This window comes from Pelodiscus sinensis, chromosome 4 (genome assembly GCF_052426305.1).
Source record: "Pelodiscus sinensis isolate ZL-2025 chromosome 4, ASM5242630v1, whole genome shotgun sequence".
In the NCBI taxonomy this organism is placed as follows: domain Eukaryota; kingdom Metazoa; phylum Chordata; order Testudines; family Trionychidae; genus Pelodiscus; species Pelodiscus sinensis.
This window is the reverse complement of record NC_143055.1, coordinates 77,629,281-77,917,638: the sequence shown is the minus strand read 5'-3', so window position 1 is coordinate 77,917,638 and position 288,358 is coordinate 77,629,281. Positions and strand designations below refer to the sequence as shown.

General features: G+C 40.8%; 1 protein-coding gene across 4 annotated transcripts; it reads right to left on the bottom strand.

Annotated features, from left to right (window-relative positions):
* Positions 1-64,187: 64,187 nt before the first annotated feature.
* On the bottom strand, positions 64,188-263,251 carry PDGFC (platelet derived growth factor C). 4 transcript variants are annotated; one of them, XM_075930117.2, is made up of 8 exons: positions 263,128-263,251; positions 261,922-262,136; positions 188,646-188,726; positions 143,780-143,975; positions 125,610-125,790; positions 79,076-79,283; positions 67,248-67,465; positions 64,188-65,829 (listed from the first exon to the last, which is right to left on the bottom strand). In XM_075930117.2, the coding sequence occupies exons 2-8, from the start codon at positions 262,037-262,039 to the stop codon at positions 65,713-65,715; spliced, it is 1,119 nt and encodes a 372-aa protein (XP_075786232.1). In that variant the 5' UTR covers positions 262,040-262,136; positions 263,128-263,251; the 3' UTR covers positions 64,188-65,712. The 4 variants fall into 4 exon arrangements, with proteins under 4 accessions (XP_075786232.1, XP_075786233.1, XP_075786234.1 ...); XM_075930118.2 differs by having other exon boundaries at positions 263,032-263,140; XM_075930119.2 differs by lacking the exon at positions 263,128-263,251 and adding an exon at positions 262,748-262,976.
* Positions 263,252-288,358: the final 25,107 nt, after the last annotated feature.

Genomic DNA, 288,358 nt, shown 5'->3' with positions numbered 1-288,358 from the left:
TTAAAGAGAAGCTAGATAATTTAATGGAGGTTAGGTCCATAAAAGGCTATTAGCCAGGGGATAAAATGGTGTCCTTGGCCTCTGTTTGTCAGAGGCTGGAGAGGGATGGCAGGAGACAAATCGCTTGATCATTGTCTTCGGTCCACCCTCTCTGGGGCACCTGGTGCTGGCCACTGTCGGTAGACAGGATACTGGGCTAGATGGACCTTTGATCTGACCCAGTATGGCGGTTCTTATGTTCTTATTATATAGTTAAAACAAGTATGTATTTCTCTTTAAAGAGCAAGTTTTATTTATTTTTTTAAACGTTCATAGCTGAATGGTAATACTGCAATCCTAATGTCTGACTTGCACACCTTGCTAAGTCCTCTTTCCCACATGCAGCTATTTTTCCAATCTTTCCCTTATTATTATCATTATTTCATCTGCAAGTAAAAAAAAAGACATTCAAAGTTAAAGCTGCTATTCACACCCAAGAATATGAAGCATCAACCTGAATGGCGCTGCACTAATGAACACCAGCAGGGAATTTGTTGTCATTCTTCTAATCCAACCCTATTATAACCAGTGATATTGCAGAGAAACTCAGAGCAGTGCAAACCAGTGTATAAGCATATCTTCAGTAATACTTGATTTGGACTGCAGTTTTGGACACCACATTCTTGCTGTATTGCCAACTACAGGCATTCAAAAATCATAAGTCAGGCCTGCAAAATCATGAGACTAGCCTAAAAATTATGAGTTTTTTTAAAAACTGGCCTTTTAATTTTCATTATTTTTGAATGTGAGTCCACATTTTCCAGCATTTTCTTTGTGATCTTAAGGACCAGAAACTTGCCTTTCCCCCTCTATTGTTTACACACACACACAGAGAGATCAAGTAATCACCTTACTAAAGAAGACTGGGCTTTAAGAAAAATACCAAACATTGTGAGAGTTGGCACCACCATCCCAGCAAATGCCGGTTTTTGTTGTTGTTGTTGTTGTTTTTAAAGCAAACCCACCTCCTTCTAGTTTGCATTTGCTAGAAATCCAAAAAGTGTTCCAAGATTAGTAGTCTTGCAACATTTGCATCTGCTGTAGTTCTATTAATTCTATTTGTTTAATGGGAAAGAGGGTTTTAATGTAAAAAAATCTGCGTAAAATCTGCTTTCTGCCAGAAGTTTTTACTTTTCACTTATTTGATAGGTTGTGATGAAAAAAATTGAAATTTTTCATAAAAAATCAATTAAAAAATTGTATCTTTACAACTAAATTATGCATGAGAACCAAAGTGTCTGGCTTGTTCTACATTCTTCTTGATTGCATTGCTTCTGCAGGCATTATACTTTTAGGGTGTGTTTACAGTCAAAGGTGCGATTACACCTCTAGTTACTCACACTAGCTTTAATCTGGATACATTATTTGCATTGCTAGAGGGCATGTGCAATCCACATTGAAGCCCACATCACTGTGCCTCCACTATTATTGTTACCCATGCTATCTAGATTAAAGCAGGGTATGCACTCTGCAGTCAACATGCAATAATGCAACAGTTTTCAGAGTCAGCCCTGGGAACCCTAATCATAGACAAGGGACTAGTGGTGGGAAACTCCATGAACTATGAGAACAATGAACTATGGCCAATGGCAGCTGTGGGGGTTGTGCCAGTGAATGATAAATACAAACAAAGTCTGCTAGCAGATTAGCCTGATGGGATGTGAGAAGAAGGTTGCTGATCCCTGTGCAAGAAGAAAGAGAAAGCTCCTGCCCCAAACAGGTTACAAGCTATATGGGAGACAAAAGACAGATGGCTCCAGGGGTAAGGGTCTACCCTAAGCTAGCTTCAACATGTGCATATACAAATGTTCATCTTTTAGTTAGCCAGCTTCTGTTGCCTTCTGCAGCCCAGTTCTTGAGCCAGCAATCACTGGTAAGAATGGATCTGGTCCATCTCTAAATAAATCATCCTAGATTTATTACCAGGATATTTTTCTGTAAAAAGAATTCCTGAAGGGAAAGCAAACCCATAGAAAAGTGTGTGGTGATTCAATACAGGTAAGATGTGAAATTATTATTTTAAGCTTTGCTTCCATGCAGCTTACTGAAAATAAAGCCCATCTGTCTTCCTGCTCAGAAGCTGACTCAGTCACTGTGATGGTGTTTGATAAAAATTCAGCATCTCTGCAGCCATATTTTTCTCTCATATGGTATCTAGGTTGCTAGGATGAGCTGAGTATAATGAGGATTCCTCACATGCAGATGTATTGCAGATATACACAATGTCAACAGAATTTACTGAGCCTGTCAAGGACTCCTTTGTTACAGTTTTTGTTTTAAAGCCAGTACAGTGTCAGCCTGCAGGGCTGAAAGTTAGTCTTTTTAAAAAGAGGTCCAGATTTATTCTCCCTGCTTTGAATAAGAATGTGTTTTGTGGAAACCTCCGGAGAAGTAAATGGATTTATTATAGAATCACCTATGGTTATGGCTTTGATGAAAGCATTTGACATTTAATGATTCCCAGACTAATCTGAGGTTTTTTAAAAAAAAAAGAAAGTGAAGAAATTTAATATGCTGAGTGTTAAAATGTTTTCCACAAACCTTACAGCAAATTTAATACAAAGACTTACTTCAGGTGTCAGAGATTGTTATTATGGCATGATGCTTACTGACCTATTTCTAAAGCATACAGACAGTGTAAAACTATATTCGGTTAAAAAACATCTACAAAATAAAGTATGGAAAATAGTTAGCCCATCCAGGTGGCCTCCTGACACCCAAGCCTTTTCCCTTCTGCTCCGGTTTAATTATCTACCACTCCTCTCATATTCGATTTTCCCACAAAATTTAGTATTTGCCCCTCAATCATTTTTGCAATCTACTAGCTATCCTTTTAATAACCATAAATAGATTTATTTCAGCCTGCAATAAATTAAGCACACTACAAGAGTATTTACAACTGCAAAACTAGATTGTTGGACTAACTTGTTATCAAATACTATGGAATAACACAACTTTAGTGGGAGTCTTCCTGAGCAATTATTTAAATTTAGTTCTGCAGACAAGAGGGTCTCATTGAGCAAGACCTCTAATAAAAAGACACTGGTACCAAAAATGCACAAAGAAGGTCACAATAAAATTAATCTATTTGAAACATTCATATGGGACAACGGTAGATGCAGCAGCAGTATTGGATTGAGGGGAGTGAATAAATACTATTTATACAACAATAGGGAAAAACTACTAAACAAGCATACAGATTTTAAAATCAACACACAGCTTGGATTAAATGAGGGAGTTGTTAATTTCTCATCTATACACCTTCAGGATCTATTCACTATCTGTCATGCTTTGCAAAACGTGTTTATACTCCATTCCTTTTGGTGAAAATGCTTTTGGGAATTGGTGCTGGAGTGTTTGTAGAGTTCAATAGCAATCAAGAGGTTAATTCCAAATAAATCAAAACTGGAAGTCAGTTTCAGTACCATGGTTGAGGTTAAGATTAGGCCAAAGAAGTGGTCATTATAAAATAGGATAAGAGGGTGTTTTGGAACCCCCTGCTCTAACATGTTCTGTAGATCCTCTGGTGCAAATGTAGGGGGAGGGAAAAAATATGGTGTCTGGCTACTCAGAGCCCCATGCTCCTCCAAAGCCATCCACAGGGCAGAGCAGTGGAGAGCAGGAGGGAGGAAACACCTGCCAAATTAAGATGAATGAGTTTGACCACCTGTACTCATCAGAACCTGTCTCTCCTCTGCAGACTTTGCCTCATTTAAGGCTTGATCAATCTCCAGATGACCTCATTAGAGCATTGTTGGCCTCACACTCCATCACACTTCCCACCCTAATGGCGGGGGAGGGCAGTCTGTTTGATCTGAGGGCAACATCTGAATATGGTAATTTAATGGCAGGTCATGAATACAAGCCCTTCAACCTGCTCTCTGGCTGGAGCACTGGGTGGGCAAAAAGCCCCCAACTCCATTCCTCAGCTGGAGCACTGGGTTGAGGCAATGGAACTCAAGGCCCAGATTATAAGCACTGACAGGCTGGAGAAAGTCTGCAGGCCATAATTTGCCCATCTCCGCTAATGGTCTTTGTGTTAGTCCTAGCATCAGACTCTATAATTCTAGTCACTCCCAGCACTTCCTCCCCCCTGAGGTCTCTCCTTACAGCATGGCTATGTATAGACTGTCATGATTTTCCAGAAATGCTTTTAACGGAAAAGTTTTCCGTTAAAAGCATTTTCGGAAAAGCACGTCTAGATTGGCAGGACGCTTTTCTGCAAAAGCACTTTTTGCAGAAATGCGTCCGTGGCCAATCTAGACGCACTTTTCCGCAAAAAAACCCCAATCTCCATTTTCGCGATCGGGGCTTTTTTGCAGAAAACAAATCTATGCTGTCTACACTGGCCCTTTTGCGCAAAAGTTTTTCGGAAAAAAACTTTTGCCCGAACGGGAGCAGCATAGTATTTCCGCAAAAACACTGACAATCTTACATGAGATCGTCAGTGCTTTTGCGGAAATTCAAGCGGCCAGTGTAGACAGCTGGCAAGTTTTTCCAGAAAAGCAACTGCTTTTTCGGAAAAAGTGGCCAGTCTAGACACAGCCCATGGGTGTGTCTAGACTACATGCCTCCTTCGACGGAGGCATGTAGATTAGCCAGATCGGAAGAGGGAAATGAAGCCGCGATTAAAATAATCGCAGCTTCATTTAAATTTAAATGGCTGCCCCGATCTGCCGATCAGCTGTTTGTCGGCAGATCGGGGCAGTCTGGACGCGATGCGCCGACAAAGAAGCCTTTCTTCATCGGCACAGGTAAACCTGGTTTCACGAGGCTTACCTGTGCCGATGAAGAAAGGCTTCTTTGTCGGCGCGTCGCGTCCAGACTGCCCCGATCTGCCGACAAACAGCTGATCGGCAGATCGGGGCAGCCATTTAAATTTAAATGAAGCCGCGATTATTTTAATCGCGGCTTCATTTCCCTCTTCCGATCTGGCTAATCTACATGCCTCCGTCGAAGGAGGCATGTAGTCTAGACACACCCCATGTGTCCAGCACTTCTCTGCTCCCTTCTCCCATAATGTCTTCTCATTCAAAGTGCTTCCAATTGCAAAATGAATCTGAGTTCCCTCTTCTTTCTCCCTCCATACGGCCACTGTTGAATATCCTCTGACTCTACATAATCTTCCCCTCTCAAAATTCATTATTTGTCGTGTAACACCAGAAATAATGTTATATACTTTACAAACCAATAAGAAACTAAGGTTTTTACCCAAGAGGGGGAAGTCTTTCTTGACAAATAAAGTAGCATTTGGCTGTTCCTCTTGCTTTCATCCCTCTCTGCTCTCTATGCTGATGATCTACCTGACTCTAGTGTCTCAACATTTCCATATGTGCTGGAACTAGGTAGTGTGTAGTGCTAGGCGTAGTACCACACTCTCTGGCTTGAAGTGGTTTCCATCATATACAGAGTTTATAGTCTGGTTAATGGCTCTCAACCCCCTCTACTATACAAATTTTTCCAGCCTCCTGCTCATGTCTGATTCCTAACTTCCTCATGTGATCTGAAATTCTGAGAAATTTCATGGATTTAGTGCTTCAGTCACCCTATTGACTGTTTTCACAAAAGAGAAACTTCAGGCTTTCCAGTCACCATCTTATTGTCTGTAATACAAGTGCCTCCTTCTGCATTCTCTGACTTTACTAATGATTTTCCCACGACCAGCATCCCTGACTTTTTCACAGAATCATAGGAAAGCAGGACTGGAAGAGACCTCGACAGGTAATCTAGTCCAGTCCTGCGCACTGAGGCAAAGCTAAGTATTGTCTAGACCTTCCCTGATATCTGTCACTTGAGATTTTTTAAAAACAAATTAGACAGCCTCCCTAAGTAATTTGTTCTACTGCTTAACTATCCTTACAGTTAGGACATTTTTCTTAATGTTTAATCAAAAGCTCCTTTTCTGAAATTTAAACCCACTATTTCTTGTCCTGTGATTAAGCAAAACAATTTATCATCCTCCTCTTTATAACAACCTTTTGCATACTTGAAACCAGTTATTATATCTTCTCTCTGTCTTCTCCAGACTAAACAAGCCCATTTTTAAAATCTTTCTTTGTAGGTCATGTTTTCTAGACTTTTAAATCAATTTGGTTGCTCTCCTCTGTACCTTCTCCAGTTTGCCCACATCTTTCCCAATGAATCGGACACTCCAGCTGAGGCCTTATCAGTGCTGAGTAGTGTGGAAGAATTACTTTTCACGTCTTGATTACACCACTCCTGCTAATTCATCCCAGAATAGTGTCTGCATTTCTGGCAATAATACTACAATATTGACTCATATTAAGTCTGTGATCCACTATGACCCGCTTTCTCTGCAAAACTCCTTTGGCAGTAATTTCTCATTTTGTATTTGTGCAATTGGTTATTCCTTCCTAAGTGCAGTATTTTGCATTTCCCTTATAAAATTCCATCTTATTTCAGAACATCTTCAGTTTTCCAAAATCATTCTGAATTCAAACCTTATCCTCTAGATTTGTTAGATGTCAGTGCCCTTCCTTCCCTTATTATTTTAACTGATACCAAAAGCTCCAATTTCATCTTCCCTTTCAACATCCTTCTTCCTTTGTTTACACCCCTCACTTTATACAACCAATCCCAAGCAATTTTCTCTCCTCTTATTTCCATGCATTCCTTTCATCTTGCATTTTATGAACATCCAACAACCCCATGGACTTCCTCTACTAAAAAGTTCATCTGTCTTTTTTCTATCCTTGCTATAAATCCACAATACGTGTAGCCTTACTCTGCCTTCTAAGTTGCCCTGAACCAGGGGTGGGTAGTGGTGGCGGGCTGGCCCCAGAAGGGGTAGGTCCTTAGGTGGAAAGGGTGGTTCCCTGTAGGCATCGTGTGTGTGGGGAGGAGACTTTGCACACTCCCCCATGGGGCAGGAGAGCATGGGAGGTGCCTCCCACCCCCTTCCATCCCTCCTGGGGTGCATGGCGCCCAGAGGGAAGCATCAGCCATTCTGTATAACTGGCAGTTCCCTCTGGCACCATACACCCCTGGCGGGAGAAGACGGGGGGCCGGGGAGACTTTGCACACTCCCCATTGGCCTGGGGGCAGGGGCGCAGCAGGACATGCCATGGGCTGGATCAAATGGCTTGGCCGTATCTTGTCCATCTCTGCCCTAAAACCTTTCTCCTCCCCCTCTTCTGCCAGGGTTTCCTTATTTCTCTAAGGAGAAGATAGTTCTAGCTTGACTTTCTCATCCAGTCCCTCTCCCCTGTGTCCCTTTCCCTAGCCAGAACCTTTTCTTCCCTTCAGCATTTCTTCAAACTATTTATCTTCCTCCCTCTATTGCTTTCCCTAGGGCTCTGTCCTTAATGTCAATCTGTCTGTTGTATATGCTCATTGAGTTCACATGATGCAAGTACTTCTGAAGTTTTCGTTAAAAGAATGTCTTTAGTTACAGAAATCAGTTCTTATGTAGCAAATAAATCCAGAAAACAATGTAAGAAATGCCAGTTACTAACCAGGCCAATCCTCATGAGACCTATTGATTAAAATTTAAAATATTACCTGTTGAAAAGCATACTTATTAATATTCATGCACCTGAAAATATATATATCCTCTGGCCTTTTTCACACATGATTGAAAATGTCTGTGTATATGTTTCCTAAACAGTCAAGTGACATTATATTGTACGTTTAAAAAAGTGACAGTACTCAAGTAAAGTTTCAGTGTTATATTTGTATGTCTCACAATTTTGGATGAAATCCGTAACAAGACAAAATCAGAAGCTCTTTGTAACTTGACTGAGCATGCAAATCTTTCTTGCAAGATAAGGTTATGCCACTTCCAAGAATATGAATTCTGTACAATTAGGATAATCACCATCTGTTGATACTTCTTCTCTCCTGGGGAGCTTGATTGCGGTTCTCAATAATGAAACACTGACAACAGATTGCTCAAAAAATCCCTGAACCAACTTGTAAATCAAATATGAGTCTTTCAAAGACTCTCTCTTATTTCATCATAGCTTATCACTCTTACTTTGCACATCTAAAATCCAAATGTTATTATGACATGATGCTTTGAATTATCTTCCTGGCAAGTAAATCCCTCGTGTTTTTTTAAAAAAACTCCTTGAGTTCCTTACCTCTAAAGGAGGAAAACTAGATCTATTGAACTCCAGAAACAGTCAGCTCCAACATGCAGAATATTAGTAGCCTTAGCCTGTGAAAAATGTTAAAGCCTTTTTCCTTTTTTTCCCTCCTCCCATGAAAATTATCTCAGGACATCACCATTCACTAGCCATAAAAAAAGTGTGTCATCGAAATAGCCTAGCTGTTGCAAATAACTTAAGAAAAACCAATTATTACACTTGTGAATACAAAGAGCAGCTCATCTTTTTCTTTGCTCCAGTTACTATTATTCCTAACTCTTTTCTGACTAAATAAAAATCCAAACAGAACTAAAGAACAATCATGTGGGGCATCCACCTGAGACTATCTAAATCTATTCAGACCAACCACCTGGTCAAAAACCCCATAGCACAGAATCATGTAGGGAATTGCCAAGGCAGCAAAAGATTGTTCTTTTCTGCTTAATTTGTGTAATTACAATGATGGTTCAAAGGTTAAATACTCATTTATTTACCCCCACAACTTTTCTCCAAATAATACCTTATAACCAAAGCTCCCCTTGAAAAATGGTCACTTTGTTGGCTGGATATAGCATTTGTTTACTAATAAACTTCATTGAGTAGTTTCCCCAGATAATTTTGCTTACCATTTGTGCTGCTTGACAACAAATATCAAAAAGGACATTGTATTAATCAAAATCTGGAGAATTACCTTTTTTTAAATTCTATCAATAGAGTAAACTAGCTGGAGTTACCCGGCGTTGCTTGGGAAAACGGAGGAACAAAATGTAGAAAAGTAGTAGTCTATTATCTTTTTTTGAATGGTAGAAAAGTTTCATTGATTTCTATAGGGATTAAAATATAGGTCCGCATCATCCCCGGGGGGAGGGGGGAGGTTACACGTGGGAGGAGCGCCCCAGCTCGTGTCCGGGGCTGCAGGTGCTGCAGGGAGCAGGGTGTGTGCCCAAGCCATTGTGCACATGGGGGTCACGGCACTACATGCCAGCATGGGGGTGGAAGGAAGAGATTCGCTTATGTAACCTCGTGGGTGGGAGGGGGCGAGTCCTGGACAGCGCTGGGGGCCACAGGTGGTGGGCACAGGACCTAGGATAAGTGGGGCGGCCCCTGCAGCGCAGCACGGCAGGTTACTTTTTTATTTTTACAGCTTGAGTTCGGGCCCAATCAGGTCCAAAAGTACCTTAGAGCCTTCTCCTGAATGAAAGGTTACCCCATGCAAAGTTTGGTGGCAGTAGCTTTTATTGTGTCCAAGTTATTAGCGCACAAACTTACAAACATTCTCCTTTATATATTAGATTATATTTTATGCTTCCATAAATGAGCTAAACAGCACTCCAGGAAAAGGTCCACTAATCCCAGCAGCAAAGAATAATTTGCCTATGCCTTTCTTGCCATCTGCTTATGTGACTGTGCTAAATGCTGTACTGCTCCAATTACTTAGCAATAACAACATGTAGGATAAGGTGTGTAACCCTTTGGAGATGGGGCTCATGAAATATCATCACACTGACCCTCCAGGGGATATGCCCCAGACTTTAGTAGCAATGTGTTTTTTGTTTGTTTTTCACTTTTAGCTAAGTTTGGACTTTAGAGTGGAACCAAGACACAATAGGGAAGCCCTTTCTATCCTCCACATTCCTACTCAGATGAAGATCTTTGGGGATTCCTGAGACACTGAATAGTGTCAGTGTAATCTCAGCACCTTAAAGAAACCCGGAAAGCGAGAAAAGCTACCAAAAGACATTATTACTGCATATTCGATTCCAGACCAAATAGCCACAGATATGATCTTAACATGCTTGGTGCAGATACTTTTGTAAGAACATCTGTTTCTTTATATTAATATTAAGATGATCCCCAATTTCACAGCTGTACCACACATCAAACTGAGCCCAAACTATTTGCCTAAGAAAGCTCTGGAGTATAGCATGGGGTAGTATGAGAGGGGTAGATATTGTTATCTATTATAATTATCCCATTGTCAACTTAATAAAGCCCCAGTAAATATTTTATTATTTTGGGAATTGTGAAAAATATTGTGTGTGAGATCCCTATATAAGATTGTGTGGAATATTTTTCTGGAAGGGTAAGACTTCTGTATTCTCTTCACTTGCTACAGCTACACTGCCATTTTTGCAGAAGAGGATATACAAATCACGCTCTCATTTACATACCTTCTTGCAATTCTTTTTGCGGAAGAGGTTTTGCCACTACAAAGCCCCATGTAGATGGGGCCATTTGTCGGAAAAAACCAAACCTTTTTTTGCAAGATCCCTTATTCCTCAAAAATCGAGGTAAACATGCAAATTTAGAATGGTCAATGGAACTTTAAGCAAGGAGTAGGGGACGAGAATTCACACTACTAAGAAGCCAATTGATGCCACTGTAATTTTTTCTTCTGTGCAGTTAATCAAAGTGTGTGGTGTTTCTACTGTGGTGCGAAGTCACTGAAGTCCATGACCAAAGTGCATTAGTTAAAAGTAGAATATATAAATGCATTATTTTTCCCTTAGCAAGAAACAAGCATAGTTGCTTTGTAGAATCACTGAAGCAAAACGTTAAATATAATAATTAAAATCTTCCTAACCAGTGTAAAAAGCAAGTACTACTGTGTAGTGAAGCAGTGCTGTTTGTGCCCTTTTTAGTTAATGAGCATGTTGCCTTTGGCTTCTGTGAGAAAAGGAGCAGACCTATAATTTCTGTTCCCAAACATGCTGTTAACATAGGAACATAGGAATGGCAGAAAGAGGTAAGATCCGTTATCCTTTTAGTCCAAAACTTTTGTTCACCGTGATCCAGATTCCATGTCAAGTGAAAAGGGCTCCCACTGATTTCAGATGTACGTTAGACAGAATCCCAGATGTTTCAGAACAAAGGCGAGACACTTCATAATAGATAATTATAGAACAATGTGCTCATAGAGAATGTTATTGATTATTCTGATGCTTCTATTATTTCTTAATACAGTATATTCAAATTACCTGTATAATAACTACACTGTGAAATGAGATAGTAGATACAAGTGTATATTCTGCAGTATAAAAATCAAAAAACATTTCTGCCAAAAAATAGGAAAATATGGTAACAATGTTGTGATGTCCCCCCCGATGCCTACACTTATGAGAATTAGCTTGTGACTATGAATAAGCGTAAATCAAAGATGCTTTAGACAAAATAACTCATGTAACCTATCAATTTTAATGCTACAATATGTTGGATTTGTATATCCTATTTTTGAGCATGTATCATTCTTGTATGTGAAGTTAGAAATATGAAATGTGGGTCTGTTTATAGTATTAAATGTGTTAATAGGGTCATTACCAGTGCCCCAGAAACCTAATGTCTTGGTTATGAACTAAATGACCTGTAAATAGCCTTGTTTGTCCTTGTTTTTAAAAGACATGTGACCTACCACCTAGTACTGGAATCCATTTTGAACCTGGTATTTCCATAGGAGTGTGACATGCAAAACAAAGGATTCCCTCTCTGGGGGAAAGTCTAGTTAAGCAATTACCCTTTATCTTCAGCTGGCTTTTGTAACTGCCTGGCACATCCTAAGAGGATACAAAGGAATTTGAAGAAGGCTGCAGTTCCAAGTCAGAGTAAAAGATCTGCTGTTTTTAAGTTTTTACCTGAAATAAGAACAGCTGTTTAGAATAAGAATTTGCACTAAGTTTCTTAGTGGATTAAAATCAGCTATGCGTTTTCTATTCATTTTAATTTAGTAACTTCCTTTGATCTGACTGTTTTCATTTGCAACCACTTAAATCCTACTTTCTATATTTAATAAATACACTTTTGTTTATTAACAGGCAGGGTGTAAATAAACTGTTACCTGGAAGGAAGCAACCACTGTGCAACTCTCCCTTTCACTGATAAAGAGAGCTGACCTTATGAGCTTTCCCTGTATAAAACATTTCTCTGAGTAAAACATCTGTGAAAAAGATGTTGGATTTATGTGGGGTTTAGTCCCCTTTTGGGATGGAGGGGATGGCTTCCTGGGTGCTGAACCCTCAGAACTGAGCAGTCCCAGAGTTGAAGTGTTTCAGTGTTTGTTGTGCTCTGCAGGGAACTTTGTGATTTGTGTGGGGGAGACCAAAAGATCTGGTCTAGAAGGACAGGGTAGTGGGGAGCCTCAGCCGGAAGACTCGTGTAGTGGCATGACCAGAACACCAGAGGGATAAACCAGGGTGACGTCTGTGATCACACCCCATCACTTTAGTCCCGCTTGTATTTTGTTGGGGCAGTAGATAAGACAAAAAGCACTGCTTTGTAAGTAACCAGTAAACATTCTCATTTTAACGACTTCAACTGGGACATCATAACTGTATTGGCATTGTCATCAAGAATGTATCATATTACCATCACAGGTAAAGAGACAAAATTGATTTGGGAAGTTAAATTTTCTTTGCAGCATGAGTTAAAGTAGGTTATATATTGTGTTTGGTTATTGAGAAGTTGAGACCACTGAAAATAACCTTAAAACATGTGCTAGCCATGTTGAACAAAGCAAATTCAAAATAATCCTATAACCACACCAAGCACTAGTATACAGATGTACTATAATCTACAACATAAAGGCTTCTCTGTCTTGCTTGATTAATAGAGACTTTAAAATACACACAAATCGTTGTAGTCCCAAAGCATGTGTCATTACTTGTAAACTTGTAAGCGCCTTGCTGTTCGGGGATCTAATACTTCTTTCCAGGCATTTCAACATATTCATAGTTTTAACCATTATCTTGGGCCCACTACATCTATAACCCAGATAGAATGTACACTGGGAGAAGACTGCTCCTATAAAATCATCCCAGAGTCCTTAAAGTTTATGGATTCTCTATTTCACTCCTCTTGCCAGCAAATGCTGACATTGCTTGTCCTTTTACAAGCATATTCTCTTTAATAGTTCATTGCCATTTGAGAGGATTTCTTGACTATTTCTGGGCCACTGACATATGCTATCACCTTGCACAGTGCTGCACCATGGCACATCAATACAGTCAAGAGACAGTGCTCAGATTGTTCTTAGCATGGAGGTAAAAAGTTCAAGAGGAGAGAGCAGCATCCATAAGAAATGAGTTATGAGAAGGGTTTAAAAAGCAAAATATAGTAAATTATAGATTATCCATTAAAGGAGCTGGTACTATATGGTAAAATTACCAGCTAGAAGCTGGATGCTGACTTTTGGATTAAATTAGGAGGGCTAAAGCAATAATTCTTATGTCTGTAATTTCCCCATGCAATACATCTTATGCCTGAAAAGAAGCAGTTCCTTCTTCCAGTATTTTGTAACAATTGCAGGATTAGGCAGATACAGCGTTGTTATGTTGCACATAATGGTCACTCAGAACTTTATGGCAGCAGCAAGGATAATGAATTCAGATCCTTCCACTCCATAATCAGTAACTTATTCAACATTTCTTGCCCAAGAATCAACCTTAGCAGGAAGAAGAAAGGATCTATGTCACACAATGAATAGCTCTGATTGCATTAATTAGAAGGCAGCAGCATATATACCAGCCTCTTTTTTTACATTTCAGAACAGGGTTATGAATAATAAGCCTATTCTCCTCCCCCAATGAATAAGAAGGAATAATTCAAAAATCAAGCAATTTATGGTCTTTTGGCTTGTGCCTGCCACTTCAGGAGCAAGAGCCGACCCACTGTGAGCTGGCTTTAACTTTGTGTGGTTTGGTCATAAGGAATGGTGGGCTTGTCTATATGGAGAGTTGATGTGTGATGAGCTAGGGTGTAAATCTGCCATACACAAAGTCATCATGTTGGCCTTACCACCACATACTCAAAGTTCTGTAGTGCGCTGTGACCAACTGCTGCTTCATTTACCTATTTTTTCTTGTGCTCAAATGTAGATCACATAGTTCAGCCAAGAGAACTGTGCTGAGTAGGGGTAGGGAGGGAGAAACCTTCCCCCAAGCTATAGAGTAGCTTCACTAGCTGCCATGGGCCTTAGTATGGCCTCCAGCAAGAAGGAGAGGAGGGCTCTGTGCTGTGGTAAATCTTCAAGTTATATCCCTTCCCCACACCAGTCCCCAGTTTCTCCTGCACATAGTAACATAGGAAGTTGCAGAAAGATGGCCTCCATGGAAGCCATGACATCTAGCTCAGCAAAACTGAATTAGTTCTGCTGTCTGTCTAAGGGCATTCCACATGACTGTACATCCAGCAAATGGGATGGATTTACTCTATTAAAACCTAACCCAGCTTTAGAGCCTAGCTGTCTAACATGAAAGTGATATAGCTAGTTAAAAATTCCTATTCAGAAGTTTAAACATGCAGACTTTTGAAGGGAACCTCAAAACTGCATTTTGAGACTTCACTTTTCCAATAACCTTGCAAGCATGTTCTAGACTATGGAGCATTTTAAAGACTATGGAGTGCCATTGGGCCAAAGCATGTGCACCCAGCACAGTAACTATTCATTTGCTTCTAGTCACTGTAAAAGATCAGTGCTTTTGATCAGTCAGCAGTGTTCAACATTCATTCAAGAGAATGCTTGAAATGTATCTTCATTTTTATTATCTCAACTAGGTCCATACTGTAAATGCTAGAGCCAAAAGCTGTGTTGCTTTATGCAGAACTTTAATTGATTAACAGATTCCAAAGCAGCTAAACCTGTGATAATGTACCACATCAGAGAGTTAAACTGTTTTTTTTTTTTTGGAATGCACTTTCTTGTTTTTGAAACCTAGCATAGAACCTACAATTTAGCATAGTTTTGTCTGCATCATAGAAATGTCTGCTACAGTTTATGTCACCAACATTTATACCCCATTGAGAATCTTTTGTAGAGAGCATTTTGCATTGATATTTGCAAAATGAAAACTAGATAAGTAAAAAAGGCAAGAAAAAACTTCAAGATGCCATGAGAATAAATGTAAAAAAATAGTATTGGTTAAGAGCAATTTACTCATGCTAGAAGTAGCAAGTGCAATATACACCTATCCCAAGACATTTTGTTTTGTTCAAAATCAATGACTGACAAAGACATTGGAGATATAATAGGTAAATCAATTGATCTTTTTTCAGAGCACAGCACTTTTTGCAAACTGAAGCAATTTTATACACATAACATCTGTAACTTTTTAAAAATTATAAATGCTTTAGGATTGGGAGCTCCAGCTGGTGTTGGACTGAAGAAATCCTCATGACATCAGCAGGCAGGAATTGTATTTCATTCACCCTTTTCACCATGGTAAAGAAGTCAACATGATCCAGATGGTTGGTCTGGGTGTTTAAGAGCGTCTGCTTTGTAATTGTTATCTGAGACACAAGCCTTTCTTTATTGTGCTGAAATAATTGATTTCATCCAGCACTGAAGAACTCAAAATGCAGCAGTCTTCTTCCACTATTCTTTAGGGTGAGGAACCTTCTAAATGGCTTTGGTGGTGTTTAATATTTTGGTGGTTACCATGAAATTATAGTTAACCAATAGACAAAACAAGTCAGGAGAAAATTATAATCAAAGGGACTGATTTCATGAAGTAATCACATATTAAGAATGTAAATCTGTAGTGCTAGCAAAGTACTAAATGTTCCTATTTGTAATTTTTTGGAAAGTGTCATTTGTAATTGCAAATACATAACACTGAAGGGGAAATTCTTTGAATTCCCACAGATTTATTTTTCAATTGCGTATTAAGGTGCGGGATTGTTGTTTCTTTTAGAAAGAAGTCAAAGGAATTTGGACTTCACTATATATTATTGCTTCATATAAAAGCATGCATTGTTCCTGGGATGCGAAGCATTCAGATATATTCAATAGATTCTTCTGTGAAAATATATTGTTGTTTACATGGATACTTTTTTTCCTCTTACAAATCCAGAAGACTTTCTGGAAAGAAGCAGTCCATCTTTGCTGTGATATAATTTCTGACAGCGTTTATTTAACATTCAGGTTTATCAGGAGAGAAGAGATAATGTCCTCTTACTAGCCTAATCTAACTCCATCACAGTCTAACTGCAGAAGCATCCAGTTCCTTCTGATCCTGGCCAAGCTTTTGAAGACAGTGGCCATTCTGAGAGGCTTAATTTAGTCATCAGCATAGATATGCTCAGACTAACTTTAGGCTAGTCACTCCCATGACAGAAGAAAAATTGTACCTAGTATTTCATAAGGGAAAGAGGCCCACATCTTTGTTCCAGTTCAAATCGTATACTGAAAAATTACCAACATGAAACTCTATGAGGTCGAGGATTTATAGTCTCACACTACTTCTCCTTAATTATACTATTTGTATCTCTTTCCATCATCTCCATAGCAACAAGATATTATGTGATTTTCTTTAGTTGATCACTAGATGTTTTTCCCATTTCAAAATAGACAGGAGTCAAAAATTACTCTTCTCAGGGGAGACTCAAAGCATTATATTATGCTATTATAACAGCAACACAACCAAGAATGTTGCTATATTGTACTGTCAGGAAATATTTGATGAGGGAATAATGCTGGAGTTTTGCCGTGTTCTGACTTGTTCACGTTGTGCTTACATGTGCATGTGCCAGCATCACAACAGATACGCAGTAACAGACTTTCAGATACCACAGTGATGCATCAATATCTAGACAGACTAGAGAACACATACATGAAAAAAGCAAGTGCCCATCATTACACACGAAACAGATTTGCGTATCTGGAAAAAATAGATTACTAGATCCTTATAAATTAAATATTACGTAACAGGTGTATACCCACTGGTTATAAACTCCACCTCTTCTTCATCTCCCCCCTACAGTAATAGCCAAGAAACACTCTAATTACCATGTAGACATATGCAACCAACTAACGCTGGCCTGTATCAGCTGACTCAGGCTTGTGGGGCTTAATTTGAGGGCTATGAAATTGTGGTGCAGGTGTTTGAACTTGGTCTGGAGACTGAGCTTTGAGACCTTGTGAGAGGGGGAGGTCTCAGAGCCCAGTCTCCATCCTGATCTGGAACATCCAGCCCAGCCTGAGTCTCATAAGCCCAAGTCATCTGACCTAAGCCAGCCATGTGTCTTTTAACTGCAGTGTAGACATAGCCTCGGAGGCCTCTGAAGATACAATATAGGAACACAAAGTTTGGACAAAAGATCAAAAGCCAGATGCTGGGATACAGCTAACTTGCACAGAGAGCAGGTAAGGAATGTGTGAAGGCCAAAGTTGCTTATGTTATTGTTCCACTCACCAGGACTCGTAGGTACAGTTACAGCAGCTTCTCCAGATGCAAATACCTCAAGGGGATGTAAGCACAGGAGAATATTAGCATGGCACAGGGCATCACAACCTCCTCTTTTTGTGCAACCATGCCCCCTCTTGCCTGTTGTGCTGGTAATGGCAGTATGTGTGATTTTAATAGTCCTTGCATCAGCTCTGTGCCATTTACGAATCACCCTTGCACTGGGGTTTTCCACCAAGCTAATTAAAATGTTTTCTAGGCCAAATTATACCTACAGTGTAGGTCTGAGAGGGTCTGACCTCACATTAGCATTAAAGGACCAACAACATGTGTTCATAAGTTTCCCCGTGATGTATTCAAAACAGAGTTTGCGAGAGTTGTAGAGACAGATAATGCAAAGCTCATCTACACTGATTATTCACAATGTACCTGTATTGTATAATGATGGCATCAAGGGAAGAGTAATCAGATGTTGATAACTTCTGCATAGAACATGTTTGTAATAAGCATTTATTTTATACAGTATGTAATGAGTGCCTAAGGCAACAAGCTGTGAAAATATCCACCCGCATCAGATAGGAGGCATTTGCATTAAGCAGATGTAGCTGCAGAACCCAAATTCTGGGCAAGAGGAGAAAAAATATCTTAACATGGGAATCCAGATATGTGTTGCCAAATGCATAAGCAGCCTCTGGAGCAGCTCCTATTGAAACTTCCCCCAGATTATCAGGAAGCTATAAAACCACATGACTGATGAGAATGTATTCCCTGTCCCCAACTAAGCTACCAAATCAACTAAGAGAAGCAACTTTTCCAAGTGGGCATATATATGAATCCCGTCATGGGGCTGAATGGTTGTGATGACATGTAGTTGCTTAACTGAAAAAAATATATAGGGAAAAGCCAGAGGTTGGCACCAGCTTTAAGAGTAGACTAAGGAAACTGGAAAGCAGACTGTAAATGCAGGCCTTAGTAAGATTTTCTGTATCCAGGAAAGTAAGCTAAATATGGATGAAGATGCAGACAAAAATGTTAAAGTGATCCATGCCTCCCAACAAACACAAATATTAACAAACAATCCATGCTTAATCAGAGAATGCTTAAATAGGATTTATTTGACTTCGGTAGCATTTAAGATCATGGTGAAGCATCACTGCAAATCACATCACAAGGTACAATTTCCATTTCTGTAGACATACTCTAGCTAGCATTAATCTAGATAGCTGATACAAAAGCAGTCAGGCTGAAGCATGGACTTCATATGCTTGCTCAGAAACCTGGGTAATTACCCATGAAACTAGCTAATCCTGAAGCTCACATTGCCATGGTTTTATTGAGCTAGTTAGATTAAAGCTTGCTTGACTATATCTATGGGTGTGTCTAGACTACGGGGATTTTTTTTTAAAAGTAGCCTTTTTTCGAAAAATCTTTACCTGCGTCTAGACTGCTGCCAGTAAATTGACAGAACATGGCGATTTTGCGATGGTGGTAAACCTCGTTTTACGAAGAATAATGTTATTTTCGACAGATCTGCTCAAAGAAGGGAAGTGTGGACGCGGGGAAGATTTTTTGTCAAAGAAGCCCTGGTGGATACTCCTGCCAGACCTTTAATCTCTATTGTTCCTGCCTGTAGCCATCTTTTAAAGCCACAAGCATCCAGGAGTAGCATTGTGGCAGCAAGCCAGCTCCAAACAAGACCCTGACTGTTCAGCTCTTCCTAGTAGGGCCACTCAGAGCCATGTCCCAGGGAAAAGCCCCCTGAAACTCCCCTGGCCCTTCCAGGGACCCATCCTCACAAGAAACCAGGGGCACCAAATGCTGGGCACCCTCCTGGTCTGGCCCCAAGATCAAAGCCCTCTTGGGGCTCTGGTCTGAGGAATCGTCTCTTCAGGCACTGCAGTCCAGGAGGAGGGATGCAGACATTTATGTCAGAATGGCTGATGGCCTTGCCAAAAAAGGTCACCACCCCGCACCCTGGAGCAGGTCAGGGCAAAGGTCAAGGAGCTGCAGCAGGGGGGTATGTTAGAGCCCGTGACTGCAACTCCCACTCTGGGGAAGCACCACACTTATGAGGACCTGGACCGGATCCTGGGGGCAGGGGAACCCCTGCCTCCCGTGAGGGGTGTGGAGTCTGGGGTGGAGACCCCTGTGCAGCAGCGGCCGCAGCTCCAGGGTAAGACCCAGAGGACCAGCAGCTCCCAGAGGAGGAGGAGGACACCAGCAGGAGCACAGTGACTTGACCCTGTAGCCAGACACCCAGATGCAGGAGGCCTCCCAGACAACTTCTGACACTGGGGAGGGAACATCAGTTGAGTGCTGTGAGAGTCCAACACACACAGGGCAGGAGAGGCGGGAGCAAAGTGGATGGTGCACTACTGTGACATGTGCTGATCAACACACATGGCTGACCTCACGAAGGACCATCCTACCCCTGCACCCACATGGCTGCGAGGCACCACCTGCTCCTGCAGACACTGATGCCAGGTGAAGGCATGGGTTGGGGACCCTGGGATTGCCACACAGCTTCAGGCCTCTCGGCAAACCGTGGGAACTCCAACTGTGGCCTGACACTTGTCCGTGCTGCTTGGCCATGGGGTGTGTGGGGGGGCGGTGGCAGGATGGTGTCCTGCACACCTTCTGGGCTCCAGTAAGGCCGTGGCTGCTAGCCAGGCCACACCATGCCTTACTGAGACCACATCAGCATTCCCCGACCCTAAAGGACAGGCACTGGCTGCTGAGAAGGAGGGCATGCCCTCTCGGGGGAAGTGTGAGCATGCATAACTGACAACTTTTTCCGCTTGTCCTCCACAGCCGAACCCAGGGCCAGACAGAGGCATGGGTGAGCCGGGCAGCTTCCCAGGGCGTCAACCGATGGAGGACGCGTGATGGCAGCTGTAACGGGCACGCGGCATGCCTTACAGCTGCCATCAGGCACCGTGCGCCCGGCTCCTGTGGCACCAGCCAACAATGCCCTTCCCTCCACGGCCATGGGGCCCTACACGGCCTGACACGTGCACCAGCAGCGATGGCCAGGCTGAATGGGCCGTGCTTGCACCGTGCACCCTAGGAGCAGGCCCTGGGCTGTGTGCTAGCGGCCTAGTCGGGCCGCGCATGCACCGTGTGCCCCGGGGGTGGGTCTGCGCAACCTAGGGGGGTGGACCCGCAGATGCGCCATGCGTCTGGGTGGCGCCGCGTGCCCATGCCCGGTGCACCAGAATGCTTCAGGCCAACCCTGGCCGGACCATCTGTCCAGGAGGGGAGCACCACACCTGTCCCACCACCCAGACAGCTGCAGGGAACCCTTCGGCACTGCCACGCATACTCAGATCTGGTGTGCCAGCACATCTCAGTCCTGCAAGGGATGCAGGAGACATTTAATGAGAGGATGCAGGGAGAGGCACAGTCGCTTGCTGGACAAGTTTGTCCAGCAGTGCACTGCTATTTGCACTGCTATCCAGGAGGCCATGGCCTTCCGAAGTCCTGTGCCTGGTCCTGCTCCTCCTGCTCAGCCTGCCTCCCGCTCACTCCCTGCCTCCCTCTGCCCCCTGACCTCTCTCTCCTCACCCTCTGCCATCCCAGACCCAGGTACACCCCCACCTCCTGCCCAGCCCCCTACTGTCCCAGCCCACACCCGCACACTGTTGGCTCATGTCTAGCTTTTCGTCCACTGTAATCCCCAGGTCCTTTTCTACAGAAGTGCTACTTAGCCAATTGGTCCCCAGCCTGTAACAATGCTTGGGATTCTTCGGTCCCAAGTGCAGGGCTCTACACTTGTCCTTGTTGAAACTCATCAGATTTCTTGTGGCCCAATTCTCCAATTTGTGTAAGTCACTCTGGCCTCTATCCCTGCCCTCTATCCAGCATGTCTATCTCTCCCCCTAGCTTAGTGTCATCTGCAAACTTACTGAGGGTGAAATCCATCCCCTCATCCAGATCATTAATAAAGATGTTGAACAAAATAAGTCCCAGAACCGAACCTTGGGGCATCGAGCCATTGATCACTACCCACTGGGCCCGACGTTCCAGCCAGTTTTCTATGCATTTTACCGTCCATTTATCCAATTCACATTCCCTTAACTTGCTGGCGTAAGTTCCCCAAGGATTTCCCTGGTAAGCTAATCTGGTCTCCTACCATATTTGCTTCTCTTGCTATGCATTGGAATGGTTTCTTTCTGTGCCTTCAATAAGCCTTCTTTAAAATACGGCCAGCTCTCCTGGGCTCCTTTCCCCTTCATGTTAGCATCCCAGTGGATTCTGCCCATCCAGCCTCTGAGGGAATCAAAATCTGCTTTTCTGACGTACAAGGTATGTATTTTACTACTCTGTTTTCTTCCTTTGGTCAGGATCCTGAAATCTACCATCTCATGATCACTGCTTCCCAGGTTGTCACCCACTTCTATTTCCCTATTAGTTCCTCCCTATTTGTGAGCAGCAGGTCAAGCTGCGCACAGCCCCTAATTGGATCCTACAGCACTTGTACCAAGAAGTTATCCCTAACATACGCCAAAAACTTCCTGGATTGTCTGTGTACTGCCGTATTGGTCTCTCAACAGATGTCAGGGTGATTAAAGTCCCCCATGAAAACCAGGGCCTGTGATCTGGAAACTTCTCTCAGTTGTCTGAAGAAAGCCTTGTCTACCTCATCCACCTGATTCGGCGGCCTGTAGCAGACACCAACCACAACATCACTGCTGTTGCTTACACCTCTAAATTTAACCCATAGTCTCTCAACAGGCTTTTCTCCCTCTATATACTGGAGTTCTAAGCAATCATAGTGCTTTCTTACATATAGTGCAACTCCTCCTCCTTTTCTCCCCTGCCTGTACTTCCTGAACAGTTTATACCCTTCCATGACAGCACTCCAGTCATGTGAGTCATCCCACTAAGTCTCCGTTATTCCAATCAAATCATAGTCCTTGGACTGGGCCAAGGCCTCCAATTATTCCTGTTTGTTACCCAGGCTTCTCGCATTGATGTACAAACACCTTAGATAACCAGTTGATCGCCCTACCCTCTGCATTTGAATCAGGGGTCTACCTTTGTTGCTCGTTCCTCTTTGCATTTCTTCCCGGTATCCGACTTCCCCACTCCACTCAGGGTTTTGGTCATCATCCCCCAATGAACCTAGTTTAAAGCCCTCCTCGCTAGGTTTGCAAGCACACAGCAAGACAGCCCCAGACAAACACACACTACAGACAGTCACTTCCCTCAAGAGTCCAGTAGTCACTTCTTCCTTACCTGGAGAACTCCCAAGCTAAACTCCCTGTTTGCAATCACCTGTTCTCAAGCTTTCTGGTCACTGACTCACTCCTTTATAAAGCTCTGGATGGCCTCATAGTCCCTCCCCCTACCAAGGCTCAGCCAATCAGCAGAGGCTTCTAGATTTCAAACTTTAATTAGAAGCCGACAGTTACCAGCTGCCAGTCACAGCACACACTCCATGTGGAGGGAGGGGAAGGGAAAGAAAAAAAAAAACCCACATCATATTCACAAACACAACCTCAGCACACAGAAAGACAGCCCCAAACCAACACAACACACACTACAGACAGCACTTCCCTCAAGAGTCCAGTAGTCACTTTTCCCTTACCTGGAGAACTCCCACATAGGAGATGTTGTGTTCCCCCATGTCCAGCCGAGTGAGCAGGCATCTAAACCTGCCCTTCAGATGGCCAAAGGTGCACTTACTTGGAAGCGAGCCCAATTCAGGTGGGAGTTAAAGAGTTCCCTGCTCGCATCCAGGTGTTCAGTGAATGGCTTCATGAGCCAGGGCATAAGGGGGTACACCGCATCGGCCACGATGCACGTAGGCATCTCCCTGACTGCATAGTTTAGCTCTAGAAAGAATGTCCCAGCCTGTGGTACAGGTACGAGTTCTGGAAGATGCGGGCGTCGTGTGCCCAGCCTGAACACCTGGCATAAATGTCTATGAATTGTCCCCAGTGGTCGGCCAGAGCCTGCCGCACCATAGAAAAGTAGTCCTTTCTGTTAATATACTGGGCTGCTCGATGGGGTGGTGGGCGAATCGGGATGAGCATCCCGTTGAGTGCTCCACTGCAGTTTTGAAATCCTAGTCCTGCAAATCCGGCCATGATGGTATCCAGGTCTCAGAGGCAAACAGTCCTGTGAAGCAGCTCTGAATTGATGGCCGTCACCACCCGCAAAAAGGGACAAATAGAAACCACATAACAGAACATTAGAGGAGTTGCGTGAGCTGATGGGAGGTGCTTCCCCACCCCTCCCCTCCCAGACCCCAAGACTCCCCTCCCCCAGACAACCCCCCCATTCCACCTTGCCCCATAGCAGGGTGAGGCCAGGAGGACTTCTACCACTACCACCCCCATCCCCTCAGCCCAGTCCTGACTTCCCTCCTTATCTGCCCCCTCCCATGGACTATCCCCAGAGAGTGACTTACCTCCATCAATATGGCCTCAACAGTAGACCTCCCCCACACTAAACTGGTGTCCCATGGAACAGTAGCTGTCAGGGGTGGCCAGTTTCCAGAGGGCAATAGCAACCCGCTTCTCCAGGAGGATGGTGGGCCACAAGTGGATGTCCTGGCATTGTAGGGAAGGGGAAAGTCAGGCACACAGCTCCCAGAAGGTGGATTTCTGCATATGGCAGTTTCGGAGCCAAACCTCACCATCCCACTGTTCCCTAACAAGCTGGTCCCACCAGTCTGAACTGGTGTCCAGCCTCCAAACTCGCCTCCACAGGAATAAGTTCGGTAGCAAAGGCGATGGGACTGCAGCCCGAGTGAGGGGCTCAAAGCTGGGGTCTGAATCCAGCTCTGCACAAACATCATGATAGTTTCATGAAGAAACAGCAGAACTTCCAACATCACAGTGTGGGACCATTGCCTGCCCAGGGGCAGCTCAGGCTCCATGGCCAAAAACACAGTGAAAAGCAGAAAAAAAACCTGAGCAGGCACTGCAGCAGCTTTGCTTTCCCCCCAGGAGGTAGGCAAGCCAGAAGCAGGAGCAGAGCAATGGCTGTCCAGGAGGATCCCTTTAAGCACGTGTCTCTGCAAAGGGCGTGTAGCAGCACCTGGAAATAAAGGCTGCCCCCATGCCCTGCCAGAAGCACTTCCAGGTGCCTTTTTTTTTTTCTGAAAGAGCATCCAGCAGTCTGGACACTCTTTTTTGAAAAAGTGGATCAATTTTTCTATCAGTGTCATGCAATCTAGATGCTCTTTTTTGACAGAGGCTTTTTTGAAAGATACTTTTGAAAAAGCCTCAGTCAAAAAAGGCATGTAGTCTAGACATACCCTAAATGAGCTCCAGATATGCCCCATGATGGCAGTGTACACATTACTCTAAATCATATACCTAAAAGATTTTCTGTCTCAGATATTTATAAAACCACAGGATGAGTTAAAATTCCCATTCTTGTTAAGATTTGACTAAAAGAAAAATTAGAGAGCCATAAAAAGAATAGTTTGAAACCAAAGAGAACAAAAAGAAGAAAGCCATACACAATACATCACATTCCTTTTTCCATTTTAATGACAAATATTCGTAGGGATGCCAAATCTGTCGGTCTGGACACCATTGCTGTAATGGCGTCTGGTCCATGCACTCTGAGTTGGCAAGCCAAAACATACTGCTAAAGAATGATCCCTCTGTTTGGTCAGAAAGTGATTGGTGACCAACTAGTATATATAATTATTCTTGTAAGTACCTCAGTTCTCTAGGCAACTGGTTAAATTTCAGGCATTAGTCAAGTATTCTGATCATCTTCTCCTGAAGCATGTATGATGATCTAAAATTTCAAAGGAAAGCCACAGGAAAGGTGGAGTTCCCTGCCAATGTTTATCCAATTACCGTACTATATCAACATGATCTGAAAAAAAGGAATTTACTGAAAAATCCCATGAACAGGTGATAAAAAGGTCTGAAGAGCTCAAATCCCATTTGTTTCAGAAGTACTGCACATCTACAACCCCATTTGGATTGAAGGGAATTGCAGGTGTTCAGTATCTCTGGAAAAAAATCAATCAGAAATTGGTACATCTAAACCAGCTTTCAAAAATCTGGCCTTAATCTTTCTGTGCCTATGTTCTCCATAAGTAACAGGGAGATAATAATATTTTATCATCTCACAGGAGTATTGTAAAGATGATTTTATTAATGTAACTCATTTTTATTAATAGTTTTTTCCCCTTTACATATTTTTTTTCCTAAAATAATTTAGATATAGAAGTATATGAACTACAGATTTTTCATTTACTTAAAATTCCAAGCAAGTATAAATTTTTAAAAATTGTTTGGGATCACCCATTTTATTTTAACAAAAATCAAACATACTTTATTTTGATTTGGTCATTTTTTAAAAAGTTTGATTTTTACAAAATAAAAACAAAAGGAATTTTGAAAAAAGTTATTTTAAACTAAATATTCCAAACATTTGTGATATTAATTTTTTTTTAAATCGGGTGACAGTGAAAATGGGTTGACTAAAATAACTGGTGAAACTGACATGATTTTGCAAAATGTTCCAGTGATGTCAAATCCGTTTGGGTTTTATTAGTTTGTTTGTTTTTGGTTTTTTTGGTGGAAGAAAGTTTCCTCTAAAAAATGTTGCCCAGCTCTTCTTAGGAACACAATCCCATTATAATCATATCAGGAATTTTTAATATGCATACAGTACACTTTGGTGCAATCCAACTAATTAAGGTTGGTCAGTCAACCATAGGGCCCTCATGCAAAAGATTAATTATAAAAAGAATGCTAGATCCAATCTCTGATTTCTCACCCCCCAAAAAACCTATGATTGTTTTAAACTATTTCCAATTAATTCCTTTGAAGTCAGTTACTCTGTAATCTGAACAACCTTTCCCCCATAATCTGCCTGTCAAGTTACCATCTTCCTGCCCCTTCTCCCTACTATACCCACAAACAGATTATTACAATAACCTGTTACATTTGACCAGGATATGGACAGAAGTGACCTCCCTGTCATGGAGGTGAACAAGAAGGTATCCAGCAATAGAGTACCCTCCAAAATTGACTTCTAAAAGTAGTACACTCTATTGAACCAAAATGTGTCTGGGATAGCAAAAAGATTTAGCTAAACCATTTTTCATATAAGTGAGAGAGACTCTGAAACACACATAGGAGCTGTAACAGCATTATGGTGAATTTAACTTGGATATACTGTATTAGAGGTGCTTTAGTTTTGTGCACGTTGTATTGCACAATTTATAATGGGATAATTTGTCTAAGTGATGAACAAAAATCACTAAAGTTACTACAAAATAAAAACTTAATCAGTTACTCATTTTTACTCTGGCCCAAACCAAAACAACAGTTCTTATAGTCCCATCTTTTGTAACATACACAAGTGCTGCAACCTACCTTGATCGGTTTTAAAGAATTAAGAGACAGAGCTATCATTTGACACCCTATTTGAAAAAATCTGAAAAGGGAATTGAAATCTTAAACTATTAAATTCCTGAAAATGTGTAAGTGTGTTTAAACAAAGACTACCTGAGATGCTGCATACAAAGAAATAGTTGTGTGAAAGGTGTTTATTCTGCAAAAGCCAATTACTCAAAAAACAAAACAAAAAATAGTCACAATTATCCTCCATTAAAATAAATCAAAAGTGTTTTCTGCCTTAAGACTGCCTTATTTTGTATTAATCATTCTGATTTGAAGTCAGCACTATATTTAGATCATTAAGATTGTTTTTAAAAAAAAGGCTTTTCTAGCTTCTGATATGCTGCCAAAAACTTTCTGCCTTCAAATATGTAACCATTTTGCCCATGTATTTCATTTTGTTTATAAATAGCTATTAAAACAATTTTCAAAATAACTTTCCTGGCTTGTAATATTTAATATTACTGGGCTGTTACAACTTTTAACAAGCTAGTAATATTACTAATTACAGCTAATCAGCACACATGGAATCTGTAGAAAATTCTGAAGGTTGAAGTTGTAAAGGCTTAAGCTGCAGAACACTTTCATTTTGCTTGGGCTATTTTAATTGGACAATGCTGTTTTCCTTCTAGGTATTTTCAAATACTTCTTTTTCAGTGGTTTTAAGGCTAATGAAAAAGTGCTGAGAAGAAATGGAAGCAAAAGCCCTTTTGCCATAGAATAGGTGCAGTTTGGGAGAACCCTATAAGCTAAGCCCCACATGCTGAATACTTAATCAGCTGTTTAACTAATTCCTACCATGAGTCTCACCGATTTCAACAGGATGTCCCATAGTAGTAAAGTCAATTACATGTGCAAATTTGTATTATAACAGGGCCTTATTCACACATCCTCACCATTATGCCTTATCTCTGCCCTAGAGAAACCATATGTAAGGTCACTACCGTAGTTTCCATTCCCATTCGGTCCTTCAGCTTTACTGAGACAATTATCAATATCAGTTATTAAGATATTTTTGTATTGTTGGCACATGTCTAGTGGGAACCACACTGTGATCACAAAGGGTGAAATCCACACATAGTACTTACACATTTTAGTCCCATTTTTAAGAATCACTGTGAGGTACAACACAGCTCAGCTGCCATTTACTCAGGTAGGCACCAAAACTTCCTCAGTGCCTAAGTGCCTGCCTGGGGGCATGCATGCTCTTGCCTCACTCTAATGCCTAGACACTTATCACTTCCCAGAGCATACATGCTACTTGCCTCGTACTAGGCATCTGGGGAACTTTCACCCCACCTAAGCATGGTTTACAAACCAGAAAAAGAATAGTTTAGTTGGGCCTTAAAGACTAACAAAACATGTAGATAGTATCATGAGTTTTTGTGAGTACAGCCCACTTCTTTAGATGACAACCCACTTCTTCAGATGACTGGAATATTTAAAAGTCCAGATCCAAGAATAAATAAGGGAAGGGGGTGGGGAAAAGGAGGGTAAAAAGGGGAGGGGGGGAGAGAGAGAGAGAGAGAGAGAGAGACAGTGAGTAGATGGTTCAGATAGTTATAAGAGGCTGATAAGAACAATTAGCAGCTCCATTGTTTGGTTGGTTGGTTAAGTCATTGGGATGTGGAAGGTAGTGTGCCAGCCAGCCAATGTCCCTGTTCATTCCATTTGCATAAGAATTAAACTTGTAAATGAAGTTAAAAAATGACCAATATACATGGCAGTGGGGCATTGCTGACAGAGATCCAATTAGTGGATGTGCATTTAAATGAGCCTCTGATTTGGTGGCTGATGCGGTTGGATCCAGTGATGAAATTGCAAGTGTAGATGTGTGGGCAGAGCTGGCACCAGGGCTGATTGCAGGGGTGGTTTCCTGGATGATTATGGTGGAGGTGTGTTGCGTGGTTACTGGAAAGAATTTGTTTGAGGTTAGGGGGTTGTCTGAGGTGAGGGTGAGGATTGGCCTTTCCCCCAAGGCCTCTGAGAGCGAGGGGTGATTTTCCAGTATAGGTCCAACCAGGTAATGCGTTGGAGGGGTTGAAGTTGTGGGCAGTAGGTGATGACAAGTAGAAATCTGTTGTTTTCTCAGTTGGGCCTGTCTTGAAGTAGTTCAAGTCTGGGTACTCTTTTGGCTCCGTCAATCTGAAGAAGTGGACTGTGTTTTGTTAGTCTTTAAAGTGCTACCAGACTATTTGTTGTTTTTGTAAGGAGAGAATGAGAGAGCCTCACCAGAATATCCCATTGCCCAGGAATTGGAGCATGCTCCTGTGAGGTGGGAAAGAGGCTGTTTAATCATTCCTCCTCACAAAGAGGGGGGAATTTGACCTGGGTCTTTTACATCCTAGGAAGCTCTCCAGACTCTGGCATAAAAGCAGGCACTAATACTGGACAGATTCTGAATGGGACTACTCCAGTAGGCATGCTCAGAAACCACCTACTTCATTGAGCCTCACAAGCGATATAAGGGAGCTGAATACATACATGACCAGAGCGTGTTATACCCTGAATACGCCACAGAATAGGTGTCCGGACATGTAGAGTGGAGCAGTAGAGTCCATGTCCAAAGTGTAAAATTTAGGTGCCTAGGAAGCTTTGAAAGATAGGAGCCAATTGAGTTTTGACACCTACAAATTAGGCAGCAGCCAGAGGGAGCTTAATGGGTGACACACATGGGAATTCAAGTGCTTAATTCTGGACTCTTTCTGCCTAAATTGCTTTGTGGATTACACTCTTAGTCACTTTCACTTTGGACTGGTTTAGAATGAGTGACACAAGAGGAACAGTTCTGTATTCCATTACCAATTCATGCATTTCTGCAGCCTATCACATTCCCGGATGCATGTTTCATAAACTCAGGAAACTAAGGGAGGACAAAAAATACACTAGCGTTCTATGCCTTTGGCATATTATTTCTCTGCTGGCAGCTGAACATGCCTTCAATACCATTCCAGAACTCAGCCCTGCAATAGTCTTCTTAAACTTCATACCAGACATTTTCTGCTAGAGACTAGATCAAACCAAAATCCTGACTATAAACATCTGCTGAACTCTGATCGAAAGCTGAACTTTGATGTTCATTAGTCCATGTAAAGGGAATACTTGTGATGTTCTAGTGTCAGACATACATACTGCTAGAATGTGAAGTAAAGCCAAACTTTCCTTTCAGAGAATATATAACTCCTTAATTTTCATTTCTATGCTTTTCTATCCATTTAAAATCAAGTGAATAATTCTTACTTTTCTTTGTGTTTTTGGAGAATGTGGATCAGCTGCTTGTCTTTGTGGTGGATAAAAACATGCCATTTCCTCCAAAAAAAAGGAAAGAAAGGAGTTACTCACCTGTGCAGTAACATCTGTTCTTCAAGATGTGAGTCCCCATGGGTGCTCCACTAAAGGTGACGGGCTCGTCCCAGCATCGCAGCTCGGAGAGTTTTCTCTAGCAGTAGCCCCTGCTGGACTGTGCACGCGCAGATGCCACCTTATGCTGTTAGCGTCATTTCTGTGGCACATGGTCCAGCCTGCCAGTTCCTCCTAGTCGGAATCATCTGAAAAACACAAAAACAGTAGTTCTAAAGCAGGGAGGAGGGCGGGTCATGGAGCACCCACGGGGACACACATCTTGAAAAACAGATGTTACTACACAGGTGAGTAACTCTTTCTTCTTTGTCGAGTAGTGTCCCCATTGGTGCTCCACTAAAGGTGAATATGAAGCAGTGGTTCAATGTTAAAGCTGTGCTTCGGAATCAAGGTCTCTGCACCATGGACAGGACCACCTGTGACACAGTAGCATCGGTCGATAGCATGCTTCTGAGGGCATAATGCTTGGCAAAAGTCAAAGTAGAGGTCTAAGTAGCAGCACGGTATATGTCCTGCAATGGTACACCCTTGAGGAAGGCTGTGGAAGTTGCAACACCTCTAGCGGAATGTGCTTTCGGCCTGCAAGGTAACAATTTATTACGTAAGGAGTAGCAGTGAGTGATGCAAGATATGATGAGGGTAGAAATACATTGTGAGGAAAGTTGCTGGCCCCATAGAATGGTCCACCACAGATAATAAGAGATGCTGCGATTTTCAAAAGGGGCGCGTGCTTTCCAAATAAAAGGCAAGAACTCTCCTGACGTCCAGCATATGTAAGCACATCTCTTCCGCGGTGGAATGCGGTTTTGTGTAAAAGGTAGGTAAACTTATAGGTTCGTTTATATGGAAAGGTGAATTAACCTTTGGCAGAAAGGGTGGGTGACTGTGAAGTGTTACTCCCAGCTCGGTAAATAATGTATATGGGGGATCAGTGGAGAGTGCAGCAAACTCACTCATGCACTGCACGGAGGTAATAACAAGCAGGAATGTCCTTTTCATAGTGAGCATGTGAAGGTCGCATGTCGCCTACAGTTCGAAGGGGGGACAAGACAGCCTGTCCGGGACTAGGCCTAGGTCCCATGGCTCCGGAGGTGGTTTGTGAGGAGGATACCCTTTAAAAATCTTTTGGTCAGTGGGTGAGAGAAGACTGAACAGCCATCAATGAGTAGACGAAAGGCAGAAATTGCTGCCAAATGGACCTTAATTGAGGGCATCACTAAGTCTCCTGACTTCAGGTGTAGAATATAATCAAGAATTTGTTGGACAGGTATAGATAGAGGGTCAATACCTCTTGCGTCACACCATGACTAAAATCGACGCCATTTGTGAAGGTAGGTCTTTTGGGTGGTCTGGCGTCTACTGTGAATAAGGATATCTTTCACTGCCTGAGAACAAGTCATTTCTGGGCCCTGGAGTCAGCTAGGAGCCATGCTGTAAGGTGCAAACAGTCGATGTGAGGGTGAAGGAGTGACCCGTGACACTGCAACAGTAAGTTGTGTAACTACAGAAGTCGTCATGATTGTGATACAGACATCCGCATTAACTGGGTCAGCCATGTCTGTTGGGGCCCAAGATGGTGCTATCATTATCGCTGTCACCTCATCTGTAGCTATTTTCTCCAGCACTCATTGAGTGAGTGGGATGGGGGGGGGGGGGAAGCGTACAGTAAGCAGTGTGTTCCCTAATCGATCAGGAAGGCATCTCCCAGGAAAGATATGCCGATGCTTGCTCTTGAGCAATAGACGCGGAACTTTCTGTTGTCCCAAGTGGCAAAAAGGTCCATGGTGGGATATCCCCAGTGCTCAAAGAGGTTGCGGGCTACTTTGTCGAGCAATTCCTATGCATGTCGTAGAGGAAAGGTCCTGCTTAGATCATTGGCAATAGTATTGTTCTTGCTGGGGAGGTACACGGCCATGAGTGTGATTCCATGCCAAATAGCCCAATTCCATAAGCAGAGGGACTCGGCACCCCCTGCTGCTTGATGTAGTAGACAGTGCAAATGTTGTCAGTGAAGATCTCTACTGTGATACCTCGTATTATGTGCAGGAAATGTTTTCAGGCATTGAACACCACCTGCAACTCTAAAAAGTTTATGTGCATCAGGGACTCGATGCGTCCATAGTCCCTGAGTCTGGAGGTGGTGCATATGGGCTCCCCAACTGATTAAGGATGCATCTGTGGTGATTTGTGCAGCTGGTTTCTGACCATGAAAGGGAACGCCTTCTAGGATATTATTCAGATTGAGCCACTACAGTAATGAGTCTCTCACGTGCTTGGGGACAAAAACAGACATGTATGTACTCTGGGTGCCCAGTGTATATATCGTGAGTACCCAATGTTGAAGGCACCTCAAGTGGAGTTTTGCATGGGGAACCACGTAAGTGGTGGGCAGCATGTACCCCAGCAGTTTCAGGCAGGCGAGTATGGGAGTTTTGGGTGCAGCCAGTAAAGTGTTCCCCAGGTCTTGGATGGTATGAAACCTGTCCAGGGGTAGTTACGCAGCAGCAATTATGGAATCCAGTCTCACCCCAATGAACTCGAGAGACTGGGAAGGAGTCAGGGAAGACTCCGGGAGGTTGATAATGAGCCTTAGGGCTTCGAATGTTACCCTGGTTGTCTTAACCGCTGCCATAGCTTTGTCTGCGGTAGGCGGCTTCAGCAGGCCGTCATCCAAATAGGGAAAGATAGTGATGCCGAGAAGTTGGAGGTAGGTGACTATGGCTGCTTGAGTTTTGGAGAATACTCTCGGTGCTGCCGAGAGGCTGAACGGTAACACTCTGTACTGATAATGTTCTTTGCCCAGTGCGAAACAGAGGAATCTCCTATGAGCCGGGTGTACTGTTAAGTGGAAATACACATCCTAGAGATAGAGGGACGTGAACCAATCCTCTTTGTTTAAAGCTGGAATGATAGAGGCTAACATGACCATTATTAATTTTTGTTTTTGAAGGTGGCGGTTGAGTCTGCGGAGGTCCAGGATAGATTTCCATCCTCCAGACTTCTTTTATATGAGGAAATACTGGGAATAGAAGCCTTTCCCTCTTAAATGATTCAGTACCCTTTCCACTGCCCCGATGGCAAGTAGGTGTGAGATCACTTGGTGCAGAAGAGGTTTGTGAGAGGGGTCCCCGAAGAGGGATGGGGAAGGAGGGGTGGGAGGGGGGTGGGTAGAAAATGGGATGGTAAGGCTGGATGTGACGATCGCCATGACCCAACGGTCTATGGTTACAGCAAACCAGTGGAGGTGGTACGGTCTCAACCGATGATGGAATAATTTGGTCGTGTTGTGTGGAGCCTCTGTAACGGGAATAGCATGCAGACCCTCAATTGGCACGTCAAACCTGCTGCCTTGTGTGTTGTTGGTTGGACGTTTTGCTGGACTGTTGGCGGCGGCGCTGAGGTCGTTGCCTCTGCCTCGGCTGATCATATGGCCTGAAGCAGGGTGCAGCACAGGAGAATGGTCTCTGTTTATTGTGGAGACAAATTTCTTGCACCTGTATGGTGGAGTATACATTCCGAGCATCCTCAGAGTGGTGCAAGAGTCTTTGCCGGAATGAAAGACCTGATAGGTATTCTGAGCGAACAGCAGCGGATGATCAAAGGGTAAGTTCTCTACTTTTGGTTGGCAGTCTTTTGGTACAGATGCCAGGTGAAGCCAGGAAGCATGCCTCATGACCACCGATGTCGCTGTGGCAATATCGAAGGCAATTTGCAGTGCTGTATGGGCTACTGTGTAACCCTCCTATACTATGGCCTTCAAAACTTGCCTTTTAGCCTCAGGTAAGTATTCTATGAGAGCGACAAGTTTGGAATAATTGTCGAAATCATGATTGGCGAGAAGAGCCACGTAATTAGCCATCCTGAAGGTTGCCATCTTTGATCTTTGTTGGGCAGCATCCATAATGATGGAATTGAGCTGGGGATGCGTGAATAAGAATTCCATGTCCTTAGAGGCCAGAAAATATTTCTTATCCGCCCACTTGTTCATCAGTGGCACGGAAGCTGGAGTGTGCCATATATCATTGGCAATTTCCAGGATGGCCTCGTCAAAGGGGAGTGCCAACTTAGATTTCTGTGACGGCTGTAAATTTTTCAGCAGACAGCATTGATTCTGCAGCATGTCTGTGGTATGTAGTTCCTGAGACTACTCTTTTGAACAGCTCCTGGAATTGTTTATAATCATCTGTGGGGGAAGAGTCACCCTGAAATACCGCATCGTCTGGTGAGGAGGATGACTGATCAGTTGGGGAGACCATGTGGTGTTGCTCGTGGCTGGGGGGTAGATTATCATCCCTCTCTTGCTGGCTAGAAGTAGAGGGTGCATCACCTGTGGGTGTCAGAGGAGCTTGCCTGGGAGGAGGGATGTCCTGGGTTGTGTCCGAGGTGGCATTAGCGATGCCGGTGTTGATGATGCCAGTGCCGGCAAAATCGCCGGAGTTGTGTATCTAGCTGACAAAACTGAATAATTATATACATTAAACTCTCTCTTTTTTTTTTTAATGGAATGAAATGAACTAGAACTAAAACTATTGGGAAAGAGCTAAACTGGGACAAAAACCAAACTTTCTACTTCCCAAATTTGTTCTCCTATTTCTCCTCAGAACGGAGGAGGAGGTCGTCCGATCTCCGTCTGTGGCCGTGGATGGTTAGGAGGAACTGGCGGGCCAGACTGTGCGCCAAAGAAAGGGCGCAAACAGTACGAGGCAGCATCTGCACATGCGCGGTCTGTTAGGGGCTACTGCTAGAGAAAACTCTCTGAGCTGCAGCACCTGGATGAGCCCGACACCTACTCGACAAAGAATCAAAGACCCCAACCAATTTTGCAACTATATCTGTTTAAGTAGAGCTTGTAATTTCATAGAGTTCCAGTGAAGTTTACCCACATGATTCAGATTGTATGATTGGATCAGAGCTTAAGGGAAAACCTATCAGTTGTTAAAACTGTTCATCAGTTGGTTAAGAGAGAGATGTAATAAAAGTATCTAATTGCAAAATAGCCACTTTAGGATTACAGCTGCCCATGTCTACCCAATTTAGAGGGACAGTCCTCAGAAAAGAATACAAGGAAAAACTTCCTATAAATGGGCAACCACATAATAGAGATAGAAATAACAGTCACAAAGGCTTCTTCCATGTATCACCACAATACTCACATGAGCTCTTCTCTGATTTTCTTAAGCAAAATTATTTGAAGGTGCATTAATGCAATCAGTCAAAAGGAATTAGAGCTTGTTGCAAAAATTGTTTTTCCATTTTGACAATTTATTTCAAAAAATAAATAATAAAATGTCTCCCTTTCCCACAGAACATAGTACCTGATTCTGATCATGCTTACAAAGGTGTAAATCAAGAGTAATTTTACTAAGGGCCCATGGTATCATGTCATGTGGAAATTAATTATCTCATCACTCCAGCAGTGATTTAAAGGGCCTGGCACTCCAGGGGCCACCACTGCCACAGTAGCAGCAGCAAGCCCTGGGACCTTTTAATTCACCCTCCCCTCATCCTCGCCCCTGGCAGTTGGCCTGATTGTTGCAGCTTTCTTTATTTTTATAAATTTCAGTTTCCCAATTGGAAGCTACTGTAGGTACTAGATAGTTAAAGGCTTGTTTTAAACTTCAAACCTGTATTATTCAGATTTTTTTCCCCTCTGGAGGCTCTAAACTTATACCATTTAACAGTGAGCCATACTGTCAGTTTTATCTGCTACATTTCTGATCCATCAGGATGAAGAAAGAAACAAAACATTTGGGCAGAACTTCAGAAAAAATCCTTAAAAGAGAGATTTGTTAGAAGCATCTCTACAAGAAAGTGGTGAAGCCCCATTACTAGAAATCATTGAAAAATAGGATTGACCACAAAAACCCTGGAAAATATACATTTTGCAATGATTGTAAATGCTTATTTTAAGTGCTACGATTTTAGAAATATGGAACTATTTGCATCTGTCTTCTACTTTTTCAATATCTTTTAACCTTTCTTTACTCTAGAAATGCATTTCCGTGCTCAACTCTAATAATCTTGGTAGAAGGTTTTTTTGATTGTGGGAATCTTTAGCTTTTCTGTAGTGATACGATAACCTTTAATCTGAATATGCATGAAACATGACTAAAGGATCAAGTTCTCTCATCAGTGTTCTGATTTCCAGAAATAAGGTGCAACATTGGTTCAGTGAAATCGATGGGAGCTTTGACTTTAAGTTCAGTGGAGCAAAGACTTTACCCATGTCCTCTGCTTTTTGCACTTCCCCCATCCTTTGACTGTGTGTCAGGCAAATTCACAAGCTTTAGAGCAATCTGCAGTCCTTTAATTTAGGACTTATCTATGCTGTGGATTACTCCCAGTTACAATCACTGGTCAAAAGCGTAGTCACTCGGATGCATCCCTCAATCCTCCTGACACACGCCTTAGTATCAGACAGGAAAAAAGTTCCAACTAGAATCTGAGGCCAGTACTGGCCCAATAAACCAAATGTAGTGATGTTTGATACAGTGTTTGTCAAGTGGAAAAAATCCTTTCTTTTGTTAGGAGAATTTGTTCAGTTTTCCTTCTTATCTCTTATTCCCTGTTTCTTTGCTTATCCTCATTAATGCTGAATAGTCAGTGAAGAAAATATGTGGCTGGATTAGGAAAATTAAACTTCATGCTTCAGAATGTAAAGTAGTCAATGGGGATAACAAAGAATTCTCCTCATACCCCCTGTAGCATATTATACAAATGGCTACGTGAATTCCTGAGTATAGGATGGGAGATGCAAAGGTGAAAATGAGCTTTCCTACCTTTGCTGCATCACTTACTGATTACAACTTGGAGCAGGATTAGACCAGTGATCTAAGATATTCACTATTCCTGGACTGTTGTGGCAATTAACATCTTTGATTCTTCAGGCTGCATCTGTCTTGTTGCTTAAAATGAACAAACAACCATGCTATTTGTACACTTGGAATTTATTGCTCTGTAGAACTTTTTCTGTCTTTGGCAGCCAGAAGAAATGCATTGGCTTTTGGTATTTAAACAAATGTCATTCTCTAGGGTCATATTTCTTCTTTGGAATATTAAACTGAGTGAATGGTGTGTACCTAGCCCATGCAGGCCTACTGCTGTACCCTGTGGTCCTACTACACCCTGCCCCAGGAAGGAGCAGTGGAGGTGGGTCTTCCAGGTCTGCCTAGTGAGGTGTTGTGTAAGCAGCCAATCAGAGCGAAGCAGACTCAGATGCAGGGACTAAGTAGAGTAGTCTCTTGCTGGCTAAATGTGGTTTATTGGCTGCATTTACTAGATTGGGGAGGGAAGAAGGGGACCCGAGAACAGTAATCCCAAGGGCTACGTCTAGACTGGCATGATTTTCTGCAAATGCTTTTAATGGAAACTTGCCAGTCTAGACGCAGCCAAGGTGTAATGGGAGAAGATAAAGAGTCCAAGTGGGAAAGCAGCAGCAACTACTGCAACTACAGGCAAGAAAAACCTGCAGCAGCAAAGAAAAAGAAAGCAGCAGCAACTACAGGCAAGAAAAACCTTTTAAGAATTAGCAAGGTGTATGGGTCTCAAAATACTGAATGGTCATTGCTTGCATCTTAATCACATTTCTCTGAAGCAGCAAGGTTCATTTGTGTAATGTCCACCTAAACTATGCCTACACTATGACTAGGGGTGTAATGTTCCTATTTGTGCACATATATAGGACTACTCTCTCTGAGTTACAATGTGTAGAAATAGTGTAGTAACAGCAGAATTGAGCTGGAATGCTAAGAGTTAGTGCAAGTCTACGTATGCAAGGGAAATTGCACTTCCAGCTCATAGCACTGACCTAGTCGGAATGTCAAATGTATGGCTTGTGTTTTTTGACTCAAGGTTTTTTCTCTTCGCTTTCAGAAATGCCACATCTAATTAAGCCACATTGTCCTGTGAAATCTGCACTGATTGCGTGAGTGAAGAATCACTGTTAGAAAAATGACTACTCCACACATAGTTTTGTAAGAGGTGGGTCATTGCAATTTGCCTTAAGCAACTTTTCCCTAGGAATCCCAAAATTGGGTATGCTTTATTTGTTCCCCGTTTCCCCTCTACCATGTCTTATGTTCTTTTTCTGGTTGTGAGAGATTTAGTGTCATATCAGTTAATGTGAACTGGCATTTCTCCACTGTTCTGGCCTTTAGTACATGTAATATGAAAAAGAATAAAATAGGCTTTAGTCTGGCGATTAACACTGCAAACTGAAAACTGGCTTAACTTGGAGTCATCTAAATATACTGTTGCAACTGAGCAGTTAAGAGTTCAAGAAACCCTCTTTAGTAATAAGGAACATGATTCTCCTTCTCCTGACAGCAGGCCAGCTGACAGCGGGGGGCAAAGGTTGCTATTGCCCAAAGGCCTGGGCAATTTAAGAGTATTCTGCTGCCCCAGACATTGCTCCAGTAGTTCTGCCTGTTCTAAGGAAAGCATTTCTTGAGTAAACGATGTTTTTAGCAGTGTTGTCTTCAAGTCATCATTGTCGAGTCCAAGTCAAGTCTCAAGTCACTACAGTTCAACTCTCAAGTCGAGTCTCGAGTCCCTAAAGTCACTTTCGAGTCAAGTCCCAAGTCGAGACTCAAGTCTTAATTTAAAAATGTCAAGTCACTTTTGTACAAGCCATCAATATTGGCATTTTCGGACAATTTTTTCACCAAGTCTATTTAACAAAATTAGCAAGTCTCAAGTCACAAACAATGAACCTGAGTCGAGTCCCAAGTCGAGTCACCTAGGCAACTTAAGTCGGACTCAAGTTCAAGTTGTGGGACTCGAGTCAACAACTCTGGCTTTTAGTATGTCCCATGCAGGTTCTAGGGTTGGGGTATTGGGCCCGTAAACCTGCACTGAGTATGTCAAAAACATTTTTTAATCAAGAGATCCCTGCTGGCTGTGACTAGACTGCATCCCTTTCCGTAAAAGGGATGCAAATTAGACACATCGCAATTGCAAATGAAGCAGGGATTTAAATCCCCCCTGCTTCATTTGCATAAAAATGGCTGCCTCTTTTTTCCATCTCGGAGCTTTGCCGGAAAAAAGTGCCAGTCTAGACACGGATCTTTCGGAAAATAAAGCCTTTTCCAAAAGATCCCTTATTCCTTATTTTAAGAGGAATAAGGGATCTTTCGGAAAAGGCTTTATTTTCCGATAGATCCGCGTCTAGACTGGCACTTTTTTCCGGCAAAGCTCCGAGCCGGAAAAAAGAGGCAGCCATTTTTATGCAAATGAAGCAGGGGGGGTTTAAATCCCCGCTTCATTTGCAATTGCGATGCGTCTAATTTGCATCCCTTTTACGGAAAAGGGATGCAGTCTAGACACAGCTGCTGTGTTTTTTTCTCAGAGCAGACAAGTTGGGTCTGGGGCAAGGGAGGCATGGTGTGATGTGGCTACCCTAGGGCTTATTTGAGCATGTGGGGGAGTGGGGTGGGTTGACCCAGGGTTCCTCTGGCAAGCGGGGTGCTTGGGGCTTCTCTGGGAAAGGAGGACCTTGTAGACCTGTTCAAGGGAAGACGGGAGCAGGGTGCCCATTGATTTCTGCCCTGGGGTCCAGAATTGCTATTTGTGGGTCTGACTGGCAGTAGTTTTATATCAGGGTAACTCCATTGACTCAACATACGGTACATACAATCAGATCTGGAAGACTTGTCTTTTCAATTGTCTTGAATCTTTTACAGTCCCAACTACACAATGTGGTTATAAATGGACATTTTTTTAAACTTTGCACGGCTGTAAATTCCTACATAAAGTAGAAGGCAATGGAGAATTAGAACCCAGGGTCTCTGTGCCTACTCAGCAAAGCTGAGCTAGGGCTGGGAGGCGAGGGAGAAAAAGTGTCTTCAAACTATGTCTCCCTGTCCAGTTCTGAGGCCATCTGGAAACCAGTTTGGCACTGGGATTTCTCTAATTGGTCTAGTTGCAACTGCTTCCAGAGTTGGGGAAGGGGGGATGTGAGGGCGGGGCGGGGGGAGAGAAGGGTTGGGGACGGGAAGAGGGGGCAGGTTCTGTCAGCTGAAAATTACTTAAATGAAACAGGACTCCAAGCAGGTTCTTGGCCTATTCCCTAAGTCATGGACCAAGAGGGATCTTTGTTGGGCCAGGACGGTAGTACCTAAGTAGTCCAGGAAGATTTCAGTAGTGTATGGGGAAAAGAAAGAAACTGGCTTTAGAGGCACTCCACACCACTAGTTCAGAATAAAAAAGCTGCACTAGAGCTAAGCATCAGGTCTGCTCAGATGCCTAACTTATCTACCTTTTAACAGAGTGCCCATAATATTTAGACATGCCTGGAGCAGCATTCCAGATGCATCTAAGACAATTAATCAGATCTTTAAAAAACTGGACTCCCCTTTTATGCTGCTAATGCTTTACCTGATGCCACTTTGATGATAGTACATGCCACAACCTGAGGCTTACCTTTAGTCAAATATAGACTCTGCATGTAATTCTATGAATATTAGGCTGTTTTCATTAGAAATCTGACACGAAAAAAGCAGTGATCCCAAAAGCTGTTACATGGACTTCTTGGAGGCTGTTTGTCAGATTTCAGTGGATATGTTTGGAGCATGGGGTATACAGATTCAGCTGTCTGACTCCCATTAACATTAAGGAGTCATGTGTGCACCATTCAAACAATGTACCTACAAAGGTCTGGCCAAGACTCTGCAAAGCAAAACAGTAGCTTTTTGTTTTAAAACTTACAGGAGAATGAATGGTCACATCCATAACAGACTTACATAAAAAGTAACAAAAAAAGACATGGCAAATAACTTTGAGCTAAATTTTTAAAGCATCTGAGAACACTGCCAGCAAAATCTAAAAAAACATGTTGGTTTAATATGAAAGCCATGTTGGCAGTTATATAACTGAAGTGTTACTACCCAAAAAATTAAGATGGGTTATAAATGTCAGTTTATTGATTGTTTCCAAGAAAGTGCTTTTTGGAGACTCACAATTAAGGTACTGGATATCAGAAGGGGCCAACTTAAAATGTAGCCCAGAATTTCAAAATCTTTTGATCCTACAATCTGTTTATGAACACCTGCAGTTATATCACATACACTTTCATTGGAAACAATCTGCTAACACTGTAAAATTGTTATAGTATAGTCCCCTACTATGGCAGTGCCTTTGATCTGAGCCCCTGGGAAACATTTTTTTCATGTGGGCAGCAGCAGCTGTAAATACATTGTTAATAGTATTGGGGTATCAAATCTCCCTTTTATTTTGCTGGCTGAAGTCAGAAGGTTTATGCAGTTCTACATTTCCCATATAACCTGCTTTCAAGTTTCTGAAGTTTCAAGATAGTCCATTTATTAGGTTATCTAAGATACTTTTACAATGGTATTACATGAGAGGAAAAGAGACCTTTCTGTGTTCTCTTTAAATCTGGAAAAACATAATCTGGTGATAAAGATGTGACTATTATGATTTACGTTTTGATCCTTGGCTCAACTGACTCTCAGTCAAGCTTTTGCACTACAGCTTAACTGGCAACAACCCTCTTTGGCTAAATCTTCAGCTATAGTAATTTGAGGATGAATCTTGAGTAATGAGATTTGATTTCCATACCTTGTGATATTACTGAAGAAAAAAATGTGTTTTTCATTAAACTTTAGAATCATCCTGGTCAGTGCTTCTGTTTGTCTTCTAGTGGCACTGAAAACCTAGGTAACATTTACATTAGCACATACAAATTAGTATAAAACTCTGCCAACATTCCTGGATCACTGCCTGCATCTGTACTGGGTACATCCTTCACAAACAAGTAGAATATAGATTAGATAATATTTTCAGAGAAACATTATAAAGGATAACCTGCAGTAGGTACCATGCCTGATAGAGCTCTAGGTAATGCTATGCTAATTCCTACTAGTCTACTGTAAGGGATTTTTTTGTAATAGTTTCTTGGCTATTCAACATATAAATTTTATGCAAACTAATTTCTAAAGATTAGGACTTTCTTTTATCTTCTCTGTACTGGATATGCCTGGTTAGTACACACATTAAAAATGCTAAATTAAAATTATCGGCACAAGTCAGTGATGTCATCTTAACTATAATCCGATTTTCTCCTTTTTGCATGCAGTACATGAAAAGTGTGCACCCAAGAACCCGGGTTTCATTATTTGTTTTATCCATGCTGATCTCAAGTGACTCTTTCTCCTGTATTTTTACATTTTGTATGTGAGTGCCATAATAGCAAGCTATGGTGTGACTGAACAAGGTCCCACCTCCATCTACACAAACTAATCAGACCTTCAGATGTTAATCACTATGTATCTTTGTTACCTTGCTCTCCCTCCTGTAGTAGTCCATACACCATATCACTTACAGCATCAATTCTCTTTGATCCTCTACAAAACAGAGAAAGACATGATCTCTCCACTCAGAGATGTTCTTGGGTCTGGATTTTAGCCTGCCTTTCTTCCCTGGCACTTATTTTCAGGGCTGTTTTCTACTCTCTGTTAATGGGCTAATTAGTGGTTTAGCATTTCCCAACTCATTCTAATTGCCACTAATTAGGCAGTCAGGTGTATTAGGGAAATTGGTGTTTTAAGAGATCAGACTGCTGCCTCAGCTGATGGTTCCTGGTACTATGTTATACAGGGCCAGATAAGATTAATATAAGCACTGGGGGGAGGAGGAGAGTGAATAAGCTACATCCAGTTTTTTGTAACCAACATGTGAGAGTGGAGGAACTCAAATGGAAGAGGCAGACAGTTTGGAGTTTTGGAGCTGAGGAGGGATTCTAAACCAAACTGTAAAACTGATTAAAAGCTTCATAAGAACAAGAATTTCACAATTACATTCCAAAATCAAAAATATGCAAACAGGAAAGAAAGGAGAACGAAAGACAGACCTGTGCCTAAGATACAGAATCAAAATGAGAGAGAGCCTGATTTTGATCAATGGGAATTTTGCTGTTGACTTAAGTGGGAAAAGGATCAATCTGGGCATTTGGAAAACTCTTAACAGTAAAAATGTTTTTTGGGAGTGGTGTATAATAATATTGAAGTGACTCTTTATGAAATAACTCAGAGCCTGTAAACTGAAAGGATGTCTTTGTGATTTTTAGTCCTTATACATGCCAGTATGTGATTTAGTGTTGGGTTAAAAGTTCTTGTATGTAAATAGTCAAAATTGGCGATTAGGCAGTTTCTGTATCTATGTAAAAGTCGTGTACCTCCAAGCACCTGGTTTTGAAATTGTTACAGTAATAGAATCAGTAACCTACATAGGGTAATAGAAAGTGAACATAAAAAAACTGAAGTTACTTAATACTGTGAAAGGAAAGAAACAACATTGCACATTCCCCAGCTGTGCACCTGCTTAAGCAGTTGGAGGCAGTGCATATGCAATGGTGTGCTCCATGCCCTGTGGGTGGAATTCTCAAATTGTGTGCAGATGGAGATGGCCTGTTGTGTGTGATCCGAGCCTCAGATCACATATTGGGTACTAGTAATATTGGAATAGCTCATAAGCTCCAAGTCTCCCATGTTCTCAGGTTGTGTCTGCAACAGCATGTACCCTCTGGGGTTTTCAAAAGCCTTTAAAAGTTCCATTGTGCTCCTCATTTGTTGACAGGGACTCTGCAGAACATATACGCCCAGATTAAGCCAAGCAGATTACAGGTACCAGACCTATTCAGTTGCTGTGCACATAGCACATCTAGTAACATTTAACATGCACATGAACTGCACATAAGTGTCATTGTAGATGCCGTAGAGCAGGGGTAAGGTACCTTTTTTGCATTGGGGGCTGCTAACCCACAGAATGAGAAGTCCTGTGGCACCTTATAGACTAACAGATTTATTGGAGCATAAGTTTTCGTGGGCAAAGACCCACTTCGTCAGATGCATCTGATGAAATGGATCTTTGCCCACAAAAGCTTATGCTCCAATAAATCTGTTAGCCTATAAGGTGCCACAGGACTTCTCGCTGTTCTTGCAGATTCAGACTACGGGTATGTCTACACTACCACCCTAGTTCGAACTAGAGTGGTAATGTAGGCAACCGGAGTTGCAAATGAAGCCCCGGATTTGAATTTCCCAGGCTTCATTTGCATCTTGCCGGGCGCCGCCATTTTTAAATGTCCGCTAGTGCGGACTCCGTGCCACGCGGCTACATGCGGCATGGACTAGGTAGTTCGGACTAGGCTTCCTACTCTGAACTACCGTTATTCCTCGTGAATCCCGGGCTTCATTTGCAACTCCAGTTACCTACATTACCACCCTAGTTCGAACTAGGGTGGTAGTGTAGACATACCCTACTACGGCTACCCCTCTGATACTTGACCCACAGAAAAATCAGTCAGGGGTTGCACACAAGTGAGAAACCCCACCCCTCTCCACTGTGGGCTCCCCAGGAGATGGATCTAGGAAAGCTGGGGGCTGCATCCAGTCCCCCAAGCCTTAGGTTCCTCACCCCTGTATAGAAACATGTTGGTATCTAAGGGTACATCTAGACTACATGGCTCCATCGACGGAGCCATGTATATTAGTGTACTTGAAAATGGAAAATGAAGTGGCGATTTAAATAATCGCTGATTCATTTACATAAAAATGGCTGCTGTGCTGTGCCGATCAGCTGTTTGGCGGCACAGCATGGCAGTCTGGACGCTCTGCAGTCGACAAGGGAAACCCTTGTTGACCGCCCCGCTAAATCTCATTCCACGAGGTATAATGGGGCAGTTGACAAAGGCTTCCCTTGTCGGCCACAGACCGTCCAGACTACCGTGCTATGCCGCCAAACAGCTGATCGGCACAGCACAGCAGCCATTTTTATGTAAATGAAATGGCGATTATTTAAATTGCCACTTCATGTCCCTAGGTCTACAAACCTAATCTATATGGCTTTATCGACATGTACTCTAGACATACCCTAACAGTGTAATAGCTGATCTTCTGACTGACCCTCCTTGCTGGGTTGCTTGTTCCTTCTCCTCTTCTTCTTTCCCGCTGATCAGTGAGCAGAGCTTATGGTGTGTGTGTGTGTGTGTGTAGGGGGGAACTTTGCACAATTCCCTTCCATAGGCAAAAGGGGCAGGGAGTCATTAAAGCTTCTGGTTACAGCTGCTGAGTATGTGATGTGTGAATACAGATAGTAGTGCTTCAGTGTGCTTTTGAATCAGGCCCAGACTGAGGAGAGATTTCTCTCAGCTGTGTCAGTTCTGCTTGACTTACAGAAGAACTGATAGTTCAAACAAAAATGTCTTGCAACTAAAAGGTCCACTTCAGGTCCAAATTTCCTGAAGAACAGAGTCAAGTCCCAAAATCTCCGTTGTCTTAAATTCAGAACAATGTTTAGCTGATTATCCTCTATGACCACCATTTTTAAAGAGTTTTTGCAGTTTAGCATCCCCCACCTTTTATGTATGTCCTACATTCAGCCATATTAACAGTTTGCTTCTATTGAGTTTAAAAGTGGTCAAGATCTCATTCAGTGAAATTATTTACCACTTCCCCAATCTGTGTGTTATCTGCAAATTGTGTTAGTGATTTTTTTATTCCTCTAGCTCACTGATATCCTTTCCATTATAAATGGCAATGTTAAATCCTTTTACACTTAAACCCACACTGCTTTCCCCACAACAATCTACTCCAACCAGACTTCCGACTCCCCAAAAGAAGTAGTGGAAGAGATCTGGAAATCTTCTAGAGATTTTGCAATTGCTAGTAATCTTAGATGAGCGGTGCTCAGATACTATATATTGATTGTGGTAGGACATATCATCAAAGCTAAGCTTTGTTTCATTTGCTTAGGGGGCCAGGAAAGGAAAAATGAAATACCACCACACACTGAATTGCAATAAAACTGTCCTATAGAAAACTAATGGCAAAGTAAATGAAAGGAAAAATGCGTGTTAAGGAAATAGTTATAAATCATATCCTCACCTATTGTGGCTTAATAGTGTGGGTGATTGTGATATATTTCAGCAATTTAAAACACAGACTTGTATGCGGGTGCTATTGTGGAGCATGAATTGGCACACTGGTAAAAAACATTTACTCAGGGCACTTGCGACTCCCATCACACATATGCTAAAGGACTAAATTCATAGATTATTCTGTAGAAGAAAAATCAGTAGTGATAGAATAGATACTGAAGTTTCCAGCCAGTTTTTTTTCAAACCCACAGATATCTGAAAATAGAACTGTGTGGGAGGCATTTACTTCTACTACCTGCTGTTCATCATTATGAATGAGTCAGATTTTCTATTAAATCTTGCTATATTCGAGCTGTTACCTCTGTGCAGCAGACAGAAGGAATGCATACTGTACTGTATAATTGCTGAGGTATGGAAATGGCTCTGGCCTCACACTGTTTTGTGTTGAGAAGGTAGAATCCAAACATAATTCATAACATTTTAAACTTGAAAATTTCTGAAGTTAGAAGCTTCAACAATGGTATGAGATATAAGATTACAGAGAGAAGAAAGACAAAAAGAGAGTGATGAGAGCAAGGAGGAGAAGATGCATGCATGCAGTTCAAAGAATTCAGATCAAAGTCTGTCTGTCACTATAGCTCTGGCTTTTTCACAGAGTATCTGGAATGTTTTGAAAAAATTGAGGAGCCCCTAAGACTTCTCTCTACTCTATTTTTTACTTGCAGGGAGGGAACCTATTTCTTCAAAAGTTATAAGGCTTGAAAACAAACATCGTTACATAGGTTCTGTAATCTGTGTTTTAGCCTGGTGTGTCCCATTGACAGCACTGATAACTCTGGGTGGGATTTTCAACCTTGACCTAAATCTGCTTCCATTGAAGTCGGAGAGATTTCCTGACTTTAATGCAAGCAAAGCTAGGCCAGTGCTGAGTTGTGTTAAAAGTCCATTCTTCATGCCAAAACCCAAATTATTTTGTTTATTCTATGCATTTATCTTTCTCTCACCTACATATTTCAGCATACACAAGTATAGGATCACATCAGTTGCTGAATGACATGTTCCTTAACAGCTGCTAGTTCCCCGTCCCCACCCACACTTTCTACAGTGAATTTTCTTCTTGCATATTTCAAATGGTTAAGCTTGACTTGGTTATTTTTGTTTGTTTTGTTTTGTTTTTTGCATATTCAGTCTAATTGAAGCCCTGAAATGCAACCTGTACTGGACAGGTAGTAATTATTAAAACTACTTCTGGACTATAAAAATCTATATAATACCGAGTTTGAGGTGTTCTATGAAAAAAATACAGACTCATTCCCCAGTTGGGATCACCTAATTATACTGAATTATATAGAAAGGCACTGTTACAATATAAGCTGATCTATTTAAGAAAAGTATAACACAGATTCTAAGTACTTTATGAGGGTCCTAAGCGTTGGGCTTTAGGCTATCTCTATACATGTCCAAATGCTTAACCCTGTTATTTTGGAAATACAGTAGTAACTGTAAAATGAAAAGGGACACAAAATATTAACAGAAATATCACAAGTTATATTAGCACTGAAACGCTTACCTGGCATTGCTCGGGTCCTGCAGCACAGGGTTAGGGTTAGGTCCTGCAGGACAGGGGGCTGGTGGTGAGGGAGATGCAGAAATAAAGGAAGGGGATTAAGGTGTGGGAGTCGGGGGGTGAAGAGGGGCTTAAGGCAGACGGTGGGAACACAGGAGTCAGGGCGGGGGGTTTGTAGGTGAGGTCACAGGGGAACAGGAGGAGCTGGCTGCTAGCTTCATACCGGGGCCAGTCTGAGCATATGGGGCCATGCACCCCACTCTCCAGCTCTCCCTGGGCTGGCCCAGAGTGGGGGAAGCACACGCTGCCCACCGGCTTCTCTCTGGGGTTGGCCTAGGGCCAGTTGAGGGCACAGAGACTGCCCACCAATTTCTCTTCAGGGACAGTTTAAAGGGGTGGGGGTTGTGTACCCCATGCACTGGCTTCTCCCTGGAGCAGGCTCAGGGCCAGCGGGATCCAGTTCCGGTTGATGCTTCCTGGTGCAAGCCTGGGGGTGTGGAGACTATGCAGACTGACACTGGTGCTCCCCAGGGCGGGAATGGGGGCCATGCAACCCACCCACTGATGCTCCCTGGGACTAGCCCAGAGTGGCGAGGCCTACGCAGTGGCCAGCAGTTGCTCCCCAATGACCCTCCTGTGGTCATTCATGAGTATAACTGTCCCTGCTATCACACCCCTCCCTATCATTTGATAGGAAACAATCACATTCTGCTCACTTTCCATTATGTTGACTCAACCAAACTCTGACCTTGCTTTAAGTTATGATAAGAGGAAGTTGCTTAACAAGTGTGGTGGTCCTAGCTTTTACTGTTTAGCAGGAATTCTTGAACAAACAGACTCACAGATGTAGGGACGGTTCTCACTGCCTGCCACAGGAGAAATGTTGAATAGTTAGTTGATCATCAGCCTGGATATCTAGCCTCCGGCTTTCTACAATTTAGACCTAAGAGAAACCTCTTCCAAAGGTCTGGTGCATCGTGGGACACTTATCCATTCCAGTAACAAAGGGTAGTAACGAGGAGGAGCATTTTCTAGTCCCGCTGCATTTTCAAAATGGGTGGAATGGGCAAACCATCTGTCTCCCTATTACTATACTTCCAGGTCCCTACTAAACTACATAAGATGAAATCCTGGCACTGACAGATTTTTTGCTATTGACTTCAGTGGAGTCAAAATGCCATTCAGTCCTCCACTACCGATCTGCCTGCTAGTACTGTCACTCTGTGTTTGGATTATTGTGAGACTTGGTTAGGGAAACCCTTCTCATACACCCAAGCACAACATCCTGGAGAGTCTAAGCATTGGATCCTGCAGGCTTGTAAGCCCACTGGGTCTGAGCTGCATCTAGACACCATTTGTCTTTGGTTTCTCAGGCTTACTCTTCATGTACAGACCTCCTGCCTGGTACCCCTTCTCAGAAGTAAAAACCATGATCCGAGTCCCTTTACACACCCTCAGCTGGTGCTAAACCTTAAATCTCCCCAATAGGTCACCTTTTCCAGTGCTCCACACTTGTGAGTACTCCAGTTCATAGTTTAACAGGACACATGACTAGAGTAAGGAACTCGGAGTCTTTGCAGAGAAACTTCTTAAACACACACTTTCTTGTAGAGAAGTCAGAGATATTTTTTCATGAATCTATAAGCAACACAACCTCCTCACACCATCTCTCATTACAGTGCCCTCCTCACCCCAAGACCTTCTTAAGTTTTTGGTCAGTCCTCTCAGGGTCCCAAGAACCTCCTTTCAAGATTTCCGGTTAAGCCCTGCAACAAGATCTCTAGATTGTTTAGATGAATTCATCAAAGGAACCTTCAGAAAGCACTTCTCTTCATTCTTTGAATGTCCCAGATTTTGGGGGGTTTGAAAGTCAGTTTTTACATCTTGTTTTGCTGGAGACAACCTGGAAGAACCAGCTTCCTTTAACTTGGCCAATATCTCTATTATCTACCATGTTGCCAAGGTAGAGATGTAATGACTTCTTTAATTTCTTTCAGTGTGGCTGTGTCTAGACTGCATCCCTTTTCCGTAAAAGGGATGCAAATTAGACATATCGCAATTGCAAATGAAGCAAGGATTTAAATCCCCCCCTGCTTCATTAGCATAAAAATGGCTGCCACTTTTTTCCGGCTTGGAGCTTTTCCTGGAAAAAAGCGCCAGTCTAGACGTGGATCTTTCAGAAAATAAAGCCTTTTCCGAAAGATCCCTTATCCCTCATTTTAAGATTTGCATCACTTTTACGGAAAAGGGATGCAGTCTAGACACAGCCTGTGTGTATGTGTGTGTGAGAGAGAGAGAGAGAGAGAGTGAGCATGTGACATGTTCTCTGTCAGCAAATGCATTACATAAAATGCATGGAGTTCATAAAAATCAAGAATTTTAAGTCATACATAGACAGAGCTGCAAACCATCCTATCTATGCATTAAGCCAAATTCTTTGCAGGGTGTTCCTGTATACAAGTTCATTAACTTCAGAGGAATTATGCCCAGTAATACCAGTGGAGAACGGACCCATTAATTTTCTCAAGCTGAATCGGATAATAAATACTAGAAGCAGGGCTCAAATCTTGTGTTGCAAAAGGTGAAAAGATATTACTCGCAAGTCAGAAAGACATGATTTGTCCTGTACTGAAACCATGACAATGTGAAACAAAAAATGTGCTATTTTTTAAAATATTCTGCTAATCTGGCATTGCTCAGAGATCCCATACCCATCTCCAAAGTGCTTGCTGCCTCATAGGACTTGTCTGCCCTGAGATAAGTGCCCAGGCTCCCCAGACAATATATGGGCAAAAATAGGTGCCTATGAACAACAATCTGAGCTGTCAATCTGAGCCTAAGCTAGTATTCAATGACATACGGAGGAAATGGGTGGAGCTAAGGATCCAGATTTTCTAAGGGGACACCTAACTTTGTTTAACCACTGGACGGTCTGGTATGGGTGTCTCTCTCCTGTTGAAGTGTTTTACTCTCTAGAAATTAAATATTCCTTGGGCTACACCAAATAAGATGACATACTATAGCCTGGTGGTTAGGGCACTAAACTGGGATGTCGGAAACACAGTCAAATCCCTGCTCTAATAAATATTTAATTACTTATACAAAGTGGAACAGTTTCAGGAGAGGGAACAATCCACCCACCACCCTAGAATATCCAACAGTCTGATGAGATGTGGGAGAATCAATTAAAATCTGTGTTCCAAATCAAGCAGGTAGATACAGGTTTATATGACCATTCTATTGCTTTGGTGAGCTATTGGGACACTGGTCCAAACCCTGACAGTATTTTTATGCAAGGCCTGATCCTGTTAGTATGTTTTGAATAAAACTATAGGATCAGGATCTGCTTGGGAAAATACCTAATTTGAGAAGCTTCCAGAGCTGAGACAGACATAGGAAGAGACATCAAGATGTCATCAAGTTCTGTCCTCTGCACTCGTGGTAGGACCAAGAACTGTCTAGATCATCCCTGACATATGTTTATCCAACCTGTTCTTAAATATCTCCAATGATGGAGATCCCACAACCTTGATGTATTCCAATGTTTAACCACCCTGACGGTTAGGAAGTTTTTCTTAACATCCAACCTAAACCTCACTTGCTTCAATTTAACTCCTTGATTCTTGTCCTATGCTCAGCTGTTAAGGAAAATAATTTAACTTCTTCCTCCTTGTAACAACTTTTTAGGTATTTAAAAGCTGTTATGTCTCAGTATTCTCTTTTCCAAAATAAACAAAATCCAATTCTTTCAGTCTCCCTTCATAGGCCATGTTTTCTAGACCTTTGATCATTTTGTTCTTCTTCTCTGGATCTTTTCCAGTTTTTTCCTGAAATGTGGTGCCCAGAACTTGCACAATACCCTAGTTGAGGCCTAATCAGTATAGACATTATCAAGGGCTCAAAGGAGATCATAACACTGCCCTATAACTAGTGCTTAGGTAGCTTTGTGCATGCCAACTGGTAGAAAATTGGGTGTCCACAGGGTTAGGTTGCACTTAAGCAGTGTCTTTTGAATGTCAGAGCCCAAATGTTGGATTTATGTGCCTGAATACATTTATGAATCTAGCTCCTAGGTGTCTTGGAAAATCTTATCCTTCACCAGCCTCTCAGGATTTTTCCTTGGTTGATTTTTAATTTTTTTTCCATCTGTAGCATATTGTCGACTTTCCAAAGAAATAAAAGATTCAATTTCTAAAATTTGCTTTAGTAGCCTTCCCAAAATTTGTCATTTCTGATGTAAAGTATTAAAAGAATTGGGAAACTTTCTCTATATTAAAAAAGAGAGGGACAAGACAACATCTCATACACAAGGGGAAAAGGAATGAATTAATGTTCCTGGAAAAGAAACAATCACTTGCTATGTACAGAGCAGAAAGTTTTTATGAAGTAATTAGTGAGGAAAGGCTTTTGTAATTCCATACTACATGTGGTTTCCAGGGACTTCATGGCTTATACAAGGATTGAAAATTTATAAGGAATAATATGAATAACATACGCCAGTAGAATTGTAACCACTTCTATGATAAAATCTTACAAGTTTATAACTTGCTTCTATAAAGACTTCAGTGTCCTAATATCTTTCTGACATTCCCCAAATATCATTTGTCTTTCTAGCATATGTTATTGTGATGTTATTAAATTACTGAAATTAAATGATTAGAGCTTTGTTTTAGGAAGATCAAAGAGGGGAAAAACTTTCAACAGTAAAGTGTGAATTTAAAACATCTATTTTTTGCTTTTCCTTTAAATCACAATTGTTCCGGTTTATATGGGGGTGGGAGGTGGGCGCAACTAGATTCCTTTTTCAAAACAGTTTCCTGTTACAATTGGATTTTCAAGTTTGATTGGAAATGCAGTCTTTTAAAATGGGGGGGAAGATGCAGAAAAATCCAGTGTTATCCCACATACATCAGATTACATGAGATGGCTACACACCCTCACATATTTTATTCTAGACTAGTCTCTCTCTCGCTATTCAGTCTGAGAACAGCAAACCTGATGTCACACAGGAACAAAACGCTGTCCAAAGCTTTCAACTGGTTGGATTTATTCAGAAATCTTGATTCTCAAAGCAGAGAAGAAACCAGATGTTGTAGGAACTCCAAAGGTCATTAGCAATTAGATTGAGGAGAGGCTTTATTTCTGTTTTTCCTTGTAACAACTGCAAAATAGACAATATTGAAAGACTAGTGCGGAGCGGGGGAGAGTACTTTCCATGAAAAACGGTGTTAATTACATTTGAATCGTGGCTGTCATGACAATTGCCAGTATAAAGGATAACTATGATCTTTAGATCTGACATATTATTCAGTGTATTTATACAAACATTGTTCTAATGTGTATTATCCATTACATTCAATGGAGTATTAAAAGTGTGGATTTGTGAGAACAGATTTAGGCTCTGATTTGGCAACTGTGTAAATATGAGCACAAGACTCTAGCTTCTTTTGTTTGAATGACAGCAACTTAAGGGTTTGCTGTACTTTCAGATGGAGGTCTACATTCCAGCTCAAGAAGACAAGACCAGCCGGTCCAGCTCTGATCAAGCTAGTGTGATAAAAATAGTGTAACTACAGCTGCATGAGGGGCTAGCCCTTGGAGTACTTGAATAGTGCTTTGGAGAGCTATTTATGTGGTCTGGCTAGCCCCCACACCCATCATGGCTAAACTCTATATTAGACATCCCATTGCATCAGAGCAAGCATAGGTATGTCTCTGTAAACTGGAACTTAGGCTCCAGCTTCAAGAGGAGACAGACCCAGAGACTCAGTTAATTTTCCTAAGCTTCATGTCCACTCACTGATCTGTAGCTAAGCTTTGCATTTGGGATTACTTGCATGATGTAGAGAAAGGATTTTTTGGAAATAAAACAACTACGAGAGGTTTAACTTAAAATGAGGGGTATTTCACCTATGAAAAGTGAAAATTAAAAAAAAACAAACTGTCTCTCTACAGTATCCTGGGACAGTTAAACTATGCTGTGTAACGAACCAGCGGTCTTAATTGCACAAAACCCCCACAAGGCAAAGCAATCTGATGTCAAAATGTCTCCATGTTCTAGCAGACCACAGTGATGTCAGTTCAGCTGAAAGTGAAGAAGAGATCACAATAAGGGGGACGAATGAAGAAAATGAACAGAAGTGAAATGGTAGCTCTTCATGAGACTAAAGCTACTGAGGGGCATGTTGGCCGTTGGTTGACAGGTGAAGCATTGGGGAAAGCGACTGAGGGCAAAACTCTTTAAATCCACAGTCATCTCTTAATCTAAGAATCCTAGCACTGCCAATACTAGAGTATAATGGAAAAGTTCTATGAGTGTGGAGTGTGCTACTAGAGCTCTGCTAGGATACATCTGAACTGTGCCTGGATTTACCTTCTGCTACATAGTACAGGCTGCAGCAGTTTGAATGTCATGCATGTCAGGAAAATGCCATCCACCTGCATTAATGAGTGGGGAAACTTGAGGGGACAGGCCCAGCAGCAAGGGAGGGAATACTGGCTGAAGGAGCAAAGCCTCTGAGGATGCCGGCAGCGGGACCGTGGTGCGTCTCGGTCCGCCACCCGCGTCTCCCTGGTCTGCTGGGGGGGGGGGTACTAGCTGCGCCCCCCCCCCCCCCAGCAGATCAGGGAGATGCGGGCGACGGGGATCAAAGACCAGGGAGACGGGGAGCAAAGCCGCGGAGCACGTCGGCAGCGGACAGCCCAGCCGCGCGGCAGCTGTCCCGCTGTCGGCGTCCTCAGAGGCTTTGCTCCGCATCTCCCTGGTCTGCTGGTCTCCAGCAGACCAGGGAGACGCGGAGCAAAGCCGTGGAAGACCCGGGCGGCGGGACCGCGGTGCATCTCAGTACGCCACCCGCGTCTCCCTGGTCTGCTGGGGGGGGGACGCAGCTAATACGCCCCTCCCCCAGAAGACCAGGCTTTTCTCCGGACGCCTGTGGTAGAGCAGCTGGGGCGCTGCCGGTTGGTCCCGCAGCGCTGCTCTGGGTGCTACTGGACCAACCCGGAAGCACCCCAGCTGCTCTGTCCCAGGCGTCCTGATTCAGCTGCTGCTGGTCAGTTTCAGCAGCGGCTGAATCAGGACGCCTGGAGCAGAGCAGCTGGGGTGCTGCTTGGTTGGTCCAGTAGCGTCGAGGAGCGGCGCTACTGGAGCAACCCAGCAGCAACCCAGCTGCTCTGCCCCAGGCGTCCCCAAGTCAGCCACTGCTGAAACTGACCAGCGCTGACTACAGGAAGCCCGAGGCAGAGTTGCTCTGCCCCGGGCTTCCTGGAATCAGCCGCTGATCAGTTTCAGCAGCAGCTGACTTGGGGACGCCTGGGGTTCTTAAGTTGAATCTGTATGTAAGTCGGAACTGGCGTCCAGATTCAGCCTGTTGAAACTGATCAGAGGCTGATTCCAGGAAGCCCGGGGCAGAGCAACTCTGCCTCGGGCTTCCTGTAGTCAGCCGCTGGTCAGTTTCAGCAGTGGCTGAATCTGGACGCCAGTTCTGAGTTACATACAGTTTCAACTTAAGAACAAACCTACAGTCCCTATCTTGTACGTAACCCAGGGACTGGCTGTTTTTGGGTAAATCCATTGCTCACTTACATACCAGGTAGGCAGGCTCCAAGATGGAATGAGTATCAGCAATAAAGTTGTTATGTTACCCCACTAGCCTCTGTCACATTTTCTACCTTCTGGAGCACAGTAGCATAGCTTCAGGCGTGCAGGCAACTCAAGGATAATAAACAGATTCCAGAGGCACTGGTGATAGTGCAGGCAAGCGCAGAATAGCAAATTAAATATGGCTAAACACTAGGGAAAACATACTTATGTTTGATCTGGTAGGAATGGGAGGTTGGGGTGAAGTGGAGGGCAAATTTAAATGTTTAAAGGACAAAATAATTCAAGGCTAGGAGTGAGATTGCCTTTCCTTCCCAACAGTATATCACCATCTTTCTGAAACCTAAGAATAAATGTGTGCCTGGTCTTTTCACTAACATTCAGATAACATGGTTTTCATCACCTCAATTCTTAATACTTTTTCTCTCACAGGTCACAATGATAAAGATTTTCTTTAAGGCAGTGCCCTCTAGGCAACCTATAAAGGCAGTCAAAAATCCTCCAACTCTTAAAAGACTGTTTAAGAGTTTGAAACTGAGCACCCGTATTTAGGACAATAACATTACTCCCAACACATAACTGACTTGAAAGCAATTGTTGGTACAGTTATTCTATAGAGGAAAACATTAATGAACGAGACCCTCCATGTAACTTTCATGCTGGAAATACTACTGCTCCTATTGACTTAACCGTCATCCTAAAACACTGGTAAGAGGGAATGCAGTGCAGCTTAAATACTGTATTTGCTGCTTCCCATTCCCATGGGTGGAAGAGAAATTCAAAAGAATTTGTGTCATGATAGCGTGGTGGGCTCTTAGTTCCCCCACACCCCCGAATAGAGTTACAGATCATGTCATTTGCCTTTACCAAACTCTCCAAATGGACTAGTATGGCTAAATTATACTCAGCCTCCACGTGGGTACTTTTAACCACAGAGTCACATCAGTAGTGGTCACCCCAACTGGACAATTGAGTATTTCACATACTGAACTGATGATTATCGTCCTGTATGATACTATTTCTGAGCACTACTACCTATGTAATTGACATGTTAGCCAGCCACAAGATCTAACTGGAAGATTTTACAATGATTCCATTTTCTGATAGCAATTCTCCTTCTCTTTGCTATATAGTCTGTTTTAAAGAAGATCTCAAAATAAAATGCATATGAATAACCATTTTCTTTTGATTCCCCTTATGTTCTTATGTGACATGCAAAACAAACCAGTCTTGTGGGACAGACTAGCAAGTTAATTATTTGGTAACAGTTCAAAGGCTATTGTTTATACTAGAAACTTGATCTCACTTGGAAAAATAAAAGTGTGATTTCACACAGGATATTGTTCAAGATATAGACCTTTCTCTGTCACATAACATGAGATAATTTCTCATTCTTATCTTTACTTTTTTAATGCTAAAGTAATGATTAACAAAGCAGATAGGAACTGTTTCAAAAATCCAGGGTAGATGAAACTGAACAGTTTGTCAATTAACAGACCACAAACATTACAAAGCAATTTAACCAGCACAATTTTCATGACAGAGGGAAATATTTCTATTTTATGTGTATTAATTCATAAATTGTACAATTTAGTCTTTTTCTTGGGCTGGATTGGTCTGTCTGGTTCTGCTCCACAAACTGAATAAGGATAAATCAACAAGGCCATGATACAGTACATCTATTATTCCTTATTTTTACTAGTAGTAAAAGAACTAGATTACCTTGGCATTAACATGACATGTTGCTGAATTACTGGAAATGTAAAATTGCCAAGGTTTCTGAAAGGAATTCTTCACAGCCAAGGCTTGTTTTCCATTGTGCTTTGAATCATTTTGTCTCATTTTCTTTGAGGTTTTTACAGCTCATCTGTTTAGATACACCGCTTGTGATTTGTATTGCAGCGCTTTAATATTTCTAGCTAGATTATAGTGGTCATTGGTAATAAAGCAGCTTTAAAAACAAAATGTTTAAGGTTCTCTTGTCTCAACTACTGAATACATTAGAAACAGGAAGAGTAGTATCACACACATGAAAAATACACTCATCAACAGCGATATATTTTAATGGAGACACATATGTCTGCTACTGTGGATTTTGTATAAAACTTCCACAAAGTATAGCTTTGAATGCAGGTTAAGAATCACTTATGTTTATAATAATTGAACACCAGTCAATGAAGCAGCTTTATCACTTTTACTGAACTGCTTATGCTATATATTAATGTTCCAGTCATTCTGTTAAAGGTATTTATTTGATCTTCAGTAAATTTCTCTTGCCTTGCTCTTTGGGTAAAATAGTAAACCTGGTTAGGCGTAGATGTCTGCTTAAGTATATTAGAGGAAATGTAACTTACAGACATAAGCTTAATCAAAATCATCAATTTATCAAACATGGCCAACATTCAAATCATATTGTATCTCTAATCACTTGTACAGTTGGTCCTGTATCTCCTTAAACTTTCTGGGGTTGGTCTAAGTCTTATATTATAACTGATGAGTCCAGAGAGAGAAAAGGTAAATGAATGGAAGGGACAAATTTTGAGCTTCAAATAATTCTTCCTTGGGTCGAAATGGATTTCCTCCTTATGGGCCATTCACACTTGTGGTCACTGCACTCCCAGTGATTTGGAGAGCATAGAGTCTTCTCCCTGCTGCTTTCTGCCAAGGAAGCCAGATGCTGTAAAAGGAGCCGAGGGAAACGCTGTCTGCTCTAACCCATGGGTGAGACCAGATATGGGGGAAGAAGACCATGGAGAGACTGTGCCTTCCTGAGGTTATCACCGCATTGCTCTTCCTTGTTGGATATGGCTCCATTCTCTCCCCTCCACAGTCATGTCTATAACTAACTCTATAATTTTACCACACAACACAGAGCAGAGGTTCCATTACAGTCAGCATTGTGTACTGTACGAATCTTGGGATGAATTCAGTGCTCAGTTTAAACAACAGGAATGAGAGTCTGAGAAAAGGAGCTGGCTGAGATACATACTCCACAAGTAGACAACATCTGGAGTTTATGCTCTGTTATTATTCAGTTAGCTGTATTGTGAACACAAAGTTTGAAATATTTTCTTTTCTTCTCCTTCTCCTTCTACAAAGTCACTACAAGTTTTGCTACTTACCTCCCAAACACTACAGCATTTCAAAGCCATGTGTGTGGTTCAGTCACTTGCATGTTTGTCTTTTTGCATTGCCCTGATGCCGATTATAATTATTGTGAGTGTGCTTGTATCTTAAGAGCTCCTTATCCCCCCTGGCTTCAACAGCACACTAGTCATATAATTTGTTCCTCACAGGAGTAAAGGCTGTGAGATTGTTCATAATATTTTCTGTGAATCCAAGATGTGAATGTCTCCTCTACAGTTATATTGTAGCTGTGTTTATCCTTAGGATATCAGAGAATCAAAGTGGGTGAGCTAATATTTTTAGACCAACTCGTTGGTGGGCAATACAAGCTCTCAAACTTGCAGAGCTCTGTTTCGGATATGGGAAAAGTTCTCAGTGTCACAGCTAAACGCATGATGGAACAGTTTACCTTCCATAGTATCTAATTATATGTTAAGTGGCCAGTTAACCCTTCTGCAGTCAAAGGACAAAATGAAACGTGATAAACCATACATCCAATGTCAAGCCCATGACTTCTAATGTCTAGGACTTTGTCTACTGTAGCGGGTTCACTCACTTTCTGCACGGCTGACTCACTTTTTCTTCTTTTCGCCCGGCTCTTCCCTCCAGGGTGGCTGTTTGGGGCAAGTAGCTCCGACGCACCCCCTTTGGGTGTGGTGGTATTTTTCAGGTCACTGCCCTTTGGCAGTGAGCACTCCTCGGTTGCTCCGCACCCCCCTTCTGTGGGACACTTCTCCTCCAGGGTCCTCCCGACGCTCAGGGACCCCCAGTTCTTCTCCTTGGAGACTCCTAACTCCCCTCGCGCTGTCCTGGCCTCAGGCCCCTTGCCAGCTCCTTAACAGCCCCTCTGGGCAGGCTGCAGGATGTCTAGGCCCCTACTCCCTGGCCACAGGCTCCCTTCTGCCTGCCCAGTTGCCTCCCGGACTTATGGCCTAGGGCTTCCCTGGCTCAGCCTCTCCTGGCCTACTGCAGCTGCCTCCTATGCAGCCCAGCCCTTTAGGGCTGCCTCCTATGCAGCCCTGGGCCTCAGGCCGTGTAGCCTGGGTTCCTCCTGCCTAAGCCTCCCCCGTCCTGCCCTCCTCCAAGGAGCCTCCTTCTTCCCTGGCTGTCAGGTCTTAACTGCTCTCTCCTCAAGAGCAGCAGTCAGGTCACTCTCTCTCCTCCCAGGAGCTGTTATTATATACCTCAGCTGGGCCCTCCTAATTGCCCACAGCTGGGGTCTCCTCCCACCAGCTCCCTGGCCCCTCAAAGGGCCAGGGCAGGGCAATACACTGTCACACTACATTTAGAAGTTTAAAGCACAGCCCCAGCGGCAGTGCCGCAGCAGCACTTTAAACTGATGGCTCTTGAATGGTGTGTAGATATTGCTCTGTGGTGGAAATCTATGAGGGAGTTTAGGTCATCTCTCTAGGACATGAAAATATCAGTGATGTTGATCATTGGATTTTGTGGTGCTTTTGTACAGAAAGTCTTCCTCAAAGTCACCCATGAAGAAGTTGGCCTGTTTGGGGATATATCCTAGTGATCATGGTTTGGACATGTTTGAATGTAAAATTGTTTTTATAGGTGAGAATGAAATTGATGAAATCAGCCATGTGTTTAGGGATGCCCTGTTTTTTAGACATTTGAGACAGATGACAATACTATTGTCATGATGGATATCTATGTTACAGGGGCGTAATGATGGCAAGGATCGTGTTCTGAGGGAGGTAGCTAATGTGGCTGAGTTTCTAGAGAGAAATCATTAGTGACTCAAAGAAAACAAGCCCTTCATATGATGAGTAGTTTGAGGATGGTTTCTGAGAGTACTGATGTTCTTTCTGTAGGAGTATCATAAGCAAGTATGATGGGTCTGCCCGGGTTCTCTTTTTGGTGTATCACAGGAAGCAAAAGGTTCCTGGGATGGGTTTGTGTGTGGATGGAGCTAGTTGGAGAATGATTTGATATCTCTAAATTCTTGGATGGATTGTGATATGGTGTTTTTGAGTTATTTATAGTAGGCATTTTTGAGGAATTGTGGGTCGGCCTTATTAACAGTCATCTTTGCTGAGGACTACAGAGATACCCCCTCCCTTTTCTGCTGATTTTAGTTGCAACTTTGTTGCAAGTTTGAAGACATCATTGAAAGTAACATTTTACATAAAAAAGCTAGAGTTAAATTACTTTTTAATAACTAAGGTTATTTAAAGGGAAAGTAAGACTATAATAAACAAATGAGTAAATGCAGGAATGTGTGCGTAAATTAAAGGGACATATTTACATTCAAATGTGTAATGCACATCTATTATAGCCTGTGACAAAAATAATTTTCTGTACCCATAAATGCAGAACACATGCAGACAACATAACTTTCTATGTGCATTTTGGAAAAATTGAGCTGCCAATCTATAAAACTTCTCTTTGATATGGTCCCTTTCACCATTCAGAGTCCACCAGGTACCCAAAGCAAAGACGCGGTACAAGTTAGATAAAGTGATTCTGCGTGATAAATACTTCTTGCCGATCTTCCTTGGTTATAAACCATGAATCTTCTCTTTTTAGCTGTAGAAGAGAGTGATAATCTTCTTAGACTGAGGGCTCTTTGGGGCAAAAACCTCTTAATAGGTAATTGCAGTGCAATTAGAACCTGATTATAATACATTGATACCCAGGGATCCAAACAGTAAATGAATGCCTATATTTACTAGTATAAAAGCAACACAGCAAAGCAAGAAAGAGAGCAGTTGGGACTGAGTAGGACCCAAAGGTAGCACTTTTGTGCTACCTATCACTCGTGCACAGAAGAGTTCCAGAAAGGTAAATGCTCATAGTATCCATAAAACAATTCACAGCAAGGCTCACTGACCCCACATTTTTCTCATGGGGTTGGCATACTTTAATTGTAAGGCTATGGATGTGATTCATGGCAGAACCTTCCCTGTACTGCCTGCCTATGGTGTTTTACAGTAGGCTGCTTTATTCCAGCTGTTTCAATATAGTTAGGCCCATTAGACACATACTTATATTGTCACCTTTTCCTACTTCACACTCATGCAAATGCCCAAGCTATTGTAATTCAGCAGCTCTCAGCTTGACAAACCCTGTAACAAAGCCTAGCAGTGCCATTTCAATGAACATAGGCTTTTTTACCCAGTTTGCCAGTTTTAAACCTCCACCCATGCAACATATTGTGACATACTGATTCAGCTTCACTGGAGCCCTGCAAAAATAGAAGTTAAAACACTGTCTATATTATCACCGATTCAAAATGAATAGCTAGATTACACTATGACAAAACTTAACTTTTCAGATAAGGCACAAGCAATAATATTTTCATGAAAATCATAGGACTACTGCTTGAATGTCCGATGTGGATTTAAGATATGCATACGATTTTCGGTCTGCTTTGTGGCACTAACAAATTACATGTTTTTAATGTGATCTCACTGTCATGTAATTTTACATGACAATCTTCAAAAATAAACAAACTACTCCATGGTTTAAAGGATTACACGGCTGATATTTATATTAAGTAAAACAATAGCAGTACGTTTGATTGTCAAAGTATAGTAGGCTTTTTTGTTTAAAGACAACTACATAATCGACTACACTAAATATCTTTAGAAACAATTCAATTACAATATTTAAAGACCAAATGTTAGTGAACAGAAATGCATCCAAACAAAAATTAGTAAAAGCTTCCATTCTCCCCCCCCCCCCCCCCCGAGTGATTCCTACCATTCCCTGTGTTCATCTTTTCCTGTTGTATACATAGAGCACTGCGGGGACCTAAACAATGACTAAGCACTGTACACATGTCTTCTATTTCTTGTAAATGGTACATAATCTGGAATAGGGAAATTGTTGAAACGTAGCCCCTAAAACCATTGCTGTGAGAATTGTACCCAAGTATAGGAATTAGAGCAGAGAGTGGAAATGACAAGATGTCCCAGCATTTAAATCCAAGATAACACTCATAATTTTGACAAAGCCAACAGGAACATCAAGATGTGTCCTTAGAAACCTAACTATATATCATTTCACCAGTGTCTAAATATCGTAAAGTGTAGTGTAGACAGCAGCATGTCCACTAATAGATGGTGCTATATTTTTATCTTGGTGTTAAATTGTCTTGTCTGCTGTTAATCTGACTTGGCAGACTCTCCAGTCTTATCTCTGTGGGCAGGAGTTGGTACTTGGAGTGTCCCGATAAATCAGCAATGCTATACATACTACAAATGTTGTATTTGTGTCTATACATTCATTTTACTCATATCCCTCCTGCTGTGATGGATGTTTACAACTTGCAAATTTGTAATGACACTGAAAAATCCTCACAATATTCTTTCCTGAAACTTTCCAAAAACAGCCTGTCTTCTTTGAGTTTATATAATTGTCCAGCATAGGATATACAAGTGCCCATCAGCACAATGTGGATGCAAAATATTGCCTTTCACAGTTACTTATACTAAATCAGGTAGATGGGAAATTTTGAAAACATGCATAATGCAAAAATTCACTAGTGTTTACCCTGCATGCAATATAGTATGACTACAACAAGCTTTCGAGCCTGAAAATCCTGTTTGTGCTGGTAGCCTTTACTCAAAATAAGATACACCAATAGTCCTGGGAGGAGCCCCTCCCATCCAAAACCCAGACCTGGATGGACCATCACCTATCTGAATGAATCCTGTTCAAGCATCTCTCCGCCCCTTACTTCAAAAAGTTGCAGGATTTAGCCCACTACAACTATTTAATACAAGAAGATTTTCCCAACTTTAGTGGCCAGGGCTCTTACCATTTAGGAGGAGTTCTTGAACAAAAAGACAGATAGACAGACAGACTCACTCACTTACAAACGCTCTCAAATATATAGTAGGTTATGCTTAATACCTAATTATTTATTTATATTTTTCTGTTTTTCAACTAAGTGTCTTATTCATATTACAAATAAAGCTCATGTTTCCCTGAATCACTTGTAAATGAAGACTAATGATTATGTCTAGACTGGGTTTTCAGTTAGGCCAACAGATAATCTAAGCTATTCTTCAAAACTACCACCTAAACCAAACATCTTTCTTCAGTGATCATATTTCTGAATGCAAGTATATTAAAAATGTGTGTAAACAATACAATTAACAGGGTATAAGCTATCAGCACATTAATGTACAGAATCCTATGCCCTCATTACATAGAGATTGAGATCTAAGCTAGAAGAAACTGACACTTCATCCTTAATACTTCCAGTAGTATGTTTTCCTAACTCGGCCTAGGTATAAGCCTTTGAAAAATGTGAGGTCATACATGTTCAGTAAAGACTGGAGTATGGCAGCTACATTTTCTGAAGATTCAGTTTGCGCTGAGCATGCGCTATCCTGATTGCCAACATCCTGATTGCCAACTAGATAATAGTACATACACAACCCCCTCAGAAAGAACTAGCATGCACCATTCCTGGATGCAGAGATGGAGCAGGATTTTCCTGTTTTTGGTCCTCCTGGCTGTTGAGGCCTGGCAGAGTGAAATCAGATATGGGTGTGAGTGATGAAAATAGACTGGTTAGGCAAGGAGACAGACTAAATGAGCTGCAGATAAGGTGGTGGAAAAGGCCCAGGTGAAGCAGACTTGAACTAGAAGCCAAGGTGGGAAAGAATGGGATGAGATGGTCAGGAGGGGAGCAGACTTTTCCTGGAAGGGCGATAGAAGAGACTGTGATAGTAAGACAGGAAGATGATTGCAGGTAGAGACAAAACTGGAGTAGGGTCAGGCTCCAGGGGACAGGGACAGATCAGGTCAGGGTTAAAAGAGTTTGTGACTAGAACTTGAACTTGCTGCTATTCAGAATAGAACCTAAGAATATACCTCTTACAGTATAGAAGACTTTAATTTTTCTAGTTGATTTTCATCCTGGCAAATATATTTCAGGTTTGTTTTTCTTTAATATGGACCAGTCAGCCAATGCAGTACATAACTACACAGACATTTTTTCTCCCAAGTTAGCATTATGACTTTATTTTGTGATTTATTACAAGCTGTATATCCAATAGTCAAAGTATAAACTAAGTATAATGTTAAAGCTTTTTAAAACCAAAATACTTTACTCTTTTCTTTCCAATTTGCATAGGATGGGATAAGTGTGCTGGTTAAAGGATATACCATACATAAACAAAACTGTAATTCATAAGACTGTACTTACAGAGTTAATATCTTGGGAGTCAACTGCTTTTAAATGGACATAACCATAAATGAAAAACCATACACCTGGAGCAATAAATATGGCTGCCTGTCTATGAACACACTGCCTCATGAAGACAACAAGCCACTGAACTTCTCATTACGATGTAGACTTTTCTACTTCAAAGAAATTAAACAATAAAACAAGCCAGAACTGGTCTCACTAAAACTGATTAATTTTTTCTATTTGACAAAAGGCCAGAATATAGAGGGATTTTGATAGCTATTTTTGAAATCGTTAATAGCAACATCTGTTTTTCATATTGTCAGTATCATGGAACTTGCAAGCATAAAGCTTCATCCATACTGAAAATCTTTTCATTTGTCATTTCTATATTTAAATGCATACACCAAGATCTGTCCTCCTTTCTAGGGCCAGAAAATTCAGAAATAGATGCTTTGCCACAGTAAGCACATCTCTGTTACTTAAACTGTATACCTCTGGCTTGAAAGTCTTACAAAACTAAAATATAGTAGATCTAGGCTGTAATAAAAAAGAATCTTAAATACCTTTGGTAAAAATAGATATATTTAACAAGATTAGAAAAAGCAAATAGTTATATGTCAAAAGGAGAGTATAAAAATGTACACGATAAAAAATACAAACAAAAAGTTGTGGGCATAGTAATTAAAGTAAAACCACTGTTCTTCTCACTACTTGCCTCCTTAATTCACGCATATGGTTCAGTCCATTTTTTCTAAAAGGCAGGAACTTTCATAGCGTGTGTGGAAACATCCAGTCTTTCCTAATTAAGTTTAATTCAGAATAAGACAGTTTGTTTTTAACCAAGTTTGTAAGACCTAGAACACTCGGATTTAGAGCATGTAGGAGTGGTTGAGTACAGTAAGAGAGATTCCAAATGTTGTCAATCAAAGGGCAGATGCATTGGAGATGTAGAAGTAAGGCAGCAAGCAGAGTCAAGTCTTCATGGTGGGAGCACTCTAATGTGTTATACTAAACTTTTAAATCCGTGTAATGTCAAGCCAACTGCAAAAGACAATATACACCTTTAAAAATCCCTCACCGGTGCCTTTCTCCCATCCTTTGACTGGGCCTCCAAGCAACAGTGCCTTTACACAACATATAATCTCATCTTGGTTTCTTCTCTCTTTAGAGCTCACTGTAAATCCTGAAGATGGAAGATCCCCAAAGCAAACAACTGAGATTACGAAAGGAGATAATGCACAAGCCCCATAACAGAACCAGCCATTGATTGAATGTACTTTGAAAGAAAGAAGCACGGTTAGCCACATTTATCCTTCAGTATTCCCTTTGCACACACAGTCACACTCCTCATGGTGTTCCAGGGGTACATCTGTCAATGATTTATGCAATCCCTTTACTCCGCTTCTGGGCTTCAGCTGAAGAACCTGAAAGAGGACAATTGGGAGCCAGGCTTTTAAGTAAATCATTAAATATCTTGCTCATGATCTACAAAATGCTGGTAGCAGTAAACTGGAAGACAGAGAAACCACAAAAGGAAACACAGTCAACTCCACAACTGAGTTTCTTCATTTATTCCGCTCATTAATATACATTACTTTTTTTTTGGCTTTACTTCAAGCTTTCCACAAACTTGATTAAGACATTAAGATATGCTAGACGGACATTTACTTTGGTCAAAGCAAACTTTACTGCAGTTAGTTTTGGGCAGGGTATTTTTTTCTTTTTTGTTTGAAGGATTACACATATATTTGCCTTAATAATTAAATATTATCAGATGGTTCTGGACAAAATAATGTTGACTTTAGCTATAGATATTCAGTGATGTGTAGTTTAAAAAAAGGGTTTTCCACTCACAGCTGTGGAAGGTATTTTAATTTCATATACAAATTTAATAGCTTTTTAAAATGATAATTTTATAAGCCTTATACAATATAGTTTAAAAGGTATACTGTTGCATATTTATCTAATAAATTAGTTGATCTGCTCTTAGATAGTTCAGTGATGTTCACGAACTTGCTCAAAAGTGCTCACAGAAGCTGTTTTTTCTATTGAAAGCTATAATTTCTGTGATAACATGAAAACAGATGTTGTAAATTGTTATAAACTGTAAATTAACTCATGTCACTATGTTGCATAAGCCACTTCCTTTCTCTTTAGAAAATTACCACTAGTCAAATCTATTTCTTTACAAATGGATTATAGCATGGTAAAAAAAATATATATAAATAATGAGTCATTGAATCCATACACCTACAGGTTCAAGAAATAAGTAGAGAAACTAAATGGATATATTTAGGTCTTCAATTAATGTCAGAAACAGGAAACATTTTACATGACCTACTGTTGTTTAACCCTTTATATTTCTTCAGCTTTGGCATATTATCAAGTGTAAAATGATAACTTTCAAAATGGGCCAGCTGTTTTAAAGTGTTTTTCAATTCACTTTTTTTTTTTAAATAGAGCCTCTCTTATTTAGCCCATCATAGATAGATTATTCAAATATAGACCTCCTCAGTCTACAGTATCTCCCCCGGGGAAAATCCTTTTTGTCCACAAAAATAACCTCTATTAAAAAAAATAACATTTGGAATGTTTTACAACAAAAATAGAAAAGTTATATTTTCCACTGACGTTCCCAGAAGAATGGAGTAAGAGAGCAGAGGTTCTGATTTTTTTAAACTCTTAGTAAATGAGAAAGCTTCTTCCAAATGTGTGTCTGTACAGTGACATTATCCTTATCCTATGAACTGTGTTTGGTCAGCCTTCACATTCACAATAAAGATTATTTTGTGAATGGATTTTCTCTGGCCTCAAATACAGAAACACATAATGTGGTACATACCTCATGGTATTTTTTGGTAACTTTGGTTGGGATGCATTGGCACTCACTGCAAGCATGGTGACAGCAGGCACAGTTTCCACTGCAACGTTTAACCAATAGACAGAGTGGCCAGAAGATGGTGTCAGTTCGCTTCAGTTCCTCCCTCAGCGACACAGAGAAATTGCGAGGTGTACAGCTGTAGAGGCGTACCTCCTCCTTTAGAAGGTTCAGATCCACCACTAAAGAGCAAATATATCTTTCAGTGACTTATCAAATGCCATCAATAAACCAAAACACTCAAAGGAGTACAAATCCAAGGTCTGCAGTGTCTCTGCAGACCAGATCCCCAATTGACTTGGATGGGGAGTTCATTTCAATGGGAGTAAGATGCTAAAATACTTCTAGAGATCTGGCTCTGAGAGTTTCACCATTGGGGAACTTGTGTGAAGTGTGCTTTAGCTCTTAGGCTGCAAATAATGGCTTTAGTGTGGCCACATACAATATTCTTCCTCTCCTCAAACCCGAAGGTAATTCACCCTGTCAAAAAGCTATACTGAGACAGGATTTAGGCTGTAAATTAAACTGCAGTATTTTGAAGCAGTCTCTGGATTTTTATTCTATTTCATTATTCATTAAGGATTGGTAAATCCACTACAATTAAAAATCCTGCAAACATTTTTGACATTTTAAAACTTGTTCAAAGTGTACAAATGTTTTCTTCACTATATTTTCAATGCATGCTTTTAATCAAGGAGAGTCAATAGAAAGGAAAAACAGAATATCTTTTTCTTAGCTAAAGGAAGTCTGAATTATGGCCTATTCATGGAACTTCTAGAAAACAATGCTTATATCAATGAATATCCTATATACAGCGTATGCATATAAATATATTTACTATACAGAGAGAGAGCAGGAGACGCAAGTTCAAAAGTTGGTAAAACAAGTTAATCCATCTCCATCATACATGGAACTTCACTACATCAGTGTCCTTATAAACAGGTTCTACTGTAGCATATGAAAGTTTTAGCATGTTGAGGGCTGAACAACTAATGGTAAAAAACAAAAATAGGGCAGTATACTTCTCCTAATTCCATGAACAAGAATTAATGAGCCTTGAAAGGGGAAAATGCCATTCTTGAAAAAAACTACAGTTGGATTTGTGGAACACTAAACATATTTTCTTAGCGTAGGTTTTGATGAAAAGCGCTGTAATTTGGCTTTGGGTAGAAAAAAAGGTTACAATGACCTGTGATATTTGGAATGATTCCACCTCCCCAAGGAATACATGCAGGCTGTGTCTACACTGGCACCCTTTTCCATAAAAGAGATGCTAATGAGACACTTCGGAATTGCAAATTCCGCAGGGGATTTAAATATCCCCCGCAGCATTTGAATGAACATGGCTGCCGCTTTTTTCCGGCTCGGGGTTTTGCCGGAGAAAAGCGCCAGTCTAGATGGGATCTTGCGGAAAATAAGCCCTTTCAAGTAGGAATAAGGGATCTTACGGAAAAGGGCTTATTTTCCGCAAGATCCCGTCTAGACTGGCGCTTTTCTCCGGCAAAACCCCGAGCCAGAAAAAAGCGGCAGCCATGTTCATGCAAATGCCGCGGGGGATATTTAAATCCCCCGCGGAATTTGCAATTCCGAAGTGTCTCATTAGCATCCCATTAGACACAGCCACAGTGTCTAATGGTATCTCCTATTTTTTTCACTGGTGAGTCAGTAGCATTACATTTTCCTCTTTCTAAACACCTATGTCAGCGTAGCTTTTGGAAATGCTGAAATAAAAATCTCTGACAAACTAGTACTATGCTTAACAGTAACCATTTTCTAGAAGACTAATGACAGAAAACCGGGATGGGGAACAACCTCACATCATCCCATTTATATTACAAATACATTCATATAAACGTAGTAAAAAAAAACCAAAGAAATACTTTGCGTAAATTTCTAGTGGTTGAGAGAGAGAGAAAATCATGGAACAGATTACTTCCAAATAAAAGTGTAACACTTGAAAATAAACAAAACAGAAGAAAAATGTGTGTATTAATCAGTGGTTACCTGCTGGTTTGTTAAACACTGATCTGCATGTATTCTTAGTGGAACATGGTCTCTGGTTTCAAATTAACAAAATATAATTACCCTACTAGTTCCCTCATGGCCATATGACACAGTTAGCTATTTCACTTTATGCCAAGATGAGCTGGTTTAACACTTTCTTTTTCCTTTTAACTTATGTAAAGAATATGTACTATAGTGCAACTGTAAACTAGCTGTGCCAACTGATGGATAAGCTGGTTATTAAACTAACTGATAACAGAAATAAGAGCACAGTGGGAACTGTTTGCCTTACTGTTTCAGTCAAATTTGGTTTCTCCCTGTGTATGAGGAAGTAACTCTTTGTACACTTTTAAAGAATCATTTGAATTTTCAGATGTCCTATGAGGAACTGTCTATATTCAAAACCACCATGTTAAAACTTAAATAAAGCTGCTACAATAGTGTCTACAATGGGCTAGCTACTACCCACATGAAAAAAAAGATACAGTTCCTGTTGTAACAAGCCTGCAATATAAAGGTTAAAATACAGTAATGGGGTTTTGTACTCATTGTGGCTAAGATGAGAAGGCAAACAAATTATATTTGTACTAGTTACAAATACAGGGGTGGGCAAAAGGACCTCCATGGGCCAGATCTGGCCTGCCAAGCTGCTTCATCCAGCTTGCAGAAGTCCTGCCGCTCCCCTGCCCCACGGTGAATCAGGGCCTAGGGATAGGGGAGTGTATGGTGGTGAGAGTCAACCCTGGTGGCTGATTAAGTGCTGCGCACCACAGGCAGGGACGAGACTTCTCATTGCTCAGCTGGTGGGTGACTAAGTACAATGCTCCCTTGCAGGGCAAGTGCAGACTTCACATGTTCCCTCGCCTGCAGGCCCTGATTGACCTGAGGGGGGGAGAGTGCCTGAAGTCTTCTCCCACTGCCAGAGGCACAGACATCTAGAGGGAAATGCCAGCTGTTCAGAACCCCACCCACACACCAATCAGAGGCAGGGAAGCATGGAAATGTCCTGGCCCCGCTCCTTCCACGGCAGCCTGGGGCCACTTAAACTTTCAAGTGGCCCCAATCAAAAAGTGTTGCCGACCCCAATAAAGTGTAATATTAATTATCTACCATGGTTTGACAATATTGATGCAGACAAAGCATACTTGTCTCTTTTGGTCATCAGCCTGTATGTGCTAAACAGAATGAATTGATTATTTTTAACCTTGCTGCAGGTAGGTGTCTTCCTCTGAAAACAAAACAAACAAACAAACAAACAAACGAGGAGTCCTGTGGCATGTTAGAGATTAACACATTTATTTGGGATTCAGCTTTCATGGTTAAGAATCACTTTGTCTGATGCATTGGAATAGAAATTACAGAGGCAAAGAACAGAGTTACTTATCCACTGTAGGATCAGTGTTATCGAGGCAAATTCACTCCAGGTGGATGTGACACACTTCTCCTTCAGCTGTGGGGAGTGAGAGTACCAAACTGCTTTTGTAGTGAGATAACCACTCTAAATCCTTATTTAGTCCTAATTTGATTGTGTTAAATTTGAAAATGAATTATACCTCTAATTTCAATTTATCATCTGATTTTGAAGTTTGTTTTTTGCAAAAAGTGTGGTTATTTTTAAATTCATTACTGATGTTCAGGGAGGTTAAAGTGTTCTCCTACATGTTTCTGTATGTTACTTTTCTTGATGTCTGATTTGTGTCCATTTACCCTTTGGTGCAGGGATGGTCCTTTGCCCACATATCTGTGCAAGTGACACCATCACAAGACCTAACCACATAAGCTACAATCAGGGGCCCATCAACCTGTACATCTACTAATGTGATGTGCCAGCAATGCCCCCTTGCCATGTATATTGGCCAAACCGGACAAGGGTCAGTGTGCTTGGTGAAGATGTATGTAGTGTATTTTGTGACAACTAAGCATAGTTTGTCCAAGGAAATACCCCTTCCCCCTCCCCGGAAATTGTTACTGCTCTGGAGAAATGGTCTGAAGTTCAGGAGAATATAGGTAGTGGTAAGGAAATGCCTAAATGAATACTGTATTTTGGATCTCAATATCTGTCACAGAACTTGGGTATCTGATGGCTAATGCTGGAGGCTAACGGATCATGGATGAAATTTGTATGTTGCTAGCAATCCATGAAAATTCCACTTTGAAGAGGGACCTCAAAGTTGTTCCTATGAATAATGGACAGATATGGATTATGCTGAGAGTAGCCAGAATGGATGATCAGACCTTAGAGGCTCAGGCCTTAGAGGTTTTTCAGAAACCCAAGAGTTTTTCAGCAGGGATTGCCTCTTGGTTCCTATATTTGGTGGTTCAAATAATCTTTGAAAGTGGTGATGTGAGACCTGATAAGGATGAGTTGCACGCTGTTGCCTTCCCAGTGAAAGGGAGACTAGTCAGATCTCCCATAAGTACAAGATATAGTTGTGACCAAGTAGCCTCACTTAACCATATCAAAGCAGGATTCCAATGTCCTCTGCATCCGACACTATCTGGAGACAACCTCCTCAAGGTTTTGAATTATGTTGGAAAGACTGCTGCAGATTGAATCATATCAGGACATCTCATAGGAGATGTGGGCAATCCTCTTTAAATGGAAAATAAGTCAAACACCTATATGTGTCTGTGGTCAACAGGCACAAATAATGGAGCACATCATATCTGAGTGTCCCCTTTGTTTTTTGCCAGGGGCCCAAAGGACATTCATTTGTTCCCTGCAGTGGCAATGTGTTATCAAACTCTCCACAACAAAAGTGAGAAAGAGAATTTTATAAAACATGAAAGGAAAGTGAGGGTGGCATTGTTCATGTTAGAAATAACTAAGTATAAAATTCCAAAGGAATCCTTGCCATCAACCCTAGTATTGAACAACTATGGGGATTTGTTGGCTTCTTTCAATATGAAGACAATCCAATGGCTCGGTTGCATGGGAACCCTGACAATTTGTAAGATTAATGTCTGGCCCCTTGCATGCCCCACACAAAACCCTTCTATTCAAACTGGCACCTGTGTCACAGAACAAAGATCATGATAGTCATCACTTTCAGAAATGAGGTCTCTGTGTGTGAATGCATGAAATGGCCAACTGGGTTAATCAGATAAAGTGGTTACTGGAAATATCCAGAGCAGTCACCTAACCTCTATAGATATTTCTGACTTTCATCCTGATTATAAACAAATCAAATGTCCTCTGATCCTTTGAAGAATCTGAGTCACTTGAGGTCTAATATGAGCACTGCAGATCAGAGAAGCCTTTCTTTTTCTTAAAAGAATCTCAAGATGTGAAACTCCTGTCCAGTTCTCTGACAGTTACATCTCTCCAATGCACTTATGTGAATATAGGTGTAATGTGAGACCTAATTATGTGGGTGCAATTCCATGTTAGAGTTTGTGAAAAGTTTCTCCTGTCCACACACTGTCATCCAAATAGATGTGGTAAATTGTTTTGTGAAATATTCTTAAATCCTGCCTTTTCTTCTATGAATTGGACTGGCCATTTAGGCTCCTAAATGAACAACCAGACACATCACATGCTTTCCTCAGTAAGGCCAGAAGTAAGGGTAGGAATAAATGGTAAGTTTTCCAAATGGAGAGAAGTAACTAGTGGGGTCCCCCAAGGGTCTGTCCTGGGACAAATTCTACTCAACTTATTTATAAATGATCTAGAGAAAGGGGTGAACAGCGAAGTGGCAAAATTTGCAGATGATACCAAACTGCTCAAAATAGTTAAGACTAAAGCAGACTGTGAAGAGCTTCAAAAAGATCTCACCAAACTAAGTGATTGGGCAACAAAATGGCAAATGAAATTAAATGTTGATAAATGTAAAGTAATGAACATTGGAAAAAATAATCCCAACTATACATACAATATAATGGGGACTAATTTAGCTACAACTACTCACGAGAGAGATCTTGGGGTCATTGTGGATAGTTCTCTGAAAACAACCACTCAGTGTGAAGCAGCAGTCAAAAAAGCAAATAGAATGTTAGGAATCATTAAAAAAGGGATAGAGAATAAGACTAAAACTATTTTAATGCCTCTATATAAAACCATGGTATGCCCACATCTTGATTACTGCATACAGATGTGATTGCCTCATCTCAAAAAAGATATATTGGCATTGGAAAAGGTTCAGAAAAGGGCAACAAAAATTATTAGGGGTTTGGAATGGGTCCCACATTAAAAAAGATTAAAAGGACTTGGACTTTTCAGCTTAGAAAAGAAGAGACTAAAGGGGGATATGATAGAGGTCTATAAATTCATGACCGGTATAGAAAAAATGAATAAGGAAACGTTATTTACATATTCCCACAACATAAGAAGTAGGGGCCACCAAATGAAATTAATAGGCAGTAGGTTTACAACAAACAGAATGAAGTTTTTTTCACTCAGCGCACAATCTGTGGAACTCCTTGCCAGAGGATGTGGTAAAAGCTAGGACTTGAACAGGGTTCAAAAAAGAGCTAGATAGATTCATGGAGGTTAGGTCCATTAATGGCTGTTATCCAGGATGGGCAAAAAATGGTGTCCCTAGCTTCTGTTTCTCTGGAGGTGGGTGACAGGGGAGGGAGCGTGTGAGGATTACCTTACCTGTTGTGTCCCCTCACTCTGGGGCATCTGGTTTTGGCCACTGTTGGCAGACAGGATACTGGGCTGGATGACAGGATATTGGCCTGACCCAGTATGGCTGTTCTTATGTTCTTAAGTGGGAGGATGGAGAAGGGGAGGGGGGTAAGAGAAGGGAGGTGAACTCCTGCAGGGAGTTAAAAAAGGGTAGAGCTTGGCACACAAAATCTCTCCTGACTGACATCTGCTGCCTGAGCAAAAGCAGAGGTATATGCCTATTTGCCAGTGCCTGTTATTGGCATATCATAGGGCACAGGTTGGAGGAAGGTGGAGTGGGGCTTGTTCGAAATGAAAATTAAATGAATAATCATTTTAGAAACAAATTGGAGACAGGTTTGAACAAAATCCTAGATTCAAACACCCCAATTCTGGACAGGTTCTGAATGTGAACCCAGTCCCAACATTTTCAATTCAGTATAGTTTAGTGTGCTTTATTGTAACAACAGAACTTCTCTAGAAAAACTTCAGGTTCAGCTTTACGTCTAACAAAGCACCCAATATGTATAGCTACTATTTCACAGCATGTATCCTTGCCCTATCTTATTTCTTACATAATGTACTTGCATTAAAGGGTCTGTGGCAAATTTGTCCAGTGCTTATGTGATAATTTCTTTGAACTGTGTGAATGAAGCTCTTATTTTTTCAGAGTATCTGTCTGTCCAAAAACATATTTTAACATACTGTCACCACAAAACTAGATGACAGAATGTATATACTCCCTTAAAATGTTTACTTGACCATAATAAAAGGTTTTATGAATTTCCCAAGTGAACTAAGTTTCGATACCTATTATAATGTGAAAATTTAAACACACTTTCAACTTGGCTTTCACTCATTTATCATGGTTGACACAACAGTCAAAAGTTCCTTTTTTAATCACTAAAGCTGAAAAAATGCAATTTTTTTCTTTGCAGAAGCAGAAAGAAAGAAAGATTCAAAATAAAGTATCTACATTAGTTTATATAACTTATATATACTAACTTCACATCCATCTGAAATTAATTGCTTTTTATAATTGAGAGTATAACTTTCTAACAAATCTCCAGAGATTTGTACTAAAAAAGGAATCCCTTTTTCCCAAAGCATTTTACCAGCTAGACCGTAGTCTAAATAAAGTGACGGAGGCAGACTTTCTCTTACAAAAGAGGGTTGGTATGTGTGTGTATGTACATCAGGGAATTGGTCATGGCTTTCAGGCTCCACATTACTTAGAGATGTTCCCAGTGGCATAGGGCACTTAATGGCCCCTACAACAGTAAAGATGTGGCATAGCAGTAACACAGCTCCCCCATGGCTCTTCTTGTCCTTTACCAGAAGTGCAAGTAGGAGACACATATGGTCTAGCAGCAGTGCAGATATCTGAACAGGAGTTTCCTGCATACCAGAAGAGTTATCTGATTCTTGTTCCATAAAAGAGATGTATTTATGGTACAGATTTGGCCCAATGATTACTCATTGACTTTAGTGGGAATAAGACTGGACCACTTTTTTTTCTTTGCAATGCACTTTTAACTTTTTATTACGTGTACTATTCAAAATGAACTTAGTTTTGAAAATAGTTTTGAATACAGAACCAAATTTTGTGTTTATCTACATGGAATAATGCCTTTGACTTAACACAGGTGTGCCAGAGTTACATGGATATTATTGAGATCACAGTTAGGTCCTAAATTCCGGACATAAATATGGCCTTTAATTAAAATTAATAAAACAAAAAGAAAATGGGCATAATTATAGAATTTGAAGGGTACTAAATAGTTTAAATTAACACAGCGGTGAGGAACCTCAGGCTTGGTGGTTGTGGCTTGCCTGGTTCCGGCCTCTGAGGCTCAGGGCCCCTCCTGCACTGGGGAGCCTGTGTGGGTGCTCCAGACTTCTGTTGCTCCACCATGGGGCTGGAGTACACAAAATCTACTTGACTGGTGCCCCTAGGCTCTGGTGTGTGAGGGGAACATGGAGAGTGTCTTTCTCCCTCTCAGTCAGGCACCATGTCAGTGAGGGGTTTTTGTGTGCTGCACCTGACTGATTTTTCCGTGGGTCCATGGCCCCCAACCCAAAAAAGGTACCCTAGCCCTGAATTAAACAGATGAATATCTTTAGTCTGAAAATTTTCTATAATTCTTAAAATATATTTGCAATGCAGTAGAGCATATTATTAAAAATAACAACAAAAATAAAAACAAGCAAAAAGTTCACATTCTCTAACTATTGAAAGCATCTAACAGTTAATACTGTGTCATCTTAATGGGACACATTTTCTTCCCCAGGCTATAACATTACACGCTCAGTAATGCAGTCTGAGGGTGGTCCTTTTAAGATGAATGTGGCAACACTCTGATATATTTATTCAAAGGAAAATCTATTTCATTGCCTAATTAGATGTCTTTAAAAGATTTAGTCTGATAGTTTCTTGGGAAGCTCACTGTCTCGTAGGGAACTGATTTTGTCTACACAGATGTTATCCAACACCTGCATTTTTGTTTATGTAAGCTTCCACAAATATACACAGCTTTTCTCTCATTTATGATATGCTTAAAATTATAATGCAGTGACAAATGATGAAACTCTTTAATTAGGAAAGTTCTAAATGAATATTTGAAAGGTACGTTTCATAGCTGAAAGTTTTTAAAGACAAATTGCCTCCTGGCCAATCTTGATTTTCCTATACATAGCTATAGCAATAAAAGCTAGGCTAGAAGGGTAGATTCTTAGGCTCTGATCCAGGAATCAGCTGTCAAAAAACCTAAATCTGAGTTATGAAAAGGATTCACCTTCTCTTTCTTGCTGAATGAATGATAATCTACTTTACCCTTGCCAACACAGGCACTAGTTACTGATATTTCATTTAGACTTGAATATCTCCATTTTCATTCTATGTGACAGGGAGGGAAGAAAGTGTTCTCTGTATGCTATTCATCAACATGGAATCCATAAATATGAAATAGTGGCAGTATCTGCAGGAGAATTGGCTGAAAATTCATAAATTCCAATGTAAGTGGTAGGGAAATGTCACTTCCTTGATTTACTCTATGAAGATAAAATCCTTAACACAGGGTGTATACTTTACACCTTCAATTAAGCAGTTGGGTACTTCACCAAGTAGTGAACAAGGACACCACTGTTTGATGTCATAGTGTGGAAGACAGCATTGACACAAATTGCTCTGGGGCCATAAACATTGCTACATTCACATTCTGAGATAATCCACCTTACAGTCACCTGAAAGGAAGGACAAGGAAGGGCTGCACATTGGGATTAACAATTCCTTCCTGAATTCCACAATGCTAAACTTGTAAGCACCACATCATACTGTAGGTGGTAAAGAATATGAGCCAATTTGTGTGCTGGATGATGAAAGGTATCCCTCTTTTTGCACACAATGGATAATCAGACTCCTTGCATTCTGAGGCAATGAGAAGTCATGAAGTCATGTGCCCACAGCACCAGCCAATAGAACATGCCAGGTGTAATTTTTCACTTCACTTTGATCTCTCTTCTATGTATACATTCTATTGCCTCTTATAGTTAAGACTGACGGGTGACATCAATAGATAAGAGAGATGGCCATCTGAAAATATAGTATATGCTATAGTTACAATGTCACAGACCTAAACATAGTCTGGACATTAGTGTTATACAAGTGAGGCCAGCTTTTAACATCTGAATAGACTTCCTCCAGGCTTGACATACCCGGTTCAGGAAACACAATTCCAGGACCTTTATTTGTTAGCCAAAAGAGGAAAGCGCTACTTCATGGACTGAACAACTGTCTACTGAGTTCATCTTTACAACAAACATATATTATTGTTACTGAAAGGCTACTGGGGAGTCTTTACATCAGCCCACATCATCGGTTTCTTGAGAGTGAATTCCCTAAGGTGCCATACTCATGTTGGTCTAATGAGAACATACTTATCTCCACTTGGAACTCCTTTCCCCTGACTGACCTATTTCTCTTCTCAGCCCAACAGCTTAACTATATATTGAAAAACTACATTTTGGCGTTTTGAGCCTTTTTGTTCCCAGCTGCTATAATCTTCTTTTGGGTGAGAAAGAAAAAAAAAAGATGTCATAATGTAAAAGAGATAATGGCTGATCCAACAGGGATAGGGGAGACACTCTGCAACCATGGTCAAACTCACCAGCCCACAATCTGGTTGGAGTGCAGGATCAAGGGCTATATTAGAGAAGAAGCTCTATCAAAGGATCTCTCGCTCCAAAGAAGGGGGATTTCATCCAGGGCAGAGCACGAAGCAAATGTCCCCCAAATTCCCTGTGTTACGGATAGGAACCTACCAAAGTCAGACCATTTTGATCATTTTTGTGGTCATAGGATTTTAAAAGTAATAAATGCGTGATATCAGATATTTAAATCTGAAATGTCACAGTATTGTAATGGTAGAGGTCCTGACCCAAAAAGAAATGGGGGGGGGGGGAGTGTCACAAGATTATTGTAAGAGTTGTGATACTGCCACCCTCACTTCTGAGCTGCTGCTGGTGCTGCCTTTAGAGCTGGGCAGCTGGAGACTGGTGGCTGTTGGCCCAGTTCTGATGGCAGCATCTTGCTGGCAGCAGCACAGAAGTAAGGAAGGCATGGTATGGTACTGTATTGCCACTTTACTTCTGCACTGCTGCCTTTAGTGCTGGGCACCTGGCCAACAGCCACCATTCTCCAGCTGCCCAGCTCTGAAGGCAGCACCGAAGGGTGACAACTCCACGATTCCCCTAAAATAGTTTTGTAATCCTCCCTGCAACTCCCTTTTTGGGTCAGGGCTCCAGTGTGAGGGACACTGGTCTTCCCCCATTAAATCTGTATAGTACAGGGTAAAAGCACTCCAAACACTAGATTTCGTTGAGAGGCAGACCAGATTTCAATGTCCATGATGCATTTTTCACCATCCTGAATATGGAAGGATCCAGCTATGAGACTTGGATAGGTGTTCTGAGATTGGCTGATTCAAAGCCTCTCTCATTATTTATTTTGCTAAATTCCTCCATATTTGTGTGGAGACATTTTTAGTTATTGCCCTTTGTCCAAATTTTTAAAAATAGTGTATTTATATTCTACAAAGAAGATAGAAAGTTAAGAGATACAAGACAGCTCAAAACCATTCAGCAGAATTGTATGACCATACATTGCAGAATTGGGGGTTACCTCTGGATTTTCTTCCATGAATATATGTCTTTCCACGGACTTGCCATGTTGGTCTGTACAGGTCTTCCAAGTCCAGTTGCCACCTATCTGGTTCTAGATACCGGATAAGTTCTTCTACAGTACTAAATCCAGCAACAGCATTGTTTAGTAAATCTAATGGTAAAGCTGATGGGGGTAATGTAGATGGGCTGGCAGCTTCTGTATGGTGCTGCAATAAAAACAGAGAACAGTATCAGTAAAATATATAATATAATTGCTTAAATCCAACCATGCACTTTACGAGGCTGGATGAACTTGGCAGTGGAGATTATAAAAGTAACTAACTGTTTAACCAATTTACTGAATAAGATGAATGATAATCCAAGGAGAACCTAAACATTACTCCCATTTGAAATGCTCATTTAATTAGACTTTTTTTCTTCTTATTTTCTTAGCTTTTAGGATGACATACTACTATACCTCTTTTCTGGAGAAGTTCATTAAATGATGGATGATATGTCAGAAATAAATAGAGCAAATGGAGCACTAAACCTTTGATGGAAAAATATAGATGCATTACACACAATTACTCCCTCCTGAAATCTTAGGAAACTCACATTTCTCATGCTGCCTGTAGCATGAGGATTAACTGGCCTTTTGTGGAGTTTGTTGTTGTAGAGTCAAATATGAAACTATTCTATTGTAACAAGAGTAGAAAATCCAGCTCTCCCTATCAATGAAAAAGGGACAGTATATTCAGTGAAGTGCCAAACATAGTGTTGCTTCTAACCACATAATTCAGAAGGGTAATAGCAGCACAGTAGACTATCTTCACAGATTAACAGTGCTATATAACAGCGAGGTATTATTTAATCGGAAATGCCCTCTTGACATTGCACACTAAACAAAACTTCTTTAAAATGTTGAAAATTACTCCAAAAATTTGCTGCTATTGTAGCAGTGTTTCATTCACTAAGTGAACTAACATGTGAACACTCTCCAGGAGAACGGGCACTAAATTAACTGAGGGGGAAAGGCAATGAGTGGAAGTAGTCGTCATGCCTTCCATAATGTTTGATTCAATTACATTTTTTCCATACATTTTTCAAGATATACCACAAGAATGGCTGTCCTTACTTTATCTGTACCTTTTTCTGACAAACTTTTTCTGACAATATTTTAACAGCATACTCTCATTTGTGATGCATATACAAGGCCTGATTCACCAGTGTGTTACGCTAGTTTTATACTCGCGTAACCCCAATGAAATCATACAATTTTTTCAGTGTAAAACTGGAGTAAGAAACTGGTGAATTCAATCCATATTGCTTCATTGCAAAATGGATCAAGTACTTTAAACACAAAAGTTGGCATCACTTTTCACTAGTCTCACTTTAGCAAAACAAAATAAACATTGTTAAAATATAGCAAAATTGACAACTGATGATTTACATGTCGATGAGCATCAGTTACAATTTTAACATCATTTGTTGAAAACAATTAAGTTTAATAAAATTGCATAAATTATTGTAAAACATTTGAGTACCTATTCCATAATTAGGGAGGTACGTGACTAATCAACTATCCGATATGCATAAGCTTATCAGATAGTCAAGTAATGACTTGTCTAGTTGTTTCCCCCCCCTTGCTGCCTCTGATAGAAGGAAGAGGAGCAGGAGCTGGTGCTGGGAGAAGCCAGTTTAAAAGCCAGTACCCCCCAGCACCATCTCCATAGCACCATCTCCACAGGGGAAATGACGTGAACAGGGATTGAAGCACTCCCCACTTGCACTTCCTCAAGGGGCTCTTGCTACATTTCAAAGGCTGAAGCACCACAGTGGGAATACTGGGCAAGTAGAACTGCTTGAGTCCTCACTTGCCCCTTGCTGCCTCTATGAGAGTCAGCAAATGGGGTGGGGTGGGAACACAAGCCTGTGCTAGGGGGAACCAGCTTAAACGACAGTTCTCCCTAGCACCAGCTCCAGGGTGCAGCCTGCCCCCACCCCTGCTGCCTCTAACAACGGCCGCAGGAGGAGATAGGGAAAGCTGCTGCCAAGCAGCCCCTAAACCCAGGGGTATCAGCGGGTAGTTGGCCCAAACCCCACCCCTCCACGGATAGGGGCTACTGCTGTCTCTACGCCCGCTGCAGCTGCCTCTATGCTGGCTGCAGCTCTGCAAAGTAGTCATACTAATCGTATACGACTTTGCAAATTAAAGTCCCTATTGCAGAACTGCAATTGTCTTTAAAGATGTGAATACTGTAATTGATATTTACCATATAACTTCCCACTAAGTCTCAATTACATGAATAGTTAAATAATTTATGATAATTAGAACGTCACTCTATATTAAAACATCTAATACTTGTTTATTTTTCATTTAAGCACTATGGGCAGAACCTCAAGAGTAGCAATAAATAGAAATCTTTGCTTTGGCTACTCCTCTCATAGTAACATGTTAGAAATGGCTCCTTTAACTTGTTAATGACAAGAATTCACTACTATTTCAAAGCTTTTATTAGAATTATATCAGGAGAAGTGTCATGAATTCTGAATACAGAAGAGGTTACTCTCCTTTTTATGAGAGAAATGAACTGGAAAAAGATATTGTATCCTAACTTATTTACAAGTACAGGCAGTCCCCGGGTTACGCACAAGATAGGGACTGTAGGTTTGTTCTTAAGTTGAATTTGTATGTAAGTCGGAACTGGCGTCCAGATTCAGCCGCTGTTGAAACTGACCAGCAGCGGCTGAATCGGACACGCCTGGGGCAGAGCAGCTGGGGTGCTGCTGGGTTGGTCCCACAGCGCCGCTCCTCGGCGCTACTGGACCAACCTGGCAGCACCCCAGCTGCTCTGCCCCAGGTGTTCCCAAGTCAGCCGCTGCTGAAACTGACCAGCGGCTGACTACAGGAAGCCTGAGGCAGACCAGCTGCGTCCTCCTCCCCCCCTCCCCCAGCAGACCAGGGAGACGTGGAGCGGCTTTTCTCGCCGTGGAGGATGCGGGTGACCCTCCCGCCCCCAGCAGACCAGGGAGACGCAGAGCGGCTTTTCTCGACGTGGAGGATGCAGGTGGTGGGACTGCCACGGCGCATCTTGGCGGTCTGCTGGGGGCGAGGAGGGGGGCGCTCAGCTAGTTCAGGGTTCCCTCACCCCATTTGTAAGTAGGGATCCGACATAAGTCGGATCCACGTAACCCGGGGACTGCCTGTATGCACATTCTTACAGGGATGTCAGTGGCAAAAAGGAAAGTAGATCAGTAGTTTCCAAGAGTCTGTAGACCATATCTAAAATTTCCAAAAGGATCTTCACCTTCATTCAAAATTTTTAGGGGTCTACAAATGCATAACAGTTTGAAAAATGCTGTACATGATAATTCTCAGAGTTAGCATGCTAATTCTATCCTCAAGCAAACAACTCTATATTTAAGTTTTCAACTAGTCTGTTTCTCTTTCTGCTATAGCCTTCGGACTACAGTGTAAAGCAGGGCTAGTCAACATATGGCCCTTTTGTTTGCGGCCCGCAGTGCCATTTGGGTTTACACGGGGCTCAAACCACGGCCTTTGTTTGGGATCCTTTGAACATGACCTCCACTGGGAATACACTCCACAATAGTGAGTCAATATAATGGTCTTCTGTTGATACGCATTTTAGTAGTTAAATTCCTGGACTGTCATTGCTCATTAAATGTGATGTCATATGGGTGGAAATCAGGTAAATATTGCATTTTAATATTAGCAGAACTGACTTATATGGGGCCTGTGTGTTGTGTAGTCTTGCCTTAATCTTTGTATTCATACCTGTCAGTGTGAAAGAAGTTATTTGCACACATATTTGCAACCACCCTTAAGTTGCTCCCCTTGGCATGTGCTGCGAATATCATTGTAGCCCCCTGGGCTTTCAAAGTTGAGTAGCCCTGGTGTCAAGGTATGAAAACCTGTCCATTTGGAATATGCTTGGTTGTCACTCAAATTCAAAGCACAATTAGCTGAGGGTATGTCTACACTAGCCCCCTAGATAGATCTAGGGAGGCTAATGAGGGCGACCGGAATTGCAAATCAAGCCCAGGATTGAAATATCCTGCACTTGATTTGCATGTTCCTGGCCAGTCACCATTTTTAGAAATTGACTAGCCCGAAGTAACTGTCCGCTTCTACACATGGCAGTGAAACGGTCTTCCGATTTAAAGCCCTAAATCGAATTAGGTGGTATTCCTCCTGCAATGAAGTGTACCACCTAATTCAAATTAGGGGCTTTAAAATTGGGAGCCCGTTTCACTGCTGCATGTAGATGTGGGCAGTTACTTCGGGCTAGTCAATTTCTAAAATGGCGGCCAGCTGGGAACATGCAAATCAAGTGCAGGATATTTAAATCCCGGGCTTGATTTGCAATTCCGGTTGCCCTCATTAGCCTCCCTAGATCCATCTAGGGGGCTAGTGTAGACATACCCTGAGATATAAGCTGGCTATTAGGAAGTTTAGACTCGAAATTAGGTGAAGGTTTCTAACCATCCAAGGAGTGAAGTTCTGGAACAGCCATCCAAAGGAAGTAGTGGGGGCAAAAGACCTATCTGGCTTCAAGATTAAACTAGATGGGTTTATGAAGGGGATGGTTTGATGAGGTAACATGATCTTGGCAATTAATTCACCTTTCACTATTGGTAAAATAGGCCAATGATGGGAAGAGATAGGAGTTACTATAGAGAACTTTTTTCTGGGTGTCTGGTTGGTGAGTCTTTCCCACATGCTCAGGGTTCAGCTGATCGCCATATTTCGGGTTGGGAAGGAATTTTCCTCCAGGGTAGATTGGCAGAGGCCCTAGAGGTTTTTTGCCTTCCTCTGTAATATGGGGCATGGGTCACTTGCGGGAGGATTCTCAGCATCTTGGGGTGTTTGAACCATCATTTCAAAGACTTCAATATCTGAGATACAGGTGAGAGGATTATTCTAGCAGTGGGTGGGTGAGATTCTGTGGCCTGCATTGTGCAGGGGGTCAGACTAGATGATCATAATGGTCCCTTTTGACCTTAAAGTCTATGAGTCTATGTATATAAAATTATTTATGGGTGTTGCATGCTACAATATACCAAAAAAAAATTTGAAAACTATCTGAATTCAGCACTGTCCCTCAAACACAAGAGCTCAATCTCTATCATTAACAGACTCTCCACTCTGAGAGCACTTATTGCTCTGACATGTGATTGTTGCACAATTAGTTTAAAAACATAGTGAAATTCCATATTTGTGTTTTACTTATAACTGACCATCTAGTGACTCCTCCAAAAAACTGGCTCATCTCTATGATGTTATAAGTCGTAAGGGTTAAGCCCATCAGTGCCATTACAAGTTCTTACGGAAAATAAAATAAATTAATCCATGTTGAAAATCCATGGGGCTAGACTCGCACCTACACTGAGCAAATCCTGGTGTGTTCTGGCTCCTTGATCCTTGGGTCTTGCTGCAGCCCTGTCACAATGTAAAGATGCTGTGAGGCAGCTTCAAGTTACACCATTGGTTTAACATCCTCAACAGATGGCCATGTGCAAAAAGGTGGTCTTTTATACTGGGATAACTAATGGACAATAGTTTTCTCTTTCTGAATCCTAGTGAATAAAAGGCACTCTAGTTTTAACCATAAGGTAGCAAGGTCAGCACTGTATCCTCTGGCCTTGTTTACCTCAGAGGGATAAACCCTGTATCTCACCTCCACTAAAGTCTTACACCAAGATACCTAACATGCATTAGTTATCTATCTATCTATCTATCTTTATTGTTAAAAAAAAAGACATAGCTTAGCAGAGAAAGATTCCAACACACCTCTTCCCCACTCACTTCTTTGAGGAGAGGGTAAAAGCATAGGCACAGACTGCAACAAAACCAGCTCCCCTCCATCAGGGGAATTCTCTGGTGGGTATTTGCTGTTTGGATACCAGCAAAGGGGCCATAACACAGCTTAAGAATGCAGCCCACTATATCCAGTGGACTTTCACCAGGGAGAAATATGGCCCATTATTTCTAGTGACGATCAGGCACTTCAGAATATGGACTAAACCCTACATTTTTCTTTCATAGTACTACATATTTGATTAACAGGAATGTTTGGGGATTCCCTTCCCCAAGGATGAGTAATTCACCTCAAAACAACAAAATAAGACTTTGAAAAATATCTTGACAAATTATGCATTTTCATGTGTCCCTCCTCAATTTTCATTTTTATAGCCAGGGAGCCATTTTCATTTATTTTAATATGAAGAAACATTTTTAAATACCAGATGGAGACAAACAATTTTGTCTTTACTGTGCTATTAAATATGAATCAGGGTGAAAACCAAAAACCATAGTAAAATACACTAGAACAGCAGCTGCCCTGTAGAAAAAGCCAAGAATGACAATTAGTGTTGGATCAAACAGAATTTCCAGTTAGGCTATTTATACTTCATTTGCCTGCGGATATTTGAACCCATTGAAATGAATATCTTACAGATGTGCCCGAAGGAACTCTCAGTCATTAAAAGTGGAGGATGGGCTTGGGCAAAAGACAAGAGTGAGGTTGGGAGGAAGTTATGCAATTGAAACCAAAGGATTAGATTGTAATTTTACAATCAGCCTACAGTAAGGGATGACTTATAGCTGCACTGTTTCAGGAAGAGCTCAGAGAATCAACTTTGACTTAGAAAATTAGAATTACTTCCCTGCTGCCTCTTTGCTCAGGACCTGGAAGTTATTTCACTACTTCAAGCAGCAGCTTTCTCCCTTCCATACTCCCCTCCCCAATTCTTCCCATATTCTTGAGTAGCTCTGGCTGGAAAGAGGACAAGGGTATAGCTAGCCATGCTTCCTCTCACCTTCTACCCACTCACTTGATGGGGTGAATGTCAGTCAAGTGCTCTTTGGTGCCCCCAATGCCAGAGTCTCAATCTAAGCAAAGCTGACAGGAGAGCAAAGGAGGCCTTATTCCTCTATGGGGCTGAGAAGTAGCTGTAATAATACAGCCCAAAGTGAACATCCTGATATTAGGACAGGAAAGACAGTAGACTCAGATATAAGAGTTTTGTGAACATTGCGCTGTTTTGTCACGGACTTCCTAAATAGCACATTGTAATCGGGATGTGAAGAATCTCAATATACTAAGGATGGAGAGGAACTTAGATGCTACAATAAAGGGGACAACAGAAGTACCTTAGAGAGACAGGTGCACAGTTGACGCAGGTTATTTTTTTAAACCCTTCTCCATCAGCCAGCCCCGTACTCCTGCCACTTTTCACACAGCTACAGTAAATGGGATAAGAGAAAAAAACCAAACACATAATCACGTGATATCAGTCAGCTGGCACTAAAATCCAGAATGGCCCAGAAATTAAGGAAATTCTCGTATCAAAAATATAACACTGGAATTATCTCAGTTATTGTGTGAAGATGAATCATAAGACACACATGGATCCATTTCTTCTTTTTTGTCTCAGAAGATGTGTGGTAGCTTGATGGTTTGAAGGTCTGCAGCATAGTCCAATATCTAATTTGTTTAGCTGTCCAATTGAGGAAGTTCCTCCCAACTTACAGTATCAGATTTTTTAGAATAAAATTAAGACATCAAAGAAGTTCTACAAAGCGGTTTAGCTTGCCCCTGGGCGTTGAAGCCTACCATCTGTGTAATGTCTAGTATCCCTTTAAGTAATCTGGGAGCTTTCTAGTAGTGCTTATTGTGTTCTGTGTTTTAGAAGCTGCCTGAAAAGCAGTCATAGCAACAGAGTCACTGTGAGTGCTCATGTCTGTACCTAGACTTTGCATGATGTGAGTATGTAGCTAGAGAGATCACCACAATATTGCTGGAGGAAGGAGAAGCTGAAGAGGGAGTGATAGCAGCTGCTGATCTCTAACCACTCAGCTCTGAAGGCAGTGTTATGCCAGCAGTAGCAGAGAAGCAAGGATGATATGGAATTGCCATCCTTAGTTCTTTGCTGCTGCCTTCACAGCTGGACCCTCAGTCAGCAGCCACCACACTCCTGCCATCCAATTCTGAAGGCAGTCGCATATGCATAAGATTGCAATAGTATGGTCCTGCTCCCCTTATTTCTGTGCTGCTGTTGGTGGGGTGCTACCCACAGCCCTGCAGATGTAAGGGTGGCAATATCATGAGTATGCATCTATCAGCACATACAGTAATTTGCTATCACTTTTCTTGGGGCGAAGGGAGAGAAGGGTCATCACAGCCTGAAATATTTTCAAATGGGGAGAGGAGTAAAAAAAAGTTTGAGGACTCCTAAGCTACACCTGGCATGTTGTGTATATTTAGTAAACACCATTATCTGGGCAGCAAGTATACCTGTGTGATTATCGAATACCGTATTTGCTGTGTAACTAACAAAAGGCACAACAGAACCTGGAATGATAAGATAGCAACAAATATTTGTGGATATGGAAGAGTCCTGGGTGCCCATCTCTGATTGGGCATGGGAGCTGGATGTTAATGCTTTTAATCAGTTTTGTGGATGATGTCAGTATAGGCATCTCCAAGAGGCAGCATTTATAATGGTTCCCCTAACCTCCCTATGTATAGTTTTTAAAAAGACTGTCAAACAGAATCTTAGTTGACTGTGCCCTAGTCCTAGGCAGAAAAGACACTGAATATTGTCATATGTTATTGATGCGGGATTTCATATATTATGAAGAGGGGCTATATATTGCCTAAATTGATAGATGCCATTGCTTGAATGGGCAGGGTTTGAAGTCGGAAGATTTGGCCTCAGCTACGATCAGCATAGTGAGCCTTCAATCCTGTCAGGATACTTTTAGAGGTACCTAATGCACATTATGCAACAACTACATCAGGAGCTATTTAGTGTCATGACTGATTTCCTGATCTTTGCCTACAAAGGAGATAATTACTTAAGTAGCAATTTGGGCTGTGCTCCCTTATATATATATTTAGATACACGACACAAAGACACAAGAATCAAGCATGCTCACCCCCAGGGACACTGCTGTCTGAAGTAATCCTAGCTTATGTGCTGACAGCATGTATATCATCTACAATGGGGATCCCTCCAGGCAATTTTAAATTAACAAATATTTAATTTTGCTTTCTCTAAGACCACAAACATCAGAAATATGCAACATACTCTAAATGAAACAAAAACAAAACTCATGTCCATGCTATGGCGTGTGGAAGATGCTGAAATCAATGGCCTGCCATGGCATATGTGCCTGATCTGTAGTAGTTGTAATGTTTCCACACTTACAAAAGAGAATAGAGAACAATAAATGTTTAGGAACCTATATCTATGGTTCATTTGTGTGACCACATTGGAATTATAGAATTTTTAATAGCTAGGAAGTCCAGTTAATTGTAAGATAAGTGTCACCACATATTCAGTACATGTTTTTTATTCTACAAAATACAGCATCAAGAACTCTTGTGGCATCTTCCTATTAACACATGAGTGAAGTAGTAAACAACGGTGTTAAGCAGCCATGGTCAAGAAAGAGCCTGGTGACTGCTGTGACCTGGGAGCAGGTGGTTTATCTCCTTTGGCTTCCCTGATAGCCTTTGAACAAAGGTTTTTTTACTGTGGATAGGGCCACATGTGATTGTATAGGTTGGACCTTCGCGGTCTGGCATCCTCAGGACCTGACCCATCCCAAATGAGGGAATTTGCTGGATCGCGGAGGTCCCTAGCAGCTGCAGCCTGGCTTCTGGTGGGGACAGGGCTCCATGGCTGCTCGCGTGGCATTGGGACTCTGTGGCTGCCCTGCTGTGCTGTGTCCAGCTGGAGCTCCCCAGGACTGGGCTAGCCAGTCCCAAGGGAGGGGTTCCCCGTCACTAGATTCACTACCAGCTCACACTCCCAGGTGCCAGGGCTCTCTGGTTTAACAACATCCGTGATCCTGCCAGACCACAGATGTTGCCGGAACAGGGATCCTGGATTTAGGAGGTTCAACCTGTATTCATATCAGCCCACGGTGAAGAATGAAGACTAAGGACTTAACCAAACAAAAAGTTGCTAAGAGCAAATGAGATCCCTAGTAACCAAAGGCCCAATTCAGCAAAACACACGAGCATGTGGCTAATTTAAAAGCATATGCTTAAGTGCTTTGCCGAACTGGGATGGATTTAAGCATGTCCCTCTGTGCTTTGCTGAACCAGAACTAAAACTGTGCAAGTTATTGCTATAAATCTATTTTGCCTTATGAAAGTAAACAAAGCTGGCTTCAAAAGGAAGCCTTTTAGCTTATTTCTTTCTCAGCTTTCAATCAGTGTTTTGGGGTTTGTTCTATTTGAATTACTATAACTACACTGAATGACTTGCTAATTTAATATCTATCCTTCACTTCCAATGAAATAGAATTTCTTTTGGGAACATTAATATCTGAATTATGTTGTTTTCACAAATGATGTAGTTATCTTTCAGCAAGCATAATCTCATTGTTTACAAGTCTTTTCCTTGTTAATGTAACTTCAAAAATATTTCTTTTACAATGAGCCTCTCTCACCCCACGCATGCATACGCTCTCCAAGAGAAAGAAAGTTTACCTTTCAAGTCCTAGCAACAGCTGCAAAATATTTTGGTCTCTGAACTTCAAAAAGATTTATGCCTCAGCTTTCTTAAGACAAACTCATATGGTACATTTAAAACTGATAAGATGCCTTTTCACCTTGTGCATATCCAACAGAAGAGTGAGGAATGAAGATTAGGTTTTATTGTTGAACATTAAGGAAAAAAGTTAATCTAGTGGAAAACAAACTTTTTAGTACTGTAGCTACATCTTAATGCAGAGGTGTAGCAAATCTCATTCAGGCCACATCAAACTTTTATCTGCACTTTAAAGAGCTTAGGAAGAACATGAGGCATGCAGACAAAAATGCCTGACAGGAACAACTGAGAGTAGGTTATGCAAAGGCATAAATATGCCCTGGAACAATTTATTGAAATGCTGTTTCTCTCACCCTACCAAAACTTTTTCAGAAAGAACTGCCAAAAATGTATTTTGTTCAGGTTACTGGAAATGATGTTAAAAAAAAAAACCTAGGGAGAAAAAGAAAAATTCTGATAAAATTAAGAATAAATTGTATTTATTCAGATAAATAAAATTCCACTTAAGGAAAATACAAATTACTAACAGCAAGTAAGAAATCATTTTGATGTTTGGGAGCATACTAATGAAATAAATCTTGAATGTAAGTCACAATGGTATACATTTTTTCCAAAAGGTCTAACAAACAAAAACACAGGTTTTTATTCTTACTGTTGTTTGTCCTCACGAGAGACTGTGTGGGTACATTTTTGCATTTATTCCTTAGAAACACATTGTAGTTTAGTACATTAACATAGTGGGGAATCAGAAACTCATAGGATTAATTCTGGTTTCACCATGGACTCACTGGGCCAACTTGAGTTCTGGCATAAACAGGTGCAAATCAAATCCCCTATGAGCTAGTTAAGGTAACATTATCCCCATTGTCTATATGTTGTATATAGGTGAACAAATTGACACAGACAAATTAAGTGTATTGCCTCAATCCACATCCACAATCTATTTGATTACCTAGGCCTCAGTTTAACCCACTATGTGGCAGCAGGCAAGAGTGTGGCTTTGTTATCTTACTACATTAAGGCTAACTCTACACTGCAGAGTTTTTGCACAAAAAAGTCCGTTTTTGTGCAAAAACTCGTGGAGCGTCCACACTACAAGCACATTTTTGCCCAAGAAAAAGTACAGTAGATTGTCAGAAGACAAGGCTTTTTGCGCAAGAGTTATTCCTTTTTCTATGAGGAATAAGCCTTTTTGCACAAGAGCTCTCGCACAAAAAGGTGTGTGTGTACGGACAACGGGGATTTCTTGCGCAAAAAGCTCCCATTGGAAAAAGCACAGGAGCTCTAATGGTCATTCACATGGCAGTGTGGACGTGCTCTTGCACAAGAACTTTTTGCCGAAGATCTCTTCCACAAAAAGTTCTTGCACAAGAAGCCTGCAGTGTAGACGTAGCCTTAAAGTACACAGCCGCAGCGGGATTAGCTCCTGGGGTGGTGTGATCCAGAACTGGATTTCGTTGGGCTTGCGCAGCCCCTGGGACCTTGCCACTCTGCCTCCCTACCCACCCTGCACCACAGAGACAGTGGTGGGGGCAGCTGGCTTTTAAGTTTTAGTCATTTTAGTGAAGTGGTATCATTTCTTCTGCTTGAATGGATAACTAATTTTTTTAGAACGGAATACCAAATAATGTTTGTTTTCTTAGATCTATGAAGTTCCTTGATTGCACTAAAAAAACAGAGTACAAATAGGAACAATTATTTCTTAAACATGAGAATGAAGAGATTGAAAGGGAATAAGCATATAATTGAAGAAATTGGGGGGGGGTTGCAGTATTTATCCAGCTTTATTGGCTGGGTCCCCCCCCACTTTCTTTATATAGTATATTAGCATAGTTGTATAATGTTTTGTCTATGAAATGCTATTTTTTAAATGCCATATTTTAATAGATATTCAATGATACTTTTGTAATTCCTTTCTATAACAAAACTCTTAGTAAGAATATTTTAAATTTTTGCCATAATAAAAGAGAGAGTTTGAAAAAGTTTCTTTGCTCTTCTGCTCATAAACGTATACCAATGGATAGTTTTCATTGTTCAGCTCAAAATTAAGTTTAAAAGTTTCCTGGCTCCAAAGCTTTTTCGAAAGTGTGAACATACTATGTAACATTATGTGAATCCAAACAATGTCAAAATAGCCAAGCTTCTTTTCTTAAATCTTTGGTCTAAAAAACAAAGCACTCTGGATGTGAATTGTATCAGATAGTTTAAGCAAAGCTTCTTGTTCAGTACACTGAGAAACAAAATCATCACCATGCCTAACTGAATTTCACCCAGCTAAAAAGAAAGGCTTTGCAACACCACAAACTGATACAGAAATTTTAAACTGATATCATCTACACAGAAAGTATTGGAGCCGGTGATAAGAAATAATGTAGATCACAATCCTGAAACTGGATACATGCCAGGGAACATGTGTGCTCACGAGGGGCCCAAATGAATTGTGTTGCTGCACACAGGTGCAAAGATGCACTTGCACTGATTCAGTCTCAAGACTAGAAGCCATGATTTCTAACTGCTTCATTTATATTTTAAAATTTGCACCAGGATAGGCTTCCAGCCATTTACATTTTCTTATGACCTATAGTAGAAAACTATCTTTTCTGCTTTATTTGCTGAGCACTAGCACATACCTGAGTTAGTGAGGGATAAGCAGACCAACATACTTATTTGTTTTCATAAAATGAATTTAACTCCTCCCAACAACGGAAACATGGTGTACTACTCTATGTCAGGCTATGTGGTCAGCCATAATTAAAGGATGTGTTCTTAGCAGTATATTTTTAAATTACTCATTTAAGTCAAAATATGTGAACAACTATACATGCTAAAATAAATGCAGCATCTGTAAGTGTTTGGAATTTCTTTGGGAGATTATTTTTTTTCCCTCAGTTTTTGCCCAGTAGCCTGTTTATGATTGGGATATTTTGCAATGCAAAGAAAGGATCATGAGTGTGTGATGTCAGACAGGAAGGATATGGTACGTCACCACAAATGGACTAGAAAGCTATTTGTCACAACATTCCAGAAGTCACTAACGCCCAGATCCTCCAAGGTATTTAGGCACCTACCTCTTACTGATTTCCATGGGAGTTAGTCTCCTAAAAACATCTGATGATGTGGACCTGAATATTCAATAGAATTTTGTGGATAATTTCTTCATGAGATTAGTTCTGCTCATTTAGAAGTCCAACAGATTAATTTTCAGATCTGTGTAAAGTTCTGCCCCCACCCTCCCACCACACACACACACACACACACACAGAATTTCAAGTGAAAATGTTTATCATTTCCTTTATATTGCAAATTTTGGAAGGCCTGAAGTTTTGCAGTTTAACTCTAACCCCTCATTCAAAAATAAACATAACTTCTCTAAAAATCATGAATTGTCTTTTAAACTATGTGCATTTTAGTGAAATTTATACAAATGTGTGCCCATTTTCTTGTTTTCAGTTAAAATAAAAATGTTACCAATAGTCTTGTCTTTTTATCCAAGGCTTTTGTACACTAGTAATTTCCCATTACTCATTTCTATATACCACTACATGACAGCTTTTAGCTTTTGCTGGCACTCTCAATTATCCTTACGAATCCTCTGTGAATTAGAAAATAATGACTGCTATTAAAAGTCTTGTTTTTCCTGGTAAAAACAGATGAGATTCATTAAACTATAAGTGTTTGGGCTACTGTGTATTGTCAGATGTACTTGATGATCTTAACATCGAACAATTCTTCTGCAATGTAAGCAATTTTAATTTGATTTACATTTGTTAAACTGTACATCTCAAAAAACAAAGAGCAGTTCTGTGGCACCTTAGGGTAATGAACACATCAGGGCTAAAGTTGAATTAAGCTAGGTCAATTACATAGTTTAAGTCAAAATAGCTTAACTACTTTTGGCGCTGTCTAAATAGCAGGAAGTCAAAGTCTTCCTTCAACTTCCCTTATTCCTCGTGAAATGAGGGTTACCACGAGGAGTTTTTATATTTGCATTTGTTAAACTATATTTTATTCCTGGTTTGTGTGGAGATAGTGTGTGTTCATATCACAGAAAAGTGCACATCTAACATTCCTTATACAACACACACTGAAATCAGAGTTTCTCCTATCTTCAGGTAAAAAGTTCTAAAAGAAAAGTTTAGTACAGAAGCTACATAGTAATCATGTACCATCTCCATTTGCTATGTTTCTTTGGTGTCACCAAAATGTGTGTTAAAATATATTAACATTAACAAAACAAAACAGTTTGAATTGTACATATGACATATTTAGATGTACTGATATCCTCTCTCACAACTTCTTTATTTTGCTGTCATTTTTACCTATCATATGCCCTTCCTTGTACATCACAATTGTTTTTATTCTGCAGCCCTGTAACAATAGCATACATAATATAACTATTATATAATTCAGTATTCATAATTCTGCAAAACATAGATTGTTGTATAAAATATGTTATATGAACTTAAGCTAGCGATTCAGAATTTTGAAAGTATCATTTGGAAATTAATTAATTCTGAGCACCAAAACTATTTCAAACAATCTTATTTCTTGACTAAGGCTGAAAATGTTGTGTGTGCCTCAAGCCACTAGTGGAATCAGAACTAAAAACAATCTTTTTCAGAGACTATGTATAAATTCATAGTGCTATCATAAACATGTTTACACTTCAAATATATTACTATATAATATCAATAAAAACATTGGCTGTGGGTTATTATACTTTTAGGTGATAGCAAAACAGATTTAAAAAATATCTTTATCTTTTTCTATTTTTGTAGATCTTGCGCAAGTCTTTATATTGATGTCAGTGGGTGTGATGGGGCAGCTGCCCTTCACTGGCAAAGGGTTAATAGCAGTCCTTGGAGTGGCTATGTGGTACCCAGTCAATAAAAGGAAGGCTTAGAAGCCGCCAATGAGGGCCAATCTGGGCTCTATAGAACGGGATGCACGACAGAGAGGGGCTCGGTCTCTCCTTGGAGCTTGAGGGAAAAGAACTGGCTGCCTAGTAGTAGCCAGGAAAGAGCAGTGCTGGGCAGGGTCAGAGGAGCAAGTGGAACTCCAGCATGAATGGCTCCTAGATAAGCGGCCTTCAAACAGGATTTCAGTAGGTGCTGGGGCTACGGGAAAGTGGCCCATGGAAAGAAGGTAGTGCCAAAAAAGGAGAGGCAGTGAGTGGCTGCTAGCTATAAGGTCCCAAGGTTGTGATGCAGAGTTGCGGGTGACCTTGGACCTCCTCCTCTTTGCCCCACTGGCCTCCAGAGGAAGTGGTCTGCTAAAGAACTAGAGTTTGTCCCTGGATTAGGGGCAGCAATTCACCACTGTGGTGAGAGGCTGGAGGAAGGATTGCTGATTCACCTGGAAGGGGGTGGAGACACTGGAATTGGAGAACAGCCAGAGGGCCATGCTCTGAAGAGGACATTGAGATCTGGAGCAACATGGGTCCCCAGAAATAGCAAAGATTGTGGAGTAGCAGTAACAAAAAGTAAGACAAAAGAAGAGGATGTCCTGCTGCTGAACAGAGCTAATTCCCAGAGTAACCAGCAGAAAGCACCATGGTGGTGAGCACCACCCATTACTATCTTGACAAATAAATAACTATGCCTTTAATTTTGCTACTTTTTCCTGGAGCAATGGCAAAAGAGATTGTATTTTGGAAAGATATGCTTTCAGTGGTGGCAGGATTTTCTGGAAGCTGATACAGCTCCTCTGAAGGTCTCACTGGTACCTACTGAGAGTGATTCTTGAAGAAGCTGACCCATGCCCTTTAGAGGATGGCTCTAGCATGCTGAACAGCCAAAAACATGTTTACACTTGTGCAAGCACTTGAAATAAAACCCCTAAACACTTGGGTTCAAAGCTGGTTTGGACGCAGTCAAATCAATTTGCCATTTTATTCCAACTGGGCAGGCCTGAGATTTTGAATCATTTGTGATGTGTTAAGCATAAACAGGTTAATTAAATAAATCAACAGAATGTATGAATTTACATTTTAATACATCACTTACTTTTAAGTGTCTGTCCCTAGTTCTTGGTGTTTTTACACATTTAAACAAGACAAAAAAGTAAAGACTTATAGCATATATCAATTATGAAGTCATACATGTTTTAAACTCTTCAGAGGAGCCACTGTCCATTCAATTTCACATAACATTTTAAAAAATTTCACATGACTACCCTATGCTATGACTGAAATATACTCTCTGCTTTTATTTATGTCAGAAATTATTTACACTAAAAATATTTTCTCTCAACTTATTGTTCTGTTTTCTGGCTGGATATTTTCTGATCATTTCATGCAGAATATATGGAAATAATCAGAGAAAAGAGTAATCAAAATTGTGTTTTTTCAAGCTTTGACTAATTGTAGTTTCATAGGCTTCTGATCTCAACAATCTAGGAAGTGGTTAGCAGTGAGGGGTTTCTGTGTTTTGTTCATTCAGACATAGAATTGTATTATTCATAACACTGATTTCACCTGAATTCTCCAGTGCGTTAGTAAATCTCTGAACTTTAGACATTATTTATGTTTTACTGAATCCAGCACTGCTGCCTATATAATTTATTGCATTTGCTTACCAGAGTGGGAAATACTTGATAACTGCTAGCTCTGTCCTTTGATCAAAAAGGATCTCAGGGACATATACTCTTATGATACTAAATGACACCAAATCCTTCTCAAGGAAATCTTTCATTGAAGGGTGGCAAAATGTTACCCAAATACATATATATGTGATGGTTGTCCTTAAAGTCCTCATTTGCCAAAATTTGCCACTGAGATATCATATCCTAGAAGATTTACACGGCGTTGCTCAAGTCCTTAACTCAGATAAGTTTTTATTTTCTTCATTTAAATCTGCTCTGGGGTGGGACTAGGGATGAGGATTTCACTATGCCGGCTGCCCCGGGGATAGAAAACATTATCAATGCTCTTCTGCCACAGCAGGTTGGGGCCAGGTAAAGCAGTGCCTCTCCCCAGCTGCTGCAATGAGCACAGATCGGGGAGGGATACATGTCCCCCAACTGGGGGACAGACACACACAGGAGACACAGTCATACAAAATCTCTCAAATATATAGTAGGTTGCCGTCCCATTCTCTACCCCTACCCTTTGTTGCCTCAGTGGGATTACAACTGTTCCAGTCCCTATCTCTGGCACCTTGCTATCTCCTTGTGGTCATTCTACAGTATAATTCCTTCATACCAGACCTCTCCCTTTCCATTTTATCAGAAACAATCGAATTCCAGGCACATATCAGTGTCTTGGAACAACCAAACCCTGACCTTGCTTCAAGTTACGATAAGAAGTGGCATACTAAATTTGGTGGTCCTAGCTCTTATCATTTAGGAGTTCTTGAACAAACAGACTCACAGAAGGATGGACCAACACATATTTCTAAAATGTTTAGTAAGATAACACACCTCAGTCCCTCCATTTGCTAACTGTAATTCTTGCATCACCCTGCTGAGGAAACAAATATCTGAATCAAACTTGGTAGCTAGGTACAATTAGAAATACCACAGGAAAAGATCCAAACACAGATCAGGGGTTGTGTCTAGACTGCATCCCTTAAAATAAAGGGAATTCCCTTAAAATAAAGGGGATTTAAAATAAGAGGAAGAAGGGATCTTTCGGAAAAGGCTTTATTTTCCGAAAGAACCGCGTCTAGACTGGCGCTTTTTTCCGGCAAAGCTCCGAGCTGGAAAAAAGCGGCAACCATGTTTATGCAAATGAAGTGGGGGGGGGATTTAAATCCCCACTTCATTTGCAATTGCCATGTGTTTAATTTGCATCCCTTTTACGGAAAAGGGATGCAGTCTAGACACAGCCATTGTGATCATGCAGCTATCTGTGGGGATACTGCCTACATTAGCAATGTGGAATGAGGCCCCACAAGATGATTGTTTAAACCAGGACAAAACAGTTTTCAACTGCTCACTACTAAAGTAAAATGTAATTGAACTAGTGTAGATGAATAATACAAATGTTAACATTAAGGGTACGTCTAGACTACATGGCTCCGTAGACGAAGCCATGTAAAATAGTTTACTCAGCATAGTCAATGAAGTGGGGATTTTAATAATTCCCGCTTCATTAAAATAAAAATGGCTGCCACTCTGTGCCAAAAATCAGCTGATCCAGCACAGCGCGGCAGTCTAGACGTGTTGCCGCATCTTGACTGCCGCGCTGTGCTGGATCAGCTGATCGGTGGCACAGTGCAGTGGCCATTTTTATTTTAAAGAAGCGGGGATTATTTAAATCAACAGAGCCATATAGTCTGGATATCCCCTAAATGAAATAGTGTAAAGAGGCCAACCAAACTGCCTACAATATCATACGTGCTCTAACTTTTAAAAGAGCTGTTCAAAATAGGAAAGAATGCAAACTGATATCTGGAAAATAACCAAAGAGTTAGGGCTCATCTATATATGAAAGTTAAAATATGGAATAAGCTTGTGTGTGAATTTAAAAGAAGATATATAGTTAAGCAAGATTAAGCTATTTAGTATTCTTATTGATTAAGCCTATTTTGAATAAGGAAATCTTATTCCAGAATGAGAGCATGCATACAGAGCTCATCATGGACAACTCCCCATTTAACCAAGTCCTAAAATTTATCTTCCACTCCATTTTCATAAAGAATCATAGAATAATATCACTGAAAGGAACCTCGAGAGATCGTTAAGTCCTGTCCCCTGCACTCAGGAGCAAACACAATCTAGACCGTCCCTGACAGGTGTTTGTCTAACCTCCTCTTAAAAATCTCATATGTTGGAGACTAAACAGCCTCCCCAGGCAATTTATTTCACTGTTTAAACTGTCATGGCAGGAAGCTTTTCCTAACATCCAACCTAAACATCCCATGCTGCAATTTAAGCCCATAGTTTCTTGACACATCATCAGAGGTTAAGGAGAATAATTTTTCTCCCTCTTCCTTGTAACAACCTTTTGGACACTTGAAAGCTATTATCATGACCTCTCTGTCTTCTTTCCCAGACTAAACAAACCCAATTCTTTTAATCTTCCCTCACAAGTCATGTTTTTCTAGACCTGTAATCATTTTTGTTGCTCTTCTCTGAACCCTCTCCAATTTATCCATATTTTTCTTCAAATATGTTGCCCAGAACTGGACTGGATACAATACTCCTGTTGAGGCCTAATTAGTGCAGAGTGGAATGGAAGAATTATTTCTCGTATATTACGTACAACATTCCTATTAATAAATCCCAGAATGTTTGCTTTTTTTCCCCACAAGTGTCAAATCATTGTCTCATATTTAGCTTGTGGTGCACTTGGACCTCAATGTCCTTTTCCCCTGTATTCCTTCCCTGGTTAGTCATTTATCATTTTGTATGTGTGCAACTTGTTTCTTCCTAAATGGAGTACTTTGCTTTTGTCCTTATCAAATTTCATCCAATTTACCTCATGCCATTTCTCCAGCTTGTCCAGATCATTTTGAATTTTCATCTTATCCTCTAAATCACTTGCAACCTCTCCTAGCTTGGTATCACCCACAAACTAGATAAGTGTACTTTCTATGTCATTATCTAAATCATTAGTGAAAATATTGCACAGAACCAGTCCCCAAACTCATCCCTGTGGAACCCCATTCGTTATGACCTTGCAACATGACTGTGAGCCATTGATAACTTCTCTGTGGGAATGGTTATCCAACCAGTTAGGCACCCACCTAAAAGTAGCTTCACCTAGCTTGTATTTCCCTAGTTTGTTAATGGAAAGGTCATGAGAGACTGTATCAAATGCCTTACTAAAGTCTAGGTGTCCCATCTCAACCGCTTTCCCCTTATCTACAAGGCTTGTTATCCTGTCAAAGGAAGGTTGGTTTGATAGTATTTGTTCTATACAAATCCATGCTATTACTTATCACCTTTTTATCTTCTAGATGTTTGCAAATGGATCCCTTAATTATTTGCTCCATTTCCATTTGCTCTTTCCTGGTACCGAAGTTAAGCTGATTGGTCTGTAATTCCCTGGGTTGTTCTTATTTCCCTTTTTATAAATGAGCTCTATATTTGTCTTTTTCCAGTCTTCTGGAATCTCTCCCATCTTCCATGATTTCCAAAGATAATAATTAATGGCTCAGATACCTCCTCAGTCAGCTCTTTGAGTATTCTACGGTGCCTTTTCATCAGGCCCTGGTAATTTGAACACCTGGTAATTTGTCTAAGTAATTTTTAACTTGCTCTTTTACTATTTTAGCTTCTGAACCCACCCCATTTTCACTGGCATTCATTATGTTAGTACAATCTCCAATCTTCTTGGTGAAAACTAAACAAAGAAGTTGTTAAGCACTTCTGCCTTACTTTTACCGTTTCTTTGGTAATTGAATATAATCAATTATAGAAGAAATAATATTCTTTACCCACTTTTCAATTAAGAGACATACAGACTATTAAAACATTTATGCAGTCTTGCAGGGTAAATGTGCAATACAAGGATTTAAATTATTTAGGAGGCATGTGTGAAGCAAATTCTGCTCTTATTTACACTAGCGCAAGCATGGTGTAAATCCACTGTATGGAGTTACCCTAGATTGATTTAAGGATACCAGAGATTAACATTAGTAGCATTACACCTGAGTTCATATCCACAGAGAATAACAGTTATAATATAGTACAATTTAACTGCCCATAATTTGGAATCTAAAAATTCCAACTACAATATAAAACAAGTGGGTACAAGTTCTGAGATCAGCACACAGATACTACTGTGATGAGAGCAACATACAAATCTATTCAAGCATCTGTGGAAGTGAGCTGTGTCTCACAAAAGCTTATGGCCTAATAAATGTCTTAGTCTTTAAAGTGCCACCATGTTCCTTTTTTTCGCTGAAACAGACTAACATGGCTACCTCTATGAAAAACAGAATGGATCAGTCTCCAAGAACAAATTTGAATCAGGACCCGCTTACTTAATTTTGGAATACTTTATGTCCACACACAGCCACTTCACCACTAAACCCAAATGTCCATTGTTACTCATGCCACTGTCTACTTATCCTCCCTGCTTAAATAATCTGTGTCTTTGTACCCTCCCTTGGGTTGCAAGTCTCTAACTTTCTCCTTGTCTACTATGCCTTGCCTGGCCCCTGCCTTACTTTTGATGTCTTGGAAGTAACAGCACTGTGGCAAGCAGCTATGTGCTGCTCTTCTGGGCGGAATTTACTAATTTCCATTATTATGTGCACCCTCTAGCCCAAACCCAACATAACCATCATGTCTCAGTGGGCCCAACCAGATATCTTGACTGGGCCCAACCAGATAATCTAGGAAGGAGGCAAATGTTTGACTCTAGGATCAAAAATGTGAATGGACCAAATGGTGGAAAACGATCACTGTGATCAGCTACACTTATCCATACTAGAAAACATTTTATGCTTCCTCTTTTGTTATTTAACAAAAGTTACAGGCTTTACTCCACTCTGGTGCTTTTTTCTCTAGATTGCCAAAAGGCAACTGTAATGTGCTGAGGGAGCTGGCGGAGGCTGGGAATAGCACCTCTCTCTCACAGACATATTTACATATGTTATGCCTACACTATCCAAACACCCTTATAGAATATTAAACCAGTGTAAAGTACATGCTTTCAGGATACTGAATGCCAACTTTGTGAAAGATTCAGTAATTTACTATCTGGAGCTACTGCCACTATTTTTAAAACACAATTTCTACCAGTATATAATGTACACAACCATCAATTTCACTGTCAAATTTGGCCCAGAGTCAATTACATTCTGATTACACATTGAATCAGAAAATAAGAGCACAACCGAATAAAACATACACATACATATACTGAAAGCTGATGTACAATAAGGAGATAGATTTTTAGAAGTGCTCAGCGTCTATTTTAATAGAAACCAAATGTACATGCCCAGATTTCCAAGAGAGCTTAGGACCCAAACAGCTCCCACTCAGAACAATGGGAATGGCTTGCTTTTTGAAAATCTGGACCTTAATTTTCAGAATGTCTAGACCACAAGGCTACTAGTGTAGAATGAAAATAATTGTTTTTTATTTCCATTGTGTGTGCATCAATGTGTCTTGGGGTATAGTCATATACCTAGGCTTTAGTAAGGCATTTGATATGGTCTCGCATGATATTCTTATTGATAAACTAGGCAAATATAACTTAGATAGGGCCACAATAAGGTGGGTGCATAATTGGCTGGATAACCGTAGTCAGAGAGTTGTTGTTAACGGTGCTAAATCCTGCTGGAAAGGGATAACAAGTGGAGTTCTGCAAGGGTCTGTTTTGGGACCCGTACTGTTCAATATCTTCATCAATGATGTAGATATTGGGATAGAGAATACGCTTATTAAGTTTGCAGATGATACCAAACTGGGTGGGGTTGCAACCTCTTTGGAGGATAGGGACATAATTCAAAATGACCTTAGCAAGTTAGAGAAATGGTCTGAGGTAAACAGGATGAGGTTTAATAAAGAGAAATGCAAAGTGCTCCATTTAGGAAGGAACAATCAGTTCCATACATACAAGATGGGAAGCGACGGTCTAGGAAGGAGCATGGCGGAAAGGGATCTAGGGGTCATAGTGGACCACAAGTTGAATATGAGTCAACAGTGTGATGCTGTTGCAAAAAAAGCAAATATGATTCTAGGTTGTATCAACAGGTGTGTTGTAAGCAAAACTCGTGAAGTCATTCTGCCGCTCTACTCTGCACTAGTTAGGCCTCAGCTGAAGTACTGTGTCCAGTTCTGGGCGCCACATTTCAAGAAAGATGTGGAGAAATTAGAAAGGGTACAGAGAAGAGCGACAAGAATGATTAAAGGTTTAGAGAACATGACCTATGAAGCCAGGCTTCATGAACTGGGCTTGTTTAGTTTGGAAAAAAGAAGATTAAGGGGGGACATGATAGCGGTTTTCAAATATCTAGAAGGGTGTCACAAGTAGGAAGGAGAAAACTTGTTCCTCTTGGTTACTGAGGACAGGACAAGGAGTAATGGGCTTAAAGTGCAGCAGGAGAGGTTTAGATTGGACATTAGGAAAAAATTCCTAACTGTCAGGGTGGTCAAATATTGGAATAAATTGCCAAGGGAGGTGGTGGAATCTCCCTCTCTGGAGATATTTAAGAACAGGTTAGATAGACATCTGTCAGGGATGGTGTAGACGGAGGTTGGTCCTGCCTTGAGGGCGGGGGGGCTGGACTCGATGACCTCTCGAGGTCCCTTCCAGTCCTATTATTCTATGATTCTATGATTACTAACATCTTAAATAAATCCAAATTGTTATAATGCTAACAGTAACCCTAAACTACCTGCCTCTACATAACATTAAAGCTTCCCCTCAATGTATCTCTCTCAGGAAAAGCATCAATAAATAGATAGGTCTTGAAATGGCGTTTTGTCCTTTTGACTTTTTTCGGCACAAACACTCCTATAATTTAAACAGTTATTTTTCCCCTTTCCCTTTGAAACCTCACAGTATACTACAGCTAGTGTAAAACAGCTACTATGTGTCAACATATATTCAATAGGAATATAAAACCTGCCACATTGTAAGAAACCAATGATTCATTTAACCTCTAATTCTATGTCCAGTAATGATCAGTATCAGATACTTGGAAAGACATAAAATGTCTATTATGTATAAGTAGCCAATAACATGCTGTAGTAAGATGTTTCTGCTGAAGGACTCCTTGGACAAGTTAGAATACATGATAAACTTAAAAAACAACAAATAGTCTAGTAGCACTTTATAGATTAACAAAACATGTGGATGGTATCATGGGCTTTTGTGGGCACAGCCCACTTCTTCAGATGACTGGAGTTTTGAGTTTAGGATGTCCAGGCCCAAATAAATAAGGGGGGAAGGAAGAAGGGGGGAAGAAAAAAATGGAAGGGGGTAAGAAACAAGAAGCAGAGGGTATGTAAATATCAAAGGAAAAACCAAATAGGCAAAACTGGTCATCTATAAGCACCTAAAAATTGGATCGTTAAAAGAAGCAGATAAGGATCATAGGATAGCAATTAGAGAGGAAGAGTACTAACACAAGAAGCTACACAGACAAAGAGCTGTTGGCACCTTAATTGTTTGGTTGGTTGATAATGTCCCAGCCATCCATTGTAATTCCAACCCTTTTCTGTATATTTGGCTTGTAGAATTGGTCTGTAACAAGACAGCCACTTGGAGGTCTTTTAAAGTGTGACCAAGTAGATTAAAGTATTCCCCAACAGGTTTCTGTATGCTCCTTTACAGCGATCTGATTTGTATCCATTGATTCTTTCCCATAGGGACTGTCCAGTTTGTCCAATATATATATCATTAGAGCATTGCTAGCGTTTGATGGCATAGACCAAATTACTGGATGTGCAAATAATGAGCCTCTGATTTGGTAGCTTATGTTGCTGGCTCCAGTGCTTCCTCTTCCATGCACTGCAGAGGACAAGGCATGGACTCCTTCAAAGAAAGTTCTTTTGTTTTGCTTGGGGATTTGAGGTAAAAAACCAAAACAGTGTTTTTAAATAATTACTAGGGCTGTCAAGCGATTAAAAATTCTAATCGCGATTAATCGCATGCAACTCCCCTTCGAAACTTCGTGGTGGTGTTTCAATGGGGCAGCGCTGTATGAAGCCCGGAATCAACTGGAGTTCCCAGCTGACCCTGAGCTCTATGCAGCACTGCCCTTTTAAGGTGCCGCAGCAACATTTCAAAGGGGCAGTATAAGCGGAGCCCCTTAAAAGTGCTGCTCCAGCACTTCAAAGGGGCGCTGTAACAGTGGAGCCAGGGATCAGCTGGGTCTCTAGCTGATCTCCGGCTCCGCTTGAGCTGCCCCTTTGAAGTGCCACAGCAGCAGATCCAAGAGGCAGCGCAGCATTAATGCCTGCGATTAACGCGTTAATCCTGTCCTGCTTTAATGGCAGGCATTAATGTGGGTCAACTGACAGCCCTTTTGAAGTTTTCCCTCTCCTTTCATATTGATATAATAATCCTACTGTTTTGCTTGTCTTCCAATGAATTATTTTTAGATGTAGGCAATTCCACACTCATGAACTTCAGCAAATTTTGTGTACTAAGATATTGCACATTTCAGGAATATAAGCTTTGCATCTCTCATTTAATGATGTGTTGGGAACCTCCACAATTCTTTTTAAAATGTATGAACTTTGTTTTATCTTTTTCAGAGCAAAAGGTGTTTCTGTTCACATTAAAGCTGCTATTACATTTTTAGGTTTCTGCTGTAATCTCTGAGAGCTTCACATAATGAAATATTTCCATGCCATAGGAATTTTATTTTTTTCAACTGCACAGCAATTCTGTTTTTAAACTTAAAAGAACAGCTTTCCAGTGAAAGCTGTGGAAAGTTACTCTTATGATAGAAGGATTTTTTCAGGCCTCTAACTAAATGAGAGAGATACTGGGGTGCCTCTCCAAATTAATAGTTAGGTTGCTTTGTTCATCTTTCATCATGGGATCAGCCCAAACATGTTCTCAGTGTTTAAATTTGGACATACTGTTGTTGCTCCATAGCACATAGCTACAGCAATGTGGTTTACCACAGCAGAACAGAAAGCTGCTGTGCGGTTGGCAATCTTCCACTAGGCTGCACTTGTGTTCTTGAATAGTGCTGCTTTACAAATGGTGATTTTTCTCCACACAGCAATCAGGCTAGATTAGTTCAACAGTGAATCACAACAAAATGTACGCTTCTGCCCTCTTATTTTTTACTTAAAAATTTACCCCTAGGACCAAGTGGCTTGACACAGATGAACATTTTTCCCTGATCTTGAACAAACTGAACTTTTCTCAGCTAGAACAGTAATTAAAAGAACCCTCAAGTAGTAGCTCGAGAAAGAATTTATCAACTTTTCAAGCTGGGAGAGCTGAGTTTGTAGTTCTAGTTAGCCCTGTCTCTAAACTTTTCATATTGTCAAGCATTTTAACTAAGTACTCGCTGAATAGTAAATATATCCACAGCTCACTTCTCTGAAGTTCTAGTATTTTTAGACTTGCTCTGTTAGTCAAGTGGTAAATGACTTTGAAATCTACATATTTTCCCATTCCCATAAATATTTAGCTCTAAAAGTAATTCTTCAATTAGTCTTTCTTAATGACCTTTCGGTATGAACCATGGGGAAAAAAAACTTTTGGCAATTTTTGCTTTGTTTCTTTTTTACTGTTCGTTCAGCCATCTTTGGGTTTCAGTGAAAGGCTGAGCTATGTGTTGAAACTTTTCATACCACTGAAGGATTTGAAAATGCACACATGAAGTTTATGTCTATATTTATTTTTCATGTAAACTGTATGCCTATTTTAACTCTTTAATTAGCCTTTTCCATATGATAGAAGCCTATCTGTTGCTTAGGATGCAAGATGGTTAAAAAATTAAATAAGTAATATTTATCGACTGTTGTGCAAGTAATGCAAATGAGAACAGAGATAGGACTTGATTATACAGCCCCACGTTAATGTAATCCAGTTTGAAAAGAACTACACTAGGAGCTGTTTAGTCCACCTCTCCAATGTCCAGGGGAATTACAGTACAAAACTTTGGTGTGCACTGCTATTCATACCCTCAGAATCTAAATGACAGACCAAGGCATAGCCTAAGGTCCAAAATCTATTTGAAGCAAACACGGATGTGAATTCCACATCCAAGTGGTCATCACACAAAAAAATTCAAGAACTGAAAGTAATATCTATGATTTACCATAGCACCTGTATTTTTAGGACTTGGCACATGGGTACACAGAGGGAGAGAAAAGTTTCAGAGAGTACATCAGATCAGACTGATGATGAATTTTAAAAGATTAACAAAAACAACTTTATCAGCCATATTCTATTTAATAGGGGAGGAGTATAAAAAGAAAACTGCTGAAGAAATACACTGGAAATGATGGTAGTGTGGGAGAACTAGAGTTTCACTTTCACTCTCCTTGTAAATGATAAGACTCCATTTACTAAAATCTTTCCCTAAATCAATCTGTATCAGAAGTCTAAAAGCTTTACCTTAAAAACAGAGAAAACGGTAGCAAAAGACATCTCCAGTAAGAAACTCTATCTATATGAACTCAGTTGTACTTTTTATGCACTAAAAATACCAGAGTGATAAAACTGAATAAAGAAGCACCTACAAATCCATAAGTATAAATAGCAACAGCACTCCTGGGAGTTTCTCCATATTGCCCCAGGAAGGAGTTCAGTTCTGAGCTGGAGGAATGCAGCACTACACAATTGGGTGACATTATTATGGAATTCCCCAAATAAATCTTTTGGCAGCCCCATCCTTTTGGACAATAGGAGCAAGCTAGTTTGGAATGTCTGAAGTTACATATTCACAATCTTTTCCAAAAGCTGTGCCCTTTACTGTTGTACCTCCAGCTTTCAAGGGTCTTTAAGCCAAGTCTTTGGCACACTAACTGGCTTCCTTTGATTTTCCTCAACTATTTAAAGCCTGGCACATACTGTTCTTTCTCATAAAAGATTATTAATATTTTTTCTTTCCCCAGTGAATGCTTTTATTAGTTAGCTCATAAGAAGTATGAAATCTACACTCAAATTGCATGGGAATTCTATCTCTAGAAATGTCTTTGCCAGCTTAAAATTCCCTCACGGCTCTCACACAACATTTTTTAATGTTCTTGAGCAGTGTGTACCAGCCATCAACAGGGGGCTTGTTAGTGACCTCACAGAATACTTTCCCTTCTTTCCAAGAACTGGATATGTATTCAGAGATGAATGAAAACGTAAGTGCAGAAGCTTTGTCATTACCTAGATTTTCTCCAGAAAAAACAGTGCAGCAAAACTCTTGGATTGTTCAACCAGATCATTCCTTTAATCATAATAATTTCTGCAATCTTGATTGTTCATGGAAGAGAAGCAAATGACAGCTTATAATCCCTTTCTGTATCGTCACACGCCAGTCATTGTAGACAGGACAGGTGCAAATCTCAGCATTTCCCGCATGAATATTATCCAGACCCTCTTAGAAACAAAAGTGATTCTAACAGAATCTATGCATTAACCTTCCAATGACCAGACACTCACCCTGGAGCTACTGCACAATGTTATTATTCTGTCAAGAACTTCTCCCCTCTGTTCCAAAGGTGCTTTGAGTGGCCTACAGCACTCAACTGTGTGGCCTGTCCTCTACAAAAACAGCTGCATGGTTTGATCTTGCACACTTAGAATGGTATCAGTTATTCCATCTCCTTCACCAGTCTGCTTTTCTAACAGTCCCTTTCATACCTAGAGTATCCATCAGGATAAGTAGGCTATACTAAGGTATTCTTTTGTCTGTCTTGTCTCAAATTCTCTTCATTCCTATTTTCATATTATCTTACTTGCATGTTCAAAAAGAAAACTCATACCCCTTAATTATTCACTCACGCCCTGTTTTGTTAAAAAGAGGTTGTGGGTGGTGTTCTGGCATGACTAAGTCTCTAAGAGATGGATATTAACTTGACATGAAAGCAGTGAGAATGGATTAGCTCTTATAAAAATCACACTGCTAAATAAAAACTGATGTCAAATGTATGTTTGTCTTCACTTTTCATCACTGAGCAGGTCAGAAACATGACATCTTCATTTCTGAAGTATAAAGAGACTGAGGGTCAGATTGGAAAGGAAGGTAACAAAACTCCTTGTGTGCATGCGCAAAGGTCAGTGATAAGATAGCCTCTAGTAAGAAACTGCAGGAGTAAACAACAGAATCTGACAAGCTGGATATTCTAAAATATATGGAGTATAAGCTATAAAACAATATAAAAACCCGACAATATTGGAAAGAGGGTTAGCAACTAGACAAGCACTTTCCATAATACTTAGAGCATTAAGGGAAAAGATAAATGCAACACCACAAGGCAAATCATGGTAATGGAGAGAGAGGAATAAGACTGGCTTTACAAATACATTAAGGGGAAATGTACTACATAAAGAAAGCAGGTCTAAAAAATGAAGAGACAGATGAAATTAAAGATGATATAAAAATAGAGAAACAGTACTCTTAAAAATCTGTTATCTATCAATAGTAAAAAATAGGAATTACGTTTCAAAAAAGTAAAAGGAGGATTTTACTATTGGAAAGATCAGATAAAGAAACATTTGGAAAATTGTCATATTGCTGTAGATCCTAAAGACCCCAATTAGAAGTCTTGACATATCATGATAAGAGTCACACAAACACATATGAAGAAAATTCCTCCCCTAAAGAGCTTACAATCCAAGAAGTCAAGTGACCTACACTTTATTCTTTTTAATATAGTTTGTACCCGTGTGTGTCTGTCTGCATGGAAGGTTGCCTTAAATTTGCTATTTCCTAATCTTGCTTATACAACCTTAATACAAGTGAAAATGTAATTAAAATTGTATCAGCTTGCATAAACACTTGGTTGGTGGATTATAGTTGCACTGGTGACTAATTCTGGCATTTCCAAACTTATGAAAGTTTGATTTTGGAAACTTAAAAATGTACTTTTAATATATTTTTTCTATGAAATTTCTTAATATTTAAAAAAGAAAAAAATCTAATTCCATAAGGTAGCATCATATTGACCTGGGTCACCAAGAGGGTTGGGAATTTTAGATCCAGACCTCAGTCACATGAACAAATAGCATGACGAATAGCAGCAATACATTGCCATCCTTTTACATGGAGCAGCATTAGAGGGGGATGGAAAAGACTCTCACAGAGATTGCACAGAAATGTTTTGCCAGTTGAGGTATAATGTGACTTCAGATTCTTGGGTTCCCATTCCAGGCTCTGAGGGGAGCAATCTAGGGGCCACAGACTTGTCTGCCCATTCTTCCCATATTTACTAATTTATATCCCATTCCCCTCCAACCCGCCCCTGACCCAGTCCTGTCTGGTGCAACCTGAACTGTGGAATAGATGTGCTTTCTGTCCCACCAACCTGGGGTACCCTATTCACACTGTGAAGCTGAGACAAGCTACAAATCTCTGACAGGTACTGCCCTTACACAGACATCCACAGGCAGGGACACACCCAATTGAGTTACACGAATGCTTTTCCAGTCACTCATGAACCAACAATACAAAGGCTCTGACTATTTCATCCCAGAACTTTGACCATCTTGCTCTGTTCACCTTTCCCTCATTGTGGAAAGGACACATATTAGAGTGGGAAATCTCAGCTCTGCTTATAAAGGCATATGAACCAAAACACTCTGTTTTAGATAAAGTATAGATTTTAAGTGATTATAAGTAGTAAGTGTAGGGGTTTAAGTTGGTTACCTCAGAAATAAAATAAATAAAATAAATTCATAGTCTAAGTTCTATAAACTAAATAGGATTTGAATCAAGCAGTGTCTCATGCTGGCAGATGGTATAGCCCCTCAACACACAGGCTGGGACTGTCCTCCAACCCACGACCACCCTCTTCAGATAAAAGTTTTTATCTTCCAGATGTGTTTTCAAGCCTTGGGAGTTGTGGGAAGAGTGAAGCCAAGTCATAATGTCACTTCCTCTTTTTATAAGATCTTTCCAGCAGGCAGGAAGAAACATGCTTGTAACGTGAAGGTCCACTCCTATTGGTCAAACAGGTCTCCATTATCTACGTGTGCTCTCTCAGCAATTTTCTGAGATGATTATTGGGAGCATGGATTCCCTTTAATGGGTTATCAGCAAATATCATATCTGGCTAATCCATTATTGTACATGAAGGGCTGGTTGTGGTGTTCATAACCTCAGAACATATTTCAGTCTCACACACCACAAAATTTCATAATTTCATACATAACAACACATACAAGACAACAGGATATTAATATTCAAGAGAGCAAGACTTTGAAAATGATGCCTCTCAATGTATTCTTTGTGCAAAACATATCAATCATATCACCATGGTAAACCTGGGGGTGCTAGGGTGCTGCTCCAGGATACACAATGTTACATATACTCCCATCCCCTTCAAAGCCATCCCAATCCCATCTTTTTCACATTCATGGCTCATTGTTTCAGTTCTATTCTCCTCGCATAGCTAGTCCCAGCCTCCACACTCCCAAACTTCTAATCAAAATCCTACTCTGCTTGCCCAGTCATTTCTACTCTCCCACTTCTGACATCCCGGTCCCAGTTTCCCTCCCACTTCCAGTTCCATTCTCTGTCTAGCCAGATCCAATTTTCCCCTCCTTAATTCCTTCTCACCCCAATCGCAGTCTCTTTCCTTAACCACTCAATCTCCTCTTGTTCCCAATCCCAGTTTTCCCTACTATCGCCTCTGAACCTCCATTCCAAGTTTTCACCTCAAGGTTTGATTTTCCAAAATCTATGCCCAGTTGTTTGGCTCTAAGCCTTCTGCTTTCAGTTCAGGCACCTTCCTCTAAGGGATGTGAAAGGTTAACCAGTAAGCATCAACCTTAACGGCTGATGCTTACTAATTCCAGTTAACTGGGGAGGGGGGGGGGGGGAGGGCTGAAGCACCGCTCACCCCACCTATTCCCATTTTAATCAGTTAACTGGTTAAAATGCTACATTTAACAGGTTAACCAATTAAATGGGATTTTACAACCCCATTTCCTTCTCCATGTTGCTTGGGCCCAGTAGGAGGACAGGCTACAGGAGACTAGGGATGCTAAATTGTGGATAATCATCTAATCGAGTAATCAATGGAATTTCCATCAGGCTCTACAGTTTAAATGTAGTAGGAGTCACCCAGCAGCCTGGCTCCTACTATATTTAAACTGGAGAGCTGCAGTGGGGTTAGCTCCCAGGGGGCAGCACAACCCCCCTACCCTTGCTGCTTTTTATACAGAAGCAACGTGGGGGAGGGGGAGAAGGGGGAAGAGAGGGGAGAGGAATGCAAGTAGTTGACTCAACTACCCTAGGTTTATCAGGTAGTCAACTACTCTTTTACATCCCTATAGGAGACACACACTAACTGCTCTTCTTACCAATACTTAGATCAGAGGAGGGCAAACTGTGGCCCGTGGGTCATATCTGGACTATTCGACCCTTCAGTCTGTTCCTCGAGTCCCACTGGGGAGCGGAGTTGGGACAATTCTGCTGGGTGGAGCCAGCAGAACTGATGGGCAGCATGGCGATCAGGGGTATTAGCCCATGGTACATCTCTTTTTGCATGCCCCCTCCACGGTAGTCTCAGCTCCTTCAATGCCTGGGCAGCATGGTTGCACTCCACAACCATGGAAATCACTGGAAATCAGGGAGATCAAAGAGAGCTAAAACACCTTAAAAAATGCATCACCAAACAACCATACAGATATGATAGCAGAATAAACAGTCTAGGTCCAGAAGTAGAAGATTAATATTTCGGCTAAGTCATTATATTATAGATGGTATAGCCTCATGGTTGTATTGTTAAAGGGTTATAATGAAATGAAAATGGGATTGTATTTTGTCCAAGATATTTGACTCTATGTGGACACAGTATTCCTAAACCATATAACATAGTTGACCTATTTTATAATATAAACAACATTAAATTAATAACAAAATAGCAAGAGATCAGGATATCCCCTACTGAAGTACATTTGATATAGAATTATTACAAACATTCTAAAATTTATATTAATTTAAGGGTAATACATGGTGGGATATTTTAAGAATAAGTAAATTCAAAGACAGTATAATAATATAACAATATTCAATATTATAAATGTGTTTGACATGATTAAATAAGGCTTGGCTCTTACAAATACATGTTAAAGGAAAAAGAAAAGAAAAAATATATGTTTCGTTGAGCAGAGAACTAACAAGCCCATTGTTAGAGGGGACCAGGTGACAATGGGGGAATGCCCAGAGAGGAAGAGAGAAGGAAACAGGGAATAAGGGAACACATGTAAAATACTGTTCTATTACATTAATAAAAACGCTAAGTTCCAGAATTTAAAAGTTTATTGTAAATCAAACTCAGGATCATGGTACGAAAAAATAGGCTTTTCAAAAGGAAAATTGACACATGTGATTGCAGGGTGTTTGATGGGTACACTATTAGAGAATCTTATTTACAGAAGAATCACAATATATTGGAACCCTGGCATCTGTCTGCAAGTAAGTTTATTAATGTCATGATTGTTAACATGAAGAGGATGAGACATCCAACAAAAAGGAAAAGAGTATTCTGTTCACGGAAAAGATTTTACAAGTGCAACCTATTTACAAGAAACACACTTGAAGAAAAATGATGATAAATACCTGAACCCTTCTCGGACACATATACCATGTAGCTCTCCAGGACAATCTTAACAGAGGAGGGGTTGCAACACTCTTTACTAAACACTTTCCTTTTGTTGTTTTAGAGCCCACTGTAGATATGGAGGGCAGATGCATTTTTATTAAAGGGTCCTGGATAGATGAAATTATTCACTTTATTCAAAATATAACCTCTCACTTAGAAGCAAACTTCTCTTTATAATCAGGTTTTTTATGGATTTAAGAAGTTTTAGTGAAGATATTATTCAATAGAAATTTAATGAGATATTAATCCCTCTTTGTATCACTTGAGTATTCAAAGAAAAAAGTTCAAATGTGTTGCATCTCTTAAAAATAATCTGATACATGCCTAATGGGAGCTGAAGCTGGATGCTAGGGACTGTATATATTATTTTGTTCCTGATGAATCTATTGCAGGACTGATATGATTTTTTTGTTTTTATGACCCTCACTACTTTGTTAAAAAAAATTTATCTGGCGGATATAACTTGATTTGTTTATACTCCTGCATTTATCAGGTTAAAAGATTGGGGGGACAGTAAAAATATAAAGGTCCTGGCAGTTAACAGAGCTTTTATGTACAACTTTCTTAGAATTCAAGAGCTGGAAGAAAATGTTCAGCAATATATAGATGAAAATGAAAAGGCTAAAATCAGTAAGTTTTCTCTGGGATGCTAGAAAGGCAGTTATGAGGGGGATCTTTATAAATAAAGCATCCTACCTCAAAAAGATGAGAGGTCTTGAAGATTTTAGTTCAAGAACTTTCTGTTTTGGAAGGTAGACATAAATCTACAGGATCTAAAATAGCATAAGAAAATAAATTAGAAGAGGGAAGATTAACCTGTTACAAACAGGTAATGTTGAGTAAACACTTTGATATAGTAAACAAAATATATTATGAAAAAGGCAATAAAGTTGATAGGCATTTTGCCAGAAAATTAAAAAAATAATCCGTTAAGTCAACCATCCCTTTGATTAAAAACAAAAAGGGAGATTTATTAATTGGCATCAAACAACTCTCTTAAACATTTGCTAACTTTTTCCATACTTTGTATGGTTCAAAAAAATCCAAAGCCTGAACAGCTTGCAGAAGATGATGTGGTAGCTCTTAAAAGGAAAATTGCTCTGGAGGAAATGAAAGTTATTAATAAGTCCAGTAAGGATCAAGGTGCTGATGGATTTTCTGCAGAATATTATAGCGCTCTAAAGCAAGTATTGGCCCCTTTTTTTTAACTGAATTGTTTCATGGTATATCACAAGGGAACAAGATCTCAGGTTCATGGGAAGATGTAAAAACTGTGGTCATTCCTAAAGACAGAAAATATTTTATCAATTGTGCACTGTAAAACCTGCATTGGTGCTGGAACTAGGGGGATAGTGGGTACTGCACCCCCTGACTTGAAGTGGTTTCCATTATACACAGTTTGGTTCAATGGCTCTTAACACCCTCACTATGAAAATTGTTCCAGGACCTCAGCAGACCTATTTCTTTCATTAATTTGGCTTCTAAAATTAATGCCAATGTGATAGCAGACTGAGTTTCACCTTGTCCAAAAACATTTACACTCTTTAAGCTGTTATCAGAAAAACTCTGAATTTAATTTACAATAATTGTTGCATGCTTCTTTAGATGATGAGTCAGTATGGTAAGGTTAGGCTTAAAAATCAGTTTTATATGGGCATTTTGGCCCATGCATACTCATCTTCAAGGGGCTGCTTTGGTTAATGACCATCAAGTGTTTTCTTTTAATTCAGGCTAGGGGTACAAAGTAGGGTTATCCCCGCAATTTGTTCTGACAATGGAACCATTTCCAGCAAATCCCGACTAGCTTTCAGAAGATGATGTGGTAGCTCTTAACAGGTACATTACAGCTGAGGAAATCAGAGACATCTCTTTGGAAAGGGGACCAAATCACCTTCCAGATCAGAACACACAATAGCTCTGTATAATCATGTTGTCTTGTTAGATATTATAGAATAATTTATATTGGAATTTGGGCATGAAATTTTAGGAATTTGTATCCCTATGAGGGTCAAAAGGGTCAGCTATGTACATTAAATGGGTAAAAAGAAAACCTTTGAAATATTTAGGAATAAATATGGTGGAAAAAATAAAAGGCAGATTAGCCTCCAACATGGGAAAAATAATTAGAGACTTGTAGGAATAGCACAAATATGAAATTTGTTGGCTAGGCAGGGTAGCCTCAGTACAGATTAATATCCTCTCAGTTATTTATGTTTGACTGCATTTCTGTTGATGCCCCTGACATGACATTAAAAACATCACATAGTGTGGTATTAAAATCTTATATGGAAACAAAGGACAAAGGGTGAGTTCTAAAATTCTGTCTAACCCTACAAAGTGTGGTAGACTAACTTTCCTTAATAGGGCTCATTATTACTATGCACCACAATTAAAACAAGTGATCAACTGTGTTAACAACAGATTACTCATGCAGGACTGGAGCCCAAATACAGTTATTTCATAGTAAAAGTTAGGTAACAAAGAATTTAAGTCAGTCAACAAACAAACAAGCAAGCAAATAAAAATAAACAATTCATGCAGAAAAAATAAGCAGTTTTTGGAAAAATTATATTTTAATTCCTATTGTTGGGGCCCTCTCCCTTAAATGCTTGCATTAATCCCTAGGAAATCTCAAAGTTGCTATTTATTGCAGGTAACAGCTGAGATTACTCAATTTGGACAGCTGTCCTGGATCCTGATTTTAAATCATACCAAGCAGCATAGCATGTTCCACCAGTTCCATATTTTTAATATTTAGAAAAACATTTTTATTGTGAAATTTAGATACAAGGTACCTCTTATAAAGGGAGATTTTCTATTCATATTTCAGGATAATCCAGGAGCAAGATGGAACAAAAACTTCCACTTGTATATTGTATCTAACTTTAATTGACACACCCATTTTGGAAAAAAAAAACAATCCAGATTTAAAAAACTGCAGGGTGATTTGGACAAAAAAGTTAATCTGAATGAGTGGATTTCTAGATGGAGAAGGGGACATACATCTTCAATTTTTATAGCTCAGAAATATTTTATTAATAAATTACTGTTTGATGGCATTTGACTCTAGTTAATATCCATTGTAAGGGGAGAGGTTTGTTAGTAGGAAAGCACTTTGTTGAGTCTGTGAAGAAAGAGGTCTGTGAAGAAAGGGGAACATGTTTGCACATGTGATGCTCATACCCAGAAACTAGATGACATTTTTTGGAAGTTATTCTCATTATTTTTCTAAGGAGGCAGGGTTAAACAGCCCTGGGACTCTCTTCCAGTTTATGAATTATTTCCTAAAACTTATACTTCAGGGTTCAGCAAGCCCCTGCCAGGTGTCAGGAAGAGATCCTTACTCTCCTTGCAAGTTTTTTTGGAGGGTTTAATTTTGTTTTTATCTTTTTCCATTCAACTATTAGGGGTGGCTACATGGAATATAGTATGCAAAAATTAAATGTTTCATAATTTTTAAAAATCTATTGTTTTTCACCAAAACTCCTATCTTGTTACACTGAAATAAATAATGAGATAAACAGGATAACAGAAGGTCTTAAGATGGTCTCAAATCCTTGTGTCATGATTATGATGAACTGATAAGTCTAAGAAGAAAATCACCTTTGTCTGTCTTGTCCTTGTCCATCTCTCCACAAACACAAGTCAATGCTGAACAATTCCATTTTGTTGCGGGCATATTCTTTCCATTTCTGGCCAAAAAGTTTTATCAAGGGATCATCCTAGCATGTTTTCGGTCTGCCCAGCAGTCATTTGTGGTCTCTGGGTGTCCAGTCACTAATGTGGGTTTCTCACCTATTGTCTTGCCTGAGGATAACATGACCAATCTATCTCACTTTGCTTTCTACATTACCTGCACTACAGTCAACTCTGCACGCATATTGAACTTTCATTCTGCATGTGATCACAAGTAATATCTTGCAAATTCACTTTTCCATTGCTCTCCAGGTGACAGTAATTTTTTCTTCTGCTGCTTTTATCACTGATCAGCTTTACATTCTGTGTAACACTGCTAGCAGAGCTATAGGAGTTAAACAGTTCATTCCTTTTCTTCATGGGCAGTTCAGTACTCGTTAGAGATGTCTATTTTCTTGAAACCTGCCCAATGCACTTTTCTCCTCTTCCGGTTTTCCCCTTCAAATGAGTTGTATGTGTACAGCTGCTGACCCAGGTAAATACATTTGCTGACCTCCTCATTTTTTTTTTCCGTTTACAATAATAGTTTCACTGCTCAATATTCATTCTGCATTCACTTGGTCTTCGACATGTACACTTCCAATCCAATATCTGGTGAAAGTGTTTGCAATTGATGCAATTTGTTTTCCAGTTCTGCTGTGTTTTTTGCCAGCATTACACAGTTAACAGTGAAAAGACGATTGTTAACTGTTTATCAATTCTACCTCCTCCTCAGTTCAACTTCTTAAACACCCGCTCTAGCACTGCCACAAACAGCTTCAGTAAAATTGTGTCACCTTTTCTGACTCCTCTACATATAATAAAAGTGCTCAGGACATTTAATAATGTTATTTCTATTTAACAACTATAGTTAATTTCTTCCAGCGTGTCAATGTATCTGAGATCAAATCCAATTTCATTGAGCGTATTGAGTACAGAATTAATCTCCACTGAGTCAAACACTTTTTTTGTACTCAATAAATGGAAGACACAGTGGTACTTTGTATTCCTTGCATTTCTCTCTGGGCTGCTATACAGAGTGGATGTGATCAACTGTGAAATACCCTGAGCAAAAACCAGCTTTTCTACTTTCATGCATTTTAACGTGCTCCTTAATCAAACTGATATGAAGCAGATGAAGACCTTATACACTTAGAGGAGGGCTGATAGTTGCTCATGTCTTCTGGATAACCTTTCTGGATAACCCTTCTTTATCAATAGTATAGTTTTACATTTCTTCTATGCCTCTGGAACATGCTTGATGCTGATGTAGATGATGAACTATTGCACCAACACTTGGAAGAGAATATCTTCCCCTGCTCTGAGATATTCTGGCCAAATATCATTTGCTTCTGGGCTCTTCCCTCTCTCTGTTATAAACAACATATTTTATTTCTTCTCACATAGTGTTGGAAACATCTTCTATGTAGCCTGCTGCCATGACGTTGTATGCTGGACACAGAGATGCGAGGAGTAGAGATCACTATAGAATTTTGTACACATTTCATTCATCTTTCTCCTTTTTGATATCCTTTAATCATTTTCATCTTTCAGGATTTCCAGGTTAACCTGTTTCAGCCTAACATCTCTTTCTACCTTCTTCACACTCATTATTTTTATCACCTCTCTCAATTTTTTTCCTTTCTTTAAACTTTTTTGATCTTCACTCACATTTCTTTGCATAGTGTTCAGTATTCTTCGCCCATTTTCCCTTCTAATTTCATGAACACTCTCCTTGTCATCAGGTTCAGCCTCCTCACTGAATCAGTAAGATTCAGTAAGACTCCATCCTGGCTTTACCATATCCCCTTCTGATGTGGATCTTTTTGAAATATGTCATTTTGTGGAGATGGTTTGCTTCTACAAATGCAATCAATACTTTGCCAAAAAAAGAAAAATCCCCAACTATATTTACAGACAGATATAAAAGGAGAGAGAGACTCTCCAGTGCTGAATAAACTAACTATTCAAAATTTAGAGTGAGGGTAAGGATCCTGGTAAATTTGGCAGATAAGCTAAAAAAGTTTATTTAGTGGAGCAGTGATTAAGAAAGGAATATTCATCCTTTTTCTTCTGAGAATGCAGGGAAATAAGATTTGACTTTATAGTTATCTTTTCCAACAGAGTTTATGAGAATTAATATCCCCAAACAACTAAGATGAGATCCTGGACCTATCAAAATCCAGGGCAAAACCCTCACTGACTTCAGTGGAGACAGGAGTTCATACCACAATAGTCTCTGACTTGAAGCAAAGGATTGCTCATCAGATTTCCTTTGCAAGATCAGTGTCTTTTGGTTGCTGCAGTGTTTCCAACCCCCTAATCCAGTTTTCAGGTTTTATTTTTCTTTCTGTCTAATTGCAAGGAGGGAATAGGCAGACAAAAATGTTCTTTCATAATGACACACACATTATGTCACTCAGCCACTCAGCAAACCAAACACACACACAGTTAATATACATTAAATTACGTGAAACAAGTTTTGATATTCCACAACTTGGCTAAACTGGAGGGAAGAGTGTAAATAGTGATTACGTTGTTCTAAAGAGAAGATCTCTAAAAATTTCTACTCAAGTGGCCTCTCAAAGACTTTCCTCTTATATTAATAGTATAAATATTGCACCCAATGCTCAAGCATCTAAAAAAATTACCTTTAAAACCAGGGTGATCTTTCTGAAGTTTCTTCGATTTCCATTTGTATCTCAACTTGTATACAAGAGGGTTAAAGTATATTTCTTGCAAAGAAACTTTGGCATGATCTTCAATGACAAATGACATTCTACCGTGTGCCAAGAAAGATGGGGAATATAGTCACCCCCTAACTTCAACTTCAACTGCAGCAGCTTTGTTCTCAATCCCCTGAATAATTAATAACAACTCTGGCAATCAGTCATGCATTCTTTAATGGCACCTCAGGCATCAAATGTCTCATTCACTTGCTCCCCCAAGTAACAATAGATTTTATTACATCAAACTCTCTATGCCAAACTTACAACGGACATAACTGAAACTAAACAAGTCACCAGAAAGTTACTCAGGCATGTAGTGTAATAGTTCATAAAGTTTGTTTCAGTCATATATGGTTACTATGTAAATAACTGATGAGAAGGAGACCTGAGGTATGGTTTCATAACATACATGGAGATTACTGGAAATCATTTCTTCAGCAATCTTTTACACACCAAAAAAGCTGAATTGCAAAGCCATCTTTAGTAATCCTTAGTGCATAATGTGTCTCTCCACAAAGCAAAGTCTTAAAAAACAAACAAACCACCAAACAAAAACCCCCAACCGGATGAACATGGAAAAATGACTCAAAATGACAGACTTTTTTAAGTGTTGGGCATTTACAATTATACAGTTTAAATTCTATAGTACAATTTCAAAATAACTCTATTTCAGAACATTCCAAAACAAATAATTTACAATTATAAGTTGTTAATACAACTGTATGTAGTTTTTGAAGAACAAGTGTAAAATTAGGTCTAAAATAAGGGATGTCAGCTGGTAAGTACTGAAAAAGTGAAGAGCTTCACGTGTCTGAGTTTGGTACTATGTATACATGTATTTGAAGAAAATTCATTAGATATGGTCAGGGAATCTTTGGCATCGACACTGGGTAGGGTCTGTATATAGTAAAACTAGGGTAAAAGCTTTCCATAAAATGATGTTGCAACTCATGACACAACTGCTGGAATTCCTTTTGTCAAATTAAATCTGAGTCATAAAGTCATCAGACTTACCACCATTCATCAGACACTAAATCATCATGTAAAATGCTGGTTTGCAATGTAGTATACAAAAGTTTTTTAAAAAATCTATTATAAATTACAGCAGAATTAAACAAAGTCATTCCCTCCTCCTTCAGAGACCTGAAATGAGTCCTGTGCCCCTCACTGTGTGTGGCCTCCAATAACAGAAACAAGCTTGCACTGTTTTATTTCAGTTTTGCTTCATTTCTTCTCAAACAATCTCTCATTGCTAATCTACCAGGCCTACCCTGTCCCCTAGCAGAATGGGGGGAGGAGGGAGAGATGTTAACTGTTTAGGACCAAGTCATAAAAGTAGACCGGTTATTTTCAACGTCCATTTGATTACTTTATACTTTGCATTCATTTAGACTTTTTATTTCTGCACATATAGGACCATCTTTCATTTGTGGACATATGGATTTCTCGATCTCTTGAAATATAGTGTGATATAGGACTACACTTATGTACCTGGGAATTGGGAAGAGGCAGAAGAATAGGAGGTGGATTGAGGGGGGCTCCAGGCTGGGAAGGAGGATCTCAGGGTTCCTACCTACATGTTCCAGATATTCTGGGTTCTGCTCCCTGATTCCAGATTCCATGGGAGCTACTCCAGCCCCTGGGGGTCCTATTCTCATGACGTTTCCCCTTTCCCTTTGGGGCATGCAAATGTTTATATGCAGGTAGAGCCTCCACAATATTTCCATTGTAGGAATGCTAACTTCCAGCCCCCTAAAAATTACAGTTAATAGCAATATTAGTGTCAGTAAGCTTTGTGCAACAGTTTTGAATATCTAGATCTTAGATTAAATAGGTTCAGTTCTGAAGCTCATCACTTTATAGCTTGTTACACAATAAAATTTGGGGTGAAAGAGCATTTCCTATTCCAAAAGGAGAAATGGATACTTTGCTACACAAGTACATTTGACATTGAAAAATGACGATGTGTTATATTTAGGGCTTCTGTTGTAAGGGGTATATTAACTCAGTTGCAGAGGAGGGGATTTTTAGCTATTTTTGATTTGTACGTACGTGTCCAAAATCTTGAGACTTATATCCTTGTACCTGCTGTAATGAGGAATGTAGTATATACTGTAGTATATATAGTAATCTCTGTAATGTTCCCTAGTGCACATCAGCAATGGACTAATTAATGCACAATACATTAGAGTGCTTTAAAAATTAATCCTCATAGCCCACCTTATTGCTGTATGTAGGCAAGTAACCAATTCCACTGTTTTTTCAATATTTATTAGATAATCAGTGATTTGTTCAATATTTATTAGATAATCAGTGATTTGTTGTTTCCTTTTAAAGCCAGGGTGTTTTGTTTGAATATGTACTCAAACCAGTGAAATTCCAGTGATGTGAATGGAAATACACTTGACTGATACCTATGCAAGTGAAATCAGTATCACTACATCTATATATCTAATATGATGCATATTTGTACCTTATCAGACATACAAGTTATATGTATAATATGTTATGTATACACACATCTATGAAAGGTGATATCTCTGTGATAAATTAGAATGATGCATATATCACTTGCTTATTAATCCATCTCTTAGAAACATACTCTTGTATTCCAAATCTCTTCACATCTTCAAACAGCTGCCATTGTTTTAATTCAACCTTACAAAGAAAGGTTTCCTCCCTTTACTTTTGAATGACATACCTTACCTCCAAAATAATATCTGCCCAAAGACCAGAATGGGTAAAAGTAAATCATAATGACAGAGTTTCTGAATAGACAGACTGTACAGCCTTAGAGTTGACTATCTCACAGTCCTGCACAGCTGGAAAGGGGAGCTTTATAAAAGTAGAAGAAAGGGGAGATTTAGCTATGGAACAATGTATATGGAATACATAACAGTCAAATATAGTGAAAAGGTTTTAGCATTACTTGCTTTTGAATAATCCACATATTTTAATACAGGCAGTCCCCGGGTTACGTACAAGATAGGGACTGTAGGTTTGTTCTTAAGTTGAATCTGTATGTAAGTCGGAACTGACTTACATACAGATTCAACTTAAGAACCCCAGGCATCCCCAAGTCAGCTGCTGCTGAAACTGATCAGCGGCTGATTCCAGGAAGCCCGGGGCAGGGGCTTCCTGTAGTCAGCCACTGGTCATTTTCAGCAGCTGCTGACTAGGGGACACCTGGGGCAGAGCAGCTGGGGTGCTGCTGGGTTGGTCCAGTGGCACCCAGAGCGGCGCTACGGGACCAACCGGCAGTGCCCCAGCTGCTGTACCACAGGCGTCCGGAGCAAAGCCGCGGAGCACGGAGGCAGTGGGACAGCCCAGACGCGCCGTGGCTATCCTGCTGCCCTCGGGCTCCGTGGCTTTGCTCTGCTTTGCTCCCCGTCCCCCTGGTCTGCAGACCAGGGGGACGGGGAGCAAAGCGGCGGAACACGCGGGCAGCGGGACAGCCCAGACGCGCCGTGGCTATCCTGCTGCCCTCGGGCTCCGCGGCTTTGCTCTGCTCTGCTCCCCGTCCCCCAGGTCTGCAGACCAGGGGGAGGGGGAGCAGAGTAGAGCAGAGCGCGGAACGCGCGGCCAGCTGACAGCCCAGACGTGTCTGGGCTGTCAGCTGGCCGCGTGGTCCGCTCTGCTGCCCCCCCCCCCCGCAGATCAGGGGGAGGGGGAGCAGAGCGGAGCACAGCAGAGCGGCGGAACGCGCGGCCAGCTGACAGCCCAGACGCGTCTGGGCTGTCAGCTGGCCGCGTGCTCCGCTCTGCTCCCCCTCCCCCTGGTCTGCAGACCAGGGGGAGGGGGAGCAGAGCAGAGCGGAGCGGAGCAGAGCAGAGCGGCAGAACGCGCGGCCAGCTGACAGCCCAGACGCTTCTGGGCTGTCAGCTGGCTGCGCGTTCCGCCGCTCTGCTCCGCTCCGCTCTGCTCCCCCTCCCCCTGGTCTGCAGGGGGGGGGGAGCAGAGCAGAGCGCGCGGCCAGCTGACAGCCCAGACGCTTCTGGGCTGTCAGCTGGCCACGCGTTCCGCCGCCGCTTTGCTTCCTCTCCCTGGTCTGCTCGAGACCAGGGAGAAGAAGTGCCCCGTTCGTAACTGCGGATCCGACGTAAGTCGGATCCGCGTAACTCGGGGACTGCCTGTAGTGTCTTTACCACTCATGTAAAATGGCAATTTTAACCTCACTTATTCAGCGTTAGTTCTTTCAAAACATCATTCACTTGATCCTCTGAATGGGACAAATCTCTTTAACTCAAAGAGTTTTTGACAGGCTGGATAATAATACAGATAATGGAAGATAGGTCCATCAATAGCTGTTAGCCAGGATGGAAAGAGATGGTGTCCTTAGCATGTGTGCCAGAGACTGGTAATGGATAACACAGGATGGATCATTTGATGAGCACCTGTTCTGTTCATTCCCTCTGAAGTACCTGGCATTGGTCACTGTTGGAAGACAGGATACTGGACAAGATCGATTGTTGGTCTGAGTCACTATGGCCGTTTTTATAATTTTATATAGATAGTTGGAGGAAGATGCTATTAGGGCAGAAACAACAGTTTAATGTTTCAATTACATTCTTTTCCTTCAGAAAACGGCTGATGCTAACCAATTTATTCTTCAAGTTATGAGAAAGATAACAAAATTCACTTCTCTCAAATCAAGTAAGTATAATTGTCTCTTACTACAGCATCTGTTTTTACAGTATGGTATAATGTAAAGATAAGGGGATTCTGGAACTCAGGAATGTGTTTATTTAAACCATTCCACAAATTTCAGATGGAATTTAAATTATGTGCAAATCATATATAATATTACATCCCATCTGTTACATGTGTCAGGGAGACAATAAAAAAACTGGCAGCTGTCCTCAAGAATCATTTATTTTTGGATTTTTTTTTACTATTTTCTAAAATTGAATACATGTGGCCAAATTCTGCCCTCACCTATACATGTTCCACTCCCTTTAACTGAGATGTGTGAAACTGTAAAACAGGGCTATTTGCATAGACTGCACTTAATTTTGAGTTCATATGGACCTTTGACAATGAGCTAGTTTCAGGTTAACTGTGGGTATGTAGCAGTTGTACTAATAAAATATTGTACCAAGGTGTTACATATACAGTTGTAGTCTGTTCGCAACCACTGGAGGTGAAAGAAAACCCTAACTTTTCCCTTTTTGTTAATAATTTGCAGTTTACTCCCTTCCTCTCATCTAAGTAGAGGTGCAAGCACTTTATAAATATTTTTAGTATTTATTTGTAATACAGTAGCACTTTCAGGCCACAAAACCACACAAAGTATGGGAAAACTTAATTGAAAATTGCAATAACATTCAAGTGAATGAGCCAAATGCATTTCTGGTTCAGTAGCACTCAAGTTAGCTTTATGCTTCAAGCCAAAGGAGTTACAATATGAGTTATTACAGTATGGGTTATTTTGATTATTTTATTCTTCAATAATGAGCTTAAAAACAGTTTTGGTCACCAAGGCCAGTAAGGGTAATTAGGAGATAAAACACGCATAATAAACTCTAAGGAACTGGACTAAAACACATGTAGTTCTGAAATATAAAGTAGGCATTCTGACCCTTTATCAATATGTCCTCATCATTGGAAACTTAGAAACATTATTTTGGCTACTGGAGACCTTTCATATTGTGTAACAAAGGCAATAACAATATGCTGAGGAAGAAAACCAATACACATTAGGAATGACATTTCAAACGAGTACTTGGTCTTGAGATGTTTTGAGTAGTGCAAATCTCAGAATCAGTCCTAAAGCATGTTCCCCAAGAAAAAATGTAATGAAAAGCAATATGTAAGTTATTGAGTGTTTTGCTTTTACTATAAAGCAATTAGGAATGACCACCATTTTCCTGTATTTTAGCTATTTATACCACACAGAAGGTTGGCTGTGTCCTCTTAATGGCAAGTCACAACTAACAAATACATTTATTATTTCTATATTTCCCATGAGAAAATTCTGGCTTCTCTGTGTAATTTCCCAATGAGCTCTGAAATGTCAGTTTTCCAACAGACAAGCAACTGATTCTTCCCATAGCTAGAAAAAAAAGTCTTCTTTTTACTATACTGCATTAGTAATGCAAGAGTTTTACTGAAGTTTCTACGTGAATAACTGAGCCCACAACTTCCCAATCCAAAGCCAACCATTCTAACCACAAGAACTTTTGGTTGGTTATAATACAGAGCTAAAATTTATGGCCCTGGAAGACAGACTTAAGAATAATAATAGTGATAATAATAAAAGATAAATAATCAGTGGCTAACCCTAAACCATCAATTCACTTTCCTGAGGAGTAGTAATTGTTAAAATGTTGTTTTCCTGATATCTCTTGGTCCTGAAATGATACTACTTACTGGCACGAGCAGAGTATAATGGATGCAGAATCCAGGTTCAGAAGGAAAATATTTATCTGATACAAATCTTATCCTGATCTGGTTTCCTTTAGAAATCTGTTTGCTTGGGACAGTACTGGCACCACACCAGCGCCCTAAAATCGTGCCATCACTCGGCTCTTCAATCTCTACAAAGTCATACCTAAAAGAAAAAGAAAAATCAAACATTTATTGACTGATACAATTCCTATGTTTCACTCAACATAGTCACATTTCATTTTAAAACAACAACAATATTGATCTTTTCATGCTGAAAGTATGTCACTGAAACCAGCAATTTTAATCCTAAGTTGTTCATCCAAATAGCTACTGGCTTAAACACATAATAAAGTCATTCAGTACAGTTAAAAAAGCTAGAATCAGAGTTAGCATTTTGAACAAAAGCTCTCAGTAACAAATGTTTGTTCCATATATGGAAAATATATGAACATATGAAATAGAGAGGAAGAAAATAATCATAAAAAAGAAATGAAGGGATTTTGAAATATGTTTGTGTGTGACAGAATAATTAGTATATACTATCTTAGTAGCAGCAGTAATAGTATTTTGCTGATGACCAGTGAAGTTCAATGGCTTCTTTTGCAGCTAATAATTTTGTCCTCCCGTACCCCAACAGGAAAACGTTTGGAAAGGCTTGAGCTGCATTAAGTTTTCAGTCCAGCAAAGCTCTTAAGAATATTCTTAGAGCATGTGTGTAGTTTCATTGAGATCTTTGCTGGGTAGGGTCTAAGTATATAATGTACCAAAAATTATTCAGCATTTTGGGCAACTGTCTCACAATCAATAGGTTATCTCTTAGGGGTGTTAGATATCATGTAATTTAACAGTCATATAACCGCATGAAATCTTAGTGGTTACATGACTATTCCATAGTCCCTGGAGGCAGGGTCAGCAGCCAGTGCGCTCCAGCCCCATTCCTGGGGAGTCCCCTGCCACCCTGCGCTGCTGCTTCTGTATCAGAGGAAACAGATGGAGTGGGAGAAGCCCCTGTCCATGGGGAGCTCAGACCCCCACTATAGACAGGGGCTGCTTTGTGGTAGCCTTCCCTGTCCCCCCGCCCCCACGCAGATCAGGGGGTGGGGCAGGTGGCACCAGAGAGCTCACGCTGGGGGTAACCGGCTTTTAAGCCAGCTCCCCTCCCCCGCCCCGTTCTGCTTCTACAGAAGACAGCAAGAGGGCAGGCGTGTCCACAGAGCCAGCACGCACAGGGAGCCTGCTTGAAAGCCAGCTCTCCGTGCATATCAGCACCTGCCTGTCCTCTTCACCCTCCACCATGCTGCCTTTCTATCATAGCCCAGGCTTATCAGTTAATCTTGTAGTAATCTACATGTTGACATATCTAGTACCTCTACACAACACCAGAGGCACTACAGTGGTCCACCTGGTGATGTATGAAGGCAGCACTGCTTTTTAAAATTACAGAAACCTTTGGAAGGTTATATTCATAGCCATTAAGAAGAAAGGGGAGGAAGGAAGATAGGTAAGTAGATAAATTAGACAGAAAAACAGAAAATGGTAATTTAGATTTTGAAAACAGTGATTACAAATGCCTGGAGAAGATTCCTACTCTCCCTCAATTTTTCAAGCATTGCTCATATTCTCAAACATGTATATAAACAAACACACAAATTCTGCTTCACAATGCAACTTGAATTGGTAAAGCATAAATACAGTTTAAATCTTTTCTTGGAAAGAAATAGTACTACCCAGAACTGTAACTCAAACTCTGATTTTAAAAAAAGAACACACACACTTCCAAATAAGGCAGGCATTATTTAACGCGAAAATCATTACTTCATAACAGTTTTCCATTAAAGTTTTCATAAGCTTACTCTATAGTTATTCCAGTTTCCTAGCTAGATAGCAGGCAATATATTGTTGTGCTGCATGTCCATGCATGTTAGACTTATATATTATCTCTTTTAAAGGACCAGTATTTTCCCCCCTTAATTAAAAATGAATACAATGAACATACTCATTAAAATGTGTTCACGAAATATTTCTGCCATATACCTGAATTTTAAAACTTTACTGAAATCATGATAGATTTTTATCACCATTGTGTTTGAATTATTTTCTAAACCAGCACCACCCACTTAAATAATCCGATTCTTAAATTCATCCATCAATATTTTTCTCTTATGATCATATGTTAATATGAATACAATGTGTATGTACGGATACTGCAGCCTCAGGGATTTGAGAAAAAGTTGTGATTGCTGTTTAAATTCAGTGTATACATTTTTAAGAGGGCATTTTTGTAGTTTATAGACTCAGCTACAAAACAAAAGAAAAAAGTATCTTCTTCTATTTCATAAAATGTGAATAAAAATCTGTTAGGTGTTATATTTATTGACTTCAGTCTGAAAAGGACTGGATGCCAGGCATACTGTAGTCACCAGTGCTTCTATGTAATTCATGCACTTCTTTCTATGGCACTTTCCAGACTCCTGGCATTCTAGGGGTAAAAGCACAATTCAGTTTCCATAGCTTTAAACCTATAGCTTTTTAAAGTGAACACAAATGTAACTCAGCTAGATGTACAAAAGCCAGGAGAACTGTGACTCATATGCAAAGTAAGTCCAGATAAGAAGGATCATCTTTGGCTCACTTTTATAGACAGTTCTTGCTTTACCAATCTTAGCACATGTTATTTGAAAACAAGCGTGTGTTGCAACCAATGTCCTTTTAATTCAGCATATGTGTCACTAAGGATAACCTCATTGAGACTGACTTTGAAACACCAGAAAGCAGTTTGATACCAAAAGGACACATCATGTAGATGTGAAAATAAACAAAAACAAACCCAGTATCACTCTGATAAGAAGAAAGCCATATGTCCCCAGGTGACCATTCTGGAGACATTGCAATCCTTATAATGCATTCACTACTGTATTGCAGTGTGCACAGTTGCCCAAATCACTATTTAAAGGATTTACTAAACCTATTTTATGAGCCAATTAAACACAACTTTCTCACAGCAACATGATACAGTCCATACAACACTAAGTGGTTTATAATGATTACTCCCTTTCTCTAACTTCTCCCTGGGGGCCTATACAGGATTTATGTTCAAACAAACAGATCTGGTGTTCTAGACAAAACTTCTGCTCTCATATGGGAGTCTATAAGCTGTAAAGATCAGATTCTTGCTCTTGAGCATAGCACTAGGCAGGTTTTTATATATATATATATATATATATATATATATATATATATATATACAAAATAGGTATTACACTCTTAAAAAAATGGAGAATCTTTATGCAGCCATTCTACATCAGAAAAAACCAACACATTTTCCAGAGATACTGAAATTCTGTCAATTATATATATAATTGACAGGGATAAAATTAACTGTTTGGCCAGAGTCTGCCAGATGAATCAGATGTGCATCTCAAACTTCCTAGAATTGCACGTGTCGACTGGAGCCTGAACTTGCTGTGAAAGATAACAAAACAGAACAGTTGGGAATCAGCGTGTACAGGCCCACACTGTACTTGGATGGCGTGCAAAACTGAACCTTCACATAACAGGGCTGAACAGTAGCAGTGGTAAAACCCACAGCTATGCAAAACTAGGCAGCAGAGAATAAAATATGTTAACCCATATAACAGATGTCCTATGTATCTGGTCTGATTACGTGGGAAATAAAAAACACAATGAAAGAACTGAATAGCAAAATGCTACAATAACATAAATGTAAGTAATGCTACTATCATGACTGCAAGTGCACTGTGTTCCAACCTGTAAGAGGGAGTGTGAAAATGAAGGCGGAATTTCCTACATTGGTAGATTTCATCCCCTTCTCCAGCTAACGCCAAATCACCCCATTGAGGGTAGAATTTTATCCCTAGAATTTAGAAACTTCAGAACAGCTTCTTTCTGCCTTTGAAATGAACCAGGTAACATTATATTCATTCGTTCATTTCCAGACAAGGCTATTGTCCTGACAAATTTCTTTATAGCTGGATAAAAAAAAAACCCACACAGACCACTTAGCAGCTGCCAAATCAAAACAAAAAACACCCCCCCCCCCCACACACACACATTTTAGAAAAAAAATTGGCAGCCTGAACCCTTGTATCAGCAACAAAGACTTAGTGTCTATATGGCAAAAGAGTGGGTGGAGCCATTCTGATTATAATTAATAGAAATGTGTGACCTATGTGCTAAGAATTTCAAGAAGTTTGAGGAACACTGTTCCAAACAATATTAGCACCGTTTAAAATGATTGTAAGAGTTCACCTTCCGGCTATTCTCCTTTTGTAAATAGGTGCCTAAAAGCAGTTTGCCTTCCAGCTGCTGAAGAAAGCAGCCTGTATAGCGTTTTACCCTAACCCTCCTCCCCTCTACATGGACTTGGCTGGGCTTTGCACTAAGTCAGAGGGAATTCTTTACGACATCACTACAGATTATGCAGCAGTTGGAAAGGAGGCAAGCTATGCTTATAAAATCACAATTTTGACTATGATTACTTCTTTTAAATAAAAATGTAATAGTGATTTCTTGCCGTCAGTGATTTTAGCTGAAAAAATTTCCACACTGGTATCTCTACAGAGTAAAATAGAATATATGTGCTCTAATAAAAAGTAGCAAGATGAAGCCTAGTCCAACCTGACCCCAACAAACTGTTTGATAATCTCTGGATTATGGGATTGTTCTTTTGTCAGAAAAAACTGATTTTTCTTTTCCAAGCTAAATAATCCTACTTTTGCACATCCCCTTTATATGTGCCTCCTGCTAGACTTCTCTTAGGTCCTCCCCGCTGCAAGAGGGTTGCTTCAGTGATTCTCTCAGTGATTTTTACATTGTGCTAGCTATTGAGTATTCAGGGAGTGGATTACATAAAGTCTTTAAAGAATCTCCTTCTGTCACTGAAGCAAGGGCCTTCATTATGATGTAGCCCTACCGACAAATGTGGGACAAAGAGGACAGTTGCCCCTGGGCTCAGTAATTCAAAGAGGCATGGGGCTCCTGGCCACTGCTGCCACTGTAGCAGGAGCGGTGGCTCCCAGAGCTCTGGGCCCTTTAAATCACCCCTGGACAGTGCTAAGGGCGGGGGGAGGAAAGGGGGGGTGACAGTGTGCCACATTCTGGGCAGTGCTGAGGGTTGCCTGGGGTTGGCAAGGCAGGTTTGGGGTGGTGCTCGGTGCCCTGACTCTGCCTCTTCTGCCTGAGGCCCTGCCCCTTCCTGAAGTGCAGAGCTGTCCCTCTCCCTCTTCCCCCCCCCCCACCTAGGGGGCCCACAAAGGCTTTAGCTCCCTCTTACCATGCTACAGTGGTGTGGCTGCAGCACTGTAGCATTTGTAGTGTAGGCATAGCCTAAGACCACTGATAGCAGGAAGTAAACTCCTGCTGGGAGTGAAGTATTTTAAAGTTAAGTAAATCAGTTATGTCTGAAAAGCCTCTGCTGGAGTGCAATGTATTTAATCACGTTATCTAGAGTCAAGAAAGAGCGTCAGAAGGAAACTGCAATGACAACTACTTACTGTATAAGAATATACAACCAATTGGCTTTTACCCTGGAAATGTTTCTGTAAAACCATTTCAGAGGACAGAAGCTGACAGATGGCTAGCCACTCTAAAGGAGCTCTCATATATGTGCTGGCGAGAAAAGAAAAGCTCTCTCGTGTCCTGGACATGTGCTAACAGACAAACATGCTAAATGACTGCAAGCCTCTGAACAAAACTGAAATGTTTGAGGCGTATTGTAAACCACAAAAAATCATTTCAAAGGAACATTTTTATGAAAAGAATCAGGGCTCAGAGTCAAGAGATGAATAGTTGGTAGGGCTGCCAAAATTTTAACTGCACAAAACTGAACATCCTTGCCCTGCCCGATCTCTGAAACTCCACCCAGTCCACTCCCTCCATTGCTTACTCTCCTGCTCTCTTTCACTTTCACTGGGTTGAGGCAGGGGGTTGGGATAGGAGACAGTTCCCGAGTGTGGGGCTCAAGGTGTGGGAAGGAGCTTTGGGGTGGGATAAGAGTTCAGATGAGGGAAGGGGTGAGGGCTCCAGCTAGGGATGCAGGCTTTGGCAAGGTCTGTGGATGAGGGATTTGTGGTGCAGGAGGAGGCTCAGAGCTGAGGCAAGGAGTTGAGGAGCTAGCACTTAGCGCAGGGGTAGCACATGGAGCCCCGAGGCAACCCCTGCACATATGAAATGTTGGCTGCTTCTGAGAGTCATGCAGAGCCAGAGCAGGAAGGGAGCCTGCCTTAGCCCCTCTGACCAGATTTTTACAGGTCAGGTCAGCATCACCACCTGGGTCCCTTTTTGACCAGCTGTTCCAGTCAAAAACTTGAATGCATGTCAACCCTAATAACTGGTTATGCTGGGTTTCAGGCTGCTACGTACCAGTGGAGCAGCATAAAGCAGACACAATGCAGGAGAGGATATGGGCCAGTATTTCAAACCAAATACAATACATATAATTCAATTTATTTCCCCTGAATTTAGCAGTGTTTTAGTGGTAATTCACCCCACTATATAGCAAAATTCATATAATTTGCTGGAAGGTGTTGAATATTTACATAAAAAGTATGAGACAAAAGGAAAGTAAGAAAAGAAGTGAAGCTGGACAACAGGTGAGGGAACACAAATGTCTGTCTAGGATTAGGACAGTGGTATGTTTGTTATTTCTGCTGATTAAACAGGGGGAAGCTGCTTATAAACCTGACTGTGAGCCTGCTGATTGTACTGTACTCAGACTTTCAGTAATAGAAAAACATCAGGGTGGGAGTGTGTGCTATGTATAATTTACAGTATTTAGAGACTATACATAGTAAGTTTAGATTATGCTGCTGAACTTGTCTTTGTAGCTTGCATTTAACTCTTGACATCATATTTTAAGAAACCACAGAAGCAAGTACAGTATCTGGACTCTTGGCATCAAAGCTGCTCAACTGTCTACACCACTGAACTCAGAAGGCCATGGCTACAGAGTCTGTTTTTATGCCTTTTAGTATATTCATTTACTTGCATCTTTAAATAAGTAACCAGAGGAAAAACTCCATCAACATTAATTGTTCCCAGAATATCCAAGTCAGAAACAAGATCCAAGAGTGCAGTGCTCATTTTCAAAGAAAATAACTGCAGACTACACCATTAGAAACAGACCTGACAACAGGAACACGAAACAATTTTAGAAGCAATAAATTAGGATTAGGTTCATTTGCCAAAATATTTTGATACCTTGGATCTAGTTTATTTTATTTGAACAGCCTTCTTGAGACAGAGTACCAGTGAGGAATTTTAAGGAGTATACAATGTTTTCTAAATCAATGCATGAAGTCTCTGGTGTGAGGAAAGGGCAGGCATTAAATCAGCTTCTCCTACATGATACCACCCCTGCTAAAGTAGAAACAAAACTGAATATCTGTTTTCACCGCCAAAATCAAACACTTTCCAAACAATAGAAAACTGTAGTCAGTGTCTTTCAAGCAAAGTATAGGTAGTGAATGTGTTAAGTCAAATTGGCAACTATGTACTCAGACTCTGTAGAGTAGAGCTACGACATTTAAACTTTAAATAATGTGTAGTCTCAGCAATCTTGGTTGTGACTGCAGAATATTTGTGGGATTTCTAACTTGGACACCTTGTGTATTGTTTGTGATATTTTTGCCTTGTGAACTCTGAATAAAAAGTAGTATGTAAACATGATAGCTAATCAGCAATTTTAAACAAGTGATAAATAAACCTCAAACAATTTGTACATTCAATGTTTTAATTAAAATTTCAAAAAAATGGTGGGTTTTTTTGTGGATTCATGATTACCCCTTACTGGATGTACTTCGCTAACTTTTCTGATATTACTACCAACTCCACTGCAAGTTTACAGCAGGTGTAGCAGCTTATAATAAGCCAGCTCCCTTCTATATAACTGGAATGCTCTGGAATTTCCATGGACCTCCAGGAGTCCTCTGAAGACAGCAGATGATCTAACAGAGGCCGTCAAATCCAGTAAAGCCCCACCATCGATGATTCTTTGAAAAATGCCATCTCTACAAAGATTTAGTATGCTCCCTGTAGCTTGCTCCCAAATTGTTGTCTGCCTGTAAGCATTAAAATGCGCATAATAGCAGCTAACGGTTTTAAGTCATCAATATAAATCCTACTAATTCTCTTTTATAAAACAGTTAAGCTACATTACTGTATGAAGTTCATCCTCACTTAGCTAGATACCCGAATGCTACATTCATTCTTACCCTTCAAATGACATGGGTTTCTCTTTGAAACAAACACACACAAAAAACCTGTTAATGTACATTTAAAAAACCCATCCCAATAAAAAGTCTTACAAACACACACGTATTTCTTATTTGGAGATGCAGGAGCTAAGAGTGAAAAACAACACAAGCAGCAAATGGATACCATACTACAGAACTGCAGCAGATTTTATATCTGAAGAAGCAAGAGGCAATTTAGTTGTATAGATTACTTAGGTACCATATGCAGTCACCATTGTTTGTGCTGCAGCATATCCCATCTTTCTCAAAGCTTAGCCAAAATCAGTCCCTGCCTAAAGCTGAACTCAGGTAATACTAAAGTGCTGCTCATGAAAAGAAGGAAGCACTATGAAGATTTGGCTTCTATAATATTCTCTGCTACAGAGGGTGCCTGCCATCGATCGTTGTCAATTTACAGCCCTGCAGTCTTCTGGAGCCCCTCACCACTTCTGAATGCCCAAACAACCAGTGTGGGGGGATAATTCCATCTATGCATGGGCATAAGATCATACTCTCTTCCATCAGACAGAGCTCTGGCCAGTGACCCAAGAATCACCACTCATTATATAGGCATCTAGGAATGAAACTACACACCTGAAAATGCACAAAATGGCACAAACTGCCATAGCCCAGCTTCTTAATAACACATTGTGTGAGTTTTTTTCTAAGTAGAGTCCAGCTCAAGGTTGTGTTCTGATATTTAAAACCCTTCATGAGATCGGCCTTACCTACCCAAGGGATCATTTCACCTTCAGTGACCAGAATCTTCCATATAGAACAATATGAACTGCTCATGAACATACAGAAAACCTTCACAAGCATCATGTCTAGACTATGGAACTCCTTGCCACAAAAGTGAAAAGTGGACAGATATCAATTCTTTCAGAAATAAGTATAAACCTTGTTTCTTCATCTCAACTTGACATCACTACGTTCTTCATGCATACAAACACATAAACACACACTTAATCCTACAAGCACAAATAAATACAGATTTATTTCAGAGGCTGCTCAAGATAATCTACTGCCCAAGGCAAAACTTCCATCTGCCGGCCCCTTCAGAAGTTTGAAGCCAATACTTAACACCACCCCCACTACTTCCACACTCATGCAGCTGAGTAAGAGGCTAATGGGGCAGACCCCAGCATGATGCTGCAGAGACCTCTTGGTCATGACGTCAGACTTTGCAGGATAGGAACAGTCCAAGGTCAAGATAAAACTTGTAGTCCCCTACCCTGGCCTCTGCCCTGGGCTGTCAAAGTGGCCAGGATTTACTCCCTGTGTGGGCATTAATCCTCACCTGAGGCTGCCCTTTCTCGGCAGGTCAGCAGCACCCACCTGTGGTTCAAGAGGGAAGTAAGTGAGCCATGGCTCAGCACCCTGAGACTGCAGAGACTCCTTCCCACAATGGGACATAGGCACCAGCAAGTGGCAGTTGCTAGACTATAAGGTCCTCCTTAACAAGCGGCAGAGATTACTCCCTTCCCCAATCTCTCCTGAAGCCATCTGGACTGGGAACACATTTCTCCTTTTAACAAGGGGCATCAGGCGCTTTCCCACTGAGTTGGGGTTTTCCATACCTCAGCCCTCACACTCCTGGCCAGGTCCCAAGCCCAGATCCCCCTACCCAGCTCCACATTTCAGCCTCCTGAGCATCAGCCCTGCCATACTCACATCCCATCCCAGCACCCTCCCTCCGGCAACCCTGTCTGCCTCATGCCTCAGCACCATCAATCTCACCCCAGGAAACTGCTGTGTGCCAACAGTTGGAGTGGCCTCTAAATCAAGCTATATTTTATACAGGTTATAAAGAAAGATTTGAAAGATTATTTCTATTTTGAAATATTTTGGAGGTGCTCTGACACCACAGTGATGTGGGCCATATTAGTATTCAGACTTCATCATCATCATCTGTTTTAGTGGTAGCATCAGTCAAGGACCAGTATGCAGTCTCATAGGAAAAGGCATAGGACTCATTTAATGAGAACAGAGATGTCCCATATACTACCGCCTGTTCCTATGGCTATTACAATGAATCCCTTCTTGGAAATATTACATATCCAAATGTTTAGTCTATTTATTATGTTTATCATAACTCAACACTGTATAATATCTATGTCAGTGAGTACAATAACTAAGCAAATAATTTTCCATTGCACAGCTAGAGTACAAAGAGAATGTCACATTTCTGAAGCTGTGTGCCTCTTTTTGATATTTTTGTGTCACTACTCAAAGTTAAGCAACAGCTAGAAAAACACCATTGATAGATTTCTAGCCTCAGATTAAGTAAGGAAATGAATGAGTACTCAGGAGACACATAAATATGTCTCCAAACTGGTTGATAGACTGCTTGTGTTATCTGCCATGTGGTTTCAGCTCCCTTCTTGTAACTTAACTTTTGGTCCACACCTTTAATTATCTTTCACATGAAAAGATCTTCTCTATCAGTCCAACATCCATAAGCCCTAAAGGTCTGCAAGTCTTAACATTTTGCCACTGCTGAATTCAAACCAGAAGTGTATCACAGAATATACTAATTCTGTGTAGAAGATCAAACAAGTTCCATGTGAACCAGCTGTCAAAAGTTACTAGGACACATACTGGGATCAAGAAAAGACAAGAGGCAGCAGAGGTAGGACTGCGGGGTAAAGTGAGAGCCAGGGAGGCTGCATGAAAGGTAACAAAGATGCCTGGAGGTACTGAGTTAGATAAGGTGAAAGGGCAGAGACTAGTGTTCTAGGAGCTGAGAAACGATCCCTCACTCTCACAGGCCTTGGGAGATAGACCAATCCTAGCCTATAGAAAATCCGGCAACCTGAAGCAAATCCTTTCCAGCAGCCATACATCACACCTCAGGTACTCTTACTCAAAAAACTACCCCTGCAACAAACCGAGCAAACTCTACAACAAAGGATAAGTGAACAGAAATCAGACATCAGAAATGGTAAGGCACATAAACCTGTAGTGGAACATTTTAACCTGTCTAGTTAATCAATCATGGATTGAAAAGTAGCTATTCTTCTACAAAGGAATATTATCCCCCAATTACAGAGAAAGACTGCTGATCTGGAATTCATCTACAAATTTGATAGTGTTATTCTGGGCTTGAATAGACATTAACTGGTTGGCGCATTACAAAGCCAATTTCTCTTGCTTTTTAAATCTGCATTTTTACATCAAAAGCTACAAATGGAACACATCGAACACAGTTAATTAGCCTCATTAACAGAGCTCCTACAATTACCAGGTACTACTGCTGATATATAATTGGTTTATCTGATTTCCACTCCAACTCATCTGATGAAGTGGGTTTTACCCAAGAAAGCTCATGATTCTTTATATTTTTTTCAGTCTCTAAGGTGCCACAGGACTATTATTGTTTTTGAGGAAATACAGAATTAAGATAAACACCAACATGATCTTAACTCCTCCCTCTTTGAGCAGTGCACCTGCATGCCCATAACACTGCTCTACAGCCAAAATGCTTCTGAAATAAATGTAGTCAAACCTTACTAATTCTGGGTCACTGAGAACGAAAATGATGCTTAAAATTGTTGATTGGCTCTAGTTTTCAAGATATGCTATTGGGTCCGTATATATGACCCTTGACTTGCAAATGGCGGAGGATAAGTGAGTTATAAAGGGAAGGGATCTCAATTTAAACCAGAAATGACTAAAATACATCTTGACTGGATCTATGAATAAATCTATGACTGGGTTTGGACAGTACTTGCTTTTTAAGCAAAACAATGAATGATGCAATCTGAAGCTGGTATTGCGTCATACATGATATGAATTGCATCATGTTATTCCTAGAAGTCATGGATGTTTTGCTTCATAATGGCAATGTTTTGCCATCAATTCCAGTTGGTCATGCAGTCCATATGAAGGAAACCTATGACAACATGAAACAACTTTTGAGGTGCATAAACTATAACCAACATCAGTGGCTGCTTTGTGGCAATTTGAAGGTTGTTGCTCTCTTGCTTGGTCTGCAGACTAGATACACAAAGTACTGCTGTTTTCTCTGTGAATGGGATAGTTGTGCAAGAGATTCCCACTACATCAAGATAGATTGGCCACTCCAACAGTCATTGGAGCCTGGGAGGAAAAGTGTTCAGCATCCACCACTTGTTGACTCAAGGAAGATTTTATTACCACCCTTACACATCAAGCTGGGTCTGATAAAGAACTTTGTGAAGGCCACGGACAAAACACAAGCAGCTTTCAAGTACCTCCGTGAAAAATTTCCAAGGTTAAGTGAAGCTAAGATTAAGGAAGGTGTCTTTGTTGGTCCTCAGTTTCATGAACTTCTTCGAGATGATGCATTTGACCATGCACTGCGTGGCAAGGAAAAGACGGCATGGAAAGCCTTCCAGTTAGTGGCAATAAATTTTCTCGGAAACAACAAGGCAGACAACTACAGGTTGTTGGTGGAAAACCTCCTCAAGGCATACAAAAGCCTTGGTTGCAACATGTCATTAAAGATACATTTTTTGCACTCTCATCTAGATGTTTTTCCACCGAACTGCGGAACAGTGAGCGACAAGCACGGCAAGCGATTTCACCAGGACATTGCAACAATGGAGAAATGCTATCAGGGCAAATGGAGCCCATCAATGCTTGCAGACTATTGCTGGACAGTGACAAGAGATGCTCCATTTAATGAATACAAGAGACAAGCCAAGAAGCGCCGAGTAGACACTGAATAGGACTAAACTATGTACATAATAGTTTTTTGCCTTTTGTTTCATAATAAATTTTATTTATATAACCCTTTTGCTGATTTTTAAAGTGTAACAGGACAGGTGAAATATTATCATGCAAAGCAACCATAAAAACATGAAAAGACCTAGGTTTACAATTTATGATTACAACTCTATCTACACAATATACATAGACATAAAATGTAAAAACTAAAATATCTTGGAAACAGTAGCCAATCAGTTGTTTTAATTGTCATATTTGAATTCAGCACATCAAAATACATAATAAATAGCACATTTTATCTCTGAAGCAGATGACTTCTAAAAAATTATAGACCAGTGTAACATGTCCATTCCCATTCTGTCTTTTCCCTGTAATGGACAAATGCTTCCTGCAATCACCCTATGATCAAGCACTGAGCCAATTCCACTAACAGAATACCAAATTTGTAAAATTTAACAATCAGTTTGTACCCTTTTACAATTTCTGTCCACTTGTGTTCAGGAAACCACTTAAACCTACACTTTCCCCAGTTCATTATTAAATCCACAGACTGAGAGTACCTATGGCAAAAAAGGCTCCAACACTCGGCTATTGACACAATCTGAATTGAATTGATGCAGACTCTAATGTCAAGGTATAAATATACTTTTTTCCCTTGATAACAGAGTGGGATAAGACACTCAGACCCAGAACTCCTAACATAATCAGAGCTCCTCCAAGTTGCTCTAATTTACTATACCACCATTCAATACAGCTACACCGGGCACATTTAATGTAGCTGAAGCACATGCAGATAATTCATAATGGCAATTAGGTGAGAATACTGGTGGCTCACTTTGGTTTTGTTTAGAAATTAATCATTTAGGGTATGTCTACACTACAGCACTATTTCGAATTAACTTAATTCGAAATAGCTAATTTGAATTAAGCTAATTCTAAATAACGCATCTATACACAAAAACTATTTCGAAATAATGTTTTGCTATTTTGAAATAGCGTGTCCACACTAATAGTGGACCCTGAACCGAAGTTAAGGCTGGCCGGAACCAGTGCTGGCAGGGCATCAGGTTAGGACTTGAGTGTGTGGGGCTCCTACCTGAGGCTAGCTGAACTCCATGCTTAAAGGGACCCTACCCCCACCCCAGACAGACAGTTCTCAGAGTTCCCCACTTGCTTGTTTACCTAGATGAGGGACAGCAAAGCAGTCCTGTCTTGGAGTGCCCTGAATGCCCGAACTTGGGACACCACAGCACTCAGCCACATGGAACCAGAGCTGCCCCTGGGCATGCCCGTGCATCTCGTGGTGTCGTTGCCATCAGCCCAGCTGCACTTGCTGCAGGCTGCCATCCGGGGGGGTCCATCGGGGGGCTGTCAGGATCCAGGAGACCCTAAGCGAGAGCGTCCACCCCGAGGAGCCCTCAGAGCCTCCCCGGTCCTCCCCGTCAGGGGCTCATACCCCATTCCTCCCTCATGTCCTTCCACTTACCCCTCTGTAGTCCCTTTTCCTGATGTCAAATAAAAGACACGTATGTTCAAAAATAGAAACTGGGTTTATTGAACAAAACTGGGGAGGGGGGAGGATGAGTCTCTGGGGAGACTGAGAAAAGGAGGTGGGAGAGGGATAGAGAGAGGGTGGGAGAGGGGAGAGGGAAACCTGGGAGGAGGGAGCTGGAAGAGGGAAGCAAGGAGAAGAAGGGGGAGGAGAAGCTCAGGATTGGGGGGTCTTGCCGGACCAACCTTACTTTCATGCTAACCTGCTCCTGGGTTCGTATGTGGCCTTTAGTGGCCAGGCTGGCAGCTATCCTGCCATAGACAGCCACATTCCTCTGTTCAGTGCAGAGATCATGGACATTGGGGGCATCCCCCCCAAACCTGAATAAGGTCCATGGTCTCCACCCTGGACCAGGAAGGCACCTGCCTTCTCCAGCCCCTGTCAGGCTCCTGGGTGCTGGCAGACTGCTTCTGGGGAGTGATGGAGCATGAAATGCTTTTAAATATTTTTTGCAGATGAATCTATTGCTTTGGGTATTTTTAAAATTTGCCACTAATATAGGTTTGCATCAAAGGTTTACTTAGAATAAGTGTACTCCCAGAAAAATTGTGCTCAGTAGCTGTCAAGTTAAATAATTAAAAGAACATTTCAACTTATCTTACGTTTTTCTTTGCAAGTGGACAAATGAAGCACCTTACTTGGATTTTCTTTAACTTGTCAGCAAACAGATTATGGTACATAAAATGTCTAATACAGCTGCAATAAGAAGAAAGATTACTCCCTTCAAAAGAAAAGGATAAATGTGTATATTAGTTATGGAAAGGAGAAAAAAAACAAGCAAACGGAACGAAAGAAAGTTGAGTGCAAAAATATCCTCATTTTAAATTTAAATTTTGTAACAAAAATAATGGTAAAGATGACAAATAGAAAGTCACAAAACCAAGAGAGAGGTAAAAGAAAGCTCCACATTAAGTAAGTACACAGAGTAAACAACTCACAGTAAGAAGAAGCTTTTTGGTAAATATATCCTTATGACCATGTAATGCAATGACATATTCAATATTGTTCTCAGGTGTAATAACCTTGCTGAAATATCTTTATTTATATATGCCCCTTTTTTGCCACCAAATCCCCTTGCATTATGATCTTGTCGATCTTACGAGTTAGGTGCGTTGTCTATCTGGCAATTAAGTATACAGCAAGCTGGGGTGTAAATCTACAGTGCACAAGCCTGTTGCATGCTAAATGGCTGTGGACTCTGCCACCACACACTAAAATTTTCACAGTCTCCTCTGACAAACCTACAGTCAAAGTATACTACAGAACTTTCAGCATGTGATACTAGAGTACATATGCAGACTGAGTGCATGACAGGCTGCTAGTGCACTGTAATTTACTACCCAGCTTGCTACACACTAAGGCTGTGTCTACATTGGCAAGATTTTGCACAAAAGCGGCCGCTTTTGTGCAAAATCTTGACGCCTGTCTACACTGGCCGTGAGTATTTGCGCAAGAACACTGACTTTGTAATGTACAAAATCAGTGCTTCTTGCACAAATACTCTGACACTCCCACTCACGGATAAGCACCCTTGCGCAAGTATTCTTGCGCAAGAGGCCAGTGTAGACAGGCAACGTTAATTTCTTGCGCAAGAAAGCCAGATGGCTAAAATGGCCATCGGAGTTTCTTGCGCAAGAGAGCCTCTACACTGGCACGGATGCTTTTGCGCAAAAGCACATCTTTTGCGCAAAAGCACATACCAATGTAGATGCTATCTTGCACAAATACTTTTAACAGAAAAACTTTTCCGTTAAAAGTATTTGCGCAAAATCATGCCAGTGTAGATGCAGCCCAAGTCTCCTTATGGACAAGCCTGCACCAGAATTCAAGCTAGTAAACATACTCAGTAAGACATTGTTCCTGTAGAAAGTAACGTAGGTGAAGCTCTACTCACTGAATCATGATGAAACTAATGCAATGTCTTGACTTGTTTGGCCTAACCAAAAGGAGGTGGAAGGGGGACATGATTGCTCTCTATAAATACATCAGGGATAAATTCCTGGGAGTTCTTTAAACAAAGCACCAATGTGAACACAGGAATAAATGGATATAAACTGGACATCAACAAATTTAGGCTAGAAATGAAATGAGGTAGAGTAATGACATTTTGGAACAGCCTTCTAAGGAGACTATTGGAGACAAAATAATGACCCGACTTCAAGACTTAGCTTGATACATTTATGGAGTGAACGGTATGTATGATGGGACTGCCTACAATAGCAAGTGGCCCATCAGCAACTGCCAACAGCAAAAACAACCCAACAGCTGGAGATGGGACACTAAATGGAGAGGACTCTGAGGCTGTGTCTAGACTACATGTGTCTGTCGTCAGAGGCATGTAGATTAGACACATAGGCAAAGGCAAATGAAGCCGCGATTTAAATGATCGCGGCTTCATTTAAATTTACATGGCTGCCGCACTGAGCCGACAAACAGCTCATCAGCTGTTTGTCCGCTTAGCGCGCTAGTCTGGACGCTCCCCTGCTGACATCAAAGCCCTTTGTCGGCAGCCCCGTTATTCCTCCTGGGATGAGGTTTACCGGGGCTGCCGACAAAGGGCTTTGATGTCGGCAGGGGAGCGTCCAGACTAGCGCGCTGAGCGGACAAACAGCTGATCAGCTGTTTGTCGGCTCAGTGCAGCAGCCATGTAAATTTAAATGAAGCCGCGATCATTTAAATCGCGGCTTCATTTGCCTTTGCCAAAACAACAAATCTACATGGCTCCGTCGACGGAGCCATGTAGTTTAGACGTACCCTGAGTTACTGAAAATAATTCATTCCCAAGTGTTTGGCTGATGGACCTTGCCCACATGCTTTGGGCCTAACAGATTGCCATATTTGAGGCAGGAAATGAATTTTCCCCAGGTCCAATTGGCACGGCTCATGGGAAAGAAGGTAGCATGGGGGCAATGATCACTTGCAGTCTACACTAGCATAAACGGTCAATTCTTTGTAACATGAAGTCTTTAAAGGATGATTTAAAAACTACCTCAATAACTCAGCCAGGATGAGTGGATGAGGCTTTGTGGCCTGCGATGTGCAGCACATCAGACTAGATAACCTGATATTCCCCTCTGATCTTAACCTTGTCAAGGGGCACTGTATCCTCACATGCCATTTTTCATACAGAAATGAGATCCTTTGTAGATATTATAAGATTGTATGGTACTTTTATTAGAATAGGTGAGATACACTCTAATTCCTTAACTGGAATTTCATCTCAGGGAATATGCCTACCCCCAAATTTCCTCTGCAGAACAAACTGTATGTACTCTCTTCTTTAACTCCCACACTAAACTGTGCAGTGTTGCTCTGCACTACTAAACACAAGTGGTATTCCACCGAGATATGACTACCCATTTTTTTGGTTAAGGTTAGGGATGTCATTCTGGATTCCTAAAGCTGCCTGTATGCTTTTTGAGAGTCTAAGAGTTTGAATGTTTAAATATTAGAATAATTCTATGGCTTATGTCAAATGAAGCTTTTTACTGTAAATGTATATAATTTTCTGACCAATTTGAAGACAACATATTACTAAGGTACATTTTATATAAGTGCTGTGTTTTGGCAAACATGATCAGTGCCCATATAGTTGTCACCACCCCATTTTCAAATTGTATATCAGCTAAGTAACTTACTTGCATATGTCATCTTCTGGGTCTTCAAGCCCAAATCTTTCATCAAAAGTAAGCTGTATCCACACATTCTCTTCTACTGCTACTAATCTCCATACCAGTACAGTGTTGCGTGGGTAAGTGTGTGGGAACTTGGGACTGTGAATACTTCCATTAGTAGACACAGTAATAATCTTCTCATGCTGGGGATCTTGTACTCCTATAGTAGAGACACACACAAAACCATATATAGTTAAGGCTTTATTATTTTTCCACAACCGTTTGTTTTCTGCACAATCAAAGGGTTTGCTTGGTAGGTTGGTATGGGATTTTTTTTTTGGGGGGGGGGGCGAAGTGGAGGAGGCTGGCCAGGATTACTAGGCCCAGAAAGATTTATAAAAAACAAGATAGTAGACCACAAAAGAAAATACATATTTATTTTTTGGCTTCTAAGTAAAAGGCTCAGACCGAGATCCTCAGGTGTTTCAGAGGAAAACACAGAAACTCAGGAGATGAGACATCTGCAGCAGGTGCTCTTTTGATCCCAAGCAAGCTATGCGCCAGAACAATCCCCTGGCAAAAATGAAAACCGACAAAAGGACTTCTTGAACTGCACAAGTTGGCAATGCCCCCCTATAGGCCATTACAGCAACCAGGGGTCACTGAAATTTTAAAAAACAAATACAAAACAAAACAAAAACTGGTTATGCCTATCATATAAAAAGGATTGTGTTCGAGCAGATATATTGATTCCTCTCCTACAGAGAGATCATCCCTAAACTGGTGGTTTCCTCCTATGATTGATTAAGCTGGTTAAAGAGCTGCCCAAAACACAGGAAAGAATCTCAGCCATAGTTTTAGAAAGTTACTAAATGGGCGAAGCAAGGCTCTTAGAGATGGATATAGATACTATCTTTCACTAATGGCAAACCCACCTTGTAGGAGGGTCATTGCCTCAAATTCTCATCATAAAATACTGGAAACTAAAATGCTTGGCTTATGAAGAGACAAAATTTGAAGAAATGAAAGTCACCAATGATCTTTGCCCTTTAATGCACAAATCAATCAGACCCTGCTGCAAAGATTACTTACTTCAATTTGAGAACTAATTACTATAATGAATCATGGGAAGAAAAAAATCATTTCACTAGAGAGTGGTTATGTACAGACACAAACACACACTATTATAATATGTAGGCAAATCTTATTCCTCTAGGTCTGAAATATACATGAGTTCATATCCAATAGTTAGGCATCTAACAACTCTGTAACTGCAAACAGATGCTGACAAAACTGGACAGGTTTTTAATTTTATTGAATACAAAAACAGTCCCCCAACACCTCAGAAAAAGAAAGTTTTATTATCTATAGTAGTCTCAGTAGCCATGTTAGTCTGTAACTATAAAAATAGTAACATTTCCAGCCTCTGAATTAGCCTCTTTAGGGTGACAAAAATTACACACATAAGCAATAAGTATGCCATCCCTAATGTAATGATACTAATAATTATATTAACTAATTTGTTCATGTGGTTTTATATCATGCCATACTGTTTGTTTCTAGAGAAAAAAATATTTTACAATTTACTATTTATCCTATTATATTTTATTTTAATTTTAAAATGCTAATACATATTTTCAATTATGCATTTTACAGTAAAATGTTTACCCTTTGGTTTATAGTGAAGAAAATTACAATGTTATTGTAATCCTTCTTTTAGATCCACAGCTAATGGTTGATAGCTCAAATGAATGCATTCTAGAGCGAAGAGAGTACAGTAATAGCGTTAGAATGTCAAAGGAATTAATCTGTAATTGAATATAATTTAAAGTCTGAAGGACCAAAGTCTTTTAATTTGTGGTACAAGAACAGTAAATTCTCTTACAAGCTCAATTGCTACTCACATAAAACTGATAAAGAAAACTGTGGTTTTACAGCACCCCCATGCAATTTGAAGATGACTGTCAGTCTTGTGTAGTACTAAAATAGCACAACCCATAATAATAAAAAGTGTGAGGAATGTCCTAATTTAGACTCTTCATCTGCTTTTTGTTGGCTGAGTCACAGAGCACTTCTTCATTAAGGTATAAGCTGAGCTTTCCACACAACACTGCAGCCAACAGTAATAAAATGACATTACCTGAGATTATTATGAGAGTTCTATTTTCCAAGTATGTAATGGCTTACAATTTCATCTGTATCTCAAGCTTGCTGCTGTGGAATTCATGTCACTATATCAAGAACCACATTTTTGATACCATATTCACAGGTTCATGTTCGCTTTAAAATGTGCAGAATACTACCATTAATATAAAGTTTTACAATAAATGCGTACATCCCAAGAAAATTAAGATACCCTTCCTTCCTTTATATACTCAAGATTATCTTTTAAAGAATGCTACAAGTTAGGAGCAAAAAGTATCAGCTCAAAGATGATGGGAAATTCACCAAAAAGTGTCAAAAGAAAACCTATGGGGTAATTTAGTCAAGGGAAGTTTTGTCACCTCCATTTCCATAAGATCATAATCTCTTCACAATGTAAAAACATATTTGCTTTAGCATACAGCCTTGTTCTGTGAATGCATCAACTTCTCTTGCACATTACTTGCTCCATTTTAAATATTTGCTCTTGCACAGAAATTCTCTTTCGAGAGTAATATTTTATGTAACTTACAAAGACAAGTAAATTCCTATCACTGGAGAATAAAGCTTGCGATTTGTCTTTATATATAGTATAGTATTTTTTCTTTCATTGTACACAAATGCATGCCAGCCATACTCTGAAAAAAATAGCATCCTCCAGGAAGAATAATTGGCTGTTCATGTCAATTCATTTTTGAAACATCTTTTGAACAAACTGGGTGTGAAGAACAATGTCACAGGAATATGGATAAAAATACTTACTACCTTTCGTATCTAATTTGAGCCAAAAGTATTAAAGTCGCTTCACAGGGAGGACACATCATGTCCTAATTATTTTAAGGATAAATCAATCGAAGTCAGGATTGAAAAGGAACTGATCCAATTTAGTTGAGTTCACAGTTACCATCTGCATAACTTCCAAGTTATTTACATTAATTCTCTATTATGCTCCATCTGCTTTTCAATTAAAAATAAGAACAGCTTTGGACCATGTGGGTGGTAAGATTCAATGAACCTCTAACAACCATTTTAAGGAACAGCAGGACTGAAGCAGCAGAGGCCTTCTACTGTTTTAGTCAGAGGGAAACAACAGACAAAGTAGTTGACAACACATGTTCATTTGTGGGAGTGGGTGAAAAAATGTAAGAAAAAGGAAAACACATTGGTGGTTTCATAACAGCACGGACATAGCTGTAGATCAGTGGTAGCACAAAATGAGTAAGATCAAACAATGCTGCATAGAGAAAACTGAAATAATAAAGCCTAAGGGGTCAATGAAAATGTGGTGATCTCATTTTCACTGGTTATTATTAGGAAATAACACAAACTGTTAGCTGTATGGACATTGTAAAATCAAAATGGAGTCTGTACATGAAGGAACAATTCAAAATGGAACCCAAGTGACTTTGCCGCCAAAACACCACCTTTGCAGACAGCACGTAGCTATGCTCACGGCACCATCAACCTGCACACGGCACTGGATCTGCACAAGGCCCCAAAGTTTTGCACTGGTTACGTGTTGCCTTTTGCATTCTGGACCTTCCGTGTTTTCCCGCCTTGGGTTCTATATAATCTGGATTTGTGAGGAGATCGGGTCGGCAGTTTCCTGTTCCACCCTGGAGGAGAGTCATTCCATTTTCTGGAGACTGTGACAAAGGCCGGGACCAGTCCAGTGACAGACCAGACCTGTCACCACAATTCACCACTGCTGCCAACAGGGTGCTCCAGTCCACAGCTGTGGCAATTGCTCAGCATTGTGAACCCCAACTACCTGCTTCCCACACCATCGGGTCATGACACCACAGAGCCTTGTTCTCCATTTTGCTTGCTGTGGCGAAGGCCCTCTACAGCACCAGGAACTGCTCTGCTTGTGATCCATGAAAATTATACTAGTCAGTTACGAAAGCAGGGACTAAGCAAAGAACTGAACTGCTCCGCCATACCGTCGCTAACATACCAGAGTTCAGGACACCTCAGTGTTCCTCCCCTAAAGCTAACAGCAGCTAAAGGGCAGAAGGTCCTGAGCTTCAAAACCACCAGAACCTCTGACAGACTGTTTCATTTACCTATTCTATCTTCTACTATATCAGTAATTGGGGGGGTTGTTTTATTTGTTCAGTGTTTGTAATCCATGATTTTAATTTACCTGTTACCTGTTGTACTTTACAATATAGTCTTAAATTTGACATTCATGTCTGTGCTTCATTTCGGAGCTGAGAAATCTGCCGGTGATTAGATATGGTAGTTTCCAGGGCGGACCATCTTCAGGGACAAAGGCATTTAACATCATTCAAGATCAGGCCCATTAAATTTAGCTTACTAGTGCACCTTTGATAGTAACAAAACTATTCCACTCTGAGAAAGAGGCTAGCAACAGTTTCCTTTCATGTGACATCAGACACTAATCACCTAATCTAAATATATATCAAAGTAGACTGTCCATTATAGAAAATAATAGGATGCCAAACATTCTCGAAAGAACTAGCCTTCAAACTTATGCAACTTAATATCATTCAAACATACACAAATAAAATAAAAACTGAATTCTGTCATATCTAATTATAGTCAATATTTTAAAAGAAGTGCCATGATTCCCTGAGCCTTCGGAAACTTCAACTGGTCCAGAATGCGGCTCATCGAGTTTTAACAAATACTGGTTATACGGAGCACATTATGCCACTGCTCCAGCAGCAGCACTGGTTTCCAGTATATTTCCGGTTACAGTTTAAGGTCTTGGTTATGAACTTTAAAGCCCTAGATGGGTTGGGTCCAGGGTATCTGAAGGACCGTCTTTTCCCACATGGACCTGCCCGGGGAATCAAGTCAGCTGGGGAGGCTCTGCTTAGTGTTCCCCCACTTGTGGCGATAAGATTAACATCTACACCAAACAGGGCCTTCTCAGCTTTTGCTCCCAGGCTATGGAATTCTCTTCCTTGAGATATTTGCATGGTGCCAACATTAGCATTGCTTCGGCGTCAGGCTAAAGCCACTTTTTTTATGCATGCTTTTATTGGTGTTTGAGTCTGTATATGTGTGTTCCTTCTCTCAAGATGCTTTTAGCAGGTTTTAGTCCTTCTAGGGTCTATTTTAATTTTTTATATATATTTGTATTGTGTTTTTAAAAAAATTGTAAGCCGTCTCAAATATTTCAAATAGAGGGGCAGGGTAAAAATATTTAAAATAAAATAAAATTCAATAATTCCCCCATGAAGTAGAAATTAAATAAATTAAGTACAGATATAGGGAGGAGGAGAGCAAGGCAGAAAGAAGGAATGAGAGGGGGAGCTTGTACCTTGGGAGTGTCTCTGAGGGTAGATTCATTTCAGAAAATTCTTCACTGCACTTCTTGTACACTTCTTGTAGATAAAGAAAGCTGAGAGGAAGGCTAACCATGCCTTATCTTTAAGGATGACAATTATATAAGTGTTATAAGGTAAAAGCAGAAGTCCAATATAAAATTAGAGAACTCAAGAACAAATGGTAGATTGTGGAAACTCAAGAACTCCAACATTTTGTGGACACTCATAATACATGTGGTTTCTTTTGTGTCATTAAGCCTGTTTATCGGCCAGCTTATCATGGTATGAATTCCCTTCACTCTAAGGATGAAACCACATTTTTGAAGGACAATGAAGCCATTAATTTTCACTGGCAAGAATATTTTGAAGATCTTATAATTCCATGGTTGCAGATGAAGTTCTTGAGTAAATCCCCCAATGACCTTCTAGAGATGAGCTCAGAGATCCTCCCAATTTGCATAAGGTATACAATGCCATCAAGCAGATGAAGAACAACAAGGGAGCAAGTCCAGATGGGATCCCCACTGAAACTTTAAATACTGTGGACCAGAGTTATTTTGGCAGCTTAGCTTACTTATCCTTAAAAGTCTGGATAAAGGAGGAGATACCTAATGAAATGACAGATGCCTTAATTGTTACCCCCTTTAAGAAAGGGGATAAAGCCAAATGTGGAAACTATTGTGGTATCTCTCCTCTTGCTGTAGCAGGAAAAGTTCTGGCATGGGTCCTTGCAAGATGTCTTCTCCCCTGTCTGGAGATATTTTTCCAGAGTCACAGAGTGGCTTCTGACCATGTCCTGGAACTGTGGATATGAATTTCTTTGCACAGGCTATTTTCCTTGATATTTTCCTTGTCAACCAGGCAGTGGGTACTTTCACTGCCAATAGGGCCCAGGGCTGGGACCTGGTGGAGTGGGAGAGCCCAGGTCCCTCTACCTCCCCAAACCTCACCTCCCCCGTAGTCCAGCCTCCAGGATTGGGAAAAAGGACTGACTTTATGGACTAGGCCGAAGGGCCGTATTTCCCCTAAGTGAGGGGCACTAAACTCTATAAACTAGGCCAAAGGGCCATATTTCCCGAGTGAGGGGCATTGAACTTTGGGGGGACAGGCCAATAGGGTGTGTGTTCTCAGAGCCAAGGTGAATCCACTCCAGGACCGGGGCCTACCCCATTACACGTGGTCTCATCCTCCATATCAAGATGACCAAAATGCTCTACTCAGCCCTCTCCAAATGAGGTACCATATATACCATCTATTAATATCAACAAAGAGGCACTGGAGAATGTCAATCATTTTCTCTAACTTGGAAGTTGTTTTTCATGTCAGGCAGATACTGACATAGAAATCCAATATTATCTAGATGTGCTAGTGTGGCCTTTGCTCATTTGTGGCACAGGTTTTTGAAGATCATGACATTCGAACAAAACCTAAACTTTGTTTATTAAGCCATCATTCTCTGAACACTATTGTATGGGTCTGAAACCTGGACAATCTACAGACATCACTTGAAAGCCTCTGATCAGTATCACCAATGCTTCTTCCGCAATATCTTGAAGATCAAATGGGAAGACAGGTGCACTAACATCAGTGTTCTGGAGGAGATAAAAGACCACCAGTATTGAGACAATGATCATCTGTCAGCAACTTCGCTAGGCTGGTCACATTGTTCAGATGCCAGACCATCGCCTTCCAAAACAGGTCTTGTTTCCTCAGCTGAAAGAAGGACACTGACATGGGAGGACAATGGAAGCATTAAATGGACTTGATAAAAGTCCACATTGATGTGGACACTTGGGAGATACTCATCCAAGATCACTCAAAATGGAGACAAGTCCCACACAATTCATCCTGTAGGTGAATGCCTAGCTGCAAAGATGGTGTCGCTGAGAGGGCTTTGGCTTCCTCGACCATGGGATGCCATTCCAAGAAGGACTGCTAAGCAGGGATGGGGTTCACCTTTCGAGTAAGGGGAAGACTGCATTTGAATGCAGACTGGCTAACTTAGTGAGGAGGGCTTTAAGGTAGGTTCGACAGGGGCAGGAGACCAAAGCCCACAGGTAAGTGAAGAACATGGAGACCTGGGAGATGGGTTGCAAATGGGAGGGAGTGTGGGCTATAATAGCGAGAGAAAGGAGGGATAAGGCAGAACTGGGAGGCAAGGTCAAATCAGTATCTTAGATGCCTATATACAAATGCAAGAAGCATGCGTAATAAGCAGGAGGAACTTGAAGTGTTAATAAATAAAAACAACTATGACATTGTTGGTATCGCAGAGACTTGGTGGGATAATACACAGAATTGGAATATTGACAGAAGGGTAATGCTTACTCAGGAAGAATGGGGGGGGCAAAAGAGAGGAGGAGTTGCTTTATCTATTAAAATGTACACATTTGGACTGAGGTTGAGATGGACATAGGAACCAGATGTGTTGAGAGTCTCTGAGTTAGGTTAAAAGGAGTAAAAAACAAGAGTGATATCATGCTAGGGGTCTATTACAGACCACCTACCCAGGTATCAGAGGTGGATGAGGCTTTTTTAAACAACTAACAAAATCATCCAAAGCGCAGGATTTGGAGGTGATGGGGAACCTCAACTATGCAGACATCTGTTGGGAAACTAACACAGCAGGGCACAGACTATCCAATAAATTCTTGGACTGCACCGGAGACAAATTTTTATTTCAGAAGGTTGAAAAAGCTACTAAGGGGGAAACTGTTCTAAATTTCATCTTAAATAGGGAGGAGCTGGTTGAGAATTTGAAAATGGAAGGCAGCTTGAGTGAAAAGGATCATGAAATCATACAGTTTGTGATTCTAAGGAATGATAAAAGAGAGAACAGCAAAATAGAGTCAATGGATTTCTAGAAGGCAGATTTTGGTAAGCTCAGGCTATATGTAGACAGTGGGCTTCTTTCAGAAGAAGCTTTTCCAGAAGAGATCAACTGGAAAAACTTCTGAAAGGGAGCATCCACATTTGAAAAGTGCATCAAAAAAGCAATCTGCTTTTTCAAAAGATAGTGTCCACACTGTATGGGTGCTATCTTGAATTTCAGCTGTGATTACTATGGATGGAATGGCCACCAGAGCACTTGTGCTTTTTCCTCTTTCCTCTTCTTTCGAAAGAGCTCCCTCTTCACCTTCCGCACACACCTTTTTCTCAAAGAGCTCTTTTGGAAAAAGGCTTCTTCCTCGTAGAATGAGGATTATCAATGTCAAAAAAACCCCTCTATTCTTTTGATTTACTATCAGAAGAACACGATTGAACTGTGGACATAACTGAAGATTTACGGGAAAACGGCTGTTTTTCTTAAACTCTGTAGTGTAGAAATACTCTCAGAGAGCTGGGATGTAAGGTCCCAAGGGAAGCAGGACTGAGGGAAAAATCAACTGAATAGACTTGGCAGTTTTTTAAAGGCAGTTTTTCAAAGGGACATTATTAATCGCCCGAAAGCAAGCTATTCCGCTGCATAGAAAAGAAAGTATGGTTAAAGACTGTGTTGGCTTAACCAGGAGATTTTGCATGATCTAAAAATCAGAAAGGAGTCATATACAAGTGAAAACAAGGACAAATTATAAAGGATGAATATAAGCAAACAATATAGGTATGCAGGGGCAAGATTAGAAAGGCAAAGGCACAAATCAATCTGAAATTAGCAACAGACAAAGGGAAACAAGAAGACTTTCTATAAATATATGAGAAGCAAGAGAAAGACCAACAACAGGGTAGACCCATTTCTCAGTAAGGAGGGAGAAACAGAAACTGGAAATTTGGAAAAGGTAGAGGTGCTTAATGAGTTCTTGGTGAAGATTGAAACAAAGAAGTTTGATGAAGGAATGTGTAACATAGTGAATGCAAGTGGGAATGGGATAGGTTTAGAAGATAAAATAAAAAAAGTTAAAAATTAATTGGAAAAGTTATATGTCTCTCTCCAGGGCCTAATGAAATGCATCCTAGAATATTTAAGGAAGCAGAGGACGTATATGAGTCTTTAGCTATCATCTTTGAAAACTCATGGAAGATGGGAGAGATTCCAGAAGACTGGAAAAGGGCAAATATACTGCCCATCTACAAAAAGGAAAATAAGAACAACCCAGGAAACTACAGCCCAGTCAGTTTATCTTCGGTGCCAGGAAAAGTAATGGAGCAAGTAATTAAGGAATTATCTGCAAACAACTGGAAGATAATAGGGTGACAGGTAACAGCCAGCATGGATTTGTAAAGAGCAAATGTAAAATAAATCTGATAGCTTTCTTTGATAGGATAATGAGTCTTGTGGATAAGGGAGAAGTGGTGGACGTGGCATACCTAGACTTTAGTAAGGCATTTGATATGGTCTCGCATGAGCTTCTTATCAATAAACTAGACAAATACAATTTAGATGGGAGCTACTATACAGTGGGTACATGACCATTCTCAGAGAGTAGTTATTAACAGTCCACAATCCTGCTGGAAGAGCTTACCAAGTGGGGTTCCATAGGAGTCTGTTTTGGGACTGGTTCTGTTCAACATCAACGATTTAGATATTGGCATAGAGAGTATACTTATTAAGTTTGCAGATGATACCAAGCTGGGAGGAGTTGCAACTGCTTTGGAGGATAGGGACATAATTCAAAATGATCTCAACAAACTAGAGAAATGGTCTGAGGTAAACAGGATGAAGTTAAATAAGGACTAATGCAAAGTACTCCACTTAGGAAGGAACAATCCGTTTCACACATACAGAATGGGAAGCGACTGTCTAGGAAGGAGTACTGCAGAAAGGATCTAGGGGTCATAGTGGACCACAAGCTAAATATGAGTCAACAGTGTGATGCTGTTGCAAAAAAAGCAAACATGATTCTGGGATGCATCAACGGGAGTGTTGTGAGTAAAACACGAGAAGTCATTCTTCTATTCTACTCTGCCCTGATTAGGCCTCAGTTAGAATATTATGCCCAGTTCTGGGCACCACATTTCAAGAAAGATGTGGAGAAATTGGAGAAGGTCCAGAGAAGAGCAACAGAATGATTAAAGGTCTAGAGAGCATGACCTGTGAAGGAAGGCTGAAAGAATTGGGCTTGTTTAGTTTGGAAAGGAGAAAACTGAGAGGGGACATGATAGCAATTTTCAGATATCTAAAAGGGTGTCACAAGGAGGAGGGAGAAAATTTGTTGTTCTTGGATAGGACAAGAAGCAATGGGCTTAAACTGCAGCAAGGGAGGTTTAGGCTGGACATTAGGAAAAACTTCCTAACTGTCAGGGTGGTTAAACACTTGAATAAATTGCCTAGGGAGGTTGTGGGATCTCCATCTCTGGAGGTATTTAAGAGCAGGTTAGATAGACATCTATCAGGGATGGTCTACACAGTACTGGGTCCTGCTGTAAGGGCAGGGGACTGTACTCAATGACCTCTCAAGGTCCCTTCCAGTTCTAGTGTTCTATGATTTTATGAACATTGCCTATCAATTGCAGAAGTTACAATTCCAATGGCTCCCTGCATTTTGAATTAGTCTTCCAACAAACTGAGGAGGAGAAGAGGTGCATGAGGAAGGAGAGTCTGGCTTCTAGTCATAATCAAGGGCCTCCTGCTGTACCTAGAAACATCTGTGCTCACTGTAATATAACTTATTGTTCAAGGATCAGCCTTAATAGCCACCTGAGGGTCCACAATCCCCACGGAAGATGATCATACTCAGAAACAAGTGTTCACCATCACCTTTAAGGATGACAATTAAATAAGTTAGCCCTTTATGAAATTAAAATACTCTCAGTTTGGGATATATAAAAGATTTTTAGATATCCACAGAACAGAAATAGCATTATTGTTCAAAACTGCCTGGAAAATAACGCCAATGCTAAAAACATAAATAAATCTCTCATACATTGCATAATGTGACAAAATAAAAACATCTGTAGTGTAAATATATCATATATTAAAACAGAATTAATAGAACAAGATAAAATTATTATAAATATTAAATCTGTCTCTTAAAACTTAGAAACAAAACCAATGTTTGTTCTAGGAACAGGAAATAGTAGAAATGGGGTAATTTAGCATGCCAAAAGTATTACTCCCAATACCATTCACCTGGATGGAGGAGGGGTGCAAGCTATGGTTGTCCATTGACAATGATTTTTTAAAATTTCATTAAGATTCTCTCTCGCTTTTAAAATCATTGTGACCAATTATACAACTATCAACATTTTTTAAAGGAGTAAAAGGATTTTTTTATCTAATTTATTTTCTCCTTTTTGAGCTACCATAATGTGAATCTATTTCCAAAGGTAAGATCTGGAGACAAAAGGTAATAGGTTTACCCTTTGTAATGTTAAAAACAGATAATGCTTAAGAGATGCAGTAAAACATTTGGTAAGACATGAGAAACTTGTGTGAGGATGACATCTAAATAAATACCTTTTTGGGGGCTGGAGATGATGCCTGATTTTATACCAAGCAGATTAACTCCTTAAAGATCTACGGACCACAAACTAACTAAAGGTGCTAACAAAAGACAAGAAATGGTAGATAGAAGAATGGGTCCCTGACAGGCTGCACGGATGGGAAGAAAAGGAGAAAGGACTGAGCAAACTTCTCTCCTCCTACTCATTAAGCAGCTCAACTATTTGGAGTAATCCCACTGGACCAGCTTTGACCAGACACTTAGAAATACTGTGCCCTGTGTTACCCCCATTGCCTTTGTTGCTCAGGTATCACTTCTAATTGTCTAGGGCTGCCATCCTTCCAGGATTGTCCTGGAGTCTCCAGGAATTAAAGATTATGTCAGGAAAGAAAACCTCCAGGATTATGTCCAGACGAAACTGTCTACCCTATACTTGTCCTTGGTCTCTGATCAATAGGCTTTTCCTTAAAAGAAGGATTCCAATGCCTCAAAGCAGTGGTCCCCAACGTGGTGCCCGCGGGCGCCATGGCGCCCGCCGAAACATCTGGGCCAGCCCTGCCCCCGGCACATGACACATGCGCAGGGCCGGCCCCAGGCATGTGGCGCATGGGTGGCCCCTGCCGCAAGCGCTTGGCACATGCATGGTATGGGCGGCCGGCCTCAGGCACGTGCCGCATGAGCGGCCCCGGCCCTGGGCACCCGGCAGCCCCGAAAGGTTGGGGGACCACTGCCTCAAAGGAAGTATCCTCTTTTCTATGCTTATATTAGACTGGTTTTGATCCCAGTCACCCAATTTTTGGCACAATATGGTCAATGTTATTGTCATTTGAAGATGAACTGTTGAAACAAATCATCTTCAACTACAGAGACTGGACAATTATTAAGAGGCAAAGTTTAAATTAACCTAATCAGAAATCAAAAGATTTGGTCATCTCACCTGTTACAGCCAGAAGCCTGAAAGTAAATAAATGACTTCCTCATCAAATTCAATATTGTTTATTTGGGAATAACATGGCATAACATTTTTCATTGGGTAAAATGGTTAGGAATGTGAACATCACATAAGAGGATCTTAACATTCAGATCGACATCCAAAAGTGCGGGGTCACTGATGTGGAGGAAGGATTCTGTGTAACGAGAGGGCAAACCCCAGAATTAGTCACAAATTCAGCTTGGCCTTTTTTAAATTTAAACTCTTTGTATGTACAATCATCTACATTGACAAAATACTTTCCAAATGACTTCATGTTCAGATATTATATATCAAATAATAGTGTAAACATCTTGTGATTGTTTGAACAGATGGTCAAATAAGCGGAAGGGTATACAACTGGGAGCCACCTGATGCACTTCAAAATTAAACTTCTTTGCTATTCTTCACATAGTGGAATGTAGGTCACTGAAAGCAGCATCAGGAATTACAAGAATCTGCCTTATCTTATCCCATGATTCATTTACTACCAAGCAAACCTTCATGGAGTAAGTTTTATGTCCCAATATAATTCTGGATAGGAATTAATGTTACACAGTTAAGCAATTTTGGATAGTTAAACCTATTCTGGAGTGCTTCTCAATGGCTTTCTGAAGCAGATTTGTTTTCTGAAGTTTGTTTTACTTATACTTTTATACAACTGCACATGTAAAATCTATAAGTGACCCTCCAATTATTTTCACCTTGAGAAATGGTATCTAAAACAAATCTGACAATCATGAGAATATGGTAAACTCATTTCATTATTTAAAAATATTAAAGTAAATTGATGATAAAGTTATAAATACTAATATATACATACCGACAATCCTATGCAACAGTTCAATTTGCATGCCTTTAGAGAAGAGCATAATATGTCCTGTTTATGTTGAACATCCAGAGAGAAAAACACTTAAAAAGACACCTAGAAAGTTGCCTATCCATTGAATGGGTGGAGAATGACTTTCACAGGGGGGCCACTTCATGAATTTTGGTACATGGTCATGAGCTGGCTCCAGACCCACCCAGAAGGGTGGGGCCTCAGGCAGAAGAGGTGGGGATGGTCAAAGAAGAGTGTGAGTGGGAAAGAGAGACACTCTCACTTTGTGAAACTGAATATGGGTGGCACAGAAACGGGAAAGTGTGTGCAGCAGTGTGCCTGTGTGTGATGCAGAGACAGTATGGCACAGCCCTGGTGCATGTGACAGTGATACAGAGAGTGTGTGTGCTGACTGCTGCTGGGTAAGTTTCTGAGAGAAGCTATGCTCTGTCTCTTTAAGACAAGGAAAGCTGTATTGTTCTCTTATCCTACCCCTCCTCTGCTCCATAGAGATGGGGTATGGTGAGGGAGAGAGAGAAAGAGAGTGTGTGTGTGTGTGTGTGTGTGTGTGTATGAGAGAGAGAGAAAACACAAGCACTGAAATCTTAGAAACAGTGGATTGCCTCTTAAGACAGACTCTCCCTTGACTCATTTACCATCCACGCTTCAGACTAGAACAAATCCACTGTGTGGGGTAGAGGGACAGGGGGACACTCTAACTTAAGCCTTCTCCTCTCGTCTCCACCCACTTTGCACAGCTATCACGATAATCCTGGAAGCAGCTTAACTGCAGGATGGAGCATGTGTTTCTATTTCTTTAAGAGAGCATGTGAATGTATTTATGGTTGTAACTAGGCCCCAACCAATTTCAAGGACCATTTTGGTCAATTTCATGGTCATAGGATTTAAAAAATTGTAAATTTCATTATTTCAGTTACAGTAGAGTCCAGATTATCCGACCGTCAGTAATCCAACTGCTTTATCCGACCCTGCAGCTCCCGGGGACAAAGCGGCACCAGCAGGAGAGGCATCAGTGGCTGCAGGGCATGGGCTGGGAGAATGGCCCTGCTCGCTGCCCCGTGGCTCTCCTGATGCCGCTCCTGCCGGCGCTGCTTCATCCCCGGGATAAAATACTTGTGGATCCCATGCTACAAAGTGCAGGCAGAAGAATGCTACCTTGTGTCACAGAGCTGACATTCCTCTGCCTGCACTTTGCAGCATGGGATCCACAAGTATTTCACCCTCTGATCCCATGGATCCATAAGTATTTAAAATTTTGCACCTACTCTCTCCTTGCTGTAGAATTACTCTTGAGAGATGTTCTGGGGGATGCGGCAGATGGGGAATCACCCAGGAACATGGTTGCTCCTGAAGGAGCTACACTCTCAGAGAGCCAGAGGAGATTAGGGAGAGATGAGAGTGAGTGTAGAGGCAGAGGACATCTACTGTCCCTTCTGTGATGCACAGCGATCTACAAAAATCAATGGGTTTTGGCAACTGGACCCAGATAGGGAAGGGAAAATCACCTTCCCATGAGAATGATCAGACAAAAGCTCCAGTAGCAGAACCTAATGAAGTTTCAAAACTGCTATGTGGGTGTATTCTACACTGGGGATGTGTGTCATAATCATTACTAGATACATGATAATTCTCCTTTGATTCTAAGTTGCATAAGGAATCAAAACAAGCACAAAACTTTATAAAGCTTGTATGTTCTGCCAGCCCACATTCTCACACTCTGGATTCTCCTCAAAGGAGAGGAGGGCAATTAAGCAAGGAGTTTTCATAACATGTATGTTAAGAATTTTTGCAATAAAAGTAAACTCTTTATAAGATTTGATTTCAGACCAAATTCTTTTCAAAAGTCATCTTGATCTGGAATGTCTCAATATTTTTTCCATTAGATAAGTATTTCACTTTAGCCAAGTTTAAGGTTTTCTTTTGATAGATGTCAGATGAGGTTTAATACTTGTGGCAACACCAGAATAAGCTCTAAATTAGGGATGTTAGATATAGTGTAATTAAATAGTTGTGTAACCACACAAAATATTATCAGTTACATGATTAATCGATAGTCCCAGTGCACTCCCGGCCCCACTCCCGAGGAGCCCCCTTGCCACCTCATGCTACTGCCCCTGTATCAGGTGGGAGCCAGTCCACAAACCAGCTCCCCACACACACCGCCTGCCTGCCACCCTGTGCAGCTGCCTCTGATATAGAGGCAGCAGTGTGGGGTGGCAGAAGCCCCTGTCTGTGTGGGGTTCAAGCTCTCCACAGAGGTTGCTCCATAAGATGCAGAGCAACCTCTGTCTGCGGGGAGCCTGGACCCCCACCCCTCCCCCACCCCACCCCACCCATGGCAGGCCCAGGCTCACTGCAAACAGAGGTTGCTCTGGGGGATGCAGAGTAGCCTCTGTCTGCGTGGAAGTCTGACCCCTTGTGGACAGGGGCTGCTTTGTGGCAGCCTCCCCATTGCTCATCCTCCCTCAAGCCCCCTGGCTGCTGCCTCTGATAGAGATAGAAATCATGGCACAAATGCAGTGAACAGCAAAACTCCCACTGACTTCAATGGGGTCAGAAATTCATCAAGATTTTATTAAATAAAAATATGTATAAAATATGTTTTTATAATAAAACTGGTACACCAGCAACCTTAGGTTGTTTTTTCCCCCAACCAATAATCCTGTAATCAGCATGATGGGAAATATTTAACAGCTTGAAAATATGTTTGCCATATGGAAATGTGAAATATTTAAAAGTTTTACAATACTATAATGGGAAGGCCAATCTGTTTAATAAAATACCTTTTTTCCCTTACTGATGAGAAACAGCTCTTTTTTAGTCACAATAGCTCTATGAATCTTCCACTCTTTTCCTTCAATTAATTCTTAATTACATATTAAAAGTGGCTTTTGAAAACAGCATATATGAATTCCGAATTAGTGAATACATGCATAAGTGTCACCCTAAAACAGCAGTACTAATAGAAACAAATTGTTTGAAAAGCTAATAAAACAGAGTTAAAGCATGGCATTAAAGCCAGAGCTATTTTATCTCATTACCTGGCAGCACATTGTAGAGTGACAAGAGTGACATATACAATTATAAAATAATTATTTTGATTTGTTAAAAGTACACTCAATTTTAGGTGCATGTACAATAAACATATTTACAACACCTTGCCAAAAGTAATTCACTAACTGGTCTATGTCCAATCAACTCTCTCTTATTTATAAGCCAGTAGGTCCTCAAAAGCTTATGAGAACAGATAACCATTTGTAGTTTGCCCCTCAGGCCAGCATTCAAACTGTATCTCATGAAGAGGGACAGGTGAAAATATTCCAGTCAAAACCTCTCACTTGGAGTGATCCCTTCCATTTAAACTGTGGCACTCAGTTTGAGCCATTGACTTGATCTGTCTTGTTGAGGTATCACAAGAGGAGAGGTGTACTTCTGAGGTAAGAAAGTTCTTCAACTATATAGAACTTTATTGGTCAACAATAATATCTTGACTTACACTGGGAATGGATTTGAGATTATTACAGGCCAAAGAGCAAATTTGTAAAGTGTTTCCAGAGATAAGCACTCTACAAAGTTAATGGGAAGCCACACTCTGAGCTAGCTGAAGTTTCTCTATTGTCCCTAGTGGAGCAGCAATATGAGATTAGAGCAGGTTACAGTAACCTGATCTCAGAGTGACAAAAGGTGTGGATAATTATAGCATCATCCACATCAAAAAGTATGGACTACAGCCTTCTGGCCAAGTGTATATATAAAAAACGATAAGTAGCAGCTGTGGTTCCACATATACTAGCAGACCGTGATCCATGTTATGAAATGTGAGGATTCTTCTACTGTCAATGAAGCCAAAAATAATCCCACCTATTTTGATGTCAGTCCCCCCCCCCATTTGAAAAGTACTCCCTCAGTCTAATCTAGACTCAGCCTCACCTCGCTAGTGCTTGTCAATTTACCTAACTTGCTGTTAGATATTAATGAATTGCTCAATTGCATCAGCAAGATGAATGAGAAAGACACATAAGAGGTAAGAGCCATCTGCATGCTGAAAGCACCTTAATGAATACTTCCTTGCTAAAATCCCTAATAGGTCAATATACAAGTGGAACAGGAGGTGTGACAGAATGGAAGCCTGTAGATGCCTGAAAGAGAGATGAAATGACCCAGCAGTGTTCTCTGGGTTGCCACAAAGAAAAAAAAAAAGAGTTAATCCATCTCCTCCTCCACAAATCTACAGAGGGTGATCAATGGTGTCAAGTGCAGCAGAAGATGCAAGGTAATCAGCATGGACATGTGACCCTCATCCATCAGTAGTATGAGAGATCATCAACACTATTTTCCCTGCCAAAGTAACTCCTTACATAATTTTTTTCCCCACTTATGATACCTGGCAACTGAAATCACTTAGAATCTATGACCTATATAATTTTGCTGCTGCTTTTCACATCTTATTTTCAGTTACTCTGAGAAAGGGTCCAGTCCCATATACACTCAGCACACGGAACTCACAAACTCAAAGTGGCTTGCACAAGTACATTGTCATGTGCACTAAAAACTGGTTAAGAGACTGTAAACAAAGACTAATGGTACATAGAAAGATGTCTAGGTGCAGGATGTAGGCGATCAGACAGATCAGCAGGAGGTTCAGTTTTATTTAACATTATTATTAATGAACTGATAGCAAGAGTAAACAGGATATTAATGAAACTCAAAGACAGAACTAACCTGAGTAGCATTGTCAATGTCAGAATGTCACAAAGGAAAAATTAAAACATGAACAAATAACATTAAAATGAGTTTTACCATGGAAAAATGCAAATACACATAGATTTTAGAGAAAAGTAACATGAAATACATCTAATCACTAGGCGAGGATACAAAGAAAGAGCAAGCCTTGTTGTACCAATAAAAGCAAGCAGGATCTTATGAGGGGGGATAAGGCAAAAAGCCACATTTATTGTAAAGATAATAATAAAGAATAAAGAAAAGATAGAAGCAAACAACGTTGTTTAACTACTTATTCCTATCACTACTTAACCCTTACACACACACACACACACACACACACACACACACACACACACACACACACACACACACACACACATTTAATCATTCATTCATTCAGGTTCCGTGTATTTGTTATAGTTCTCAGCCTGGAAGTTGCTTATGACAGAATACTGGCCAGGTATTCTGTACACAAGTGATGGTAGTAGGGAGCGAAGTCCTGATCAGATGCACATCTGAAGCTCCTGGTGGGCTGGCAGCAGAACCTTGGACTCTGATTCCATAGTCTTTTAGTCCAGTTCTTATAGAAATTTCTTCCCATGCCAGTCTATGGGAATTGCTGCATCATGCTGATGTCTTCAGGGTGGCTGCCAGGTGCTTGTCAGTGATCTCATAGGGTGGACCTCCAGTACTTGGTTTTCTCCACTTGACACCTTTTGGTTGCACTGACACCTGATGCCTTCTTCAGCCCTTTGTTGCTGCATTCTCAGGCTGGCACCTCTCAAAACCATTCATTCATCGTCCAAGCACTCTCTCTCTTACATACATTCCCTAATTAATGTTTCCCATACAGTATTTTGTATAATAATAACTTTACATATACAAGAGTCGTAGTTACAAAAAGTCACAAAAGTTTCTGGGTGGCATTTCTTAAAACATTCTCTCTCTGAGTGCTGAGTTAGTTACTGTTATAGTTACAATGTTTCACTTTGCGATTAGGGTTAATTGCTTCACAATGCTTTGAAGAGAACAGGGGTCAATTGTGTAACAATAAGTTTGAGCGTGTCCTGGGACACAGAGAGGGGAGCTGTTTCTGGCTACATAGTATTATATTTTTAACAGTTTTAAGTTACATGACCTAATATTACATTCCTAACAAATTATATTCTAGAGGGGCAATAATTATAAATCTAAACATTTAACAGTCTTAATAATAAATAATAAATAATAATAATAATAAAACATCTAAACACTTTAAGTTGTGGGGAACAAATTATGGGGAGTCACTTCCACTTGGGGGAATCATTTTTAATACTTTAATATGTTATCCCTACAGTCTCACAGCCAGTGATGAAAGTAAGTGGATGTGCCCTGATATGCAGCTCCAGCAAGAACTGGCTAAGCTGTTGCAAAAGCTAGCAAGGAGCCATTTAAAGAAATAACGGGGACGCAGGCTGCAATAGGACATTACCTATATGAAAATTTAAGTTACTTTCATTGCTGCTCACAGCCGAGGTAAATACATATACATTAGCAGAGCTTCAGCAGTGTGTCTAGACTACAGGTTTTTTTTTTTTTTAAAAAAAGTAGCCTTCCCCTGTGTCTCAACTGCTGCTGCAATCTTTCGAAAGTAAATCAAAAGAACGTGGCAGTTTTTTCGACCGCAGAATACTTCATTTTGTGAGGAAGAATGCCTTTTTTAGAAAGTGCTCTTTCGAAAAAGGTGCTATATAATGCAAACTATGCTTTTTTGAAAGAGATCATCCAGACCGCCTGGGTGCTCTCTTTCGGAAAAGCAGCTTGCTTTTTCGAAAGTACTGGTCGTAGTCTAGATGCTCTTTTTCAAAAGAGGCTTGGAGTCTAGACGTAGCCCTGGTGTCCTACTTTTAGCAGTGAGGACTTTGCATCACCTGCAAAGGCTTGGTGTAGCCAGTTGAGCTCACACTTACCCTACCCATTGAGTTCAAGCTCACCTGCATAGCCTGAGCATCCTATAATGCTGCAATGTCCACACTGCTAAAAACTGCAATGTCCACACTGCAGTAGCTGCAGTGACATGAGTTTATCCACTTGGGCTGGGAGGTTCACTCCTAGCTGCAGTGTAGAAACAAGAGCCCAATGGATAAGTGACAACAAAAGATAAATAAGTTTTCAAGAGGACATGATGAATGGGAGTCTTTCCCATCTTAAGACTTTTTAGAGATGAACACAAAAATTAAAAATTGGGAAAAATGTTATAGTCATTTTGGTTTTTTGGATTTTTTTCCATGTTTTAACTAATATATTTCCAAATTGTTGCTTTTTCATGTTTTCTGAGCAATAAATACTTTAAAGAAGAAATGTCAGCTTAGCCAAATGGTGGAATTTTAAAAAGTTTTAAATATTTTACAAGATTATTTAAAACAACAAAATAAATAAATAAATTTCAGGAAAAAACTGCAACCTCCCCAAAATCATGAAAAATGTAGATATCAATAATAGGCCTTTTAATGAAATCTATCCATTGTAAAATTACAACCTATTATTAGTTAACATTTTATTAGGACAATACCTAATTGTACAATCAATATTGGGACCTACTGCATTAGGCACCATATCACAGGCAACCACACACAGTTCTTTGTCCTAAAGAACTTAGTCTAGTATATAAAATAGATAAAAAAAGTATTATTAGCCTCATTTTATGGAAAGGGAGATGAGGTAACAAGGAATTGCATGATTTACCAGAATCAGGCAAGAATGGATGTTTTTGGCATAGTCAGAAACTGAATCTAGATCATGTTAATCTCAATTACAATCTTAGGAATCTATTAGGACATTCTGCTTTCTCTCACATGCAATTTTTCTCTTGCTGTTTAACACATTTAAAAGTGTTATATAAATCAACTCAAACTTAAATCTAGGCTTTATGAAAGTCAGGTAAATTCCTTTCAAATCAGAAGTGGCTGAAAAGAGGGGCTTACTTTTGCTACAACACTCTTTCATGTAGAATTCCATTTCTAATACACAGCAATTGTAAAGAGGAGGAATTAGCAAATATATGTGCAAAGAGTTTATGTCTAGGCTGTATGGAATTGAATCTATGGCTCTATGTCAAAGTATTCGGCATAAGATATAAACCTAAAGTTTTTTTAATCCCTCCACAATATTATTATTGTAAAGGCTACAGTTAAAATAAATTTCTGACTATCTAGATATTTCATTTATGAGGATCACTGGGCATATATTAAGATTGAAAAGGAAAGCAATATCCAAACTACAATTTTTGAAAAACACTAACTACATTTTAGCCCTGCAGAGGATATGACTGTTGAGAGATGGTTAACAATTTTGAGTTATGGAGAGATATTAAAGAAAGACAAACTATTTAGTTTGGAGAAGAGAGTAAGAGGAGAGAGTTATGGAAAATAATGCTTCAGAACATGTTTTGGGCTCATCTATTTACACCTTCCTATAATACAAGCATAGAGCATACTCTGTGTAAATCAGATAATCTGCTAAAAATGGAATTTTTAAGATTACCACAGGCAACAAGAATCCTTCATGGAATGAATTTTTCTAGGATATTTAGACAAATATCCTAAATTAAACTAGGGATACAAGTAACATAAGAACAAAGAACTAGAAGGGACCTCCTGGGTCAGCAAGTCCAGTCTCCTTCTATAGCTGGAAACTATGTCACACATTCTTAACCTTCATAAGAGCCATCTTAAAACATCTATTTTTTTATGCCTGTATATTTATACCTGCCTCTGGAATTTCCACTACATGCATCTGATGAAGTGGATCTTTGCCCATGAAAGCTTATGGTCCAATAAATCTGTTGGTCTATAAGGTGCCACAGGACTCCTCGTCGCTTTTGCAGATTCAGACTAACATGGCTACCCCTCTGATACTATCTTAAAACAGTTATATTTCTTGCCCCCTTTGTGCTGATTGAAAGGTGTTTCCAGAACTACACTCCCCTATAGCTAGAAATCTTCTAGTTTCCAGACTAAATTTACTGCATCCATTTGGTGACCTCTAGGTTCTTGTGTTATAAGAGGGACTATAACTTCCTTATTTACTTTCTCCACACCAGTCATGATTCCATAGACCTCCATCATATCCTCTTCTTAGTAGTTTCTCTTTTCTAAGCTGAAAAGTCACAATCTTACTAATTTCTTCTCATACGGAAGTTGGTCCATACTCTTAATCATTTTTGTTGCCCTTTAACATCTCTGAACAAACACTCTTTGAAATCTTCTGTTATGATTCTTTTTGGTTTGCTTAATGTGGACAGTTTTATGAAAATGTTGAGAGTTTTAGCTAGTAGTTGATCTACAGTGATTGTCTTTTTATGTATCTTATGTCCGTGTCTTTTTTTCAGTATAAATGTAATGGGTATTAGCCTGCAACCTCTACTCACATGAGTAATCATGCTGAAATCAGTTGTACTGCTTTCACACTTCACAGAGTAAGATCTTCACCCCATTCTGCTGTATAAATGAGCTAAAGTGACATAAAAGTGCCTTTAAGAGCCCTGTATCCAACCATGGAAGGATTCCCTGGCACAGACACTTCAGGAGAAAGCCTTATCTTCAGGTTGGAACTAAAGCCACAATGCACCATTAAGACTTTCCATGCAGTGCTGGACCCATAGGGTATCTAGGACTTAGACCATCCTACAGGGCAAATAAGCCATAGTGAAGGCCTCTCCAGAGCACAAGCGTGTGAATATGGGTACACTAATTTTGTGATTTTACTGATTTTTTAAAATCAGAATGTCACGTGGAACTAAATCAAATGCCTTACAAAAATACAAGTTTACGAAGTCAACAGTTACCTTTTCCAACCAAAATTATAATCTCATGAAAAAAATTCAATTAATTTGACACCTATTCTTCATAAAACAACATGGATTTGCATTCATTACTTCCTTTAAATTCTTTACTGATTGTATCCAGTATCCACCTTTCTTTAATATTGCTCAAGTTCAATGTCAGGCTAACAGTCCTATAGTTACCCAGATTATCCCTTTGACCCTTTTTAAACACACGCACATCAGCTTTATTCCAGACTTCTTGAACTTTCCCACTATTTTAAGATTTGTTAAAAAAAAATCAACACGAGTGTGTCAAAGTTTTTCTTAGCCAATTTCTTTAGAACTTTTGAGTACGAGTAAGTATTGCAATCTCAGTCAAGCCCTTCATTAATCGTCAGTGGTCATATGATTTCTCTAAAGAATCCCTTATAACAGTGACAAGGTCTGATTCACCACTGTTTTGCTCTAAATTTATGCCAAACACTTGAATCCAACTGCACTGAGTTCAGATTAAGACCAAAGGCATCCGGTTCAGCAATTTTATACTTCTTTATTCACTGTGGTTGCATCCTATGTCATTTGTAATGGTTCTTCATGGGGCATTATGCTAGTTGTAAAGAACAGGTATACAGCATGTACCAGGTAGATGCCTTCCTTTTTTCATCACACCCTTAACAACACCCACCATTAAAGTAATCCTCAGAAGCCTATTTAGGGAAGCTTTATAGCCCCTTTCTGCCACCTGAGCAGCAGGATCAGGCCCAACCATTTCATGGGCTGACTCTGTCAAAATGTGGAGTAAATGTGAATCAGGTTATTGGATTCAAAGCTCATCATGTCAAATTACATATGGCTGAAGATCAGAAAGGAAATCGGTCTCTCAACTACATGATGTTTGCATGAACCTGGAATCAAAATATATTCAGCATGACCTTTATTTTAAGGCAATGGGTTAGGGTTAGGATGCTGGATTCTTTTTCTGTTAAACTAATACAAAATATTGTAAAGATATCACAATTTATTGCAAACAGAAGATCAGTAGCTCTCTTTCACCAATTAATTGTAATTGTGACTTGTACTATTAAGAGACTGTTTTGTGAGGCATGGCAAAAAGTAATTCAAAGGAAAAGGATATCTTGCATCCTTACCATCTCTTAGTTCACATTTAATTTACAATTTTATATGCTGAACATTTATCAATGGTTGAAACACTAACAGAGGAAGATGATGTTAGTTCAAATGCAAACAAAGAGAGGGAATGCCAAGCCTTCAAGCTGGTGTATCCCGGTGTTTAGCATTAACAAAATTACTACATTCACAATTTAGTCCAGCACCCTAATTAACAGGAAGTTTCAATTAGGCAGCGATAAAACACCTACAAAAGGTGCATATAAAAGTCTTGTGTATTTGGTGGAAGAAAACAAAGCAAATCTTTTCAGACCTAGTTAGTTCATTGCATACTTCTAGCAATAGTCCAAATGTCTAGTAAAATTTTATGGCCTCTGATTTTGTTTATACACTGCACATGGTACTGAATGAAAAAGAACTATTCAAGAATACTTCAAAAATTTGAGATTGAGCTAAAACAATTATTATATTCAGTTCCTGTTCAGATCTGAACCATTTTTTATTTCCCAAATACCATAGTCTGAGTCAATTTTACAAAAATCTTGAATAATAAAAAATAAAAGCAGCTGTTTAATGTTGACGCTTCAATTAAGCCACATTAAAGTAAGGTATTATCTGCACATCAAAGCCTGGCTTCTGGAAAGAAATATGAAGTGCCAGATGCCAAATGTTGTCTGTCTACACTCTGAACCTAAATATAAGGGCAAGAATTCCTGAGTATAAAGTTAGTATCAGTAATTTTTTTAAGAAATGTAATTGTTAAAATATTTTTAATGATAATAAATATAGCACAATATTTTGGACTTCTGTGAAAGCAGGGAGGTTGAACAAATGATATTCTTGTAAACCCTGCTTTCATCACTCAGCATTTTTTATACCATATTAACACTTACTTCTCATGGATCTAATCTCACTGAAATACAATCACCATTCTCTTCATGTGGTATTTAAAACTGCACTGACTGCATACAATGACAGAACAATGGAGTGACATTGTTTTTGACAGTATCTCTATATATATATATATATATATATATATATATATATATATGAGAGTTTGCGCATCTGTCTGACTGCAAGTCCATTTGTTCTAGAACCTCTCCTTAACAGTAACAGTTAAGGCTACCAGATTTCCTATACAGTTCCCTCTTATTGTAACTTAAATCAAAGTCAAGGTTTGGTTGTGCCAGGAAAATGGAAAGTGTTTGGAATGGGAAGCATTCACTCTCATTATTACGGCAGCCCCGTTAAGCTCTCCCCTGACCTCCCAGTCAGCTGCCGAGTCCTGCACCTGCCAATCCCTGTTCTCACTCCTACATCCCCCAACCCCAGCCCTGACTCTAGCACTGCTGTTGCTTCCCTAAGCCCCCCACCCTCACTCCTGCATCCGCATCCCATGCCCTGACTCTGCCACCAGCCATCCCTTGTGCTCTGAGTCCCCCATTTCCCATGACTACAGCATGCCCATCCCTCTGCCCAGAGCCCCTTGACACCCAACCCCTGCCTCTACTCCCATCCCTGATTCATGGATCGCCCTTCCCTGAGCCCGCCATCAAACCCCTCCCCTAAGCCCTCACACCTCCCACCCACTCACTCCTGCACCCTTACAAACTGGACTGAACCTCCCCACACTCAAACCCCTACCCTGACTCCTGTACTCCCACCCCTAACCCTGAGACCCATCATTTAAATGAATAAAGCATGTACATTTCCCTTTTAATTTAAAAAAAAATAACTACAGTTAAGAACCCAAGCAACACCAGGTACACCAGCTAGTACTCTAGATAGATTACTTTGCAGGGTAATACTGCATGGAACTTTTCATGAGGACTTTAGAGGTTCAGTGCTGCAAACACTTTACATATGAGTAATTTTACCCACAAATATTTTCACTAACTTCACATTGGCTTTGATGGGAGAGAACCATGAAACTTAGCAATATATAGTATTTCACAAGAATTTATGTTAACATGTACTTATTTCTTGTTTACCTAAATAACTAAACCTGCTGAACAGGTGTTATTTCATCCATAGCTAGTCAAAAAATCTTTAATCGATCCTATCACACTTGGATTTGACATATTAATCTCTTTGGGCTTAATGAATGACACCCCCAATATTTTGTGTGTAGATGTGAGAGGGATGGTGGTTTCCACTGAAGCAACCACTTAGTTATCAGTGGAGGCTTTTGAGAACACACCACCCCATTCATTGCCCTTAGCCCTTGTTTTCCTATGCTTAAATATGAATTTAACTGCTTTAGGCAATCAAATTTAATAACTCTGGCCAATATGCAAGTAGATTCTGTTTTCTAAAGTGTAACAGAAAATACATTAAGTCTCGGGTTACTGAAATAGTTGGGTGGAAGGGTGAGAGAATTTCCCTAAACTGTCCCAAAATGAAACAGTAGATTTCAGATGGTTCTTTCACAATATAAAAAGACAAACAAGAATGATGTTTTGAAGACAACAGAGCTATGGTTGGTCCTGAACGAGGGGATTTGCTGGACCAGGAAAGGTCCCTCCCCTCCTGGCCCATGCTAGGGTTCCAGCCTGTCCCTGATGCTGCCCAGGCCCCCCAGGACTCTCTAGATGCTGCTGGCCCCACTGCTGCTGGAGCTGGAACACCACAGCCAGAGTTGCACAACCAGAGCAAGCTCCACAGATACCTGGCTCCATGGCTGTGGCTGGCGCTCCGCAGCTGGGGCCAAAAGCTCCCTGGCTGTTGCTGGGGCTGGAGCTCCCCAGCCCCTGGGTCAGAACAGGGATAGGGCCAGAGCTTCCTGGCTGCTGCTTGGACCAGGGAATTCCGCTGGGACCAGAACTCCCCACCATGACACCTGTCCTGCCCTCCCACCCACCTTCCCTCCCCTACACATACTGCACTCCTGGCTGAGTTGCTGGTGCCCCCTTCGGCACTCCTTCCCCTCTGCCAGACCTCTCTATTCCTGGGCTCTGTGGTCCAGGAACATCTGTGATCCATGCCAGACCACTGGTGTTAACAGACCAGGGAGCTCTGGCTAAGGGAGGTACAACTTGTATCAAATATACAGATAACATAACTGGTCCCTATCTCCCTTTGCAGTGTGGTTTTAGTAGATAGTACTCTGCATTAATTGTGTGATTAACAACTACTGGCCAAGATTTACAGACATATTTAGTGATTTTGGGTTCCTTCATTTTTAATTACCTAACTTCAACATCATTGAGCTTGCACTTAAAGCCAGTCTCCTTTTAAGGTGACTCAAGCCAAGCACCCCCAAATTGGAGCACCTAAAATCACTATTTCAGTTTGAAAACCTTGACCAGTCTATGACTAAGGTTGCTTAAGTGTTTCCATTCTAACTGTGCTTTCATTTACTCATACCTTTTTGAAAACATTCATCTTTCAAGCTAAAATTTCCCATAAGGTCAACTGTTTGAAGAAAAATGTTTTAGCCATTTTCAATCATGAGGTCTGAAGGGAACATTATCCTTTTCCCATTATAAAAACAGATTGATTCATCTTCTGAACAGGTTAAGCAGTACAGAAGGGGCTGTAAAGGTGAAATATGAGACCTATGAAAGAAGATGCAGGTCAACTAAGTTCCAACTGACATCCTGATTTTGTATCAGGATCTACTAAGACAGACCCCCACACCAATATGGACTGAAGATTCACTTATGTGGATTCTCACAGGAATCAAATCCAAATTAAAGAAAAGATTATCAAAAGCAAGATAATGGAATTCAAAGTAAATTTACAAATGACATTTTAGGAAGGAATAATATTGTTAGGATTTCCATTGGGAAAATATTAACAAAGAATTGAACATTTCCATAAAGGACTGCATTTGCACTTATTGCTTATTTTACTTACTAGAGACTAATCTGGGACAATGTTAGGCAAAGACCCCGGTGGAAACAATGTAAGCTTGTAAAGTAAAAATGTTACCGATTAATAATGAATTGGAAGAAAACTTCTCTTTTTTTATTTGCAATTTTTACACTAAACTCCTTTCCACCTGTATAAGTGGAAAGTTCTCCTCATTCAGTTTCTATTATACCCTGTAGATCGCTATAAATCGCTTTACCCACTTGAAGCATCACCTGCTTCCTTTGCACTCACTTCAAATGCCCAAAGATAACCAAATGTTCAAAAATTTGTGTCTTTCACTCTAATATAGAATAGATACAGGAGTTAGGAAATGCATTGGACCTAATTTTGCAGATTGTGTATTGTTTAATGGGAATATTTCACTAACAAAACCAGAATGATAATGCTTTACACAAATATAAATTACAGCACAAGATGCAAGACAATGGAGTTCAGACTCATTAACTCCTGTCTTGCCCTATCTGCAGGGGAGCAGGAAGAGAAAAGGAAGAGTGCAATGTTTGGACTACTGCAATGACTCCCTTTAGTGAATGGTAAAAGTTGTCTCTGCACTTTCCCTCTAACCACCACACAGAAAAATTAAACGAAAAGCTAGCAGTTTTGTAAGAATCAATGTGCATGTGACTGTGCAAACCTCTTTGAAAATAAGCTATACAGAATGAAGTAAGAATACTGAGGTCTTGAGTGCTTAAGGAACTGGCTGAAGAGATCTCTGAGCCATTAGTGATTATCTTTGTGAACTCCTGGAAAATGGGAGAGCTCCCAGAGGGCTGGAAAAATGGCACATATAGAACCGATCTATAAAATAGAATAAGACAGTGGAGGTAATCACAGACCAATTAGCTTAACTTTGATAGTTGGACAGATAATACAGCAAATAAATCAATTTGTAAGCACCTGGAAGATAATAAGGTGCTTATTATCTAATTGACTAAGAACTGCCAGCACTGTTGTGCCAAAAACAATTCCTGCCAAATTAAACTAATATCCTTTTTGACTGGCTCCTCCAGTGGCGCAGTAGATAAGGTACCTGCCTCCAGAGCCAGAGTTTGAGGGCTTGAGCCCCCCCCCCCCCGCCCCAATTCAACACTGGGTCACCCAACATGAGCTTGGCAATGGATGCACTTGCATTTCCAAACATTCCTAGAACACGATCCAATGCTGCAGTCCTACACATGCTGACATAAAGGGGAGATTTGCCTGCTTAAGGTGCACAAGGCAAGACCAGACAGGATAGGGTAAGAAAGCCATGGGAATAGAAGAGGGGGGGAGCAGCAAATATGATAAATATCAACTTCAGTATTGCTTTTGATATAATTTCACGACCAAATTAGGCAAATATATCTTAGATAAACTTATTATACGGCGGGGGCACAACTAGTTGGAAAATCACACAGAGTATTTACAGTCAAGCTGGAAAGATACCTGTTGGAACCCCTCACTATATCTGTCCTGGACCCAGTTCCATTCAAGATCTTCAGAAACCATTTAGATAAGAGCACAAACAGCACATTCATAAAGTTTGCAGATAACACCAAGCTGGGAGAGATTGCAAGCTCTTTGAAGGACAGAATCAGAATTCAGAATCAAAAGAAATGGTCTGAAATACATAGGATAAAATTCAATCAGGACAAATGCAAAACACTGCACTTGGGAATAACAATTGGCTGCACAGAAAAGAAAATGAATGCATATGAAGAAGTACTGCAGAAAACATTTAGAGGTTATAGTGGATCACAAACTAAATATGACTCACCTATGTAATACTGTTGTAAAACAAGTGAACGTCATTCTCAGTTGCAGCATCAGGAGTGCTGTGAGAAAGACACAAGAAAAGGAAGTTACTCAGCTTGTGCAGTAATGATGGTTCTTCGAGATGTGTCCCCCATAGGTGCTCCACTGTGGATGCTTGGTCATCCCGGTGCTTCAGATTGGCCTGTAGATTAACGGCGTGGTTGTTTTGTGGACGTCTCCTCCGAGGGTGCTGTCTCATAATGGAATTGGTTGAATCCCCTATGCTGATATCGAGAATATGAAAAAAATCACACCTCTGGTACAGTCTGTTCAGTTTCTGGTGATAGCGTGGCGTATACATGCCTAATATACGTAAAGTTGCTCTAGAGTCTTCATTTGTGTGGAGAAGCTCAGTCTTTTCTGCCAACAAATTTGGTTTGTTGTATGGGAGGTCCTCTATTTTGTAGCTCTCTTGGGATGCCAGCCACTTGTACCCAAAATGCTCAGCACATTACTATTGAGGTCATTATGGAGCGTGCTGCTGTGTCAGCAACATTGAGAGCCATTTATAGGGCAGCTCATGTGGTTGTATAAATCCTCTTGGACAATCGTCTTTAGGATGGGTCTTTTATTATTTGGTAGGTGATCCATGAGGCCAGTAAGTTTGGAATAATGATCGAAATCATGGCTCACCAAGAGGGTGGAGTAATTTGTGATGCAGAGCTGTAGGGTTGATGATGAATACATTTTTCTACCAACGAGGTCCATGTGCCTACTTTCTTTGTACTGTGGTAATCTAGACCTTTGTTGGGCTGTGTCCACAACCAAAAAATTTGGTTATGAGTGGAAAAATAGGAAATCCTTGCCCTTGGCAGGGATAAAGTACTTTTTGTCAGTCTGTTTGTTGGTGGGCTGCACAGAGGCTGGGGTCTGTCAGATTTTGTTGGCTGCTTCCATGATGGCCTCATTGATTGGATACACAATTTTAGCCTGTTGGGAGGGCTGGAGGTTTTTGAGGAGACAATGTTGTTTTTCCTTTGTCCCAAGAGTGCAAAGTTCATCCATCAGCAAGCTGGTGGTGGCTGTCCTGGGCGGGAGGTGGAGCTTGAGCTCTTGACATCTGGCTCTGGGTACCTTATGCACTGCACCACTGGGGGAGACCCCAACCTCCATACATTCTGGGCCCCCTTATCCTTCCTTTGTCCCAAGGTTGCCAGGTCCATCCATCGCCATGCTTGTATTGGGTAACCCCGCATTGGGTGGGCAGGACAAGTTGGACCTCCTGACTAGCAGCCACTCTTTTAAACAAATCCTGAAACTGTTTCAAGTCATCTGTATGTGAGGTGTCACCAGGGATCACTGCCTCGTCTGGAGACAGGGAGGGCTGGTCAGTGAATGAGGTGTCAGGTTGTTGTTCCTCAGCCTCAGACATTTGTCCCTCCTCAAGCTCAGGTTGAGGAGGAGGAGAGGCACTCAGATGAGGTGGAGTGATGGGTCACCTATGGACCGGCATAGAGGAAACTGTAGACTGGTGTCTAGAGGTAGAGTGGTAGCAACATGGTGACCAATGTCTGGAGTACTTTGGTGGGTAATGGTACTGTGTCATCCAATGGGGTGGATGGTCATGAGAGTGTCCTCGCCTGCGTTGTTTATATGATGACCTTATGGGGGAAGAAAAACTAGAACAGAAAACACTTCTGAGTTCCTCATGAAAGGCAATGTGTGTGATAGTGCCAGAGACTTCGAGTATCTGACAGAGTCCACTGAGGAAGGAGGAGATAGCAACATCTGCCTAGGTACTACATCCCAGGAGGATCCATGGTGCGGTGCCACAGGATCTGGGGAGACCGATCCATGTTGCGTCCTGGGAGTACGCTCATCTTGACCAGAAACGGAGTACATTAGTGCCAGCGAAGCTGGTGCCGGCGATGGTGATGATGGTGCCAGAGAGAAAGTTAATGGTTCTGGACTAAGGGACCAGACTGTCTCCTTATTTATTTTTGCATGGTCCTTGGATGGTGCCTGTGACTTACTCAGTGCTGACAGTGCCAGAATAGGAGGCTGAGTCTCAGGTTCCCAAGGTCTTATTGGTACCCATGCCGGTATTGGTGCTGGCTGCGGTATTTGTACTGGTGCCAGTGCCTGTGTGGAAGTGACAGCGGTTGGCACCAATCACATTCTGCACTGTGATTTCAGTTTCACAACACTCTTAGAACAGGAGGACCCAGTGCCACATGTCCTCAGCTTACGTGGTTGGATGAAGCAAGAAGAGACCACACTAGCCCATTTCTTTGCTGAGGAGCCCAAGGCCTGAGGAAACGGCTTCTCCTTTCTCAGGCCTGATAAGGTCTGAATGGGAAGCTGAAGGTGCTGATTCTGACAGTTGGAGTACCTTATCAAAGAGGAGCATGGGAGTTGCATTTCCTTGTCTCACTGTGCTCTAGCCATTAGTTTTGAACAATACCACTTTTGAGGTATATGTGCTTCCCCAAGGTACCTAATGCAGGAGGAATGTCCATCTGAGGTGGGCTTGAGCTCATGACAAGTGTCACACTTTTCAAAACCAGGAAATCCTGGCATGATGTTTGGAGAGGTTCTCTGTTGTCCTCTCATTTGAATTAGAGGAGTTGGCCCTTTGCCTCGTCATCTCTCTCTTTTTTTTTTTTTTATAAAGAAGCTGTGGCCTTCACAATGGTATAACTGTCAACAATGAACTAACTCTAACAGGCTAAACTACTAAGTTAAGTATCAAAATTCTTTTCTCTGACTAGATTCTCTGAAGAGAGGTGCTTGCACTGTCTACTACTGAAGGAGGTAATGAAGGAACTGGTGCGAGCCAGACCACCCCCAAAAAGAAAAAGGTGCGAATGGCACATGGCTTGTCACTCTGGTTGACTACTGCTAGGGAAATGCAAATCTGCATGCCTGAAATGACTCGACACCAACAAAGGAGCACCCACGGGACATCACTCAAAGAAGAAGTAATTCTTCCACTCAACTCTGCACTGATAAAGCCTTAGATGGATACTGTGTTAGTTCTGGCCATCTCATCTTTGAGAAAGAGGTGGCCAAAATGGAGAAAGTGAAGAGAAGAAAAAATAAAGATTAAAGGTCTAGAAAACATTGCCTACAAGACAGAAAAAACCTGGGTTTGTTTAGTCTGCAGAAGAGAAGACAAAAAGAAGGAAATAAAAGTTTTTGAGCATATAAACAGCTGTTATAAAGAGAGTGATAGAAATGTAGCTGTGTTAGTCTGGTGTAGCTGAAACAAAATACAGGACTATGTAGCACTTTAAAGATTAACAAGATGGTTTATTAGATGATGCGCCTTCGTGGGCTAGACCCACTTCCTCAGATCAAATAGTGGAAGAAAATAGTCACAACCATATATACCAAAGGATACAATTAAAAAAAATGAACACATATGAAAAGGACAAATCACATTTCAGAACAGAAGGGGGACGCGGGGGGGGGGGAGGTAAATGTCTGTGAGCTAATGGTATTAGAGGTGGGAAGAGGTAAATGTCTGTGAGCTAATGGTATTAGAGTGATAATTGGGGAAGCTATCTTTGTAATGGATAAGATAGTTAGCGTCTTTGTTGAGACCGCGTAGAGTGTCGAATTTTAGCATGAATGACAGTTCAGAGGATTCCCTTTCAAGTGCAGATTTAAAAGGCTTCTGAAGCAGGATGCAGGTAGTTAAGTCGTTGAGACAGTGTCCTTTCTGGTTGAAATGGCAAGAAACTGTTTTTTCTTTGTGATCCTGTCTAATATCTGTTTTGTGGGCATTGATCCTTTGGCGAAGTGTCTGAGACGTTTGTTCAATGTACAAAGCAGATGGATACTTTCGGCACATGATTGTCCACATATTCACTCTGCTGATACCATTATTGAACCTAACCAAGTGAGTTATAAGATCAAGAATACATATTCCTGCGCATCCAGAAATATAATTTATGCCATCATGTGCCGAAAGTGTCCGTCTGCTTTGTACATTGGACAAACGTCTCAGACACTTCGCCAAACGATCAATGCCCACAAAACAGACATTAGACAGGATCACAAAGAAAAAACAGTTTCTTGCCATTTCAACCAGAAAGGACACTGTCTCAACGACTTAATTACGTTTCCCCTCCCCCCCCCCCCCCCGCATCCCCCTTCTGTTCTGAAATGTGATTTGTCCTTTTCATATGTGTTCATTTTTTTAATTGTATACTTTGGTATATATGGTTGTGACTATTTTCTTCCACTATTTGATCTGAGGAAGTGGGTCTGGCCCACGAAAGCTCATCATCTAATAAACCATCTTGTTAGTCTTTAAAGTGCTACATAGTCCTGTATTTTGTTATAAAGAGAAGGAGGGTACATTGTTCTCCTTATTGTTTCTCTTATTCTCAGTGGACAAGGGCCTTAAACAGCAGCAAGGTTAGACGTTAGGAAATCTTCCTAATTGTACAGTAGTTAAGCAGTGAGACAAATTATTTAAGGCTATTGTGGAATCTCCATCACTGCAGGTTTTTAAGAACAAGTTAAACAAATACCTACCAAGTGTGTTATAGGTAGAACTTTGTCCTGCCTCCATCTGGTAGACTGAAATAGATTACCTATTGAGCCTCCTTCTGGGGTTCTACATTTCTATGAGTCTATGATTGCAGATCAGCAAATATCAGACATCTATTCTTGATAACACCTGCCCAAATAGCTTCATTAAAACAATATTTTCATCACAATTACCTAAATTGTTTAGTAGTTCTAACCACCCAGAAGACAACTTGCAGTGCCATTTCTGAAGTATTTCTTTTTGATCATTTTACATAAAAAAGATCCAAGTGAAATATTCCTTAAGAGCTACTAATCACATTCATTTTCAACAGAGTTTTTGGAAGCAGTTTGATTTATTTCTACAAGTCTGAACGAGAGAATGAAGGAACGAGAGTATTGACATGAACTTTTGAGAGGGGAAAAAGAAATAAGGACCAGATTCTGATTTCAGTGCAACACTTTATGTTGCAATGGTGTTTATCCATCTGGGCTACTTCTACACTACAAGGTTTTTGTGCAAAAACAGCTGTTTGCACAAAAACCTGGGGAGCGTCCATACCTCAAATGAGCTCTTGCACAATTAAATGGGCAGTTAAATGGCAGAACAGAGGGCTTTTTCCACCGTAGGTAAACCTCCTTTTCTGAGGCATAATTGCTTTTAGCGCTACAGCTATTGAGCAAGAAGGCTAGTGTGGATGCTCTAGAGGGGTTTCTTGCACAAGAAACCCCTATGGAAAAAAGTACAGGTGCTCTGATGGCCATTCTGAGAATGGCCATCAGAGCTTTCTTGCACAAGAGTGTCCAGCAGTGTGGATGCTCTCTTGTGCAAAAGCACATCGCGCTTGCGATGTGCTTTGAGGTGTGGACGTGCTATTGTGCAAGAAGTTTTTGCACAAAAACTCTAGCGCAAAAATCTTCTTACGCAAGAAGCATGTAGTGTAGATGCACCCGTTGTGTCGGTGGATATATTAATAGTCAAGCTGTAGAGCAGGGGTGGGAAACTTTGAGTTAGGGGCTGACCCACACAAAAAAATCAGTTGGTGGCCCCCTACTAAAAAGGAGAAAGACACTCCCCCATGTTCCCCTCACACACCAGAGCCTAGGAAGGCCCAGGCTAGTAGATTTTGTGTGCTCCAGCCCCCCAGGAGATGGGAAGGCTGGAGCACTAGCATGGGCTCCCCAATGTTGGAGGGGAACCCTAGGCCTCAGGGCTGATGCTGTAGGGTAACAAGGCCAGCGATAATATATTTATGTCACTTAAAGATATTACATGTAAATGTAGATGGCTAAAACAATTTCAAGTTGAACCTCTCTAGTTCAGTACTCTGGTCTGGCAACATCCGTGGTTTGGCATGATTTTAGTTAGCTAGATGTCTGCTTATCATGGGTGTGGCAAAGTTTTCCCGTGGTCCCATAACGTTTGTTTACAGTCATGAGTCCTGGCTCTCTGTATTTTATGATGTTATTTAGCTCTAATTTACCCTTAAATGTCTTCTAAGAGCCTAGTAAGCAGCTGAAGTGCTGGTAATGCACCTAAACAATACTGACCTCTCTTGGTTTAGCAAATTCTCTGGTTCGGTACCAGTTAGGTCCCAAGAGAGCCCGACTAGAAAGTTTCAATCTGTAGTGATAATCATCTGTTGCATCTTTACATCCCTAGGGCTCATTCCTTCAAGGTGCTCATTCCTTCAATGAACCTAATGCAGCAAAGCACTTAAGCCTATGCTTAACATCAATTGAGTAATAATAGAATAATACCACCTACCTCTTATAGAAGCTTTTTATCCCAATGACACCCTATAACTGAGGAAACCCAGGAAAAATAAAATCTAGACTACTTAACCTAGCATAGCATGAATAGTAAATCTGAATATATTCAAGTATATCTATCTTTTACCAAATACCAGTTCATTTGGCAGCATGTTTACAAATGCTTTCTGGGAAAAAACAATGTATACCGATGCAGCAGCCTTAATGCAATAGGATTTTGTGTTCCAGGGTGCCAAAGCTAGAAATAAGCTTTTCAAATATGGTGTCCGTGAACGCTTAATAAAAGTAATAAAAACAACTCTAACAACAGAAACACACACTGATGTGACAGTTCACTTATAAGATTGCGTAGGCGGATATAAACGGCATATCAGAAATTGTTTTTCTGAAACTGGTTTTTTGCAAGTCACTGTGTTTATTAAAAGGTTTTAAAACTGGAGTTTCTGATTTACAGAACTATTTCACCTGAATATTTACACAAGCCACAGTAGTTTGATGACATAATCTATTGGAATCTCTCTCATCTGCCATTGCTTTATTTTATTCCATTTACATTTCAGATGTTGGTGTGGATGCAATCCAGATGTCTTATAAAACACAGCTGCCAGTTTCAATTCTAAGTCTCAAGTGTTCTTTACCCACAAAAAGGTAGGTTTATTGTATCACTGTTCTGTCTGTATTGATTTAATTCTAATCAAGCTATATTGAATTAACTCTAATCAAGAAGAACCTATTGTGATATTTCCTCACAAACAAGAAAAATCTTTCTTTCCTAAAGTATGGATACTCCTTGGTTGCCTCTTGTACTAGATTAACAACAAATATACACTGAACATACATCTATCCCTGTTCCTATTGGTAAAATGGGAAGATGCTTACTTTCATGATCTATGGATGAAAAGGCACCACATAAGAGCTGAGCAATATCATATTCATAATTAATTCTCTGGAAGAAAAAACAGGATTCTAAGCCTCATCTGTAGTTTCCTGAATGCTTAAACCACTAATAAAAATAGGACAAGCATTTCTGAAAATTTTACACACACTTTCACACATAAACACCCATTAGCATTACGCAAATGCCTCAGTACCACTTCATGCAGTTTTAGGGCATAGCAGACTAGGAAATTTATCACAAAGTGTGGCTACCAAATAAGCACACTAAACCACTGGTTCATACGTGGATTGATATATTAATTAATGCATATTAGTATAACACAGTAGTCACGTAGGGCACATATATATTTACTGGAAGATCGACACTCTGGAGTCAATCTTCTAGAGTTTGATTTAGCAAGTCTAGTAAATTGAACATTTAGAGCAACCCCCTCTGGAGTCCAGTGGTACTCCTTTTGTCAGGAATAAGGGAACCCATCAGCAGTGTTTCTCCCACAGGTCTCCCACAGCATGCACGCCACCATGGCTTGGCTTAAGGTAATCAGAATCCCAGCTACGCATTTTGCGTAGCTGAAGTTGCATATCTTAAGCTGACTTTCCAGGTCCAGTGTAGACCTGGCCATAGAGTTTTACAATTTGAAAGTACCATGAAAATATTAAACCAGGGCTACTCAACACATGGCCCGTGGGCCACATGCTTGCGGCCCACGGTGCATTTTGGGTTTACGTGGGACTCAATACACAGCACATGAGTGGGATCCTTTGAACATGGCCTCCACTCGGAACACACTCCACAATGGTGAGGCGTCTCACAGGCGGGGTGAGCACTGAAAGACGCAAGCGGACAGGTTGGCTAGAACAGATGGTACAGGGTGTCGGCGTTTCTAGCCCCCGGAAAGAGGTTACAGGATCGCCAGGGTATTGTGGGAAGTGCTTTGTATTCATGCCTGTCAATGTGAAAGAAGCTATTTGCATATATTTGCATATATATTAGCACATATATGCAACCATACTTAAGTTGCGGACCTTGACGTGCTGTAAGTATCACTGTGGCCTCCAAAGTTGAGTAGCCCTGTGTTAAACTAAGGATGTACTAAATGTTTAATTTTAGGGGTCAGATGAACAGAGATTAAGCAGAAGTGGTAAAGCTGAATTATAGGCAGAACTCCAGATACAGCAATAAATGGTATTGTTACAGCTATTATATGAGACTGTTTATTGCAACAAGATATTAGTAATAAAAAGTACCAATTCAGCTTTCTAACCTCACAAAACATACTGAAAGTTTCTTTACATATTGTTAAACTGCTATCATCAGCAAATGTTATGGACAAAGTACTACAAGTGGAACATCTACTTTTGATTAAACACATGTACAGAAATTTCTGTCCAATCCTAATGAGTGGCAGAGCTGGCAACAACATCTATAGTTAGGATTACTTAACATTTCCCATTATAAGATCCTGTTTTCAGTTTATAGCCAATGTTAAGATTCTGTCACAGGTATTTTTAGTAAAAGTCAGGGACAGTTCACGAGCAATAAATAAAAATTCACTGAAACCTGCAGTTTCAGTCCCTGACTTTAACTAAAAAATTCTTGGGGGAGGGGATGAGAAGGACGAGCACCGCGAGGGCTTGTAGCTGCTTCAGCCCCACCACTGCTCCTGTGGCAGAGGCTGACTTTTTCTTCTGACGAAACCCCAGCTGCTGCTCCAGCAACTGCTGTTCCAGCAGCCATCAGACTGGCTGTTCATCAATTGTTTTGGAAGCTGCTGCTCCAGTGGCACTAAGACTGACAACTGCTCCAGTTCTGCCCCAGAAATAGACACAGGGGTCCTGGGAAATCATGGAATCTGATCTCCATGACAGAATCATAAACCTTACCTATCACTTTGCCAAAATTCTTCCTTTACTCATTCAGGATGAATTTTCCCATACCAAATGTCTGTCCCTGGCTGAGTTGTGAAACTTTTCAGCAAAAATTCTTCTGCCATATCCATGAACGAAATTACTGAAAAAAGAAGTGGTTTCCCCATATTGCAACAATTGCTACAAGCATTTCACTAAGAAGTTCTAGTGCCTCCATACTTTGTAGAAGCACCTGGACATGTAGTAGTGGGGTTGTCTTTGTGCCAGGGACATGCCTTTTGATGTTCCTGGGGGAAAAGGAGCCCACATTTGGCCAAGTTAAATCTTAGGTCTTATATGATTCATAAAGACTTGTTAGAATTTGCCAGCTAAATTCACCAAAGATTCTTTCTGAACTTAGCATGCTCACACCTGAAGCTGCAGGGGCTGAACAGTACTTTCTCTGCAATTGCCCATTCCAGAGCCTGCTCAATGCAGGGCTGCAAAAACTGGACCTGAATGCAGGGACATGATCACTCCTTCATTTTCAATGACTGTTTCCCACTCTCTCCATGGATGATCCTCAGGGAGTGAAAAGGAAAGCAGCCTGACCCATGTGTAGACAGGATCTGTGGAAAAACATTAACTAAAGAGGATATGATAATGCATACATAAAAGCATACATAAAAGGAGACCCAATTAAGATTAAGGGGTAACTAACCATCAGTTCACTGCACCAGAAGGAATAAAGGAAACAGCCACTGAGCTGGAAAAAGGGGCTTGGTCTAAGATGTTTGGCCAGTAAAATTGTTGAGAGCATATATTAAAAGTAGTACCCACTTCTTTTAGTACTGCACGTTGGCTGTGGCAGGGTAATTTATAATTGTTTTTTATTATTAATTCCAAGAATGGGGAGTGAGACAATTAACTGCCATAAGCTATATGGAAACATTAATACTGCAGTTTGCCCTGGCATGCCGGTTTATTTTGGGGTAGGCGTATGGGTCCTGCAGAGAACAGAAAATAGTCAGAGGAAATTAGAAAAGGTTGGCTTAGTACACAGCGGCAGTGGATGCCAGGTAGGATGGAGTGAAGATTCACAATCACCTTCTGTGACGTATTCATGATCACTTTCAGTATTGGCCATGAGAGGAGGGTTAAACAAAGTGTTTCGCCTGGTCATAATGACATAACTATTCCAATGGGGTAAAAGATAGTACTCACTTCCAAATGTTTGACTTTTTTTTTTCAGGCATTTTGAAACTTTGGCCAAACGACTAATAGCAGAAGTTTGATTTCAAATTTATAACATTTTTTCTGATACAATATAACCATAATCAACCACTACAACATACTTAGGGTTGCCAGATGGTTTAACAAAAAATACTGAACCCCACCCCTCCCAAAAAAAAAAAACCCACTGGGAAAAAATTCTGTTGAGGAAAAAAAAATTGGAAGACCAAAGTTGTTAAGCAAATAAAAAAAAAATTAACAAAATGGCCCCGTGCTCCTCACTTCCCCCGCTGCCAGATGAGGCAAGGCAAAATTGTCCCCTCCGGGCTTCCATGCTCCTCATTCACCTGCCCCCACCAGACGTGGCAGGGAAATATTGTCCATGCCAAGCTTCCATCCGAGGGAAACAGGAAATATTGGACATTTCACATGTCCAGTATTTTTTTTACCTGGACGGGGGACACGAATACCGAACTGTCTGGGAAAAACCAAACACCTGGCAGCCTAAACATACTCATGACAAACAAAAATAATATAATTTCAATTTTACAGATGAAACAATGAGGAATCCTGTGGTACTTTAAAGACTACATTTATTTGAGCATAAGCTTTTGTGGGTTAGAACCCACTTCATCAGATCCAATGCCCACCAAATGCAGGTTGGATCTTCCTGGTTCAGCACCTTCAAGGACTGACTGGTCCCACACAAGGGGGTTTGCTGGACCAAGGAAGGTCAGGGCTCTGCCAGGAGCACTGGCTGCCCAGCTGACTCCAATTCTGGCCACTGACCCACTCCCAGTCCCCAGCAGCTGCCAGCTGGGCTCCACTGCTGGTCACTGGGGCTGCCAGCAACTGTGGGTCAAAATTTTTGCTCATTTCAAAAGGAAAAAAAAGCAGAATAGAGTCTCACCTTCTTCCTGAGAGGTTATTTGATTTATTATTACTATCTGCAGCAGAGTAAAGTTCTTATTTCATATTATGAGTTCTTCTTTGCTAATATATGACTTCTTTTAAAGAACTTCCATCTGTAGGACTACATTTATATACAGCCTCACCAAGAGCAGAGATAAAAATGCTTATTTACCAAAACCAAATCCAAATGGTTGTTCATTTAAAAATAATAAAAAGTCTATCCATGTTCCTAGGTTCCAAAAGATTTTCAAACATTTTTCCTCTGACATCAGTTTTCTCCCTACTCTTTATCCAATTATTGTCATTGTTGTTGATACTACCATCCCAACAAACAGAAACAAACCTATTCTCATGCTTATAGAAATGATAGCACCTTGGTCTACACGAGGGAGCTATTTCAAAATAATTTCCCTTATTCTGAAATAACAAGCAGAGCATCCATACTCTAGTTATTTCAAAATCATAACTCCAGCTTTCCATAAGAATAACACTTATTTTGAAATTGTTATTTTGAAATCATGTTAGTGCAGACATGGTACTTCAAAATTATTATTTCCCGAGTTATTATTTTGAAATAAGTTATTTCAAAATAATTTCCTAGCATAGATATGTCCTGACAGAGTAATAGGTTTCTTATATTTACATTTAGAGCACCTACCTACACTGTTTATATAATTACATCATATGTCTTGTTACTTTTCCTGCAAACAAGGAAGTGCTATTTCAAATAAAAAACATTTACTAAGGCAAAACATTCTGATACCAGGTGTCTATCTTCAGAAGGATGGGCTATCCATATGCATGTGGTTAGAAATGTACAAGCTAAATAAATATATTTTAAAAGCTTACTCCTGCAGCTGTCTTTATCTGTTCAGCTGCATAAACTATGAAGCACCCACCTCAGCTTGGGTTTTCAACTTTTTAAAACATTAAAAGAGGACTGTAACGTCAGTTCATTTTATGACTTTTTACAGTGCAGTACAAAAAGAAGATACTGTTTTGCTGAATAAATAAGAACTTATTCATATCATCATAGCAGCACTGCAATAAAATAATTGTAAACACGGATAATCAAATTATTCTCTGCTTACAACTTATCCAGCAAATGGTATCATTTTTCTGGATACAGTTTATGTGCAAAGGAGAATAATTTATGGAAATGTGTTCATCTGGAAAAATAACTGTTGCAATAAAAACAATCCTTCCATGTGTGCCATGTAGTTCAAAGTCACATTGTATTGTAACTATTTTCCAACAGTAGTCTAATTTTCTGTCTCAAATTTTAAATGTTCATAATTGCTTCAAGACTCTATTAAGTGAAAAATAGGAAGCTTTTCAAAATATGTCAAAGCCTTTCAAATTTAAATACTCTCCCCAACATTTATTCACACTATTATTCATGATATCTTTAATTTCTGGAAACATTCTTGCAAATAAGATCTCACACCAAAGCCAGATTCTATTATCTTCACTAACATTAGAGACTACTCGCATACTAACATATGCCTAACAGGAGTCTAATCTGGTCCTAGATCAATAATTTTTTTTTTAAATCTATCATATATACACTATTTTGAAGGCAAAATTTGAATCTGCAAGAAGTAAAACTAGTCAGAATCATTAAGTTCCATGCAGGCAACTTAGTTTTGAACCAGGGTAATAGTCCTGTTAGTACATTGAGTTCAGCTAAGCAGTTTAGCATACATTTTGTATTGCATGCAGAGTTGTATGCAGCTCAGCATACATTTTGGACAGATGATGTTCATATTATGCAAGAGGTGGTTACATTCAGTTACAGGGTCAACTGAAGACCCCATCTTCTTATAATGAAAAAAATGAAGGTAGGTTACTTAGAATTTCTTTTTCACTAAAAAGATCTGCGAACTATGGAATGACTTGACTAAAGTGAAGGGAACCATTCTCTATCTACAGGAGTGCTCACCACCACCAGATAGAATTTCTGAAGAATTCAGATATTCATGGTGCTGGAGGTGAGCTCAGTAGAATTGCAGTGCTACTGTCCCTTACTAGTACAAACAGATGTTGTAGAAGTGTTCAATACACCCAACGTTTCCAATGATACCCTCAGTTCCACTAGTTATTTTCATATTGCTCTCATTATTATGCATAGTAGCTGACTAAGTACATGTTACATAATCCAGCAATATTATAACTATAATGTAACTGTGTGAAGATTTGCTCCCATCTCAATTCAATCTTTTAATTTTCAAAATTTGGAGGAATAAAAAAGTAGAGGTTGGACAGATTAGTGTCATGCTGGGATGCATAACCTGCAAACTTATGACCTGCTAATGGGACTTCTAAGTTTTACATAGTTTCCCAAAAAAACACCTGAATTTGTAAAACACGCCTTCTTGTCTTATCTGTGAATTTTTCTTAATCTTCAAAATCTTTATCTAGATTCTCCAAAGAATTCTAGGAATAGAAATAGGTTGGCAAGGACTCCTTGCAAAACAAAATGTAATTCCAGTATTCAAATTGATTAGGAATTTCTTTTGGATGAAGCATATACTCTAGCCATAGATACACCAGTGGATATCTGAAAGGAAGTTAAATTTCTATAAAAGGAGACAATGTTACATGGTTTCTCCTGCTTTTCAAAGGGGGAATTCAATCTGAAACTTAATAGGCAGAATAAATGGCAGTTGAGAAAGTAGCAGTGTCCATTTTACAACTGTTGTCTTAGGTGGCCCAATCTATCTTCTGAAAAGAGAGAGAAAAAAGAACACTGAACTAATAATGACATTTCTGTACCACTGTTCATATTAAGGATTTATTATAGTTTTGTTATAATCTTACAAATTAATATATGTTGTACTGCATCATGCACCTGATTCTCAAGAGGCCAACAACATTTATTAGCAATCAGGTTTGGAATGGTCTGTTATACAACTGTAGGACAATTAAGGAAAAGGTTAATGGCAACCTTTTAGCAGCCATTATTTTTCATTTAAAATATTTTTACCCCACCTCTCTATTAAAAATATTTGAGGCAGCTTACAAAAGCCCGCTAAAACACCTCAAGAGGAGGGACACACACACACACACACACACACACACAACTAAACACCAATAAAAGCACAGGTAAAAAAGGGTGGCCTTGGCGTGACACCGAAACAGTGCCAACATTGGCACCAGGCACATGTCCAGGGAGAGAGAATTTCATAGCATAGGGGCAAAGGCTAAGAAGGCCCTGCTCCGTGTAGATGTCAACCTCATCTCCATAAGTGGAGGAACATGGAGCAGAGCCTCCCCAGCTGAACTCAATCCCCAGGTGGGTTCATATAGGGGGAAACAGTCCTTCAAATACCCCGGTCCCAACTCATTTAGGGCTTTATAAGTCATAACCAAGACCTTGAATTGTGCTCAGAAACATACTGGAAGTCAGTGCAGCTGCTGGAGCACCTGCATAATGTGCTCTGTATAACGAGTATTAGTTAAAACTCGAGCAGCTGCATTTTGCACCAGCTGAAGCTTCCAAAGACTTTTCAAAGGCAGCCCCACGTAGAGCGCATTATAATAATCCAATTGGGATGTGACAAGAGCATGAATCACTGTAGCCACTTTGTTCTTATTCAGAAAGGATCACAGCTGGTGGATCAGCCAAACTGCCCAAAAGCTCTCCATTTTCAAATGTTAAAAAATGGTCCAAAATGACTCCCATGCTGCATACCTGTTCTTTCAGGGGGAGCATGACCCCACCCAGAACAGATAACACATCACATTCTCAGCCAGATGGTTTCCTGATCCACAGGACCTTTGTCTTACCTGGATTCAGCTTTAACGTATTCAACCTCATCCAGTTCATCGCTGCCTCCAGACACTGCTTCAGACTGATCGCTGCCAAACCTGGATCCAATGTCAGAGAAATACATTTTGGGTGTCATCTTCATATTGATGACACCATTCTCTAAATCTCCTTACGACCTCGCACAGCAGTTCATGTATATATTTAAGAGCATAGGGGACAAGATGGAACCGTGCAGGACCCTGCAGCACAATCACCATGGGGTCTAACAGCAGCCTCCAAGCACCACCTTCTGAAAGAGTCCGGACAAGTAGGACTGGAATCACTGCAAGACAGACTCTGATACCCAACTCCACCAGACACTCTTGAAGGATATCATGATTGATGGCACTGAAAGCCACTGAGAGGTTCAAGAGAATCAACAGGGATGCACTCGCCCTGTCTGTCTCTCGGTGTAGGTCATCTACCAGGGCAACCAAGGTGGTTTCTGTTCCAAAACCAGGCCTGAAGCCAGACTGAAATGTATGTAGACAATCTGCTTCTTCCAAGAAAGCTTGGAGTTGCAGTGCTACCACCTGCTCAAGTACCCTGCTCAAGAAAGGAATATTAGTGACTAGATTATAGTTATTCATATCACAGGGATCCAGGGAAGGCTTCTTAAGGAATGGCTTTATCACCTCCTCTTTCAAGATGGTGGGAACCATCCTAGATCTAAAAGATGCATTCATAATCCTCTGGATCCAATCAGTCATTGCTTCTTGGCTCGATTTAGTAAGTCATGAAGAGCAGGAACCAAGTGACCATGTGGTCTGTCACGCTCTTCCAAGCACCTTGCCCACATCCTCAGTCTGCAGAAGCTGAAACTCATCCAAAGAAAAATGACTGGGTGGTGCATTCAACACATTCTGTACCCCGCTTATATGACAGCCAGAGTCCAAATCAGACCGAATGTGAGTAATCTTATCTGCAAAGTGCTTTGCAAACAAGTCACAGTGGATTGCTGAGGACTCCTCCATTTCATCACCAGGGCCCGGCTGTATGAGGCCCCACACCACTCGAAACAAGTCTGCCGGACAGCACTGTGCAGATGTGATGCAGGTGAAGAAGTAAGTTCTTCGCAGTCAGCACTGCCACAGAACAGGCGTGGAATTTGGCTCTAATCTGCAGTCAATTGGACTTGGCTCAAGATCTCCTTCAGCGGCGTTCTAGCTGTCACACAGACCATTTCGCCACCTGTAATTACCCTGAAAACCAGGGGGCAAACTTAGTTCAACTAGCCCAAAAAGGGTGCTTAGGAGCAATCAAGTGCCACACCCAGGCTACCTTCTGTAAGTGAAGTGGCAACTTTCACCTAATACCTCAATCTGGCTGAAACACTCTCACCCCAAAATCTCTCTGATCTAATTTCTGCCTCCTAATAATGCTGCCTTCCCTCAAATTTCTTGTGGAAGTTTAGTAATTTACTTTAAAGAACTAACACAGATGTTCCAATCAGTCAAGATTAGACATTGCCAAGTTAGTTCAACCAAGTGATGATACTTCTGAATACATAGATCACATGCAAACATGTAAACCAAACTGCCATTCTAAGGGAGCACAACTGTCCATCTAGTAGTCTGCTTCCAACAACTCCAAAGCCTTCAAAGGAAAATATGATACCCTTAATAACCCATTATCTCTGATATTCCATAAAGATCAGTATGAATCCAGAACACAAAGCATAGGTAATAAGCGATATCAAGTATGGCTTCATATGTTACTCTTAGTTTTAGAAAAGAATCATGTTTTGAAGAATAGGTTGCAAACAAAGCATGCAGCAGTTGTGGGAATGTTTGGTATTTCAAAGTGGATCCCCAGTGCTGATGTGCGTAACTCCTTGAAAGTTAAGATCGAGAAACAGGCCATTTTTTTTGTTCTTTTGCACTGTTTTTATAGTTCTGAAATAAGAAAAATAAATTGGAACTTTGCAATAAGAAGTATAGCCATCATTAGTCATTTATTTAAAGCTGTAGATTTACACAGTGCTTTAAAAACAGAGAAACACATTTTCTTTTCCCCAAACAGCTTGCAATCCAAGACCTCAATCTTACAAAATATATTCAAGTGCTTAATTTAAAGCACTATGGTTCATTCCATTGAAGTCAACAAAGCTACACATGCAAGTCTTTATCTACACAAAAACTGGCACTGAAATAAATCAGTTTTAGTGCACATTTTTGGCTGTTTTTGATGCAAGTTTGTATGTGATAGAATATTTTTATTCTAAAATAATTGTATTGTGATTTTTAAAATTCCCTTGTTGGCTTTACCTTAAATCAGTAGCTAAAAAAAACAAAAAAATAGAACACTTTTATTCTGAAATAAATTTCCACATCCAAGTTTCCATCAAGAAAACACAAAGGAACAATTAAATATGACTGAGTTACAGTATTTCAGTATGTGAGACTATATACAAACAAAGTGAAGAACATGCTTAAGTGTTTTCAGGACCTTTAGAAGTTGTCTGAAAGTTGATGTACAGATATTTAATTCCTTCCATATTAGTTTTTATCCAAGTTTATTTTGTTTTAATTTAATTTAATTTATTATTTCAGTTGGCATTATTTACCCAGTTGCTTTTTGGTGTAAAATACATAGAAAGGTTTACTTAGCCAGTGACTTTAAGAGGATCATTAATAAATAAACATGCTTCCTCCAGTTTTCATAAGATGTATCACTCTTTTATAACATTTTCTCTAATGTCTTTTGAAAAGGCACAAAATGAAAATATTACATTGTCATAAATATTATAAACTGAAATAAGGCTAATATTAGCCCTAACAAAACATAAAACAAGTAAAAATGTCCTACTGGAAAGAGGCTACTTAGGATTTAATAGTCTTCTCCCCCACATACTTTATTTGAAGAAAAGCTTTTGAATGTTGTAAACATATTTTGCTTGAGAGCAGGGGGTAAAATGTTTAGTTGTATCAGTGCAGATGGGAGATCCCATTTCAGCTAGAATTGTCAAATGGTTTCAACAAAAATACTGAACACACTAGACATTACATCACAATCTACATTACATCTCATTCAGAAAATACCGGAGGCTACGTCTAAATTACACCCCTCAGTCGGCAAAGAAATGTAAATTAGACGTATCAAAAGTGCAAATGAAGCCGGGATTTAAATATCCCACACTTCATTTGCATAATTGCAGCTGCCGCTTTTTTCCCAAAACGGGGTTTTTTGAAAACAAACAAACCAGCAGTTTAGATGGGGCATTCTCAACTAGAAATAATCTGAACATTAGCGACTGGACTAGCCCTTTCATACCCATTAACTTTTAACTCGTTTGGTATAAAATTATTTATTTTTTCCTTTAAACTGTACAACAACTTCTGCCTATGCGACTCTCTTTTCAAAATTTACTGTTTTGTAAACTTCTATCATCTCAGGTAATGTAAGATTCATGCTCTTGTCACATCCCAATTGGATTATTATAATGTGAGATTTCCCAAATATATGACTGACATGCTCTATAAGACACAAAGGAACATCACTCATTTCTCAGTATGTGCCACCTGAAACTCTCAGGTAGGGAGAACAAGTAATGAATCACAGATGTTCTATATCTAGAATCCCAGTATCTTGATTTTCTCGCTGGGGCGAGGTTGAAAAGAAGTGACACGTATTAGGTTTTTCTCCACAAGTTTGTTATAAACAATCTGACAAAAACATGAATTAACATAAAAATGTCAATGAGTCTGCATTTGGCTATCACCAAAGGGAAATATTTTTTTCGTTCTAGGCTCAGAATGACCACAAGGTACTGACCAAGGATCCTGATTCCTCCCTCCTTGAAATGTTGCAGTAATGAGAGAAAAACAACACCTGCATAAAAAAACAAAATGGTCCTGTAGCACCTTAGGGCATGGAAATTATTTCCAAGTAATTTATTTCAAAATAATAATTCCTGGAATAACTATTTAGAAATAGAGGATCTTCTCTGCGAGGCAGCATCGAAATAGCGCAGAATTATTTCAAAATAGTGTGTCCACATTCATTGGAGCCTGCATCACATATAAAGCCCCTGGAAGCATTCCAGAGAGGGCACCAGGAAGGTGGACATTTCCTGTAGTTTCTTGCTAATGTTAGCTGAGACGGGGGCTCTTCTCCAACTGCCTACCCCCTTGTGGGACACCAAACTCATGCTGTGTGCTCTGGTTGTCCTTGTAGATGCCACAGCACTTATAACATGGAGCTGGAGCTGATGGAAAGCAGTGCCAGGCTCAGGGGCCTCATGCTGAGCCTAATGGCACACTTCATCCACACTGCCCACATGCTGTTTCAGGATGTCAATGACCAGCCCAGACCAAGACCAAGTAATTTAAAAATGCAGAATGAGGGAGAAAAGACAAAGATGGCAAATAAGAAGACATGACAAATTTAAAAAGACAAGAAATGAAAAGCAAGTCAATTATTAAATATGTATAGAAAATTACAAAATATAGACATTATTAAAAGCAGTGAATATCCAAGTATTTTATATAATGAAACAATCATATATATTTACTTTACATTTTATACATGATGGAACTTTCTATCAATTTTTTTAAAGCCTGATAGGAAACTGTTCTCATATGGAGAACGGATTTTGGTGTGCTATCCATATGAATATAATATTGTAGAGCTCTCTTGGTTTTTGTTGGTATTGAACAATCTAGAGTTATGTCACATTCTTTATATCGATGCTAGCAACAACTGAATGACAAAAGTTTTGTCTTTCAGATGTGTTAAGAAAGGCCCATTCCCAAAAGACAAATATTTTGCTAATGACAAGCGCTGGTGTAAACAGCACTTGGTCAGTAGGAATGCTCTCCTGTCAACAAAGCTATCTGCCACTTGGTGGATGGAAGTTTTTTGTTGGCAGGACAACCAACAAACAGTGGCTACAGTGCATGGCACTGTACCCTAAAATAAATTACAGCATGACTGTTTTGTTTTGCAGGGGGGGGGGGGTTGCTGTGCATTTCTTTTTGCTTATAAATTAAAACCAAACATAATTTAACTATGGATTTTTTCCCCTGAAGGATGGAATTTTCATAATTAATCAGAAAAAAATGGGGGGAGGTGTATAAACTACATTATGTTTATTCCCATTACGGTAAATTCTTCGGTAACTGTAAGGTCCATCTTAACTGTCACTTTCCTCAGTAAAGTAGCAACAAATACCACTCCTCCAGTGGATTCAATTAATCTTCTATATCTAATTCCATGCCCTGTAAACCTTGGTTGCAATTCTATTTGAGACACTCTATTTACAAGTATCAGAGGGGTAGCCATGTTAGTCTAAATCTGCAAAAGAGACAAGGAGTCCTGTGGCACATTATAGACTAACAGATTTATTGGAGCATAAGCTTTCGTGGGCATAAGCTTTTCATCTTTGCCCACGAAAGCTTATGCTCTAATAAATCTGTTAGGGTATGTCTACACTATTTCAAATTAACGTAAATAACTAGTGATATTTTGAATTAACTTAAATCGAAATAGTTAATTTGAATTAAGCTAATTCAAAATAACGCATCTATACACAAAAACTATTTCGAAATAGCATTTTGCTATTTCAAAATAGCGCATCCACGCTGAGTGGACCCTGAACCGAAGTTAAGGCTGGCCGGAACCAGTGCCGGCCGGGCATCAGGTTAGGACTTAGTGTGTAGAGCTACTGCCTGAGGCTAACTGAGCTCCGTGCTTAAAGAGACCCTACTCCCACCCCGGACCGAGAGTTCTCACGGTTCCCCGCTTGCTTGTCTACCTCGATGAGGGACAGCAAAGCAGTCCTGTCTTGGATTGCCCTGAGTGCCCCAACTTGGGACACCACAGCACTTGGCCACATGGAGCCAGAGCTGCCCCTGGGCATGCCGGTGGGTCTCGTGGGATCGGTGCCATCAGCCCAGCTGCACTTGCTGCAGGCTGCCATCCGGGGGCGGGGGTGTTCATCGGGGCACTGTCAGGATCCAGGAGGCCCTGAGGGAGAGCGTCTACCCCTCAGAGCCTCCCCGGTCCTCCCCATGGGGGGCTCGTGCCCCATTCCTCCCTCACGTCCTTCCACTTACTCCTCCCTAATCCCCCTTCCTGATGTCAAATAAAAGACACGTATGTTCAAAAATAGAAACTGGGATTATTGAACAAAACTGCAGGGGGATGAGCCTCTGGGGAGACTGAGAAAATGAGGTGGGAGAGGGGAAGAGAGAGGGTGAGAGAGGGGAGGGGAAAAACTGGGAGGAGGGAGCTGGAATGGGGAAGCAAGGGGAAGAAAGGGGAGGGGAAGCTCAGGGCTCAGGGTTGTGGGTCTTGCTGGACCAACTGACTTTCATGCTAACCTGCTCCTGGGTTCGCATGTGACCTTTAGTGGCCAGACTGGCAGCTATTCTGCCATAAACAGTCACATTCCTCTGTCTAGTGCGGAGATCATGGATGTTGGGGGCATCCCCCCAAACCTGAATAAGGTCCATGACCTCCACCCTGGACCAGGAAGGCACCCACCTTCTCCAGCCCCTGTCAGGCTCCTGGGTGCTGGCAGACTGCTCCTGGGGAGCTGTGGAGGTCTGGGTGCCAGTAGCTTGCTGGCTCATGTTTTGAAGCCACTGGGTCAGAGGCCCTGGTGGCCACTGCTGGCTCTGGGCTGGCAGGCTTGGAGCTAGTACAGGCACTGTGGCCAGGGTCTACCCCCTTAATGTCTCTGGGGCTGAGGTCGAGGAGAGGAGAGTAAGTTTTCCTGGTTGTGCCCAGAGTGGCCACCAGGGCTCCCTGGGAAAGGCTGGAGGCCCCCTATTTCGAATTAAGTGTCTACACAGCACTTAATTCTAAATAGCTATTTCGAATTTGGTGTTACACCTCGTAGAATGAGGTTTACCAAATTCGAAATAAGGGCTCCACTATTTCGAATTTATTTCAAAATAGTGGTTTGCATGTATAAACGCTATTAAAGTTAATTCGAAATAACTGCTGCTATTTCAAATTAACTTTGTAGTGTAGACATACTCTTAGTCTATAAGGTGCCACAGGACTCCTTGTCACACTATCACCATTTCTTTTTCATACCAGTCTTTTACTATGGCATTTCAGGTACCTATACCAGAAACACATAGTATACCTCAATTCCTCTTTTGCTACTTAAAAGGCTATCTTCTTCCAAATGCTAAGACTACTACAGCTCCTTATAAAAATACATACATGTGGCATACATAAACAATAATAACAATTAAGCTAAGGTACTAAGAGTTTGAATTTCCAATCAGAAAACTTTCTGCAATCATGTAAAATTAGATTTTAAAATAGTTTCCCCTCAAAGTCATAAAGTTCCAATTAAAACTTAAGGCACTTTAAATATTTTTGATTATCAACATTTATATCACTAACACACTATCAAGTGTAATGTCAGGTTTACTTACTGGCCTGCAGCCTATAATCACAAGGGTACAAAGGTTTTGGTGTCCAATCCATTTTTAGAGCTTAAACTGTTTGACTTTCCTGTCTGATCTAGTTCAGGGAACAAGCAATTACTTTCAAGAAACTCACATAAGTAACTGAAAAAGCACCTGATTAAATAGGTGGTAGTATGAAACAGCAACAGCAAAGTTTTGCTTCCAATGTAAACTTACATTCCAGAGAGAACAGCTGAAAAATCATTTCACCTTATTATATATCCCATATACATGATATGAGAGAGTATCCTTATCACAGGGATTGAATGGGCAAACCTTTTCAGATTAAGTCAGAACAGACTCAAACCCTTTATTTGGTACTCTGAGAATAGAAAAAACTTCTACTTTGTTTTACTTTTAGTTCTTTTTTGCATGTCTCTGTGTCCTATAAGAAAGGCTGTTTTCATAAGATTTCCAGTTTAACTTTAGAGAACTAATTGTGGTCTGAGATATCAGACCAAACTGTAATTTTTAAGATTCCCTGTAACCATCATAGCTCCTCTGTTCCAGGAGTCAGCTTTCCCCTGATCTGCACCTTGAGCATCCCTTTTGGCTGCACGGGCTTGTCTTTTGTCTTCTACACTGTGAACTAGCCCTCCAGCTAGACCAGGAGTCAGCAATAATTTTTTGCCAGGGGCCACTTCAAAAATTTCTGACATGGCCCCAGGCAGAGAGACGGTGCTGGGATACTTCCATGTTCTATATCTCCAGACCATGATTGGTCTGGGGGTGGGGGAATGCTCATGCCCCTGGGTGGGAGGAGACTTCCCACACTCCTCCGCCCCCAGGCCAATCAGGGGCTGGTGCCAGGGGAGCACGCAAAGTCTTCTCCCGATGTGCCAGGAGCACATGGCACTTTTAAATGCCGTGTGCGCCTCATAGGACAGGGTCAGGGCGGAGGAAACTTTGTGCGCTCCTCTGCTCCCAGGCCCTGATTGGCCTCGGGTGGGAAACACACAAAGCCTCCTCCAGCCCTGTCAAGAACACCTGGCACTTCCAAGCACCACGTGCTCCTGGCAGAGTGGAGGAAACTTTGCACACTCCCCTGCCTCCAGCCCCTAATTGCATGAGGGCAGGGAAGCAGCAGGGCCTCCACGGGCCGGATCCAGCCCATGGAGGCCCTTTTGCCCACCCCTGATCTAGACACTTAACCAGTCTCATCCTCTTCCAGGGTATAAAAGTACAACACTATAAGCTCCAAATAACCATAAAGATGAAAAGACCTTCCAGTCCTCCCCTGGGCTATGTTAAAGTTGACTCATCAGAGCCTCTCCCTCTGCGCACGTCTATTTTCTTTACTGTCTTGCCCCTCCTTCCCAACTGGGTTTCCTCAGACTCCCTATAAGGCCTGGCTATCTAATGGTTGATCACCAAGTTTTGCTCTTCTGATCATGAGGCAGTCTCATGCCAGCTTTACAGGGAATACATGGGTAAGACGTTATAGTAGTAGATCTAGTAATCTTTATGCAGAGCCATTCTATATTGTGAAACCCCCTTTAATGACATCTCAGAGGCAGTCACAGGCAGTCAAATACAATGGAATAGCAATACTGGAGTCAGAGAGAAGATAGGAGTTGTAGGAACGGATACAGACATTCAAAGTCTTTATGAAACTACTACTTCCATAGAGAAATGGGAACGGACAGCTAAGCCGCCTCTCTGACATAAGACTCCGGAAGAAATTTCATAAGGTGAAATTTGCTCTAATTCTCTTACAAATTGATAATTTAAATTTGTAATTAAATGAACTTGCAATGTCATCAAAGCAAGGTATGAAGTAGAACCATAAACTGAAAAAGCCAACAATTAACTATGAAAAGACTGTAATGGCCTTATCAACTTCTGAAACTGCAGACATAAGAGACATCCCTTTCAGTGGAAGTCCTTATAAATGTCATAGCATTCCAAAATTATAAAATTCATATAAAATTCTTCCTACTGTCTAATGTCACACAGGATGAATTGGTATACATATTATTAGAACAGGTGTGTGTGTGTGTGTGTGTGTGTGTGTGTGTGTGTGTGTGTGTGTGTGTAATAAAAAACAAATACAACTCCAATAAGGGTTGGAAACTTAAAAAAATCAGGAATCTTCAAATTAAGTAGAAGACTATTTGAATATATTACAGGAATAATCCTGTTAATTTTAACAGAAGCTACAGAGATGAACCTCGAACTCCTCCTAAATAGTTAAAGTCTTGACTGGGAACTGCCAAATATCTCTTTGACACACCAATCAGGCACACTAAAGACCATTCCACAACTGGATAGAAAAAACATCTTTTCAGGACAGAATTACAACATCTGACAAGATGATAGACATGCCACAGGTTGTAAGAAAGAAAATGTTCTTTGCAGCTGTGGTGTCCGAAATCATGGGCTCTAAAACATCTGTAGACACATTTATCAGGCATTGGCAGCTGGAACAAACAGACAAATTCCATATTAAATGCCATACACAAATGTATTGTCTACACAAAGCTTTCAAGTGAAATGGCAGAATGATTATATAAATACTAGCAACCAGAAGACTCAGATTTTTGTTCAATGTCAAAGCATTCCTCACTGGATGAATGTACAAATATGGGCATTCTTGAAAGCAAGAAGCTAATTGAGAATACCCTCCCTCTCTTCTCCCCCCCCCCCCATATGCACACACTGTAAAACCACTACATTGTTACTCTTTTATTTCAGCAATAAATCTGATTATGGCTTTATTTTTTCTTCTTTATTTTTTCCTCTCATTTCATTGCATGGTTCTTTGTAAGTAATTGGGACTGGGTAAAGACACATGTCATTTGGTTGCAGCTGGAAGTGTATTCAAGAGATTATTAAGGATTTTAAGCATCTGATTTCTCTCATTTATTGTCACACTTCACCATTTTCTAACTGGTCCACACCAATGAACTCCATTTGTAGTTATCCAAAGGCCCTCTATCTGTGTTCTAAAATTAAGTTTTACTTCTGCATTTCAAGTGAAGTTACTCCCTTCAGAGGCATCTGGGTGAGTGATGACTGATCTAGTGGTAATTAGATAATATTATATTCAAAACCCATTTTTTCCATATGATCTCAAGCAGTGACGAACACTCCGATGAAACCCAGTAAAATCTAAGTAAAAAATAAATAATCTATGTAGAATCAATTTCATGGCCTTACTTTCCATATCTCAAACTTATTCCATGTCTCAAACATACCTGAGTTTCTCCAGTTTCTTACCATCATGTCTAATCTAAACTCTTAACTCTGCAAACACTTAGCTGCGTCTAGACTGGCAAGATTTTGCGCAAATACTTTTAACAGAAAAGTTTTTCCATTAAAAGTATTTGCGCAAGAGAGCGTCTATACTGGCATGGATGCTTTTGCGGAAAAGCATCCGTGCCAGTGTAGACGCTCTCTTGCACAAGAAAGCTCCGATGTGCAAGAAAGCCCGATGGCTAAAATGGCCAAGAAATTAACTCAGCTGTCTACACTGGCCCTCTTGTGCAAGAATACTTGCGCAAGAGGGCTTATCCCTGAGCGGGAGCATCAAAGTATTTGCGCAAGAACCACTGATTTTGTACAGTACAAAGTCAGTGTTTTTGCGCAAATACTCACAGCCAGTGTAGACAGGTGGCAAGATTTTGCGCAATAGCAGCAAATATTGATAGAAATGGGCCCCCAGATACTCTCCTACTGAACTTTGTGCTGCTGTATGAACATTTGGGTATGCTGAATAATGTTAATAGAACAGTATGATCAGTAATAAAATACCAGGTTTCACATTTCAAATTTCACATGCCATGCCAATGTACAAATGCATAAAACTCAGCTGCAAAAAAACCCTGCAAAATTATTTTGTTTGCTAAAGAGGTGAAATTGAAAAAGATAAACAGCTTTGATTGCTTAACTACTGTGTTTTACCACCTGGAAATATTAATAGTCTTTTGAAATCATCCTCTTTTTCCATTCTACACCATAATAGCCTGTGATAAAGCAGATGTAGAGAGTAAAAACAATCTAAATTATTTCTTCCTGCCTCCTGTCTTTTGATTATCTATTTCAAGCCTTGTAATTCAGCCAAATGTAATTTACAGCCAAAAGTTAAACAAAACGAATAACAGGAACCTGAAAAGTTTTAGATTCTTTACAGTGCTGTAATCCAACAGTAGACAAAACAAACCTGCTTAAAGCTGTAGCCCCTGTAATCATACTCCATTAAACAAATGAAAACTGTAATTCTTTTAAATCAGGTTTAGCTAGTTTTCTGTTTCTTTGAAATCAAATTAGGCTAAAAAAATTAACATGTGAGAAAACCTTCAGTGTTTGCAGAGGTAATTCAAATATATCCTAAAACTAACTAACCTGGATAATCACATTTCTTCTTTTCACTGCAATCAATGCCAACACTTCCCTGAAGCACACAGAATTTGTTAGACCTCATCCCTTGTGCAATAAACTTCAAGCACCTCCAGATGCTTCCAGTTAAATGATAGAGTTGGATGACAGTTCAAGTCTAACAGGAAAAGCTGGAGTTGGAAAGAGCACCTCTTGCCTGAAATTGGACTATCTGAGCAGGTCTTCAAACTCAAGAAGTATGAGATTTTTCAGGAAGTTAGAGCAGCGATGGGCAATCCAGGTTAGTATGGGAACCGCAGATTGTCGTAACCAAGATGATCTGCCAAGATCGGGTAATTTTGCCAACTGCATTTGTGTATCTAGAAATTGCAGGGTGCACCAAATGTGAGAGCCATGCGCTTCCTCTCTAAGCAATCGATGTTGTATGCAATCAGCACTACCTCTTTTATGTACATGTCTCTTTAGTAATACTGGTAGAGGAAAAAAAACCCTATGTCCATGAAAACCATCAGAATCTGGGAACCTGCATATGGGCAAAGGTAAAGAAAATGTCTCATGGGCCACACACAGAGAACCCCAAAGGCTGCATTTGGCCCACAGGCTGCAGTTTGCCCACCACCGAGTGAGAGGTAAGAGAACCTGCAATTTTAGTTTTCTATGTAAAGTCATGTTTTGCCAATAAGAATAATTCATTCTAAGTTCCATCAAGGATCCTGCAATATTGAGGACCCAAATGAGAAAACAAATCACCTCCCCTTATATGGATCCTTTCTCCTCATAATCAATTATCTATGTCCCAAAGATATTGGTCTGTAAATTCTCCTGTAAATCTCCCACGAAAATGTTTAAGAAAAAGTATTCACTGCTGCAACCATCAAATATTGTGGAGCACGTACTGATGGAGGGGGAGAGGTAGATACGTTGGAGGGCAGGGATAGGGTCCACAATGACCTGGATAGATTAGAGTATTGGGCCAAAAGAAATCTGATGAGGTTAAACAAGGACAAGTGTAGAGGCTTGCACTAGAAATGGAAGAATTGTTACGGGCTGGGGACCGAATGGTTAAGTAGCAGTTCGGCAGAAAAGGACCTGGGGATTACAGTGGATGAGAAGCTGGATATAAGTCAACAGTGTGCCCTTGTAGCCAAGAAGGGGAATGGAATATTAGGGTGCATTAGGAGGAGCTTTGTCAGCAGATCTAGAGACATGATTTTTTTTTTATTTGGCATGAGTGAGCCACATCTGGAGTACTGTATCCAGTTCTGGGCCCCCCACTATAGAAAGGATGTGGATGCATTGGAGAGAGTCCAGCAGAGGGCAACCAAAATGATTAGGGGGCTGCAGCACATGTCCTATGAGGAGAGGCGGAGGGATTTGGGCTTATTTAGTCTGCAGAAGAAAAGACTGAGGGGGGATTCGATAGCAACCTTCAACTTCCTGAAGGGAGGTTCCAAGAAGAGAGGAGAGAGGCTGTTTTCAGTAGTGACGGATGGCAGAACCAGGAGCAATGGTCTCAAATGACAGTGTGGGAAGTCTAGGTTGGATATTAGGAAGAACTATTTCACTAGGAGGGTGGTGAATTACTAGAATGAGTTACCTAGGCAGGTGGTGGAATCTCCATCTCTAGAGATTTTTACACCTTGGCTTGACAAAGTCCTAGCTGGGCTGATTTAGTTGGGATTGGTCCTGCTTTGGGCAGGGGGTTGGACTTGTGAGATCTCTGAGATCTCTTCCAGACCTGTGATTCTATGATGCTATGAAGTTTCACAAGGAATTGGCACCAAAAAAGGTAGATACTGAAGTCTATTTTCTACCATTGGTCATTTCCTTTTTTCCAAGTATGTTTAAGAGTGTGAGCCTCTCAATTTCCAGCTCTTGGAGTTTGAGAGGTCAGAAAGATTTGTCATAAAAGTGATACCAGTGGAATTAATTGCAGTTCCCAGTAGGGTTTCCTTTATTTGTTTTAGCAGAAAGACATTTTTTGTATATCCTAGGAATGACTGACTTTGGGTGCATGTTAAGCCTTACTCCTTACTCCTCTAATGGGAATTGATTGCGAGGAGGTCTACAATACAGCTTTTATATTGCTAGCACAGCCGTGATTGTCACTGTAATACTAACCTGTCATATACAATGCTTCCCTTTGACATATAAGTTGGAAATTACATAACAGAACTTTGCAAAATTGAAGATACAAGAAAAATACATGCAAATCTTAGTGATGTCCAAAGGGAAAACAATTACACAGAGGAAGATAGAGGATTTTTTAAAAATTATTGTGTAGGTTGGTGTTTCTCAACCAGTGGTACGAGTACCTTTAGGGGTACTCAAAAGAAGTCTGGGGGATGGGTATGTCAACAACTGAAATTGGGAGAAAACTGTATTTTTTTAAGTTTTACAGTGCTTTATTATTTTTGTACTTTTTACACCCAAAAATTTCATCATCCACCTGGCTATGATTAAGTTGTTTAAACAAACAAGTTGCAGCGGCAGAAAAAAATGTGTGTATCTGAAAATTGTAGGTACTGGGGGTACTTTTTTTTTAAAGGGGTAATTTACAAAAAAAAAGGTTGAGAAACACTGGTTTAGGTTACTTATAGCATGTAACATGTAACACAGGTGACATTACAGACATCTCAAATAATATGACCACAGCATTACCAAGACACACGCAATCTAAAAAGGATAATGCAGTTGAATGTCATCACACAGGCTCCTTAACACAGTATCTTGAAAACTGCTTATTTTCAAACTCAGCTCTCAATTGATTTGCTCATGTCTGGGTATCCATTCTGTTGCTGTCAATCACACTGTTTATTCATTCCATTTCATCTGCATTCCAAGACACATTCTTTCTTAGAGAACGTGATTCCTGCACTTACAGGTCTGTTCCACTACACTTCAGTCATGTGTTGCCCTTCCATTTGGCAGATGTCCTACTTTCATTTCCTAGTGCCACCTATCATTTACTCTTAGCTCTTAGTAAGCTTACATAATAACTTTCAGCTGTTATCCAGCATATTATATCTTAATAAGTGAAACACAGCAAATGGTCCTCCTATGTTCACATATATGTGTATCAAAAGGTATTTATAATTTCCATAGCAAATGTAATATACACAACTTAAAGTTATCATTTTAAAAGCTACATTAAAGATATCAAGTGCAAAATTATAGAAAGTATTCTTTAATATAATGAATTAAAATCTTTTGCATGGTGTAACTTAAATCCTAGGAAAAACTGAAAGTTTTAAAAACATTATTTTGTACTGTTTTACCCAAATTCCTTTAAAAAGTTTTTACAGCATATATGAAAAGTTTGCACTGCTCCAAAAGGTTTACCCAGAAAGAGATATATGACAATTTTACTTCAGAGACAGATTTTTTTTCAGATTAATAAAGCATTTGATTTATTAAAAAATTCTGGTACCTCTCAAGGTGTTCTCACATACAGTACATCTCACATACTGTACAAGGCAAGGTGATTTATATTATTAATATTACTCCTCCTCCTCCTCCTCCTCCACCAACAGGTTTTTCTTTGAAGCTTAAAGAATGCAGATGTGACAAGTGAGGTTTGACTTTCTTGTGTTTTTCCATGCTATAAAATGTCATATGTGTTAAACTCAATTCTAGCTCATCTTCTTTATCTGTGAAAGCTCAGGTAAAATCAATCTGTCCAAATTAAATGTGAATGATTCGCTGAATTCTTAATGTGCTTATTCCCTTCCTTTCTAAAATCTGTTTGATATACTTTCTAAACAGGATGTTGAAATGTTTGTCTTTAAATAATCTCAGAAAAACTTAATTCTGACAAAAAAAGTGTTCTGTAAGAAATAAAATTTTAGAAAGGGAAAACATTAAACTATTTCTCTTACAAAGCTAATACAATGGCCACAAAAATTAGAAAGTGGTCTGAAACCCTCCCCCCCCCCCCCAAAATGTGGCTTCATATCACTACATTATGAAACTTGAACAGTTCTCAAATTGTAACCCAAAATAAATGGAAATCTTTTACTATAGCCAGCCAAAATTAAGGTTGTCTTTAGAATGGGTTATTTAGTTTGAATAATAATAGTAATTTTCTGATTCTATCAATATCTTTTAAAAACACCAAAAAATGACATCACAAATATCAATGCTTCATTGATTATAGGCCAGCTGCTAAATTTATTAGAAGCTAAGTTATCTAGGAGATTGGATTGCTCAGTCATAGATTTGAACCCACCAGATTGTGACAGTAACAAACAATATGTCACTTTAGTATGAATTGTATATATATGCATGGCTTTTAATGATGAAGTAAACCTATAAATGAGCTTGGTCTCTGAGTCTTTGAAATGTATTTTCTGTGTAAGCTCTTTGCTGCAAGGGGAAAAGAGAAGGAGGAGGAGCAAAACCACATGCATTTCTGTTTTCCATTCATTTGTAAGGAACCACCTGATAAACACTCAATAATGCCCCCTCTCAAGGGGTATTACTAGAGAAATGTAAGTGAATAAATATTATATTCAGAGATGCTGAAAGAGGAAAATACTTGTAGACAAATTAAAACAAAGCAACAGCAACAGCAACAATAGATTTGCTCAAACTAACCAGTGTAGAATTGAACTATCCTGAAAATGAAATGGCAACTCAAGGTTCAGTCAGCATACTGCTAACTAGAGATGTTAACTTTTGGCTATTTGTATAAAATTGTAACCACTTGAAATTTTAGCAGTTACACATAGGAGATTAGATATCATGTAATTGAATAATTGTTAACCACATCAAAGTTTAGCGGTCACGCGACTATGCGATAGTCCCTGGGGCGGGGCCAGAAGCCAGTGATAGACAGACAGCAGCATGGAGATAGGGGGAGTGACATAGGAAGCTATGTGGGAGCCAATACGTGAGGGGAGCCAGCTCTGACACAGGGGGCATAAGGGGGAGAATGCATATAGTTGGTTAACCGATAAACCTAGAGATACTGGTTAATCCTGTAGTCAACTACACGTTGATATCCCTACTGCTAACATTAATGTACTATTACTTTAGGTTTTGAAGAGACACAAACACATGGACTTCCTGCAGAAGTTACATCTCCTTAACAGGCTGAGACACCTGATTTTAGGTACTCTGGTCCTACAAGATCACTAGGGACTTGTGGCTTCAGCACCATGCGGCACTTCTGCTGGGGCTCAGGGCTTAGGCATCTCCCAAAATATGGAAGCCCTGCCTCCCCGAAGGTTTGCCCTGACTCCAAAATTAGGGATGTAAGTGACCAGTCAACTAGTTGACTGCCTGATAATCATATGCTTATCGGACAGTAGTCACTTGATTAGTCCTTTCCCGCCCCCCTTGCTGCCTCTATCAGAGAGAGACAGCAACGGGGGGGGTGGGGGGGGCGAGAGCAGGAGCCAATGCTGCAGGGAAGCCAACCTAAAAGTCAGTTTCCCCCAGCACCATCTCCGCAGAGGAGGCAGAGGCATAGCAGGGCAACTGAAGTGAGCCAAAAATCAGCTGGTGGCTCTCACAATATTTCAAAAGCAGAGGCGCAGCGTCTGGGGTCGAACGTGAACTGAGACAGCTGATTCCAGGCTTGCACTTGGGTTTCCTCTCCCTGCTGTGTCTCTTCCTTTTATATGCCTGGCAGCTCTTAATGCATTTAAAAGGCAGCCTACACAGCATCCTAAACTTGAAATAAGATATGCAAATTGCATATCTTATTTCAAAGTAGCTTATTTTGAAATTTGGTGCAGCTACACAACACCAAATTTCTAAATAACATGCTATTTCAAGACATCCCTTAACACTCGTGGAACTATGGTTATTGGGATGCCAAAATAGTGTGCTCATTATTTCAAAAAATATTTTGAAATAATAGGTGGCTTGTTTAGATGCAAGGAAACGTACCCTCAGTGAAATACAGGAAACAACCCTTGAAAAGCTCATACTGTTAAAGTAATATTGCCCATCTAAACTTTTCTGAAGGTAAGTGATGAAGAAAGTTACATTGTGATGTATAAGTATTATTGTTTCCCTTCTTCCTAGGTTTTATTTCAAATCTACTACAAGAAATCAAAATCCATGTACAAATATTATAAATTATAAACATGACTACCCAATAACTATCATTTATTACAATCCTTAACTCATTTTTTTTCTTCATTTAATTAATTGCTCTGGCATGGGGATGAAGTGTTCATAATGCAGGCTGTCTTAGGGAGGGAGGGTTACCCCAACCCACTCTCACTACAGCAGTTTGGGGCAAAGTAAAGAAGCACCTTTCCATGGGCACCAGCCCGACAGGACGCTGTGAGAGCCTGTCCTTAGGACCTTGGGCAGAGGGCCGAGAGAGAGTGCGGGCCTGGGCCCACCTACCCCACATCCCCCGGCTGAGAGGCGATCAAGAATCCTCAGTCAAGACTTTCTTTCTCCTGTTGGACTAGAGGGAGTCAGACAGTGAACCGGTGTGCGCAGCCGACACCACCGAACTAAAGGACCGACACGGGGTAGGTAGAGGGACACCCTTGTACAATGTCCTTATGTTCAATACTTTCACAATTTATGGGAACACATTACCAGAATTACTGTTTCCAAAAGTCTTTCCTGGTCACTGTTTTAATTTTTACATGTAACTAGATTTTGAAAAAATTCTTCACCTACACAGAATTTGCATATTTACTGTTTTGTGTTCGTTTTTGCAGCACAAGATTAAGGTAGGTTTTTTGCATCATAAATAAGCTTGTTCTTGCAGATGCAATCTTCAGTTTCAGAATAAAACTTACAATGCAGTATCTGAGACCATGAGATCAATCTTGATTCAAGACTGATGCAGATCAAGCCATTGAAGCTAATTCAATAAATAATCAAATTTTAAACTGATGTTTAAAGCACAACAGCTACTAAGTGGGTGCGTCTAGACTGGCAAGATTAAAAATTTGCCAGCTGTCTACACTGGCCGCTTGAATTTGCACAAGAGCACTGACTTTGTAATGTACAAAATCAGTGCTTCTTGCACAAATACTTTCACGCTCCCGATCGGGGAAAAAGCCCTCTTGCGCAAGAATACTTGAAGCAAGGGCCAGTGTAGACAGGGAAGAACTGTTTTGCGCAAAAAAACCTCAATGGTTAAAATGGAGATCGGGGCTTTCTTGCACCAAAATCGCGTCTAGACTGGCCATGGATGCTTTTGCGCAAAAGCACTTTTTGCACAAAAGCATCCATGCCAATCTAGACGTGCTTTTGCAGAAATACTTTTAATGGAAAAACTTTTCTGTTAAAAGTATTTCCGCAAAATCATGCCAGTCTAGACGCAGCCTATAAGTATACTGTGGGGGATGATGACAAGGAATCAGACACAAGACTTATTGTCACAGTCCACCTATTAAACGGCCTGGGACAGAGTGCCTGCATGTACTGGGACACCCTTCATACTGTCCCAGGGAAAAAAAAAATTCAATGGGCTCTCTCTCCTCTATTTCCCATGGACATGTGTTGTCAGATTGGTATTCAGGAGCGAAGGGACAATTTAAGCCCATTGCTTATTATCCTATCAGACATTAAGAATAATTTTCCCCTCCTCCTTGTAACAGCTTTTTAGATACTTGAAAGCTGTTTCTTCCCCTCTCAGTCTTCTCTTTTTCAGATTAAACAAACCAAATTCTTTCAAGCTTCTTTCATCTTGTGTGTCATGTTTTCTAGGCCTTTAAATCATTATTGTTGCTCTTCTCAGGGCTTTCTCCAATTTCCTCACAACTTTCCTGAAAGGTGGTTCCCAGAACTGGACACAATACTCCAGTTGAGGCCTAATCACCACAGAGTAGAGCAGAAGAATTATTTTTCATGTCTTACAACATTTCTAAGAAATATAACCCAGAGTGATGTTTGCTTTTTTTGCAACAGTATCTCAGTGACTTGTATTTAGCTTGCGGTCTGCTATAATCTCTAGTGCTATGTCTACACTATGGGGGTTTTTCAGGTATCCTGGAAAAACTCTGCTGTGTCCAGGGAACACTTTTTTTTTGCAGAAGAAAAGATGCACTCTTCTTCCCACGAGGAAGAAGGACTCTTCTGAAAAAGAAGGTTTTTCCGATATTTGGCCAAGTGTAGACAGAGTGCAATTTGCGTACCTTTTCCTGATAGATCATTGTAGTGTAGCCATAGCCAAAGTCCCTTTCCACAGTACTCCTTCCAAGATAGTCATTTCCCATTTTACGGGTGTAAAGTTAATTGTTCCTTCCCAAGTGGAGTACTTTGCATATGTCCTTACTGAATTTCATCCTAGTTACTTCAGAGCATTTCTCCAGTCTGTCCAAATGATTTTGTATTATAATCCCATCCTCTAAAACACTTGCAATCCCTCCCACCTTGGTATTATCTACAAAGTTTATAAGCATATTCTCTATGCCAGGGGTGTGCAAATATGAGTCCTCAGGCCAGATCTGGTCCACCAAGGTTAGCCTTTGGTGGGCTGTCACAACTGTATTTACCTGCACCTCCACAGGTATGGTCAAAAGCTGTGGGAAGCAGTATCCCAGTCTGCACCACTTCCCAGAGCTCTTATTGGCCAGGAACAGTGATCCTCGGACAATGGGAGCTGCAATCGCCTGTACCTGCAGAGGCACGGGTAAATATAGCAGCAGAATGCCAGAGGCTAACATTGGTGAGAACCCCTGCTATTTTATTGCCCGCCCCTGCTATAAGGGAAATAATCCAATTAACATGAGATGCTCAGATTCTACAGGAAAAAGAATGATAGAGTTACAACGGAATTAACATCTTTACATGTCAATATTTTTAATACAGGCAGTCCCCGAGTTACGCGGATCCGACTTACGTCGGATCCGCAGTTACGAACGGGGCACTTCCTCTCCCTGGTCTCGAGCAGACCAGGGAGAGGAAGCAAAGCGGCGGCGGAACGCGCGGCCAGCTGACAGCCCAGACGCATCTGGGCTGTCAGCTGGCCGCGTGCTCCGCTCTGCTCCCCCCCCCCCTGCAGACCAGGGGGAGGGGGAGCAGAGCGGAGCAGAGCAGAGCGGCGGAACGCGCAGCCAGCTGACAGCCCAGACGCGTCTGGGCTGTCAGCTGGCCGCGCGTTCCGCCGCTCTGCTGTGCTCCTCTCTGCTCCCCCTCCCCCTGATCTGCAGGGGGGGGGGGAGCAGAGCGGAGCACGCGGCCAGCTGACAGCCCAGATGCGTCTGGGCTGTCAGCTGGCCGCGCGTTCTGCCGCTCTGCTCTGCTCCGCTCTGCTCCCCCTCCCCCTGGTCTGCAAACCATGCGGGGGGGGAAAGCAGAGCGGAGCACGCGGCCAGCAGAGCGGAGCACGCGGCCAGAGCGGAGCACGCGTCTGGGCTGTCAGCTGGCCGCGCGTTCCGCCGCTCTGCTCTACTCTGCTCCCCCTCCCCCTGGTCTGCAGACCTGGGGGACGGGGAGCAGAGCAGAGCAAAGCCGCAGAGCCCGAGGGCAGCAGGATAGCCACGGCGCGTCTGGGCTGTCCCGCTGCCCGCGTGTTCCGCCGCTTTGCTCCCCGTCCCCCTGGTCTGCAGACCAGGGGGACGGGGAGCAAAGCCGAGCAAAGCCACGGAGCCCGAGGGCAGCAGGACCAACCCAGCAGCACCCCAACTGCTCTGCCCCAGGTGTCCCCTAGTCAGCAGCTGCTGAAAATGACCAGTGGCTGACTACAGGAAGCCCCTGCCCCGGGCTTCCTGGAATCAGCCGCTGATCAGTTTCAGCAGCAGCTGACTTGGGGATGCCTGGGGTTCTTAAGTTGAATCTGTATGTAAGTCAGAACTGGCGTCCAGATTCAGCCACTGTTGAAACTGATCAGTTTCAGCAGCGGCTGAATCTGGACGCCAGTTCCGACTTACATACAGATTCAACTTAAGAACAAACCTACAGTCCCTATCTTGTACGTAACCCGGGGACTGCCTGTACAGGCGACCCCTGCACTTATGACCTAATTGGTTCCTGGAGAACCATCATAAGTCAAACCATCATAAGTCACAAGGAGTCCTGTGGCACCTTATAGACTAACTGAAGTGTAGGAGCATAAGCTTTCGTGGGCAAAGACCCACTTCGTCAGATGCAGGTAGTGGAAATTTCCAGAGGCAGGAATAAATATGCAGGCCAGGATCAGGCTGGAGAAGACGAGGTGGATCCAATCAAGGAGGATGAGGCCCACTTCTAGCAGCTGATCTGGAGGTGTGAATTCCAAGAGAGCAGAAGCTGTACCCCTCTGATATTTGACATCATAAGTCAAACTCTTAAGTTATAAATGGTGGTTCTGTTCCTGGAAGCCCATTTCATACCCTAAAAATATCAAAACTGACTACAGAAATGAAGGAAAACGAAACTAAACACTTCAAATAATCCACAAAAATAACTAAAAAATGAAGACTGATGTGGCAGAGACATGCGCAGTTCAAGCAGCAGCTTCAGAGTGGTGAGTCTGATTAACCTTGTGTATTTACTGTTTTGGGATGACGTGTGGAGTCTGTGTCATACACCGTCGTAAATGCGAGCTGTGAATGTAAATTGGAGGGGTGTTTAGGGTATCTCACATGAAAAAAAAAATGGTTGTAAATGTAGGGGTTGAAAGTCGGGGGTTGCCTGTAAATCAGAATTTGTAAAATGGCCAGTGAAATGACAGTAAGAGCACAATTTATTCGTTTATTTGTAAGATTAGACTAAGAAATGTTCTGCCTTTCTTTGGTAGACTAACTAAACACCAGAGGTCTCGTGGAATTTTAGAAACTAGCAGAGGATATCCTCACACCATAAGCCATCAAACTCAATCTCAAAAGTGTTTCTGATGTTCCAAGGATAAGAGCAGACCCTTGGTAAGTGAAAAAAACTGCTAAAAACAAGCAATCATAGTGAAAATGACAGGGTGATATTTAAAGAGGTGTGTGTGCACATGTGTATGTTACACACAGGCAACTTAACACTTACCAAGTTATAACATGTCTCCAACATTACTTACTAATTAAAATAACATTACCAGAGCCACAAAAATGTCTAAGTATAAACCAAATCACTTCCAAATGTAAATCAAATCCTAAACTGTCAATGGGCACTATTCACAAATGACACAAATATAAAAATATCTTGGGGCACAGCAATATGGCAACTGGTATACAGAAAAAGATAATGAAAGAATAAATGTAACAAAAAACGTTTTACTTTGGTTTGATAAATACATTCCAACAATATTAATGTTTGAGACATTTCAAAAGCAAGAATGCACTTTGCCCTGATAACTACTTTTTTGATAAAGACAAAAAACAGAAACTGATATTATCAAATACCTGCAAGCCTTCATTATTGTAAACACTTTGAGGTCAAGAGGGTCTGCATACTTCCTGTGCCAACTCTGCAGACTACCTGTTCAGGAATTCAAATGTGACCAGCTGGCATGGAACTGGAGATGGGGCAAAGACTCCCAGATATGGAAGCACAAAAATGTCACATGGACTTTCCTGACAAATCTTCAAGGAAATCAAACCCACAACACATTCTGGAAGCCAAAAATCTGGAGTACATCCTCTTGCCCATCATGGGCATATATATGCATGCGCGCACACATCCAAATTTTCCTCAAGTTCTCTTTTGTCATTTTTCCACTGGTAGAAGACATTCTGGCCCTTAATATTTACAGTAGTTGCTTTAGCTTCTGCACACACCTCACAATGAGATACTATTGATGAAAGAAGTTATTACAGCTTGTGTGTGTGTGTGTGCGCACGTGCGCACACACACTACATTGCAGTCAAATATGCTGATGTGTTTATGTTTACAAGTATATTTTTATGTTTAAGTTTTCTTTTAAATCAGGTATTGGCTATTTAAGAGACCCAAACGGTAGAAGATTGAGCAGTCTACTTTAATATTCTTCTCCCTCAGCATGGGAGAGGAGAACTACGTACTCCTCAGAAATAAAAGGCTTCACTTTAGTTAAAATGGCAGATTTACTGAGAAAATTAATCAGTATTATCCCCAGGAAATCTTAGCTAGGAAGCTTTACAGATGTCACTATTCTGCCATTCACAGAACCTTGATGAAAGATGGATAGTCTGTTTACTAAATCCTTGCTTTTACTGTCTCAGCAATCATTTTTGCTCACACTGAATGTAGCAGTTGTTTTGAACCTGTTTCAATGACAGCAGATTTGGGTTCTCAGACATTCTACAAATGAAAAACTAATTCGTGCAGTTTTTTAAAACCTACTCCTAAAAAAAACCCTTCAGATAACAGGAGCTGGATTAAGAAGAAACAGCACCACAAAGTCTCCCTATTTGAGAATTAGCAGCACAAGAAGTCAATCGTTGTAGTGTAATTAAGTCTGTTGAATTACATGGGGTTTGAGTAATTACAGAATAGACTCCATAAAGATTTTAAAAATTCATAATTTTAATTATATTCAGAATCTCTTCCTAATGTACATTTTCTTAAGGTATCAGCACTGCACTTCCTTCACCACTGGTGTATGTGATTCTCACACAAATGAACAGACCCTACTTACACAGAAACAAACAAAACAAACAAAAACCATTATCACCACCACCAGAGTTACAGAAGCATGTTGTCTTTATCAAAAACATTTTGCTGTTGCTCTCCTTCTTTACTGTCCTCTTACCACTCCCTCTGACATGAGAAGTATGTGAGTTTAGTGGAACTCATGCAAAAAGTTAAGTACATGCACAGTAGTTTGAAGAATCAGTTTTGGGAAGCATATAACACACCTTTGTGAACTAAAAAATGATTGCCATTAACAGCAATACATGATCTCCTACCATTACCAAATCATATCCAATGTTTAACAGTGGAAATTTTAGAATTGCACAGCCATTGCTGCAGATGGACTCTGACTCATAGAAAGTATCGAGACTGAAAAGAAGCAATAACGTAAAAAGAATCCCCCCAACACTTCTTAATGCAATGCTTAGTACAGCAGCAGAATTATCTGTCCCAGCAATTTCTGTTGTTATCTGGTCCTTTTATTTATAAAAGCTTCGGAGGGGTAGCCAAGTTAGTCTGTAACTGAAAAAACTGAAAAAACAACAAATAGTCTTTAAGGTACTGCAAAACTAACAGAACATGTAGATGGTATCATGGGCTTTCGTGGGCACAACCCACCTGTTCAGATGAATGGAGTTATAGCTGGCTTTATAGCTTAAACTGCAGAGGCTCTTATACTAAGATCCAGAGGTCCTGTTCAAATCCTCCTGGTGGCACTTTCACATACACCCATATTATCATCTGTGTACTAGCAGAATATGTCCACTTCTCCCACTCTGCCATTTAGGATAAAGGGAATCCAATGTCCCTCACTTGAAGGAGATGAAACAAAATACAGGACTATGTAGCACTTTAAAGACTAACAAGATGGTTTATTAGATGATGAGCTTTCGTGGGCCAGACCCACTTCCTCAGATCAAATAGTGGAGGAAAATAGTCACAGCCTTATATACCAAAGGATACAATTAAAAAAAAGTGAACACATATGAAAAGGACAAATCACATTTCAGAACAGAAGGGAGATGCGGGGGGGGGGGGGGGGGGGGGAGGAAGGTGAATGCCTGTGAGTTAATGATATTAGAGGTGGGGAAGGGTAGATGTCTGTGAGTTAATAGTGTTAGAGGTGATAATTAGGGAAGCTATCTTTGTAATGGGTAAGATAGCTGGAGTCTTTGTTCAGGCCTTGGCGAAGAGTGTCGAATTTTAGCATGAATGCCAGTTCAGAGGATTCTCTTTCAAGTGCAGATTTGAATGTCTTCTGAAGTAGGATGCAGGTGAGGAGGTCATTGAGACAGTGTCCTTTCTGGTTGAAATGCCATTCCCCACCTCTAAGATCATTAACTCACAGGCATTCACCTTCCTCCCCCCACTTCCCTGCATCCCCCTTCTGTTCTGAAATGTGATTTGTCCTTTTCATATGTGTTCACTTTTTTTTAATTGTATCCTTTGGTATATAAGGCTGTGACTATTTTCCTCCACTATTTGATCTGAGGAAGTGGGTCTGGCCCACGAAAGCTCATCATCTAATAAACCATCTTGTTAGTCTTTAAAGTGCTACATAGTCCTGTATTTTGTTTTAGCTACACCAGACTAATACGGCTACATTTCTATCACTATTCTACTTGAAGGAGATGGTTCTTGAATGATGTGGGAGAGGGAGAGGAGGGTCAGGAGGCCCTTAGTGCAAGTAAGTAATGGCAGAGGGATAGGAAAACAAGAGGTGCCAGTATTTGGTGAGAGGGCAGTGCTAGGGAGAAGCAGAACATTGCTTGTAGACAGAACTTTGCTGAGTCTGCTACAGTTGATGGGTGAGAAAGCAGTTTATCCAATTGAAAACTAGACAGGTGATAAAGCCAGAGGTAAAAGATCACCAAAAAAGATCACCTTTTTGGGCTGATGGAGGGAATCCCCCTTCCACATGAGAGCACAAGACAGATGCAGTTACACCACCAAAGAAGGCATTTAGCTGAAATGTTTATCTACAGAATTTCAGATTTATGGTAGAGATTAAATAAATCACTTAAGAACACTCAATCACTGCTTCTTCATGGGAGGCCAATTACTAAGATGCATGTGGGGGGTCTCTGCTGAGGAAACAGCTGATTACAATACCCAGGTCAAACAAAGTCAACAGTGAATCACACTTCCTTTAGGGGTTTTACCCTACTGTATGTCTCAGTCTAGCCAGAAAATGTGGAGATTAACATCAACAATGAGCTCTTTAGCTTTGATTATCAATAGGGTTGCCAGATGGTTTAACCAAAAATACTGAACACCTCTGCCCCGCCTCCCCCCAAAAACACACCGGGGGGGAAAAAAATATGTTGGGGGGGGGGAAGAGGGGGAGACCAAAGTTGTTTACAAAAAAAAGGACACCAAGAGTTATTAAGCAAAATAAATACATACATACGCACATGCAATAAAACAGCATTAAAACAGCATGGTGTGCAGAGTCAGAATAGGGATAGGAAGAGGAGAGGTTGAGCACTAAGACCCAGGGAAGGCATTGCTTCCCCTTGCTCAGGTCTTTAGGCTTTTTTCCGGCAGCCATCTTGCTTTCTTGGTTGAGCCAGAAGGGAGCTTCCCTGCGGAACCAGGTAAGCAGTGGGGCCGGAGGCCCAGAGAGGGGGTGGGGGCTGGGCCCAGTTGCTGAGTGTGTCATAGGGTTGCCAGGTGTCCAGTATTTTTGCCTCCTGGCAGGGGGGGAAAAAAAACAGAAAATACCGAACATTTTAGGTGTCGGATATTTTCTGAATTTTTTTTTAACCGGACAGGAGGCGACAATACCAGACTGTCTGGGTCAATTCCGGACACCTGGCAACCCTAATTATCAAGAATCCATGGGTCTTCAAAAAAAAAAAAAAAAGATCTTAAAGTGTCGTCTGTTTTAGCAATCAAGTTGTGTGGGAGGATGAAGGTGGTTAGAGTATCTTTAAGTTAAGTAAGTAAGTCTTGGTCTGATACATTGAAGTCAAAGGAAAAATTCTCATTGATTTTACTAGTTATTTGATTCTCAGCTCACAGATCTCTCTCAATGTCCACTTGATCTCTATATTTCTCTTTATAAAATCGCCAAGCCCTGTTCTAATAACCGGGCTTATAAACATATCCTATAAAGCTCAACTGTGAAAAGTGAATGAAAGCCCATAAAATGTCACAATAATAACTTATATAATAACAAATGTTGATGGTACAAGGTGAAAAAGGAAACACCAAGCACTGAATTAGTCCAAACAAATAGCCATAGGTAAATCCAGAGAAAGTTCATTGAAGTCCAATTACCTAGATATAACAGAATAGAATTTGGCCCAGCGTGTCTTCCAAAGAGGATAGTGAAACCATTGTCATGCCCAGAATCAATATGTGAAATATTATCCTTCTGTGAACTACTATCTAAAATCAAATTTGAGAATTATGAGGGTCAAAATATTCCAATAGTCAGCTGTTTCTTATAACCAGTCAGTTATCTGGTTGCATGTTTCAGCACGACAATGAGAGGTATTCCTCGAAATATTGCCAATTTTTAAAAAATGAGATGCATGTTCATTTCAGGCCCACTCAAAAGTAGAAAAAGAAAAAAAATTAAAAAGTTACTTGACATTATCCTTATAACTATCTAAAATGTTGTTTAAATAGCTGGTCAGGTCTTAATTTTGCACTTTCTTTCTATTGTCACTTGAAGACTGAGAAAGAAGGCAGGAAGACATATGTTAACTATGAAGTGCCAGTGGAGTGTCAAACACATGCCTTAATTTTACAATTTCTGGCTTTTACTACTTAAAGCTCCTGAGGCAACATATGCTCACTAACGCTTAGGGAAGGGCAAAACAGAGAAGTTCCTTTTATTGTACAGTAATTTTGAAAATTATTATTTGACCTACATACCTTAACAACCCAATATATTATTTTCTCTGTATTTATTTACTGATTTAAATCTCAAATTTAAACTTAGTACAACTAGTCTTATTTGAAGGAGTTATGGGTTTTCAGTATTCTAAAAAGATTAACACAGGTTTTAAATCTTGTAAATAGATTCACATTTAGAATTTCCAGTGACCTCAACAGAAACTCTATACATGGAGTAACTACAGGATTAAGAGCTACAACTATCAGCAGAAGTTTGTCACTTAAATAGCCTGGCCCTGATCCTGCAACATGTACTTAAGCAAACTGAGGTCAACAGGTTGACTTGTACAACTAAAACAGGGGTGGGAAAACTTTCTGGCCACATTTGAGTAGGCATATTGTATGTTGGGGCATGAATGCTCCAAGGCCCAACTTCCTCCTAGTAGCAGCTTAGGCACAAGGTCAAAGTGGTGTATCCAAGAGCCCCAGCCAGTTGGAGAGCCCAGGAAAATAGGCACTCCCCTGTAGCTGCCACCAGCTCTGACCTTCTGCTTAGTGTTCCAGCCACGGAGTGGGGTTAAAAGGAAGCAAACCTCTGACACTGCTGCCTGGCTGAAGCATCAGGCCAAGAAGGATGGGCCTCTGACCCTACTCTCCCGTGGAAGGTCAAGGACCAGATGAAAAAGGTCGATGGGCCGGACACAGGTCATGGGATGTGATTTGCCCACCCCTGAACTAAGATCTACTCAAGGCAATAAGAGTTGCAGAATTTGGCCATGTACAAGCCATCAAGATAATAAGTCTAAGATACTTATGGAGACACTAGTTATTTTTAAATCTGCCACTCCATCACTTATTTAAAACAAATGGCCACTAATTTGTCATATATAACAAAGTATTTTGTGCTTCCTTTGTGACAGCAGCAAACTGATGCATGCTTTACTCAAATCTATGGGTAATGCAAACACACAGATAAAAAAATATACAAATCAATTTTAAATATTCAGTATTTCTTTAACAATCGGTGGGTTTTTTATACAAGTAACAAACTATTAAACCTTTTTCCCCCCAGAACATTGGGAAAGGGTGTTTTGGATGCAGTGTAATGAGAAGCTCTACTGAGCAGCTGTGTAACTGATAAATGTGTGACCAATTCATGGATTATTTAAGTATCATGCACTATGTTACATGGGCACTACTCAAATTTCTGAAGCTATGGGTCTTTCCATGTTTCTTCAGAAAATTCCTGCTTTCACAAGGCTAAAGATTAGTTACAAAATATTACTTGGGCATAGAATTGTATTCAAGTTCTGAACACAAAGAGTAGTGTATTTTTTTTTTTAGTTAAACATAACAAATCTTTGAGGAAAAGAAGTTAAATTTCAAGTATTTCTCTGCAAAACAACAACAACAACATTAAAATAACATTGATATACAAATATAATGTAAATAATTTCTCTATTTACACTTCGAAAAAGACAAAGGTGCAAAGAATAAACCAGCAGAAAAAGAAAAAATTAAATTCACTTTCTCTCTACTAAAGAGGCAAACAAGTACACAGCTAGACATTCAAACTGCAGATTTTCCTCTCAATCCTAAATTTCTAAGTCTAATGTCTCTGGTTTTTATAAAAACTGAAAAATTCTGGCTGGAACCAAAAATTTTGATTAAAAAAATGCAGCTACAGCATCTCATGGGATTTTACTTCTGATAGCACATATGGCAACAGTACTTGCTGCACTACTTCGGGGTCTGGTCATTCCTGCCAATATTAGCCTCCATTCCACCTGCTTCCAGCTGGTAATAACTCTGAGCTGGTGCTTTTAATGTATATGACCAAAGGCCTACAGTGACCCAGCAGAAAAGGGAAACAGATCCTCAAACAGTGATGAAGGTGGATAAGCTATGGTCTCAGAAACCACCTGCTGCACAAGGAAGGGTTTGATGTCCCAAGCCAAAAATCACAACTCTATCTCCCCTGTCCCAAAGACAAAGGGTGAATCAAGTTGCCTAACATAAAATATGGGCCATACTCAAAGCCAAACTCCAAAATGCCCATGATTGATTTGAAAAAAAATCCACCAGATTTGCCACCTGGAATATAGTGAACCTTAATGCCAGCTGCAAAGGTGTAACATTGCAGTTCCTGGAGTCAACTGAAGAGAGACTCCTGCATAGTCAACATTCTATGGCAGTGAGTCCATTGAGCTCTGGAGAAATCCTGCATGTAATCAGGATGGTGGCACTCACCCTCTGATTGCTTGTAATGATTTATAAAACATGGCACACTATTTCTGGTCAACCACTATACACCAAATTGAGGTATCATTGTCATAGCCTATGCTTCCAGAAAGATTCAGATGCTAAGACTAATTTTATCAACAGCTAGCAGCAGTGATACACTGTTCCACTGCACAACAAACTTCTTATATTCAGAGATATGAACGCCAGAAGTCCCAGAAATAATTTGCAACTATTTTCAGGCTTGTTTTCTCTGGAACAATAATTAACAATTCAGTGAGATTACTGTTCTTTTGTGCTTCTCGCACTATTATCATCACCAGTAATTAAGGTCCTTAGACATCTACTGGGGAACCCTGATAGCCAATGGTGGCCAGATGAAGATGGAGCTAGACCATAATTGGTATGTAATCAGTAGTACAGGAAGGTCATAATGAGACTACAGAAGTGCAGTCGCAAAATAGTTTACAAATGATTAGAAATGCAATAACTGCTTCTCATCTGAGGAGTTTCCCAGTAAGATCACAGTCCTAGGTTGATAAATCATTTTTCTCTCCCGAGCAGCCTCCAATGTATTCTTGGGGTAATCTCGGTCTGAAATCAGCAGCCTGAGTAAAGACCCTTTATGCTATATTCATTACTATCAAGTCCTGACTCATCTCTGACAAGCAGGGCAGTGCAGAGTGTCTGTAAGTTTTTTGTTTTTCTGCTTTTATAAAACCTTGTTAACATGAGACCAGTGAGTCCATGTTCTACAAAATGTCTTATTAGAACAGGTACTCTAATAATTGTAAAAATAAGAAAATGGACAGGTGGAGAAGTGATCATCAGAATTGTATACATAAGTTTGCTTTTAATCCAAACCCACTGTAGAAATGTCATTGCTTAGATTGCATGCTATGTCATAGTCATAATGGTCCCAGGATATTAGCGAGACAAGGTGAGATATTAAAGGAGTTTGTCCAATAAAAGATTCTCTCACTCACTTTTAACCACCTATCAGTTACATTTTAATACTTTTATCCTGCAACCAATTATGCAGACACTTCAGTCAGAAGACTGAAGAGCACTGGTTCCAGTGGGAGCATTTAGGTCCATAAAACGTTTACAAGATTAAGGAACAAATTTGTTTTACATGCTCCCGTGCATCTCATTGATGGCTGTTGTTTTTTTAACTTATAGAAAAACACAAAGGTCAAACTGAATAGTCCTATACTATTGATCAGGACATACAGGTCAATGAAACATACACAGGAATGGGATTAAGTGGCACTATTTAATATAATGGGGAGGGAACTACGTGCTCCATTACAACCTGAGATCCACCAGATTTTGAACTTGTTCCAGTTCTCCCACTATGTAACAATAGCTTGGGGTAGTCTCACCTCAGCCTACCTGTAAGACTCAGCTCATGTCTGAAATACCTCAATCTCTCCCCCATCCCAGAGAGAGGAACACTTGATAGCAGTGAGGGATCCTGGCCTGCATAGAATTCAGGGATTTCCTTCTCCCATAGGCACAAAAGTCTGTAAGTGAAATCTCTTAGGACACATCTACACGTCAGGGCAAAAGCTGAATTAAGCTACACAACTTCAGCTACATTAATTGGGTAGCTGAAGCTGAAACAGCTTAATTCGGCTTTTGGCGATGTCTACACAGCAGGAAGTAGGATGAGCACTCTTCCTACAACTTCCCTTACTCCTCCAGTAAAAAGTCCTCCAGCTCGCCAGTATTTCAAAATAATGGCTTGCTGTGTAGACGTGCTCTTCATTATTTCAAAATAATATAAGTTATTCTGATGCTTCTGTATAGATATTCCTTGAGTATTAAAAGCTAGCTCTTTTCCCCTTTATCTACACTGGACACTGGCAGCAAGCCAGAACAAACAGGAATTTGTAAACAAAAACAAAAAGGGGAGGGAGTGAAATAGAAATTTAAGTCCTAATCCTGCTTAACTGAATCATGCTGCTGTGAGGAAAGTGGGGGATAAAATACTGACCGGGTCTCTACAATTGGACCCCAATGTCAAGTTACTTGCTGACACCCAAAATAATCAACCAGACATACAGCATTCTAAAAATAGTGCTTCATTTCTACTGTTGTTCTACAGGTTGTACCTCTCTGGTCTGGCACCCTCAAGACCCAACTGGTTCTGAACCAGGAATCTGCTGGACCAGAGGAGGTCAATGTTGGTCCTTCTACTGCTGCCACCTTCAGGGCTCTGCTCCAGTGGCAGCAGAGGGGCAGGCATTGACCAAGAAGGAACTGTGGGAGGTGCTCTGGGGAAGAGGCAGGGTAGCTGCAGAACCCTGCCAAGATTGCTGCCCCGCTAGAGTACACGGAGTCCCACGGCTGGCAGCAGGGGCCAGGAGGGCAGTTCGGAGGCGGCATGGGGTCAGCGTGCTCCTATGGGACTGCACTCCTGCCCCCAGTTGTGGGGCTCTTCAACTACCTTGTCTCTTCTCATGAGATCCCCCTGCAGTACTCTCTTGATCAATGCCCTCCCCTCTGCTGCCACCAGAACAAAGCCCTGCAGCCAGCAACAGCAAAGGGTCCAGCATTGACCAAGTGAGGACTAGGGAAGCCACTTGGGGGGAGAGGCAGATTGGATGCATAGCCCTAGGTGCACAGTCCTGCAGGACTAGCCCAACAGCAAGCAGGCTGCACGTCTGGCCCTTGCCACCATCTGCAGTGATGTGCTCCTGGCCATAGGGCTAAGCAGCAACCCTCTTCTCTTTCAGCATCCCTTATCCCTACTCTTCTCTATCCCTCCCTCAGCTTGAGCACCTCAGATAAGCTATTTGCAGCACTCCAGAAGCTATGGGAGGGCTGGGAAGGAGTTGCTGAGTGCAGGGCTCAGCTTTTCCTGTAAATGTTCCACCCTGGGAGCACCATGGAGATGCTGGACAACAGATGTTGCTGAACTGTGGGAGTCCAGACTACAGAGATCAGATCTGTAGAGGGAAGGAAGGAGGTGCTGCCAGAGAGAACCAGCTGTTCCCAAAGGAGCGGGTGATTTTTAATTAATGAAGGGGAAGCAGTGGACCAATCAGCTTCCAGTTTGCCCTGTCTGAGCAATGGAAAGCAGAGAATGCTTCAAGTGGGAGCCCAGACCTGCACTCCCAGGCTTGCTTCTCCTTGCCCTTTTTGGATATTTCTATACTGCTACCGCATACCCACTCATTACAGCTCTCTCATCACTAAGTCAATCTACCTCCCTAACAGGTGGTGCTTAAGTTGACAAGAATTCTTCCATTGATCTATTGCTCTCTACTTCATGGGTTAGATCAGCTTATCTATGTTGCTCAGGGGGTGTGGATTTTTCACAGCCTGAATAGGGCTGGATTGTGCAGGCAAAAAGGGACCCAAGGAGTTCTCACTGGACCATTAAAAGTCAGGTTGGCAGTGCAGCAGGGGGTAAAAGAGGCTCCTTTCCTGCCTTGGCTCTGTGCAGCTCCCAGAAGTGGCCATTGTATCCCTGCAGCCCATTAGCATTGGGACGATCTTGGAAAAGCTGCACAGTGGCTCCACAACTTCATTAGCTGGGAACAGCAGCAAACGGGAGCTGCAGGGGAAGCACCTATGGGCTTGGACCTGTCTGGCCAGCCCTGCCAGACATGCCAGCTGCTTCTGGGAGATATGCAGAGACATAGCAGGCAGGGAGCCTGCCTTAGCCCCTCTGTGCTGCCAACTGGGAACTGCCTGAGGTAAGCACCATCCAGCTGGAGCCTGAACTCTCAACACCCTCTAGCTCTCTAACTTCCCTACACTCCTTCCCTTAACCCAAACTCCTTCCTCAACCCTCAGCCTGCTTTTATACTATGAACCCCCAGGCTCTACCCCAGAGCCTTGTTCTGTACCCCAAACTCCACCCCAGCCCCACCCCAGAGTTGCCTCCTTCAGAAGAAGCCTTCACTCCCCTTCTCACCTCGCTCTTCTGACCAAGCCCAGCCAAAGTAAGTGAGGGTGTTGGAGAATAAGCAACAGAAGGGGGAGGGAGAGAAAGGGGGTGCCGCCTCAAAGATGGGATGGGGCAAAGGTGATGGGTTTTGTGGAAATTTGGCAATCCTAACCCTGAGCAACATAGCAGTGGGCTTAAACTGCAGCAAGGGAGATTTAGGTTGGACATTAGGAAAAACTTCCTAAATGTCAGAGTAGTGAAACACTGGAATAAATTGCCTAGGGAGGTAGTGGAATCTCCATCTCTGGAGATATTTAAGAGCAGGTTAGACAGACCTCTAATCAGGGATGGTCTAGCATGTTGGGTACTTGGTCCTGCCATGAGGGCAGGGGAACTCGACTCGATGACCTCTCGAGGTCAGTTCCAGCTCCAGGTCTAGCGTTCTATGATTCTATAGCTGTGTCTACTTAACTTTTTAGACATGACCATACTGTGCCATCCATTCCAGAATGCTGCTCAAACCATTCCTTCTACCCACTTAGATGGAATGTGTTAGATGTGTGTTAAGGATGTAAAATCCCATGTAATCAGTTAACCAGCTAAACCATATGTTTAACTAGTTAACTCCGGCATAGTGCAGTGTTCTGCTCTGGCTGGGCTGGAACACTGCCCACCCACAGCACCGCAGGATCTGCTCTGGCCAAGCCAGGCCCACTGCGGGCAAAGGCTGCTCCGAACAGGATGGAGTGCCCTCCACCCATGGTGTGGTAGGCTGTGCCAGCAAGGTCAGGCCCACCACAACACACTGCAGTGCGAGTCAAATAAGGCTGGAACAGCTCCCCACTCATGCTGGGTGAGGGGCTCCTCCAGCCAGGCTGAGCTGCTGGTTAACTGCAACTGGTAAGTATCACCAGTAAGGGTGATGCTTACTACTGGTTAAACAGTTTAACCGTTCACAGCCCTAGTGTGTTAGGGTATTATCACATTGCAGCACAGGATTGCTTTTTAATACAGTATTATAATGTTAACAGTAAAAACCATGTTAGCAAACTAAAATGTTATTTAATGTTTCTTCCTTTTTGTTTCTGTTTTGTACATGTTCTATTTGAAGTTAGAAAACTCCTTTTATGGCATGAGACAACGGGTTTACACTATAAATGGTTTCTAACAGAACTTGGCTATAATGGTGCTTCTACAACAAGTTGATTATATGAGAGCCCAATTTTTCAAATACTACTTGTCATGAGATTAGAGTTTTGTGGTTATTCAAGAACTAAGTGTTTATCCACGTTGTGGTTCTTAATAGAAGTATCATACTAACAATACATAGTCCCATTTACACAACAGTCGAACAAGGTAGCAAATAAATTTAGGAGGCAGCATTGTGCAGGAAGAAAGGAGAAAATACACATAGAAACTTAATTTTAATCACCCAAAATGTTTCTAGTTATTTATTATAAAGCAAATAGCAACAATTTGAATCTAACAACAGTGGATCACACCAATGGTCCATCAAGCCCATTATGCAGTCTTCTGACTTTAGCAGCTACAACTGGAAGTTGATAATGGACACATGAATAATGTGGTCAAAATTATGCACGTAAGGGCCAAAAAGTAATATCAGAATTTAGAAGAATTAAATCTGGCATTCACGTGCATATATGAGAGATTTGGCTAATATACAACAAATCAAACTGGTGAAACCATTTCTCCTTTTTCATAAAGAAGTAACAGTAAAAATAGATACATTACTAAACTTAAATAATTTAATAATTTCTGAGTCTGCTTGTTCAAACCATGATATTTGACTATATAATTAAGGAACTTTACCCACAGCATTGGGAAAAAATACTACTGTAATAAAAAATTATTCTAGAACAATAGAATCAAACCATCCATCAAATTCACTAGCTCTGTGGCCCCAAAATTCTGCATCTTAAAGAGACCTTCCCTATCCATCTCTTCCTGGACATCTATGTAAGAAATAAAGGTTAAAAAAAAAAAAAAAAAAAAAAAAAGACGGTTTTTCTTTCCACAGAACAATAATATCCATCTGACATTTTTAATTAGCGATGGGATAAACATAAAGCAAAAGAATTGATTTAACATACAACAATAGCAAACAAAACAGTGACTCTTAATTATTCAGTTTGAAAAATATACCAGATATAAGCAAACCTACAAACCTGAAGCCAACAGAATATAAATAAATAAGATGACGATGGTGAGGGGGGAAAGAATGGAGAGTGCTGAAATTTAGAGAGCATGGGGCTGTCCCAAGATCTTGTTTGGGGTCTCCATCTTTAACATTGGCCTCTGACAAACAGATATGCTATTTCTGTCATCTCATATTTGACTTGAGAAGATACTGCTGCTTTACTATTACTTGTACTTACTTTTATCGTTCTCTCACTCCTACCCCACAAATGGCTCCAGTTCCAGGGCCTGCCTCTGCTGCTATCAATACATTTTTCAAACACAAGAATTACTATTGAGCAATTACAATGACTAAATTGACACAAATTCTTTTCAATTTTGTTGATAACCAGATGGTTCTTAGGAGTGCCTAAATAGTCTCTGTTTTTTTACTTTGTTGCAGTCTGGCAAAACTCTAAGTAGCAGCATAGGTTTCTGGGATCCCTTTTTGGACTCTCAGGAAACTGTGCTAGTTTGCATTCAATTTCCTTGGAAGGTAATCTTTACAACCTAAAGAACAAAAAACAATATTTATTTCAAGTGACAGGGTAAAGTTCTTTAGAAAAGTGATGTGTTTCCTTCCACCTGTGCCACCCATTGTCCCCGTGTATACTTACAAAGGGACACTTGTGAAGGGAAGCTTCTGTTCACTCCTAATAAATGAGTGGATTTTTCAAGACCTATAAATATTTAATACTCTAAATCTCACGAGAACATGCTTTTGATTAGAGTTGGTAGTGTTTATCCACTCTTACATAGGGATATGAGAGAACATGTCCATTAAAGATCCATGCAGGTGTCCACAAAACAAAGAACTGACAGCTGACAAAGTTGAGATTGTAATTTCATCAGCCCCTGGGCAATGCCCTAAATAAAGCTAAGGGGATTCACAATGAATGGTGAAGGATAAGATTCTTTTTAATGTCTCCAAAACACCAGAAGACAACAGATGCACATACAGGGGAGATGTAAAAAAGAGCAACAGTAATGTTAGATTATGAAGAGAGACAGCACAAAGAATCCAGTATAGCCAAAGTGTGGAGACGGACGTGTGTTTAAAAAAAAAAAAAAAAAGTGTGTGTCTACTGAAAGCAAAGCTCTTCCCATTAGGAGATGCAGATAATTTGCATTCACTTATGGAATGAGGGGTACTTTGAATGCAGTCTTTTAAAAACTTTGGGTGAAGATTTTTAAGCTTTGGAATGGTGTTATCACAGTACAAATGAATCCTAATCACAACTAACCAAACCCAAAATCTTAAGTGCCACCTATTCTGTGATGCTTCTACCTGTTCATAAGCCATAAAACCAGAAATCTTGAGGGTACCCCTAAATCCATACCAAAACATTCTTCCTTTTTCTCCATCCCTTCATTTACATAGTACTGCAGAGGGTTAATTATGGAATTCAATTCCTGAGACAACCATCAGCTCATATTTTTGAAAGACATATTTAGATGTCCATTCTTCCCTTAGCGTTTGCACTAAAGTTAATTAGACTTAAAAATTATGTATAATATATGTTTGCTTTTGCTCACCATTTCATCTTTGAATCTAAGATTTTTTTTTCTTAAATAAACTATTGATTTTTACCCCCAAATATATCTCTGCTATGTAGACTGCATGGAATATATGTACCAAAGTGAACTGATAATTGGGAGCAGGATTCACTCCTCTGGAGATGATGAACCAGAGAGGGAGAAACTCTGAGGGTACGTCTAGACTACACGCTTCTTTTGAAAGAAGCTTTTTCGAAAGAATCTTTCGAAAAAGCTTCTTTTGAAAGAGATTGTCTAGACAGCCATGACTTTTTTCGAAAAAGCTATCTGCTTTTTCAAAAGAGAACCCAGGCAATCTGGATGCTCTCTTTCGAAAAAGCCCTGTTTGTGGTCAAGAACACCTTTTTTCAAAAGAACACTTTTGAAAAAAAGCGTTCTTCCTCGTAAAATGAGATGTACCGATTTAATTTCAAAAGAATGCAGTGGCAATCTAGATGCAGGTGAAGTTTTTTCGAAAAAAAGCCACTTTTTTTGGAAAAAAACCTGCAGTCTAGACATAGCCTGGGTGTCTGGTAGTAAAGAACTTTGGGAGATGGATTTGGAAAGACTCAAGGTCAGACTAGCTAGTGGAGTCACCTATAAGGCAGGAGTGGGTAACCTCAGGTCCTGGGGCCAAATGTAGTCCCCAGCTTGCCTGGATCTGGCCCCCAAGGCTCAGAGCTCCCCCTAGCATTGGGGAGCCTGCACAGGTGCTCCAACGCTCCTGCTGCCCTACTGTGGGGACTGGAGCACACAAAATCTACTAGCCTGGGCTCCCCTAGGCTCTGGTGTGCAAGGGGAACATAGGGAGCATCTTTCTCCTTAGAGTTAGTCAGGGGCCACATCAGTGAGGGTCAGCAGTCCCCTACCCAAAGAAGGTTCCCCAAACCTGCTGGAAGGAGTAACTAGTAAGCTGAAGCCACGGTTGGAACCTTTGTGCTTGTAGGGTCCCTACTGATGTCAGCACAGCCCTGAGACTCCCAAATCTACAAGACAGACAGTGACAGAACTCTTACTTTTCTGAGTGATATGCAAAATGCCACAACATTAATGATTTTGAATATATCAATACATTTTACATTTAACTAAACTACTGACCTTATCCAGGTCTCAGACAGGTAACTGAAGAATCCTACCAGAGTTGTGAAAAGTATGTTTTAGCTGCCAAAAATATGCACAAAATATGTTTTAGTTGGATTGAACATACAATAATCCATTGTCACATTTTCTGCATCATCAGCTTAACAACGCTTCAGTATTCCTGCCAGAAACCTCTTAATTATATTTTCAAACTGTTTTCCTGTAGCCTATAGAAAAGTCAGACACTGTCTGCTGGGATAGCAGAAAGGCTGATTCCAAATAGACAAAAGTGACAAGAATTGTGAAGGCAAAGGATGTGACAAGCTTCAGAATGCTGACCTTTAGCACTTGAAACCAGATGGATGACCCAGCTCTTCAGCAAACATGAATTCTTTTGTATTGTGGGTGAAATGGCAAATATTTCCTGTTATTAAAAAACATTTTGGGATTACCTTCCCCTGATTTGAATGCAGAGAAGATAACTACCCACAGTGACAATACAAAGATTTTAAAGAGTGCCCTAAAGCTACAATACAGAAGAGATATTTCTGTTAGAAAAAAAAAAAGAGAAAAAAAAAGAGTAAAATTATAGGCTTGGTCACCCAAGACAGCAATAAATTGTTTTTGCTGGTGCATGCATTTCAGTATCCTGATAGTCCAGAATTATTCATTTATTAATTTCAGTTTATAAAAACCATGTAGAAAAATAAATCTAACGCCAAGCAAATGGAATGTTACCCTCTAGTTCCCACTATAATTGGAGTTCTACAAACCAGTAACACATCCTTCTCACTAGGACAAACTAGCAGGAACAAATGGGACTTGCAGAAAGATCCAAAAGTCAACGCGTTTTAATCAAGGTCAATGAAAGAAGGAAGAAAATTCTCTGCAACTGAGGATTCATCACTGAAGAGCTCACCCTCCACCCTTTTCTCAATTAGCTTGAACACCTCAGAATCACACAGGGAAAGAGGAGTTCTCAACTAGGGATGTATAATCCCGTTTAATTGGTTAAACATTATGTTTAATTGTTTAACCGACTAAATGGAAGGGTGGGCAGGGGGGCTGCTCCAGGTGGCTGGGCTGGAATGCCCCCCACCTACCCACCAAGGCTGGGCTGGAAACATATGGTTACAGCCTCCCTTATTTTCAGTGCTGCTGCTAGTGGGGTTCTGCATTCAGAACTGGGCGTCCATTCAGCAGTCTCTGCTCTCTGACCATCCAGCTCTGAAGGCAGAAAAGTAGCAAGGACAGCAATTCTGTAACCCTCGTTTACAAAAATCTTACAATCCTCATACAGCCCCCATTTTGAGAAACATTGGTATCCACAATGAAATCATGAAATCTGCATAACAAGATAAAACTGCACAAAAGCCTACATTTCATTGTCTGTGACTTTTTTTTTATAGCCATGAATTTGGCCCTATACACATAGCACTCACTGAAGGATTGAAAATTAAAGCTGCTACAATGTAAAGACTTTGGTAGGTTATAAAGGAAAATGAATAAAGTCACTCCTAGTTTGTAGAGATAGAGTAAAAACCTAGCCTTGTACAAAGAGTAGATAAAGTTCTGCATTTATTGCCCTGAAAAGTGAACCCCACCAGAATCACTCTCAGGAATTTGATGAAGAAATGTAAACCTATATTTTGATAAGAGACCTAGCCACTTGTACAGAACAGAAAGAAGTCTGAACAAGGGGTTTTAGTCACACATAACAATAGGAAACCCTATACACTGCTTTCAAGCTTTCTTGAGATCATTCCAAACTGGAAAATATGTAAAATATGCTTTCTGCACAGTCTAACACCTATACAAAAGACCCCTCTGGCTCATACATTTAGTGGTTTAGGGAGGAGGGGGCCTGTTTTGGTTTGAGTTTTTTACATATCCAAATAATTACATCTCATACTCCTTGTAAATCAAGAGATATTTAAAATAATTTGACTTTAGGAATACACCAGAACAGCACACACTCCCTTGAGGCCTTATTATCTCTATTTAAGCCCTGCACACTAATTTTCACTTAAGTAATAATAGCTCTCATTGCCTGTACCTGGGCAAAGTTCAGCACTACGTCATTAATTAACTGAAGGCACTGGGAATTTGTAGGCTTTAGGCAGTCGTTCCCCAGGCTTCACTACTTCCAAAAGTTCTATCAAGTTCACTATACCAACACCACTTATTCATTAAAATGGATGCTCATGTCCTTATTCATTCTAGAGCACTGATCAAAGTTCACTTAGAAAGAAAATATAATCCTGCAGGTTCAGCCAAACTCAGCTCTTATTGATATTCCATTGTAACCTACAAGATTTTTGTTTTGTTTTTAAATAAACTGAAACTGAAACTTCAGGAAACAAACTTGGAGCCCGCAAATTATTTCAAAATAATGGGCTTCATATTTTGAAATGATAAACCCTCATTTCACAAGGCATAACGCCTACTTCTAAATAGCTATTTCAAAATAGGGCGAGTGTGGACAGTGCAGATGTGCTTATTTCAAAATAATTGACCTCCAGGACTTCACAGCTGCCCTGGTGGCCACTGTGTCTGATTCCCTCAGAACTCTATAGTTTCCCTTCCCCTGTAGCCTTTAAAGCTACAACCACAGGGGAAATTGCTTGTGGCACAACGCATGCCCAGACAGCCCTGCGCCACACTGCAGGACCCATTTGTGCTGCAATGGCTGACCCCAGCACTCCCACTGAGTCCTCCAAGGCTACAAGCAAGCTAGCAGACAGCTCAAAAGTCCCTGACCGGGGGCAGAAGAAAAGAGCCCCTTCCTGGTCTGGTGCAGAGATCCTGGATCCAACTGAAGTCTGGAGAGAGGAGGCTAACCTCCATGATCTCTGCAACAGGCACAGGAATGCAGATGTGTACAGCTGGATAGCTGCCAGCCTGGGCCAGAAGCGTCACATGCACACCCAGGAGCAAGTGAAAATGAAGGAACTGAGGTAGGCCTACACAAAGGCCAGACATCAGGAGCAGCACATCAGTCGTGCTGCTAATTTGACCAGCTGCACAGAATCCTGGGAATGGACGTTGGTCCCTTCCTCCCCTCTCATCATTGATTCTGGCCTGGAGACACTCATCATGAACCTCCTGGAGGTTGGGGCTGTGGACCAGGATGAGGAGGAAGAGGAGGCCAGCCAATACATGATGCCCTCCAGCCAGGAGGTCATCTCCTTTGAGCCAGTACCCCCTCCCAGGATGTTTCCTGGAATTCAGACGAAGCCAGTGAAGGCACATCAGGTGAGTTCCTGCTCTCCCTAACCACACGCTGGGGGGAGGCTGTGGGCAGCAAGCTGAGACCTTTCGGTGTTGGCTTGGGGCTTGTACAGCAGACTGTGCATGTGGGTGTACATGGAGCACCAGTCCAGAACAGACACCACTATTAAAGAGGCTGGGGTAATGGGGACACACTGCAGAACCGCACATGGTCATGTCTGCACTCTCGCGGCAGCATCCTCTCCTGGGCAAGCATTGTGAGGCAGAGGATACCGAGCCCCTGCATGGGAACCTGCTGGGAGGAAGGAAGTGGAGGGGTCCCCAGTACCACCATCCCTGGCAAGCAGCATTTGCTGCTCTCACAATCCTCCCCCAACACCCTGCCCCACCTCCAGCATGTAAAGAGATTGAAGTCTTCTCCCTTTGGGACACTGCCACTGCCAGCCAGACCAGTCATGTGCAAAGCTTCAAGGGAAGGTGAGCTGCCCCATTGCTCCCCTTCCTCAAGCAGGCTCCTGGCCTATACCTTCCCATGCCTGTTTGTCCCCAGCGCATGAGGGTGGTGAGGCTCCCCTGCAACGTCCATGCTCCTGCAGGACAGGGTCTGCTGTCTAGGCCACAGATGGCCTTGCTTGAAGCACATTGCCATTATCTGAGCTGAGACCTTTCGGGCAAGGCTTCATGCACCATGTCTCTTGGGATGATTGCCCTTCTCTCTGTTCTTTACAGCTGGACCATCTGCGAATGCAGTGCATCCACCACCTCCTGTGTCATCCTCTGGTCCCTCAACAGCTGCCCGCACAGACGACCCCGCAAGGTCCTGGAGCAGTGTCTTGAGTGGGAGGAGCAGAGGTGGGACACAGACTTTCAGGAGCACTGTGCTGACTGGGAGATGCACTGCACCATCTGGCAGGAGCTGTCCCAGAAGACCCAGAGCATGTGCACAGAATACACCACCGCCACTGACTGCCTCGACACTACCATCAAGTGGTCCAGCAGCTGCCCCTCCACACCAGCTCCTTCCCAAGTCCCCCCAGCACCTGTTCCTGCCCCTGACCCTCCAACTTCTTCCCCTAGCTCTCCCGTGGCCACTGAGGGTACATCTAGACTACAAGCCTCTTTCGAAAGAAAGAGAGCATCTAGACTACAAGCAGACTTTTTGAAAAAGCGAACCGCTTTTTCGAAAAAGAGTAGATGCTCTTTTGAAAAAGTACAATTTGCATTCAATAGCACCTTTTTTCAAGAGTACTTTAGAAAAAAGGCGTTATCCCTTGTAAAATGAGGTTTACCATGATTGAAAAAAACTGCCACATCTTTTGCAAGTAAATTGAAAGAAATGCAGCTGCAGTTTAGACGCACATGAAGTTTTTTTGAAAAATTGCTACTTTTTTCGAAAAAACCCTGTAGTCTAGACACACCCTGAGGGCCCCGCATATGAGGCAGTGGGACCATCCAAGGCAGCCACCAGTCCCAGCTCCATACCTAAGCCCATCATGCCCCTTTCTCCCCCCTCCCAGGTTCGTTCCCCAGTCCCTCCCCAGTTGTATATTTACCCCAAATAAAAACAACAGAATTCATTGTTCCAAACCAAAAGGTCTGGTTTATTTTATCTGCAAGGGAGAAAGGTTCAGTTCAGCAGAAAAGGACCTCGTGATAATAGTGGAGGGAGATTTCAAAGAGGATGGAGAAAGGCTGTTGTCAGTAGTGACGGATGGCAGAACAAGGAGCAATGGTCTCAAGTTACATTGGGGGAGGTCTAGGTTGAATATAAGAAAAAAATTCCACTATGAGGGTAGTGAAATACTGGAATGAGTTATCTCAGCAGGTAGTGGATTCTTCATCTCTAGAGGTTTTTAAGTCTCAGCTTGACAAAGCCCTGGCTGGGTAGATTTTCTTGGGATTTCCTGCTTTGGGCAGGGGGTTGGACTCGATGACTTCTGAGGTCTCTTCCAGCTCTAGGATTCTATGGCTCTATGAAGGTGGGATGGGAAGGCAAGGGAAGAGAAGTATGGGGGTGAAAAGGCACAGAGGGACTATGCAGAGGCCCCTTGTGGGGAGACCAGGGGAGATGGACACACACATAAAACATACAGGGTTACTACCTTTGGCCATTTATATGGACATGTATAGCTTGATTTTAACTATTTATGATATTTCATAGCATGCATAAGTAGATTACATAGATGAGTTGGATCAACCATATGTAACAGTCAGCAAATCAATGGAATAACTGATGTGGTTTGCACAAAAGAAAAGCTTGGGCAAAGTTTTATAACATTTCCATTCCAGCCCTTCACAACTTATTATCATCTCTTTTTTTTACCTTTTCTGAATATATTTACTTCTTGTTCATCAAAATGCTGAAGTTTAATAGGGGTTTAATTATGTTCAATTCAAATTTGTGACATTTCTACTATTTAAATAATTTATGTCAAATACAATGAAGAGTTCTGTGACTCTCACTTAGGTTATACATTTGGTGTCTGCAAAACTTCAGTTTCAGAAATGATCAAAGAAAATGCCTACAGCAGTTATACTTACATTTTATAAGGGAAAGAGTGGACACAAGAGAGCAGTTTATGTTGTCAGAAAGAATTTTGTACTTGTTACACAAGAAAGCATTAATATGATTAAAAAAAAGAAGATCAATAATTTTCATATCAGAAGTTAATGAACTGACACCAAACATCCAGAGAAAATTCAGTGCCCCAATACCTAAATGCATAATTAATTTCTCTTCCAAAAACTGGCAATTTTCAAAGAAATGTGCTGAAGTGAGTCTGATCTAGTTGCGATGTTTAGAAATAGAATTGGAATGGACTCTCAGATTAGAAGAGCTAGAAACTAGATTTTTTTTAAATCTACTGAAGTATTGCAGAAGTATCTATAAACAGATGAAAGCAGATTAAAGTATGATTTTATTCTACTGCCAACAACTTTTGCGTTTGAATTCAAATTCACAAGGTACCATACATAGGATTCTGAACTGCACGCTTGGATATGGGTAACTCTGAGGCTAGCACACAGACAGGGGGAACACCCCTTATTGACCATAAAAGGTATGTAAGTATGTTCTCAAGAGGAGAGTGTGTGTGGGATCTTATTTACAAATGTCTAAATACATGCCATTCCTTTGCGCTTACAGGCACAGTTGAAAGTGAGCCAGAAAAGGAAGTACCCACAGTCTAACACAAATAGGATATGAAATTTGTCCCAGCATGGTTTTGTTTAGTCATATACTTTCATATATCAGTTAATTATATTTATATTAGTGGATAAATGTGTGTGTAGCATTCACTGAATAAAGAAAAACATTAACAATATAAAGTTGTTAGCACGTTTCAAAATTCTTAAATAAGCAACCTGTAAAATACTATACAAGGACTTCCAATTTTTCCACAAATACATATATCCCATCCACACCCTTCATCTCATCTCAAACACCCCACAAATACTAACAGAGTTTTTTGCAAAATTAGGAGGGTATATACAGGAAGGTATAAGGAAGGCAGATATAGGAAGATACAGGAAACAGAGGAGAAAGGGCCAACTGACATATTGTGAATAGCAATGGACAAGAAATGTCATTAATTGGAAATACTTGCATTTCTACCTATCTTACTCATGCACTAGTTTGGTAATAACTGAATGAATGGTCCACCTATAGTTTTTTGGGGGTTTTAGCACTAAGATTTAAATCAGGAATTCAAATGTTTATGCAAAAATCTTGGGGCTGCAAACAAGAATTGCAAAAAGGCAATTGCTCTTTTTACAAATCTGATCAGAATCAATTATATATATTACCACTACTGTCAACTACCTATGGGGTACTTTCTTTGCAAAGGGATTCATTCAGCATCAGTAAAATCAGTCTGAGCTTTGTCAACACCCTAGCCAACTCCCACTGAAGTCCATGAGAGAACTCACAGAGTATGTCTACACTTGCCCCCTACTTCGAAGTAGGGAGGCAAATGAAGCATACCGAAGTTGCAAATCAAACCCGGGATTTAAATATCCCATGATTGATTTGCATGTTCCCGGCCGGTCACCATTTTAGAAATTCACTAGTCCGGAGTAACTGCCCGCGTCCACACACGGCTGTGAAACAGGATTCCAATTTAAAGCCCTCACTCAAATTAGCTGGGATTCCGCCTGCAGTGAGGTTTACCAGCTAATTCGAATTAGGGGCTTTAAATCGGACTCCCATTTCACTGCCACGTGTAGACGCAAGGCAGTTACTCCGGGCTAGTGATTTTCTAAAATGGCGACTGGCTGGGAACATGCAAATCAAGTGCGGGATATTTAAATCCCGAGCTTGATTTGCAACTTTGGTATGCTTCATTTGCCTCCCTACTTCAAAGTAGGGGGCAAGTGTAGTCATACCCACAGAGATTTCAGTGAGAGCTGAACTGGGCCCTTAAAGATTTCAGAGTTCATTGTATGGTTGCCAGGTGTCCAGTTTTCATGTGGACTGTCCATGATTTGGGTCCCCCATCCGGTACAAAAACAAGAAAATACCAGATGGAAGTCCAGCAGGGACAATTTTCCCCTGCCACATCTGGAGGAGGTGGGGGAGTGAGGAGTGCAGGGCCGTTTAAAGAAACAGCACTTGTTTTGGGGTTTTTTTGCTTAACAATTTTGATCTCCCCCCCTTTCCCCCCTCAACAGAATTTTTTCCTGATTTTTTTTGGGATGGGTGGGAGGGGAGTATTTGGTATTTTTTGTTAAACCATCTAGCAATCCTCTCCACTTGTTAAATAACTATTTACTTTTTTATATATGTTTAAAACATTATAGAAGATGAATACTATTTCTGAATGTTTTGGCTGTTCTATAAAGGAAAGCATAATTTTAAAAGCCCAAACACCATCACAAGTTAACTTTAACCTTTCATAGCAGATTACATCTGAGAACCAATTTGTTTCCCTGGCCTAAAATGAACAATTAGATCTAGCAATCCACTTGAAGAATTTAACACTATGCAAGTTAGAGACTAAGAAAATTATAGGTCAAAAGTATTTGTAGGCCAAATGTAGCTTCTTCTGCCCAATGAAATTAATTGGGTTATTAGCAGAGTAAGGCGCTATTTAGTTTGAGGCCCATGTTAATTACCCTGATTTTGCTCAATATAAATTATATAAATCCATCTGAAATATCCACAGGGAGAAGTAAAATCCGTAATACCTTTTAGAAGAATTAGTATTTTTTAACTGAAGACAAAGTGCAACAGCATACTAATGCTATATATAGGAAAACACCCGACTCTGTACATTCAAGTTAAGCTTGCAGTTTCATTTAAAAAATGCATTAAAGACAACTCACTTCAGACAGAACAGAACTTTTTATACATGAGATAATATACACAAGATAATGGGGAGGGCACTCACTTTTTGAGCATTTGGTAATAGCTGGGTGTGGCACTGCTGTCCTTTACTCAACCTGGCACACACTGTAGTCTGCTGGCCAACTTTGATGGATCCACTGTGTTTGGCCTTCTGGCCAAGTCACAAAGTTCAACTGAACCCCATCCAAAGTAGAAAAGAACCTAGTAAACAAACAGTGCCATTCCCCTCACTAGTGTCTGCAGCCCTGGCTCTGGCCTCTTTCAATTCAGCCCTTTATTTGGGCTCTCAAAATAAGCCCTAGGCCCTTTTTGGCATTTATTCCACTGTGGTAGGGAGGGGGAACAAGGGATCACCCACTTACAACCCAGGAACTAGGGATGTAAAATCCCATTTAATTGGTTTACTGGTTAAATATTATGTTCCCCTCACTGGGCTGGCATAGCGCCCTGCCTTCCATGGACAAGGGCTGGTCCAACTCGTCAGGCAGTCAGAGCAGCCCCTGCCTGTGTCAGGGGTGGAAGAGGGGTGAGAGGGGCAGGGCTGGGCTCGTCATGGACAAGAGCTGCTGCAGCTAGTCGGTCAGAGCAGCCCCTACCTGCAACACAACGAAGGGTTGCCAGATGGTTTAACCAAAAATACCGAATACCACCCCCCCCCCCAAAAAAAACACCAGGGAAAAAAAGGGGGGAGACCAAGGTTATTGAGCAAAAAAAGAAAAACAGCATAGCCCCTTTAAGAAATGCCTTTGAGGCTTTTTGACTTTAACAGGCTGCCGGCAGCCATTTTGTCTTCCTGCTCTGAGCCAGAACCAGGTAAGCGGGGGGGGGGAATTGGCATGACTGCTGAGTGTAGGGTTGCCAGGTGTCTGGTACTGATCTGGACAGTCCAGTATTTTCACCTCCTGAGAGGGGAAAAAAAAATCAGAAAATACCAGATTGAAGCTGGGTGTGTTTGGACTAGTCCCTGCCTGTGATGGGCCTTGCAGGGCTTGAGCAGCTCCCAGCCCACGGTGGGTGAGGAGCTGCTCCAGCTCCTACCAGTTAATCATTTATATCCCTACCAAGAACCCTGTTAACATAGCTATAGATTGCTTGATTTCAATTCACTGCTGCTTCTTCCCTGAGATTCCTCCTAAGGTGTACCTGTCCCATTTGTAACTTCATCCTTACCTCAGAGATAAAGTTCTTAGGTCCTCTCCCTTCCCGCACATCCATCTTAAGTAACTACAGCCCAAAACCAACTCTGGTTCTCTCTCAAGATCCTCTAGCCAGAGAAGCTGGTCCAGCCAAGGACTTGCTCGCTTAGGCTCAGCTAGAAGCCACACAGCCTACTCCCTCACTGTAAGGCCTTGATAGGCAAGCCTGTAAGACCCACCATTGTTATATTCCTTTCCTGATACTTCACTACTTCCTGGGGATAGCTACTGGGAGAACTGCAAAGGCCAGGTACACCTTATCACACACTCTTCACCTTACCATATATCTCTGCATAAGGGGAAGGCAGATGCTTATGTAATTTTTTTCCAGAGTAACAGAACTAGCAAAGAAAAAAGAAGAACAGGAAAAGTTCAATGCCTTCTTAAATTCCTGATATTGCTAATGTAAACTTCTCTTACTCAGCAAAGGTCTTGAGACTGTCTACTTCTCTCATTCGTCAGTCACCTTGCACATGGCAATATCTTTGACTATTGTCAGTAGGGGGATATCACAACCATAGCATGGAAACAGCTCTCCTCTATGAGGTGGCTGATTTCCTTTTTATTGCTGGTATTTCCATAACCCAAGTTCTCCATATAACTTGGAGGAATCTTCTGCTTTTCTGAACTATTTCCCCCTCATATGTAGCAGCTGTCAATTCGCATCAGTCATGATTCCACAGCCTAACAATATTCTGCCAATCACACTCTTGATAGTGCATTCTCTGTGCCAAAACCACTCCACCAAAGCCAGTTATTAACTCTTTGTTTTAATCTGCTGTATTGTACTTTACTGCATTTTATCTCAATATTCACCTTTACTTACAATTGGCAAATCCCAAGTACATGTACTATGACACCTTTATTAACCATTCCATAACTATTTTTGCAAAGTATTCCAATTTTATCTTAATTTCTTTTGGTAAAATATTTCCAATACAGGACTGTATTATTTGAATAAGAGTAACAGCCTCAAGAACAGGTCTGCCTTAAATTACCTTACTGGCATGTAACCTGGATGGAATTAACTGGTCTTTATTTCTCCTCCTCCTCCCACAAAACCTACGTGTGGAACTCAACATCTCTCTGCAGCATTGCCATTGATTTTCTCTATCTTTGTTAAAATCTCCTGCGATGTTTTCATTTCCCATTGACTCAACTGTCAATTTATTCTTCTGTGGTCAACACAAATCTGTTTCATCATATAGCATTATTCTCTCTAAAACTTGGCTAAAAATGATAGATTCACATTAAATATCCTTTTTTAATGTAAAGATCCCAAGATATTTACTCTCTCAGCTGAGAGCTGAGATGGGGAGGAGAAATAAAATTTCAAAACTATGTTAGAATATCACTAGAGGAATTTAACATATTAGTTCTGCTATTGAGATAACTGCCATAAGAGCTTAATGTTCACACACACCTCAGTCCAAAGATAGTTCTCCTAGCAACAAAGCGCTACATCATCAGAGTGGATGACTGGGATGAATCACTTAATAAAAGCCCTCACAAATGTTCATTAATGGCACATGATAAAAACATAAGAACTGACATACAAGGGTCAGAGCAATAGTCCATTTAGCCCAGTATCATATCTTCCCACTGTGGCCAATGCCAGATGTTTCAAATGAAATGACAGAATAGGCAATTATCAAGTGATCCATCTTTAGACATCCACTTCTAGCATCTAGCAGTCAGAGTCTTAGGTACCCTCAGATCATGGTGTTCCATTCATGACCATCTTGGTTAATAAACATTGATAGACCTATAATCTCTGAACATAAATAGTTCTGGTTTTAATCCAGTTATAGTTTTGACCTTCACAACACTTCCTGGCAACAAGCCCCACAGGTCGAATATGCATTGTGTAAAGAAATACTTCCTTATGTTTTCTTTAAAAAAAACCTGCTACCTATTAATTTCATTGGGTGACCCCTGGTTCTTATGTTATTGGAAGGAATAAACATTATCTTATTAACAACTGTCTCCACACCATTCATGATTTTATAGACCTCTATTATATTTCCCCTTAGTTCTCTCTTTTCCAAGCTGAATAGTCCCAGCCTTTTTAATACTTTCTCATAAACAAAACCTTGTTCCATACCCTTAGTCACTTTTGTTGCCCTTCTCTGTACCTTTTGCAATTTTAATATATAATTTTTGAGATGGGGTAATCATCATAACTGTATGTGGCATTGAAGCTGTGGATGTACCATGGATTTATATAGAAATATTTTTCTGTCTTATGATCCCCTATTCTTAAGGGGACATAACATGTAAGCTTTGACTGTTAGTACAAGTTGAACCTCTCGTCTGGGACATTCTGGTCCAGTAACATCTGTGGTCTCACAGTGAAGTCCCGGTAGTCCCTGGGCATTGGAGCCGCAGCAGCCCTGGGGTGAGTGGAGCCTGATAGACCAGGGTCAGCAGATCTGGGAGCGCGTGGCTGGCTGGCTGGCACAGCTGAGAGATGATGGCGGTGGGACAAGGGAGATCCACTAGATATACTGACGGACCCAAGAGACCCTGGAGTTCCCCATCAGCAGAGGGATGGAATTGACCTCCTATAGTCTGGCAAACTCCCTCATTCGGGACCAGTCAGTTCCTGAGGGTGCCTGTTCAGGGAGGTCCAACCTGTACATACTGAGATATTTTCAGACAACTATCCAATCTGACTTCAAGATTTCTTTCTTGACTGGTAATAGCTAATTTAGATTCCATCATTTTGTATGTGTAGTTGGGATGATGTTTTCCAATGTGCACTTCTTTGCATTTATCATAAATAAATATCATCTGTCATTTTGTGGTCCAGTCACCCGATTTTATGAGCAACTCTTTGCAGTCTACTTTGGATTTAACTATTTTGAGGAATTTTATATTATCTGTAAAGCAGCCTGAGTTTCTCAGGTCAGCCACTTTAGTCTCAAAAGCCTGCACTCAATCACTGAGGGCCATGAACTCCTTACATCAAATACGCACGTGTGCGCGCACACACACACCCTAGCCACATGGCAGGTAATCATACACGCAGTATTCAGTGCAGTAAATGGGATAGCTGCCACTCTGGTGCTGGACATCCATCTGCTTTTTTTTCCCCCAACTCTAGCTTTGCTTTTTTTCTTTGTTGATAGGGAAGAATGTTTATTGGCCTCAGTTAGAGGATGTTAGGTGTATCCTCACTCACTGTCTAAACTCCCTTTTACTGCTTCTGTTTGATAGTTCCTCTGGTCATTTAGGAGCTGGCTTTTTTAAACCCTTGTTCTCCCTGAGAAGCCCAGACCACTGGTTAATGGATCCTAAAGAGATTAGGGATCAAAACCTGTTAAGAAGTTGTAAACCTTGCCTAGAAGATCACTAAGCTCAGCACACTACACTCCACAATGTATACTACAGTGCATATACTATATACAACAAACGAAGGGTTACATAGTCACTCCTCCTTCACCTGGATAACTCCCTTATGAAACTGTTTGTTGCATATGTATAAAATAGTTGTTGAGTCTTTTTCCTGATGCCACACACTGCATCATCAGAACCACTTTATACAACATTTCCACTATCTTTGGAAGTCCACATCCAATTACTTACCAAATCATCCCTCAGGGAACTGACAGACAGGGTCCCTTTCGATGCTAACATGAAGGGGAAAGGAACCCAGGAGAGCTGACAGTATTTTAAGAAAGCCTTATTGAAGGCACAGGAACAAACCATCCCGATGCACGGTAAGAAAAGCAAACATGGTAGGCGACCAGCATGGCTTAACAGTGAAATCCTTAGTGAGCTTAAATACAAAAAGGAAGCTTACAAGAAGTGGAAACTTGGACAGATGACTAGGGAAGAGTATAAATACATTGCTCAAGCATGCAGGGGTGTAATCAGGAAGTCCAAAGTGCAACTGGATTGTAGCCAGCAAGGAATGTGAAGGGTATCAAGAAAGGTTTCTACAGGCATATGAGCAATAAGAGGGTAGTCAGAGAAGGAATGGGACCTATATTGGATGAAGGAGGTAACCTAGGGTGTGTCTAGACTACAGGGTTTTGTCGACAAAAGTGGACTTTTGTTGACAAAACTATACCTGCATCTAAACTACCAGCGAGTTCTGACAGAACGTGGCAGTTTTGTTGACGGCGGTAAACCTCATTCTATGAGGAATAACACCTTTGTCGACAGAGTTATGTCGACAAAAGGTAAGTGTGGACATGGGAGAGAATTTATGTCGACAATAAAAGCGTCCAGGAAATAGCCCTGGTGGATACTCCTGCCACAGCTTTCAACTCTATTGTTCCTGCCTGCAGCCATCTTTAAAAGGCACAGGCACCCAGGATTACCATTCTGGCAGCAAGCCAGCTCCAGCCAGGTCCCTGACTGCACAGCTCTTCCTGGTAGGGACACGCCCCCCAAGAAACCCCTGGCCCCTCCAGGTACACAGCCCCGCAGGAAGACAGGGGCACCAAATGCCAGGCACCCTCCTGGTCTGGACCCTAGATCAAAGCCCTCTTGGGGCTCTGGACTGAGGAGGAGTCCCTCCAGGCCTGCAGTCCAGCAGGACGACGAATGCGGACATTTATGCCCAAATGGCAGAAGGCCTGGCTAAAAAAGGTCACTACCCCCGCACACTGGAGCAGGTCAAGGCAAAGGTAAAGGAGCTGAGAAAGGGATACGTCAGGGCCCATGAGCACAGCTCCCTCTCCAGGGAAACGGCACACTATTGTGCCTACCATGAGGATCTGGACCAGATCCTGGGGGGCAGGGGAATCCCTGCCTCCCGAGCGGCTTGTAGAGTCTGGGTTGGAGACCCCTGTTCAGCAGTGGCCTCAACTCCAGGCAGACAACCAGGAGCTCCAAGAGAAGGAACAGGAGGAGGAAAAACAGCAGCAGGAGCACCCAGATGCCCAAACTCAGCAGTTCTCCCAGACAACTTCGGACCCCGGGAAGGGAACGTCAGGTGAGTGCTGTGACTTCATGTGAGTTCATGCACTTTTCTGGCATTGAAAGGATTTTTTTTTTTAGTTACTATGGAAAGCAATAACAAAGCCTAATCTACAGTTGTATCTCAGGCATTATAAATCAATGTGAGAAGGTGGCATTATCATAATGTACCCATAATATTCTGAGGTTAGACCTCACCCGAAATACCTTAACAATTTAAACCAAAAATAATTGTTGTTCTGTGTCTGAATACACAAAGAAAGCAAAAGGCTATCAAGTCTAAAAATGCAAGGAATGAAACACTCGTTTTCATAAGAAAATAAGGTAATTGTGGTTTTTAAGGGGAATGTTTTCTTTGTTGAGACATCATATTGAAATGGTGGAGCATAAAAATATAAGGCCTGGTAAATACTGCTTTTAGAAAAGGAGGGAAGACCCACTTAACTATGATTACTGAAAGAACAGTAGCAAAACTTTAAATTTATTTAGAAAAGATAAAAAAACTAGGAGGAAAAATTTACAACTCCTTGTTTTTTAAGTACATGTATAGCTCCTGGACGGAGGGGACAGGGGGGTTCTGTGCGCTGCATGTACCCGAAGGCTCCTCCTCCCCCATAGCTGTTATTTTCTATGGTTCCCAGCCAAAGGGATCTGCAGTGCTGGCACCTTAGCGGGGACAGCACATGGAGACTCCCCTGGTCACTCCTAGGAGTCAGAAATGCCTGCTGCTTCTGGAAGCCACTTGTAGCCAGGGCAGGTAGGAAGCTTGCTTTAGCCCACCTGAACTGCCAGCCAGACTTTTAGCAGTGTATTAAAATCTCCAGATTTCTTACAGTAATCTCCCAGTGACTAATGTAATTGACATTGAATTCCCAGACAATCCAGGGGGGTTGGCAACCCTGGATGTAATCCTTGTCAGCCCATATGCACCAAAGTTATCACTAGAATGTCAGCAATTGCCTACAGACACTGTAGCTACATTCAAACAATCTACAGTATTTTTAAAATATATCTGAAAATGTTAAATTTCACAGCTAACTATTGACTGACTGTGCAAAAATGTAGTGCACCTCGGGTACTAGCATTTTTCTGTTATTTTAATTACATCTATATCAGGAAACTAGTCTGCTGCTATTTGATGCCCACTTTCACAAAAACAATTGTCAGTTTTATTTAGCATTTTTGCACATATACTGGCCCATACAGACTGCAGCTAGATGCTTCTGCAAGCATTGTTGTTTTTTCAATAGTTTATAAACACACAAACTTCTCTCTGTAAACAGAGCTCTTGAAGTGTGACTGAATGGTACAGTTCCAGCTGTTTCACAAGTGTTCAAAACACAGATAATATACATCTATATATATTTAAATGTATTGCTTAGATATGAGATTTAGACTTCATCACCATCTAAAAAAGTTAAATTAAGGAGAAAGAGACAAAATGATAAATCTTGGCAGCAGTTTTCTAGAAGAAACTTTAGGCTTTATAAAAATCACTCCCTCCTCAAAAACACCAGAAATAACACAGGTAAAAATACTCACAATTATTCTATTTTGGAGTCAAGGTGTAGGTGTGTGACTGGCTGAGCTTTGTTTCTTTTCTGCTTTATTAGAATCAAATTTCATGTGGCCACACAAGCAATTATAACAGATAGCAAGGACCAACCAAGGATACTGCTGGTCAGTTCAAAAAGAAACAGAACTCTTAGCATTCATTTATCAGGTTTCTGGAAGCTCAGAAATTCATTTTTCTAGTAGTTAGATTGGATCACAATCTTGCCGCTCTAGAGATTAGTTGGACAGCACTCAGAGGGTCAGGAAAGACTTACTGCCAAAATTTTGCAGAAAGAATTATCAGATTTTGAATGACCACGGTTTTTCACTTTTAAACTTCCTGAGCCTCATTTTCAGAAGTGCTAAGCATCACTAGCTTCCATGCAAACCACCAGGTGCAGAGCACTTTCAAAAACCTCAGACCCCCCCAGCATCTCAAGCAGCATCTCCAGGAACAAACACCCTCAAAATGAGGCCTTCATAAAATCAGAGGCCGGTCTGAAATTTTGTCTTCACTAAACAGAAAGAGAAAAGAGAAAGAGAAGGGATTATACCATTATGATGACAATGAAGCCTGTGGCATCTCACAAAAGGCCTAATATAAACACTGAAAGGGAAAACAGATGGTATTGATTTGTTGGGCACTCTGTATGTGAGGATTCTTGGGAATGAGGATGTTTCCATCACTAGTCCAAGCCCTGTTTAAGAGGAATGACTGAAGACATACAGTGCTGTGCCATGTAGGTCTCATTATGTAGTCAGCTGTATTTTGTAATCAACTGTCTTGAAAAATGCAGTGAGATTGAATAGCCATGTTCTAATGAAGCTTGAATGTGGAGGGCTCAGGATGTTTGTATATTCTTGGATTTTATAATTATCCTAGTTTTTCAAAGAAGTGGAGTTTGGAAGCAGGACCAACACTATCTAGGCTTGCCAACCCTCTCTGATTGTCTAGGAGTCTCCTGGAATCAGGCTCAATGTCCCAGAGGCTACGGAAGACAATTCAAGATACTTTAGACTGCTAAAAGTCCAGCACCATAGCAGGACCAATGCAGGCTCCCTACTTGCCCTGCCTGTACACAACTCCCAGAAGTGACTGGCATGTCTACCTCCTAGGCGCAGAGGATGCTTTCTGTTAAGCCCTGACTGTCAACAGCTCCCATTAGCTGGGAACCATATCCAATGAAAGCTGTGGGGTCAGCACCTGTGGGTGGGGGTGAGCAATGGAGGGAAGGCAGACAGAATGAGCAAGGGGGGGGGGGGCCTCAGAGGTGGTGGCCAAGCAAGGGTGATTGCCAACTATATAATTGCATCAGACGGGTAGCCGAGTTAGTCTGTAACAGGAAAAACTTAAACAAAATAGTATAGTAGCACCTTAAAGACTAACAAAACATGTAGATGGTATCATGAGCTTTCGAGGTCGCAACCCACTTCTTTAGATGACAGGAGTATTAGAAGTCCAGATCCAAGAATAAACAAGGGAAGGGGAGGGGCAGAAGAAGGAAAAAAAGCGAGAGAAAAGGAGGGGAAGGAAAAAAAAAAAAAAGAGACAGTGAGTTGATAGTTCAAATAATTACAAGAGGCTGATAAGAACAATTGGCCTGAAACAAAACGGTGACTTGGAGATCCATTGAGTGTCCAAGAAGATTAAAATGTTCTCCAATAGGTTTTTGCATATTGCTTTTTCGGATATCTGATTTGTGTCCATTAATTCTTTCCTGTAGAGACTAACTAGTTTGGCCAATATAAATTGCAGTGGGGCATTGCTGGCATTTGATGGCATAGATCACATTAGTGGATGTGCAGTTAAATGAGCCTCTGATTTGGTGGCTGATGTGTTTGGGTCCAGTGATGAAATTGCCGATGTAGATGTGTGGGCAGAGTTGGCACTGGGGCTGATTGCAGGGGTGGGTTCCTGGATGATTATGATGGAGCTGTATTGCGAGGTTACTGGAAAGAATTTGTTTGAGGTTAGGAGGTTGTCTATAGGTGAGAATTGGCCTTTCCCCCAAAGCCTCAGAGTGAGGGGTCATTCTCCAGGATAGATTGTAGATTGTTGATAATGCATTGGGAGGGTTTAAATTGGAGACTAATGGGAAGTGGGAATTCTGTTTTCTCTTTTGGGCCTTTCTTGAAGTAGTTCATGTCTGGGTACTTTTTGGCTCCATCAATCTGTTTTTTCGCTTCTCCGGGCAAGTACTTCAGTTTTAAGAAAGCTCTATATAGATCCTGTAGGTGTTTGTCTCTGTCTGTGGGATTGGAGAAAATCCAGTTGTATTTTAGGACCTGGCTATATACAATAGATTAACAAATGTGTCTGGAATGGAAGTTAGAGGCATGAAGGTAAGTGTAGCAGTCAGTAGGTTTCCAGTATTGGGTAGTGTAAATTTGCCCATCATTTAATTATACTGTAGCATCAAGGAAATGGATTTCTTGTGTGAACTGATCCAGGCTAAGGTTGATGGTGGGGTGGAAGTTGTTGAAATCCCTGTGAAATTCTTCAAGGGTCTCTTTCCCATGGGTCCATATGATGAAGATGTTATCAACATAGTGCAAGTAGAGTAAGAGGTGTTAAGGGGCGAGAGCTGAAGAAACATTGTTCAAGGTCAGCCATGAAGATGTAGGCATATTGTGGTGCCATGTGGGTGCCCATGGTTGTGCCTCTGACTGGAAGATACAAATTATCTCCGAATTGGAAATAGTTGTAGGTGAAGAAAAAGTTGCAGAGCTTTGTAACCAGGTGTGCAGTGCTGTCATTGGGGATGGTGTTCCTGATAGCGTGTAATCCATCTTCATGTGGAATGTCAGTATAAAGAGCTTCTATGTCCATGGTGGCCCGGATGGTATTTTCAGGTAGATTACTAATATTTTGTAGTTTCCTCAGGAAGTCACTGGTGTCTTGAAGGTAGCTAGGAGTGCTGATAGCATAGGGTCTGAGGAGAGAATCAATTTAGCCAGATAATCCATTGTAAATGTGCCAATGCTTGAGATGATGGGTCTTCCAGGATTTCCACGTTTGGGTATATTGGGTAGTAGATAGAAAATTCCTGGTCGGGTATTAGGAGGGGTGTTAGTGTAAATTTGGTCCTGAGCTTCATGAGCTGTTGTTTCAGGGTTTTTTTTAATATTGTTTAGTGGCATCACAGGAGAGAGACTTGTAGAATCTGGTGTTTTGGGGTTGTCTGGTCACCTCCTGTTCATAATCTAAATTGACCAGAGCCAATATGGATCCTTTGTCAGCATTAACAGTGACATGCAAGATGGGCCATGGCATTCTTCAGGGATAATAGCAGGTTGCCTTCTCTAAAGACAATATTGATAATTTCAGTTAAACCCAGCCACTTTTCATTTGCTGCCATTTTAAAGATTATATTTGCCTGTCTCTTGGCTAAAGGGAAAGGATGCAGAGCTTCTTAGTATAAAAGAGACCTATTTTTAATCCAGATGCCTCACAGTATATGAGTTTGATATTAGTCACTGAATTACATATTTCTCAGTTTCAGGTTAATGCCTTTTCAGGGGAGAAATTCCACATATGGGCCATAGAGAGTAGGAAAATTTTCTTTTACTAGCTGCTTTTGAAAGGCAAGTGTGAAACTCCTCAGAGCTGAAGTATGAGTAGGCTTCATCATTAGATTTTTACTGGTAATTATTGATTTGTCCATACATACAAATTGATGAAAATATATTTCCATCAATAATAATTTAAATTTACACACAAGCAAAGAAAGAAAAGCATTGCTTGAGAATTTGCTAGAAATTGACTTAAAATATAAAAAGTGAAACTCTTTTAACATGTCATCTTAATGCATTTTAACAGATGTAAAGTTTTAATTTTTTTGAATCTCAATCTACTTTCATAAAATAATTATTTTCCAATACCACCTAATTTTCTATAATAGTGAAACTTTCAAATCAATAAAACATTTTTAAAATGCTCCTGTTGAAATTATGAAAAAAAACCTATGAATTCTGTGGAAGTCTAAATATTAATCATCCCCTCAGAGATGGATTGCTAGGTGGACAGCAAGTGAAGTGGCCATGGGTCTCACCATCATCAAATATGGTGGATAAGAATACATATTTAATTTAAGAAAGAATAGCGCTAAAAATATTCTCTCTCCTCCTTCAATGATCCCATGGAGGACGGGGAGTAAAAAAAGGCAGGCTGAAAGGAGCCTGAAAAGCTGTTCTGCTATCTGAAACATAGGCTGTACTCAAAATAAGGCCATCACATCTTCTTACCAGATGACAGAATTAAAGACTAGACCCAAACCTATTCTCACTGAAGTCAGTAGCAAAATTCATTTATTTCAACAGTGCAATATCAGGTTCTAACTATACAAAGCATTGTACCATCAAGATTGGGGAAAAAAAGAATTAAAAAAGTAATGAAAAAGATTATGATGTCTGCTTAAAAGTCACATTTTTAAGTAAAACCATGGCAAGCAGTGTAATTCACCTGCAGTAGTACACAAAATGTCTTTGGAGAGGGGAAGGGAACATCACACTTGTCAATACTAAAGCATTCTAATTACTACTCCTTTAAGAAGGGAGTACAGGCAGTTCCCGGGTTACGTACAAGATAGGGACTGTAGGTTTGTTCTTAAGTTGAATCTGTATGTAAGTCGGAACTGGCGTCCAGATTCAGCAGCAGCTGAATCAGGACCTGGGGCAGAGCAGCTGGGGTGCTGCCGGGTTGGTCCAGTAGTGCCCAGAGCGGGCGCTGCAGGACCAATCCGCAGCGCCCCAGCTGCTCTGCTCCAGGGTCCAAAACAAAAGCCTGGTCTGCTGGGGGGGGCACACTAGCCGCGCCCTCCCCCCCACAGCAGACCAGGGACACGGGGAGCAGAGCCGCAGCGGCAGCGGGGTGCCGCGCCTCTGAGGCTTTGCTCTGGCAAAGTCTCAGAGGCGCGGGACCCCCCCGCGGCTGCGGCTTCAGTCCCGGTGCCTGTGGTCTGCTGGGGACGGTACCCATACAGGTACCGGGACTCAAGCGGCAGCAGCGGCGGTTCCCCGCGCTTCTGAGGCTTTGCTCTGGCAAAGCCTCAGAAGCACGGGAACCCGCCCGGTGCCCCTGGTCTGCTGGAGACGGTCTCCAGCAGACCAGGGGCACCGGAGCAGCTTACGAACGGGGCTCTCTTGCCCCGGAGATCGCAGGTAGCAATCCGCTACCTCGACCTCCAGGGCGAGAAAGCCCCGTTCGTAAGTGCGGATCCGACGTAAGTCAGATCCCCGTAAGTCGGGGACGGCCTGTATATATGCACACAGTTTGGAAAAACTTGGAATGGAGAGTGCCTCAAACAATATCACATTTTAACTTCCTTGTTCTTGTAGATAAGGTCTCACATTACAACTGCATACCTTGACTTGAGAGAATGAACTTTCCTTGGGAGCTTTCAAATTCCCATTTCTTAATTATGAGGTTTTACAAAATTTTCAGTTCCAGTTACATTGCACAAGTGTTCATCTGTGAAGTCATCACAAGAGGAATATTAAATGAAGAAGATTAGAGCTAAGGATGGTATCTCTACACTAACAGTCCTAATTATTTCCAAGAGAGAATTCTAAACTGTGAAATACCATGCAAATTCAAAACCCTGTTTTCCTGCACAGTAGTAGACAACACTATCCTGCACATAACAGAGTTTAGACAAGAATTCTTCTTTTGTTAAACGACAAAATGAGAGTTGGAGACACATTCCGATAATGTCATTAAATGTTCACTAAAAACAAATGCAGCATATATGCTTCTGCAGTTGCACAAGAAAACTGATGAGTAGCAAACATCAGAGAGATATCCTAACATTCAAGAAAGTAGTTGAAATACTAAGAGAGGACATTTACAATATTATCTTTTTAGAGTATCATGTGCTTAGTTAAATAAACAGTTGTATCTATATGAACAATTCTGAGAGCCAAAACAGTTATTTTGTGATTACTTGAAACATATCAAAGTACAGAAAGAAAACTGTAGTTTAATTTTTTCCCTTATGGAACAGTGTATGATGCTATCATAACTTTATAAAATAACTGCCTCTAACATGAAGGAAAAGAATAAAAATAGAACATTAAGAACAACTTAGTATTATGATAAAGGAAACAAATATTAAACATGAATTGTCACCCTTAACAAGATTTTTTGGGGGGAAAAAACAATAATTAGATCATAATCCACACCCTTGAATTTGGACTTCAAACACATCACTTGAACATCTAGTAAATAACCTAATTTGTTTACATGGCCCTGTAGCTTTTATGGCCTTTCCATAAAAAAGTTATTACATCCATTCTCTTTATTTTGCTTTGGAGTGTTTCAATGAGCCCCAGAACCAGAAGCAAGTTAAGCAGGCTCTCCGCAAATGGAAGTGAGCTCCTATAAATCACAACTACTGCTGAAATATTCAGACCAATGTTTGTAGACTGAAAACAACATACAGCCAAAAAAACTTCCTGTGTCTTTCTAATTATTCAGCTGTTGTATAAAATGAGTGCTGCTTTCCTCTCTCAGAGAAAAAACACATCCAGTAAGACTTGTACCTCAGGGGATTGGGGTAGGGGGGCAGAGAAATCAGAAATTCAACGCCAATTGGTTATTTTATTTTGGGAACATTTTAACACACAGTTGGACAACTGAATAACAGACACACTTCCTGTTAGAGACCATTAAAGTGCCAAGAGTGTTTTCCAGGTTTACTTCATGCATCTGCCCCTCTTTTAGCAAACCCATTTTTCCCATTGCCTTTGTTTTGAAACATATGATGTTTCAAATTGCAGAAAGAAAAGCAGTACCAGATCAATTCAAGCAGATGTTATGTAAGCTTCTCCCCAAACCTCTGCTTGTGCAACTCATTTCTGCATATAACACTCCCTGGTGTTTTACATCTGAGCTTTTCCTCAGTAGAAATATACAACTTTGTTGAGAAGTACCAAATTTAACCACAGTTTGAAGATATGGAACATTGGGAACTCCATTAAGGATATCAATTGAATAACTTTTACACCTTAAATCTGTTTTGAAGTAGAGTTATCAAGTTTAATGCATTAACTAATTGTACCACCTAGCCACATACCTTCTTCCATTTTATGTCACTTATGACATAAAACCAAAACTACATGGTAAGAAAGTAAAAGAATGTTAACACAGTTTTGAAAAACCATAAGCAGCTACTGAATTTTTTTCAAATAAGTTTACTGCCTCACAGTATCATACTGATTTCAATGATTTTTGAGCAGGTATTCTCATATTGGCTCTTGAAACTTAATATTTCAAAAATACAGAGTAAGGGCAATAATAATGAATCATTATAGAATGAATCATTCCAGAATTATGTTAAAGGTTTTTTATGCCCACCTGCACTTTCTTTCATATCATTTTGAAACTGACAGTAGGTAATAAAAAGATAACTATAGTGGAAACAATATATTGTAGCGGACATAGCACTGAACTTAAGAGTCAGGACACAAGGCTCTATTCTTAGCTATGCGACTCCAAGGAAATAGCAGAAAATTTATCTCCCCATCTGTCTTGTATATTTAGATTGCAAGCTCTTTGGGACAGGGACAATCTCCCTCACTGTAAGATTGCACAACACCTAGTATAATGAAGTCCTGGTTCTTGTGACAGCCTAACCAGCAGGGATGTTCGATATCAATTAACTGAACAGTTGTGTAACTGCATCAAAACTTTAGTGTTACATGATTATTCCATAGTCCCCAAGGTGGGGCCAGCAGCCAGTGTGCTCCCAGCCCCACTCCTGGGGAGCCCCCTGCCTCCGCGCTGCTGCCTTTAAACCAGCTCTCCACCGAGCACTAGCTCCTGCCTGCCCTCTGCACCCCCCCCCCCGCCGCAAGGGGAAGGGGAGAAAACAGGCAGTTCTGCACACGTACAACTCCCAGTTATCCCTTTCACCCTCCATGCTGCTACGTCTCTATCAGAGGCAGCAGCTTGGTGATTGGGGGTGAGGGGAGAGGCAGGTGGATCCATGCAATCCAGTACTCGTGGGAAGCCCATGTGCATGCATCTCCCTCCTTGTGCCTCTGATACAGAGGCAGCAAGGGGGCAGGGATGAATGTAGTTTATATGATTAACCAATAAGCCTAGGCAAGGGGGGGACTCCAGGAAAATTAATGATGAACCCAGGAAACTGATTAACAAATACCACTTCCTCAGCTACCCCAGAACCTGCTTGGAGCATATCAAAAGCATCTTCAAAGAGACTTTTTTTTTCTCCAAGAGTGTCTTTGATTGACTCTGGGAAGTGGAAGGAAAGTGAAGCTGCAGCTGACCCATGGCTCCTTTGGGCAGGTGGGGGAGTATCCTGGGGTTTTGGCCAGCCCAAGGCTCCTCAAGCTGAGGGAGGGAGGCTCTGTCAGCCCTTCTGCAAGCATGGGCTTCTCCAGTCAAGGGCTAGGGGCATTTGAGGCTTCTGTAGACCAGGAAGTGAGAGGTACTTTGGGCTCCAGCCAGGGGAGGGATGATATGGCACAGTTGAAGGGGTGGAGCCAAGAGCTAGCCTCCCCCAATGGAGCCACACCCACGCTATTCCTTGAGGAACATTACGTCTTCAATAGAGCCTTCCAACGATACCTATCTTCTGCTGTAATCTTAGCTTTCAATTTTGTTTCTATTGTATATTTCCATACTCTCCTTGGTTTACTTAATCACCTCTTGCCCTGGGGACTCTTGTCCAATGTTATGTTACTGTCCTCCATATGTGTCCTAGCCACCTCCTTTATTATTCCCCTCCTGTTAGTTTCTGTTTCACCCTCCTCCTCCAGTGCTCTCTATTTGCAGGAGGCAGGGTTCTGGCCATCTGATATTAAGGATTTGTCTAAGGCAGCTGTTTATTATCTAAACTCCAATTTTTCATAAAATCTTAACTCTCCAAATCATTGTACATGAAGACCAGCTTTTTAATAGTGTTAAATATCTGAAGTTTATCTTGGAGAGTAGGATTTCTATTTTCCCAGATCAGGTTTAAAGTTTCAAAAGCCTGTTTGGCTTTTGCAATTCTGTCTTCAATAGCTTTGCCTGTTCTACCTGCTGTATTTACAATTCTGCCAACATATATGACATTTTGGATCTCTTCTATATCAGAGCCAGGAAGTGGGGGGATTTGGTTGTGTGTTGATTCTCACAATTTTAGTTTTCTTTAATTGTATGTAGACCTGGAGATCATGTCTCTGTGGGTATGGGATATCAAGCTGATGTAATCTGCAAAGCTAAGGTCCTCTAATTTGTCTCAAAGACCATTGCTATTTTGTGGTCTCTCTCATTACTCAATCCATAACCAGTAAAAAGATCATGAATAACATCAAACATCTTTGACACCTGTAGTAATCTCAGTTGCCTTAGTAAGTTTGCTATTATGTATAACTTCCCATTTCATACTTCCATGGAATGTGGTTCACAAATTTCTGAGAGATTCCATAGTTGTGTAGCAACTTCCATAAAACACTTCTTTCCGCTGCTTGAAAGACTTTTTGTAAATTCATAAAATTTGTGTAAGAACAGTGACTGCCATTTGATCAACAGTTCTCTGATGACAGGATCCTCATTATTATTTGATCTATATATGATTTTTCCTGTCAGCTCTCATCAAAACCTTTAATCTACAGCTTTCTTTATTCTGTCTGGAAAAGTCTGTGTAAGTACCTTACATGGGAGAGACTGGAACTGAATGCCCTTCAAATTTTACATGTTGACAGCTTCACTATAGGATCCCTTTCTCACTTTTTTCCTCTTCTTCCCATATATTTCTGTATGATGTCAAACCGTCTACTGTGTTCTTTGAGACTGCCTTAAAAAGCTGATATGATGCCTTTCCGCTATTTAACAGATTGCCCTCTCTACTTCTACTCTTGTGATAGTTCCACAAACACAAAAATCCAGGAAGAATTTCAAGGGTGGAATTATGTTTTCCAGAGGAAAAAGAAGACGAATCTGTTCAGCTTGCTATTAATCATATTTTAAGTAAATGTTTTTCATTCATGAAGATGAATTAATAAGAGCCAAATTGTCATGGAAAGAGAGAGTATATTTTAAGGACTCCTCCTTTGCATCTCTTCCATTATTAGTGCAATGAGAGAATGACTATATGAAAAATAACTTTTGAACACTGTCTTAAGCTCTGTCACAGCTGAAATGTGACAAGATGCAGAGATACCACGGAGTCCCCAGTAAACTAGAGGTTTAATCAGATTCTCATACCCTCCACTAAATACCTGCATAAGTGGAATGGCTATAAAAAGGACTGAGTAAGACTGCATCTTCACTATTGAATTAATTCCTCTTAAAGTCAGTCTAGTTCAAGTAGAGAAGCCACCATGGCAAGTAACACTGAAGCTGCACAGATGGATTGTATTAGCAGCTGATGAGTTCTGCTAACTGAAGTGTAACTTATACCCTCTGAGGACCAGCCAGCTTGAGTTAAAAACCCACAGGGCAACAATTGAGCTATAACTTGAGTAAACTCTGCAGTGAAGACAAGCCCTGAAAGACAGAAGGCCTAATACCACACTGCCTTACACAGCTGTTTACACCTGTGCAAGGAGGATGTAAAATGACAAATCAGAATGTAAGTATTTTACATCATGCAGCAGTCATTTGATACATTACTTGCAAATAGAGTGGAGAATCATCAACCCACTAGCCCAAGAGAAGACCCTCTCGGCAATATAGTGCTCACTAATCTGATTATAAGATTGATCTAGAGGCTGAGGAAGCTTTTAATTAACTAACTGATATTTCCTTTTACTTGTTACCTTGCTTGCTTTGTGTTGATGAAGATATTTCCCAGAATAGATATTACTGTTATATTCTGTTGCTTCTCAACCATCCCAGCAATTTAGAAATTAGCTGTTTTCATAACATTATCCATAGTTACATCAGAGGACCCCTTAATACAACAGGACTTAAAACCAGATGGCATTATGGGAGCAGGAGATTAACAATATATAACCGTAGTGTCATATAGCCAATATGCTTTCTCTACAAAGGGATCAAAAGGCAGGTGTGTACTGCAGCTGACACAAACATGAACCAAAAAGAATGCATAACTCTTCTAGACCCTGAAAACTTAAAATAGTATCCCACAAGTCTCTCAGGAATGTGAAAATTATACTGCAGCTTTGTGCAGATAAAAACATTGAGGTTTCATCTATGTGGTATTCCCAACTATTTTAGATTTTTTTAAAAAGCTGTACAAGTCTTCCAAACAAGGAGTAACAGGTCTGAGTAAGCCACAGTGTGTAAATAAATTATTGGCTCCAAAGCAATCAGGTTAAGTGCTTAAGTGCTTATTAAACATTCACATACTTCTGTCATTGGTCTGTTTGTTTGTTTGTAGTACAATTGCTTGACAAAGCTGTGCACTCTGCTGAAAGTTACTTGTCTATTGGACACCTTCAGAACACTCACCTACCCATGGTTCATTTTGCATGACATCCATTTTCTGACTGACGTGAAAATCATCTTTTTAAACAAAGAAAGCCATAAAAAGGTAGAGCAAAAGCCTAAATTCCACTCAAATAAGATGAGCCTGTAAAAAGGAGGGCACACTACAGTGAGGAATTGCCAGATAGGTTTAATGGCTACATGAAAAATATTGCTAAAATGCAATTACCACTGCTCCAGGCAGAAAAGCACAAGTCTGCTACTACATGTCAGCTGTGATAATAATTAAAACCAAAAGGTTAGGATTAAATCCTAACCATGTAGATAAAGTTATCTACAGAGCTCAACATGAGACATTCATGAGAATAAGCGACGAGGAGTCCTGTGGCACCTTGTAGACTAACTGAAGTGTAGGAGCATAAGCTTTCGTGGGCAAAGACCCACTTCGTCAGATGCATCTGACGAATGGGTCTTTGCCCACGAAAGCTTATGCTCCTACACTTCAGTTAGTCTATAAGGTGCCACAGGACTCCTCGTCGCTTTTGCAGATTCAGACTAACACGGCTACCCCTCTGATTCATGAGAATGGCTCTTGTGCGCTAAAGTTGTATACATTTTTCAAGAAATCAGATTTTAGGCAAATTGTATTCAATATTACATTCTAGATATTTAACAAATGGAGAGAAAAGGCAGAAGTGAACAGACTTGGCAAAATGTAGGGAACTTTCCACACTACTAAAACAAACTTTACCTAACAGAGAAGAGTAGCTGAAATAAAGGTTACAAGCAATATGGTACATAGTAGTAGTAATAATGTTAACAGTAAACTACAAAACCAGTGATGAGTTTTAAAATGTTCTTGCATGGTAATTTACTACATTCATTTCATATTTGAAGATTTGTTTCAACTTTTCCAATTTGCCACAAAATCCCTTGTTCAAAACTTTTAAAAGGGAGTTGTACAACTCTTCACTCTTTCCATAAAAGGATTTTAAATGTTTCATACCAAACCACATTTTGAACTAGACAGAAACAGATTAAACTTCAGAAGTTTATTGGGTCTAGTTTTTCTTTTGAATAAATATAATTCTGAACACGTGACAGCTATTTTCCAGTAAAGAAGACTTCACAAAACTGCCTCTCCCATCATTAGCAGATTTTCTTGGTATTTGTTGGACCCATTATAGCTGGTAGAGAATGTTTAGATTGAACTGTTTTGAAAAGCATAGCTTTAGGGTGAGTTTTCTTATCAGTTTAAATAAAGTATATACTTGAAATCTTGACTTTCTAACACTTGCTGGTCTTTGATTGAAGCAAATAGCCTCAATCTACCTTTGAACATCTCTGGTGTAAAAAGTTGGCAATCCATGGCTTTTTCAGAGGAAATGTGGGACACCAAGCATGGGGATGAGGAGATTCAATGAATATAAGTTCTTCAGCGGTTCATTGAAACATCACCCATGTTCATAGAGCTTTTTGCATATCACTGCCTACAGGTTTAGACTCTATTAACCTCCAGACCATAGGTGGTAGATGAACCCAACTTGGTGAGGCTAGCCTTCTGACCCCAACCCTTCCAAACAAAGCCCCAATCTCCTGTCTGACAGAGCGCTGGGCCCTCCAAGTTCCCGTCCCCACCGGGGACAGAGGGACACTGGCCTGCCTACCCCAGCTGCCCCCGGGCCAGCCTGACGCCTAAGCCTCAGGTTGGCCCAAACTGCCCCGGGCCGCCCCAACTCTGGCAGGCCTGGGCCCCAGGCTGCCTGTTGAAGCTCAGCCCCCATTAGTTTAAGTGGAAAGGGGGAGCAATGGTAGGGCCACACCCCAGTTTAGGGGAGGATTAGCTTTCGCTGGTCTATGATACCCGCTACCATATTCCACTCTAAATGGGCTTGAGCTATGTTGTAAATAATTCAGGAAGCTCTACTAAAAGTGGTGTCACTTTCCATCCAGAATTCTTTATAAACTATAAACTAAGTCTACATGCATCTGACGAAGTGGGTTTTTGCCCACGAAAGCTTATACTCCTACACTTCAGTTAGTCTATAATGTGCCACAGGACTCCTCGCTGCTTATACTTTTATCATCATTTAACAAACTGTTGCAGGAATTGGAGCATTAACTCATATGCAGAGGCTCCATTGATGAGGCAATCACTTATAGAGAAATCAACAAAGGCACTGGTATGCCACTTGTGATTGCTGCTATTCGTGCTTTAAATTTGATTCCATGTGAATTAATTGATTGTGTGTTGATTGATCACAAGCCTTTGGGTCTCCTGAAGTTCTTTAGTAGTTTTATTGTTTTTAAAAGCAGATTAGAGATAAACAAAATATTTTAACATGGCATCTAATCGTAGCTTTTCCTGTCATCTTACACAAAGTATTATGTATATCCTGATTTCTATAATTTAATAGAATTACAGTAATTCCTCATTTAACACTATAGATATGTTTCAGAAAATGATTGTGTTAAGTGAAAATGTGTTATGCGGGGTCAATTTTCCCATTGAAAATAATGGTAGAGGTGGGGGTTGCGTTTCACGCGGTGGTGTCTGTTGAGATCAGGACATATGGTTGGGGGAGAAAGGGGACTGGGTTACAGCAGGGAGGGGAGGTGTTTGGCTCTGGGGAAGGGAAGGAGAGGAGAGGTAAGGGGGATTGGGTTGGGAGTATGCCCCTGTGACGGGTCTGCCGGGACCTGCACTGCATCAGGCGAGGAGGGGGATCACCAGGGAATGGCACGGTGAGTGGTGAACCCTCCGCCGCTTTGCAGGGAGGCGGGGGAAGCCCTGCACAGCTGCCAGCAATGGGCCAGCTAGGGAAATCGTGTTGTTCCAGGGATGGTCGTGTAATTAAAAAACATTCCCTAAAAAAAAAAAATCGTGCTATCGCAAAAACATGTAAATGGAGTTGCAGTCACTTTCTCAAATGTTTAAGCAACAGAACCATGAGTGGGGGACTGAAAGACAAAGGAGAGGTTCAAAAGTGGAAGGATGAACAGAAAAACAGGAAGAGAGATGTGAGAAGTAACAGGAGAAAGAAAAATGCAAATCATCACTGAATGTAATTAAGTCTTATGCAAGGCAGATTGGGAGTTTCTCAAAAGAGTAAGTGGAACTCTGAAGGTTTTTGTTTTGGTCCATGTTTTGGTATGGGTACAAAGTCGGCTATGGGTATTTTAGAGAGCTGAGACAAAACTTTGGAAGTTTTCATAAGCTTGCCAACCCATTCAAGCACTCATTCAAAATTACACAGAAATGTGGAAACAATTCATCCATATAAATGGAATCCCCACAAACTATATCATTTACTCCAATCTCAGGCCTACCAAATAATCACTTCATTTGGAGCTCCAAATGTAACACCTTATTAATCTTTAGTTTTGTAATTCAACTAAGTATAGCTGAATTAAATAATCTTAAAACTCCTTAAGGCCAAGCAGCGTGTAGGAATACACCTTCAAGAAACCTTAACGTATTATACCAAAGGGATTAAAGCAAATATGTAGTTCTAAGTGGTTTCATGTAGAACTATATTGACCTCTTAGCATCTATCATACTGAATTCCTAGCAGGTGGTGGTAAAATATTTATTTCTCATGAGACTTTCTATCTTGTAATTGTGTACAAAAATACAGACTATATGCAATACAACAAGTGAAGTCCTTATATCCCCCCTGCCAGTACCTGCCCTACAAATCACAGTCAGGGAAAACTAGTGCCGGTGGAGGGGTGCAGGAGGGCCACCCAGAGAGGCAGGGAGGCATGTGGGGGTCAGTCCATTTAGCAATTAAAATTGTGGCAGCGACATGAGGGGTGGTGCACCTCCCAAGTGCTACCACTAGTCACCTATGCTCAGACTGTACAGTTACATCCAGTGTTTTTTGGGGGGGGGGTGAAGGGGAGGTATGGGGGGAGTGCTGTTACTCCAGGGGAAAAGTTGTTGAGCTCTGACAGGAGGTGCTGGTACTGCGTTGGGAGGTGCCAGAACTGCATACCGAGCAGTACCGTCACCAAAATAAATAAATAAACAAATAAATAAATAAATAAATCACATCTTGACAATGTTTTGGATTCTTGACACCAAGGACCAGATCACAAACACTTATGAACATGCTTAACTTTATTCAAGTGATAAAGTTAACTAACTCCCAGAGCAGTTTGAACCAAAATCTACTCTAACATGCAGTTGAATACTATTTTAATTTGTGTTGTAGTACAATTGTTTGGGGGGGGATAACAGTTTAACAAATAAGAGACATAACTTTTTATTTCTAGGATGAGGAAGGGAAGTGTTTTTCCCTCCCAGCCACTTCCCCTCCTTCCCTTTTTCTTCTAACCAAAACATTGTATATAGAACTCTGACGTGAACAGCAACATCTACTATTCAACTACATGGTGTTTTAACCTGCCTCTAGCCAAAAGCTATACAATCTTTAAATTGCTGTAGAGTTTTAAAAAAAATTACTCTAAATCAAGTTAAAACTGGTCTGACCAGTGTTACTGAGCCCTCAAATAATTAAAGCATGTCAAGAAAATAGGATTTTTTTGAGTTTTAGCTAAAATGTTACATTAGGCTAAATTCAACAGTTAAGAGCAAGAAATGAAAGCATACCTACACAATAATTCAGATGGCTATAGTATATGAACTATATTTATTATACTAAGAGTAAACATTTTTGGAACTCTAATTCTTCTGGATTTATATTTGTTGCAAGACTGAGATGTAGTTACTGTACCTCACAAAGTGCCAAACTGGATCATTAGCCACCTGAAGCTTGACCTCAGGCAGCTGCATTGCTAGAGTATGAACAGTGTATATGCTGTGCGGTCAGCTACAACTATTTATATTGTCCATAAATATTTATTTTATAGCAATACTATCTCTCTCCTGTATAGCAGTTCCACAGTTTTAGGACCCTGCTGCCCTGTCATATCACAAATCCCTTGTAGAAGGCTTACAACCTGTTGTCTCTCACTAACTTTCTCTGCATTAAGAAAACAATGATCATTCATACACTGCAATATGCTGCTTGTATACACTATGTAAATAAAAGAGTACAGCTTTTTTTTTTTTACTATTATTACATTTGCTCTGAGTTCACTTTGTCACAACCTAGCTCCTTAAAACCTCCATCAGTAAGATGAATTGGTAAGATGAGAGATATTTCTACTCTCCCACAACATAGATATTTTCCTGTATTGAGGACAAATATTAGTTTGCTTAATTTTCCTGTCAGGGTATAGCTAGGTTTGACTCTTTTGATCACTTTCACCTGACCATTTGGAGTTGCTCTTATTAGAGGCTGATCCCTATGTTGCTCTTTGATCAGCAGCCCTGGCAGTCTGCAGGTGCCATATGTCATCACATTAGCAAAGCACAGCAATATTAATCTCTTCTGCTAAATTTGATAATGCCCACATCTTCTGTTAATTCACATAATGCCTTGTAACACTTAATTCTTTATTTACTTTGTATTAAAAGATACAATGTAATTCTCATATCAAGAGACTACCAACTTCAAAGTTGGCAGTTTTTGCTGAACTGAGCAAGACTTTACATTTTGTTATATTTGATTTATAACCTACAAAAAGTATGGGAATAGTTTGTGCCTTTGCATTGGTTTGCCTAGGAGAAACAACCTTCTAGCTAACCTGCAAATTGCTAAGAGTTCCCCCTTATGTACCAGCACACATCACTGAAAAACAGGGTGTTTAATAACCTAATTGTAGACATTCTGCATAAATAGTGTGGTTTCATGTGGTACAAAATTTCTGTTTTTAAAGTATTCTGTAAAATGACTTCATAATAGCAGACCAAGAGAAAAGGTGCTTAAAAATCTGAATAATGTAAATCATATGGAGTTCAGAGGCTAAGCAAATTACACACCCTGAAGCTGCCCTTGCCTATATGAAAGGAGCCTTTCTCCAGCTCAGAGCAATCCCCGCCCAAGGGAACTTGCATCTGAGAGTTTTCTAAACATTTCAGGTATACTTGAAAGCTGAAAGTAATTTTCATTTCCTACGCAGGAATAGCTGGTTTCCAGAACATACAAAATAGTGTTCATTCACCAGCAGACACAAAAACACCCCACCAGAGGAGAAAAAAAGGTGGAAAGAAAGATATTAAAGGAAAGACATTTTAAGCCACCCTCCACAATCTCAAGTCTCCAAACTGGCTATGAGGTTTTCACTTTGCTGTCTGCTGGCTAGTTAATCGATGCCCCTTTACCTACACTACTTCAGTGTAACGAGGCTGACAAGTTTCCTGCAGTGGCAAACGCACAGCGATGCCAGACCTGCCAAGTCTCATTCATTTTGGCTTCAATCTTAAAAGGCGACGTAAGATTTTTTTTCCCCCCCTCCCGCAGTGAGTTTCAACAAGATATTTTACAGCCTCGCTCCGGACGACCCGCGCGGTGTGTTGTGCATGGTAAAGTTACACTCACTTGAGAGGGTCCCAGGCTCGTGACAGCCTGGCCTCTGAAGTCGCAGAGCTCAGGCACCCCCTCCTCCCCCAGCCCGGCTGCCCTTACCATTTTGCTCCTTGGCGCTGGAGAACTGCAGCTTGCCGCTCAAACTGGACTCCGCTCGGGCTGCATGTCTCTGGCTGGCCAGGGCAGATGTCAGCAGGAGTAAGGCGAAGAGGTGCATTTGGCTGACCGGGGGAAGCTCTCACACACACCAGGCACGTTCAGATCGCCAGCAAGCCCCGAGCCTCTTTCACCACCACCAGGCGACGGCTGCGCCGCTGGGGAGAGAGCAGCCCTGAGCCTGCTTTGGCAGCGCAGAAGTGCAGGGTAGCTGCCACATAATCCCATCCAAAACTTTGTCCTAGCGCCCTTCTCCGGGTCTCCAGGTTGGGGGGGGGGGGAGGACGACGGATCAAAGCACGATCTGGCCCCCAACCAGCTTGACGCGGGGCTGGGAGCGGGAAGGCTGGCGAAGGCGCCCAGCGCGCACTGGGGCCACGGGAGGAGGGGAGGCGAGGGGTGGCCGCTGACTCGGCACAGCACCTGTCAGCAGCTCCACCAGCGGAGCAGCCCGGGGAGGGGGCGGAGAGCGAGGCGAGCTCCCTGCGAGACCCCTTCTTCGCCCTCTGCGGGGCAGCCTCCCTCGCCCCTCCGCGTGTTGCGGCCCGGCCTCGGGGGAGGGGGGGCGCCCAGAGCCGGGCAGGCGGCTGCGGCTCCGCTCTCCCCCGCCAGCGGCCGCACGCAGCCCGGCCGGCACCTGGTTTGAGTTTGACGCGACAGCAGCTCCTCGCGCGCAGAGGCTCGCTCCGGAGCCCCCCAGCGAGCCGGACCCTGCTCCCCGCGCCCGCCCCCCTTCCTGCCGGCTCCCCGGACCCTGCCTGCCGCGCACCCCTCTCCCGGGAGCCGCCTCCTCGCCACGCCTCGGCCCAGGGCCCACGCCCGCGGGAGGGTGCCCCTCGCGTCGGCAGGAGGGGCCAGCCCGGCCGGAGGCTGCAGGGAGCGGGGGGAGGAGAAGCACCGCAAAGCGGAGCCGCCGCCTGGCGCTCTCGGAGCGGGACTGCCAAGTGGCTCACAACAGGTGCTAGAGCGGAGCGCGGGGCAGCCGGAGCAGGGCCAGTCTCTGCCCCCTCCGGGCGAGGGGAAGGCTTCAGCGCCAGCAAAACAAGCGCTGACCTGCCAGACAGCGGCCCAAAGCCTCCAGCGGAGCCCCTGGCGCTTTCCCGGGGGAGAGAGGGGAAGGAGGAATGGGCGAGTGCTGCCCTCTCTGACCTGCACCGCCCCCCGCCAGGCCACCGCCGCTCCTGGTTTGATCATGTTTGCGGCCCGGTCACGCAGGAGACAGCTCATCGCCGCTCCCCCGGGATGAGTCAGAGCCCCCTGGCTCACGCCCGGAAAGGAGCTCCTCTGACCTTTCAAGCGTCTCTGGTTGTGCGTTGCTCAGTTACACAACCCATTAGCCACCCCTGGCATGGAGATGGGTCGATCCTTAACTTGCAACATTGCCCAACTTGGGGCAGCTTGGGCTCTCCACCATGGCCCTCCTCAGGTTTTATGTGGTTCTATTCAGTACTAGTGAATTGGTGCCCCTATGCCTTACAAGGGGGGGGGGGGGGAAGAATGACTGTTATTTACAGATGTGAGCATAATCTTCAGCAACACACTAATGAAATATTTTTAAAACAGACTTCCAACTAAGGACCTGTGGACTAACACAGTGAATTCAGAAACTGGCAGTATATACCTGGGGTTTCTGCTAATAGGCCAGGCAGGCTTTTTCACTTTTAAGTTAATTAGATCCTTTCTGGAGGAAGCAGAGTCACAGAACAGGGATAGGAAAAAGCACGTGGATGGACATTTAAGACCCAGTGGTGCCCCAAATTTTTGGGTGCCCTATGCAACTGTGTAGTCTGCATATGGTAAGGATAGCTCTGTTCTCCAGCCAAACTTCACAGCTTGCAGCCTTGGGTGTGGGCCTAGTCAAAAGCCTGGCTCATCTAGAATATTTAGCTCCATATACAGAGTTTGCCCTATTGCTGCAATCGGATTCCTGGGGGCAGATATCTCCCTTCTCCCCATCCCTGTTCACGACAGGGGCACTATTTGAATCCAAGGGGGTCTGAATGGAAAACCAGGCTCTTTTTACTTTGGATCAATTTCTCATTGTATTGAGTCATTGCCAAATTCCTTAATTAAGAGGAATAATTATTGTGACTCATTTGTGTATTGTGAAAGTCTCTAATTATAGGTGTTTGTTGATTTGTTTTGATGGCAATTGGCTTTTATTTGAAAAAAATGCATAGTTAAACACTTCCCTTAAAGTGTTCCCATATTAAGGGACAGCTTAATTTTCTCTTATCACTGATATTTTTTCATCTGCCTTGAAATGAGAAAGCTAAGTACTTACATAAATAAATAGAAACAATACTTTGTGTCATTTGACATTTGATAACCATTATTTCCTTTCTGTTGAAGTGTTATTTTGTAACCCAGAGCATTGGTCAGTGAATCAAGCTATGTTCTTGCCCCTGTTGAAGCAGCAGTTCTCAGAGATCTTTTGTGCTATTTCTTTAACAGGATGAACCCCGGTTCTGTGAAACACTGAGTGCCCTCTAATCTGATTAAATTTAGAAGGAAATGATATGCAACATCTCTCAGAATAAGACTTACACAAATATTATCATCAAAAATATTGTTAAACTTACCATGGACTCCCTAATCTCAAGCATTTAACTTCATGCTGGCAGGCCAGCACTCAGCCTGAGTAGCAAGTTAGCTGGAATGCTTAGTAGGTGAATTAGGGAAAAGGAGAATGAATCATAGAATCCTAGGGCAGGAAGAGACCTCAGGAGGTCATTGAGTCCAATCCTCTGCCCAAACCACGACCAATATCAACTACATCATCTCAGCCAGAGCTTTGTCGAGGCAGACTTAAAATCCTCTAGGGATGGATTTTCCCCCACCTCCTACATAATCCATTCCTGTACTTCACCACCCTCCTAGGCTGTGTCCAGACTAAGGGGTTTTTTCGAAAAAAGTAGCCTTTTTTCGAAAAAACCTCACCTGCGTCTAGACTGCAGCCGCGTTCTTTCGAAATTAAATCGAAAGAACGCGGCTTTTCTTTCGATGGCGGTAAACCTCAATTTACGAGGAAGAACGCCTTCTTTCGAAAGTTCCTCTTTAGAAAGAAGGCGTTCTTGAATGTAAATAGGGCTTCTTCGAAAGAGAGCATCCAGACTCACTGGATGCTTTCTTTCGAAAAAGCAAGCCGCTTTTTCAAAAGTTCAACGTGCAGTCTAGACGCTCTCTTTCGAAAGAGGCTTGCAGTCTAGACATAGCCCTAGTGAAATAGTTTTTCCTAATATCCAATCTAGAGTTCCCCAACTTGAGACCACTGTAACTTGAGACCATTGCTCCTTATTCTGCCATCTGTCACTACTGAGAACAGCCTCTCTCCATCCTCTTTGGAACCTCCCTTCAGGAAGTTGAAGGCTGCTATCAAATCCCTCCTCACTCTTCTGTGAACTAAATAAGCCCAAATCCCTCAACCTCTCATCATAGGTCATGTGCTCCAGCCCCCTAATCATTTTGGTTTACCTCCTCTGGACCTACATCCTTTTTGTAGCGGGGGGCCCAGAACTGGACGCAATACTGGGTACAGGGCAGAATCATCTCCCTGCTCTAGTCATAATGCAGCTGCAACAGTTCCTCAGAGGTTACTCCAATCCAATGATTCTGAGCTGACCGTGGGGTAAAATCTAAGCACCAATAGATGCAAAGCCCCAATAAAGTCGCAACTGTGGCCTATCAGGATTCTCTATGTCCCTTCAGAACTTGGTCCTCCTGCTGCTCGTCTTCCATACATGTGGTAGCCACTCAGATAAGGGCAGCAGGGACAGGGCTTGTCTACTGTTAATAATTCACATTGTAGTAGCATTTACTGGCCACAACCACGTAGTGCTAAGCTCTGTACAAATATACTGTAAATGACAGTCCCTGCCCCAGAGAGCTAATGGTACAGGCCGTTCTGCAAAGGAGGACTGTATTTGATTTGTCTTCCAACTTTATTATTAAAAAAATGAGAAAACAAATACAAACTGACAAACTGAGTACTTTAGAAATCTTACATGGGCAATTATAAACAATAACATTTGATTATCAAAGTAGTATGTATTTTAACCAGGTTTTGTTTGTTTTGGAAAATACAAGATAGACATATAGACTTGCAAATATTTAAATGTACACTTCTCAAATAGAGATTATAGTTAGGATAACATGCTTATTTATTCCTTCCAAGATTTTAAAGTTACTGTGTAACCCACACACCTGCAGGATGTGGTGTATTGTCCCATGTAGTGGCACTGAGACCACTTACAGAGAGAACAATGAGTCTGCTCTATAGCCTTCACTAAAAGCCAGCTGGCTTTTAAGCTCATGTGGTACTACACAAAGGAACATTGACCAATTCAGCAGTGTTTTGTGCTGCCTCCAATTCTGATCATTTAGAGGTTACTGAAGAAGGACTGATTTTCACATGGTGGATGCTGATTATTTTCTTGAAATTCAAGGTCCTTCAAAACATTTCCATTTAGACACCTACAAATTAAAGCATGAGTTGCTTTTTGAAAGTTTTGGCTGGAGGAATTGTCATACTGTATTACACTAATGGTTCTAATCTAGTATTCTGCTTCTTAAACTTGCTGGCACCAAAGGCTTCAAAGGAAGTGCAAGAAACCCCATAGTGGACAAGTATGGTATAAAAATTTCCTCTATTGGGAGGTTTTGTTTTGTTTTATTTTTTCTAAATCTCCATCAGTTAAGAGTTCGCTTATGCTTTAAAGCATGGAAATTTATATCCTTTCCAAAATGTTCTTTAAATCCTATCTTTATAAAAGGATAATCCTTTAAAAAAATCATACTACTTTTTTTCTTTTATGATATCTAGTGGCAGAAAAATATTTCCATTTATCATTTTTAAATTTGTTGCTTTTCAGTTTCACTGAATGTTTCTTTATCCTTGTATTCTGAGAATAGATCATTTGAAGCACTCAGTTAACCTAATCTATTCCTTGCATTATTTTGTATACTTCTACTTTACCCCCCATTATTTCCTCTCTAAAATAGAATTATATACTTTTAGATCTCTCTTCAAGTCTTCATGCATCTAGTACTTTCTAGTACTTCTGTCATCTGAAGAAGTGGATTGTGCCCATGAAAGCTCATGATACCATCTACGTGTTTTGTTAGTCTTTAAGGCGCTACTAGACTTTTTGTTGTTTTTTAATTTTTTCCTGTTACAAACTAACTTGGCTACCCCTCTGAAACTCTAGTACTTTTGTTTGCCTCTAAGCCCCCTCTATTTCTCTTGTATCCTTTTTAGAAAGGACCAGAGCTAAATAATATTCCAGATGTGGGATAATGTTTTAATTATTTTTCATCGCATTGTTTACAAATTCTAGATTTCTTTTAGGTTTTTTTTAATTAATTGCCACTGCACATAAAGTAAACTTATGCTTAGAGTAACCTGAAATAATGTTCAACTATTTTTTTCCTGAATGGCTGGTTACTTTAGGACACAGCTATGTGTATGAGTTGTTCAGAATATTTCTTCTTGTACATCTTACCTTGCATTTGCCAATACTGAATTTCACTTAGGAAAAGTCAACATTACAGCAATATACTGAAGAAGCTGTACTGCTGTAGTGTTCCCGGTGAAGACTTGCTATACTGATGGGAGAATGATCTTCCATTGGCATAATTACTTCACCCAGCAAGAAGTGGAAGCTATACAAATGGGAGATGCTTTCACAGTGTCAAAGCACTGGAATGAACAGCATGAAACTTTCATCTCAGATGGAGAGGAGTCACATCCTTGAGCATGTGAGTTAGGTCAACTTAATTAACAGTGTAGGCATGTCCTTAGGCTCAGGCCAGCTCTACACTAGACATGGCAGGTCAGCTTATACACAATTCCAGCTACATAGAATACATAGCTGGAGTCAGCTTTCCCTAAGCCGAGCTTGGAAGCGTCCCACAGTGAGAGGCAGATGGGAACAAATGCTCCTGTCAGCTTCCTTTACTCCTCACAACTGCGATGAGCATAGGCTCCAGCCAGAGCTGCCCTCAGTATTTGATTTATGGGTCTATACGAGACCCACTAAACCAATCACCAGAATGTCGATCTCCAGCATAGCGAGTGAAGATGTGCCCTCAGGCTGCCTGTACATCCGACACTATTAAGTACTTCTGGAATACTTCAGTATATTTTAGTCACGGCTAACCTAACTGTGCCATTGAAAATTCTGTTCATTTCCTTTTCCAGATCATTGATCAATACTTTGAACAGCACCAGTTCCACCTATCTCCCTATTGCATCCTCTTATCCCATTGTCATGATAATAAATGACTATTAATTTCTCTACTTTGTCTCTTAGTCAGTTTTATGCATGACAGTTTTGCCCCTCTGTATCTTTATGTAAGGGACATGATCAAAGACTTTTGAAAGTTAAAATAAATTGTGTCTACCATTAAATTATTTTGTTGACACTCAAAAATTGCTAGAAGATTAGAGAGGCACAATTTTTCTTAAGGAAAGTGGTAATGGTTTGTTCCTATTGTTTATTGTTCATCAAGATATTTTATAATTCCTATTTTAAATTACCATTTCATGCAATTTTCCTAGTACTGGAGTGAGGTTTGCTGGCCTGCAATTGCTAAGATTACCTCAAATGGACCATTTATGAGCAAAATCCTGAGCTCCATCTTTGGATAATGTCACTAGTGAAGGCAATGGAAGTTCAGCTTTATGACTGAAAAAGTCCCCTTTATATTCTTTCATCATTCAGACATAAAACTCTTGGATCTGTTAAGATTTCTCAGATAAAGATGGATTTCTGCTTTTTGGGGGGCAGGGTGGAAGCAGAATTTGCCATAGTCTAGCTCAAAAATTCTTTGAGATCAATTAAAAGACTCCAGATGATTTCAATGAACTTATTATCAAACCTTTATTGCCCTAAAATGAGCAACAGATTTCTGCTTTCTTACAGATAGCAAGAAACTGTTGTGGCTTTAGAAATGTCAAGGATGAGCTCTTTTAGATGAGCCTCAGGACTAGCCAGCCCAGGCTCCAAGCACATTAACATGCTAGCTGGCTTGCAGTAGGGCCATCTAATTGACAAAAGGGAGTTAGCAGACCTGCTTTTAAATTCAGCAGAGGAAGGTCACTAGGGATCTAGACTACATTCCTCTTTCAAAAGAGGAATGTAAATGAGGGAAATCGAAAATGCAAATGAAGCGCTGATTTACAAATCTTGTGCTTCATTTGCATAATCTCTTCCAATCACTTTTTTGGAAGAGATATTTTCAGAAAAAAACAGTCTAGACAGGGTTCTTTCGGGAAAAAAAAATCCTTTTGGAAAGAAACCTGTAAACCTCATTTTTTTTCAAAAGAATCCCATCTAGACTGCTGTATTTTTTCAAAAAAATCTCTTCCGAAAAAGTGATTGGAAGAGATTATGCAAATAAAGCACGAGATTTGTAAATCAGCGCTTCATTTGCATTTTCAATTTCCCTCATTTGCATTCCTCTTTGGAAAGAGGAATGTAATCTAGACGCATCCTGGCTGTTCAGCACATATAACTGCAGCTGTAATCACTCCTGTTCCCAGCTTCGTTACTATCCTGATCTAAGCCACTAGGCCTAGCCACCCACACTTCGGTCATGACAAAAATAAAAAATATATTAGGCAGTGAAACCAAGGGAATGAGGGGCTATCCCCCCACTATGTAAACTCCCTCACACAAGGAGGGGGACAAATATAAGAGTGGGACTCAGAGGGGCTGGAGCAGTCACCACAGGACCCGGGAACATTTGAGGTACATCACACAAGAGTCATGGTTCTCATCAAACTCACCTATATTGATGATAAAAGTTGCCATTTCATTTTTCTTGTAAACTTGATACCCTCTTGGATGGCTTCCTTTCCACAGGGAAATTTTAAATTTAAACTTTTTAAATTTTTTCCTTTTTAGGATGCACTCTCTGAACTTCATCTCCCTCTGCTGGCTGTGTGCTTACACTGCAGATTGATTCCTTGGGTTTCCTCTTCTGGCTGAAGAATCAGTGCTCCAATTATCACCCCTAATGTCATTACTTCACAGACACTAACCTTCTCCTCACCCTCACTCTGTTCTAAAATTTGATTTGTCAATTTTATATGTGTTCACTTTTTTTGATTGTATCACTTTGGTATATATGGTCGTGCCAATTTTCTTCCACAAATTGATCTGAGGAAGTGGGTCTGGCCCACAAAAGTGCAACACCTAATAAATCATCTTGTTAGTCTTTAAAGTGCTACATAGTTTGTCTTTTGTTTCAGCTAGACCAGACTAACACGGCTGCATCTCTATCACTATTCTGCTGGTGGACTGTCTCTCTCACTAGCTTGCATGAGAACGAAATTAGCTGTTCTCCTCTTAAAAATGGCTGCTCTCCTGTTTTTTCTCCAGCAGTTTAGCCTCCTGCTTTGTCCTACTCTTTTTTGCCTAATTCTTCTCTCTTGCTAGTTGTCTCTTGCAGCAAACTAGCAATTTGCCATCTCGTACCTTTTCCCCTATTGCTTATATTATTATTTGCTGAATCTTCTCATTCAGGCAAAGAGATAGTCATGGGATAGAAGCTCCTCTTCACAATGTTATTTTTGGACCCATCAGAAACTTTGACAGTGATGAAGGGGGAGGTGATTTAAAGTACAGCAGTCTGTTTCAGTAACTCTATTTTTTTGGCAGCAAAATAAAAACCAAAGTGAAGCTTTTCACTAGAAAGGAGGACTACAGAGTGCTTAAACATTTAAAGGGACAGTATGTATGTTCTTGAAAAGGAACTTGTAAGAGACTGTCAGAGGAAAAGCTTTGTCTTTGGCACAGGAAGTATCCTAAAATAAGATATCAGTGATTGCCAATCAGTACGGGCACAGGAATAATATATTGATCTTCTGGAGTAGCAGGATTAGGGAAACCAATGTTCATAACACCCTAGTTGTGATATATACTTTATAATCAGTGAAGACTATGCTGAGCCTAACAAAACTCAGGGAAATGTGCAGAGGAAGAGTAGTGTCTATATTTTATATTTGTGACATTTGCCATTTATCATTGTAAGGAAAGGATCTAATAAATAGTCATCTGCCAACATCCCCAATAGGCCTCTGAACCAGGTAAATACAGCTTGCTGTTAGCTTCTCTGATCACATTTCCTATCCTCCATCCATACCTCTGAAATGTCTCTCTACTGATGGAAAAATCCTCCTGATGCCATCATGTGCTTCTAGATTTATATTCCCTTTGTGCAGTCAAAGCTTCTGTTTTCTGTTTTACTAAATATATACACATACACAAAGCTATGCTAAAAGAACATTGTAAAGGTTTCAGAGTCAAGCCAGAAATACCAGAATTAAGGTTGCTGTGCAAGGCTACTCCCTCCCCTGTATTTGTGCATTATGATACTATCTAATTACACGATCATAGACTATTGTTTTCACAAGATCTCTGTTCCATTCAGCTCATGGTCAATGGACAATGCTCAGTTAACAAGCAGCTATTCAATATTTAATTTTTTCCTTATTGTTCAATGTGTGGTCCATGCCTTATTTACTGCACACTAATCAAGCCCCGCTGTGAATACAGAATTTTTTATTTCCTCATGAGCTTTTGTATGGTGCTTAGCACCATAGTATAGTATCTAAGTGCTTCTCAGATATGGATGTATTTGTTTTCACAATACTATATGAAATTAGGAGGTATCATCCCATTTTATAGATGGAGAACTGAGGCACAACAGTGATCAAGGTAAAAAGTATCCACTAGCTTTGGGTACCCAATTTGAGACATCTGGGACTTGATTTTTCAGAACATTTGCTAGCATATAGCACTTCACAGCTCCTCTTGACTTTGATCACAGCTGTGACTGCTCAGCATGTCTATAAATCAGATCACCGGGTCTCCACTCAGAGAAGTACTGGGGATAAAGCAGTGCTGGGCAGACTTCAGCCTGATACCTTCCAGGCTGCAGACCTTGATATAAGGACCAGGAGGATGTGAGGGTCATGAGGAAGTGGCCCAGGGAGCAGAAGTCAGTGGAGAGGGTGAGGAGAGCAGAATAAGACAGCCACAGAAGGGTGCATGGGCTGGGACTACCCCTTACATACACCTTGCCATCAGGGACCATGGTCTATATAGACTGTGGCTTGCCTTTGAGCCGAGCATCTATACTTCAGGACTGCAGTTAGCCACGGTGGTATTCATGGGATTAAAGACTGCTAATGATCCCCGGAAGGGGAGTGAGAAACCAGTATGTTGGGCACTGCCAGGGGCAGTGTCCTGATGTGAATGCTGTGATCTGGGAAGTGATGTGAATCCAGAACAGAGTGTGGAGTGACAACGAGTGAGACATTGGCCTGAAGGAGTGCCAAGCTAAGGGCAGAGCTAATTCCCTCCCAGTAGGAGGTACAACAGTGGTGAGTCTTGACCTGTTCCAGCCTCCAATTCTATTATTCTCCTTCTAGGGGACTGACAGTTCCCACTCCTGGCACCTACCTTAGCAGCCAACCGAAGCCCAAAATCAAACCCCTCACTTCAGGAGCAAACTGCAGTTTGGATCAGCCATGCCCATCAGCAGCAAGTGTGGCACAAAGGGGAAGAACACCTAGACCTGCCCACTATTCCAGGTCCCAACCCTGATATCCTGTAGGTGGCACCCATGCTGTGTCTCCTTCTATCTATTTCCTTGGACCACTTTCCCTGGGCCACTAACCCCAGCAGCTTCCCAACCTTTTGTATTAAGTGCCCCGATCAAGCAGCCAGTCAGACTGAAGTTCCCATCCTCCTCGCCCCCACTCCTGCCCAGCACTGTTCTAAGCAGCCAATCCTTCTCCCTAAGCTCCAGGGAGAGACTGAGCTTTTCTATGCTTTGTAGCCCTTCTGATAGGGTCCAGCCTTGCCCTGACTTGCTGCTTTTAAATCTTTACTTTATGGGTTTCCAATAATCCTTTTCCCCTTTGGCTGGTCTCTGATCTGCCTCTCTAATCCCAGGTCTATACTACAGGAGAAGGTGATCTTAAGGTATGCAATACCAATTACATAAATGTAGCTGGAGTTAGGGTTACCAGATACTTTCACAAAAACATCTTGAACATGGTTTGGGAATTGGTTGAGCAAAAAATAAAATAAAATGAAGGAACAAACTTGTTGCCCCCCTAAAAAAAAGTCTCTGCATCTTTAATTTCCCACTCCCCCCACCCCGCCAGACACTGCAGGGGAAAAATGTCCCCACCGGCCTTCCACCTAAGAAACACATTTTACATGTCCAGTATTTTCTGTTTTTTCCTACTAGACAGAAGACACAATTACCAGATACCTGGCAATCCTAGCCAGTCAATGTACCTTAAGCTGAATTTTGGTGCCATTCCCAAAGCAGGAGGTTAATAGAAGTTGATGGGAGCATTTCTCCCTTTACCCCTTCTGACAGGGGTACCCTTTAGTGTTCGATTTAGTGGGTCTTTACTAGATCTACTAAACTGAATGTCAGAAGATGAATCTTCCCACTAGTCTGGATGTGGTCTAAGGCTGCTTTAGCCCCTTCCATGCCAGTATGGAGCAGCTGCCCCACTTCAGAGGAACCCACAATTAGTGACAATCTGTGAAAAGTTTGTTTGAAGAGATTTCTCCAGCATCACACAGGAGCTCTATGCCACAGGAAAGGATAGATCTCACTAGTAGGCATTTGTCCTTTCTGTCTCAGCACCAGAAGGGTACTGTGGATTTAGTTGCGGTTGGCCTTGCTTTGAGTAGGGGCTTGGATTAGATGGCCTCCTGAGATCTCTTCCAGCACTAAGCTGCTATGATTCTACGGGGATGCTGCCTGTGGGTTTCACAGCTATGTGCTGACATAAGGTTCTGGGATTCCATTCCAGGCTTTGGGGAGGGGAGAATCTCTAGTGAGCACGGACTCTTCTTCCCGTTCTCCCCACGCTTGATCCGTTCTAACTGCTGTTTCTTCTCACAGTTCTACCCAAAGATGACCCCCCCATCCCAATCTCAGTCTCTGTTTACCAGTCTACTCATTCCACTTCCAATTTCCTTACTGAGGAAAGACCTGGTCTCATCCCTGTGAATGCTCCACTGCAGTCCAAGTCTCCCCCACACTCCCAGCTCCATCCTAATCCCAATCCTGTCACTCAGCTAGAACCAGAACCTGCAGGCTTTTACTCATGACTAGTCCCATTGTGTCTATTCTTGTGTAAGGCACACAAGATTTGACCATGCTTTAGTGTTGCATGTATCTGTGTAATTCATTTTATAAATAATTTTAGCAAATGACTCATGAATGAATGCTTAACTCCATTATAAACACTGCAAAAAAAAACCCCCAACCTTCCAATCCGTCATTCTATAGGAAAGAAATAAGACATTGCCCAATGATGCATTCCATGGGCTCTAACTGTATTGTTTATAGTATATTTTAATACATTTTAATTTATGAAAAATAGAAAAGAACTAATAATTTTTAATTTCATATCTGGTCATATGGAAATATGTTTTAGTAAAGTATTATAATGGTTTTGAAGGATAAGCATAATTCAGTGGTCATGCACCACATGTTTGTTGTTCTCTTGACAGTTCCCTCAATAATGTTGCAAGAATGAACTTCTATTCTTGGTCCTCCCTCAATTTTCTATGCTCACTATATCTTTGTTCTGAAAGCTACAAAGATATAGTTGTTCTGAAGAGGAACCGACACCAAGTCTACGTCTACACTGGCCCCTATTTCAGAAGGGGCATGCTAATTTTGAAAGTGGGAATAGGGAAATCCGCGGGGGATTTAAATGTCCCCCGCGGATTTAAATAAACATGTCTGCCGCTTTTTTTCCAGCTTGGGGAAAAGCCAGAAAAAAAGCGTCTAGACTGGCTCGATCCTCCGGAATAAAGCCCTATTCCGGAGGATCTCTTTGAAGTAGGAATAAGAGCTCCTCCGGAATAGGGCTTTATTCCGGAGGATCGGGCCAGTCTAGACGCTTTTTTTCCGGCTTTTCCCCAAGCTGGAAAAAAAGCGGCGGAAATGTTTATTTAAATCCGCGGGGGATATTTAAATCCTCCGCGGATTTCCCTATTCCCACTTTCAAAATAAGCATGCCCCTTCCGAAAAAGGGGCCAGTGTAGACGTAGCCCTACTGTGTTAAACCTGTTTAGTACTCTCCATGAAAACTTGACTTAGGGGATGGGGCATTAGCCTAAGGCACACAGAGTGGTGGGTTTGAGTACCCCCCTCACCCTCAACAGCTCAAGTTCCACCTCTCTTCACCTACCCTGGAAGTGACCAGCTAACAGAGAATAATGGATCCTCTGAAGTGCTTGCTTAAAGTCAAACTCACTTTGAAGTTTCATATTCTTCCTGAAGGTAGGATCTTATAAAAGCCAGAATATTTTAGTGACTATTGTAATAAAGTCACAATCCAGTAATTGATGATATAGAAGACCATATCCTACTGTAATCAGTGGAAATTTTGTCTGGGTAAGGACAGCAGGAGCCCACCAATAGTATTTAGACCAGTTCTAACCCACAGTAAATCCTTCAGTGACATTGCTGATTATTTACGTTAGTGTGAGAATTAGCTGGTAAAATGCCAGCTTTTATAGCAAATGCTTAATAATTATCACAGATTCATGGTCATTCTAATTTCTTCTGCAAGTTAGCTCTACAGTAATTGGTCACTACTTGTTTGCCCAGATCTATTAGTTTCCCTATTCAGGAAGATGAGTGTGTGAGTCTAGGCAGTTCAAATAAAACATTAGTATTTCTACATCCTTTCCAAATAAATGGAAAACAGTTATTGAGGAAAGAGGGCAAGTATCTTCTACAACCCATACAAAATCATCTGTGTTGGAGGTACAGAGAGCATCGCATTGCAGATATACTTTTAACTTGTGCAAATTTGAGCTCAGACACAATCCATCTAAATGTTATATAGTGCCTTAAATAACCTAGAGATGATTGTTAATTGAATGGATAAGGAAAGCATTACTCACTGCATGGACTAATTCACAACTGCTAATACAATAATCAGATCTGGGAATTTTGCCCAATCTGAAAGTCTTTTCTGTATCAGTTAATTCCACTGAGCTCACAAAAGAATTATAAATAGTTTCTTCATCCTGTAACAGTGGAAAGTTTTATATGCATTTGCAAATCTCCAATCCTTATGGTAAGGTAGTTCATTCTGATTTATAACTCCATCTCATGCCAAGCTGCAACAGTCACTGAAGTAAAAAATGCAGCTAAGCATCTTTCCAATGATATCCCCTTTCCCACAGTCACATCCTCTTGTCTCTGACACACAAGCAACTGGAGGTGGAGAGAGTGTGGTATAGGAGCTTCTATGTTAACTGTCACCAGAGGTTCAGATGAAGTAATTGTCTCTGTCTGGTTAACCCCAGTTTAAGAACCAGCTCACACTAGCAGTTAGGTATAAAGTGCCTACACTGCACCACAGAACCTGGCCCATTATCTCAGTGACAATTTCTGATCTCATAAACATAAAAGTATATTTTTATCACTATCAAGAACTGACACAATTCCAAGTAGTTTTTGTCATTATGCTGTTTCTAATCTAGCTCACTAAATTCTCCACATAATCAAATTTTTAACAATAAATAGTTCTGTTCTAGGTTTTTTTGGGGGGGGGGAGGAGTTGGGAATTGATGATGTACTCATATCACATGACAACATCCTTCTTATTAACTATTGGAATGGAAAATAACCACAGTTATTGAAACTGAACATATTTAAATCAGCAGGTTTGGATAACCTACATCCAATAATTTTAAAAGGTGTTGTGGCTGGACCATTACTGTTGATATTTATTAGATGTTGTAACATTGGGAAAGTTCCAATGGATCTGAAGAAAGCTAATGCTGTGCCAATATTATAATTAAACAGGATGACCCAAGTTCTGATGGGTTCACCAGCCTGAATTTAGCTCTATATAAAATATATGAACAGCTGATATGGGACTTCTGTAAGGCATTTGATCTGCAACCGTATGACATTTTGATTAGGAAAATATAAAAATATGAAATTATCATGGTATGGAAGGTAGAGCTGTGAAGAGCCATGAAGGTAAGGACAAAGGCAAGACTGGCAGGCTCAAAATCTCAGCTGGTATAATCCAGCACATTTCCACTGACTACAGTGGAGCAATTTTACATTACATCACCTGACTTTCTGACCCTTTAACAAGATATGGTAGGTAAAGAGGAATGGTGGGCCAGACTCTGCTTTCAGTTACAGGGCTGTAAATCTGGAATAATTTAATTTACTTCAGTGAAATGAAAGCATTCCCCGTGGAGGATTTCAAATGGGGCGTGGAGTCCAAATACCATGCAAGTTTCTCAGTTAATTGGAATCACATTGGTCCTCAAAACAAAGGCTAAATTAAAATGTAATTCCCAGTAAAATTAGGAAGGGAGCCTCTTCCTAACAATAAAATGGCTGGGCAGACAATAATTCCAGGAATGAATAAAGTACTCTTATACTGAAACATCCTTAAGGTGCTTTGTGCCCCCCGAGAATAGAATCAATGGTCTCTTATGGTGCTCAGAACACTGTATTCAATACTTTGCAGGGCTGGGTCATAAGCATGGATGGACTGACAAAGCACTAGTGAAGAATAATGCCATTCTGGTTGAAAAATAAATACAAACACCAACCATAGGCAGGAAGGAATACTTTTTATCAGTTTTCAATGCTGTCACAATGTGACAGTACATATCAGGCATTTTATACTTAGTACAGCTGGCACCTTAAAAGAGTTGGGAGGTTTTAAATCTTTACTGGCAGAGAATTTCTCAATCACTTTAATCTTTAGTGGCATTTTGAGTCAAAAGACACTCATTTGACTTGAGAATTTCTTAAGGGGGCATGTCTTGTAAGTCTGCAAAGTCATAGTTCTGACCTCGCCATTTAATCAGGAGAGGTTTATCCTATAATACTTTTCACCTGGGGATTTCAAAGTTCTTTAAAAGGTAGGTAAGTAGTATTAGCCCTATTTTACAGATGGGGAACTGACGCATAGAGAGATTACTTGATTTACTTGAGGTCAAGCTACAAGCCATGTATGTTAGAAATAAAATACAAGTCTCCTCGTTTCCAGTCCCTAGCTCTAATCATGAAACCAAATTGATTTTACTATTTCTTTAGATTACAGAGAGTAAAAAATTGTGAGTTTGTTACAATGTGGCTGGCCTCTTTAGGAAGAAGTGGGGTCTAGTGCACTGATTCCTGACCTTCCCTATAGCTTCCCTTTACACCAGCAGCAGATAGTGTGGGGCCCCTACTGAATGGGGAAAGCAACCTGGTGACAGATGATGTGGAAAAAGCAGAAGTACTCAATTCTTTTTTTTTGCCTCTGTCTTCACAGAGAAGGTCAACTCTCAGACTCTACCACTGGGCAGCATAGCATAGGGAGGAGGTGAGCAGCCCTTAGTGGTGAAAGAACGGATTAAGGACTACTTAGAAAAGTTAGACAAATCCGTGAGGCTGGATGCAATGCATCCGAGGGTACTGAAAGACTTGGCTGATTTGTCTGCAGAGCAATTGGCCATTACCTTTGAAAACTCATAGCAATCGACGGAGATCCTGAATGATTGGAAAAAAGCAAACATAGTTCCTATTTTTAAATAAGGGAAGAAGAAAAATCCAGGGAAATACAAACCAGTCAGCCTCACCACAGATCCTTGAAAAATTATGGAGCAGGTCCTGCTTCAACTGATGTGCCCTCAACGAGGTTTTTATGGTGGGTTTTTTTCATTTTATCAACTGACTTTTCTTGTCTAGACCGTTTAGATTCCAATCTAGGAAAGCTTCTCTCCTCACTTTTTTTGATCAACTGTAGGGCTTATACAATGTTATCTAGCTACAATTTGGACAGACAAAAGTTGATACAATCCAGAGTAGGATTAAACATGTTTTCATAGTTTATTTGCTATTTAATTTACTAACATCTGGCTAACCATAAGCCACCATCATAACCTCCACAGTGTATGCAGAAATGTAACTTTAAAGGAATTGGATCTCATAGACTCACAGACTTTAAGTCAGAAGGGACCATTATGATCGTCTAGTCTGACCCTCTGAACAGTGCAGGCCACAGAATCTCACCCACCCCCACAGAATCTCATAGTCCTTATTCATCCTCAAGTTAGTATGAAGTAAACTTTTTGTTCATTCAACAGAATAAAAATGACAATACAGTTTTTTCAAATGTTCCCCCACATTATCCCAGATATATCCCAAAATGTTGTATGCAGTTCAACTAATATGGGTACATTCATAGCTGTATGCAAAAGGACAAGGGTATTTTCAGATGAGATCTGGAGAGTGAAGGATACTGTGAATTATTAAGTATGCAGGCTTTACAGAGGAGAAAGCTATCATTAACAGTGTTAAACCTCTCTGGGAAGAAAGAAAAGAGGAGAAAAGTAAGTAGGAATTAAAAAAAAAAATCACAAAATGTCTTCTTATTCATTTACTCCAGCCTTACTCACAACTCTCTTCTTGCTTTAAACAGCAATAATTCAGAATGAGATACAACTTCATACAACTTTTCATCCACAGCTCTGAAAGTGTTTTACAAAGGTGGTCAAGCATGATTAGGTCAGTTTTTACAGATGGAATGTCTAATGCAATGAGAGGTAACAGGAATTACTATAGGTCCACAGATAGTCAGTGACAGAGCTGAGAATACAATGACCCTCAGCATTATGCTCAATCTACTAGATCACAGAAGCCAATCAGAATTCAGTCTTAAAATAAACATCAGGACAGTGGTGTGTGGTGGAGGTGGAGGATGATGCAACTGTGATTCTTAGTGAAAGTAACAAAGTACTCTGCAGAAGTTGGATTCTGGAAAGTAGAAGCTTGAAGACATAGAGAAATTTTATTGGAAAAGCTTAAGCCATTCCATGGAAAATTCCAATATTTTGATTGTTTTTCATTCCAAATCTGAATGAAAAAATGAACTTTACAGGAAAACTAAAATTCTAAAACATTTCACTCTAGAAACATTTACATTTAAATAATTTGATGGTTATATTTTGATAATTCAAAATGTAAAACATTTCATCTTAACTTTTTTTGCAATTATGTCAAAATATTCTCAACTAGAAGACATACCTGGTGTTGCTTGGAACCTTCCAGGCAGGGGGCTGAAGGTTTAGGGAGTGCAGGATTCAAGGTAGGGGCTTGGAGATGTGTATGGAAGGAGATGTGGGAATCAGGAGTGGCGGGTGGTAGAAACTTCTTTATTTGATATGCAGGTGTTTATGTATATGCCAAGCCAGAATAATAGGAAACTAAAAGATGAGTAGCAAAGTGAACAGTATTTAGAAAACTGCATTTTGTGAGGGTGTGAGAGGGAATTGTACCTCTTTCTAAACTGGACATATTACCTCCAATAGAATATTAAATTCAATTCTCTAATATTTCATTTTAATAGCCATACTGCTGACTCAACAAAGTAGCAAAAAATCTGTCTCCTTCTTTCCCTACATGGATTTTCTTAGGTCTATAAAAACTCTTGTTGGATGGAAGTGCTTAGGGCTATGTCTAGACTGCAAGCCTCTTTTGAAAGAGGCTTTTTCGAAAGATACTTTCGAAAAAGCCTCTTTCGAAAAAGAGCATCTAGACTGCAAGTGGAAATTTCGAAAAAGCAAGCCACTTTTTCGAAAGAAAGCAGCGAGTGAGTCTGGATGCTCTCTTTCTAAAAAGCCCTGTTGGCATTCAAGAATGCCTTTTTTCGAAAGAGCACTTTCGAAAAAAGGCATTCTTCCTTGTGAAATGAGGTTTACCGCCGTCAAAAGAAAAGCCGCGTTCTTTCGATTTAATTTCGAAAGAATGCGGCTGTAGTCTAGACGCAGGTGAAGTTTTTTCGAAAAAAGGCTACTTTTTTCGAAAAAACCCCTGAGTCTGGACACAGCCTAAGTGGTTTAAACTATAGGAACCCACCAAACTCTAGGAAGGAATTCTCCTCTGTAGTGGATCTTCCTCTGTCCTTTGAAAATCGACAATGCATCTGGGAAATGTTAGATGCACATAAACAATTCAGTTCTATGTATACAGAATAAAATACTTCACTAGATTTTAGTAGTGCAGGGATTGAAATGGTGCATATTTAACTGTTTCTAATGATAAATGGAAGTGTCATCTAAACAAAAGTGCATCAGATGTTTTGTGGGCTCTTCAAAACTTGATGCCATCTGTCTGAACCATTTTGCATCTACTTAGAACTTTAATTCTTCATATTATAATATATTTATACACTGAGGGTACATCTAGTACCTCCAGTATCCTGGAAAAACACTGTCACATCCAATTTTTTTTTAAAGCAGAAACATTTTTTCAGTGTCCCTGTAAACCTCATTTTATGAAGAAGAAAGGATGTTCTAAAAAAGGTTTTTTCCCCCACATTTGGCCAGTGTAGATGGGCCAAATGTCAGAGAAGCCTCTTCCAAAAAAAGCGGAAAAAGGTACTCAAATTGCGCTTCACAATTTGTGTATCTTTTTCCGGAAGAACTGTGTAGTCTAAACACAGCATGACAGATTAGTTTCAGAGGGCATGTCTATACTGGGAAATTATTTCAAAATAACTCTCCTTATTTCAAAATAACAAGGCGAGCATTCACACTACCAAGCCTATTATTTCAAAATAACGGGCTTGTTACTTTGAAACAATAACTCCTGCTTGTGAAGAGGAATAAGCTTATTTATATAGTTACTTCAGGAGTTATATCAAAATGAGGTTCCATGTCAATGGATTCCATATCAACTTTTTTGACAAGTAAAAGTGTTTGGTTTTGGTTTTTCTCCCCATGAATCCTCTAAATTCAATCTGTATCTGTTGTCTTTCTATATCACACATCAGCTGTGTGCTATGTAAGAGTAATTTCACAATAGTCACAATGCCAGTAACAAAGCTAAATGTAACTGAAAGTTAATTGTGTAGATTGTATAGAAACCAGACAAAAATCCAGTTGTCTCCAACTGCTCATAAAATGTAGTCAGAAAAGTAAAAATATATTTCTGAATACACGCAGACTGCAATTTTTTTAAGAGAAGGTCACTTTTGTGACCATACATGTTGTGGATAGGCAAACTGGTTCCAAATCGTTGCCTGATTTTTAAAACTAAACTCTGTTTTACTCTTGGGACAAGTCTACACATCAGGGCTAAAGCCGAAATAAGCTACGCAACTTGAGCTACGTCAAGTCCGATTTAGAGCATTCTTCCTCCAACTTCCCTTACTCCTCGTGAAATAAGGATTACAGGAGTCAGAGTAAGATGTATTCTAGCACAACATTATTTTGACATTATTTCAAAATGGGTACATCTACACTGCAAAGCTATTTTGTGGTACTGGAGTATGCCCAAATAGCTATCCCATGTCTTCACAACAAGCCCATTATTTCAGGCTCGCTATTCCAATGCCCCTGTAAACCTCATTCTATGAGGAGTAAAGGACATTTCAGAATAGCACTTTATTTCGAAATTTGGCATAGTGTAGACAGTACCAAATGACAAAATAAGCTATTCTGAAATAGCATCTAAATAAGATATACAATAACTATCTGCAGTGTAGCCACAGACTATGTTATATCAAAATAACGTCATAACGAACATTATTCTGAAATAAAATGTCTGTGTAGACATACCCTAGCTGTCTGACTGAGACGGTAACTGATTGCTGGCTCTCACAAACTTCCAATCCCATTTTGCATATATGTGTCTTGGCTAATTCAGGTAAACGTCAAATAAGTGGCTTATCCAAAATGAACTCAGACTTTGAACCTTTTTGGAGTTTCAGAACAATAAATAGGCTTCCAGAAAGCTTAGTACCACTTGGTGGCCATCTTAATACTTTAGCCTTACTAACACTAGCCAGGAAAGCGATGAACCCCTTTATTCCCGAATCAAACCACAGTATTGCAATTATAACACAGATGAAATACATACCCACAAAAACTGCAAGTTGGAATGAAATGTTAAGCATTAGTAAGCTTTCTTCACTCCCACCATTATAGAATTGGTTTGAAATTTTCAAATCCAATCAGAATGGAAGTTACTTTGCCAGAAGACATTGATTAGCAGGCAGTGTCGTATCTGGGAAAAATGTAAAATATAATGACACTGTGTGCTCAATTCTAGGTTAAAGAATGAGGTAATATAGAATATGTTAATGAAATCAAGACTCACTAAACAATAGACGACTATAAAGAAACAGGGAAGGAATTAAGAAATTCACTTTTCCTTGCAGAGGCAGGATATACAAATGATTGGAAACATTCACTCCTCTTAGGAAGATCCTAAACTCTATCTTACAATGCTTTGAGTTGCGAAAGACTCGTATTTCAAATCTTCAGGTAATTTAGCCAATACTCAGAGCGACTAAGTTCACAGCTGAACTCCCTGATCTCATAAAGTTTAGCATATTTGTTTTAGATAATTGGGATCACCTGTGTGGAATGCTTCTGGGGATAATCACAGCTGGGTACTACCAAGAGAAGTAAATTGACTTCTGAATTTAGTGATAGAAACAGCAATGGAGTAATGGAGTTCAACCCTCAGGCATAGAAAACAGTTTATGATCCCCCCACTCCCTGAAAGGAAATGTGAAGAGGCTGGAAGCAGTAAGGCTATGTCTATAGTCACGGCTTCTTGCGCAAGAACATCTTACGCAAGAGTTCTTGTGCAAGAAGTCTTGCGCAAGAAAACGTCCACACTGCCATGTGCACGCTGTGTTTTTGTGCAAGAGCTCCCATGGCAGTGTGGATGCTCTCTTGAGCAAGAAAGCTCCGATGGCCATTTTAGCCATAGGGCTTTCTTTCGCAAGAATCTCTACCGAGTGTCCACACTGCCCTCTTGTGCAAGAGCTCCTGTGCAAGAGGGCTTACACCTGTTAAAAAAGATGCCCTCTCTTATCACACCGTACTGTAAATTTCCTTGCGCAAGAGCGGGCGGGCAGTGTAGACGGTCTGCGGATTCTTTCGCAAGAACAGCCATACTTACGCAAGAAGCCGCGAGTATAGACATAGCCTAAGTGTGGTCACATAGTCCCAAATCCACAAAAGAACTTAGGGGAATAACCCTCTACTTTAGGAGCCTCACTACAAAATGTAGGTGCCTTGGAGATCCTCACTCACTGTTGAACTGCTTCCTAACTTGTTAGGCATCTGAATTCACTTGCCACCTGAATTTTGCCTTAGAAAGCACCAAAGCTTCTGCCTATGGATATGCACATTGCTGCCTTGTGCAGATGTCTCTATGTCTCTCTCATTCTTATACCCCAGTGGGAAACTCAGATCAAGTGATGATGGGCATTTACCTGCCTCTTCACTTCAGGGCACAGTCAGGTAGGTTTGATCAGAATGTACCTACCAGATTGGGTTCCATAAAAAATCCAGATGGGAGAGGAAATTATGCTTCCTCTGTGCCACCTCCTTTGTAACTTTTAGCCCACTAGCTAAAAGTTGGAGCCCTCGTTCAGGATGCCAGAGACTGCCTCATAAAGAAAATTTGAACAAGGATCTCCACATCTCAGGACAGTGTCCTAACCACTGATTCATGTGCTATTCTGCTGTGGGGCTCCTAATTTCTCCTGTTGAAGCAATTTCAGTTTGGGTAAGGAACTAGTCATTACAGTAGGCCAAAGAGTCATCCCTTCTGTATGTATGACTATTGGCTAGTTTAAGTGCCTCCCCAACTAGCACACTGGCTTTTTTGTGGAGCTCATTCTTGTGCCTGTCTCTCTCTCTATTCAATGTATAGTGAGACTGGGCGCCTAACTCAGGCTTTGCAGATTCTAGTGACTTTCTAGATCCCTAAAATTAGGTGTTGTAACACTGAGCATCTCAATGTCAAAGTCACTTTGTGGAGCTGGGCCATAGAGAACTCAGTAACTGGAAGGATGTTACACTGTTTAAATGCAATTTATTTGTAATTGTTTTAATTGCCCTAACTTTAGGATCCTCTTCCAGTAGCAGGCCCTTCATGGCCCCACCCACTTCTCTTCCTCTCTCCCTGAGATCCTGCCCCCTAGCCATGCTGGAAGCCAGAGTCATATCAAGGAATTGCAGACCCTGCACCTGCCTGGGACTTGTGTCCTAGTCCCCCAGACTCCGTGCCCAGGGCTGATGCCCATTTGGCTCTTATACCAGGGACAGAAGAGCCGCAGTGGGGCCATGGTAAGAGCTGTTTAAGCAGCCATGGGGAGCCATGGATCTCCACCTGCCCTGGACAAGGAGCCTGGTGGATGGGAACATAGGTGGTGATTGCTCTTGGGCTCCTCCACCTGGGGTCCGGTAGAAGGTCCACAGCTCCCCACAGCTGCCCACATGGTTCTTATCCAGGCCAGGCTCCAGATTTTGCTCTGGCAAAAGGTTGGATCATTGGGGAGGGGGAAGAGGCACATGGCTGGGCCATAGGCCCTTGCTCTGCCACACCTCCCATTCCCTCTTCTGCTCCAGGCCTAATTCCATTTCTCCATTAGGCCTCATTTCCCATGCCTTTATACAGGGACCATACACTCTGCTGAGTGCAAACTGGCCTGTCTGCACAGATGTCAGTGAGAAATACTTTTTTATGTCCCTTGTGTAGCCATTTACAACTCTGAAAGAGACTTAGTAGAGAATGGTGCCACACAGTCCCCTGCCATGACCTATACCTGAATGTTTCAGTCAAACCTATAATTATGTAATATAACTGTGCTGTTTTTTTTCAGTTATTGTACAGATCTAAGCACATCATCAGTTTCTTTTAACCATATCCTCTAAGGTTAGAGATACCTTAACATTACCAGTTAACTGGCATTCTTTTTATTGTTTAAAAATTAGAAATGATTGGTGTATACTTCAAGACAGGGCAAAATAACTATGCTACTCAAGGTGCAAAAATCAGCCTCTGCCATAACTAAACCAGCCTAAACCTGTGTAGCCACAGCTATGTTGATGGACGAATGCATCTATTGATGTTGCTAACTTTGTTTTGGGGAGGTATATTCCTACAGATTGGGAAAGGGAGAAACTCTTTAAGCATAAACTACTGGATTATAGTAACATAGCAAGTTAGTATAGTCTTTGGATATATCTAGGCTGCATCCCTCTGTAGGCAGGGGAATGCAGATTAGGCAGATCGACATTGCAAATGAAGCGGGGATTTAAATATCCTGCGCTTAATTTGCATAAAAATGGCCACCGTTTTTGCTGACTCAGCACTTTTCAGCAAAAAGAAGCAGTCTATAGGGGGATCTGTGGAGAAAGAAAAACTTTTTCAACAGATCTTGTAAACCTCCTTGCAGGAGGCATAAGGGATCTGTCGAAAAAGGCTTTCTTTCTGCCTATTTTTGCCAACAAAGTGCTGAGTCAGCAAAACGCGGTGGCCATTTTTACACAATTTAGGTGTGGGATATTTAAACCTCTGCCTCATTTTCAATTTTGACCTGCCTAATCTGCATCCCTCTGCTGGCAGAGGGATGTAGTCTAGCCATACCCTTATAGTGTAGATACTGTCAAAACAATCCTGGAGATAAAGAAGATGGAGGAAGAGTCTACACTATGGCTTTTTTTTCAGAAAAAGCTATGCAAATTGCGCTCCACAATTTGCATAGCTTTTTCCTATTGCTTTTCCGGAAGAAACTTTTCCACCATTTGGCCCTGTCAAGACTGGAACAGCACTTTAGGCAGCTGTCCTTAATTCAGCTCACTATATGTTACTCAAATTCCTGTCAACTAGCATTTAGTGACGATTGAGTTATAAAAACACATTAAAAGTTAGAAATTCAAATTAGGTTAACAATTAATCAGTTGTTTAAACATAAATTCAAAACGCAATTTCCTAGTTTAATAAAAAAAATCCAGTCAGACTTTTGCACAGATGTGCATGCACACATACAAAACAGGACATTGCAAAACCTCATTAGACACACTAAAGATTTTATAATGGCCTATAGTTTCATCTGAAATGCATCCCTTAGGTATAACTACAGATAATTTAACATTTTTCTTCAGGTTTACCAAACTGTTATGTTTTAAGTCATGAGCTAAGGTAAATTAGTAAATAGTAAAAATTAGTAAATAGTAAATTTGACTTTTCTAATTCCCTAATGTATCAAGCCAAGTTATGACATTTTTCTCTGATTCAAACACTTTTAAAGATATTTAATAGTAAGCTCTTTGCTGCATGTTGCCCTGAACATACTTTCTTAACTTTGACGCTACATGTTCGCCACCAGTCCCTGTTTATGCTGTGACAGGCTGGTCTCAGTTAACATAGTGAAGGCTTTTCCCCTGTACATTGCACAGAACAAATGTCAAGATATCTGCACTCTTAACAATCACATAGAAAAAGAACTAGTGCTAGGTATGAGCAGACTTAGCAACTTCTTAGTACCGAGAGCTGCTCAAGGGGATCCCCTATTAATTATTAATATGTATTGTATGTGGGGGGGGGAGTGGGCGTATTCCTCCTTAGGGCCCCCAATGGTCTAGCACAGGGCTACTCAACTTTGGAAGCCCCGGGGGCCACAATGATACTCTCAGCATATGCCGAGGGCTGCATGTTTCATAACAGGTCTCGGATGTTATCACAGAAAAGATCTACTTCACTGGTCAGCTTTCCGACTTCCTCATTCATTCAGTGTGCAGTTGGGCTGTGTCTAGACTACAGGGTTTTTTTGAAAAAAGTAGCCTTTTTTTGAAAAAATTTCACCTGCGTCTAGACTACAGCCGTGTTCTTTCGAAATTAAATAGAAAGAACGCGGCTTTTCTTTCGACAGTGGTACTCCTCATTTCACGAGGAAGAACGCCTTTTTTCAAAAGTACTCTTTCGAAAAAAGGCGTTCTTGAATGCAAACAGGGCTTTTTCGAAAGAGAGCATCCAGACTGCTTGGGTGCTCTCTTTCGAAAAAGCGGCTCACTTTTTCGAAAGAAGAGGTTGCAGTCTAGATGCTCTTTTTTGAAAGAAGCTTTTTCGAAAGTATCTTTCAAAAAAGTCTCTTTCGAAAGAGGCTTGCAGTCTAGACATAGCCTTATTGTTCAATAAGGAAAGGAAGCAAAGGTTTTGAGGCCATGTACGCTTTTTATTCATAACTGAGGGAGCACTTACTTTAATTTCTATTAAAAAATCCTTATAATCATAGAAGGCAATCTTGGTTAGTATTCACACCAAGACAGACAAAGACAAAGAACACAAATGCATAGAATCAACCAGTGAGGGTAAGTTTACAGGCTTGCATAAACTATTGTACATTGAGGCACAATGGGAGGCAATATACATTTATCCATCCAACCTCCAGCAGCGGATCAAGTCCACAATCAGAACACAATATACTCAAGTGTCTTAATCAAATTTATTTCAGGAAATAAAATAAAATACTGCCTGGGTTGATTGGGACCAAGTTGTT

Bases quoted from the DNA above. Each gene is read 5' to 3' on its own strand.
- PDGFC (XM_075930117.2), bottom strand. From the start codon at position 262,039: ATGCACCTCTTCGCCTTACTCCTGCTGACATCTGCCCTGGCCAGCCAG. The intron at 125,791-143,779 runs GTAAGTTACTTA...TTTTTCTTTTAG, and splicing joins CCAGAAGATGACATATGCAA to GTATGACTTTGTAGAGATTG. The intron at 67,466-79,075 runs GTAACCCCCAAT...TTTGCTCTTTAG, and splicing joins TCATGGAAGAAAATCCAGAG to TGGTGGATCTGAACCTTCTA.